General features: G+C 49.1%; 3 protein-coding genes across 7 annotated transcripts; 1 reads left to right on the top strand and 2 right to left on the bottom strand.

Annotated features, from left to right (window-relative positions):
• Window positions 1-14,749: 14,749 nt before the first annotated feature.
• Window positions 14,750-42,883, top strand: CTPS1 (CTP synthase 1). Its single transcript, XM_074934276.1, has 19 exons — window positions 14,750-14,877; window positions 15,914-16,091; window positions 16,988-17,158; window positions 18,172-18,272; window positions 19,172-19,288; window positions 20,606-20,689; window positions 20,944-21,024; window positions 23,090-23,241; window positions 28,403-28,535; window positions 29,907-29,995; window positions 31,366-31,460; window positions 32,453-32,515; window positions 33,244-33,287; window positions 34,268-34,364; window positions 35,909-35,964; window positions 36,051-36,147; window positions 36,970-37,114; window positions 39,341-39,431; window positions 41,193-42,883. The coding sequence occupies exons 2-18, from the start codon at window positions 15,926-15,928 to the stop codon at window positions 39,423-39,425; spliced, it is 1,776 nt and encodes a 591-aa protein (XP_074790377.1). The 5' UTR covers window positions 14,750-14,877; window positions 15,914-15,925; the 3' UTR covers window positions 39,426-39,431; window positions 41,193-42,883.
• A 7,471-nt stretch (window positions 42,884-50,354) lies between these two features.
• Window positions 50,355-57,367, bottom strand: SLFNL1 (schlafen like 1). The gene is made up of 3 exons (XM_074934731.1): window positions 56,827-57,367; window positions 54,339-55,028; window positions 50,355-50,532 (listed from the first exon to the last, which is right to left on the bottom strand). The coding sequence occupies exons 1-3, from the start codon at window positions 57,226-57,228 to the stop codon at window positions 50,401-50,403; spliced, it is 1,224 nt and encodes a 407-aa protein (XP_074790832.1). The 5' UTR covers window positions 57,229-57,367; the 3' UTR covers window positions 50,355-50,400.
• A 31,932-nt stretch (window positions 57,368-89,299) lies between these two features.
• SCMH1 (Scm polycomb group protein homolog 1) lies at window positions 89,300-202,636 on the bottom strand. Of its 5 annotated transcripts, none has more exons than XM_074934138.1 (15): window positions 202,556-202,636; window positions 183,347-183,431; window positions 180,001-180,069; window positions 172,993-173,063; window positions 171,821-172,055; window positions 162,719-162,807; window positions 161,050-161,293; window positions 125,407-125,639; window positions 124,542-124,668; window positions 122,878-123,078; window positions 116,940-117,122; window positions 114,155-114,286; window positions 101,496-101,699; window positions 97,787-97,929; window positions 89,300-91,172 (listed from the first exon to the last, which is right to left on the bottom strand). In XM_074934138.1, the coding sequence occupies exons 2-15, from the start codon at window positions 183,369-183,371 to the stop codon at window positions 91,047-91,049; spliced, it is 2,082 nt and encodes a 693-aa protein (XP_074790239.1). In that variant the 5' UTR covers window positions 183,372-183,431; window positions 202,556-202,636; the 3' UTR covers window positions 89,300-91,046. The 5 variants fall into 5 exon arrangements, with proteins under 5 accessions (XP_074790239.1, XP_074790237.1, XP_074790238.1 ...); XM_074934136.1 differs by having other exon boundaries at window positions 97,775-97,929; XM_074934137.1 differs by lacking the exon at window positions 202,556-202,636 and adding an exon at window positions 201,822-201,839 and having other exon boundaries at window positions 97,775-97,929.
• Window positions 202,637-288,358: the final 85,722 nt, after the last annotated feature.

The raw sequence follows: 288,358 nt of genomic DNA on the forward strand, positions 1-288,358 counted from the left end.
AGTAGGCAATACTGGCAGGAGAATGACTGTACCCAGTTGGGTGAGGAATCTGGGCGAATCTGAGCAGAAACAACTAAGATGTTTGTACATCAGTGCAAGGAGCCTGGGTAACAAAATGAAGGAACTAGAAATACTGGTGCAGGAAGTGAAGCCAGATATTATAGTAATAACAGAAACATGGTGGAATAGTAGTCATGACTGGAGTATACATATTGAAAGACATGTCTTGGTCAGAAAAGACAGAAATCAATATAAAGGTGGTGCAGTAGCATTGTATATTAATGATGAGGTAGACTGTAAAGAAACTAGAAGTGATGGAATAGATAAAACAGAGTGTGTTTGGGCCAAAATCACTTTGGGGAAGAAAGCTACCAGAGGTTCCCCTGGGATAGTGCTTGAGGTGTGCTATAGACCCCTGGATCCAATTAGGATATGGATAGAGACCTCTTTAATATTTTTAATTAAATAAATCCTACTGAGAATTGTGTGATTATGGGAGACTAATTTCCCAGATGTAGACTGGAGGACAAGCATTACTAATCATGGTAGGGCCCATATTTTATGTGCTAGCTGACAGATTTCTTGTGAGGCCATTTTAGCTTTAGTATTGGTTTGAGTGATCATGAGCTAATGCAGTTTAAAACAAATGGAAGGAGAAACAAAAAGAGGTCAACAACTACGGTCCTTGATTTTGTAAGTGAGAGAAGTGACTGGACTGAAGAACTCAAGGATCTGAATGTGGAGGAGGTTTGGAATTACTTTGTCAAAGTTGCAGAAGCTATCTGAAACCTGCATCCCAAACAAGGGGAAAATATGCATAGAGAAGGTGTTGCAGACCAAACTGGATGAGCAAAGCATCTCAAATGGGTTATTTAAAAAACGCAGAAAGCCTACAAGGAATGGAAGAAGGGATGGATCAGCACGGAAAGCTACCTCTTGGAGGTCAGAAAGCGTAGGAGAAAAGCGAGAACTGCAAAACCCAAGCCTTTGAACCTTGCAAAGGAAATTAAAACCAACAGTAAAAGGTTCAATGGCGATATAAATAAAAAGAAGGAAAGATGAAGTGGGACGGCTCAGCACAGAGGATGGGGTGGAGATTAAAAATAATCTAGGCATGGTCCAACACCTAAACAAATACTTTTCCTTCATTTGTAAAAAGGATCATGAGGAATTTAGGGGTAAAGGCACGGTGGCTAATAGGAACAAGGATATGGAAGCTGGCTAGATCATCGGGCTCAACAGGTAGTGATCAATGGCTCGATGTCTAGTTGGCAGCTGGTATCAAGCGGAGTGCCCCAGGGGCCAGTTTTGTTCAACATCTTCATTAATGATCTGGATGATGGTATGGATTGAACCCTCATCAAATTCATGGCTGACACTAAGCTGTGGGGAGAGGTAGATATGCTGGAGGGTAGGAATAGGGTCTAGAGTGACCTAGAAAAACTGGAGTTTTGGGCTAAAAGAAATCTGATGAGGTTCAACAAGGACAAGTGCAGAGTCCTAACTTAGGGCAGAAGAATCCCATGCACCGCTACAGGCTGGGGACCAACTGGCTAAGCAGCAGTTCTTCAGAAAAGGACTTGGGGATTACAGTGCACAAGAAGCTGGATTCAGAGTAGCAGCCATGTTAGTCTGTATCCGTAAAAAGAAAAGGAATACTCGTGGCACCTTAGAGACTAACAAATTTATTAGAGCATAAGCTTTTGTGAGCTACACTTCATCGGATGCTCACTTCATCGGATGCTCTAAGGTGCCACAAGTACTCCTTTTCTTTTTAAGAAGCTGGATATAAGTCAGCAGTGTGCCCTTGTTGCCAAGAAGGCTAATGGCATGTTGGGCTGCATTAGTAGAAGCATTGCCAACAGACCAAGGGAAGTGATTATTCCCCTCAATTCAGCTCTGGTGAGGCCACATCTGGAGTATTGTGTCCAGTTTGGGGCCCCCCACTACAGAAAGGATGTGGAAAAACTGAAGAGTGTCCAGTGGAGCACAACGAAAATGATTAGGGGGCTGGGGCAGATGATTTATGAGGCGAGGCTGAGGGAACTGGGCTTATTTAGTCTGCAGAAGAGAAGAGTGAGGGGGGATTTGATAGCAGCCTTCAACTACTTGAAGGGGGGTTCCAAAGCGGATGGAGCTCGGCTATTCTCAGTGGTGGCAGATGACAGAACAAGGAGTAATGGTCTCAGGTTGCAGTGCAGGAGGTCTAGGTTGGATATTAGGAAACACTATTTCACTTGGAGGGTGGTGAAGCACTGGAATGGGTTACCTAGGGAGGTGGTGGAATCTCCATCCTTAGAGGTTTTTAAGATCAGGCTTGACAAAACCCTGGCTGGAGTGATTTAGTTGGGGTTGGTCCTGTTTTGAGCAGGGGGTTGGACTAGATGACCTCCTGAGGTCTCTTCCAACCCTAATCTTCTCTGATTCTAAGTAGAAATTACCACATCCAGTATGGAAGTCAAACTCAAACCGTGTAATGGGACCAAATCGGGGGGCCCAGATAATCTCCATCCAAAAATATTAAAGGAACTGGCACATGAAATTGCAAGCCCAATAGCACAGATTTTTAATGAATCCATAAACTCGGGGGTTGCACCCTGTGACTGGAGAATTGCTAATATAGTACCTATTTTTAAGAAAGGGTGGAAAAGGTGATGCAGGAAACTACACGCTCATTAATTTGACCTCAATCTATGCAAGGCCTTGGAACAAATTTTGAAAGAGAAAGTAGTTAAGGACACAGAGGTTAATAGTAATTGTGTTAAAATACAATATGGTTTTACAAAAGGTAGATTGTGCCAGACCAACCTGATCTCCTTCTTTGAGAAGATAATTGATTTTTTAGACATAGGAAATGCCGTAGATCTAATTTACCTGGATTTCAGTAAAGCATTTGATACAGTTCCACATGGGAAATTATTAGTTAAGTTGGAGAAGATTGGGATTAATATGGGAAGTGAAAGGTGGGTAAGGAACTGGTTAAAACGGAGACTACAACGGGTCATACTGAAAGATGAACCATCAGACTGGAGGGAGGTTACTAGCGGAGTTCCTCGGGGATCAGTCTTGGGACCAGTCTTATTAACATTTTCATTAATGACCTCGGCAGAAAAAGTGAGAGTGTGCTAATAAAATTTGTGGATGACACAAAATTGGTATTTATTGCCAATACGGAGGAGGACTGGAATATCATACGAGAATCCAGATGACCTAATAAAAACAGGATGAAATTTAGCAGCGCAAAATGCAAGGTCATACACTTAGGGACAAACAACAAAAATTTTTGCTATACTCTGAGGATGTACCAGTTGGAAGTGACAGCGTGTATTTGCGGGAGCGGCGGCCAGGACATCCCTCGGTCCGCGCCACTTCCTGCAGCCCCCAATGGCCCGGAACGGCAAGCCGCGGCCAGTGGGAGCTACGATCACTGCAGGTAAACGCTGCAGGTAAACAAGCCGTCCCGGCCCGTCAGCGGCTTTCCCTGAGGGGCCGCGTGCCAAAGGTTGCCGATCCCTTACCTACACTTTCCTTTGTCTTTCTCTTGATCCTTATGCATTTATAAAGCCTCTTCATATTGTCTTTTATATCCCTTGCTAGGTGTAACTCATTTTATCCCTTCTGATTTTGTCCCTGCATGCTTGTGCTATTAATCCTTAACAATTTGTCCTTTTTGTCCACTTTTATAGGATTCAATTTTTTATTTCAAGATCATAAAAGAGCTCTTGATGGCTCTTGATTGGCCCTGTACTATTCTTCCTACCTTTCCTTTGCATCGGGATAGTTTGCTGTTGTACCTTTTAATATTGTCTCTTTTAGAAACCACCAGCTCCTGAACTCCTTTTTCCCTTAGATTTTTTCCCATGGGACCTTATCTACCAGTTCTCTGAGTTTGTCAGTCTGTTTTGTTCAAGTCTGTTTTCCTTGATCTGCTATTCGCACCTTACCTGTTCCTTAGAATCAAGAAATCTATCATTTCACAGTTTCGTTCTTACAAATTGCCTTCATCCTTCAGAAATCTGCAACCAATTCCTCCCTCTTAGTCAGATCTCAAAGATCTGTTCCTGTCCAAACAGGAATTAATTCAGGGCAAGTCTCTGGCCTCTGCTGTGCAGGAGATCAGACTAGATGATCACAGTGGTTGCTTTTCAACCTATGAAAACACTTTACAAAGGTCAGAATCATTCTCTCCTAGTTTACAGATGGGGAAACTGAGAGGAGAAATGACATACCCAAGATCACTGCAGAGCCAGGCATAGAATCATAGAAGATTAGAGTTGGAAGAGACCTCAGGAGGTCATCTAGTCCAGTACCCTGCTCAAAGCAGGACCAACCCCAACTAAATCATCCCAGCCAGGGCTCTGTCAAGCTGGGCCTTAAAAACCTCTAAGGATGGAGATTCCACCACCTCCCTAGGTAACCCATTCCAGTACTTCACCACCCTCCTAGTGAAATAGTGTTTCCTAATATCCAACCTAGACCTCCCCCACTGCAACCTGAGAACATTGCTCCTTGTTCTGTCATCTGCCACCACTGAGAACAGCCTAGCTCTATCCTCTTTGGAACCCCACTTCAGGTAAATTGAAGGCTGCTATCAAATCCCCCCTCACTTTTCTTTTCTACAGACTAAATAACCCCAGTTCCCTCAGCCTCTCCTTATAAGTCATGTACCCCAGCCCCCTAATCATTTTCGTTACGTTCCGCTGGACTCTCTCCAATTTGTCCACATCCTTCCTGTAGTGGGGGGCCCAAAACTGGACGCAATACTCCAGATGTGGCCTCACCAGAGCTGAATTATCACTTCCCCTCGATCTGTTGGTAATACTCCCACTAATGCAGCCCAATATGCCGTTAGCCTTCGTGGCAACAAGGGCACACTGTAGACTCATATCCAGCTTTTTGTCCACTGTAATCCCCATAAAAAGAAAAGCAGTACTTTTGGCACCTTAGAGACTAACAAGCAAGTCCTCCTTTTCTTTTTGCGAATACAGATTAACACGGCTGCTATTCTGAAACCTGTAATCCCCAGGTCCTTTTCTGCAGAACGGCTGCTTAGCCAGTCGGTCCCCAGCCGGTAGCAGTGCATGGGATTCTCCCATCCTTCGTGCAGGACTCTGCACTTGTCCTTGTTGAACCTCATCAGATTTCTTTTGGCCCAATCCTCTAATTTGTCTAGGTCTAGAACCCAGCCCTCCTGAGGGCTAGTGACTGGCCCATGCTGCCTTCAGAACTATAATAGCAATTCTTCCTCCTATCCCTGCCTTTGTATTGTACTACTCCACTCTGTTCCCAGCCCCTCATCTTACCCTCCCATCAGATTACTGCTGTTCTCCTATCTCCTCTCTGCTACCACTTTTGGTCTCTATGGCACCTTCTGGCAGCCTCGTTCCTTGCTGGCTGCACCAGCAATGGGAGAGAGCAGATTCTTTCTCTCCACAGAAAAAGAAGGGGGGGGGGCGGAAAGGTAGGTGGGTCCTTGCAGATGAAGAGACCCCACTGAAAGGAACAGGACCTGCAAGGGCGGGTCACAGCTTCACAACCTCTACAGTACAGAGGGAAACCTCCAATAGTCTCTACTGTGCAATATCATACCCACATTTAGAAGGACACTATTTGCAAATCCCATCTAACATTTGCGGGGTGTGTTTCACGGCACTGCTCCTTGATGGAAACTGATCAGAAAGATCTGCCTAGATGGCACTATCACATGGTGACCTGTTTGTTGCTTTAGCTATTTCCACTCCCCATTGCTCTTTTACTGATCAACACTACCATCTAGTGGACAGTTCTGATAAAAGACACAGGATTTTTGCCTTAGCCATGTATTGCTTGATTAGGACAAGAGTTATTACTGAACTGGGTAATCTGACACTCGGTTAACAGCATCAAATTTGCTCTTGAGTTCTATTTCAGCTTCAAAGCTTGCCTACGCCCTTCTCCAGAGACTTGCCAAACCTCTATCCCACTGGTAGAAAACATATGTGTAGACAGCATGTGATAGCAAACGCACGCCCAGATTCAGAACGGTGTAAGAATGTACAAAGCCACTGACATCAACAGAGTTGCACAGGCTTACTCCAGGCCTCTATTTGGCCCATGGATAAAAACTGGCTCTAGTTTAAAGAAGTGGTGGAGAAGGCTCCAAGGGAGTATCCTGCTAGCAAAATTAGAGGCAACATCACAAAGCCAAAGTGTGTAACTGAAAGTTGTTTAAAGGTGGGTCTGCAAACATGGCATTGTGGAGTCCCATGGCTATCATTTGGAAATGACTTCAGATCAAGTGTGCTGAGTTCAGAGCTAAATATGTTGGATGAGATTCAGTGTGGAGGCCAGTGCAGAACTTGTAACCATGGTGGGGCGGGGACTAGGCAGACTTTAAACCACTTCTGCACCCTAGGTTATGGTAGCGCACCCAGATTGTTCTATGCGCTCCAGCACTATCCAAAATCTCAGCACTACTACATGCCAACTGTCCCTGACACAACCCCTAGAACAGGACTTGCAGTGGGAGACGCCTTTATCTATCTCTGCAGTTCCTGCATCAAGGGAATCCTCCCTCAACTGGAAACAGGTCTTTTAACGATCCTTTATGCATCTCTGGACTATTATGTGGTGTAAAAGGGCTGGAAATGGGGTGAGGGTATCACTAATTTTCTCTAACTGCCTGGCCTGCCAGCTGCCCTTCAGATCATCTGAGACTGAAGTTTGGTCCCTTTCTCTCCATGCATCATAGCCAAGAATAAGGGTTCAGCTGGTCAAATTAGGCTCTTAGTGACACCTGTGCAATCCCAGTGTTTAGATTATGCCCTCGGTGACACCTGTGTAACCGCAGTGTGTAACTGACTAGAATTTAGGAAACAATTGTATTGATGATGCACAAAAAGCAATAGAACCCAGATCATTCCTTCTTAGCTGAGGTGGCTCTGCAGGGCTAATAGCAGTACAAATTCACGTGCTCACAAGTCAGCAGATTTCACGCTGTGTACAAGTAGCAGATCTGCTGAGTGGAAAGCACTGAATTGGCACCATCACGGATGTGCCAGACTTGCTGTGTAGTGCTCTCTCCTTAGAAGTCGGAGATTGTTCTGTTTGAGAAGAAATGTAGCAAAAGCCCACGGCTAGTCAAAGATGAGCCTCTCAACCGTAAAACTGTGAAGTGACTGAGTGTCTTCAGAATAATGGGCCACTAGCTTAACTCTGAAGCCATGAAACTGCTGAGACTCCAGTTATCTTTACTACCAGACACACAAACAGAGATTGTAGGGTATACCATAGAGCAGTGGTTCTCAACCTGTGGCCCAGTCAGCACACAGCTGCGGCCCATGTGACATCCTCAGGGCCATACAGGTATTCCCACAATGGTAAATAGATGGAGAACCACTGCCATAGAGCATGAGAGCTCCCCCACAGACACACACATACATAGATGTGAGCACAGGTGCTCTGACACAAGATGAACGTGTAGCCTACATATGAAGTTCTGCAGGAACCTGTCAAAGAAAAGGCCCAGGGAGTTTGTGGCCTGCAAAGTCAAAATGTAATGCCCCAAAAATGCTCTGCTCAAATGTGCTGAAATGTTTTAAAGTACCATGGAGCATCATTAGCAGCTCCATAATTAAATGTGCAACTGGCTTCCCATAATATAAGTGATTTGCAGACTCCTGTGGAAACTAATCCTTCTGAAATTTCACATGCCACACCTCAGCTCAGGTTAGAGTTTTTCCCGGAAGTCTGAACAAAAAGTTTTAAAGTAAAACATCCCGGGTCAGTTTGGAATTTTTCTAACTTTTTCATGATATCTCCAAAATGACTTCATCTGCAATTTCCAATTTTACTTCATTTTGTTGGCCTTGCTGAGTGAGATGAAAATCCTTCCCTGTTTTTGTGCTGGTGGTGGGGTGGGTGGAGGGAGTGTAGAGGCAGGGCCAGGGAACCAGTGGGGCAACTGGAAGAACAGAACCAGCTATTTTCGCAGGTGTACATAGCAACTTTAAAAATGTTCATAAATATTCATAATTATAAACTGAGCTCCTTACTTGAGACTGTGCTGCCATAGCGGCTGAGATGAGCCTGGGCATTGGGGATAGGAGAGTGGGGAGAAATGCAGAGGTGTGGGAGTCTAGGAGGTGGCATAGACAGGAAGGGGGAAAAGCAACCAGAAGGCACAGGGAGTGGGGTCACAGACCAGTGTCATGGGCTATACTTCTTGATCTCAGAATTGAGAGGCTCGGGGGAAGCTAGACAGAGGTCCAAAATGGAGAAGACTGGTGGGGCATGGATGGAATGCAGGAGAGCAGTATGGATGAGGGATGTCAGTGTCACGCTCCTTTAACCGCTCTGGTCACAGAGCTTCCTTCTGAGCAAGGTACACACCGGATGTGTTCATTGTAAAATCATGTAATGCTCTGCCAGGTATGTGGGTTTAGCTTACATAAGCTATGTTACACATTGTGCTAAACATATAACACAGTTTAACATTCCATAGCATCTCCCCCTTTAAGTTCTGCCTTCCTACCATTCACAATATGTACACTATCACACTGTCTTCAGCCTGGAAAAGAGGAGACTAAGGGGGATATATTAGAGGTATATAAAATCATGAGTGGTGTGGAGAAATAAGAATAAGTTATTTACTTGTTCCCATAATATAAGAACTAGGGGCCACCAAATGAAATTAATGGGTAGCAGGTTTAAAACAAATAAAAGAAAGTTCTTCTTCACTCAGCACACAGTCAACCTGTGGAACTCCTTGCCTGAGGAGGTTGTGAAGGCTAGGACTATAACAGGGTTTAAAAGAGAACTAGATAAATTCATGGAGGTTAAGTCCATGAATGGCTATTAGCCAGGATGGGTAGGGAATGGTGTCCCTAGCCTCTGTTTGTCAGAGGGTGGAGATGGATGGCAGGAGAGACATCACTTGATCATTACCTGTTAGGTTCACTCCCTCTGGGACACCTGGCATTGGCCACTGTCAGTAGCCAGGATACTGGGCTGGACGGACCTTTGATCTGACCCAGTCTGTCCCTTCTTATGTTATCACTGAAGTTCAGTACTGTTCAGTCTGTTAAGTGTCTCTGAATCGTACTGGTTTTCTAAGTACACGACCTGAAGCGTTACAATTTGGTCATCTGGCTGCGGTCAGTTTGGAATCCTTGAGTTTTCTTCTTGTTCTGCATCTGCCATCTGTAGAGTTTGCTCTGCTGACTGTTCTTTCTGAGGAACAAACTGTAGATGTCAGTGGTTTCTACTGAGCTCTCCACCGTTGACCTCGATCGCAAATCATCTGGGTTCTGAATTCTCTCTTTATGACAGCTGGAGTTGTCCACCCTTTTTCTCCATCCAGTTTGACACAAACGTGGTCACTGGGATCTAGACCCAGCAGTTCACTGAGCAACGTCTGGTGTAAAAGTGTTCGTAACCTCTTTTAGCGTTTTTATCCAATTTGACTACTTTCCTCATGACTGGCCACTTTGGAGATAAATTCGTTTCCAAAATTGGAACAGTAGTTCTGAGTTGTCTACCCATCAGGAGTTGTGTACCCCTCTGCTTCCAGCAGGGCAGGCATGGCCTTCCTGTCTCAACCCATCGGGGGCGGGCAGTGGTCTCTCCCTGTCAATCTTGGAGGAGGCCATGTCCCCTCCCTTCAATAACACTGCTACATGTTATCTCTTAAGTGTTTCTATACACCTGGAAAAATAGTCCACAACCAGGTAATAGATTGGATGCTGGTAATGATGTCCTCTGAATTCACATAAATCTGCATCTGATCTCTTCCAGCGTCTCTCTGGGAGAGGTGTTTGTAAAGTGTATAGTTCCGCATTCTCTCTTAATTGATTTGTACTGAATTTCCTTTCAAAACTCCAGTATCATCAAATCCTCCATAGAGTTCTTCCACCTTTCTCACTAGACCCATCCTGGCTGCCATGCTGCAGCTGTGAACGTTGGTGGTCTTTCATCACATGCACTCTGAATGCATAGCTTTTGTCTTTGTAAGCTGTTTCTGTGCTGAACTGGCCCCTGCAGTTCAGAATAGCTGCAGGGCTAGTCAGAGTTCTGTCAAGTGACTTCAGCTGTTGGGAGGGGTTAAAGGTGACTGGAAGTCCCTTCTGAGATGACTGTGACATCTGCTCCTGAGTCAATTTAAAAGTCAATAATCTTTCCATAAATATTAAGTGTCACTCTCCAGGCAGACTCTGCCATCATATGTGATAGATCCCAGAAACAATGGCTCTTGATTGTCTGTCTGCAATTTATGAGTCAATTATCTGACTGCTTTGATGTCGCAGTTTCAAAATGTCCATATGTTGTTGTAATGGGGCGTAGACTCACCACTGCTGGCGCCTCCTGCTGGTCACTCCAGAAATTAGCTCTGTTCAGCTGTTGAACACCCTCCGCAGGTGATGTCTAGCCCATTGTCTGCTCTGCTGTCTGGGACCCACGTTGCTCCCCGCTCAGCGGCACCCTCTTCTGGACACAGCCCTCCGGCTATGCCCCACTCGGTTCTTTCCCCTTTCAGGGGTATCAGCAGTCCTCAGTCTGCACCTGCCCTTGTGGCCAACTGCAGCCCCAAAGTCTAGCCCCTTGCCTTAGGGGCCAGCCACAGTTACCTAGGGAGGTGGTGGAATCTCCTTCCTTTGAGGTTTTTAAGGCCTGGCTTGACAAAGTCCTGGCTGGGATGATTTAATTGGGGATCAGTCCTGCTTTGAGCAGGGGGTTGGACTAGATGGCCTCCTGAGGTCCCTTGCAACTCTGATATTCTATGATTCTGTGAAATCCCATTGACTTGGGACATATTAAAATGAAACTAGACAAAATACTGGGTGTGAAATCCTGGCCCCACTGAAGTCAATGGCAAAGCTTCCCCTGACTTCAGTGCGGCCAGGATTTTACACTAGATAAGTGGTTCTCAAACTTTGGGTTGGGACCCTAAAGTAGGTCACGATGGGGTCACCAGGGCTGGCTTTGACTTTTCGAGGCCTTGGGCTGAAGCCAAAGCCCAAGCTGCAATGCCTGTGGCTGAAGCCCTTGGGCTTCAGCTTTGCACCCCAACCCGGGTTGGTGGAGTTCAGGCTTGGGCTTTGGCCCCTCAATGTGGGGTAGTGGGGCTCAGCTGGGCTCAGGCTTCAGCCACCCCTCCTGGGGTCACATAGTAATTTTTGTCAGAAGGGGGTTGCAGCACAATGAAGTTTTGAGAACCCCTGCACTAGATGATTTCTGTACATTTACAAGGGCACAATCCTGCTTCTATAGAAGTCAATGGCAAAACACTCACTGACTTCCATAGGAGCTGGCCCCACTGTGAACTTCAGCTATAGTATAGGCAACTGACAGCCCTTTCTGTGTTTGCTACTTTTCTTTTCTTTAGCTGCTCCAATTGTTCCTAACAAGTTTTTTCTTCTGTTCTGCTTCTTTTGCAAACCAGGAACAGCAGTTAACTCCAAGAGGAGCCAGAAGCTTTCTCTCTGTGAAAGAAGTACAATACCCCAATTTTCTGCACTCCTTTTGTATTATCTCAATGGATGTCACGGAACACAGCCAGCCTGATTATCATGATGCTTCTCAGCCCGCGTATTTAGCAGAAGATTATAAATAGCATATTCAGCTTTCAACAATTGTCTACCAATGGGAGCAGAATAGGAAAATAAGGAAGTCTGTACTGCTTCCATACTGGCCTCTTCAGTCTACTCACCTATCCTACATTGGCCTGAACAGTACTATCCACCCATCCGGTAGATGAGGCACTAGAGAACACTACATTGTCACTATGACTATTTCTAAATTATTGACTGAGGTCATTTCTTAAACCCATGATCTAGCTGGTCTGGGGTAAGGATAATGTCAAGGTTTAACCTTTCCTAAGCATGATTCATAGATTCCAAGGCCAGAAGGGACCACTGTGATCATCTAGTGTGACCTCCTATATAACACAGGCCATAGAAGTTCCCCAAAATAAGAGAGCACCCATCAATCCCTTAGGGATGTCTCGTTCATGGATATATGTAATGCAGCCATGTAATACTTACTTCATATGTTTTCAAGCACTATTGTTCAGACATGACCTCATTGAGCCATTTCAGACTCTCTTCTTAGAGGATCGGGATCCTCAGCTCCATTTTGGGATATTCATTATTAACTATGGGCCAGACTGAGGAGCTTGTTTTCCTAGTCACAAACTCATTGCTTATTGGATTTGGTCCTATTCACTGTCTGTTAGTGTTTTTTTTAATTTCACCATGTTGGGATATCTCCCAAGCTACTTACTGTCCAAAAGCAAGAGTTTATCTAAGTGCTTTCCATGTAAAATCAATAATAATAGCCAAGTCCACAGTGGAATTTCATGGAGTCTTGATACTTCTCCCTTTACAGGGTCAAAACTCTGCTTGGGATAGACTTTTTTTGTTTTTGTATTTTTGGGTGCAACTGTGAAGGATTTGGGAATACAAACAATGTTTGAATTGTGTCTCTCACTTACGGTGGAAAGGCTTTCTCGGGGAAGTCTTTACAACATTTCCTAAAGATGGCCAGACTCTGGATTTGCCTTGATCTTCTCTAGAAGATTGTTCCATAGCTGGATCACCTCAACAAAGAATGCCTTGTCCCCAGTTTTCACATGCTTCGTTCTGAGCTGTGTGAACTGCATTGTCCCAGAGGAGCACAGCTGTTGCAGTGGCTCATAGATCAAAATTTGTTTTTTGATGTAGCTAGCGCTTGATCCATAAACATCTTTGAAAATTAGGACCAAGCCCTTAAACTGGCTTCAGAAGCTGACTGGGAGCCAGTGGAGGGATTTGAGAACAGGCCTGCTGTGCTCATGGCACCCTGAGCCATATTCTGTGCCAGCTGCACATTCTGTGTCTCTGCATCATCTTCACATTCAGCTTCTAATACAATGAGTTTCAGTCATGTAGCCTTGCGGTGACAAATGCATGGCTCACTGTGCCAGGTCCTTGTCCAGGAGGAAGGGATGAAATTTCCTAGCAAGTTGGAGGTGAAAGAAGGCGCTTTTGGAAACTGATGCTAGCTTAGTGAGGACTCAGACAGGACCCCAAGATTTCACATAACTTTGGTGAATAGGGGCTGTGCAGCTTCAGTGGAAGATGGAGACAACATTTTGGCCTGCTCACAAAGCGTTTCCCCTTTCCAGCCAGCATTATTTTGGACTTTCCTGGATTCAGCTTGAGCTACCCATTTCCTATAGGCATCTGACATTTTAGTAGTAGTGAAGGTTACATCTGTTGAAAATTAAATATATCCCTGCCCTGCTGATATCTTTTGAGAAGGGAAACATTACTTACACTATAAGTCTTTTGAAAGTGTTGTGCAGATTCCTTTGAGGATGAGGACTGACAGGTCAGACACAGAGTGACTGCTTTGTGAAAGGTGCTCACCCAGAGTGATGTGGTGATTTTGTCTTATATCATTTTCCTGTGTGAGTTCATGCAAGAGTATAGTGATTGTCTGGTTTCACCTACCTAGAAGACCTATCAGTCCTCATCCTCAAAGGAAACCTGCACAACACTTTCAAAAGATGAGCCTGGGAGCTTAAATTCATAACTTTGCTAGACACTAAAAATCAGTCATAATAAAGACACTGGATTTATGCCTTACTACAACAATCTGTAACCGACTAACCCCACTTTTTCTCCTATGACTACAGGGGTGTTAACAGGCCACTATGTTAAACTATCTATTCAATCTTGTATTTAGCTGTGAAACTCTGAGTACCTTCCCCTGACCTGAAGAAGAGCTCTGTGCAGCTCAAAAGCTTGTCTCTCTCTCACCAACAGAAGTTGGTCCAATAAAAGATATATTACCTCACCCACTTTGTTTCTCTAATATCTTGGGACCGACACGGCTACAATAATACTGCAAATGACTCTCTTTCTGTTAATATATTAATAATATTTGTCTGGTAACACCCTAGCATGCTAGGGACTTTCTAAACATTGGTTTGTACGTAACTGGAGTTTAGACGAACCTCCCACTCTTCAAAGGAGCTGGCTGGAATGGGTTGGAGCAATTCCATAATCAGGTCAAAGACCCTGAACCAGACTAATCCGTGCCTCACAAGGCCAAAGAGCCAGAGCAGGGCTTTTCACACTTCATTGCACCACCACCCCCTACAGACAACAAAGTTACTACATGACCCCAGGGCAGGGGAAGGGGGTCAGAGCCTGAGCCCCACTGCCCTGGGTTGGGGGAGAGGGGGCCACAGCCCGAGCCCCACCGCCCTGGGTGGGGGTGAAGCCTGGGCTTCAGCCTGCGCCCCGGGTCCCAGCAAGTCGAATGCTGGTCCCGGCGACCCCACTCAAATGCGGCTGGGACCCGCTCTGGGGTCCGACCCACAGTGGAGAGGCGCGGGCCCAGCGGAGGCCGACCTGTCGGCAGGCGCCCTGGAGACAAGCACAGCCCGGCCGCTGCCCGCCCTGAGCGCCGCGCGCCGGGCTCCAGGGGCCGGCTCGGCTCTGAGGGGACCGAGTGGGGCCATTCCCCGGCCTGGTGGCTGTGACGCGGCACCGCGGCCGGAGGCGGGCCCGGGCCCAGGGGCGGCGAGGGGCGGGGCCCGGGGGAGGGGGCGGGGCCCGGGCTCGGCAGCAGGCCCGGCCCGGCCCAGCCCAGCTCCCCGCCAGACCCAGCTCCCACTGCCCACTCCAGGGCCCCGCCCCCTACCGGGCCCCGCCCCCTCGCCGAGAGCCCCTCCCCCCCAGCAGTGGTGAGTGCGGCGGAGTCCCCGCCCGTGGGGCTCACTGCGCAGGCGCGTCTTCTCAGCGCCGCGCGTGCGCTGCCAGCGCGCCGGCCTCATGCGCTCACTTCAGTTCCGAGCCGGCTCGGGAGCGCGCGCTCAGCTGCCTCGCGCTGCCGCCGGGCCCAGCGGGCGCGGTGAGAGCGAGGGGCAGGATGGGGCCATGGGGTGGAGGGGGGAGTGGACGGAACCATGGCAGCAGCGGGTGGGAAAGCGCGCGGGCGGGCGGGCGGGCGGCTGGGCCGGGGGGGCGCGGGCGGGGCCGGGCAGCCGCTGTGGGGGTCGGGCCCGGCGGGGTGCGGCCCCACGCGAGGGCCGGGAGGGCCCGCCGGCCGCAGGGGGAGCCCTCAGGCCCTGGCAGCCCCGGGCCGGGGAAGGGCGGGCTGCGGCCCAGCTGGGGGCGGGGCTAAGACCGGGCCCGCCCTAAGGAGGGTTAGCGGCTGGGGTCGCTGGGGGTGTCTCGCTGCCCCCGTGGCCGTGGCGCCCCCCCCCAGGCCGCTCGGTGTTAGCGCCCCCTCCCTCCCGCCCAGCAGAGTGCCGGGGTCTCTGGATTGCCAGCCGCCGGGGGTCACTGTACAGCGCCGAGCACAATGGGTTCAGCCCAGGGTGGTGCGGCAGGGCTTGTGCCAGTGGGCTAGACATAGCTGTGGGGCCGGTGCTTTGACATTGCAGCTCCCTGGGCTCTGCCCCTTGCCCCCTTACTCCTCCCAGGCATAAGAGCCTGTGTTCCAGCCCCGGCTGCAGTGTCTACACAGCAAGATTAGGCGCGCTAGCCTGAGCCCTGCAACCCCCGGCTGCCAGGCTCGGTCCCGGTCTCCTCAGCCATTTGAATATGGACTCTGTTGCTCTTTTACTCCGCTCCTGTCGAATGGGGGGGACTTCACTAAACTGGAGCAGCAAGACTTCCATGACACACAGCATCTGGTAGTGAAGCATACCGTTAGAAAAGGACTATATGTGGTTTATTGCTAGTCCAGTAGACATCGGTGCACCTCTTCTGTTTGTGAATACTTGCTCTAAAATCTCTGCTCTGTGAATATGTTCAATCTTTCTATACTTCTCTTATTCCACAGATATCTTTCAGAGAACATTCTTACTTCAGTTTGGCCATATGTTTTTGTCCACTTAAATTGACAGATCTTGCTGTCTAACAAAGAATATTTTCTTTTCTAGGTCCTTAGACAAATGAAATACATTCTAGTCACAGGTGGTGTCATCTCAGGGATTGGAAAAGGGATCATTGCAAGCAGCATTGGGACAATCCTGAAATCATGTGGGTTACATGTCACTTCCATTAAAATTGACCCATATATTAATATTGATGCAGGAACCTTCTCTCCGTATGAGCATGGTAAGCTGAACTCCGCATTCATAAAGTTCCTCTAATTTAATTTTTGTATGGTCCTAAGGCTTTTGTGGGGAATAGAGAAATATTTTGATATAAACAACTTATTCTGTACACTCTTACACCTTCTCCAGGATGAAGGTTTGAAATTAGCAAAGGCTAATTCCTAGGCATCAGTGACGAGCCCATCAGTGATTTCAGGTGAAAGTTGTATATTGTCAGTTAGCTCCTTTTTGTTGCAGTTGTAGGACCTGACTACTTGCTTAGTGGGGGGCCTGAACCTTTTTATCTGCATAAGAAGGAAATAAAAAACTCTTTTTGAGTAAGAGGGAAAAGAGAGAGATGAATAGCTGGAGAAAGTGGATAAGACAACATTGGTGAGGATTTTGTGATCTTTAAACAAACATCTCTTAGAAAGGTGTACTGAAGACTGTTTGCCTATAAAGGGAATCCTTTTCTATATTTTCTTTAAAGCCTTTGTAATGTGTAGATTCACCTAGAACAAATATTGATACTAATAATTTCCATAATAAATGACTATGCTGGACTTGTAAATATTTCCTTACAGATTTATTGAACTGGGGTTAGAATACATTTCAGTGAAAGTCTGATCTCAAGAGCTTTACTTCAGTTTTATGTCATCATAAATAAGCTCAGACTCTTGTCTGTTATACACAGGCTGTGCAGTGATTTATTCTTTAATATGTTAATCCTATTCCACTTTCTGATCTATGAGGGTTTTATTCTTTTCTTTTAAAAGTATTTAATTGTATAAAATAAACTATTTTATCAAAAAGCTGTCTTCTGACACTGAACTCTTTCAGTTGTCTCAGAAAAACAGCTTGCTTGCATGCACCTTGTCTAGCTGACGCTGATGTTTTGCATCTTACCATTTGCTGCAGGAGAGGTGTTTGTGCTGGATGATGGAGGGGAGGTAGACCTGGATTTGGGTAATTATGAACGCTTCCTTGATATCCGTCTCACCAAGGACAATAATCTGACCACTGGGAAAATCTATCAATATGTCATCAACAAGGAGAGGAAGGGAGATTACCTGGGCAAAACTGTCCAAGGTGATGCAATGCTTTGCTTTACCTTTTGTAGTTATAAACCTAAATCTGTCTCTGTCTGGGGTATTTCTACATCTGTTATCTCATTTGAGTTACAAAGAGGACATTGAATAATTCTTTGGACTGGTCTACACTTGCAAGTTGTACTACAATACCTATATCAGTCAGTGGTGTTACATTTTAACCAATATAGTTATACTGGTAGAAGTCCTAGTGTGGGTGCAGTTACACTGGTATAGAGGTGCCTTACACCAGCATAGTATTGGTATGCTCCGATATAGATATAGCTATACCAAAGTGAAACCCCTTTTATACTGATAGAACTGCCCACATTAGTGATGTTGCTTAACTGTATCACTGTAGTTAAAGCAGGACAACTTTCTAGTGTAAACAAACCCAAAGCGTCAGTAATCTAATATCCTGGGACCATCATGGCTTCAACTACACTGCATACAAATAATCTCCTTTTCAGACCAGTATCCTGTGGATCATGTACATTTTGTGGCTGATTTAAGGTGGGCCACTGCTTTTTTATAACTCATTAAATAATACTACAGGACACAGTCTAGTAACATTTAAAGTTGCCTTCCTGCTCTTGTGATTTCAGGTTGGAAGCTGCATTCCCTGTGGATTGAGTTAGTCTTTTTGCCCCCCCCCCTCCCCTTTTTTCTTTTTACATGTCATCTTTGTCTGCTTGCATAAAACTCCTTTCACAGACCATTTTAAAATAACAAAACTCTCCAGGCTCTGCATATAATACAGTTCATATTGGAGGCTTCCAACTGAAAAACATCACTTACAGTTGTCCGAGATGTGGAGTGGGACTACATCTCCTCATCCGAAAGGTCATGACTAGGAATTACCACTTATTAAAAGGAATGCTTCTATTAAAAAGACATAACATTAGATGTGAATGAGAAGTAATGGCCAGTTAATCTCAGCTTGCTACACAATGAGTTTTAGACTCCAATTTATGCAGATTGTGGTTTTAACCTTTGTCCCTATTTCTCTTCTAGTTGTCCCCCACATCACAGATGCTATCCAGGAGTGGGTAATGAGGCAGGCACGAATTCCTGTGGATGAAGATGGCATTGAACCCCAAGTGTGTGTGATTGAGGTTTGTAGCATTTCCTTCCTTAGTCTTGATTGTAATGCAGAGTAAATGGAACTGTGCACTGGCAGTTAAACCTTATACAGAATGGTTTTTTTGTTAAACAATTTTTCATTCTATTGATTGGGACAATTCAAAAAGAACAAATCCCATTTTGTGTGCAGGTCAGCGTGGTGTTCTAGCAGGGTGAAGTGGTGGTACTTTTTTTCAGAGTAGTAGCTGTGTTAGTCTGTATCCGCAAAAAGAACAGGAGTACTTGTGGCACCTTAGAGACTAACTAATGTTTATAAAGCTTATGCTCAAATAAGTTTGTTAGTCTCTAAGGTGCCACAAGTACTCCTGTTCTTTTTTTGGTGGTACTTTGGGTTTCTTGTTGCCTAGGGCATTGGAGCTCAGTTTCAGCACAGAGTTAATATGCCTGGACTCCAGGGTAGTAAGGCATGTGAACCAAATGTCCTTGCATATCAATTCTTAGAGCAACATTGGCCTCGTGGGAAGCTGCTTTTCTTCTGCAATCAAAACTGTCATAAGAAGAGGGCGTTAAGGAGTTAAAATAGTGGTTGGATAGAAGGAAGAGTGTGGTGTCCCAAGGACCCTCTCTTGGCCAGCTTTGCTTACGCTGCATCTGGCCATGTACAGCTGTCTGAGAGGAACAGAAAAATGCCATGGAACACATCATCCAATACCCAGCATCTCATTAAAGGACACCATATGTCCAGCAAAAATCCTGCTGCTATTTCTTCAGAGATTCCACACAGTGACAATGATAATGGCTGTGCAGTAGGCTGGTCCCCCCCCCCCCTTTTTTTTTCCCCTCTTAAATCATGTGAAGAGACCGGAAAGATACTGGGTAGGATCAGTTATGAGAAGTTTGATGCTATTCTAAATGGTTTTCTTTCATTTAGCTTGGTGGAACAGTGGGAGATATAGAAAGTATGCCCTTCATCGAGGCTTTCCGCCAGTTCCAGTTCAAAGCCAAAAGAGAGAACTTCTGTAATATTCATGTCAGTCTAGTTCCCCAGGTAAGTCCGTGGAAAGCTGTGATGGCCAGGGATTTCTTGTATAATTAGGGTTTATTTTTTACACACACACACACACACACACACACACACACACACACACACATCTGTGCAGTGTGTGTTTTTAATGCAAAGCATAAGTGTGCACATAATAAAATAATTCAGACCATGTAGAGACATAGCTGTTCACAGCTAGCCTGCAGTACCTATATCCTCCCAAAGGATACTGTTGTGTGCTTAGTAAATAGTTGGGAATTTCAGCAAATGTAAACATCTGTATTTCTTTTATATATCTGTTGCACAATTTTGGAATATTTATTTGTTTGTTATAACTGAGGGCACTCTGGGAGCCTAGTGTCCCATTTCCCTGCATGTTGAGCAGCCATTTACACATCTGTAAAGTGATTGTAAAATGCTATCAATCAGAGTAGATACCATTTTCACCCAATTTGTGCTGGTGCAGATTACACAAGGTACTACAGAAAAGAGAATTGGGTTCTGCGTTTCTTATTGGTACCCTTTTAACAGCCTCTCTTTACATGTGTCGTCTTGTAAGTTTGAGATAACACAATCTATAAAATAAATCAGATAACTTCTCAAACTTTAAAATAGTCATTTCCACGATATTCTTTCGGGCAGTCCCTAAAGTTTTTTTTTTTTTTGAGTGGTTTTAGTTACAAAGTTGAATAGTTCTGATGCAATGTGCATTTTAAATTTGATTAAACTGTCTCCCTCAGTAAGAGGTTTAATTGACACTGTAACCTTGTGTAGACTCTCAGATTTGAGTGTTCTTTAATTCATGATGATCTGACAGAGAACTTCAAAAGCTTGTCTCTCTCCCCAACAGAATTTGGTCCAGTAAAAAATATGACCTCCCCCACCATCTCTCTCTCATATCCTGGGAACAACACCGCTACAATACCACTGTATATTTCACTGGTGATCATTTTAGCAGAAACATCTATCTGATGTGATTATGATGGGGTACAGCAGGCCAACTAGTTTGCTAGTTCCTGGGGGTGGGGAACAACTAATTCAGGCCCCCTTCTCTCAAAGAGTAAAACGTTATTCACTTACAGGGAGCACACGCTCGACAGGTACCTTGAGCTTCTATCCAGCTAAAGTCTTCATGTTTTCCCTCTCCCTTCCCCAATACCCTGCAGTCCCTCTGGCAGTGAAATGAGGGAAAGACTATCATAAATTCAGGGTTCCTGACCCATAATTAAAACTTAATATGAGGGCTTGAATGACTATTGCACTCCTCATATGCACATCTAGACATTAGTTCAATAATATATTTTGGTCTTCTTTGACTACTAGCCAAGTTCTACAGGAGAGCAGAAAACTAAACCCACCCAGAATAGTGTTCGTGAACTCAGAGGACTTGGTCTTTCACCAGACTTGGTAAGTTTTGCTGTATTGCATTCATTTGGAAAGTGTGGGGCTGGCATCCTTCAGCAACCTTTCCTGATCTAAATTGGACTTGGGATGACAGGATGCTGTTTTATACCAGTGGTGGTACAGAAGTAATAAACTATATTGACAAATAATCCATGATAGGAACTTGGCATAGAAACTGTTTTTAGTGACTGGTCAGATTAATGCCCGAGTGCTGCTGTTCTGCTTCACAGCTTTGATATTGCTGCTTTCTCTGCTAGATTGTGTGCAGATGCTCCACTCCGCTGGACACCTCAGTAAAGGAGAAGATCTCTATGTTCTGTCATGTAGAACCAGAACAGGTAAAAACTGCTGTTCTTCCTCCCTTTCCCTGTAACCAGTATTTCTGCCATTTGTACGATGCTGAGAGCAACATTTTATTTGGTGTCTAGAGCTCCTCTGTGTTAGCTATACATTAAAAATACATCTACATGTTTCTTATCTCCAGTTCTTAAATACGTGTCTCTCTCACATATATTTGTCAATTCCTCTCTGTGTAAGCCTGATACCTGGCTGAATAGGCAGAAGTACATTAGGTACAATAAACCTCTTACAATTGTTAAATCAGATTGCACAGATTTCTCTTATTTCCCAATAGCTATTCTTGAGACCTGTTAACCTTCTAAATTCCTTCTGCATTTAGGAAAGACTGTGGCTTCTAAAACCAGTGTTTAGAACTCAAAAAGTATTTGCACTGCCTTGAGTAATGGGATTTGTCAGTGTGTTTTGCACATTACTCCTTGTATAAAATATGCTATCTAATGGTCATACTTGGGCATTGCTCATATCTGCCTGTTCACATTAGTGACAGATTACACAAGAAGAGATTATCCAGGAAATTGTAGTGCTATTTGCAACACATTTATTTTTCACTCCAGAATGTGATGTCTTCCGTGTACAAGAAACTCATTGTTAAATGATAAGCAATCATTATTTGTCAGTAGATAAATAATTGGGTATGAACAAAAGATGAAGTTACTACAATAAGTGTTTTATAGACTAAAAGGGATAACACCTTAAAGTATCACTTTCATGAAATCCTCATGGGGCACCATATTTGTCTCTCAATTATTCCAGATTAAGCTTGCTCATTTTAAAAATAGTTTTCTAAATTCTAGCACTGCAAAGTCAAGCTGAGTCTTACTGGTTCATGCATTGTCCCCAGTTCTGCAGTTGGATATTGGCTAAAAATTCTGTTGCTGTGTAAACTAGAATAAAATCTAGCTGCAGGGCAGCTAGAAGTAAAAAGTATTGAATTTTCAGTAAACTAAGTGGGTGCCATTTTTTTACATACTCTCCATTTGAACCATAATCACACTTTAATGCTAAATGCTTTTTACCATATAAGGAGAAATTGCTGTTTAATTCTTTCTGTGGAGAACTGAATGCGGCTTCCATTTGAATCCAGGAGGAAGCAGGACTTTCAAAGTTGGAATGGAATGTTTTGTGAGATTTCAAGTTCAGTCTTATTCCCAGTGGACAAGTATCACAAGTCTAATCCCTTCATCAGGAACATGAAGAGTTGAATGGACTAGAGATATTGAAATAATCCCCCTTCTCAGCCTTACAGAATGGTTTGGCGACTCTTAAATTAACTTTTTTAAAAACATTTTTTGTAAATTTAGTGGTGATGGAAGTTGTCAAATTCTCTTAACAGTACAAGCTTCTCTATGCCCTGCATACATGCCTCAGTCTTGGTCTGGAGAGATCAATTATTACGGGTTTATATTACAGTAGTACCTAGAGGCACCTGTCAGAAAATGGCTCAATTGTACCGGGCACTGCACAATCCTAAAATAAGAGAGTCCCTACCCCAAAGAGCTTGTAATATCAGTTCAAGACCAGCTGCAATTGGGCAAAATAAACAGGGAGCATGGGAGGGTTTGGAGTTCAACCTCTATGGCCCATTCAGTCAGTGGTCTCTCTACTGAAACAGCCAAGGGTGAGGACAGCCAAGTTGTGCTGGGTGTTCTGTAAAGTGCACGCTTAGTCACTGGAAACTGGCTTACAGTTGCATTTATTATTTTAAATAGTAGATCTTACCTTACGACAGTTTTGAGATTTTTGCTTCCCTGTGCATTCAAGCGGGAGCTGGATTTGCTCTTTCCTACTTCATTCCATTAGTGGCACTTTTTGTGAGGAGCCATAGGCAAATATTAGCTCCTCTGGCTAGACCATTCATTTAGGAAGAATGTTCTTATAAGCTGTTTGAATGCAAAATCAATTTTTGTTCATTTTGAGTAAATGTGTGTTAAATGATCACACAGTTGTCTTCTGGAGGCAGAAGGAAGTAGTAGTGTCCAGTTGCTAGGATCATTTGTAGGTACATATGGATATGTTTTGATGACTCTCACTTTTTATGAACAGGTCATTTGTGTTCATGATGTCTCTTCCATCTACCGGGTTCCTCTATTACTAGAGGAGCAGGGAGTTGTTGATTACTTCCGCCGCAGGCTTGACCTTCCCATAGAGAAGCAGCCCAGGAGGATGCTCATGAAGTGGAAGGAGATGGCTGACAGGTGGGCTCCACCATCGGGAATAGTTTGGAATTGGATTGTGCCCTGGCTTTCAGTGGTCAGCTAGGGAATGGTTCCCCAGAAGGCCTGTGTTTCAAATTCCCCCAAAACTCTATCTGTTTTCACAACAATGCACTTTATTTTTAGATAGTTAACTATTCAACAACAACACGGAGAACTAAGATACTGTTGGGCAGTTTATTTACTGAGTTCCTTAGAACTGTATCCTCTGCCTGTAACCTGGTACTACTTCAAAACATGCCTAAAATAATGTAAAGGGGAACAGGAATGTGTGCTTTAGGATTTTTTCCTTTTTATTTTGAGTTAAGGAAGTATGGGCTCGATGAATGCACTATAAGGTGGGTAGAAAGCTGGCTAGATTGTCGGGCTCAACGGGTAGTGATCAATGGCTCCATGTCTAGTTGGCAGCCGGTGTCAAGTGGAGTGCCCCAGGGGTCGGTCCTGGGGCCGGTTTTGTTCAATATCTTCATAAATGATCTGGAGGATGGCGTGGATTGCACTCTCAGCAAATTTGCGGATGATACTAAACTGGGAGGAGTGGTAGATATGCTGGAGGGGAGGGATAGGATACAGAAGGACCTAGACAAATTGGAGGATTGGGCCAAAAGAAATCTGATGAGGTTCAATAAGGATAAGTGCAGGGTCCTGCACTTAGGATGGAAGAATCCAATGCACCGCTACAGACTAGGAACCGAATGGCTAGGCAGCAGTTCTGCGGAAAAGGACCTAGGGGTGACAGTGGACGAGAAGCTGGATATGAGTCAGCAGTGTGCCCTTGTTGCCAAGAAGGCCAATGGCATTTTGGGATGTATAAGTAGGGGCATAGCGAGCAGATCGAGGGACGTGATCGTTCCCCTCTATTCGACACTGGTGAGGCCTCATCTGGAGTACTGTGTCCAGTTTTGGGCCCCACACTACAAGAAGGATGTGGAGAAATTGGAGAGAGTCCAGTGAAGGGCAACAAAAATGATTAGGGGTCTAGAGCACATGACTTATGAGGAGAGGCTGAGGGAGCTGGGATTGTTTAGTCTGCAGAAGAGAAGAATGAGGGGGGATTTGATAGCTGCTTTCAACTACCTGAAAGGGGGTTCCAAAGAGGATGGCTCTAGACTGTTCTCAATGGTAGCAGATGACAGAACGAGGAGTAATGGTCTCAAGTTGCAATGGGGGAGGTTTAGATTGGATATTAGGAAAAACTTTTTCACTAAGAGGGTGGTGAAACACTGGAATGCGTTACCTAGGGAGGTGGTAGAATCTCCTTCCTTAGAGGTTTTTAAGGTCAGGCTTGACAAAGCCCTGGCTTGGATGATTTAACTGGGAATTGGTCCTGCTTCGAGCAGGGGGTTGGACTAGATGACCTTCTGGGGTCCCTTCCAACCCTGATATTCTATGATTCTATGAACAGGCCAGCTGTACTAGAAATTATTGATGTATGTTTAGGAGTCATTGGAGGCATTTCAACAACAACAACATCATTCTTTCTTTATTTCACTTCCAACCCAGCAAAGCAGCTGTCTCTTGATGTGTCTTCTGTCTTGGACTCCCTGGCACTTATTAGTACCCCCGTGGACAGCAGGGTAACAAACACCCCACCATTAGGGAAATGGTGAAGTCAGGATTTAGTTAACATTCAGGCATGTACGGAAGCTTTCAACATTGTATGTTCCATGGGGTATAAGTAGGGCCCTACCAAATTCACCTCCATTTTGGTCAATTTCACAAAATTTCATTATTTCAACTGTTTATCTGAAATTTCATGGTGTTGTGATTTTAGGGGTCCTGACCCATAAAGGAGTTAATGGGGTGGGGAGTTTGCAAGGTCATTGTAGGGGAGGTTGGGGTCCTTCTACCCTTACTTCTGTGCGGCTGATGGTGGGCAGCCTTCAGAGCTGGAGCCAGCAGGAGCGCAGAAATCAGGATGGCCTGGTACGGGATTGCCACTCTTACGTCTGCGCTGCTGCTGGTGGGGCACTGCCTTCAGAGCTGAGTGCCCGGCCAACAGCTGCCGCTCTCCAGACACCCAGATCTGAAGGCAGTGCAGAAGTAAGGGTGGCAATACTGCGACACCCCCCTCCCTCCCCACCCCCCACAAAAATAACCTTGTGACTCCCTGCAACTCCCTTTTGGGTCAGGACCCCCAGTTTGAGAAACACTTGTCTACCCTGTGAAATCTATATAGTATAGGATAAAAGCAGACGAAAGACCAGACTTCATAGTGGGAGACCAGATTTTACGGTCCATGACGTGTTTTTCTTGGCTGTGAATTTGGTAGGGCCCTAGGTATAAGAAAATGGTAAGTTTCAGAAACTTTTAAATGAACAAACCTTGATTCACCTTTACCCTGCAGACTCCTCCCTGCTCCGCTGTAGCTAATAGAGGCCACTGATCCAGTTCGTTTTGCATGTGTCTGGGTGAGAAATGAGTGACCTTGCAGAACTACTTTGTAAAGCTAGTGGAGAAAAACAGCTAAACTAACTCAAATTTTCACTGGTGTATTTAAGATTTAGCAACTTTTGGTACGGTGGTTGAGGGTAATCCTAAAAATGTAGGACTAGAAGGAACCTCGAGAGGTCATCTATTCCAGTCCCCAGCACTGAGGCAGGGCTAAGTATTATCTAAATCAAACTGGCAGGTGTTTCTCTAACTTGTTCTTATAAACTTCCAGTGACAGAGACTCCACAACCTCCCTAGGTAATCTATTCTAGTCCTCAACTACCCTGACAGTTAGGAAGTTTTTTCCTAACTTAAATCTCTCTTGCTGCAATTAAGCCTCTTGCTTGTTGTCCTGTCCTCACTGGATAAGGAGAACAATTTTTCACCCTCCTCTTTATAACAGCCTTTGAAGTACTTGAAGACTGTTATCATGTTCCCCCTCAGTCTTCTCTTCTCCAGACTAAACAAACCCAGTTTTTTCAATATTTCTTTGTAGGTCATGTTTTCTAGACCTTTAGTCATTTTTGTTGTTCTCCTCTGTACTTTTTCTAATTTGTCCATATCATTCCCAAAGTGTGGTGCCCAGAACTGGACACCGTGCTTCAGTTGAGACCATATCAATGCTGAGTAGAGCGGAAAAATTACTTCTTGGGTGTTGCTTACAACACTCCTGCTAATACATCCCAGAATGATGTTTTCTTTTTTTTGCAACAGTGTTACATTGTTGACTCATATTTAGTTTGGGATCCGCTATAACCCCCAGATCGTTTTCTGCATAACTCCTTCCTAGGCAGTCATTTCGCATTTTGTAGTTGTGCAGTTGATTATTCCTTCCTAAGTGGAGTACTTTACATTTGTCCACATTGAATTTCATCCGATTTATTTCAGACCATTTCTCTAGTTTGTCAGTATCGAATTCTGATCCTATCCTCCAAAGCACTTGCAATCCCCACCCAGCTTGGTATCATCTGCAGACTTTACAAGTACACTCTCTATGCCATTATCTAAATCACTGATGAAGGTATTAAATAGAACTGGACCCAGGACAGATCCTTTTTGGATCCAACTCCATGTTCCCTATCAGCTTGACTGTAAACCATTGATAACTACTCTCTCAATATGGCTTTCCAATAGTGGTGCACCCACCTTATAATAATTTCATCTAGACTATATTTCCCTAGTTTGCTTATGAAAAAGCCGTGTGAAAGAATACTAAAAGCCTTAAATTCAAGATATATCACATCTACTGCTTCTCCCTGTCCAAATGGCTTGCTACCCTGTCAAAGAACTGCATGTAATGTTTTATTCTTGACAAATTCATGTTGACAGTTATCACCTTATTGTCTTCTAGGTGGTTTCAAATTGTTCATTTGATTATTTGCTCCATTATCTTTCTGGGTACCGAATTTAAACTGACAGTCTATAATTCCTTGGGTTGTCCGTGTTCCCATTTTCATAGATAGGTACTATATTTTCCCTTTTCCAGTCCTCTGGGATCTCTCCTGTCGTCCTTGGGTTCTCAAAGATAATTGCTAATGGCTCAGAGATCTCTTCAGCTCCTTAAGCATTCTAGTACTCTAGAATTCTAATATGTTCTAATCACATGGATGGTGAAAACTAAATTAAATATGGCTGTACAATATAAATATGCTTGTAAAGGCAAAGCAAAGTAATACCCATAACACCACTATGTATAATGTGACTAGTGATGTATGTTTAGTGCACTGACAGTTTATTGCAGCATTTTTCCAAAGTTGGGCTGCCTTTCAATGTTCTCTTTACTATTTATGGGTGCTGCTGTTAAAGGCGAAACAAAAAGGCATCTGACCTGAATGGAATGATTGGAGGAATTCAGATTGACAAGAGTTGTGCTCTCCAAGTTTATAGTAACTTGGGTCAGTATTTTCAAAGCAGGGTGCCTGAAGTTAGGCACTTATAGGCAGGGCTTTGGAGCTGTGCTCCAGCTCCAGGCAAAAACCTGCAGCTTCACTGCTCCAGAGCTGCTCTGCACTCCAGCTCTGGGCTCCGCTCCAAAGCCCTGCTTATAGGCATATTTTGGAACCTCAGTAAGTGGCCCCATTTCAGAAGTGCTGAGTACCTGCAACTTTCATTGACTTCAGTATGAATGTGAATGCTCAGGATCAGGCCCAGAGAGTCCTGTGGCTTTCCAGATCCTGCAAACAAGAATGTAACATCTTGCACTGCTAGGCTGTGGAAATCTGCACTCCTGTGGGATTTAGAAGTCTTTTTTTTCCCTCAGCCATTGGAATGGACTGAGTGGAATGCACAGAGGACAATACTGTGCAAGATAAACAAAATTGACTGTGCTTTCCTCTGACTTTTATTTAATAAATTTGATACCTATTTTGGACCTAGTACAACTAAGCTCATCAAAAACAAAGCAAAACAAACCTAAAACCGACCAAAAGATAACTGGAAATAAAGGTAAGATTATTTGTTCTCCCATACCATTATTCTTCTCTGTGGCTACTTAGCAGAATTTTTCTTCCATTATTTGATAAAGGAAAGTCCCCAGATTACTGTCATTCATTCAGAGTAACAACTATTCAAAGGCCAGACTTGTAAAAGGGGTCAGCAGCCAGTCTTTCAAGCGGCCAGCTCCCATTAGGCCAGATTTTGAAAAGTGCACAGTACCCATCAATTCCCATTAACAATGAACAAGCCCTGTATTTTGGTTTTGTGTTTCTAGATATGACCGTTTGCTAGAGACCTGCTCCATTGCACTTGTTGGCAAATACACCAAGTTCTCAGATTCCTATGCTTCTGTCATTAAAGCTTTGGAACACTCTGCACTGGCCATCAATCACAAACTTGAGATAAAGGTATGCTCTTTTTTTTTTCCCCCTTCCTAGCTGGAGTGGTATTTGTATCTCAACCAGATTGTTCTTGCTTACAGTTTTTTGCACACATCTAGGATACACCTCACAGTTGTCAGAATGATTTAGCAGCCAGGAATATTATAACTCATTTCCCTTGGATTACAGCATCCAAACATCTGTTACATGCATACAACTCAATAGCAAACCAACCTCCCACTTTCAGAACAGAGGATCTATATAATACGGCTGCTACTCTGAAACCTATATAATACATGTGCACTGTCTGGTTTTTTTAGGTGTTCAGTGTTGACCCTGAGTAGTGTTGGGAAGGCCAGCGTTCATTTTGAATTTCCTCTAGCCATTACTATAAGCAATTCTTTGTAGGGTAGTCTGACTTAATTTGGTGGCACTGTCAAGCTTCATGGTACTCTGTCCTACTATTCCACTGTGATCTTGACACCAGCTGGAAACTGTCTCTGTAAGCCTCTTGGAACATATTTGAACTTCGTGAACATTCTTGGAGTACTGAAATGTCTGCCATCTTTCATCTGAAACTTTAAAGAAAAGTTTCTTTAAAGCATGTTATCTCTAAATATGAAGTGGCACCCAAGAGGTGTGTGGCAGCACTCTTTGTAATCGGACTAGTGACGTATGTCTTGTGCACTGGCAATTTATTGTAGCATTGTACAAAGGCTGGGTTGCCTTCCATCATTTCCCTTCCCTGATTATTGATAGGATTTGCTTGTAACAGTAGTCTGTCATTATGGGCACAGGGGACCCCTGCATGTAGGTGTTACACAGGGGCTTAAAGAGCTATTTAAGAGAGAAGAGAAAAGTGAAACTCCCCAAAGTCAGGAGATGCTAAGGATAAGAGTGCCTGCAGAACTGTAACTCTTTTTCATATGTGCCATCATAGTGCAGTCTAATTGTTCTCCTGGACGCCTGCCGCATTCAGTGTGCAACTTGAACATGTCCAGTTAAGGAGGCTGTTTGTTTGAATTTTTTATCCTCATTATTGTAAGTGTGGCTTATACGCTGCATGCAATCTAAAACCTGTGGACCTCAGCCTTACTTACCACTCAGGCCTTATCAGTCACCATCCAAACTGCTCAGTGAGGTAGAGGACCTCCAGAAAGCCTGGTGTCCACACATGTAATTAAAGACTGTAGTGATTATGAACAAGAAGCTATATTGCCTAGCAGGTGGAAAATCAGACCAAGCAAGCCACTAGTAAATGTATGATAAGAAACAAGCCTGTGTTGGCAGGTAGGGAGTCTAATACATCTAGATTCAATGAAAACTAAACAGCAGGGTTTGGTATCTGGGGGTCTTGTGCCAGTCTCTCACTGTGATTATTCCTGGATTTCTTCCTAGTATATTGATTCTGCAGACCTGGAACCAGCTACTCTACAAGAAGAACCAGTGCGATACCATGAGGCCTGGCAGAAACTCTGTAGTGCTGAGTAAGCAGTTCATAACCTTAGGCCTTTCCTCAAAGAGGATCTGACTTCCTTGGTTTTGCTGATATTTTCTAAATGATTGTACACAGTTGTACTCGGGGATCCTCCCCACATTGTGCTATGCACTGAGAAAGCCCCTGTCCTGCAGAGTTTACAATATAATTTTGCGTAATTGTAACAAACAAATCTGGGAGGGAGGGCGAGCAATAGCAATGTGATTACACAGACTAGCTATGTGTACAACTGGCTGGTTTTGAGGAGAAGGAGAAAGGGTGGGGGGCAGTGTGAGGCATGGGAAGGGCCACTGGGATGGGGATGGGTGAGGGGAAGGGTGAGGATTGAGGGGATGGCCAAAGCTGGGAGAAAGAGGAGGGTACAAATGTGGGATTATAATTTTTTTGTAGGAGAGAGGGATGTTGGAGGAGGAAGGGAGAGACTAGGTTGCAGGGAAGGAGTGGAGTGAGCCAAACGAGCAGTGGCGGGTCATAACTAGTGATGAGTTATTTAGGGAAGCAGATATCCACTTCTTGCCATTGGTCAGTAATACAAAGAATCACCTGCAGAATCCGTGTGTTTTTGCAATTGCAGCTGGGACATGTGCTACAGTTTAGTTGACTTGTCTCTAAGCAATAGACTGAATAACAGATATTTGTTACGGAGCACGTACGCTATTCTGCATACATGGTCCTGCTCTTTTGGATCATGTGAAGAACAGCAGTAATAACACCACCTAGCACTTATACTGCACTCTTCATCTGTAGCTCTTAAATGAGCTCACTGGCCCCATTTTACAGATGGGGAAACTGAGGCACTGAGCAGGGACATGACTTTCCCAATGGCACCTACTAGGCCAGTAGCAGAGCTGGAAATAGAACCTAGATTTTCTAAGTCCCAGTCCAGTGCTCAGTCCACTAGGCCACACTGCCTCTCATATTACAGCCTATATTTGTCTGTCCACAGAGATTTATTACATAGAAACTAGACTTTTTTATGAATGTTGCTCTGACAGGTGTTTGCCTACAAAATCCTGCAGCTCACACAGAAAAATCTTAAAATTGGGAGACAGGACTGGAAGAGACCTTTTGGGTCAACAAGTCCAGTCCCCTGCTGTCATAGGCAATCTTGTCATTTAATCCCATTCATCAGATTATTTTAGTACAGATATTCCTTGCCATTTATAAGCACTTCTAGGCTTTTCACTACTGTGCACGCAGTTATATTCAAAGGAATCTTGGTAGTACAATGAATTGGTCAGGTCTTGTAACTCCAAGGTCTTAAAGCAGAAGAGCTGCGATACTTATTTGGAGGGTATAGAAAACTGCAAGTCTCACGTAGCTGGATTTTTTTTTTTCCTTCCCCCTTCCCTTGTACAGTGGAGTCCTGGTTCCAGGTGGGTTTGGCGTTCGAGGAACAGAAGGGAAAATTCAAGCTATTTCCTGGGCAAGAAAACAAAAAAAGCCCTTGTTAGGTGAGAAATAAAACGTATCTGACAGTATGAAGTAATGATGGAGGGAGGGGGGAAGCAAGGAGCCAACAGGTGTACATCCAAAATCTGAATCCCACTCTAGCCCTCTGATCAGAGACATCTCTATTGTGGATGAATCAAGCTCTTGCTTTAGACTGTTAAGTGCTAATGCTTTCTTAACCCCATAGTGTTCTCTTGATGCAGGTGGGTGGTATATTATTCTATAGCTAATGACTAGCACTTAAAACTAACAGAACACCAAAGCAGCATTTAAAATGTTTTTTAATATTCCCAAGGAAACTTGAGTTTCTTCTGGATGTGGTTGATTGTACTCATTTCCCCCATAATTTAATTCTCAGAATGCATGCATGTAATGAGAAAAGATAAGAGAGACACATACAGTACTCAGCATTGTTCTTGATTCACAGTTGTGTGACACTGTGTGTGAATATATATAAATATTTTTTAAAGCATTGTGTTCTGACTCCATGTACTAAGGGAAGATACCTTACTCTCCAGTGCAGCCCTGGCATATCAGTGACTGCTGCCAGTGTCTATCAAGAAGTTGTTAATATCTGTATTAAGGTAGCACATAGGGCACAAATGAGATGGGGACCCGATTGTGTTGGGCTTTATATTCAGCTCTTTTGGGCAGAGACTCTTACTTAAAATTGAATTAGACCATATGGACAAGTAGTGTGACAGAGGAAATATTATCCGCATTTTACAGATGGGCAGCTGAGGCCCAGAGATCAATTGACTTGTCCAAAGTCTCACAGGTAGTCTGAAACAGATCAGGGAGTGGATCCCAGGTCTGAGTCCCAGTCAGTGCCATAGCCACAAGACATCCTTCCTTTATAAATAAAGTATGTTTCTTTGTGTTGTAGACATCTATGCAGGTGCCAAAGTGCAGAGCTTTGCATTACTGCATGCTCTTGGAGACCATCCCAGCTCGCTACCCAGTGTCATTTTCATACTCTCTGCTCTTTCTACAGGAGTTTGCTTGGGGATGCAGCTCGCAGTTGTGGAGTTTGCGCGCAATGTTCTCGGCTGGCAAGGTAATTGCAGTGATAACTAACTTTCTGAGTTCAGGTTATTAATGGATTGATTGGGATGATGGCTGTAGCTACTCCCCATTCTTTGTGGGTAGCAGATGGCTTTTGGGGAAAAATGTCTCCAAGAACCAGTCTTAAAGGAAAACTGTACCCACTTTGCTCAGTCCATCAAACTGAAAGTTAGCAAGGTAGGAGATACTTGTCGCCGTAGATATAAATATACTATAAAATACTGTAATCCAGTTTCAAGTCTGCTTGCTAGTTAGAATTAAAATGTGAAACAAAAGATTTAATTTCCAGAAAATAAGCAATTTTTTCTGATGTTTAAAGCAAATTGGAAACTGGTTTACAGTATTTCATAATGGTCTCGCACATTGCCTTTGTCACAAATGATGATGCTGTCCTCAGGAAGATGGCAGCTTCTACCTAAACTCAGAAATACTTATCTAAGAAGGCTAATAAATACATCTGGGCTTGTTTGGTGTATGGGACAGATTCTGCTCTCACAAGTGGTCCCTGCATAAGTTGGTACTGCTCACATGAGTATGGGAGTGGGATTCATTTCTATCTTACTCGTTTCAGAGTAGCAGCCGTGTTAGTCTGTATCCGCAAAAAGAAAAGGAGTACTTGTGGCACCTTAGAGACTAATAAATTTATTTGAGCATAAGCTTTCATGAGCTCATGTTCAGTGTGTGACTTCTTGCTTCTAAACTAAGAATGTCATTTTACAGATGCCAGTTCTACAGAATTTGACCCCAAAACTACTCATCCAGTGGTGAGTATGGTATGATTCAAGTGTGACTTGTTCTGACCCCCCTTCAAAGCTAGAAGTGTTCTCTGTGTGTAGATAAAGCTAAACAAACTTGTACTGAAATATCTGAAATTGGAATTTACATCTCTTGATATCTTCATGCAAGTCTGTGTATGGGCACTTTTATTTTGGAAGTAAATGTCCTAATTTGGTTTACCTTAAATCAATTTGTCATCTTTTTGGCAGCGGGATCATATGCTGTAGAATGTACAAACAGAGTTTTTTCCATCTATGCATTTTTATAAAACAAAGAACTTACTCCTGAGAGTTTAAAGAGCAGTTTTCAGCATTGATGACTTTTACAGAGCAATCAACAAAATTTATAGTGGAATGGTGGATATGACCAAACAGAGAGAAAGTTAGTGGTGACAGTGCCAAATATTAACTTACCTAAACATTAACTTCTTAAGCATTTTCTTCTTGAGCCAATTGAGTCTCTGTCCACGCAGAACTAGGGCTGCAAGTCCATAAAAATCTCAGCTAGGTAAGCCAGTCAACAACCCACAGTATTGGGACAGTTTGTGACCTCAGCTACAATAATTTACAGTGCTTCTTTTTCTCAGACTCTGGAAAGGAGTATGTTTAAAATATCAAGTTATAAGTCTAGCCACCACATGCTGATGGTGATTCTGATTTTGCAGGTAGAGCCCTGCAATTGGAATCCTGTTACCGTGATTACATTGGGATCTGTACAGATGCCACCATTATGAGACTATCTCCTATATTGAGATTGCCCCAAAATATCGCCAAACCTACCAAATACAATTCTGCATCTTCATTAAAAGAACACCTCAATTAAATGTCTGATTGTGCTGGGCCACTGGAGTGGCTGCTTAAGACAGATTTAGTTGTTTATATTTCTTACGTTGTTTGCATTTGAATCCTGTTTTGGGTTTTTTCTTCCTGTTTCAGTCACAGTTCACTGTTTTAATAATCTCCTCTAGGTCATAGACATGCCAGAACATAACCCTGGGCAAATGGGTGGGACCATGAGGCTTGGCAAAAGGAGAACCCTCTTCCAAACCAAGAACTCGATCATGAGTATGGGATTTTTTTACTCCTCTATCTTCTCTAGTGTCCGAAGTGATTCATGAGAACACAGTGTCGCGTGGGACAGAAGTGAGATTTAGAAAGTTAGTCAGATTGTTTAATGCTTTTAAAAAAAAAAAAAAATGGCTGACTGTCTGCTAGCCATTCCGTAGACTTTCTGTGGTGGCAGTGAAACATCAGCCCCCCTGTCTTTGGAAGAAGTAGGTTCTGGTGGAAAGCAGTCACTCTGGGTTAGATCCACAAAGGTCCTTAAGCCATAATGGTCACTTCAGGTGCCACTGAGCAACTCCGCTGCTGTCTTAGGCTGTAGATGCCTGAATTCCATAGATGCCGAAGTTTCTGCTGGTCGGGGCCTTAGCTCATACTTGAGCCCTACCCCCATTCTCAGGCAAAGCACTCCTCGCCTATTTCGCCTGTGGGACCTGATTCAGTAGGCATGCTCAGAACACCCATGGGGCGGGGGACACATGTCTCTGTCCCAAAGTACCCAAATAGCCCAGTGGCTCACCCAGGATGTGGAAGACCCAGGTCTGAATTCCCACTCTTCCTGATTTGGAGCAGGGACTGGAACCTGACTCTCCCACGTCCCTGGGGAGTGCTCCAAACACCAGACTACAGAGTCAGTTTCTCACCACCTCTGTCAGGCCCAATGCGTATTTAATGATTTATACAGAATGGAACAACTTCAGCAGGGAAGATTGAGAGAGACTCACACCAAATAGCCTGGTGGCTAGGACACTCACCTGAAATGTGAGAGACCTGGGCTCAAGTCCTTGCTCCAAAACTGGTGTAGTGGGGATTTGAAAACAGGTCTCCCAGATCACAGGTGAGTGTGCTAATCCTCAGCCATTGGCAGTAATGGGGAGGGGGTCTGACCTGTGCCTGGCCAAGTGCCTGACTCCAAGAGAGTGTTCCCAGCTGTGAAGTCTGAGTGGAGACAGGTGGTTGACTACCTCCGAGGGTGGGGTTTAGACCCTGCTCCTCAGCATTTCCTGTTGGCTGATTTAGGCAGCTCTCTGTTCAGCTTGCTGGTCTCTGTGAATCCCTTTCGTAGGTGCCTAGGCTCCCCAGAGTTAGGTACCTAATTCAGGTCTCAGAGTAGCAGCCGTGTTAGTCTGTATCCGCAAAAAGAAAAGGAGGACTTGTGGCACCTTAGAGACTAATAAATTTATTTGAGCATAAGCTTCCGTGAGCTACAGCTCATTTCATCGGATGCATCCAGTGAAGTGAGCTGTAGCTCACGAAAGCTTATGCTCAAATAAATTTGTTAGTCTCTAAGGTGCCACAAGTCCTCCTTTTCTTAATTCAGGTCTGTAAATTCCACTGGATGGCAGGATGCCTAGGAGCTAATGCTGGCTAATGCTCAGTTGTTATGCTGCAGTGCAGATTGTATGATTTGTGGCTAACACGGGGAAGATGGTGGGGAAAGTAGGCTGGGGTTATAAATTGGTTAAAGAGAAGTAGGAACATCAAGTGGAATTTACCATGATTTTGGATGTAATTAAGAAGGTAAAAGGTCCTCTCTTTCTGGGCAGGAAAATTGTATGGAGATCATGACTTCTTGGAAGAACGACACAGACACAGATTTGAGGTATCAGTTGGTGTATTCTGGGCTCTTTGTAAGCTTTCTCACTGAAGAGCCTGAGAGATCACGTGTACTTTTCTGCTTTTCCTCAGGTGAATCCAGAACTGAAATGCTTCTTTGAAGAGCAGGGCCTGAAATTCGTAGGCCAGGATGTGGAAGGAGAGCGAATGGAAGTGGTTGAGTTGGAAGGTGAGCACTTGAGCAGCTGTGCTGGGAGTTGGTGTGTCTGTCAAGGAGAGAGTTTTTTGTCTGACATGGCAGCTTGTCTATAGGATCAGGGTAAGATCTCAATATCTCAAGTCTGTTCCCCGAACAGAGCTATTGAAATGCAATGACTGTTAGGAGTCGGAGGACAGAGGAATACGAAGGACAGAGCAGGGAGGTGACCTCCCAGAGCACAGAAGGAACCAAAGCCAGGGTTGGAACTCGGAGGTCCTGAGTTTGTCAGCTTGGCTGTGCAGCTCGGATCCTAATGATGTTCTCTAGACCAGTGGTTCTCAACCAGGGGCTTGGGGGCCAAGAACAGGTTTCAGGGGGTCCGCCCAAATAAATCAGAGAGCAGGGCCAGCGTTAGACTCATGGGGGCCCAGGGCAGGAAGCTGAATCCCAAGCCCTGCTGTCTGGGACTGAAGATGAAGTCTGAGCCTTTCCACCCTGGGCTGAAGCTGAAGCCTGAGCAACTTACCTTTGTGGGACCCCCTGTGGCATGGGAACCTGGGCAGTTATTCTGTTTGCTGCTCCCTAACGCCGGTCCTGGCTTTTAATCTACTGAAAACCTGTTGTGGCCTGGGTGGGCTGTGGAATTTTTATGGCATGTTTGGGGAGCCTCGGAAGGGAAAAGTTTGAGAACCCCTGCTCTAGCTGGTCTGTCAGCAGCAGATGCCAGCTGTGAGGTGTGAGGAGGTTATCCAGCAGGGCCTTCCAACATAAGATGTGGCTGCTCAGTGGTGATCTGAGACTCATTATTCAGAATTAACCTGACACACTCCGTGCTTTTCTCTCTTCTCTTAGAGCATCCATTTTTTGTTGGTGTTCAGTATCACCCAGAGTTCCTATCCAGACCCATAAAGCCGTCTCCCCCATACTTTGGCCTCCTGCTGGCCTCCGCAGGGCGGCTCACTCATTATCTACAGAAGGGCTGCAGGCTCTCACCCAGGTAGGTTTGAATCAGTATCCTAGTTCAGTGCCTGACTTCCTATAGTACAGAGCTCTCCAGTGAACCATGGCTGACTCTCTAACACTTGTGCCAGGGACTCCAAGATCTGACAGGGATGGGGATCCCAGCATGTCCGGCACAAAAACATCGAGTGCGTACTTTCAGCTTTCCTTCTTTCATCTCCTTCATCTTGGGCTAGACTGTGCCTTGAAGACTCTGACCTACATGGGGGGTTGTGGAGTTATTCTGCCCAACACAGAACCATGGGAAGGTTTTACCTTTAAGGGGGATCAGACCCTTGCAAAGAACAAGGGGTATGCATGTTGTACCATTCCTTGGGGAACGGGTATGCCGGGGTGCTCTCGGGCATTGTGGTTGGGCCTGGCCCTTGCCTAAGGTAAGGACAGCTGCTGGCATCTTCCCCACCCTCCATGAACACTCAAACAATTACCAGGCACAACATGACCACTGTTGGCCTAGATGGCGCACCTAGATAATCTGCACACTGTTCTCTGTATTGTCCTCTGGCTGGATCCAAAGTAAGAGTAGATTCCTTTCTCACTTTTTGTTGGCCCGGGTTGCAGAGGGATTGACATGCTGTAAGAAGTTAAAAGATGAAGCAGTCATGTCCTTCGGACACACAGGGAAATGATGCATGTAGAGCACAGCAGGCAGCAGAGACAGCTTGGTAACGGAGTGAACTACAGTAGAAAGCATGTTGAACAAGTGACTGTGTATCAGGAAAAGCTGTGTCCTTCACAAGTGGACCCAATAATTTACTACAACGAGAAAAGCGTTGAAACTCTTGGGTGGAGTTGCAAGCATCCTGCATACAGCAGTTGGTATAATAGCACCTGGAAATGGCTGGCATTTGTACTCCAACCCTGCTCATTTGAATCTCTGAGCTAGGCGGGCACAAAACCAAAATACAGAAGACCAAGAGAATGTAAATGTGAAATATCTAGACCTTGAGAATATTGAGATGACTTATCTTAGGGCTTGTCTACAGCATCAGTGGTCGATTTAGTGGGTCTAGTGAAGACCTGCTAAATCGACCACAGACCGCTCTCCCATCGACTCCTGAATTCCAGCTGAACAAGAAGTGCAAGTGGAGTCGACGGGAGAGCGTCTCCAGTCAACGTAACGTAGTGTGGACCCCGCGGTAAGTAGATCTAAGTAAACTGACGTCAGCTACGTTATTCACATAGCTGAAGTTGCGTAACTTAGATCGATCTCCCCCCATAGTGTAGACAAGGCCTTAGATTTCCCTTCTCTAAACGTGCTGCTGGGAACGGCTGCGCTGAGATCGGGCGGTGCTGGTCGCTTTGCTGTCAGGAGGGAAGAGGTAACTTGGAACATTTGGGGTTGTTATAATCTACTGCCGATTAAACACTTTACCTCTTGGTGATGAGTCTGTATTTCATTGCACCAACATACAATGCTTAGCATATGTTCTAGGCATACATGCTTAGCATATGTTCTAGGCATAAGGTGCCGGTGCCTGTCTTACAGCTCTTCTCATTCCTGAGTTATCAAAGCTCCTATGAAATAGCTCTCTCTCCAGATAAAAGGCAGCAGGACCTCTGCCCTGGAACGGTTGCAGTAGAATGGGTTATACTAAAGGTTCTGGCTAGCTTACCTGACATGTCACTGGGGCTGTGCTTGCCTTTATGAAGAGGTTAAATAGCTTTTGAAATGCACAGACCCCTAAATTTAAACCAGGTCATTGTGATTTAGCCTCATTCCCATAGACCGCAGACTTTAGTCTTAACATGCTTTGTTTGACACATGTCCTACTGGGTTTTGTACTTCTCTCTTGGGAGAAATTCTTAACCTTTCATGCAGGGTTTCAGGTTTCCAAAAACTCTGTTCAGAAGTAAATAAAGGCCAAGGTCCCTGGTGTTCTGGTTGTGTAGTGCCTGGGGAAAAGCTGTGGAGGCGCCTGGAGGCCAGCAAGGCCACTGATGGCTGTTCCACAAAATTAAGCAAGAAAAACCATTGTGGGGAATGATCCCTGCCTTTAAAGACAAGAGCAGCAGAGTGTCATCTAGAACCCCTAACCTGCTACACCTACAGCCAGCTCCCACTCAGCCATGATGTGCAGCCCGATCTCTAAAGGGTCTGTGCTCACTATAAACAAGTGCAGTTGAACTAGGCTGCCTGGCTAGTCCTGTGGTGTAATCTCTGCTAGAGCTTCCCTTTCCTAAAGCTGTCTGACTTCTACAGGGACACCTACAGCGACAGAAGTGGCAGCAGCTCGCCTGACTCTGAGATCACAGAACTGAAGTTCCCATCAGTAAATCATGACTAATTCCCGGTAATGTTAAAACATGACGTCCGTCTCTTTCCTCCTTTATCTTTTCTTTCCTTCCCTCCTGACATCTGAATTCTTCAAATCAGTCTGAAAAAGCCTGGCACGACGTGAGTCAGCTTGCACTGTGCATATATGCCAGCTGCGTTCTGAGTGATGCATGGTATTTTTGTGTCTGGGAATGCCGTCGCTGGTTCTGATCCCCTTTGCTGCCTGCCCATTTTGCTAAGAAAGTACAAAAAGGTACTTTTTATGGGAGTTTTTTTCTTTAAATAATAAATGTACTATGCACTCTTGAAATGAGAGACTCAGAGTCAATTACTAGATTTAATTCTGTAGAACCATTATCTGAAACATTACACCAAGTAGAGAGAGAAGCTGAGGATTTAAAAAGCTGCTGTTGTTTTGATGAGGAAACCTTTACCTTAGAAACGTGGTATAGAAACATTTCAAAAGGAGGGGGGAAAAGCCCTGTAATTAGCCTGCTTAGGCTGTGATCACGTGTATTTACCTATAGGCTCATCTGCCTGTTTGCCTCTTATGTAAAGGCAGATTAGGTGTCCTTATCACTCTTTCAGCTTTTCTGACTACAGGTTCCCACGTCAAAACAATGAACCAGAATTTCAGAGGTGCTGAGCTCTCGCCACTCAGACAAAAGCTGCAGAGGCTGAGCACCTGTGAAAATTAGGTTTATTGTCAATACTAAAACCTCAATTTTTTTTCTCATTAAAAAGTCCTAAAATTCAAGCTTCTGCAGGAAAACAAAATTGTTGTAACTGGTTTTGTGAAGTCACTTTTTCTTCTTGGAGTTGGTGTCTGAACGTGATGTTAGTTTCTCCATTGCTCCCAGCTATGACTTTCTACCTATCCTGTAGGCGTACTTGGTATTTTTCTAATAAATTAAGCAGAATTTGTGTACGTACCTATAGTATTTGCAAGAATGAGGGAGGATTTTTGTTGTTAAAGCCATAGGATCGGGATAGTTATTTTCCTCCTAGTAGCGATCATTTCAAAGGAACTGCAATGAGTGTCAGAAAATTACCAGACTATTGTGCGTAGGTCTCCCTAAAAAGGTGGTTGTTTGCACTTGGAACAGAAATACTCCTTAAAAACTTCTCCCTCCATAAAGTTTTCTTGGTACCTTGAGTCACTGAAAGTATCTCAGAAAGCCTATGATATTACAGATACTGTGGATCGTATTGAGACATCTGGTGCTTGTGATGCCACATTCTAGGAGACCATCAATGGAAATTCAAAGACTTCCCAGAAGCCGTTGTACTTATTTCTGTGCTGATTTCCCCCACAGCCTGGTTAGTGGGGACATTAGCGCACAAATCTGGGTTTAACTCAGTTGTCATTTTTGCTTTAATAACTGGCCCAAGGAATCAGGATTTTGCTTCTTGGGATAAGATGTGACCCTGCTTAGCCCAAGGGAGCAGGTACCCTGATTTTATTCTTCAGCTCTGCAGTGTTTTGTTTTCTAATTTACTTTAATGCTGTCTTATATAACCGGCTTTCTTTCAAAGGGGTAGATAATGCATTTTTTTTAAATTGTCTCAGTGCCCCCTATAAGCTAGCAGGCAGCATTATTCTGGGGAAGAAGAGCCTCGTGAGGTAGGTACTACATATGGAACTCCTATAGGGGTGGGAGATAAGTGCAGTGCACTGTCAGTCACACCGCTGAAGGCGGAGCGGAATCTACTCTGCACTTCAAATCTGGTGCTCTTGGTCTTCAGTAATTCCTACTCTTGTCCTTTATTTGTCCAGGTGGATCTTCACTAGAAGAGGAGCAGAGTCTTCGTTAGACTTCCTAGACTTCTTACAGCAATAGCCTGAACGCTGTCAGCTATGGGCTTTAAGTTATGTTTATAATTTTGACAAAATCTTGTCCCTTTTTTTATTTTCTGAATTTTTGCTGTCTTTTGTTGAATGTTCCTCTGTCGATCCTTATAACTCCCTGAGGAGCATTCGCCATGGTGCATGCAGCTCTGGGCCTTCTCTGCAGCTCTGACCACCTCTGAGAATCAAAACAAAGTCAGGAAGGCTAGATGCTGGAACAGGCTCTAGTTTCACCGTGGAGAATCCAGTCGCACATGCTTCTTAATGCACGGTAATACTAGCATGAGTTTGTCTCTCAGAAACTTGGTATTTGGGCTGCTTTCTCCAAGCACCACATGTTGTCATACAGTTGAACTCTTTGCAGGAGATCAAACTTTGGGGCTTTCTTCATTCAGCTCTTGAGCTGAGCTAGGAAAGGTGGGATGTCAGTTTATTGTGCTTTATGCAGCCTATCTTTTTAAAACTACTATTTAAAACTCTTTGGCACTGGTGGTTTTTGTGCTTTCAGTGCTAGCAATGAACTTAGACCAGGAAAATCTGGCAGAAGAGTTAATCTGTTCATGAACATGATCAACTCTGATTCTAACTGTGACATGTCACTCTGCAGGGATGTAATTAACTTGAGATCATGTAAAAATGCCACAGTGTCAGGAAACCACATCTTTGCGTGAATGAGGCATAACTTTTAGCCCTTTAATGCCAGCATTTTCTGGTGCTGCTTCTTGGGCTGGGAAATCTTAACTCCTTGCATCAAGGGGGTGGTATAGAAAAGAATGCGATGAACTGTTTTCAGATGCTGCCTTTAAAAGCTTTCATTGCTATTCACCTTGGATTGAAACATTCAAGGTGCTATATTTTATTAACACTTTAAAGGGAAACTTTCCCTTGCCTCTTTGTCACGTCCATCTTCCTGAATGCAATAAAAAGTGCCATTGTCCTAAAAGTTGAGCTTAGCAACTTGCCTACAGTATTATTTGGCTTAGTCCTTAAATGTGCACTGCCTACTAGTGATATTCTCAGAATTGCCAGAGATGAGGATGGGGTGAGTGAAATGGGGTGATTCCTTTTGTTCTGCCTTTTTGCCACACTGTGAGAAACAAAGTTTGGTCTTCAGCAAGTTAGAAGAAAGGAAGACTGTTTTTTTATTGTATTGTGTCATGTCCTAAACCCTCTTCAGTTTATTAAAGTTTGGGCAAAGCTGTCTGTCTCTCGCCTGATGGAGGATTAACCCTTACGTTATCTGACTCAAACACCTTCAAAACTCTATTCTAACAGCGTGAAAACTCTTCTCAATACTGTGTCCTCCTGACACTCGCAGCCCTCCAGGCTTTGTTCCTAAATACACATTTTAAAAAATCTCCATTGTAAGGTTGCATCTTATTGAGGGGGATTTTGGTAAGAATTCCTGGAGTGGTTTGTATGTGCCATTACAACTGTCCTATAATAGTAATCTTTGGTAGTGAGGTTCTATGTATTGAAATAGACACTTCCTATAAAGTGACTAATTCTTTAGTATTGTGATCTCACTTATCCGTGATTATTATTTTCCTTTCTAATAATAATTTTGTTAATGATTGAGAAATTAAACTGTTTGGTCATAATGTCTAATAAATACCTCAGAGCTGACCATGTTTTTTCCAGATTTCAGGACAAAGGACCAAGGCAGTGTGGGGTGTAATATTTAAGTGTAACTCTCTCTCCACCCACACAGCTTCAAATATATTGGATTAGTTAGTAAGGGTGAGCACCTTTTTTTATGCTGGATGTATGTGGTGCTAAAATATACCCCATGCAGCCCTCCCGATACCGCGGTGCAGAACTTCAGTTCAAGTGCACCATCATCTTCATCCATAGGTCCCAAATACTGGAATCAACACTTCTCTGCCCTTTGCCATTCCTTTTGTTTTGGATTTTCCCTATCTTTGCCTTTCTTCTTCCCATTGCATGGCCAGTCTCATCTACCTCAGCACTCAAGGGCTGCAGCAGGAAGATTAAACCAGTCTGAGAACCTAACTCTGGGCCCAGTTCAAATCGACAGGAGTTGTCACTGGAATCAGGGACTAGGACCTGGTTCTCCAGGCAATGAGCTTTTCCTGAGGGGATTGGACTTTTCTGGTCAGTTTCCCTTTTCAGTAGACTCCATGCATAAGATGCTCCATTCCTGCATAGCTGCATTGGGGCTGAATGGAGCTGCTGCTAACCACCTCATGCAGCTTTTGTAGAGCAGCGAAACCCCACATTGTTTAACTTCACCAGTTGCAAAGGGCACCTCTGATCACCCAGTTGTGACGAATGACCATGGCTCCTGTTCAGCAGTGCCCTGCAGAGCTCTCCTCTCAGGGCCTATCAGCCAGGCACAATTAGAAGAAATGGTCCAGGATGCTGTTCCTAATCCCCATTCTCCTGCACACCAGGGATCTGGGCTTTTTAATGACAAGTGGACCGGTTCTTTGTTTTGTCTCATGAACAGGGGACAGTGTACTTCCTAGCCCCACACTGGAGTTGTGGGTCAGAGGGCAGAGTACTGCCCTGAACCATCCACCCTACTTCTCTAGGGCCTGGGCTTCATGCTCACTGCATGAGATCACAGCTGCAGGCAACTACTCAGCACCTGAGTTGGGCTTGGGGAACTCATGGGTGCCTGAACACTGGGGACAGCATTGATCATGTGATCTCAGTCTCTTCTCCTCTCACATACTGATATGCAAAGCTTCAGTACTTGACTGATGTTAGTGTGAAACTGCTGTCCTCCTTGCAGCTAACAACTGTTTGCCTTGTCAGCATGACTTTCAACCTATTTGTAGGTTTCAGAGTAACAGCCATGTTAGTCTGTATTCGCAAAAAGAAAAGGAGTACTTGTGGCACCTTAGAGACTAACCAATTTATTTGAGCATAAGCTTTCGAGAGCTACAGCTCACTTCATCGGATGCATGCTGTGGAAAGTGTAGAAGATCTTTTTATACACACAAAGCATGAAAAAATACCTTCCCCCCACCCCACTCTCCTGCTGGTAATAGCTTATCTAAAATGATCACTCTCCTTACAATGTGTATGATGATCAAGTTGGGCCATTTCCAGCAATTACAGACATGAAAGTTGCGATATTACAACAAAAAAACTTCAAATCCAGACTCCAGTGAGAGACTGCTGAATTGGAATTCATTTGCAAATTGGATACAATTAACTTAGGTTACCTTGCATAATGACTTAGCCACTCCCAGTCTCTATTCAAGCCTATTTCCCCTTGTTTTTTCCTACCACCCCCCTCCTCAGACGTTCTTGTTAAACCCTGGATTTGTGCTGGAAATGGCCCACCTTGATTATCATACACATTGTAAGGAGAGTGATCACTTTAGATAAGCTATTACCAGCAGGAGAGTGGGGTGGGGGGAGGTATTTTTTCATGCTTTGTGTGTATAAAAAGATCTTCTACACTTTCCACAGTATGCATCCGATGAAGTGAGCTGTAGCTCACGAAAGCTTATGCTCAAATAAATTGGTTAGTCTCTAAGGTGCCACAAGTACTCCTTTTCTTTTTGTGAACTTATTTGTACTTTCCCTTCTCTTAGGCTTACAAAGTTAGTTTGACATAAGCTGCCTTGCAGGTGCTTATGCTTAAATTTGTCTTCCACTGATGTAAGCACCCCTTGATGCTGACATAACGACACCCCCTCCCTGAGCAGCACTGAACCATGGTTGCTGTACTGAGGTTGTTGCAGCATCAAAGTAAACCCTGCATTAACTGTGTCGACCCTGACAGTCCTCCAGCAACTGTCCTACAGTGCCTGATGCTGACCTTTCTGGTCACAATTGTGCACTCCACTGCCCAGGGGTCAGGGAGACCAGAAAACTCCTGCAATCCTTTAAAGCCCCACACATTTTTGAAATGCCTTTTCCTGATTATCTAGCTTAGCAAGCACACTTAGCCGCTCGCTGGTGTTGGCACTCAGCCCCCTGTGCCAACTCCACCCTCCAGCTGCGCTCCGGCTTGGAGTAGGCGGGAGCTGTTGGCTCTCCTGGGCCTGGGGGGAGAAGAGAGGCTGTAGGCACAGCTGTAGACAGGTGGATGCCTGAGCAGGTTGCACGGCTGATGAAGGAGAAGGGGTGACAGGGATTAGCAGTCACATGAAAACAAAGGAAGTACAACAGGCTTATCAGGAGGCCAGCAGTCAATCCAGTGCCAAGCAGCAGACCTGCTATCACCCTGCCACACCACTGTGGATACCTCCGAGGAGCCCAAGTCCCAGGCCCCTTGTGTGAATAGCAAGGAGAGAAGAGGAGGATGGGGGAAGTGAAAGCAGGGAGTTCAGCTATGCCGAGAGTCAGGGCCTGTTTGAGACTCCACTGCAGTCCTGGCAGTTGAGCCTGGGTGAGCTTCCTTCCTCAGGTAAATGTGTAAATGTATTGTCCATTACAATGATGGTTCCTCCAACTTAGCAGGACACAGCTATCACCTTTTCACTATTTACTTGTACCAGAAAGTGTAGCAGTACGCAAAGAGGTTGTTTTTCATTCCCCTGTACAGTTAGGCAGGGGAAGCTGTGCAGATCAGATTCTTTAGCTACTAGAGCTGTCCCTTGAATCCTCCTGAGAGAGCTCAATAAAACATTCACGGGGGTACTTAGCAAACCTCTCCCGAAAGTTTCTAGGGATGGCAGCCTTATTGCTTCCTCCTCAGTAGGACGTTTCCCACACCACTCAGAGATAACGTCAGCAGGCACCACTGCAGTAAACAGTCTAGCAGCATATGCACCCAGGGGTTCAGGACACCAGAAGCAGCTGTGCTGTCTGCCTGTGGTCCCCTCAGGAGCGAGAGATCAGCTAGAACCACCGCCTGTGGAAAATGGTGACAGGATTCAGTGCCGCTGCCCTATCCTCATAGTTCCATCATCTCCCTCGTCCCTTGCGGGCCATGCTTGCAGCTGAGCGACGCCATGCACAAGCGCTCCGAGCAGAAGCGTCAATCAGCATGTCTTGTTGAAACCTTTAGGGGAGCCAGGAAAGAGAGCTCTGAACCTTAAATTTCTCTTTCGGTTGTGACTACGCTGACAATGGTATCGCTGGGTTTTAGCTGTACCTGCTGCCATTGCAGCCTTGAGGGAATCCCCCTCCCCACTGACTGAACATCGGAGCTAAATAAGGAGAATGAAGAGGACATGGGATGACATGTTCAGTGAGATCCTGCAAACCAGTGCTGCATCAGACTATGCACAGAGAGCCTCGAGGGTGGATATTGCAGACTGTGTGGAGGAGGAAAGAGCAGACAGGAGAAAGACCCAGGCGTCCCAGCAGGAAAAGGAGAGGGAGATGCACCAGGACATCATAGGGCTTTTCCAGCCGCAAACGCAGATGCTGCAGACTCTTGTGGACCTACCGGTTCATCAGCCAGGGGCTCACCTCCCTTCGCAATCCATGGAGAACTCCAGTATAACACTTCCCTACACCCTTCCCCCTACTATCCCACATGGCACCAGGGAACTGCATCTCTACCCCGACCACTCCACAGCAGGGGACATCAAGGACTACCACAGCTTCACGTACACTGATGTGCGTGTGGCTAAAATGGACATGAATGTTCCTTCCCCTCTAAGGTCTGTTCCATACATTAATTAAGGTTTTAAAGTATTTGCTCTTAACTTGCACAGAATTTTTTTTAAAGTGTTTGTTCCTCATAAAGGTCTTTCATCTTTATTAGTTCCCAACATGCTGCAGAATGGGCAGCAGGATCCTGAAGCACCCACTTACTGATGCCTATGCTTTGACACAGCTCACAGGATCAGTGACAAACAGTGTAATAATCATAAATGTACAGCAAGCACCACAAATGTAATAGGTGCATTGTCTGTATTGTACTGATAGATGGGCACCAAGCACAGCACCAGTCCTAATACTCCCCCAAACTGCCAGGCTAGGTGGAGCACAGTTAGCCATAACACATTGACAGCAAAGCAAGTTTCAAAGCCTCCTTGAGCCGTTGAGCTTTTCTAATAACCCTTGTATTTGGCTGGTCAAACTTAGCTCGACCCCAGCAGAAACTTTTCTGCCTTTGCCACCCACATTTTGCAGGACCCAGCAGGAAGCTGTAACATTCGGGTATTTTTCTCACTGAATGGATCATGAGATCCGTTCTCATGAGTAAACAAGGTCGTCGTCCCTTCAATCTACCAAAAGCACATTCAGCTCTCAGTCTTCGCCTGCTGAGCTGGTCCCTGAATCTTTTCTTAGCACAGTCAAGATGGCCAGTGCACGGTTTTGGGAGTAAGGGGTTGGCTGTGTCCTCCAGGCTCACTATTGGCATTTCAACATAACCAATGGTAATCTGCGGTCAAAAGAGAAAGTCCCTGCTTGTAGCTTTCTGAACAGTCCTGTGTCCTTAAAGATTCAAGCATCATGCACCCTCTGAGCCACCAATGTTGATGTCAATGAAGCGTCCCTGGTGATCCGCCAGTGCTTATGTAACTTTTGAAAAGTAGCCCTTTCCGTTGATGTACTCTGTGGTGAGGTGCTCTGGTGCCAAAATAGGGATAGATGTGCCATCTATCACTCTGCTGCTGTTCAGGACCCCATAGCTGCAAATCTGTCCATTATGCCCTGCACATTGCTCAGAATCACAGTCCTGTGCAGCAGGAGACAATTAATGACCTTGCATGACAGCAGCCCCACAGTGGATTTTCCTGCTCCAGAATAATTTCTGATTGGTAACAATCCAGCATTGCAAGTTTCCACCATGCAACTGCCACTCGCTTCTCCACTGTCAGTGCAGCTCTTATTCTGGTGTCCCTGCACGGGAGAGTTGGGGTGAGCTTGGCGCACAGATCCAGGACTGTGGCTTTTTGCATCTGAAAGTTTTGCATCCGCTGCTTCTCATCCCAAACCTACATTATGTTGTGATCCCACCAGTCTGTGCTTATTTCTCAGGCCCAGAGGCAGCACCCCCACTCCCTTTTAGCTGCTCCAGGAACACCACCAACAACCTAAGTGGTTCTTGCCCTGTCCCATGGCAATCTGACTCCAGGAAATCTTCACGTTCCCCATGGCTCTTGCAGCTCTGCAGATACCAGAGGATCATCATGCTCATGACAGTAGTGCAGAGCTGTGCAGGCTCTGTACTGCTGTCAGAGATCACAGGCAGTAACAAGTCCGATGTGGGTTTGTGGGATTTTCACAATAGATGCAAAAATGATGGGATAGAGATGGCCTTGTTTTGTGGAGAAACTGAACTGAAACTTGACCCCTTGTGCCCAGTCACCCCTGTGTGATTTGTTTCTGTCCCACCATATGTGGCCAAAACTTCCCAAAAGACAGTGCGTTGGACACGAGCAAGTTGCACACTGGCATACCTACTCATGGTGCATTGCTCTGTGCTTCGACACAAGTGCTTTTGGTGAGTATGCACAGCACCCGTGCAAGGCACCAAGTATACGCCTATGGTGGCTTTATGCCAACATAACTTGCATGGGCAAAAGTTTGTAGGTTAACATGCCCTTCGATACGGCATGTCTCCAATTCACTTCAGATGAACAGGAAACTATGACAGTTGCTCAGGCCGAGTTTTGGGCCAAGGCCCCCTGCTTATGGAGCATTTCAGAAGGCTCAGTTTCCAAATCTAAATATGTCCAAGGCCGCAGTGGCAGTGAGAAGGTGGGGGTAAGCCCCTGAGCATCGCCAAGGTCCCAAGGCGGTAGGATAGATATTCAGAAAGCAGTGGTACGTCTAAATCATAGACTAATCTATCATAATCATAGACTAATCATAGACCTGCTTTATGATAATACCCACTGCCGCATTCCCCCACATACCATGGCCCGTCCTCTTCCAATGTAAAGCCATCTGGTAGGCAATGAGATATGCCCGCCAGGGTATGGATAATTGATGCTGCCCTTCACAAGATGCTTAGGAAGGGAGTAGAGGGTGTTGCAAGAAGAGCACTACCTTTCTTATTTAAAGTACAAATAGAAAGAAAAGCTTAACCTATACCTTTTTGGTGAGACACCCCCAAGACTCAAAACAGGCATGGCCTTGCTTCTTATACATAATCATTACTCAAGCTGGAGTGGCTGCACAGTAAGTACAGCCATACTGGATCAGACCAAAGGTCCATCTAGCCCCGTATCCTGTCTTCTGATGGTGGCAAATGCCAGGAGCCCCAGAGGGAATGAACAGAACAGGGAATCATCAAGTGATCTACTCCTGTTGCCCATTCCCAGCGTCTGGGAAACAGAGACTAGGGACACCATCCCTCCCCATCCTGGCTAATAACCACTTATGGAGCTATCCTCCATGAATTTATCTAGTTCTTGTTTGAACCTTCACAACATCCTCTGGCAAGGAGTTCCACAGGTTGACTGTGCGTTGTGTGAAGAAATACTTCCTTTTGTTTGTTTTAAACCTGCTGCCTATTCATTTCATTTGGTGACCCCTACTTCATGTGTTATGAGAAGGAGTAAATAATACTTCCTTATTTACTTTCTCCACACCAGTCATGATTTTATAGACCTCTATCATATCCCCCTCATTCATCTCTTTTCCAAGCTGAAACGTCCCCGTCTTATTAATCACTCCTCATACAAAAGCTGTCCCATACCCCTAATCATTTTTTTTGCCCTTTTCTGAACCTTTTCCAGTTCCCATATATCTTTTTTTGAGATGGAGCAACCACATCTGCACACAGTTGCCAGTTTGGATGAGGAACACACACTATCTCTGGGGGCTCAGCGCTTCCTTAGTTGGCTAAATTAAGTTGCCAGGTTTTTAAAACATTTCTCCCCTGGACTGAGACTGTCTCAGTTTCCACCTGAATTCACAAGGGAAATACTGTTCATAGTCTCTGGGATTTTGTAACTTCATGGGCAGAGCGATCAGTGATGCAGAGGTTCCCAATGGCATAAAGTCCAGCTAGTCAGAGCTGGAGTCAAACTCACAAGAAATATGCTGTGTTACAGCCATCAGCTGCAGGGCAGCATGCTGCCAAGAGATGAACAAGGCAAGCCTTACCCTGGTGTTACTCGGCCAGTGCTCTATATTGCAATGAATTTACTTTCAAAATCTATACAAATATAAATGAACTGATTTCTTTTCCTTACTACTTTTTCCCCTGGCTCCAGTCGTGCTGCTCCCGCTCCTGCTCTGTTGTGACTCACAGGATGGTGCAGAATCTAGATTTGGGATTCCGGCTCCGCTGCTGGTTGATTTGTTGCTGCAGGCTCTCCTTCTCCTTCATCAAACTCTCTATCCGCTCTTCCAGCTTCCTCACTTCTCCTGTCCATTTCTGGGGAGGTACAACCGCACAGTCACTCTGTCAGAGCCACGGGCACAGCAGCTATGGGCTAGACTCAGAAAGGGACTGAAGTACCTAACTGCTTCTTTAGGTGCTGAAGTCCAACATTTAGGTACCTCTGCCATTCACAAAATTACCATTCAGCTGCCACCTAACCCTTAAGTTTCTCCTGGTGGGCATGTGCAGTGCTAGCTAATTAACGAGCTGGTCTGAGCCCTAGGTCACGCCTAATCCCCAGTGCGCTTCTCACACGAGCTTGCATGCAGGGCCTGATGTGGGAGTTGTGCTGTGAGCATGGCTAGCCTGCACAAAAGGCAGCCAGGGGAAAGAGCAGCTGTGTGTCTCTGTCCACCTGGCCCCCGGGCTACCCACTAGCCCACTTACCTGGGCTGTGGGAGGGCCAGCTTTGAATCCCTATGCTGCCTGCTTTGGCGTCCTCACTACTAGGCTGTTGGGGGGTGGGTCTCTCTCCCCTATGGAGGCTGTTCCACTGTGTATAACTAATAAATGGTCATTGGAGCGAGGACGTGAACCTGACTCTCCCACCTCCATGCCCAACCCAGGGGGCTAGTGGCTGTGAGGGGGTCACTTGTTTTTCCCAAGAAAGGGCTGACCTGGCTCAGGCACCTACCTCCAGGAGAGGGTATATGGCTGAGAACCCTCTGCAGAGACAGGCACCCCGCCCTGCTTGTCAGGTGCCTAAGACCCAGATCAAGGGGAGTTAGGCACCAAAGTACATTTGTGGAGCTGAGCCCTAAGCCTTGCCCTTTTCCTCAGCATTTCGTTCCTGGCTAGCTTAGGCAGATCCTGTGCTGGCTTTTGTGAATCCCTCTCTTAGGCCCTACACTCCCTATGCACTGCATGGGGAAGTATGGGGTCTACCTTGGGGCTGTGAATTCCACTGGATGGCAGGGCACCCAGGAGTTAACCTTGTCACGCACAGTATTACAATGTCTGCATCCCCTTTGTGAATCTCGCCCTAACTCCCTTGCCACATCCATGGGCTCATTCACTGCATGGTGAACGCCTGCGAGCGAAGCCGCTACTCTGCAGGTTCATTACAGCTGAGATTCTAGCCGGTGACTTGCCAGGTTTGGGTGTAGTGTTAACCAAGCTACACCAGCCCTTATAAAAGCAGGGAGCAAGGCTACAAGAGCTTTTGAGGAAAGAAAAAAAACTAGACTCCAGCCACTTCCGCCTATAGGATAGGGATTGCTTTTTGCAGTCACGGAGTCCCTCCCTTCTGTACGGGGGCAAACAGTGCATCTGTGACTTGTTTTATTAGTCCCTATGTGATAAAAATAATAGCCTTGAACTAAACATGACAGCACAAAAAGAAAGGCAGAGGGATGGCATGGACCCAAAGCAAAATATCAGCCTACACAGCTTAAAATGAGGCTAGTGCCCCCCTGCAATCAGAGCAGCCTGCTAGGGAGGTAGAGTGCAATCCCCCAGCTTAGAATTCAGCCGGACACCTGGCAAAAACACTTGCAAACATGCCAGTGTTTGTGACGGCCACACCGGTAGCCTTGCCTGCTGTGTGTGAAAAGCTCTGTGCTGGAGCCTTGAGTCGGGGGAGCAGTGAAGAAAGCTGGTGGCACAAAAACCTTAAAAGAATATGAAGGGGACTCTCTTGCTAATGATGAGAGTAAATTTCTGGAGGGGTTGGGGGAATCTACATTATAGAGCACTCCTCTCCCACACTAGCTCTTCGGATGGGAAATGACACAGCCCCTCAGAGGCAGGCTAGAGAGACCCAGCAAGAGCAGTGCCTTTGACGTGAGATTAAAAGAGCAGTGGCACACAGGGCAGAGAAATGGCTAAGGAGATTCAGACAATGGTCAGCACACAGGGCATCTGGACACTGGAGCGATAAGGGAAGGGGCCTGGGGAGCGAGTGAAGATGGGGCAACGGGTAGGTCCCAGAACCAGCCAGGGCAGGATGAGGGGGGAAAGAAGGCAGGCACATCTGAACTGAATTTGCAGATGGCTGGAGCAGGGGTTGGGGGTGATATGGCCTGGGTGATCCATTTTTTCTGCAGGCTACAGCAATAACCCTCATCCTGCATATGGGCCAGCAGTAGCCCTAACACAGGCCTAACCCCAACCCTTACTCTCCTAGGGGTAGACCAAGTGGTAACCCTAAACCTAGCACTAGGCCTAATGCTAACCCTAAAGCTAGGCTGAGAGGTGACCCTAACACCAGCCCTAACCCAATGCCTAGGCTGAATGCTTTCTCTAACAATAACCTTCATATAGGTTTAAATTTAACCCTAATGCTAATCCTGGGTGTTGGGTGACCACTATTCCTTACTCTAACCCTAACCTAGTCCTAACTTTAACCCTAAACCAACACCTAACCCTAACACGAGACCTAGGCCAAGCAGTACCACTCCCTCTACCCTGAGCAGTCACCCTAACCTAACCCTAAAACTAGACATATGCTGGAAAGTAACCCTATTCCCAAACCTAGCCACAGGCATAGGCCAAGCAATAACCCCAAACCTAACCCTAATCTGTGCCTACTCTTAAACCAGGTTTAGGTGTAAGCCAAGCAGTAACCCTAAAGATATTCCTAACCCTAAATCTAGACCGAGAAGTAACCCGAACCTAAAAGTTTACCATAACACTGCATACACTGAGCAGTAACGCGCTAACCCTCACCTGAGAAGTAACCCTAATTTGGGCCTAACTTTAACCCTAAGACTAGGCAGAGCAGTAACCTCACCTGATGTAAAGTATCCCCAGCCCTAACTGCAACTTAGGCCAAAACCTAAACCTAGCCTGAGCCTTAACCATAAAGTTACAGTCAACCTAACGCCAACCCGATCCCTGACCCTAACCCAGCCCTAGGCCTTAATGAATCTGCCATATTTCACCTCAGAGGTGGCTGGATTTCAGCGGTGTGGGAAGCAACTGTACTATAGGTAAGTAAAGACTGGAATATGTAGTTACATTTTACAGGTTAAATTAATAATACTATAATAATTCAAGATCAGTATCATTGTATCCATTCACAAGAAATGGCACCAAACCAGAACTCCGTGATGGACAACTTTGCCAAATGAAGAGTGATCATTTTATCTTCTAATCAAAATGTGTTAGGCACTTTGGTGGAAGTGGGGAGATGGCTACGTTTTCTGGAGCTACTTTAAACAGTGATTTCTTGGAGTCTCAGCATTATTTTCCACTGTGTGTATTTTTGCTCCTAACCCTTCTGTGAAATTGTGGTGTTTAGGAATTGGGTGGCATCTAATGGTGCTCACTGTCTCCTGTCTCGGAAACCACCAGGACCTTGAAGATCAGCAGTGTGTGTCTGTAGCTGGGCTAGCTGGCCAGGGCTAGTTAATAACCATGGTTGTCTGGACCCTGCTGTGCCCATGCGGGTCCTTTACACGACACATGTGCTGTAAGGGCCAGAGACAACAAACATGGACAAATACAAGGGACAAAGTGGGTATCGGAAAGCACTGTGACCAATCTTCTGAGAGAGCCAGTGAGGGAAGGCGTGTACGTAGACAGACAGACAGACAAAGGAAGGGTCTGCGGATCAAACCATCTTCCCATGGCTTTGCCTAGGGCCTGTTGGTGAGAGCCGAGCCACAGACGGGTGGAATTCAGCCTTTCACTGACTCTGCTCAGGGGTGAATCCCCCCTTGGATCCCTTCGGCATGGGGGGCTGCAGTTCCCCCTGCGGGGCAGGCTGCAACAGCATCGCTGGGTGCAGCTCAGGCTCCCCCTGTAGTTAGCAGCCTTTTGCTGCCTTGCTGTATTAGCAGCCCTTGCATGCCAGTTACCTGCCTGCACCACTCCTGGATGGCGCTCCCTGAGAGTGGTCCCTGGATGCTGCCGTCCCGGCGCAGGTACACTTCCCCCTGGTCCGTTTCATAAAGCAGCAGCTCTCCCTGCTGTCTGGGCAGATGAACGCTTAGCCGGATCACCTTCAGGAAGATACCGGTGTCTTCTGCTTTGACCACAGGGATGAAGGTCAGGGTGTAGGCGTCAGGGAACACCTGCGGCTTGAACCCTTTCAGAAGGGAGTCGATGAGCAGGCGGATGCGGTCCTCCTCTTTGTGCCCGCACCTGACCCCATTCACAAAGCCATTGTCCTCCACCCCCACGAAGAGGCTGCCCCCTTCGCTGTTGAGGAAGGCGCACACATACTTCCGGACGTGGTGTTTGAGGGTCACACTCAGGTATTCCCCCCCACCCCGCTTGAACTCCACATTCCTGGTCTCACTCCCCATGAAGGCTCCATAGAACAAGCGCTCCTGGCCCACGATCTCCCGCCGAACAATGGCGCTGTCTGACCTGGTGCCGCTAAGAAACGCTGCCGGCCGCTCCGCCAGCTTCTGGGCTGGAGGGGGGCCCTTCCAACAAGGGCTGGGTTGGGCTTCCTCGGACCCTCGCAGCCTGCTCTTGCCAGACTGCAAACGCCCCAGCACGGGAGACTCTGGGGTGCTGGCACCAGTCACCTCTGTGTCACTCTGTGCAGAGGCAGAAAGTAAACGACACATGCATGCAGAGACAGATATGGAGACAGCGCAGCGTGGGGGCGACACGGACGACTGCGGCCAGCGTTATAACAACAGCACAAGGGCCCTCGTCATAATAATATTCAGGCTTTAAAGCACATGGGCCCTTTTATTTAATTGCAGTCCAGCTGCAACAAGTGACTATGCTCAGATCTGCCCCCTGTGAGAATCACCAGCCGAGCTGCAGGCTTCTCACTCCCGTCAGAGCAGCCCAGTGACAGGCGAGGGCGCTGGAGCCTACTGCGTCTCGTGCAGCATCCCCAGAACCATTTACTTCATTCTCCCCTTGTCCCTGGGCAAACCCATTGAAGGCCTGGGGGTTGCATACAGCGTCTTTGTAACTGGTGCTGATGTGTGAGGAGGAAAAGAGCCCAGCCTGACTCCCAGGTCCTGGGGGAGCTGGCGGCGCTGGCAGTTTGACAGCTCGTCTTTTTAGCAGTAGACTGAGCATACCTGAGCTGGAGTCATGGAGAAAAAACAAATATGGAGCCCATGATGCCATTCTCAGTCACACGTCAGAGCAGAACTGCAAATTACTATCCTGGATGCAGGAACCACTGGGTGAAATTCTCTGGCCTGTGTTCTGCAGGGAGTCAGGCTGGATGAACATAGTAGTACCCACTGGCCTTAAAAATCAATGAAATTCTGCCCTGAAATCAATGGGGATGCCCATTGTGTAAGTCAGTCCACGTCACACAGTCCTATCTCCCTGGACACTGCCAGGTCCTACCCTGTAGCACGTTTTCCAGTGCATTGGTTACTTGACTGCTCCTGCCAATTCCTCTGGGATCTGAGAGTCAAGCTGGACTCTTTCCTTCCCGCACATTATCATCTGTATTAAAGGTTCCACGGGGCCAAATTATATCCTTGGTAGCACAGGGACAACCCTCATTGTCTCCTAATCATGCCCCAAGAGACACAGCCCCAGGGCCTTGGCTGGACTTGCCCAAGTCGAACGGATTGGAACATGCAAACGGTTCTGTTGATGGTGCACAAGAAGGAACGGACTCCAGCTGGTCTCTTTTAGCCGTGCTGTCTCCTCGATGCTAATGGGAGGGGGAATGTAGTAACAACTTAGTGATTAAAGAAAGGTCAGCAGCTCTGGCTCTGTCTATGCAGAGGGGGTGAACCCCCCCTCCCTCGGGCAGGGGGCAGCACAAGGCCTGGCCAGCGCAGTCCCTTAACAGGGGTTAAGAGGGATTAGGTGGCACAAGGACCTCGAGCAGAGGGGTGGCTGTCACCTTTGACTGCACTGTATCTCAGCGTGTCCTCTCTCAGCGCATCTCCTAGACACGACGGTTAGGAGAGAAGCTACCCCAGGGTGGATGACCTCACGAGCTGGCCAGACGGGGAACCCAGCGCTGGGGTCGATGGGGAAGCTCTGCCCCATTCCAGGGCCAAGCCAGGAAGGCGGCATTGCTGCAGAGCAAATCGTGGGGCCCCGGAATCATGCAGGCAGTGCCGATTGCTGGGGCCTTCTGCTTCTTAGAAGCTCGCACGGCTGCTCCAGCCCATGGGATGAGGTAGCTCATCTCTTGGAGGGGGGAGTAAGGAAGCGCCCAGCCTTCGGATGGAAGTGCTGCTGGGGCTTAGGTCTCCTGGGTGGGAACTCCCCCTTGTCCTGCTGCCCTGGTGATCTCAGTACCAAGAGGCAGCATGTCCAGCCCTGGCCAGCCCGCTCCCCTGGCCTTCGCTGTCACACCGCTAGCGTTGTGCACTGTGCCTGTCCCGACACAATGCCTGGGCCTACCTCTTGGCACTCCTTAGCGCTGTGCAAGGCTCTCCTGCCTTCCTCCACCACCAGGGTTTTCCCTTTCATCACTAGCTCCCTGAGGAGACGTTGCTCCATGTCTGAGGCAACCTGGAGCTGCTTCAGGACGTTCTCCAGGCTCAGCTCAGTGGCCACCTGCACCAAGGCGTAGGCCCGTCTCGGTTTCTTCACCACTTCTATGTCGTGCCGCTGCAGGGGGAGGCTGGCAGTGCCCAGAATGTCCTTCAGCATGCTGCAGAGAACCTCTTGCGAGTACTTGGGGTTCAGGTTCCTAATACACAGCGTGTAGACGTGAGTCGGGCACGGGAGCGCCTCCTCCACGGGCCCTGCCAGGGGCTCCCCTGCTGTCTCTTCCGTAATCTCCTCCGGTGAATCGTCCATTGCTCAGAGCCCCATCCAGCTCCCAGTGCCAATAGCTCCCTGGTCCCTCTCTCCAGCAGTAACGGTGCTCCAGTTCCAGTGGTTCAGGCAACAAGACTAGCCGTGGCTCTTTTCCATCGTGCTGCCTCTGTGCTTTGCTGCTGGCCGGGCTGCTGGTCTGTGGAGCACCATGATAAACCCAAAGGCACCTTTCCGCCTGCAGGAGCCTGTTGCGGCTGCAGCCCCTGCACAATGTTATCTTCTGCACGGAACGAGCCAGGGAGAGAGCAGATCCTTCAATTCAGCCCTCGACTGCATAGCTAGGCCCAGAGATTCCTTGTTGCCGGCCCTGGAGTAGAGCCAGTGCGGGGTGGGGGAGTGTCGCCCACAGCGTTAGCAGCAGGGTCCAGACAATCACCTGCAAACCTGCAAAATAGGAGCAAGTCAGTGCAGAGCTGCTGGCAAACGGGCCAGCACTGATCTGTGCAGCATTGCGCCTTCGGTCTCATCAAAGGGAGAAAGCCCAATGCCCAGGCCTCTGTCGTGCAATAGCGCCCAGGAGCACATGCAGTCCCCGGGTGTTTCACTCCTACCTGGTCAGTGCACTGAGGCGATGGGGAGGAGTCGAGGGCTGCTAGGAGGAGGCTGAGGATGGCAGGCTGGGCTCCTGCCTGTCCAATTGCCCTGGCAGCATAGCGCCCTCTTCCCCGCCCCAGGGAGTGCAACGGGCAGGGACAGAGGCAGCGTGGCACAGAGCTCCCCAGGAGCCTGGCAGCGCCCTGCTCCTGCCAGTAGGCTCCCAAACGCCTCATCCCAAGATCCTGCCATGCCCCACCCTGCGTGCGCACAGGGGGCTGGCTCCCCACGCCTGGCATGGCATGAGCACAGCAGCTGCCCTGGGCACCACATGCCCTGGCCTGTGTCGAGCAGATAGTGCTTGGGATGGAGAACAAACGCAGCTTAGTGTATCCCCTCTGCCTCCCCACATCCGTTCCCCTTTGCTGGGTCCCTGGGGTCCCCTCTGACCCCCAGGTGTGGGCCTTCAATCTCCTCCTTCCCAACTGCTCTCTCCCCTGTCGTGACACCCACTCACCTCCTCACGCCCCCCGGCGCTGGGTCCTCCGTCCTGTCCCCCGCTCCACTCAACACTCCAGTCCTGCTGCTGCCCTCACTGACCCCTCACCCTGGGGCGGGAATCCCACTGCGGGAGGGGCTCTGTGATACCAGGTACCTCAGGGAGCGTGACCCCAGCCCCCCATGCCCCGCTGGCCCTGCCACTTTCACGGGCACAGACCAAAACCCCTCAGCAGTGCCCTCAGGAGCGTGACCCAGGAATTGGCGGATGTGATTGCAGAGCCATTGGCCATTATCTTTGAAAACTCGTGGCGAACGGGGGAAGTCCCAGATGACTGGAAAAAGTCTAACGTAGTGCCAATCTTTAAAAAAGGGAAGAAGGAGGATCCTGGGAACTACAGGCCAGTCAGCCTCACCTCAGTCCCTGGAAAAATCATGGAGGAGGTCCTCAAGGAATCAATCCTGAAGCACTTACACGAGAGGAAAGTGATCAGGAACAGTCAGCATGGATTCACCAAGGGTAGGTGATGCCTGACTAATCTAATCGCCTTCTATGATGAGATTACTGATTCTGTGGATGAAGGGAAAGCAGTGGACGTATTGTTTCTTGACTTTAGCAAAGCTTTTGACACGGTCTCCCACAGTATTCTTGTCAGCAAGTTAAAGAAGTATGGGCTGGATGAATGTACTATAAGGTGGGTAGAAAGTTGGCTAGATTGTCGGGCTCAACGGGTAGTGATCAATGGCTCCATGTCTAGTTGGCAGCCGGTGTCAAGTGGAGTGCCCCAGGGGTCGGTCCTGGGGCCGGTTTTGTTCAATATCTTCATAAATGATCTGGAGGATGGTGTGGATTGCACTCTCAGCAAATTTGCGGATGATACTAAACTGGGAGGAGTGGTAGATACGTTGGAGGGCAGAGATAGGATACAGAGGGACCTAGACAAATTGGAGGATTGGGCCAAAAGAAATCTGATGAGGTTCAATAAGGATAAGTGCAGGGTCCTGCACTTAGGACGGAAGAACCCAATGCACAGCTACAGACTAGGGACCGAATGGCTAGGCAGCAGTTCTGCGGAAAAGGACCTAGGGGTTACAGTGGACGAAAAGCTGGATATGAGTCAGCAGTGTGCCCTTGTTGCCAAGAAGGCCAATGGCATTTTGGGATGTATAAGTAGGGGCATAGCGAGCAGATCGAGGGATGTGATCGTTCCCCTCTATTCGACATTGGTGAGGCCTCATCTGGAGTACTGTGTCCAGTTTTGGGCCCCACACTACAAGAAGGATGTGGATAAATTGGAGAGAGTCCAGCGAAGGGCAACAAAAATGATTAGGGGTCTGGAACACATGACTTATGAGGAGAGGCTGAGGGAACTGGGATTGTTTAGTCTGCAGAAGAGAAGAATGAGGGGGGATTTGATAACTGCTTTCAACTACCTGAGAGGTGGTTCCAAAGAGGATGGTTCTAGACTATTCTCAGTGGTAGAAGATGACAGGACAAGGAGTAATGGTCTCAAGTTGCAGTGGGGGAGGTTTAGATTGGATATTAGGAAAAACTTTTTCACTAGGAGGGTGGTGAAACACTGGAATGCGTTACCTAGGGAGGTGGTAGAATCTCCTTCCTTGGAAGTTTTTAAGGTCAGGCTTGACAGAGCCCTGGCTGGGATGATTTAATTGGGGATTGGTCCTGCTTTGAGCAGGGGGTTGGACTAGATGACCTCCTGAGGTCCCTTCCAACCCTGATATTCTATGATTCTATGACCCCGACTCCCTCATGGTGAAGGCCCCACAGGCTGAACGGGCCAGGCAGGCTGGGCTCAGGGCCAGCCTGATTCCTGATGGGAGGGCACAGGTCTGAGGTTTGCAGGGGGTGGCAGAGTGAGGCTGTCGGCCTGGCGCAGGGCAGTGCCAGGGCCTAGGGGAGGCTGTAGGGTTGTGGAGCTGGAGGGCCCAGCTGAGGCAGGGGAGGAGCAGTTTGCCTGGCTCCCCTCTCTGAGGATGAAACATCCTGGGGGTCCTTATGGGTCACAGCAGCCCTTCTCTCTGTCCCCAGTGTGCGAGGTCCATGGGTGTGGGAGAGGGGCTGCTCCAGGACCATGGCGCCAGAGCACTGGCTGATGGGCACCCCAGAGGAGCTGCTGCCGGTGTGTGTAGGCAGAACCCTCCCTTGTGCCCTGGGCTGGGCCCCACTGGAGCAGAGGACAACATCAGAAGAAAGGCCCCTGCCCCTGGTTCACTGCCAGGTGCGCACACTGACTGTGGTGAGATTGACTGCCAGCCCACTGCAGCCTCAGGTCTGCCACCCTGACACCAGCCCGGCCTGCGCTTTGCAGCTCCAGAGCACTCGGCAAAGGAGGGCAGCGGTACCTCCCTGTTACAGGGGGAAGCGACTTGACCAAGGGCACCAAGGAACGAATGGTGGAGCTGGAAGGGCACCAGGAGCCCTGACGGCAAGACCAGCATCCTAACGTGTGTTTGCAACATGCTGGGGCTGCCAGCTGCGTGTGCTGGGTGACGTCTGCGCTGTTTAGCGCGATGCCCAGGGCCAGCGACGTTTGTGCTGACTCAGACCAGACCAGGAGGCGTCTCCCCACTTTCCGGTGCCCTTTGACAGAGAACAGCCAGGACGCGGCTTGGGATGAAAACGCTGCCAAAGGCTTGCCAGCGTGTCCCTCCGCCCATCAGGTGCAGATGAGAGCCGCCAGGACAAGGCCACCCTCTTAATCCCTTTGCCAGGTCCCTGCTTTCCCACTCCTCCTCTTGGCCTCACTTTCATAGCATCATAGAATCATAGAATATCAGGGTTGGAAGGGACCTCAGGAGGTCGTCTAGTCCAACCCCCTGCTCAAAGCAGGACCAATCCCCAATCAAATCATCCCAGCCAAGGCTTTGTCAAGCCTGACCTTAAAAACTTCCAAGGAAGGAGATTCTACCACCTCCCTAGGTAACGCATTCCAGTGTTTCACCACCCTCCTAGTGAAAAGGTTTTTCCTAATATCCAACCTAAACCTCCCCCACTGCAACTTGAGACCATTACTCCTTGTCCTGTCATCTTCTACCACTGAGAATAGTCTAGAACCATCCTCTTTGGAACCACCTCTCAGGTAGTTGAAAGCAGCTATCAAATCCCCCCTCATTCTTCTCTTCTGCAGACTAAACAATCCCAGTTCCCTCAGCCTCTCCTCATAAGTCATGTGTTCCAGACCCCTAATCATTTTTGTTGCCCTTCGCTGGACTCTCTCCAATTTATCCACATCCTTCTTGTAGTGTGGGGCCCAAAACTGGACACAGTACTCCAGATGAGGCCTCACCAATGTCGAATAGAGGGGAACGATCACATCCCTCGATCTGCTCGCTATGCCCCTACTTATACATCCCAAAATGCCATTGGCCTTCTTGGCAACAAGGGCACACTGCTGACTCATATCCAGCTTTTCGTCCACTGTAACCCCTAGGTCCTTTTCCGCAGAACTGCTGCCTAGCCATTCGGTCCCTAGTCTGTAGCTGTGCATTGGGTTCTTCCGTCCTAAGTGCAGGACCCTGCACTTATCCTTATTGAACCTCATCAGATTTCTTTTGGCCCAATCCTCCAATTTGTCTAGGTCCCTCTGTATCCTATCTCTGCCCTCCAACGTATCTACCACTCCTCCCAGTTTAGTATCATCCGCAAATTTGCTGAGAGTGCAATCCACACCATCCTCCAGATCATTTATGAAGATATTGAACAAAACCGGCCCCAGGACCGACCCCTGGGGCACTCCACTTGACACCGGCTGCCAACTAGACATGGAGCCATTGATCACTACCCGTTGAGCCCGACAATCTAGCCAACTTTCTACCCACCTTATAGTACATTCATCCAGCCCATACTTCTTTAACTTGCTGACAAGAATACTGTGGGAGACCGTGTCAAAAGCTTTGCTAAAGTCAAGAAACAATACGTCCACTGCTTTCCCTTCATCCACAGAATCAGTAATCTCATCATAGAAGGCGATTAGATTAGTCAGGCATCACCTACCCTTGGTGAATCCATGCTGACTGTTCCTGATCACTTTCCTCTCGTGTAAGTGCTTCAGGATTGATTCCTTGAGGACCTCCTCCATGATTTTTCCAGGGACTGAGGTGAGGCTGACTGGCCTGTAGTTCCCAGGATCCTCCTTCTTCCCTTTTTTAAAGATTGGCACTACGTTAGACTTTTTCCAGTCATCTGGGACTTTCCCCCGTTCGCCACGAGTTTTCAAAGATAATGGCCAATGGCTCTGCAATCACATCCGCCAATTCCTTTAGCACCCTCGGATGCAACTCGTCCGGCCCCATGGACTTGTGCACGTCCAGCTTTTCTAAATAGTCCCTAACCACCTCTTTCTCCACAGAGGGCTGGCCATCTACTCCCCATGTGCGATGCCCAGCGCAGCAGTCTGGGAGCTGTCCTTGTTAGTGAAGACAGAGGCAAAAAAAGCATTGAGCCAATTAGCTTTTTCTAAACCTTCCCAGCTCCGACCCCTCCTTGCTCACGACGTTGGCCTCGTCCCCACTCCAACAGCGCTGCCTTGAGACCACTGACTTCCCGTGTCAGCGCCAGCCATGCTGCAGCACCTGCAAGGAATCTGGCGGCCCTGAGGGCACGGCTGGCCGGCGGGCAGGCGGGGATACTGGAGATCGAGTTCGAAAGGTACATTAGCTCCATTTCTCTCTTCGGCTTATGCTTGTTGTGTTAGGCTGTGAGCTCTTCAGGGCAGGGCATAGGGCCGCACAATGCCTAGCGCTCTCAAAACGTAAATTAACAATTGTTAAATCACTGTCAGGGGCCTGTTGGCCCCTCATTGACGCTCGGGGCGGGGGGGTTGCTCGCTCCCAGTCCCAAAAGAAAGGGGAAGGGTGGATGGGGAATCAGGACCCTGAGACTGACAGCCCCCAGGGGCAATGGGGAGAGGCCAATGCTCCCGGTCATCCTGATTGACAGGGCGGGCAGGCCAATGAGGGCGTCAGGAGGCCAGGGGGGTCCCCGCGTCCATGGGAGCTGGAATGGCCTGGGTCAGACCGAGTGGGGCCGAGCTCAGGGGAGAGCAGGGGCCCGAGCTGAGCTGGGGAGCAGGGCCGCGCCGGCAAGAAGCAGCCCAGGGAGCAGACCGGTGCTGGGCGCAGACAGGCAATAATCAGAGCCAGAGGGGCCAGAGAAGCAGCCCAGGGGGAGGGAGGCAGAGCAGCAGCAGGGCTGGGGCTGGAGCCGTCCGGAGCCGGGTGCAGGGAGCAGCTGGGGAGGGCGAGGGGGACCCTGGGCAGCGGGCCCAATGCAAGGGGCCCTGCAGGCCAGACCTGGGGGGAGGGATGACCGTACCCCAACGGCATGGGGGAGGAGGCTGACATTGGGAAGAAGGGTCCTGCCACCCAGAGCCTGAGGGCGTGTGGCCACCGCCAGAGCGAGTGTCCGACCCGCAGCATCCCTGCAGCACGGCCAGGGCCTGGGCAGGGGCCTGGGACGTGTGAGGAACAGACTGAACTGCCCCGACGTGCCAGAGACGCTGGTTGTGGCATCCCTGGGCCACAGAGCGGGGTGACGGGTTTCTCTTTCACCTTGCCCCGTTTTTCCTTATTTTTAAATCGGTTGCTGTTTAATAAATTATATTTGCTTTGCGCTGTATGCAACGATCAGTGGGTCAGGCAAGCATCCAGAGTGGAGTGGGGACACCCTAGCCCCTATCCCAAGTGACCACAACAAGGTTGGGGGTCGAGCCCCCCAGGAATCCTGGGCCCAGCCTTGTTGAGGTTACGAGGACTCTGCTACACAGGAGAGTGGAAGGGGAGCCCTCGAGTCAGCCAGGGCTCTGGGTAAAGGAAGAGGGAGCGAGGACTCAGATCCTTTCGCTAGCCCACTTCACCAGGGTAGTGTATAAGCCAGGAAAGTTCCCCACAGCATGTGACTTATCTGACCAGTCACAAAAGACGGTTACCTTTCATAACTGTTGTTCTCTGAGATGTGTTGTTCATGTCCATTCCATTGTAGGTGTGTGTGCGCTCGCCACATGCATCGGTGCTGGAAGTTTTTCCCTCAGTGGTATCCACAGGGGACCAGGTCTGATGCCGTCTGGAGCAGTGCGTGTATGCACCAGTATAAAGGGTGCCGCCGACTCCCCCCTCACTCAGCTCCTTCTTGCCGGAAGGAACTCCGACGGAGCGGCAGGAGGGCGGGTCATGGAATGTATATGACCAACACATCTCAAAGAACAACAGTTATGACAGGGTGTAACCGTATCTTCTTCGAGTGCTTACTCATGTCCATTCTAGGGTTGCCAGGTGTCCGGTTTTCAACTGGAACGCCCGGTTGAAAAGGGACTCTGGCGGCTCCGGTCAGCACCGCTGACCAAGCCATTACAAGTCCAGTCGGCGGTGCAGTGGGGCTAAGGCAGGCTCCCTACCTGGCTCCGCGCAGCTCAAGGAAGTGGCTGGCATGTCCCCCCTTCCAGCTCCTAGGCATAGGGGCAGCCAGGGGGCTCCATGCACTGCTCCTGCCCCTGCCCCTGCCCCAAGCACCACCTCCGCAGATCTCATTGGCTGGGAGCCATGGCCAATGGGAACTGCGAGGGTGACGCCTGCAACCACCTGGCCACGCCTCCGCATAGGAGCTGGAGGAATGACATGCCACTGCTTCCAGGATCTGCTTGAGGTAAGCACCGCCTGGAGCCTGCACCCCTGACCCCCTCCCAGACCCCAACCCCTGCCCCAGCCCTCATCCCCCTCCCACCCTCTGAACCCCTTGATCCCAGCATGGAGCACCCTCCTGCACCCCAAACCCCTCATCCCCAGCCCCACCCCACAGCCCGCACTCCCAGCTGGAGCCTGCACCCCAACCCCCAGCCCGGAGCCCCCTCACGCACCCTGAACCCATCATTTCTGGCCCCACCCTGGAACCTGAACCCCCAGACCAGAGCCCATACCCCCTCCCACACCCCAAGCCCCTATCTCAGCTGGAGCCCTCTCCCATACTCCAAACCCCCCAGCTCCACCCCCCAGCTTGGAGCCCCCTCCTGCATCCCAAACCCCTCATCCCTGGCCCCACCCAAGTCCATACCCTCAGCCGGAGCCCGCACCCCCTCCTGTACCCCAACGTAAATGAGCGAGTGAGTGAGGGTGGGGAGAACAAGCGACAGAGGGAGTGAACTGGGGGTGGGACCTCAGAGAAGGGGAAGGGCCTCAGAGGAGGAGTGGGGCAGGGGGCGGGGAAGGGTATTCGGTTTTGTTTGAGTAGAAAGTTGGCAACCCTGGTCCATTCCATTGTAGGTGACTCCCAAGAAGTGCCACCGGAGCCGGGTTGGAGTTCATGGACACGTTGATTGCAACACAGCTCTGGCAAAGCCAGCGTCATTTCTGGCTTGCTGGGTGATGTCGTAATGTGTCATGAACGTGTGTACTGAAGACCACATCATGGCCCAGCAAGTCCTGAATAGGGACATGTGCCAGGAAGGCAGCCGAAGACGCCTGACCCCTAGTCGAGTAAGTCTTCACTATTGGTGGAGACACAGCCTGTGCCAATCATTACAAGTACGGACTGTAATGATTGGCACAGGCTGGTGGTGCAGGTGGTGATCCAATTTGAAATCCTCTGAGAGGACACCGGAAGGCCCTTCATCCTGTCAGATGTCACGATAAAGAGCTGGGTTGATCTGTGGAAGGGCTTGGTGTGCTCCAGATAGAACGCAGGGCGTGCTGGACATCCAGAGCGTGCAGCCGCCTCTCCTCATTGGTAGAGTGAGGATTCGGACAGAGCACCGTGAGGAAGATATCTTGGTTGACATGGAAATGCGACACCATCTTAGGCAGGAAAGCCAGATGGGGCTGCAGCTGGATCTTGTCTTTGTAGATTACCGTGTATGGTGGCTCCGAAGTGAAGGCTTTGATCTCGGATACACGCCTTGCCAAGGTAATCGCTACAAGGAATGCAACCTTCCACAACAGATGGGAAAGGGACCAAGAAGCCATGGGCTCAAAGAGGGAACCCGTGAGCCTGTAGAGGACTAGGTTGAGGTCTCATTGGGAGACTGGGTCCCAGATCGGTGGAAAGACGTTCAAGGCCCTTCAGGAACCTGATTGACATCTCCTGCAAGAATACCAATTTACCCTGGATGTGAGGAGGGAAGGCAGATATGGCTGCCAAGTGCATCTTGATCGAAAAGAAGGCAAGCCCCAGTGCTTTAAGTGAAGCAGGTAATCCAGGATGGACTGCAGAGACGATCGGGTCGGGGAGATGTTGCACTCAGACACCCAGCAGGAAAAAGGCTTCCACTTTGCCAGGTAAGTCACTCTGGTGGAGGGCTGTTTTCCAAGAGAACCTGCTGTACCTGACTAGAGCAGGCCTGTTCCTCCAGAGTCAGCCATGCAGCATCCAAGCCATGAGGTGTAGAGAGGAAAGGTTTGGGTTCAGAACCCGATCGTGATCCTGCAAGAGTAGGTTCGGGTGGCTGGGCAGTGGTCATGAGGCTACCACAGCCAGGTCCATAAGCATGCCAAACCAGTGCTGGCGTGGCCACGACGGGGCGATCATAATGACTTGTGCCTTGTCCCTCTTGGTTTTTGAGAGGACTTTGCTGATAAGCCGAATTGGCGGGAAGGCGTACCTCAGGTCTCCCAGACATGACAGGAGAAAAGCACTGGAAAGGGAGCCTCTGCCAAAGCCTTGGAGACAGCAGAACTGATGACACTTTCTGTTCTGTCTGGTGGCAAACAGGTTTACACAGGGAGCCCCCCAGTTCTGGAAGAGGGCCCTGATGACCTCCAAGTGGAGTGACCACTCGTGGTGAGAGAAGAAGGACCTGCTGAGGCAATTTACCAGTGTGTTCCGGACCCTGGGGAGATGCAAGGCTTCCACGTAGATTGCGTGCTGAATGCAGAAGTCCCACAGGTGGACGGCATCCTGGCAGAGAGCCAATGAGCGCGCTCCCGCCGCCTGTTGACATAGGACATGGAGGTCATGTCGTCCGTCAAGACCTGCACTACCCAACTGGACAGCTGGGGAAGGAAAACACTGCAGGCAAGATGGATGGCCCTGAGCTCCCTGACGTTTATATGTAACACAAGCTCCTCTCGAGACCATAACCCTTGAGTCCACAGCTCACCAACCGATGTGCTCACCAACCGAGGTTTGGACACATCCGATATCAGGGAGACCGTGGGTTGCAGGCTCGCAAATGGCACTCCTTCCAACACCAACCTTGGGTCGGACCACCACTGCAGAGAGGTAAGTACCCTCGGAGGGATCGTGATGACTTTGTCTAGGTGATGGCTGGCCAGGGAGTACACTGATACCATCCACATCTGAAGGGGGCGCAGCCTGAGTCTCACGTGGCAGACAACATGTGCATGCTGCCATGTGACCCAATAGTCAGATAGACCCAGGCCATGGTGAGCGGATGTGCAGTAACGCTGGCTATCAGATCTGACATTGCCCTGAATCTGGCCTCTGACAGGAATGCTCTGGCTCGGGTAGAGTTGAGTACCACCCCAATAAACTCTATCCACTGGACTGGGATTAATGTTGATTTTTGTTCGTTTATCAGCAGGCCCAGAGTGTGACAAGTGGCTTGCAGCATCTGGAAGCTGCACTAGACCTGGACCCTAAAGCAGCCCTTGAAAGCCAGTCGCAAGGTATTGGTAAATCTGGATACCCCGACGCCTGAGGTTGGCCGTCACCACCAACATGCATTTCATAAACACTCTTGGCGCTGTTGCTAGGCCAAAAGGGAGCACTGCAAATTGGTAGTGAGCGGTCCCAAATACGAAATGCAGGAACCGTCTGATCGTGGAATATCGATATGTGAAAGTAAGTGTCTTTCAAATCGAGGACAGCATACCAGTCTCCCAAATCCAGGGAAGGAATGATGGAGGTCAAGGAGACCATGTGAAACTTCAACTTCTTGAGCTACCTGTTGAGGCTCCGCAGGTCGAGGATGAGCCATAGGCCCCCTTTGACCTTTGGGAAAAAATAATAGCGGGAGTAAAACCCTTTCCCTCTCAAATGCAGCAGGACTTCCTCCACAGCTCCCACCCACAGAAGGCTCTGCACCTCCTGAGCGAGCAGATGCTTGTGAGAAGGGTCCCTGAAGAGGCACAGGAAGGGGGATAGAAATAAACTGGAGGGTATATCCCCCTGGTACTGTGCTGAGGACCCATCGGTCAGATGTTATAGAGGCCCAGGCAGGGAGGAAGGAGGACAGACGGTTGGAAAACAACAGGGAAGCAGGATCCAGGACACAGACTGGAAGGTCGCCCTCGAGTGTACCCTCAAAATGCCTGCTTCCCACCTGGTTGGTTACAGGTGGAGCTCGAGTGAGCAGAGGATGCTAGCTGGTGGCCTTGCCGGCACTTATAGCCCTTTCCCTTTTTACGAAATGGCTCTGACCAGGGTTGGCTCCTTTCAGGCCATGCAATTTATTGTCTGTTTGTTCAGAAAACAGTGCCAGGCCATCGAATGTGAGGTCCTGGATGGACTGTTGAACCTCTGTCGAAAGGCCTGATGACTGCAACCAGGACACCTGCCTCATCAAAATGGCTGAGGCCCTGGTTCGGGCCACAGAGTCTGACGTATCTGAGGCCACTTAGAGGGCTGCCCTGGCCACCGCCCTGCCCTCATCGAGGATAGCCAGGAATTCCTTCCTGGGTTCCTCTGGTAGTGAATCTGAGAATTTGGCCATGGACTGCCAAATATTAAAGTCATAACAGCCAAGCAAGGCCTGATAGTTGGCCACTCTCAGCTGGATACTGGATGAAAAATAAATTTTTCTACCAAAGAGATCTAACTTCCTTGCCTCCTTGTTCTTAGGCATTTTTCCCGGTTGGCCTGGTCTGTCGTGCTCATTGGCTGCTGACACAACCAGTGAGCTTGGGCCAAGGTGGGTATAAAGAGACTCATACCCCTTAGCGGGGACGTAGTATTTTCGCTCTGCCCACTTGGAGATGTGGGTGCAGGAGGAGGGTGTCTACCACAGGGCCTAGTGGTTTTTCACCACTCCCTTGTGCACCGGCAATGCTACCTTGGTGGGGGCTCCCACACTCAGTACATCAAACAGGGAGTCTGAGGGCTCTGCCAGCTCCTTGGCTTCCAGCCCCAGGTTTGAGGCGACCCTCTTCAGGAGCTCCTGGTGAGCCTTGGCATTGTTCTGGGAAACTGGGTGAGAGGGCCCCCGCTACCACCTCATAAGGCAAAGATGACGAAGAGGCAGGTACAGGCAAGTCTGCCAATTCTGCTGCTTCTGCCATGGGAGCCTCAGCCGAGGCTGGCTGATCCTGGAGAGCCTGCTCTGACTCCGCGTCCGAAGCAGGGGGTGGGTGGGAGACTGTTTCCGACCATTTGTCGGATACTCCCAAGGCCGACCTGTGCCCCTGTGATGGTTGGGGAAATCCCCAGGGGTTCCAGAGTGGCCAGGGGGCAGGCCACTGGCCCTGGGCCATGCTGCCACTGGTGGCCCAGCAGCGAATGCCAGGGCCCCCAGCGGGTGACCCTGGCCCGCAGGCAGGATCTCCTCCTCGCTGTCGGAGCCCAAGGAGGGGGATACACGTCTGGGGGACCAGGATGGTGCCAAGGCTGCCTGTCTACCCCGAGCCCGCCATTGAGGACCTGTATGAGGGCGATGGCTCTCGGTGCCATGATCCTGGTGACTGGCAGCAGTGTTCGGCGGATCGGCATTGGTACCCCAGGGATCAACGCCTTACGCTTAACAAGTGATGTCACTCCGTCAAGCGGGAGCGGGAGCGGGAACGTGAGTAGACAGACGTGTCGGAGACCGTCGACATGCCCACGGTGAACCGTAGCAGCAGTTGGTGACGGGGCTCTGAGAACCGATGTCTGAACCCTTCGGAGTGGTGCCGTGAGCTGGGAGAATGGCTCAGGTGTTCCTGGCATCAGGGCTCCGGGGACTAAGGATGCACCTCTGCAGGTCTGTGCCAGGCCACGGGTGATCAAGCCTGAGGAACGCTGCCTGGAGTCCGGGGACAGACACCGACCCGCATCTGGTGGCGCTGCTCAGGTGAGCACTGATGGGGCACCCCCTGTGGCGAGGAGCAGTGCTGCAGTGATGGGGACCGTTAAAAGGGTCCCAAGGCAGGTTTATCCCTCCAAGAGGGCACCTCAGCAGCCCGTGTGGATGGCACTGGAAGGGACAGTATCTCCTTAGTGGCCTGAAAAGCTTCCGGCATGGATGGCACCACCAGGTGCTGAGTGCCTTTGCCACTTCCCGTGGTGGCGGGCAGGTCTTGGAGTGGGCTTGACTGCTCAGCAGGAGTCGGAGCCTGACCACCGTCCAGAGGGGAAGAGCTGTGCCTCATGGATCTTTGCTCTCCTCCAGCCCTCTCCTCCCCTTTATGGGGTGTAGAAGAATGTCCCCTCCCAGCCTCTCTTTGCTTTTTAGCTGGTACCAGGGATGGGGATCGGTGCCAGTCTGAGGCCAGTGATGGCAGCTCACTCCGCACTGAGGCCGCAGTGGCTGGGAGTAGAGTCCGATCTGGTCGGCTCTGAGGCCAGTGTAAGGGACGACTCCATAAGGAGCGCTCTGAGACGAAAGTCCCGCTCCTTTTTGTTCCGCAGTCTGAAGCTCTTGCAAATGTGACACTTGTGGCTAACGTGGGTTTCCCCTAAGAACTTCCAACAGCTTCTCTGGGGATCACGGACTGGCATGAGTTTCCTGCAACAGTCACAAGGTTTGAAGCCCAGGGACCAGGCCATGCCCCATCCCTGGGCTAAGTTCTGTTCGGGACTAAAAGACAGTTACCTGTTTTGTAACTGGTGTTCTTCTAGTGCTTGCTCACGCCATTCCATTGTAGGTGTGTGTGCTCGCCACATACACCAGTGCTGGAAGTTTTTCCCTCAGTGATATCTGTAGGGGACCAGCTCTGGTGCCCTCTGGAGTGGTGCCCATATGGTGAGATATAAGGGGCGCTGCCGGCTCCCGGCACCCTCAGTTCCTTCTTGCTGGAAGCTCTGACAGTGGGGAAGGAGGGCGGGTTGTGGAATGGACATCAGCAACACATCTCAAAGAACAACAGTTACGAAACTGTGTTTTTTTCTTCATAGAATATCAGGGTTGGAAGAGACCTCAGGAGGTCATCCAGTCCAGCCCCCTCCTCAAAGCAGGACCAACACCCACTAAATCATCCCATCCAGAGCTTTGTCCAGCTGCATCTTAAAAACCTCTAAGGACGGAGGTTCCACCACCTCTCTAGGTAACGCATTCCCGTGTTTCACCACCCTCCTAGTGAATTTTTTTTCCCTAATATCCAACCTAGACCTCCCCCACTGCAACTTGAGACCATTACTCCTTGTTCTGTCATCTGCTACCACTGAGAATAGTCTAGATCCATCCTCTTTGGAACCCCCTTTCAGGTATTTGAAAGCAGCTATCAAATCCCCCTCACTCTTCTCTTCCGCAGACTAAACAATCCCAGTTCCCTCAGCCTCTCCTCATAAGTCATGTGTTCCAGCCCCCTAATAATTTTCGTTGCCCTCCGCTGGACTCTCTCCAATTTGTCCACATCCCTTTTGTAGTGGGGTGGGGGGGCCAAAACTGGACAGAATACTCCAGGTGTGGCCTCACCAGTGCTGAATAGAGGGGAATAAACACTTCCCTCGATCTGCAGGCAATGGATCCTACTAATGCAGCCCAATATGCAGTTGGCCTTCTTGGCAACAAGGGCACACTGCTGACTCATATCCAGCTTCTCCTCCACTGTAATCCCCAGGTCCTTTTCTGCAGAACTGCTGCTTAGCCAGTTGGTCCCTAGTCTGTAGCGGTGCATGGGATTCTTCCTTCTTAAGTGAAGAACTCTGCACTTGTCCTTATTGAACCTCATCAGATTTCTTTTGGCCCAATCCTCCAATTTGTCTAGGTCACTCTGGACCCTATCCCTACCCTCCAGCATATCTACCTCTCCCCCCAGCTTAGTGTCATCTGCAAACTTGCTGAGGGTGCAATTAATCCCATCATCTAGATCATTAATGAAGATGCTGAACAAAACCGGCCCCAGGACCAACCCTTGGGGCACTCTGCTTGATACCAGCTGACAACAAGACATTGAGCCGTTGATCACTACCCACTGAGCCCAACAATCTAGCCAGCTTTCTATCCACCTTATAGTCCATTCATCCAATCCATACTTTTTTAACTTGCTGGCAAGAATACTGTGAGACTGTATCAAAAGTTTGCTAAAGTCAAGATACATCACATCCACCACTTTCCCCATATCCACAGTGCCAGTTATCTTATCACAGAAGGCAATCAGGTTGGTCAGGCATGACTTGCCCTTGGTGAATCCATGTTGACTGTTCCTGATCCCCTTCCTCTCCTCCAAGTGCTTCAAAATGGATTCTTCGAGGACCTGCTCCATGATTTTGTTGGAGACTGAAGTGAGGGTGACTGGTCTGTAGTTCCCCAGGTTCTCTTTCTTCCCTTTTCAAAATCCGGGCACTATATTTGCCGTTTTCCAGTTGTCCGAGACCTCCCCCGATTGCCAGGAATTTTCAAAGATAATGGCCAATGGCTCTGCAATCACATCAGCCAACCCCCTCAGCACCCTTGGATGCATTAGATCTGGACCCATGGACTTGTGCACGTCCAGCTTTTCTAAATAGTCCTTAACCTGTTCTTTCACCACTGAGGGCTGCTCACCTCCTCCCCATGCTGTGCTGCCCAGGGCAGCCGTCTTTGAGTCCATTCCATTGTAGGTTACTCCCCAGCAGTGCCACCTGAGGCGGGTTGGAGTTCATAGACGTGTCAATTGCAACACAGCTCTGCCAAAGCCAGCGTCGTCTCTGGCCTGCTGGGTAATGGGGTAATGCGTCGTGAACGTGTGTACTGATGATCACGTGGCGGCCCTGCAGATGTCTCGGATGGGGACGTGCGCTAGGAAGGCCGCTGAGGACTCTTGTGCCCTGGTCCCGTGGGCCTTTAGTATAGGCGGTGGCTCAGTCCCTGCCAACTCATAATGTGTCTGGATGCACAATATGATCCAGTTAGAGATCCTCTGTGAGGACACCGGTAGGCCTTTCATCCTGTCCGCAGCCACGATAAAGAATTGGGTCGACTTGCGGAAGGCCTTGGAGCGCTCCAGGTAGAAGGCCAGAGCGTGCTGGACATCTAAGGTGTGCAGCCGCCTCTCCTCTGCAGTCGAGTGCGGCTTTGGACAGAGAACTGGGAGAAAGATATCCCGGTTAACGTGGAAGTGAGACACCACAACAGGCCGGAAAGCCGAGTGGGGTCACAGCTGGACCATGTTGTGATGTTATTGACACAAACTGGGACCGTATAGATCATTGTTGCAACCAAGGTCCTGTAGTGGCACCAAATCTTATAAAGGGGGTAAAATAAGGTGTCTAAGACAAGGTTATGGTTTCCTGGTTATGATTATGCTATCTGTATGCATGTATCATTTTTGTATTTAAAATTGTAAGTATTGGCTCTATACCGTCTGTATTTGAAACTTGTGCTGTGCTTCTGGATGACACCCCAGACAGTTTGGTATCAGCACTGCCTAGCCTGCTTGATGGCCCATCAAGGACCATCAGCTACACAATTGACCCAGTGAGAGAAGGCAGATACACCTTGTGACTCAGCCAGGCGTGCAGGGACCTGCCTATGGACAGAACTCTGAGGTTTTTCCAGGCCATGTGCTGGACAGCTTGTCTTTGAAACAAGGAAGCCTAGACCACATGGCAAGAGACTATAAAAGGCAGCTGCATCATCTCCATTTGGTCTTCAATCCTGCTTCTTACCTCTGGAGGAAACTTGCTACAAACTGAAGCTCTGAACAAAGGACTGAAGGACCCATCCCAGCTGGGGATGTACTCTTGATTTGAACCTGCAGTTTATTCCACCACTGCTACAAGCCTGAACCAAGAACTTTGCCATCGCTGTATGTCATTGATTCCATTGAACCCATTCTAGCTCTCGTCTCTGTCTTTTTCCTTTATGAATAAACCTTTAGATTTTAGATTTTAAAGGATTGGCAACAGCATGATTTGTGGGTAAGATCTGACTGGTATATTGGCCGGGGTCTGGGGCTTGGACCTTTGGGGTCGGGAGAACCTTTTTTCTTTTACTGGGGTATTGGTTTTCATAAACACTCGTCCCCATAACGAGTGGCACTGGTGGAGATACTGGGAAACTGGAGTGTCTAAGGGAATTGCTTGTATGGTACCCATACCCCCAGTGGGGTAAAACCAAAGTCCTCTCTGGCTGGCTGGTTTGGTGTGCCTTAGAAGTGGAGAAACCCCAGCTTTGGACTGTAACTGCCCTGCTCTAAGCAATTTGTCCTGAATTGATACTCTCAGAAGTGTCCACCATAAGCAGCATCGTTACACATGTCCTTGTAGAAAACTGTATACAGGGGCTCTGAGGTGAGGGCTTTAATCTCGGAGACTTGCCTCACTGAGGTAATGGCTACAAAAAAAGCTACCTTCCTATAGATGCGACAAGGGGCAGGAGGTCAGTGGCTCAAAGGGAGGCCTCATGAGCCTCAAGAGGAAGAGGTTGAGGTCCCATTGCAGAATCGGGTGCCGAACCGGTGGGAAGAGCTGCTCTAGTCCTTTGAGGAACCAGATGGACATGTCGTATGAGAACACCAATTTGCCCTGGACCTGCGGTGGAAAGCCGACATGGCTGCTAAGTGCACCTTGATGGAGGAAAGACCTTGCTGCTTAAGGTGGAGCAGGTAATCGAGGATGGACTGCACAGGCAAGCATGTTGGGGAGATGCCACACTCCTCCACCCAGCAGGGAAACCGCTTCCATTTTGCCAGGCAAGTCGCTCTGGTGGATGGCTTTCTGCTTTCCAAGAGGGCCTGCTGTACCTGGCTGGAGCAGGCCCTTTCCTCTGGGTTCAGCCAAGCTGTGAGGTCGGGGGGAGGGAAGGTTTGGGTGCAGGAGCTGCCTGTGGTCGTGCAAGAGGAGATCTGGACAGCTGGGCAGTGGCCATGGGGGAGCCACGGCCAGGTCCATGAGCGGGCTGAAGCAGTGCTGGCGCGGCCACACCAGGGCTATCATGATGACTCTTGACTTGTCTCTTCCGACTTTTGCTCAGATCCTGCTGACCAGCGGAATTGGTGGAAATGTGTCCATCAGATCCCCCTCCCATGACAGAAGGAAGGTGTCAGAGAGGGAGTTACTGCCTAGGCCCCGGAGAGAGCAGAATTGCTGGCACTTCCTGTTCTGTCTGGTGGCGAATAGGCCCCCCACCTCCGGAAGAGCACCTGCACAACCTCTGGGTGGAGTCACTACTCGTGGGGAGAGACGAAGGACCTGCCGAGGCAATCCGCCAGCGCATTCTCGACGCCGGGGAGCTGCAACACCTCCAGGTGGATGTCATGCCGGATGCAAAAGTCCCACAATCGGAGCGCTTTCCGACAGAGGGCCGACGAGCAAGCCCCCCCATGCCTGTTGATGTAAAACATTGAGGCTGTGTTGTCCATGAGTACCTGCACACTTTGGCTGGAAAGGTGCGGCAGGAAGACTCTGCAAGCTAGGCGGACTTCACTGAGCTCCCTGATGTTTATGTGCAATATCAGCTCCTCTGGGGACTGCGTCCCTTGCATCCACAATGTGCTGAGATGAGCCAAGGTCAGAGGCATCCGATATCAGAGATACTGAGGGTCGAGGACTCTCAAACAGAACTCCTTCCAGGAACGTCCTCGGATTGGTCCACCACTGCAGGGAGGTAAGTACCTTCAATGCAATTGTAACAACCTTGTCCAGATGATCTCCGGACAGGGTGTAGACTGTGGACAGCCACCGCTGGAGGGGCCGCAGCCTGAGCCTCGCAGGCTGGACCTGGGGGCCGCCACATGTGGCCCAACAACCTGGGGCAGATCCGGGCCGTGGTTAGAGGATATGCCGAGATGCTGGCAGTGAGACTCGCCATCGTCTTGAACCTGTCCTGTGGCAGAAATGCTCTGGCAAGGGTGGAGTCGAGAGCCGCTCCAATGAATTCTATCCTTTGTACTGGGACTAATGTTGATTTTTCCTTGTTTATCAACAGGCTTAGGGCACGGCACGTGAGCTGCAGCACTGAGATGTCTCGCTGGACTTGAGACCTGGAGCGGCCCTTGATAAGCCAGTCATTGAGGTACGGGTAAACCCGGATGCCTCGCCACCTGAGGCAGGCTGCCACCGCTGCCATGTATTTGGTAAACACCTTCAGGGCTGTAGCCAGGCTGAATGGGAGCACTGTGAACTGGTAGTGGGTGGGCCCACTGTGAAACGCAGGAATCACCCGTGTCCTGGGAATATCGGTATGGGGAAGTAAGCATCTTTCAAATCGAGGGCGGCGTACCAGTCTCCCGGATCCAGGGCGGGAATGATGAAGGCCAAGGAGACCATGTGGAACTTCAACTTCTTGAGATACTTGTTGAGGTCTCACAGGTCCAGAATGGGTTTCAGACCCCCTTTGGCTTTGGGGATCAGAAAGTACCGGGAGTACAATCCCTTGTCCCTGTACTCCTGAGGGACTTCCTCCACGGCCCCCACTTGCAGAAGGCTCTGAACCTCCTGGGTGAGCAGTTGCTCATGAGAACGGTCCCTGAAGAGGGACAGGGAAGAGAGGTGGAAGGGGAGGACAGAAAGAAACTGGAGGGTATAACCCTGCACCATGGTGTTGAGGACCCAGGAACTGAAGTTACAGAGGCCCGTGCAGGGAGGAAAGGAGACAGGCAGTTGGAGAAGCATGGGGAAGCAGGATCCAGGGAACAGGCTGGTAGGTCACCCTCGGTCGCACCCTCAAAATGCCCGCTTACTACCCTGTTGGTTGAGGGTGGAGCTTGACTGGGCAGAGGGCACTGGCTGGTGATCTTGCCAGTGTCTATAGCCTCTGCCCTTTCTACGGGCAGGCTCCGACCTGGGTTGGTTCCCAGAGAATGGGTTGCTGGGGTTTAAACTGCTTTCTGGCTGGGCCCGGGGTGCAGAGGCCCAGGGGCCTCAGAATCGCCCGGGAGCCCTTTAGCCCGGGTAGCTTTGTGTCTGTTTGTTCTGCAAACAGAGCTTGGCCATCGAACGGGAGATCCTGCATTGGCATTGGACCTCCGTCGACAGACCCGACGAGTGCAGCCAAGATGCCCTCCTCATTGAGATGGCTGAGGCCATTGTTCTGGCTGCAGACGCCGCCTCGTCTGAGGCTGCTGCCGAGCTGAGGACATCGAATAGGGAGTCTGAGGGTTCCTTCAGCTCCTCAGCATGAAGCCCCAAGTTTGAGGCGACCCTCTTTCGCGGCTCCTGATGGGCCTTAGCATCATCCTGCGGGACTGGATGAGTTGCGGGGCCCCTGTAATCGCCTCATCCGATGAGAACGAGGAGGAAACGGGCACCGGAGGCACTGCTGCCTCCAAAGGCTGCTCAGCTGGTTTCTCGGTGGGAGCCAGGTGGAGCTGAGGGGTCTTCTCCCTGGCACCCTCCGCGTCAGGGAGCCGGAGGGAGACAGTGGATGATGGCTTGTCCGAGGCCCCTGAGGCCGACCTGAGCTCTTGCGAGGACAGCAGGAACCCCCAAGAATTCCAGGCGTACCCTGGGACAGGCCACTGGTCCTGGGGCTATGATGCAATGGCAGCGCCACAGTAGCGTAGGTACCCCGGCGCAGGGCCCTGGCCCGCTGGTATGGACTCCTGCTTGGTACCGGAGTCTGAAGAAGAGGGACCGTGTCTGGGAAACCAGGACGGTGCCGACTGCTTGTCCCGGTCATGGCGGTGCTGATCCTGGAGCTGCAACGGGGATCTGTCTGAGGGTGACAAGTCCCCGTGCTAAGCTCCCGGAGATGGATGGCATTCGGCAGAGCTGTGGTGGTGGCCCAGTGATCGACATCTCACGCTTCTCGAGCGGTGCTGGTCCAGAGAGTGGGAGTGAATCGACCGGTGAGATGGGGAGTGTCGCCCCGATGGCGACCCGTGCTGGTAGTGAGGCTCCTAGGACCATTGTCTTGTGTCCCTGGAGCGGTGCCACTGCCACACACTAGCCCCTCCCTAGGCTGAGTCCCGTCCAGGACTAATGAACTAACTAAGGGAAACTAATAACACTTTTAACTATTTACAGGGGAAAGTTCGTATCAACAGATTGAGACAGAGGAGGCTTGCCCAAGCAAGAAACCATTCCAGCACCATCACTGGCAGTAAGAAGGAACTGAGGTGGGAGGAGCTGGCGTCCCTTATACCGCGCCATACAGGCATCATTCCAGAGGGCGCCAGAGCCGGTCCCCTATGGATACTGCTAAGGGAAAACTTCCAGCACCGGTGCACGTGGGGAGCACACACACACCTACGGTGGAATGGACATGAGCAAGCACTTGAAGAAGAACTAAGGCCTACTGCTCAAATGTTGCATGGCTAGTGCTCAGTGCACAGGCTGGATAAAAATGTGTTGGAAAAAACCAGCCACAAATTAACGTGTGGATGTTGTTGTGCTTTGAGCTACTGGGAGAGCAGACAGAAGGCGACGTTGGTCACTGGGAAACACCCTCTCGTAGCAAATCCTGCACGCGTAAAGCCACTAAACACAGTGAGGCCTGTGCTACTCACGGGGTTTGGGCTGGTAGCACCATGGTGGTGAGAGGGGAGAGCAGGAGGAGGGGGAGAGCCCCCTTATACTTCTCTAGAGGTGCCTTCTGTCTATACAGCTTCCTCCCCTTCCTGGACAGGACTAGCTAGAGCAGAAGTGCATTTATACTGATTTCACTATGGGCAGACTGGGGGTGGCTGGGGGTTGATTGGTCAAAAATCACAGCCCCAGCAAAGCACAACTGGTGCATAGACAGGGCCAGCCACCACCCTCGGAAAGAGAATCACTTTCAAAGACCACTTCTGGTTGCCCCCGAAGATTGAGTCCCACTCCCACCAGCCCAGCACTCAGTCCAGTGGGCTGCTCCCAGGTTATAACCAGAACAATACCTGGGGGCCCAGGCAGAGCACACGACAGCACAATCCTGGGGCTTGAATCTTTGTCTCAGAGCAGTCTCCGTGGACTGGGGGTTTGGGAGAAGCTCTTGTCCCTTCCTAGTTCCCAGGGATCTCAGAAAAGCAAGGAGACAGGAGCTGGGTTACCATGAAGGGGCTGGTGGTCACATCAGTCAGGATAGAAAGACTCCAGCGTCGGTCACCCCTCCAAAGCTCCTGATGCCTCAACCCAGAAACACACCAACCCAGGGCTTTCGTTGCCCTGCCTGTTTCTGCTGTGAGCAAGAAGATGGCTTTAAACCAGGTGTCTGGATTGTGAGGTCATTGAGCATCATCAGTGAGGTGCCTGACATAAAGGGAGATGTCATTGTGCAGGGCACTGCATGCCAGCGGGAATGGGGCGGACTAATGCTCCATGCACCTGTCAGAAATGGCCCAAAAGGACTGTTGCCGCCCTGTGGCCTGAGTGATTAGCCAATGTTCAGGGTGTTCCTGGGTTGTTTCTGTTAGGAGGAGAAATGGATAATGGAGTCAGGTCTGTTCTTTGGTGCAATCCTATTTATTTACAAAGAACGTATATAGTTCTGTTTCCCTGAACATAGGAGGAAGAAAGAGCAGCAGCCAGTTTCCTGTTCAGAAATCCAAGCCTGCTTTCCAGCTAGTCCTGTGCCCAAAAGAAATCTCTCATGGCTTCCTCCTAGGGCCACACTCCTACTGCTTCCCTTGCTTTCTCCTCTGGCTTTCTGGTCCTGTCTGCTTCTCACGCACCCAGACACGCACAGCGCTACCTACCAGTGCCCCAATATCTACATTTGCATTTGGTCCCAGGGAGCCCTCTCATTCTACCTGGATTAGTTCTTGCTCATGCCTTCCCATGTGGCATAGCGCTGCAGCTTCTACTGGTTCAACTCTTTTTAAACAAGGGGCCACTGAACTGCTCCTCCAGGAAGCCGGAATGAAGTGTGGCTATCATGCCCACTAGTGTCTGCGAGGTCTGTGACTGCCTGGAGATCAAAGAATCACAGAATCATAGAATATCAGGGTTGGAAGGGACCTCAGGAGGTCATCTAGTCCAACCCCCTGCTCAAAGCAGGACCAATCCCCAACTAAATCATCCCAGCCAGGGCTTTCTCAAGCCTGACTTTAAAACGTCAAAGGAAGGAGATTCCACCACCTCCTTAGGTAACGCATTCCAGTGCTTCACCACCCTCCTAGTGAAATTTTTTTCCCTAATATCCAACCTAAACCTCCCCCACTGCAACTTGAGACCATTACTCCTCGTTCTGTCATCTGCTACCATTGAGACGAGTCTAGATCCATCCTCTTTGGAACCCCCTTTCAGGTAGTTAAAAGCAGCTATCAAATCCCCCCTCACTCTTCTCTTCTGCAGACTAAACAATCCCAGTTCCCTCAGCCTCTCCTCATAAGTCGTGTTCCAGTCCCCTAATCATTTTTGTTGCCCTCCGCTGGACACTTTCCAATTTTTTCACATCCTTCTTGTAGTGTAGGGCCCAAAACTGGACACAGTACTCCAGATGAGGCCTCACCAATGTTGAATAGAGGGGAACGATCATGTCCATCGATCTGCCCCTACTTATACATCCCAAAATGCCATTGGCCTTCTTGGCAACAAGGGTACACCGTTGACTCATATCCAGCTTCTCGTCTACTGTAACCCTTAGGTCCTTTTCTGCAGAACTGCTGCCGAGCCATTCGGTCCCTAGTCTGTAGCGGTGCATGGGGTTCTTCCGTCCTAAGTGCAGGACTCTGCACTTGTCCTTGTTGAACCTCATCAGATTTCTTTTGGCCCAATCCTCTAATTTGTCTAGGTCCCTCTGTATCCTATCCTTACCCTCCAGCGTATCTACCTCTCCTCCCAGTTTAGTGTCAGCTGCAAACTTGCTGAGGGTGCAATCCACGCCATCCTCCACATCATTAATGAAGATATTGAACAAAACCGTCCTCAGGACCGACCCTTGGGGCACTCCACTTGATACTGGCTGCCAACTAGACATGGAGCCATTGATCACTACCTGTTGAGCCCGACAATCTAGCCAACTTTCTAGCCACTTTATCGTCCATTCATCCAGCCCATACTTCTTTAACTTGCTGTCAAGAATACTGTGCGAGACCGTGTCAAAAGCTTTGCTAAAGTCAAGGAATAACACGTCCACCGCTTTCCCCTCATCCACAGAGCCTGTTATCTCGTCATAGAAGGCAAGTAGATTAGTCAGGCATGACTTGCCCTTGGTGAATCCATGCTGAGTGTTCCTGATCACTTTCCTCTCCTCTAAGTGCTTCAGGATTGATTCCCTGAGGACCTGCTGCATGATTTTTCCAGGGACTGAGGTGAGGCTGACTGGCCTGTAGTTCCCCGGATCCTCCTTCTTCCCTTTTTTGAAAATGGGCACAACCTTAGCCTTTTTCCAGTCGTCCGGGACCTCCCACAATCGCCATGAGTTTTCAAAGATAATGGCCAATGGCTCTGCAATCACAGCCGCCAACTCCTTTAGCACCCTCGGATGCAGCGCATCCGGCCCCATGGACTTGTGCTCGTCCAGCTTTTCTAAATAGTCCCGAACCACTTCTTTCTCCACAGAGGGCTGGTCACCTCCTCACCATGCTGTGCTGCCCAGTGCAGCAGTCTGGGAGCTGACCTTGTTTGTGAAGACAGAGGCAAAAAAAGCATTGAGTACATTAGCTTTTTCCACATCCTCTGTCACTAGGTTGCCTCCCTCATTTAGTAAGGGGCCCACACTTTCCTTGACTTTCTTCTTGTTGCTAAAATACCTGAAGAAACCCTTCTTGTTACTCTGAACATCTCTTGCTAGCTGCAACTCTAGGTGTGATTTGGCCTTCCTGATTTCACGCCTGCATGCCCGAGCAATATTTTTATACTCCTCCCTGGTCATTTGTCCAATCTTCCACTTCTTGTAAGCTTCTTTTTCTGTGTTTAAGATCAGCAAGGATTTCACTGTGAAGCCAAGCTGGTCGCCTGCCATATTTACTATTCTTTCTACACATCGGGATGGTTTGTCCCTGTAACATCAATAAGGATGCTTTAAAATAAAGCCAGCTCTCCTGGACTCCTTTCCCCCTCATGTTATTCTCCCAGGGGATCCTGCCCATCAGTTCCCCGAGGGAGTCAAAGTCTACTTTTCTGAAGTCCAGGGTCCGTATTCTGCTGCTCTCCTTTCTTCCCTGTGTCAGGATCCTGAACTCGACCATCTCATGGTCACTGCCTCCCAGGTTCCCATCTACTTTTGCTTCCACTACTAATTCTTCCCTGTTTGTGAGCAGCAGGTCAAGAAGAGCTCTGCCCCTAGTTGGTTCCTCCAGCACTTGCACCAGGAGATTGTCCCCTACATTTTCCAAAAACTTCCTGGATTGTCTGTGCACCGCTGTATTGCTCTCCCAGCAGATATCAGGGTGATTGAAGTCTCCCATAAGAACCAGGGCCTGCGATCTAGTAACTTCCATGAGTTGCCGGAAGAAAGCCTCATCCACCTCATCCCCCTGGTCCGGTGGTCTATAGCAGACTCCCACCACGACATCACCCTTGTTGCTCACACTTCTAAACTTAATCCAGAGACTCTCAGGTTTTTCTGCAGTTTCATACTTGAGCTCTGAGCAGTCATACTGCTCCCTTATATACAGTGCAACTCCCCCACCTTTTCTGCCCTGCCTGTCCTTCCTGAACAGTTTATACCCATCCATGACACTACTCCAGTCATGCGAGTTATCCCACCAAGTCTCCGTTATTCCAATCACATCATAATTCCTTGACTCTGCCAGGACCTCCAGTTCTCCCTGCTTGTTTCCCAGGCTTCTTGCATTTGTGTATAGGCACTTGAGATAACTCGCTGTTTGTCCTGCTTTCTTAGTATGAGGCAGGAGCCCTCCCCTTTCGCGTTCTCCTGCTCGTGCTTCCTCCTGGTATCCCACTTCCCCACTTACCTCAGGGCTTTGGTCTCCTTCCCCTGGTGAACCTAGTTGAAAGCCCTCCTCACTAGGTTAGCCAGCCTGCTTGCAAAGTTGCAGGCAGACAGGAACACCCTCCATCACAGCAGCAGGTCCATTAGCCTGTGCTCTGTATGTGGAGAGACGGTCAGTGGATCTCAGCTGTGAGCAGGGTGCTGGAACAATTTGTATAGTGGGGATGCTGAGAGACACTGATCCAAACTGTGAACCCTGATAGGATGGAAACCACTTCAAGTCAAGGGGTGCTGCAGCCCCCTAGTTCCAGCACCGATGGCTGTGCACGATGGGCAAGGCTCCCATCTCCCGAAGGCCATGGGGTGCAGCGATGCCAGAGCCACACACAACAAAGACATGGTTCACTGCCCAAAGAACGCACAGTCCCAGTTACCCCTCCCCTCCATACTGGAGAGGGGTGAGTAGAGGAGGGAGTGAGGTGGGGGTGCTGGGGCGGGGCCAAGAGGCGGATGCAGCGGGTGAGGTGGTGGTGTTGGGGCACGATGAGGAGATGGATGTGGGGGGTGAGGTGGGGGTGCTGGGGCAGGGCAAGGAGGTGGATGTAGGGAATGAGGTGGGGGTGCTGGGGCGTGGTGAGGAGGCGGATGCGGAGGGTGAGATGGGGCTGTCAGGGCGAGGGCAGACGCAGGGGAAGAGATGGGGTGAGGGGGTGAGGTGAGTAGGTGGACGTGGGGGACGAGGTGGGGGTGCGGTGAGGAGGCGGATGCGGGGATGAGGTGGGGGTGCTGGGGTGGGGCGAGGATCCAGATGCGGGGCTGTGACGGTATTTACGTGAACTGGGACCGTATAGATCATTGTTGCAACCAAGGTCCTGTAGTGGCACCAAATCTTATAAAGGGGGTAAAATAAGGTGTCTAAGACAAGGTTATGGTTTGCTGGTTATGATTATGCTGTCTATATGCATGTATGATTTTTGTATTTAAAGTTATAAGTATTGGCTCTATACCATCTGTATTTGAAACTTGTGCTGTGCTTCTGGATGACACCCCAGACAGTTTGGTATCAGCACTGCCTAGCCTGCTTGATGGCCCATTAAGGACCATCAGCTACACAATTGACCATTGAGAGAAGGCAGACACGCCTTGTGACTCAGCCAGGCGTGCAGGGACCTGCCTATGGACAGAACTCTGAGGTTTTTCCAGGCCATGTGCTGGACAGCTTGTCTTTGAAACAAGGAAGCCTAGACCACATGGCAAGAGACTATAAAAGGCAGCTGCATCATCTCCATTTGGTCTTCAATCCTGCTTCTTACCTCTGGAGGAAACTTGCTACAAACTGAAGCTCTGAACAAAGGACTGAAGGACCCATCCCAGCTGGGGATGTTCTCTTGATTTGAACCTGCAGTTTATTCCACCACTGCTACAAGCCTGAACCAAGAACTTTGCCATTGTATGTCACTGATTCCATTGAACCCATTCTAGCTCTCGTCTCTGTCTTTTTCCTTTATGAATAAACCTTTAGATTTTAGAGTCTAAAGGGTTGGCAACAGCATGATTTGTGGGTAAGATCTGACTGGTATATTGACCTGGGCCTTGGGCTTGGTCCTTTGGGGTTGGGAGAACCTTTATTCTTTTATTGGGGTATTGGTTTTCATAAACATTCGTCCCCATAAGGAGTGGCGCTGATGGTGATACAAGGGAACTGGAGTATCGGAGGGAATTGTCTGTGTGACTTATGGTTAGCCAGGGGGTGAGACTGAAGTCCTCTCTGGCTGGTTTGGTGTGCCTTAGTAGTAAAGGAAACCCAGCCTTGGGCTGTGACTGCCCTGCTCTAAGCAATTTGTCCTGAATTGATACTCTCAGTAGTGACCCGCCAGAGGCCACAACATTACAGGGGGATGAGGTGGGGGTGCTGGGGCAGGGTGATGAGGTGGACGCGGGGGGTGAGGTGGCGGTGCTGGGGCTCGATGAGGCGAGGGCAGATGCAGGGACTGAGGTGGGGGTACTGGAGTGTGGTGAGGAGGCAGATATGAGGGGTGAGATGGGGGTGCCGGGGCGTGGTGAGGAGGCAGATATGAGGGGTGAGATGGGGGTGCCGGGGCGTGGTGAGGAGGCAGATGTGGGGGTGCCTGGGCAAGGGCAGTCGCGGGGCCTGAGGTGGGGGTGTCGGTGCAGGGCAAAGAAGCGGACACAGCAGATTACATGGGGGTACTGGGGCGCAGTGAGGAGGTGGGGGTGTTGGGACAAGGGCAGACACAGGGGGTGAGGTCGGGGTACTGGGGCGCCGTGAGGAGGCGGATGTGGAAAAAGGCTAATGTAGTGCCCATCTTTAAAAAAGGGAAGAAGGAGAACTCGGGGAACTACAGGCCAGTCAGCCTCACCTCAGTCCCTGGAAAAATCATGAAGCAGGTCCTCAAGGAATCAATTTTGAAGCACTTACACGAGAGGAAAGTGATCAGGAACAGTCAGCATGGATTTATCAAGGGCAAGTCATGCCTGACTAATCTACTTGCCTTCTGTGACGAGATAACTGGCTCTGTGGATGAGGGGAAAACAGTGGACATCTTATTCCTTGACTTTAGCAAAGCTTTTGACACGGTCTTCCACAGTATTCTTGCCAGCAAGTTAAAGAAGTATGGGCTGGATGAATGGATGATAAGGTGGATAGAAAGCTGGCTAGATCGTCGGGCTCAACGGGTAGTGATCAATGGCTCCATGTCTAGTTGGCAGCTGGTGTCAAGTGGAGTGCCCCAGGGGTCGGTCCTGGGGCCGGTTTTGTTCAATATCTTCATAAATGATCTGGAGGATGGTGTGGATTGCACTCTCAGCAAATTTGCGGATGATACTAAACTGAGAGGAGTGGTAGATACGCTGGAGGGCAGGGATAGGATACAGAGGGACCTAGACAAATTGGAGGATTGGGCCAAAAGAAATCTGATGAGGTTCAACAAGGACAAGTGCAGGGTCCTGCACTTAGGACGGAAGAACCCAATGCACAGCTACAGACTAGGGACCGAATGGCTCGGCAGCAGTTCTGCAGAAAAGGACCTAGGGGTTACAGTGGACGAGAAGCTGGATATGAGTCAGCAGTGTGCCCTTGTAGCCAAGAAGGCCAATGGCATTTTGGGATGTATAAGTAGGGGCACTGCCAGCAGATCGAGGGATGTGATCATTCCCCTCTATTCGGCATTGGTGAGGCCTCATCTGGAGTACTGTGTCCAGTTTTGGGCCCCACACTACAAGAAGGATGTGGAAAAATTGGAAAGCGTCCAGCGGAGGGCAACGAAAATGATTAGGGGACTGGAACACATGACCTATGAGGAGAGGCTGAGGGAACTGGGGTTGTTTAGTCTACGGAAGAGAAGAATGAGGGGGGATTTGATAGCTGCTTTCAACTACCTGAAAGGAGGTTCCAAAGAGGATGGATCTAGACTGTTCTCAGCGGTAGCAGACGACAGGACAAGGAGTAATGGTCTCAAGTTGCAGCGGGGGAGGTTTAGGTTGGATATTAGGAAAAACGTTTTCACTAGCAGGGTGGTGAAGCACTGGAATGGGTTACCTAGGGAGGCGGTGGAATTTCCTTCCTTTGAGGTTTTTAAGGTCAGGCTTGACAAAGCCCTGGCTGGGATGATTTAGTTGGGGTTGGTCCTGCTTTGAGCAGGGGGGTGGACTAGATATCTCCTGAGGTCCCTTCCAACCCTGATATTCTATGATTCTATGATTCTTCGAGGGAAGTGAGGTAGGGTGCCGGGGTAAGGTGGGGGTGATGAGACGTGGTGAGGAGGCAGATGCAGGAGGTGAGGTGGGGGTGCCGGGGCGAGCAGGGGCAGAGCAATGCAGCCCATCTCTGGAGTCGTGGAAGCAGTGGACAGAGGCTCAGGTGGGGCTGGGGGAGGAATGAGCAGAACAGTGCGTGAGGAAGATGGTTTCAGGGTAGAGGAAGGGGGATTGCTGCCTCTAACCCTGAGACGACCAACAAAGCTCTCCCAGGTGAGTGCCTCAGAGCACTCCACCCGCCCTCTGCAATCACAGCTCCAGCTGCCAGCGCTCCTGAGTCTAGTCCTGGGACTGGCGCTGACTCGAGCGCTGAGGCCCATCCTGTCACCACGCCATGGGGATAACATCCTGACCTCCTGTAACAGGCCCTGGGATCGGGGCGGTGAGGGCGAGGCCAGAGGAAAGGCTGGCCCCATTACAGGCTTTCACCTTCTGCTACTGTGTGGGAAAATCACTTCTCCGCCCAGCTCCTGAGACTGAGCAATCCCTTCGTGGCCTTGCGTTGCACTGCAATGTGCAGAATGCCTCAGCCGGCTGACACACGGTGGGGCGGGAAGCTCGCCCTGCTCAGAGCCTGGGTCATAGCACTTCATTTAGCAGGACGTCAGCAATGCAGAGCAATGGGCACACGGCCCTGCCTGAGCTGCGCCCCTCACGAGATGGCCGGCCGCGCCGAGGCTTGGGTGATGAAATCCCAGCAGGGAGCTGCCCTGGACAAGGCAGTTGGGGCAGCCGAGCCTAGTTACACTCAGAGCCTTTACGGGGGACTGGGCAGCACCACGGGAGGGTCTGCAGCCGAGCAGCCAGGGCAAGGAGCTCTGGGCAGGGAAGGTGCGTGTGGTGGCGTGTATGGTGTGCTGGGACGTGCAGAGCGTGAGGATGTAGGCAGGGCGTGTGGCCAGAGCCAGGCTGGCTGGTTCTGGTAGAAAGAGCCCTCTGTAAATCGACTGTACTTACCAGAGCAGGTCTGGGACTAGATGACCTCCTGAGGTCCCTTCCAACCCTGATATTCTATGATTCCATAAGCCTGACCCAAGAACTTTGCCGTTACTTTACGTAATTGATTCCATTTAACCAGTTTTAGTTCTCATCTATATTTCTTTCTTTTATGAATAAACCTTTCGATTTTGGATTCTAAAGGATTGGCAACAGTGTGATTTGTGGGTAAGATCCGACTTATATATTGACCTGGGTCTGGGACTTGATCCTTTGGGGTCGGGAGAACCTTTTTCCTTTTACTGGGGTGTTGGTTTTCATAACCATTCGTCCCCATAACGAGTGGCCCTGGTGGGGATACTGGGAAACTGGAGTGTCTGAGGGAATTGCTTGTGTGACTTATGGTTAAGCTAGTGCGGTAAAACCAAAGTCCTCTCTGCCTGGCTGGTTTGGTGTGCCTCAGAAGTGGAGAAACCCCGACTTTGGACTGTAACCGCCCTGCTCTAAGCAAGTTGTTCTGAATTGATACTCTCAGAAGTGTCCCACCAAAGGCAGCATCGTTACAGCTCCTCACTAGGCTCCCTGTCAATTCCTTGAGACGCCCAGTCCACTGGGGCTCCCCCAGATGTAGACGGAGGTGAGTGCAGGTGAGGAGAGGGGTAGTAAAGAGACAGAGTTTTAAAGGTTCCAAGGATTAAACACAATCGACTGCTGGGAACTTCAGTTCTGTGATCCCGAGTCAGGCGAGCTGCTGCCACGTTTCTGGTGGTTGGATTTGCTGTCGCAGGAGACAGCTCTCGCAGAGCCACCGGACTGGCCAGGCAGCTTCCCTGGATTGCATTTGCTGCGGTAGTTTCAAAGGTGTAAATGCTCAGGAGCCGGAGGTACAAATCATGGAGGAGCAGGACTGGGCCAGAGACCGCCAATGGCTCATTTCAAGCTGTACGTGGCTGCAGCCTCCAGCAGAACAAGTTTCCAGTGGCAGAGAGCGCCCTCCCTCGTGGAGAAGCAACAGTGCAGGGGCAGACCCCTGCTTGCCGTGGGTGAGAAGCCCCCAGGCTGCGTGGGGGGCTGACAGCCCTGCAGAATGGGCCTCGCTGCAACAGCAGGCACTTCAAGGCCTCTCTAACCACCGGACAAAGCCAGCCGAGGAACTTTGTTATTCTTTTATTTATAAACAACTCAACATAAAGTAAGTGCAGGGGAAAGCGCTGGCCCCACTGCCCTGGGACCTGCCTGTGAGAGGCCCGTCTGCAGCTGGACAGCAGCAAAGGAAAGGTGAAAACCAAGGCAGAGGTTCCTGGGCTGCTGCTGGCCGTGGGACGGCGAGGGGGCCGAGCCCCTCGCCTGGTTCGTTGTGCTGTGCTGGGCACTGGGGACAGCCGCCAGGATTTAGCAGAGACCTTGTTTTACAAATAGCCTTTTATTACATGTGGGTTTTCTTTCCAATTTCCCCTTAGGGGTAAAGCAGAGCCACATAAGAGCTCCCATGGCACTCTGAGCCAGGGAGCCCCTGGCTGGGGGAGGACAGACGGCGAGAGGGAAAGGCAGGAGAGGAAAGAAGTGCTTGTGATGGAGATTTCCCTACATCCTGTCCCTTTGGGCAACGTTCTCAGCATGCGGGTAGCAGGCCAGGGTTCAACCCCACCATGCCCTCTGAGCTGACTCATGGGCACACCAAGGGGCAGGGCAGTTCTTCCCTCTGTTTGTCACATGCCAGGCAGTGAGACTGTGCGGGCATTACCCAGCCCTTGTTTTCCATTGCAGGGCTCTGACGGCTGCGACGAAGAGCCTGCTCCCATCGGAGTTCATGAAAAAGTCCCACTGGCTCCCTAGGGAGCAGGCTCCTTCCCCACGGCAGGTGTGGGGCACTGGCGAGGCTCTTCACCCCATTTCTCTACCGCTGCAGCAACTCAGATGTGGGACAGTGGGTCACTGCTCAAGTGCCATCACAAATAAATACATTAAACAGCTTGAAACAAGCTGTGCTGGCCGGGAGCTGGGACAGGCCCAGGAAGGGCAGAAAGAGGGACGGGCCTTCCCAGAAGTTGTGATCCTGCTGTCACACAGCCAGCCCCCGGTCACACACCCCTGCATCCTGCTGATGGGTAGCAGAATGAAATGGAGAGGTAAGGCCATTCTACAGTACCATCTGGACAGACGAACCTTTACATTGCTGGGTAAAGAGCTCTGAGGGTTGCGATTTCATAACAGATACAAAACATTTCATAGTTGTTTCCTAAACAGATGACACCTTAAAAAAGGGAGAATTCAACAGGGCGCCCAGCCCTCCGAGCCCACAGCCCACGCTAACTGGGAAGGCGTCAGTCCTTTCTGGGCTCTCAGCGGTGTCTGCCTCAGCTGAGCTTCCCTCCTTGTCAGAAATAAATACAAACGAATTGCCACCTCGGCATCGCCAGCATGAGGAAGTCCACCAGCTACGGGCCCCCCGGGGCAGGAGGACCCAGCCAAGGAGGAAAGGCTGCTCTGTCAAGACAGTAGGACTAGCAGGCTTGTGTGACCATGCTCTGGGCTGCAGTCCCCCGCACACAGCCCTTCACGGAAGGCTGGGAGCAGGGTGCACAGTCTTTTAAGCTTGCCATAGTGTTAGTCAGAGTGGATTTGTAACTCCAGGAGTTGGGTTCTCACAGCCTGTCCTGCCCAGCCTGGCATGCCAGCATGGTAGGATCTGCAGCAGAGCTGTCCATCTGACACAGAGCGAGGAAACAAAGCTAGGCCGGACCAGACAACCAGGAGAGACCAGGGAACCGGGGCAAAGGAAAGACATGAGAGAGTCGCATTCCTACAGGGGACCAAAGGGGAAAGGATCCAGCACCACAGAAGCCCAGGGCTCTGAAGAGCTCTGCGAAACACAGTGTGTCTTCGTCCCCTCGGGTGCAGAGGGCCTGGGCTCTGCAGACGAGCGTCAGCTGAGGAGTAAGGGAAGGGTTCTTCTGTTTGCTTCAGGACATCCATGAGTCGAGCTCTGTTTGGTCCCCAGGGGAGCCAACAAATTGTCTGTCTCCTTTCACGTGCCCACTGTGCTCCTGACAGTGGAAGGAGGGGGTCAATGGATCCATGTAGTGATCTGCAGGCAATTCAGGGCCGTGTCTGCCTGCGGTGTATGCATGCGTACCAGTCTGCAGGGGGGTGCGACTGGATGTGGCCAGGAGCCCGGCATTCCCATGGGCTGTCCCGCAAAGAGTCCTCTCAGAACTTGCCTTGCTTTAGTTTGTCGATGTGGTAGGTGAGCTTCAGCGCCGGACCCAGCTTCAGCCCCATGTACTTCATCATCATGTCACTCCGCAGGAGGAGCAAGGCTTTGCCGTCAATCTCCTGGCACCAGGGAGCAAGAGAAGGTCAGTGTTAGCAAGGCTCGCTCTGCCCTACAAATCCTGGCACCGGCTGGCGCCATCACTAGCCCGAAATCACTGCTTGGCTTAGCCAGGGCACCCCTGGAACTCGCTCTCCCAGGAGTACTGTGGGGAATACTGGCACCGGGGTAGGCAGGTTTTCCTTCCCTACACTTCACTAGGTTCTTGTAAACCCCATGGGAACTCTTGACTGATGCCAGCCTAACAAGCCTCTGTGTCAGCCATTTCCAAGGCATTCCCCCCCTACCCACTGCCCCACAGCTCCCACCAACCCAGGCCAGCCACTCCAACGATCACGAATCCTTCCCATCTGCCCGCCCTGGGCCAAACAAGAACGACCCAACATCCCGGCCGGGCAGATAATTCCTACTGTGAGGCTGGCTCAAGTGGCACTGCCTGGCAGGGAGGGGCTGCAGCTCAGAAAGGAGAAAGACAGAGTCCAAAAGAGCAGCACATTCCTTGCAGTGACTCCCTCCGTCTCCCCCACCTCATCCTTGGCTCCATAAGGAAATCGCAGCTGCTAAACCTTCCACTGTCCACCCCCACCCCCCTCTCAGCTCTCTCCCACCCAAGCTGTGCCTCTGTTTAACTGGAGCATTTGGAGGGGGTTGATCAATGACACTCAAAGCATGCCATGGATGGGGCTGTTTAGACAACAGGGATGGTTTGCCGAGCCACAGCCCATTCATAAGGGGTGACTGGGGGTGATTGAGGGATGTTGGGACATGCACTAAGCGGCTCTAAGCCGTGGTCTGTGGCCCATGGGGGTCGGTTAAAGAGCTGGCTGCTCACATGATACTGACTCCCCCTGGCCCTTTGATTCCAGCTTTTCTAAAAATACCCAGGCTCCTCCCTGCAAAGAGCAGCCCCACATCTCTGTGAAACCAGCGAGAACCAAGGCTCCTGCAGCCACAACTGCGTAGGAGGAAGTCAGGAAAGAGAATGTGCCTCCTGCCACAGCCAGATGGAGCCCCCCTTTCATGTCAGCCATTGCTGCGGGGCCACGTGCAGGTGGGTGACTGCCGGGGGAAAGGGAAGTAACATGTTGGATGCTTGGGGCCTCCTCAGGTCTGGGCAGCGCCTGCTAAACCCCAGGACTCTGAACTGGCCTGCTGGCAATGTTTAGTGGGATTAGCTGGGGAAGCCGGAGATGCCCCCAAATGAACTCTGAAAGTACAAAGGTGAACGTGATTGTGAAACTGATTAAACAGCTACTCTGAGGACTCCCACAAGACAGCCGAACAGAGACCTTGGCCTGTGTCAACACCAAATTCCATCCCGCAAGCACTTTGGGCTTGTGATATTTTGAGGAGTAGAATGAATTACTTTATGGGCTTCGTCTGATAATGTTTTCATCTTCAGATTCCCCCTCTGTCCCTCACTCAGAGAGAAGTCTGTCCAGAGACGGGATTTAAAATCCTGGTTTTTCTGAGGTGGTTCTGGCCAAGAGACAGGCCAGAGTCAGCCAGGGTGCAATGTTGCTGGAGTTCTTTACTTCCCATGACAGGTTTCAGAGTAGCAGCCGTGTTAGTCTGTATTCACAAAAAGAAAAGGAGTACTTGTGGCACCTTAGAGACTAACCAATTTATTTGAGCATGAGCTTTCGTGAGCTACAGCTCACTTCATCGGATGCATACTGTGGAAAGTATAGAAGATCTTTTTATACACACAAAGCATGAAAAAATGGGTGTTTACCACTACAAAAGATTTTCTCTCCCCCCCACCCCACTCTCTAGCTGGTAATAGCTTATCTAAAGTGATCACTCTCCTTACAATGTGTATGATAATCAAGTTGGGCCATTTCCAGCACAAATCCAGGTTTTCTCACCCCCCCCCCCCAAACTCACTCCACCCCCACGAACATGATACAGTTCTGTAGTGATCTAGAATCCTATTTTCGACGTTTCTGACTCAAGGAATATTTCCAACACACCTCTGAACAACATACTAATCCACAGAGGCCTCCCTACCAACACTACAAAAAGAAGGATTCTAGGTGGACTCCTCCTGAAGGTCGAGACAGCAGACTGGACTTCTACACAGAGTGCTTCCGCCGACGTGCATGGGCTGAAATTGTGGAAAAGCAGCATCACTTGCCCCAAAACCTCAGCCATGCGGAACACAATGCCATCCACAGCCTCAGAAACAACTCTGACATCATAATCAAAAAGGCTGACAAAGGAGGTGCTGTTGTCATCATGAATAGGTCGGAATATGAACAAGAGGCTGCTCGGCAGCTCTCCAAAACCACTTTCTACAAGCCATTACCCTCTGATCCCACTGAGAGTTACCAAAATAAACTACAGCATTTGCTCAAGAAACTCCCTGAAAAAGCACAAGATCAAATCCGCACAGACACACCCCTGGAACCCAGTCCTGGGATATTCTATCTACTACCCAAGATCCATAAACCTGGAAATCCTGGGCGCCTCATCATCTCAGGCATTGGCACCCTGACAGCAGGATTGTCTGGCTATGTAGACTCCCTCCTCAGGCCCTACGCTACCAGCACTCCCAGCTACCTTCGAGACACCACTGACTTCCTGAGGAAACTACAATCCATCGGTGATCTTCCTGATGACACCATCCTGGCCACTATGGATGTAGAAGCCCTCTACACCAACATTCCACACAAAGATGGACTACAAGCCGTCAAGAACACTATCCCTGATAATGTCACGGCTAACCTGGTGGCTGAACTTTGTGACTTTGTCCTTACCCATAATTATTTTACATTTGGGGACAATGTATACCTTCAAATCAGCGGCACTGCTATGGGTACCCGCATGGCCCCACAGTATGCCAACATTTTTATGGCTGACTTAGAACAACGCTTCCTCAGCTCTCGTCCCCTAAAGCCCCTACTCTACTTGCACTATACTGATGACATCTTCATCATCTGGACCCATGGAAAAGAAGCCCTTGAGGAATTCCACCATGATTTCAACAATTTCCATCAACCTCAGCCTGGTCCAGTCCACACAAGAGATCCACTTCCTGGACACTACGGTGCTAATAAGCGATGGTCACATAAACACCACCCTATACCGGAAACCTACTGACCGCTATTCCTACCTACATGCCTCCAGCTTTCACCCTGACCACACCACACGATCCATCGTCTACAGCCAAGCTCTGCGATACAACCGCATTTGCTCCAACCCCTCAGACAGAGACAAACACCTACAAGATCTCTATCAAGCATTCTTACAACTACAATACCCACCTGCGGAAGTGAAGAAACAGATTGATAGAGCCAGAAGAGTTCCCAGAAGTCACCTACTACAGGACAGGCCGAACAAAGAAAATAACAGAACGCCACTAGCCGTCACCTTCAGCCCCCAACTAAAACCCCTCCAACGCATTATTAAGGACCTACAACCTATCCTGAAGGATGACCCAACACTCTCACAAATCTTGGGAGACAGGCCAGTCCTTGCTTACAGACAGCCTCCCAACCTGAAGCGAATACTCACCAGGAACCACATACCACACAACAGAACCACTAACCCAGGCACCTATCCTTGCAACAAAGCCCGTTGCCAACTGTGCCCACATATCTATTCAGGGGACACCATCACAGGGCCTAATAACATCAGCCACACTATCAGAGGCTCGTTCACCTGCATATCCACCAATGTGATATATGCCATCATGTGCCAGCAATGCCCCTCTGCCATGTACATTGGGCAAACTGGACAGTCTCTACGTAAAAGAATAAATGGACACAAATCAGATGTCAAGAATTATAACATTCATAAACCATTCGGAGAACACTTCAATCTCTCTGGTCACGCGATTACAGACATGAAAGTTGCGATATTACAACAGAAAAACTTCAAAACCAGACTCCAGAGAGAGACTGTTGAATTGGAATTCATTTGCAAATTGGATACAATTAACTTAGGCTTGAATAGAGACTGAGAGTGGCTAAATCATTATGCAAGGTAACCTATTTCCCCTTGTTTTTTCCTACCCTCCCCCCCCCCCGCCCTCAGACGTTCTTGTTAAACCCTGGATTTGTGCTGGAAATGGCCCACCTTGATTATCATACACATTGTAAGGAGAGTGATCACTTTAGATAAGCTATTACCAACAGGAGAGTGGGGTGGGGGGGGAGAAAACCTTTTGTAGTAGTAAACACCCATTTTTTCATGCTTTGTGTGTATAAAAAGATCTTCTATACTTTCCACAGCATGCATCCGATGAAGTGAGCTGTAGCTCACGAAAGCTTATGCTCAAATAAATTGGTTAGTCTCTAAGGTGCCACAAGTACTCCTTTTCTTTTTACTTCCCATGGTTATTAACTGCACTAACCTGCACTTTTGTAGCACCTTTCACCCAAGCATTGCAACACACTTCACAAGCATCACTCCCTTTAGCCTCACTGCACCCCATGCACGGGAGCCAAAGGCTCTCCTCCCCACTCAGCAGCGAGCAGAGGGATGGGCTGATCAGGTGACTTGCCTACGGTCACACAGCGGATCTGTGGCACAGCCAGGAATTGAACCATGGCCTCCTGACTCCCAGACCAGTGCCTTAACCCCACAATTGTTGTTCTCAATTTCTCCTTTGTTTCGTGTTGTTTGGCACACGCTGGAAAGGAAGCAGGATGCTGAGAAGGGGTGTGGTAATGGGGCTGGCCCCAGTAGAGGAATCTGCTATGCCCTAACAAATGGCGCAGACTGCACAAGCCCCACCTCACCCCCAATCTAGCCCTTCCTGGGTAGCAGGCAAAGCTTTCCCAGTGGGAAGAGGCGCTGACAGGTGTCACCTGGTGTACAAAGGCACTACTTGCTTCCACGAGACCTCAGGCCCAAAGCACTGCTGAGGGGCTGCCTGCACGGGTGAGGTAATACAACTGTAAACTCACCCCAGGGTGGCCAGACACAAACATCAATGTACCCTCCATCAATTCCAGGCTGTAGCCTAAGGGAACAAACATTCAATGCCCCCAACAGCCGGTCTCTGCTGGCGAGGGCAGGTTTCTGGAAAGGCCAAGCAAACTTCACGTCCTGTGATTCCCCCAGCTGGAGGAAGTGTGGCTAGGTCCACACAGTCAGCCAGTCTCACACCATGTAAGTCAAACGTGCTTAAAGCTTGAAGCCTGAGCTGGACAAAACCCTTTATTACTGGCCCCCACCTTGTGACATCATCACACACCGTTCTCTGTGCCTGGCTAGGCCACGAGCTCTGAAGGGACAAGAGGCTGTCAGTGGGACAGTTTGCAGGGGGGAGAGTTTAGATGCCTCACTGAAACACACACAGAAAAAGCACTCAACCTGAACCAAACCAACAGCTACCGTGATTTGAGGGCTCTGAAACTTTTGGTCCAATCTGCACTATCCTGCAAATAGTCACTTTTTGGTCATGAAAACAACATTTCTCAGAACTGTAGACCCAGCGCCTGTGGCATTAACCCTTGGTAAAGCACCAGGCACTCTTCTCATATAATTTAAGAAGCATCTTCCCATTTCAGAGCCATCTGTACTGTCTACTGATAAAAAGTGTCTCCCACCGAGCACCAGCAGCTGCCAATGTGCCTCCTCAAATGGACGAGATCACAAAATTTAAAAAAGTCACCAGAAGTCAGGACGTGCAACTTTCAACCTGCAGCTGCAACCTGTGCTCAGGAAACGTAAGGCCTGCTGGGCATTCCAGTCCCGTGCCAGGAGAGCACGTAAGCATGTGAGTCGTGCCACTGACTTCCTGTGGGATGAGAGACAGGCTTGGAATTAAGCATGTGCTTAAATGCTCTGCTGGAACATGGCCAGGTGCTCAGCATCTTCCAGGTTCAGGTGCACGCAGCACGGTCCTGTCTTGTTTTTCTGGCTGCACCTGCATTACCATTTAGGATGTGAAATGACAGCAAAAAGTAGCAAAGGGCCTGCTGGAACCTTATAGTTGGGGTTTCCACCTTGTAATTTTAACCGTACACCTTCTCAGTGAATTACTGCAGGGTTTTACATTTAACAGAGATACACAAGGACATACAGACCTGGAACCTTTCAATCCAACCTGTCCTGTGGTGGTGGAAGAGTCTTTTGACCAGCAATTCACTGCCATTCAATAGGATTCATCATGAGGGAGACATTTCCCTGCAGGGGAGGTGCATTTCAAGGTTCCAGGAGTGACCATTATTTCAGTAAAGAGAGTAAATAGTAAGTGTTACAGTTCTTTTGGTGTTGAAGACCCTGAGTCCGATCCCAGCTGAGAGCTGGAATGCCTGCCCATGTTCACAGCCTTGGAGTGCGGCACAAGAGTATTTGGTGATGCTCTGCCCTATCTCTCTGGGGATACACATAGATGTTCACATCACTTGAGTTACCTTCAGCCACAGAGGAAGTGACGCCAGATCTCACTGGGGCAAGGCTAGGTTAGATCTCTCCGAACACAGCACTAGTAAATGTACATTGGGGGTGACCCTGCATTGGCCAGAGAGCTGGACTTGAGCATCTAACTGGGTTTTTCTGCCTCCATCTCTATGACTGAGAGAGTTAACATCACTGGAGCACCCAAATTTACACCAGAGGAGGATTCGGCCCTCCAGCTGGATATACACACAGATATATTTACGTGTTTTCGAAAGAGATCGGCATGGGGTCCCAGCTGTGGATCAGCTTCTCGTACGAAATACATCACGTCCTCCACTGTCCAGGAAGAGGGGTCTCGGCTGTTCAGCCGGGAGGTGTCTCTAGGTCCTAGGTATCTATCAGAGCCTGAAGGGTGAGACAATGGGAGAGAAACAGTTACATCATCAGCGTTCCGGACGATGCCAGCACAGTGCTGGTGTGGATAGTGCTGGGGTGCAAGGGTGGATATCAGCACAGAGCTGAAATGGCCACGGGCTGGGAGTTAAGGCTGAGGCCAGCACGGCAATGGCGTGAACAGGGAGTAAAGGCTGAGGGCAACATGGTGATTGCACAGACAGGTGGAGAATTAAGGCTGAGGCCAGCAGGGTGCTGGTACAGACAGGGGTGGGAGTTAAGGGTGAAGGAAGCCCAGCGCTAGGGCGGACGGGGGTGGGATTAAGGCTGAGGACAGCACAGCGCTGGGGCAGACGGGGTGGGATTAACGCTGAGGGCAGCATGGTGCTGGCGTGCACGTGGGTGGGAGTTTAGGTTTAGGCTGTGATTTACCCCTCTCTCCTGGTTTCTCTCTTACCCTTTCTGAAACGTTGCCAGACACCATGTTAAGAACGCACCCTGCCAGGGCCTGAGCTCTCCCTTTTCTTTTGCAAACTCAAAACAGCACCCTCCAGTTCTCCCTAGAGCTGCAGGCTCCCCTCCTCCAACCCCTTCCAGGTGCCTGTGACCATATCGCCGTCTGCCTCTCTTGCCTGATTCTTCCCCTGTGCCCTCAGGGCCAGAACAGTCCCCACTCAGCAGGGGTCCCTTGTACCCAGCTACGTTTCCAGCTACTACCCCTTCTCCCTCCTTTTGTTTCTCTTCCCAGCTCATTAAGTGCATCGTTCACAGCCACTTTCTACAGCTCCATTCTGGAATCTGGCTTCTGTCCTCTACTGAAACTGTTCTCGCCAAGGACTCGAACACCCTCCCCTTGGCCTGGCTCCACCTCCATCCTACTTGGCTGCTCTGTGCTCGTTACACTGCTGAGCACTTCTTCTTTGCTGACATCGTGACTTCTCCCCGCTTCATCCAGCCCAGCTGGTGAGGGCACCCTCCTTGCCCATTCTGACCTCCATCCTGAACGCCTAGACTGCCTCCCTTTCCACTGGATCAGCTTCAGGCTTTGTGCAATTACTTTCAGGGGCTCACAAAACTCTACCTCTGCTTACTTATCCGCTCGTTTCTTATCAAGTCGAGGCCGCTGGGAACTGGTGGGAGGGGGTGGCAAGGTGGCTGAATGACGGAGGGAGGATGGAAAATGTATCACATTTGTTAAACAAAAGCAGAGCATTAGCCTGATTGCTCTAATCCTACATTACACCCACTTCCCGCACCTAGCATCTTCCTTTGTCCTGGGGCAGGGACTATCTTTCTGCGTGTTTGTGAAGCTCCTACCACAGTGGTCCCCAAACTTTATACCTTGTGCCCTCCCTTGCCCCGTCCACGCCACCTCCAGCCCCCGAGCTGGGGCTGCAGCTCTGGGAGTGGGGGGACACAGACAAGGTAAGGGGGTCAAGACTGGGGCCACAGCTGGGGGTGGGGCCAGGGCTAGAGTCTCGGTCGGGGCTGGCAGCTGAGACACCAGTAGCCGGGACACTGGCAGCCGGGGCCAGGAGCAGAGCTGGGTGGCACTCCTCCCCCGACCCCAGCCATGCCCCCCTGAAAGTTTCTCTGCACCCCCCCTGGGAGGGAGGAGCGCACAGCATAGTTTGGGGACCTCTGTCCTACTACATAGTGGTGCTGCTGCAAGCTAACCACCACCAGCCTTCTCAGGGAGCTCTCAGCTCCTCCTTGGTCTCTTCCTGAAGGTAAAGAGATCCCTTGTGCTGTTCCCGAGCTATGGTGAGTGAGGGGAATAGCTTTTCTCCAAAGAGCTGAACAGAGCTGTGGCAAAAAGAGAAGAGGCTTGATCCTTGGTCTGGCCCTGTTGCTCACTGGCTGCACTTGCTAGGTCGGAAAACTTTGGTTTGGTTTTACAGAATAACAAACGTTTGAAAGTGGCTCCCTGGGCAAGTAAAGCAGATTTTCCAATGTGCCCCATTGGACCCTGCCTCATTGTTGCCTCTTACTATGCCCTGCTCCAGCTCTTCAGTCTCCTTGTTTCTCCCACTACATTGAGGGGTTTATTTGGAACGTGCAGACATTATTTTTGCCATTTAAACTGACAGTGTTTTCAATTAAACGGAGAGAAAAGTTCCAGTTTTGAGGGACAAGAAGGGAGCGGCACGGCTGGCAGGGGGGAGGAGTTTGTGCATTGTAAAGGATCCCTTGAACCGCACATTTCTAAGGGAAATTACATGCCCAGGTCTGGCAATGCCACACCTACAGACACTAGTGAACCTTCCAATGCCTACAAAGCCCACGGTTTGTCAAGCTGGCCTTTGCCAACTGGCACCCATTAGAGAACTGGGATCTTTTCATTTGTTAAAAATAATCAAAGAAATACAAAAAATGTTAAAGCAACTAAAGCTCCCATGGGTAAGCACTCAAGGGTCAGAAAATGCCAAGTAAAGGGTGAACGCAATACTGTAGCTCTGTCCTCTTGAGCATGTGCATTACGATACAGCTGTTAAATATAATCACGGCTTATCTTAATGACACATATGCAGCTAAACTTGTAGAATACTGTTTTTAATATTAAAACACGTGTCCCTATAAGTAAAGCCTGCATTGTAACATACACACCCAGGCAGACTGCAGGCTGAATGTTCAGCTCTCATTTCCTGTCTCCTGAACGCTGAATTGTGCAACCTTAACATGCCATCAACAGAGTCTCTTTGTGTTTGCACATGCCGCACCCAGTTCTCCATGGTGCTGCAGCCTCTCTGTGGCTCTGCTCCCTTCAGGTGCTTCGCCTGTCTCACGAGGAGCTGTCATCCACACAGACCCGCAGTATCTCAGCTCTCGGGTGTCGGGGTCAGTTGTGCACAATGCCATGGAGAAGGGGACCCAACTCGTAAGTGCGCTGTGTTGCTGCTGGTTTTAACTCTCGCTACCTTGGTGAGGTCGTGCACACAGGCACACGTCATTTCCTTACAAACAGATGGGTTTGGCACATGTGCCGATTTACTGCATTTAGCAGCTTCACTGCACCTGTGCTACACACCGGTTATTTTATAGCTATCACAATATAACTGATGTGTCACTAGTGATCGGCAAGCACCCACTCAACTAGGTTCACCTCATCCATTCATCAGCTGCCTGATATGCATCCCATCTGCCCACACATCCACCCTGCATGTCCTCATTCATAACTCCGCTAGTCAGTTCTCCTCACTCTAGCTGCTTCCAGTCCATTCAGCTATCACCCCTCAAATCCCCACCCATTCAGCAATCGACTCATCACCTGAACTACGTCAGCTTACACACCCCAACGTATTCATCAACAGCTGCACACTTAGCCAGCCACCCAGCTCATCATTTCTACCCATTCAGCCACTGACCTCCACATCCCTAGTCAGCCACCACGCCGTTCACTGACTGTCCACCCACAACTCCACCCAATGTACCATCCATCTCGAGAACATATGTCTTAACAAACTGCCTATTTAACTGACAATGTAGAGGCCAGTCTCGGGTACTTGCTGGCATTAGAAAGATGTAACGGGAGTTAGCAAAGCTCCATATTGCCAAAGAGCCTTGGTGGGATGACTTACCCCCTGAGCTAAGCCTACGCAAGGCAGAAGCATTGCCCTGAGTGAGGCTAGAGGGCTGGTGCAGATGCCTGTATCCCTGCAAGCGGTAGTCTCTGCAGTTCCTGCTGGGGCTGGATGAATTGACAGAGTTCAAGGCAGAGTCCATTGGGTCCAGGCGAGGTTCCAGGGGACCTGGGAGGCCATCTCCCAGAACAAAGGTTTCACCTGTAAGGCACCAAGCTGCAGTCAGAACCAATAAGGGGTATGCAGTACAGTTACAATTCTATACAGCACACACAAGCATGAGCAACAGCAGCATTCCCTGTATGGTGTGCCAGAGAAATCAGACAGAAAGGGGTCATTTACTAAGTGCTGCAACATGGTGTTTGTCTAGCAAGCTTCAGTCCTGCTGCTCTTGAGCGCCATTTAGCTGCATTTATGGTCCATACCAAGATGTGTGCCCTACCTGTTCCTTTTGTAGCATCAGCACCAGTTCCATCCTGCACTCTCACATCCTCCTGCTGCTTCCACAAGCCCCTTCCTTTGTCTGCCAGTGGCAGACAAGGGTGGGAAGTCGCCTGCTCTGAATAAGATTTGGAAGTGTTCCCCAAATCCATGCAGAAGGAGAATTCCTTCTCCGGCTCACAATTCCACCAGTGGGAACAGGAGCTCTGGGACAATCTGAGTTACAGGCATTTTGTTCTTTCCTGCTCTCCCCCTCCCCTTGCTATCATCCACTAATGTGAACCCTCCCTCCCCAACTGAGCACCATCTCAGCCCCCTGTTGGGTCGGGGAATTGGGCCAGGAAGTGAATTGACCCCCCTGGTCTTCACACACACACTGGTTCTATTGCTTGAAAGGAAGACAGAGCCGGCGGTGGCTTGCAGAGCCCATATGGGACCCGAGGCTCCAAAGCCTTGCCTGCTTTACTTATCCTTACTGCTGGCTCCAGCAGCCAAGGGTTAAGCTCTTGCTCTAAGAACAGCTCTCTGAGTGGAAGGAAGTGTTGCCTTGGGACCCAGAGCCACAGGACTGGGTTGAGCCCTTCTGGGTCATTCCCTTGATGCAGGCACCCTCAAGGGACGGGCCCAGCTGACTGGCTTTGCTCGGGTTTTCCAGCTGTTCCAGCTGTTCCTTTTATGGACACTGGCACAGGCTTTCCCCAGACAGCACCAGGTTCCCTTCGTCAACCACCAGGGTTAGTTCTAATGTCACCCGCCGTTGTCACTGCTGCTGTCAGGCTGGCTCCAGCGCTGAGGTGCCATTAACCATCCGCCACTGTCCCTTCCAACCTGCCAGGAGGGCTCTATGCGAACACAGAACTGGGCTCAATAACGTGCCCAACAGGCTGTTGTTCTCCTCATTTAAAATGAGGCTTCCCAGAGGGTCTTGCAGATAGAGGCGTGGGAGGCCCTGCCATGCGGCTGGGGCCTTAGCCGGGATGTAATGTTACTGCAGCTAGTAACATGACGGCTGAGCTTGAGTGAGGCCTCTGCAGCTGTGAACAATGGACGCGCTCACACTGCCCCGTCTCTGGTGCCAGTGGGAGGGAGCGGGCAGCAGGGTGCTCTCGCTGCAGGCCCACACTACTGGAATTCACTTTCTCTCTAGCTCGACTTGAAGCAGGATTTACTGACCTCCGGGGCACCTACTAGGTTCCCCTTTTCCCCAGGCGATAGGGGAAGGCTGGGGAACGAGATGGGGGGAGAAGGTGGGCTGTACGTTCTGGATGGTTATATGATGTTCGCAGGGATGATTTACAGCTTAAGCAAGCGCATCTAATGCCCTGGGGTACTCTCCTTTGCTGTGAATGGTTCTGTGCATGTTTTGTGCAAGAGTCGTGAATGGTCAGGATCGATTCTGCTAACGAAGGCATAGCTGCTACACAACAAAGTCAGCCCCGCCAGCCCAGAGCCCTACGGAACCATTCCAGGCCAGTTCTGTGTGAAGGACCTGCTAAGTCTAACTGCAAGAGAAGAAAGCGGTTAATAGACCAAGGCGTGTTGCCTTTGTACCAGATGTGCTATGCAGCCATCGCAGGACACTCTTCCCAGACCGGCCACAAGAGCAACTTTTCCCAGGGCCAGCAAAGAGACGCTTACAACAGTTCTGAGTCATTTGAGCTGCCACTCCGCTGCTGTGGCCTGAGAGGAGGGAGACACGAAGCCTGGGCAGCTGCTCCTCCAGGCACCTGGGTTTCTTCCCTTGGCCTGCAGAAAACGGCTTCATGAGCCTACAGCCAAACCGAGCCCAATGCAGGGGCACGACGCGGGGATGGGAGCAGAGGAAAAGGGTAAATAACCGAGTAATAAAACCCACGCAACAACCACCATCCCCAGCACGTGGGCCCCCATTGCAGCTCTGCTGGAACTACAGAGCCACGGGACAGCTTAGACTACAGCTGTGGAAGAGGGTAATACATAGGGCTTACTGCCCACTTCCACAGCTGTAGTCTCAGTTGCCCCTTGGCTCTGCGGTTCCAGCATGGCTCGACGGCGGCGGGATGCACCGACACCTGACATGGATCACCCACAGCGACAGCACTCGAAGAAGAAAGAGTAATATCGAGAGCAATCTTCTCCCAGGCAGGCAGAAAGACACTTCCTGGGAGCTGGCTAAAGATTTGCAAGTAAACAAGATTAAGAGCTGCAAACCAATCCAATGACTTTAGGAATGCTGGGGGCTGAGGCCAAGACCACTGTGCTGAGCTGGGAATGAATCGGAGTGCTCTCTGGTCCATAATGGGGTGGAGCTTTTGCCTTCCTTTTGTGATGAGGAAACAACAGGAGTGAAATCCCTTTCCCTGAAGCTGCTTAGGAAACAACTTTATTTTTCCAAGTTATAGAAGGACTGTAACTTTCAAAGCAAGTGGGGAAGGCAGATGGGTTCAGGGCACCGGACGTTGTAACTCTTCTAAGTTAACTCTAGCACACTCCAGTCATGGGCAATGCCACTCCATGCAATGCCTGGGAGGAGGGGTAAAGGGGACTAAGTCCACAGCAGATGAGCCAATGCTCAGTTTGGCATCAGAGGAGGCAGCAGGAATATCAGACTTGCGATGGTGGAGGCCAGATTTCTGCCTGGCATGGTAAGAAAGATTTCAGCCACGTCCATTTCTGCCCATTCAGTGCTAGAACAGATTGAGGCGACCTGGGCATCTGAACGGCTCTTCTATTTGAAGGGCAACTGATAAATGACCAGACTTCAAAGTGGACTGAGAATTTTCATCTTCTCTAGTCTCCCAACTGGACCTTCAAAAGGGAGATCTTCCTCCTTCCGTGAGCAGTCCAGAGCACTTCAAGCAATCCGCTCGCCTCAGGCTGACAGCTGTGACTACAGATGGGACACCAGAGACAGGTTCTGGAGGATGTTTTGCCACTTATACCTGTCACTATCTTTCGTCTCCTTCTCATATTTCTTGGGGTGGGGGCGTGGGAGGCTAGTAAAGGACTTATCTTGTGCCACCAAAGAAGAATGGTGCTAGACAGAGTCAGAAACTCCTTTTGGTTTTATCAGCCTGCCCAGATCCTCTTGGCACCAAACTGAGATATCCTGAGACTGGAACTGCAAAGAAGGGCCTGGAAAAAACAATTACTCACCTTCTCGTAACTGTTGTTTTGAAGGTGCACCCGAGGACGGAGCACCTGTCTCAACGCTGGATCCTTCCCCGTGTTTTTTTAACTGTCTATCCCACTTCTACCATGCGTGGTCCCAAATAACATTAGACTGCTGGGTTCTTCGCACAGTGGAAGTGGGATATTCTTGCCAATTCTGCTCCTACTCTCCCTTTCCACCCCCCTTCCCCATCCCTCTTCAAGGACCCTTTTCATGAGCAGCTCCTCATCCAGGAGGTGCAGGCGCTCCTCGCCATAGGAATGGTGGAGGAGGTTCTTGAAGAGCTATGGGCAAGGAATTCTGTTCCCGCTATTTCCTAATCCCCACGGCAAAGGGGGGGTCTCAGACCCATTCTAGACCTGCGAGTACTCAACAAGTTCATGGTAAAGTTCAAGTTCCGCATTGTCTCCCTCAATATAATTATCCCTTCCCTGGAGCTGGGAGACTGGTTCACTGCCCTCAACATAAAAGACGTGCACTTTCACATAAAAAGAAAAGGAGGACTTGTGGCACCTTAGAGACTAACCAATTTATTTGAGCATAAGCTTTCGTGAGCTACAGCTCACTTCATCCGATGCATCCAATGAAGTGAGCTGTAGCTCAAGGAAGCTTATGCTCAAATAAATTGGTTAGCCTCTAAGGTGCCACTAGTACTCCTTTTCTTTTTGCGAATACAGACTAACACGGCTGCTACTCTGATACTTTCACATAGTGATTCGCCCCGCTCACAGACGCTTCTTAAGGTTCATGATTGACCAGAAACATTATCAGTCCACGGTCCTTCCCTCTGGCCTGTCGACAGCCCTACGACTGTTCACCAAGTGCATGTCGGTGGTAGCAGCCTTCCTCTGAAGGAGGCAGGTGCAGGTATACCTTTACCTTGACAGCTGGCTACTTGGGGCACACCAGAGAGCAGGTGGAGTCGCAGGTCAGTCTGGTCACATCCACATTCGAGACTCGGTCTCCTCCTCAACGTGAACAAGTCAACCTTGTCACCGACCCACAGAATATAATTTATCGGGGCAGTGTTGGACTTGATCCAGGCAAGAGCATGTCTGCCGGAGTCCTGATTCCAAGCCATGGCATGCATAATTCGATGCATGAGAGAGTACCCAACTACTACAGCGAGGAATTGCCTCAGCCTCCTCGGTCACATGGCCGCCTGCACATACATGGGATGGCTGCCCGGCTGAGGCTCAGGCCTCTACAGACTTGGCTCGCCTCGACATACCCTCCCGGGGTGTGGCACCCTGAATTTAGTGGCCACGGTACTACAGAAGGCACTAGAGTCACTCCAGTGGTGGCTCAATGCTCGGATAGTCTGTGAGGGAGTCCCCTTCAGCAGCCCTCAATTCTCCTTGTCTCTGGTTATGGGTGCTCTAGGTTGGGGCGTACATCTGGGAGATCTCCTAATGCAGGAGCGCTGGTCACAGGACAAGCTCTCTCTCCATATCAATATCAAGGAGCTCAGAGCTGCGTGACTCTCATGCCAATCTCAACTGCAAGGCCAATATATGGCACTCATGACTGACAACATTGTGGCAATGTTTTACATCAACAAGCAGGGTGGAACCCGGTCCTCGCCCCTCTGTCAGGAGGCCCTCAGACCCTGAGAATTCTGTATAGCCCACTCCATTCACCTGGAAGCATCATTTCTGCCAGGAGTCCAGAATGTACTGGCGGACCACCTCAGCTGGTCCTTCCACAGCCATGAGTGGTCCATCTGGCCAGACGTCATTCACACCATTTTCCAGAGGTGGGGGTTTCCCCAGGTCGACCTGTTCGCAGCTTGGAGCAACAGGAAGCGCCCAGTGTTTTGCTCCTTCCAGAAAAGCAGCCAAGGCTCAATCGTGGACACATTCCTGCTACCCTGGGGAGGCTGTCTCCTCTATGCCTTTCGCCCGATCCCTCTCATGCACAAGGTCCTGCTCAAGGTCTGCAGAGATGGGGTGGAAATAAATCTGGTGGCACCAGCGTGGCCTTGACAACACTGGTACACCACGCTTCTGGATCTGTCGGTCGACGCCCCGGTCACATTGCTGCTCCTCCCCAACCTGATCACTCAGGATCATGGTTGGCTTCATCACCCAGACCTACGGTCCCTCCACCTCATGGCCTGGAAGCTTCCTGGCTGAACCCCATTGAGCTTCTGTGCTCAGAGCAGGTGAGGGAGGTCCTACTCAGCAGCAGAAAGCCCTCCACAAGAGCCACGTATCTGTCGAAGTGGAAGAGGTTCAGTTGCTGGTGTGACCAGCATCATATGCACCCACTTCAGGCGTCGTTACCTCTTATTCTGGAGTACCTTCTGCAGCTGAAACAGCAAAGCCTGGAAGCGTCGTCCATAAAAGTACACCTAATGGCTAACTCAGCTTTCCACCCCGGAATCGCTGGGTGCTCTGTCTTCACCAGCCCCATGGTGGGACGGTTCCTCAAGCGTCTGGAATGGCTACATCCCCAGATTAGACAGCCTGTTCCTGCGTGGGAACCTTAATTTGGTCCTCTCCAAGTTAATGAGGCCCCCATTCAAACAGCTGGTGACTTGCTCCCTTCTCTACCTCTCGTGGAAGGTAGCCTTCCTAATTGCCATTACATCGGCAAGAAGGGTGTCTGAGTTAAAGGCCTTTATCTCTGACCCACCTTATACAGTTTTCCACAAAGACAAGGTGCAGCTCAGACCTCACCTTGCTTTCCTGCCTAAGGTTTTCTCCCATTTCCATACCAGCCAAGACATATTCTGGCCTGTCTTTTATCCAAAGCCTCATGCCAGTAGCTGTGAGCAGAGGCTGCGCTCCTTGGATGTTCAGTGAGTCTTAGCCTTCTATATTGAACGCACCAAGCCGTTCAGGAAATCGAACCAGTTGTTCATAGCGGTGGCAGACCGCAAGAAAGGCCTACCGGTCTCATCTCAAAGAATATCTTCCTGGATCAAGTCCTGCATCTGCATGTGCTACGAGCTGGCCAAGACACCAGCCCCGGCAATTACAACACATTCCCCTTGGGCACAGGCCTCATCGGCAGCGTTCCTGGCCCAGGTCCTGATCCAAGAAATCTGCAGGACAGAAACTTGGTCCTCGGTGCACACGTTCGCCTCTCATTACGCCATTGTCCAGCATGCCAGAGATGATGCAACTTTCAGCAGAGCAGTGCTCCAATCAGCGATTCCATCACTCCAACCCCACTGCCTAGGTAAGGCTTGGGAGTCACCTAATTGGAATCAATATGAGCAATCACTCGAAGAAGAAGAAATGGTTACTCACCTTCTCATAACTGTTGTTCTTCGAGATGTGTTGCTCATACCCATTCCAAACCTGCCCACCTTCCCCTCTGTCGGAGTAACCGGCAAGATGGAACTGAGGAGGTGCTGGTTCGGCAGGGTCATACATTGAGTGCCCTGGAGGCACCACTCCAGGGGACTCCACAGCTGATCCGAAGGGTGCTGCTCGGGGAAAAATTTTCTGATGACTGTGCACATGGCACACACACACACCTAACTGGAATGGATATGAGCAGCACATCTAGAAGAATGTCTGTTTTGAGCCCGACAAGGCTTACTCGGGCCCTGGCCCTGCCCGGACGGAGGATGGGAAGGCTTACGCCTGCCATTCCTATCCCTGCACCTGTAAAAATCCTGCCTCAGCCGAGGAGGATACGGGCGCTGTTGCAACAATTGGGGCCTAAAGGGCTTTTGTTGGGTTGCCGGGGTATGCATACCCAAAGACTTCATTGTCGCCTGGACTCTTTGAGGCTATGCAGTCTCAAGTCAGTCTGTTCGGCAAACAGGCCCACCCCGTCAAAGGGTAGGTCTTGCATAGTTTGCTGAACCTTGGGCGGGAGCCCTGAGGCCTGCAGCCATGAACTATGCCGCAGAGCCATTCCTGAGGACAAGGTGCACGTTGCCGAGTCCACAGTGTCCAGTGAGGTATGTAAAGAGGTCCGTGCCACCACCTTGCCCTCCTTGACAACTGACCCAACTCCTCCCTGGACTCTGCTGGTACCAGCTCCCTAAACTTCAGCATTGAGTTCCAGGAGTTAAAACTGTACTTGCTCAGGATTGCAAGTTGGTTGGCAATCCTGAGCTGCAAGCCTCCGTGGAGTAAACTTTGTGTCCGAATAAATCCAGGCGCTTGGTGTCCTTAGATTTAGGTGCTGGGGCTTGCTGAACCTGCCTCTCCCTCTCATTTACTGCTGACACTACCAACGAGCAAGGCTGTGGGTGTGTGAACAGGTAGTCAAACCCCTTGGAGGGCACAAAGTACTTCCTCTCCACACCCTTAGCGGTGTGAGGGATGGAGGCCAGGTTCTGCCAAATGGCATTTGCATTGGCCTGGACAGTTTTGATGAGGGGTAGAGAGAGCCTGGATGGCCCTTCTGGTGCCAGGATCCTTCAGCTTTATCACCTTCTCAGCCTGCAGGTTCATATTTCGTGCCACCCTGTGCAAGAGTTCCTGGTAGGTACGGCTATCTATAGGGGGCAGCCCCTAGACGGAGGTGCCTGCTACCACCTCGTCCGGGGAGGATGATGAGGATGCTAGTGGAGGAACTGGATCCTCTGGGTCCTTGGGGACCTCCTGTCCCACCTCTAGATGGGTGCCAGCCACTCCAGGGTTTGGCTCAGGAACTGGGGTGGGTTCCAGAGGAGGTGGTGCAACCGCCGACTCCTCTGCACCCTTAGGGGAGGGGCGACCGGCCACTGCCTCCAGCACTCTAGGCTCGGACGCCACTGAGCGTGAGGCCTTGGACTTGGGAACCCTGGGCCTGGTGGTACGCCCATGGGGTCCAAAATGGCCACTCAGCTGGCCATGCCACTATGCAGGCGATGGCCCTGCACCGACGTCAGGTCTGTCCCGCGCCGACTTGTGCCGGGGATGCTGCGAATATTTGGAACCTATCTCCAAGTCCGAAGACGGGGACTGGGACCACAATGACCATGGCGGTGCTGAGTGCAGCTGAGCCAGGGAGCGGTGCCGCAAGGCTAGGAAGCAGTGCTGCAGGGTAGCAGAGCGGTGCCATGAAGCTGTGGAGCGGAGTTGTGAACTGGAACCGTACCGCGATCTGGAGCTGTCCCGCAAGCGGGGTCTACACAGAGAGCTGGATCGGGGCCGATATGAACGGTGCCGAGATCGGGACCTACTGCGCGAAGGCGATCTGCGCCGTGAGCGGGAGCGCTGGCAGGACCTGGATTGGTGCCAGGAGTGCAATCGGCGCCGGGACTCTGAGCGGTGCCTCCCCCCTGCAGTGTGCATCCAAAGGAGGATCATCGCCGGCTTTCCCCGGGACTGCGCTGCCTGCAGCAGTATCAGAGGCTTGATGCAAAGGGCCAGGGACCTCCGTGCCGTCATCGCAGTGAGGTCCCTGGTGGCCTCAGAAGTGTCTGGGTTGAAAGGCAGTTATATATCCTCCATCACTGGACCTGGGGAGTTGATGGGGCCAAAGTCAACGGTGCAGGCTCCAAAAGTTCTGGTGCCGGGGGCTCCTCCCTGGGACACGCCCCATTGAATGGCTCTGATGGTGGGTCTTGAAGTGAGGGAACCACTCCTCCCTTGCTTCTGGTGTTGCTTCTGCGCCGGTGAATGGGATTGGTGCTGGGCCGGTCCCGCCATCTTCGGTGCCGGGGAGCTACCAGACTCCTTCCATGCTGCCGCCTCCACCATTGCCGCCAGGGCACTGCGCACTGAGGAACTCGACGCTGGGTCCTGCCGCACCGACGTGGATTGTGGTCTCAGTGCTGCCCCCATAAGGAGCTGCTTCAGTCTAAAGTCCCGCTCCTTCTTGGTTTGGGGGCAAAAGCCCTTACAAATCCTGAACTTCTCTGACCGATGCGCTTCCCCCAGGCACTTTAAACAAGTGTCATGAGGGTCGCCTGCTGGCATGGGCTTGGTCCAGGACTTGTAGGGCTTGAACCCCTGGGACTTCAGCCTGCAAGTCCCCCAAGGAGCACGCAGTTGGGGTGGAGGGTAAACTCCCAAGCCCAACAGCTAACTAACTACTAACTAGAACTACAATAACTAAGAACTAACCTACCACCAAACAGAAACAGTCCTAAAGAGAAGCTAGGGAAACGTGGAGAGCATGCAAAGTTCCAACGACTGTCACTGGCGGTAAGAAGGAACTGAGGAGGCGCTGGGTGGGCAGGGTCATATATTGAGCGCCATGGAGGCGCCACTCCAGGGGGCTCCACAGCCAACCCGACGGGTGCTGCTCGGGGAAAAACTTTCCGATGACTGTGCACGCAGCGCGCACACACCTAATTGGAATCTATATGTGCTACCACTCGAAGAAGAACGTGTTCTTTCTTTGGGTCCCCCCCGGAAAATCTTACAGTCTCTTCCATACACAGACTGGAGCTGAGATTCCCAGTCCCTATGGGTCCAGGGGACAACTGAAGACAGAGGGAGCAGGAATCAGGCAAATTCCCTTCCCCTAAGCTTCTAAGGCATGAGACTGGAAAGTGTAGTGCTCAAGACATGCATCCCTTAAAGCTGGCTGTTTTGCTGAATCCTCCAGCCATACAGGTAGGGAGGTACCAGGAACAGAAGCTCTCAGGGAAAATGTATTTCCTTACTGGGATTTTGGAGAGAGAATTTTGCTGCACTAATTTAACTACTTGAAAGAAACCAGCCCTAATTAGGAGAGAAACTGAGGGAAGATGGCAAGCAAGCTGTATCCTCATTTGGGCCTTTCCTGACTCGAGATGAAATCCATGCAGCCCCAAGAGCTGCGGTTGCTGGGGGGCTCAAGACCTGGAATGCACCAGAGATCAGTACTGATGCTAGAGGAAATGCTGTGCAGTGCGGTGATGGCATAGGAGTGTGGGGTGAAAGCAGCAGCAGCGACCCATGCAATGCACCCAGGCCTCGGAACCTCAGAGCAGATGAGATGATGGGACAACCCTGGCTAGCCATGAAACATGGGGCATGTCAACCACACAGCCTGAGGAGACTGTAGTCACCAGCCACGTCTCTGCCTCAGCAGTGCCAGCTACTGGGCCTTGCTATGTCTCATCTAGAAATGGAGGCTGGCAGAGGGGAATCAAATGCATTTGTCCCAGCACAGAATTCAAGCTGCTCTTTGAAGAAGAAAATATTTGGATCGCAAATTCTCCAACCATGCCAAAGCCTCCACCCTGACAGGCAGGAGGTGCTGAAGTGACACTGTGGGCACAGCATTCAGTCACCATTCCCAGCCTTCAAACCTGCCAACACATGACAAACGTGATCACCATGAAGGTAAAGTGGAACACCTGGACTGTGCTGCATTTTGCACCATACATGACAAATGCGAATGTCTTTTAATTGTAAACCTATTATGAAGGATGTTTTCTCTCTGGGTGAATTAAATGAACCATTTTTTACAGAAGAAAGCTGGAAAAACAAATTTCCTGTGCAATGAACAAAGAGGAGCCATTTGAACAGTGACACTGCAGGCTTGTCTGAAGCCTTGTGGACACTACAAGCCGAGCTAGGGCTGATGACAGGTCAGCTGCATGCGTAGCCCCAAATCAAACTGCATTCAGCACCACTTAAGCAACTGAGGTTACGGCCAAACTGCATTCAGCACTGGAAACCCTCGCAAGCGTTCTCTTTGTAGCGCAGACAAGGGCTTTCCTCTCTTGTAGCTGGAGAACCCATTTCTGGAAGGACAGATTAGCTGCTAGTTATTTCTAGGCTGTTACTCGACTAACTGAACACCCTGATGCCTTACATACTAATCGTTCCCATCATCGGGGCGTTTCTGGACACCACACTGCACGTCAGCCTGAGTGCTGAGGCTTTGGCTGCAGTAATAGCCTGGAGCTGGTCTAAGGTTAAGTCAGTGAAAGGAAAGTGACTTTCATTTCTATTCCCTGGGAAACCTGTTGGCCGGAAGGAATTTTACAGACCAGTGAACTGTGCAAGAAAAGTCCCATTTGCCTCTGAAAATGGCCTCCACAGACTCACTCTGATTCAAGACATGGATTTTATTCCAAATGTTTACTGAACACAGGGATTTAAACAGAGCATCTGATGCTCACACTCATTCCTGGCTAATACAGTCTGCATCCTTACATCAAGGCCATTAGCACTGCACATCTGTTAGTCTAAAGGCTACAGGATGCTTAACACATATTTGCTCATTACACGAAGACTGACTGAGAAAGCTCTACAGTCCTGGATCTTTCAGCTCAAATCCTTAAGCAGAGAAAGCTTCCAGCTACACCAGCCCTCTGGGAATATCTCACACGCACACACAGGCTGATGGATGGAGGGAGGGATAGCTCGGTGGTTTGAGCATTGGCCTGCTAAACCCAGGGTTGTGAGTTCAATCCTTGAGGGGGCTATTTAGGGCATCTGGGGCAAAAATTGGGGAGTGGTTCTGCTTTGAGCAGGGGGTTGGACTAGATGACTTCCTGAGGTTCCTTCCAGCCCTGATATTGTATGAATGTATGGACCAAGTGCCAAAGAGGGCATTCATCCAGCTATGTTTGGTATGTGGCCCAGCGCATCCTCCCAAGCATTCATGTGACTGACAGTTTAGAAGTTGAAAGGAAACTCTCTGAGAACCAAGAGGTTTGGGCAGGTGGGTTTACTTAGCTGGTTTTGTGGATGCTGCTCATTGAGGTAAATCCTGGTAGAGCTCTCATGCACTAATTGGTGCTGACTGAGGGACCGGATGGGATGTTGGGGGAAAAATGGCTGGAAAAGGGTAGCAGGTTCCCCCTAGCACTCACTACAGCAGGTGGTCATGGAGTACAATACTGTGGCTGGATTGATTAAAAATGCCTGGATAATTTTATGACCATTAACAACATATAATAATAATAGGAGATTAAAATAAGGATAGTCAAATCTCATGCTTCATGGCACAAGATGATCAAAGCAGGGGTCATAAAGGGTTGCTTCATGGTTCTGGCTTGGGGTGCTATATTTTCTTCACCTTCCTATGAAGCCTTAGGCACTGGCCCCTGCTGGAGTCTGAAAAACAGACTTGCTGGACTCATGGCTGATTTGGCATTGTAAATCCAATCATTCTACACTGGTTAAGAGTAACTATAACAGCCAGGTTTGGGAAGCGATGCTGTGCTCACCTTCCAAAGGGTGACGGTCATTCTTTGGTAACTTGGGGGAGAGAGGAGCGCTGTATGGAGGGGAATCTTGGGAGTAACGCTTTGTACCTCGGCCTGGTCCCTGCAGAGTGCCGTCTAATGAACTGCTTCTGTCTATAAAAGAGAACAAGCCCTACTTAGGAATGGAGACTTCCTGGGAAATTCAGTCCTGCCTGGATCATCTATGACCCATGTAGAACCTCACATCGGCTTGGCAAACCTCTGGGAGCCATCTGGATCTTGATGGCTTCAAATTTAATTTTCATTTTGCAACGTTCTGAAAATCAGCTATAGGTGATGGCACACAGCTATTAGGTGCTGTAGCCATTCCACCTCCTTTAATTAATTTCATCCCGTTTCTCCTAGTTATATATCTCAATTCACCCCAAACCATTCCTTCCCTCCACAGTCTGTGCAGCCTTTACATATATGCAGGCTTTAGACAATTAGTAAATTCTCTATACCTTAGTCATTATTTGGCCCAGTTATACCCAGAGTTCTTCAAACCCATCCCTCCAGCTCCCTCGTCAGCACTGTTGCCCTTCTCCAAATGCCCTTCCCTCCAGCATGGCTCCAATTTTCTAATACTAAGGTCCTTGTACTGTACACAACCTGCCAGGAACAGTCTCCGCAGGGCCATCTGGCAGGATGATCTGTGATGAGATGCCTTCAGATTTGTATCTGATTCTTTGCAACATTTCACATGGCGAGCTCAGATCCACTTTACTGCCCACAACGACCTCTTGGTTTCCTGAAAAGCTGCTGCTTCCCAAATGTTTCCAGCCTGCTCTCACTTGTGATTTGGGTTGTATTTCCCCCAGGATGTATTTAGTTTGCCTTTTTCTAGGCAATTTTCTAGATATTTTCCACTGAATGCATCCGATGAAGTGAGCTGTAGTTCACGAAAGCTTATGCTCAAATAAATGGGTTAGTCTAAGGTGCCACAAGTCCTCCTGTTCTTTTTGCGAATACAGACTAACACGGCTGCTACTCTGAAACCTTTTTCTAGGCTGAATCTCATCATTATCTGCTGGGCCTAACCTCACTCAATTCTTTGTCTTCTCTGGTTTCACTGGTCTCCAAAACTCTTCCCAATGTGGAGTAATCTGTGAATTTCAGTAACATAGTATCTGCCGTCCTCACTCAGAAATGCAATGCCTACGTTAACATGACCGGACCCAACACCAGTCCCCGTGAGGATGCCCCTCCCAGGATTTTGGAGCTAGAGAAGTGATCTCCTCTGCTGCCTTGCGCAGCAGCCTGGTGTAACCATCTGAACCCTCCCCAAGGGGCTCAGTACAAAGAGGCTGCTGCACCTATTTGTTTTTCCCCCAAAAACCTCTCTAGGACCTGCCCTCACTCCCTGTTGCTGATCCCTTCCCCCTCCACAGTCCTCCCCGCACCTCCACTAAGGAAAACCTTCCCACCAGCCCAATGATCCAGCCCCTGAGAGCACCACCAGATGATGCCATCAGCCTCCTAGCAGCCAGAAACCCTTTTCACACTGCTGCTAGCCACCCTTCCCCGCATGGAGTCACTCTGAGGGGCAGGCTGATAGGGCCTCCGCTCTCAACATGCCCCACCTTCCTTTCTGCGGGCCTGCTGGCTCCTGGGAAGCGGTGGTGGGAGGGGAAGCAGGGCACAGCAAAAGTGCAGGACGGGTTACTGCATGGAAATTTTCACCAGATCAGAGCTTGTTCCTCTAGGAGTCATGCTGACCCCATCTCCCCGGGAATAGCAACTCTTCCTCCCTCCCAGAGCCACTCCCCCTAGGAGCTTCCTCTGCACACTGGAGATTCCTAGTTCCCAGCCAATAGCCAACAGTAGGTGGTTTCCAGTGTGAATCCTGGGCTGCCTTCACTTTTGCTGAGCTAGTCACTCACCAATTTTGGAGCGGTGGAGCAAAGGGACAGGATGACCCATTAGCCCTGGAACCTTTATCGAGTTTGAGATAAAGAGCTTGAGAGGGATTTCCTCTCCCATCCCCTCTAGAGGACTCCAGCAGCCTGCCATGGGCTCCCACATGGCAGTCCATCCCTCCTGCATTGTCGGGTGTCACCATTTAGTCCTTGCTGGGACATTATTTGTCCTCTTGTGAGTCTACCTCGTAGCACTTTAATTGCAAAGCTATACTGCAACCTAGTCTCTGTTGCACAGTGGCATGAGCCAACATGCCCAGGATGTGTCGCTTCAGACAGTGAGAGCACCAGCTGTGCCGAGACAAGCAAAGTCCAGCCATGCACAATATGCCAGCAGTGTGGCTCCCAGTCCGTAGGTATAAACTGAGCTTTCCTGCTGGCACCAAGCACCAGGTGTTCTTTCTGGTGGGACAAGAGTCACAGCCATGACAGATATGACTTAGGTATGACTTAGTTAAACTTTCCATTTACCTAATGCCTGGGATCACCTTTCTGTTCTCTACACAAAGTCTCTCACCAGCCTAATTCCTAAATGGATCAGTAACCTAGATCAGGTTACATTTCTCAGACTAGCCACGAAGGAAAGGCAGGGAATGACGATGCAGAGAGGGTGAGACAGATGAGTGGAGATCTGTTGGCACAAATGGAAACCAGGTAGTACAGGCAGAAAGTGCAGCATCGGGGATCCTGAGGGTGAGAGTGACATTAGATGTCGTGCAGTGAACCCACAAACAGTGGGGACCACTGCCATCTGTACCACTGCCATCTCTTAGCTGAAGGGTAAAGTCTGGTTAGGATGTGGTGCTTCGAGGGACACCAGAAAGCCCACCCCCAGCCCCAGCTCCTACCTGGTAGGTACCTGTCGTGGCTGTACTCGTGGGAGTGCTGCATATGGTTCAGAGTAAAAGGCTGGTTCCCAAAGAGGTTGTCGCTGCGCAGGTTGTGGCAGAGTTTCTCCAAGAAGCGGAGGACGTAGGTGATGCTGTTTACTGCCGGCAGGTTCAGAGTGTGCTGCTCCCGATCAAACACCGCTGGAGACAGAAACAAGCAGAGCTGAACACATAAACTCCCAGCCTGTACAGCCAGCTCCTGTACCTCCTCCTCCCCTGGCTAGCTAAAGCAAACAAAAGCCACTGCTTTCCCCTGGCTTAATGCCGGGGAACTCTCCTCTCTGGGACAGGCCAGAACCAGCCTGCTGCACCAAGCAGCAGGTGCGAATCTGTTGTGCCTGAAAAGCTTATCTTTAAAGGTGAACTGCAGGGCATGCAAGGACAGGGTCCGTGCTCTACTCCTGGGTGGTGGACAAATACGACCTCAAAGTATCTCAAAAAAAAAAAAAAAAGTGGGTCGGAGAAGGGACTTGGGGCTATTTCTGGGGGGTTTTTTTGGCATGAGAAACAACAAAAGCTCCACCCCTTACCCACTCCTGGAGGACTCTGGCAATCTCTGGAGAGTCTGGAGTACAACCTCACAGCTGGAGGGTGAAACCTGGGCTTTGGCTCACTAACACTGCGCCCCTCATCTGCGGCTGGGAGAGCTGCCATGGGGAATGCTCTCTTGTAAGACACCTGTTGGGTGGTGTCACATTACCCACCCAAACACTGGGTAAGACCGAGAAAAGGGAGGCCTTAGGTCTAACTGGTGGTCTCTGTGCACTCTCTGGCCCTTGGGTCCATCCAAGGATCTCAAGGAGGACAATGTAGCAGCTTTGTGAATTTTTACAGGAAGCTTTTCTGTGTGTGAGGGGTAGCAGAGAAGCCAGGGGTAGGATGTCAGAAGGAACTGACCTTGGGCTTGTCTGCATGGTGGGGTTTGGTGGATTAGCTCTGTGTGCACTAACAGTTGCGGAATAACTATTCTGAAGTGACTGTGTGCACGTGGCCGGCTTTTACCTACTTTCTTTGAATCAGAGCGTACACATGGCATTTACTCTTTTCCGAAGAGGTGCTCCGTGTTCTAAGTGGGTATTTCATGGTGCTGTCCCGCTGCTGGGCTCTGTGCATTCTGGGATTTTTCTCATGGTATATTGTGGGTTATCTACCATAAGGCACTGGAATTCTGAGTCTTGGGGTCAGAGCAGCAAATTCCCATGATTCCTCTCATCACATCCCAGGAGTCATGTGGTTTTTGAGAGTCAGTGCCATTTTCAAACTGCTGTCAGCCAGCACAGAAGGAACACAGCTGTGTACCGCGGTCCAGGCTGCCACGCATGTATTTGTGATCACACATCTGGGCAGCTGTATTTGTGATCACACATCTGGGCAGCTGTCATGCTGCTGAGCTATTTTTGGTAGAGCAGGAGGAGAAGGATGAAACTGAGCAGCTAACTGTGGATAATGCTTTTCTGGAGCAGCTTCACCCCACAGGATGCTGTTTCTGGGTTTGGGATGCCAACTCTGGCTTGGAGGGGGCCGCGGGGGGGGGGGAGGGGGAGGGAAGGATAATGATCCTGGCCTGAGGTGACCAGCAGTGGACGCAGAACTTCAGGATGAGAACAGGCCCATCCCGAGACATCTGCGAGGAACCCCAGAGCTGCAGTGGCATCATACCAACATGAGAGCTGCCCTCAGTGTGGAGAAGGGCATGACCATCACTATTAGGAAGCTCACCACCCTCAATGCTACTGATCAGTAGCTAACCAGTTTAGTGTTGGTAGATCAGCCATCTGGGCTGCTGTCATGGAGGTGTGTGCTGATGTCCGGGGTCACAAAGCCTGGCACTGCACAGGAGATTGTTGATGGATCAGCATGGCTGGGGTTTCTGAATTGTTCAGGGCCATTGCCATATGCCTATACTTTGCCCCTCTCTCTAGGCTTCATAGTTCATCAAAAGCAAGGAGTATTTCACCCTGCTGCTCCTAGGCCCTGCTGACCTCTACGGCAGGTTCACCAATAATAAGTGGGATGGTCTGGAGAGTCCATGTTACCAGGATCTTTTGAAAAACACAGCTTTATTTAATGAAAAGTGAAAATTTTGCTTCCAGGATGGCTATGGACATTAATGGTGTTGCGATTCTTCATCAGTGTGGGAGACCCAGCTCACCCTGGACTTCCCTGGCTTATGAAGTCTTCTGCTGGAGACTTGGACGGGAAAAGGGAGTTGTTCGGCTCTGGCCTGAGTAGCTGCAGAATGACACTGGAGTATGCGCATGGAAGGCTAAAAGGGAGACAACACTGTCTCATGATGAGGTGGGAGGCTGCTCCTGATCACTGCCTTGCTGTGCTTTGCACATCTGAGAGAGCAGGGAGAGAGCCTTGCTGATGGGTGGGAGGGAGATGTAGAGACTTTCAGAATGTTATGAATGGCCACTGCATACTGCAGCAAATTGTCAAGGCCACAAGGTCAGGGGATGCCTTGAGCTCCTACTTTGAGGCTAGGAGCTGAAATGTTGCAATGTAGTTTGATTGTGCATTGTGGCAGGGTTTCATTGCTCTGTATGGGCTAGTGAAAAAAGTTTATTTTGCTTTTTAAATACTTTGTGCCATGGTTTTGAGAAAGGGCATTTTATTATGTGCATGGGAGAGGTGGTATGTTATGAAAGTTTATTGAACTTTTGTCAAAAATCACTTACTGAACATCAAATAGTGTAAACAACATTTATTGATCAGAACTGTGTATTCATCGTAACATGAACCACAACATAGAACAGTGCACACAGTGCAAGCTTCACTCAACGGGACGCTGCAGAAGTGCAGCACAAGTCTCAGGCATATGTAAGGGCAGGATTTCTGCCTAGTGTCTTTCCTTGGCATGTGGAGTGACACAGGAAGAAACATTGTTTGTCATTATGGGGGAGAAGGAGGGTTCCCAATACTCGCTGTTTTCAGTCTGGTGGGTGGGGTGGGGAAATGCCTGTGGCCGGAGTTCTGGAAGGGTACTGCTGCTCCCAGCTGCTCACGGATTGCAGGGCTGGAGTGGGTTGGAGTTGAGGTGGTGGGACTGTGGCAGAATATGGCGCCATCATGTTCTCTATCAAGACAGTCTGTTCTTGCGTGAATTCCAGGAGCTGCCTCTGTCTCTTATTCTCTCCATGTTCTCTGTCCTCCCTCTGCAAGAACTTCCTCCACTCCTTTGGCTTCTTATCCCTCTTCGACAATGCTGTCCTGAGGTCCTCAAACATGGTCTTTAGCCTTCTTTTCCCTGGCCCAGAGATTAGTCAGGCATGTGGAAGTTGCTAACAGTCCTGTTCACGGGGGCTGAAGCTGGGAAGCAAGAAACAGAAGTAGTTATTATAATTGCCATAGGGACCAGAATCGGAATGATAAAATGTTACTTTTTCCTCAGTTTCGGAATGCCATTTCAATGGTCCCTTCTCAACCTGGGGAGAGCTTCACCTTACTCCCTCTTTGCACATGACTCCTGTTCTAATCCTAGGCAGTTGGTGCGGTGGGGGGCTGCAGTAGGCAGGGGGGCTTAGCCAGTGCTTTGCATGGGTGGGGTGGTGGGGGTAGGTGGAAGGATTTGAAGGTTTGCCTGGGCTGGGGAGTTGCAGAGGCCGTGTTAGTAACTGCATGTGCACCTAACGTCAGAGGATGTAACCTTAATACAGATCACCAAGAGCAAAGAAGGGACTGGTTCAGAAAGACGATGGGAGTTTAATTCTCTGCATTTAACTCAGGCAATATACCTCATGAAATGCTAACAGAGCTGGAATCTCAGGGCATTAAACTGTGAAGCAAAGTCTTTTATATTGTATTACTTTCCTGTAAGTGATGTTTCACTAAGCATGTCTACATTACAACCACCATGGTACCATTAGCTTGACTGTGGCAGGAGGACTGGGGGCAGTCCACAGTGGACGACTGGGAGAAGGGCCCACAAGGAAGACAGAACCGGGGCTGCAGAGTCGGGGCCTGGTGTGACAGATGAAAAATTTCCTGGTGTGGGAAATGAAAATATCAGGGAAGTAAACCCTGCAGAACTCTAATTCTGAGGCATGGACACCATTTTGAGCATGAGAGGAGGGGGATAGAAGCAGAGTTCACATCTACCCAAAATGGTGGCAACTAATGGGCTCCCAGAACAAAGTTTTAACCCCATCAACAGGTGTTTAATTGTAATACAGCATATCATACTTACTGGCCGAGGCCCTCTGCCCAGGACTATCAGGCTGTGTCCTCCTGAGGGCTATCTGTTCCTTGGGGGTCTGGTCAGGCTCTAGCCTGGAGAAGAGATCCTGGCTTTCTGGGGACACCACCTCCTCCTCCTCCTCCGTGTCCTGGTCGGGACTGGGGTTTTCCTTGGTGCCTTTGGCACTATCCTCAATGTACCTGGGAAAATCCAATCCAGCTCCTTAAAGCAGAGGTAGGTAATTGCAGCACTGTCAGGCCATGTCTGTCCTTGGCTGTTCTTATAATTCTGCCGGCAGCACTGCTTCCCTGTATTGCAAGAGTGAGCCACATCTCAGGACAGCCCCTCTTGGTCATCCTGCCAGTGACGCACCTTCCCTGTGTTGCAGGACTGAGCCATGTCCCAGGATGGATCCTCTCGGCCATTTGCTTAGCTGTACACATGTATATTTTCTCCTCAGGGTGGCTGCTGTTTAGGCATGACTGCACTGGCTCCTCTCCCCAGATTGCAAGGAAACCCCTGTGCTGCTCATCTCCAGGTGTTTGCTGTAACACTCCAGGAGTGTGGAATCTGTGCCCCACCATTTAAACATGGGGACATCCAGTTGCCACGAGCCCAGCACAGCAGACAGTGTACACACACAGACAAGTCAGTCCTGGCATGAAGCGATGCAGTGTGGGATATCAGTGGGAGGACTGAAAAGTTGATCCAAAATACAGACGTGTCCATATGAACATTTCTACACATTAACTCATTCTGAAATGAGCCTAAACCACTTCAAAGTGGATTATCCAATTCGCACAGTTGATTTGGAAGAACTATGCTGTGTGGACACAGCCCATTTTAATTAGAAAAACCAGCAGTCAGTCTGCAATAAAGCCCTGTGTACCCAAATCCCTAGTCAGAGCGATGAGCCAAGAAGATGAGTCTAGCAGCAGCATTCTGATAGACCTGATGGAGGCAAAGTCCAGAAGAGAAGGGTTCACACTTTCCAGCCCATTGTACCAGACCTGTGGGACTCTCTGTGGCATCTCCGAGAGGACTCAGAGCACAATTCCCTGGTGCTCATGGGTACATTTTCAGGCACCCGACACTGATGGCTAATGAGGCAGGGAACAACTAACATGAGCCACCATGGATCAACCTGAAGCTGCTGAACGTTCCCCTTTCCCTTACAGGTTTAGGGAGCAGCTGGTATCATTGAAAAAACCAAACATAATGTAGCACAAAGAACACTGATGAAACAGGGGAGGATGGGCTTGAGGCTAATGCACAGGACTGGGAACCAAGGAGGCTGAATTCTGTTCTCAGATCTGCCAGCAACAAGCTGTGTGGCCTTGGATAGGTCACGTCACCTCTCTGTGCCTCAGTTTTCTCATCTGTAAAACGGGGAAAGAAAGCAACACTTCCCTAGCTCATGGGGTGCTGTGGGACTGCATTGATTAGTGGTTGAGAATGGCACTGTGATTCTTGGCTGGAAGGCACATGGGAGTTTTATTCCTACATGCACAAACATGTTATACACCCCACCTATGGCTGGAGAAGTCATCCTCGCTTGTTTAGGCTTTATACATCATCCCTGTACAGACTCCCATGGAGACTTTCCCAGCTGGGGATGGCCACAGCTGACAACAGGATGGTGCTATGCTCCAGGGAGCGGGTTCCACCAAAGACCTCTTAGAAAGCAGGGCAGTGGGGAGAAAGCTTCGTTCTTACCTGAAATGACCTCTCCCCCATGGCCTTGCTTCAGGAAGGAAAAGACAGTTTTCTGATGGTAAGCACAGTCAATACAGGCCTGTACTGCCTGCTGCAGCACCACAGAGGCACGGGCTGGTCCAAAATGGTCAGGCAGCTGCTGAACTTTCTTCTTATCCAGGTGAGGCCCGGTGCTGCTGGTCTTGTTCAAGTAAATGCAGACTGCAGAGAGAGAGAAGGCTCAAGGTTACCCTGCGAGAGCTGCTTGCCCAGCGTATGCATCGCTGCTTTGCAACAGCCTTTCCCTACTGCCAGCATGGAGCCTGGCTGCTGTCATACGCTCACCATTACCCTGCGAGAACCACCCGCCCACAGCCCTGTCCTCCTGTCAGCACAGAACCTGCCCTGTCATAGGCTCACCATTACCCTGCAAGAGCCGCCCACCCACAGCCCTGCCCTCCTGCCAGGACAGGACCTACCTGCTGTCATATGTCCACCATTACCCCGCAAGAGCCGCCTGCCCACAGCCCTGCCCTCCTGCCAGCACAGGGCCTGCCTGCTGTCATACACTCACAAACAGGGTGAACCAAGCCAGTCCAGCATAGCCACTAGTCTGCTGCCCACCAGCACAAGGCACATTTAGAAGAGGTACAAGCCCACAGTGCTGATTACTCGCTTCCCTTGGGCTCATCCTCCATCCTCCTAGCATCTCCTCCACGGCCCCTGTCCTAGCGCTCCAAGTATGCTGTGGGCGGGTTTGCACAATGGCGTGCTGAGCGTCCGGATAACAGTTGAGACTCTAAAAGGAGCCTAAGGGAGTTCAGCACCCAGCTCCCATTGAATTTCCAGCCTAGGTCCCTTAGGCTTCCTTGGATATTGGTCCAGCTGTGCTGAGGGGGAGTGGGCCCAGCCCATACCTTGTGCTGGGCAGAGCTAGTAACAGACTCCCCTTTCCGGGGTCAGCTTTAGTTCTGACTCAAGAACAGAACCCCACAGAAATCTTAGCTTGGTCTTTCTAGGCTCTCGACCCTTGCTCCTTTTTGCCCAAAGCGACTCTGGCTGCCTCTCCACACTACTAGGAGCTCAGTGGACCCAGCAAGACTCAGCAACAGACACCCTGACTTTTACTGCAGGGTTCTGGGGTGACTTGACAGCAGAGGCTGCCCCCCTCTCTGGTTTCAGAGAGAACTAGAGTGCTGTGGCCCTTCCTGCCTCAGAGCAGCCTGGGCCCAGAGAAATGCCCCTCCTAGAGCGGCTGCGTTGCTCGCATGAGTGTGCAACCATACGGCTCCAAGACAGCACTCTGCACCTGGCTGCAAGGTGCGCCTCAGCCCAGAGTGAAAGGTCTCGAGTGTCTATGCAGACATCCTCTATGAGCAAAAGGAGCGTTCAACCCACAGGGGATGCCTCTAGGTACCACTAAGCAATAATTTATGGCAGGAAAACGCAGTGCAATCGCCTAGCTCTAGCCACGGTCCTGAGAAGCAGAGGAGATGAGGGAAGGCCTGGGGAGCCTCTGGGTCTCTTTCCAGCCTGATTCTTCTCTGCGTTAGGCCGCTCTCATTTCCGCACCGGCCACACTCGCTGCCACATTTGGAAATCGTGGCATCTTCACTTGATATTTTCTGGGTTCCCCCAGATTCCTTAACTGCATCATCTTCACTGAGGGGGTGACCCCAGCTTACCTGTGGGGGCCTGCATGGCAGAGCTGGGGATAGTAGCAGCATCCTGGGGCACAGTGCTTGTGTCTGGCTCTGGGGTGCTCGTTGTTGGAGAGGTGGGGGCTGGATTCAGCAAAGTCCGAGGTTTCCTCTGCAGAAAGGGATTGGGAAGAGTTCTCCTTTTACACAAGCTCACCATCCTGCCCCGCCCTCCGCCCTCATCAGACCCTGCCCCCATCCTGCTCTACCCTCCCGCCCACATCAGACCCCACCCCCAACCCTGCTCTACCCACCCGGCCACGGCCCTCATTAGACCCCACCCCCATCCTGCTCAAACCCTGCCCATCAACCTCCTCAGACCCCGCCCTGCTTTACCCCTCCACTGCCCTCATCAGACCCCGTCCCCCCCTACCCCTGCCACCGCCCTCAGCAGACCTCGCCCCCCCCATCCTGCTCTACCCACCCCACCCCCTGCTTGGCCATGCTTCCTGACACTTGTAAATATGCTTATCCCTGTGGCTGTGAGACTGGAGTCTAGTTACTCCCTCCACTCCACACCCCTGCCCAGCGCATGTGCTTCCAGCCCCTGCGGGGCTGAGGAGCTGGAGTCTGGAGATACTCCCAACCCCCACACTCCATGGGTGTGCTCCCATTACCCGTCAGTCCTAGGGCTGGACTTTGCCTCCTACACACACAAAAGCATAGGGGACGGAGGGTGCTGGGGGTGCGGTTTCCATCACACACAGGCGTTACAGTTTGGTTCACTGGCTCTCAGCACCCGCACTGTACAAATTGTTCCAGCCCCCTGCACAAAACACAGCTGCTCTCCACCCCAGAGGCACACATGCCCCATTCACATGTGATCACAGACACATACCCTGTCACCTACCTTACTGCCAGGCTTTGGTCCCCTCTTTTTGGGGAATTTCAGAGGCTCCACGGACTTGGAAGGGGTAGGGATGGGGTGATGGATCAAGGCCTTGGGCGTCCGGCCGCGCTTCTTGCCCGACTTGCGACGCTTTTGCTCAGGTTGGAGCCCCAAAGCAGTCTTCAGGCTGCCGTGCATGCTGGGCTTCTCAGCACTTCCTTCGGAGACAGGGAACGGGCTCTTTGGAATCACAACTGCAGTCAAAAGGAGGACGACGACCATCGTTTACACACGGTGACGTAATTACTCGCGCACACAGCTGTGGGTCCGAATACGAGTGGCTTCTGCCCGTAAACGCCGCCACCCCCAGGCAGCAGCAACCTTCGCTGAGCCCTAATTAGAGAGCTCAGAGCTGAGCATGCAGATGGTTTTTCTGCATCTCATGTAGGAGCCCAAATCCCCTGACTTCCAGTCCAGTGCTTTAGCCATACGGCAGCCTTTCCTCCTAAAACATGGGACACACTGCCTTACGTTAGGTGGACTGCTCAATTATCATAAGAATATGAGAACAGCCACACTGGGTCAAACCAATGGTCCATCCAGCCCAGTCTCCGGTCTTCCAACGGTGGCCAATGCCAGGCATCACAGAGGAAATGAACAGAACAGGTAATCATCAAGCGATCTATCCCGTTGCCCATTCCCAGCCTCTGGCAAACAGAGGCTAGGGACACCATCCCTGCCCATCCTGGCTAATAGCCACTGATGGACCTCTCCTCCATAAATTTATCTAGTTCCTTTTTTAACCTTGTTACAGTCTTAGCCTTCGCAACTTCCTCTGGCAAAGAGTTCCAGAGGTTGACTGTGCGTTGTGTGAAGAAATACTTCCTTCTGTTTGTTTTAAACCTGCTGCCTATTCATTTAATTTGGTAACCCCTAGTTCTTGTGTTGAGAGAGTAAATAACACTTCATTTACTTTCTTCACACCAGTCATGATTTTATAGACCTTTATCAGATCCCCCAGTCGTCTCTTTTCCAAGATGAAGTCTCAGTCTTCTTATTCTCTCTTCATACAAAAGCTGTTCTTTTCCCCTAATCCTTTCTGTTGCCCTTTTCTGAACCTTTTCCAATTCCAGTGTATCTTGTTTGAGATGGGACGACCACATCTGCACGCACTGTTCAAGATGTGGGAGTACCATGGATTTATACAGAGGCAATATGATATTCTCTGTCTTGTTATCCATCCCTCTCCTAATGGTTCCGAACATTCTGTTGGTTTTTTGACTGCTGCTACTCATTGAATGGATGTTTTCAGAGAACTATCCACAATGACTCCAAGATCTCTAATTTAATTTAGCTAATGTAGACCCCATTTATATGCATAGTTGAGATTATGTTTTCCAATGTGCATTACTTTGCATTTATCAACACTGAATTTCATCTGCCATTTTGTTGCCTAGTCACCCAGTTTTGGGAGATCCCTTTGTACCTCTTCGCAGTCAGCTTTGGATTTAACGATCTTGAGTAGTTTTGTATCATCTGTAAACTTTGCCTAACCACTTTTTACCCCTTTTTCCAGTCCTTGTATGAATATGTTTAACACTACCAGTGAAATCCTAGCGGATCTTAAACATAAAAAAGAAGCTTACAAGAAGTGGAAGGTTGGACATATGACCAGGGATGAGTATAAAAATATTGCTCGGGCATGTAGGAATGAAATCAGGAGGGCCAAATCGCACCTGGAGCTGCAGCTAGCAAGAGATGTCAAGAGTAACAAGAAGGGTTTCTTCAGGTATGTTGGCAACAAGAAGAAAGCCAAGGAAAGTGTGGGCCCCTTACTGAATGAGGGAGGCAACCTAGTGACAGAGGATGTGGAAAAAGCTAATGTACTCAATGCTTTTTTTGCCCCTGTCTTCACGAACAAGGTCAGCTCCCAGACTGCTGCGCCGGGCATCACAACATGGGGAGTAGATGGCCAGCCCTCAGTGGAGAAAGAGGTGGTTAGGGACTATTTAGAAAAGCTGGACGTGCACAAGTCCATGGGGCCGGACGAGTTGCATCCGAGAGTGCTAAAGGAGTTGGCGGCTGTGATTGCAGAGCCATTGGACATTATCTTTGAAAACTCGTGGCGAACGGGGGAAGTCCCAGATGACTGGAAAAAGGCTAATGTAGTTCCAATCTTTAAAAAAGGGAAGGAGGAGGATCCTGGGAACTACAGGCCAGTCAGCCTCACCTCAGTCCCCGGAAAAATCATGGAGCAGGTCCTCAAGGAATCAATCCTGAAGCACTTACACGAGAGGAAAGTGATCAGGAACAGTCAGCATGGATTCACCAAGGGTAGGTGATGCCTGACTAATCTAATCGCCTTCTATGATGAGATTACTGATTCTGTGGATGAAGGGAAAGCAGTGGATGTCTTGTTTCTTGACTTTAGCAAAGCTTTTGACATGGTCTCCCACAGTATTCTTGTCAGCAAGTTAAAGAAGTATGGGCTGGATGAATGTACTATAAGGTGGGTAGAAAGTTGGCTAGATTGTCGGGCTCAACGGGTAGTGATCAGTGGCTCCATGTCTAGTTGGCAGCTGGTGTCAAGTGGAGTGCCACAGGGGTCGGTCCTGGGGCCGGTTTTGTTCAATATCTTCATAAATGATCTGGAGGATGGTGTGGATTGCACTCTCAGAAAATTTGCGGATGATACTAAACTGGGAGGAGTGGTAGATACGCTGGAGGGCAGGGATAGGATACAGAGGAACCTAGACAAATTGGAGGATTGGGCCAAAAGAAACCTGATGAGGTTCAATAAGGATAAGTGCAGGGTCCTGCACTTAGGACGGAAGAACCCAATGCACCGCTACAGACTAGGGACCGAATGGTTAGGCAGCAGTTCTGCGGAAAAGGACCTAGGGGTCACAGTGGACGAGAAGCTGGATATGAGTCAACAGTGTGCCCCTGTAGCCAAGAAGGCTAACGGCATTTTGGGCTGTATAAGTAGGGGCATTTCCAGCAGATCGAGGGACGTGATCGTTCCCCTCTATTCGACATTGGTGAGGCCTCATCTGGAGTACTGTGTCCAGTTTTGGGCCCCACACTACAAGAAGGATGTGGATAAATTGGAGAGAGTCCAGCGAAGGGCAACAAAAATGATTAGGGGTCTGGAACACATGACTTATGAGGAGAGCCTGAGGGAACTGGGAATGTTTAGTCTACGGAAGAGAAGAATGAGGGGGGATTTGATAGCTGCTTTCAACTACCTGAGAGGTGGTTCCAGAGAGGATGGTTCTAGATTATTCTCAGTGGTAGAAGAGGACAGGACAAGGAGTAATGGTCTCAAGTTGCAGTGGGGGAGGTTTAGGTTGGATATTAGGAAAAACTTTTTCACTAGGAGGGTGGTGAAACACTGGAATGCGTTACTTAGGGAGGTGGTAGAATCTCCTTCCTTGGGAGTTTTTAAGGTCAGGCTTGACAAAGCCCTGGCTGGGATGATTTGATTGGGGATTGGTCCTGCTTTGAGCAGGGGGTTGGACTAGATGACCTCCTGAGGTCCCTTCCAACCCTGATATTCTATGATTCTATGATTCCCAGTACAGACTCCTGGGGGATATGGCTATTTACCTCTCACCATTCTGAAAATTGAGCATTTATTCCTACCCCTTGTATCCTATCTTTTAACCAGTTACTGATCCAGGAGAGGACCTTCCCTCTTATCCCACGACAGCTTATTTTGGTTAAGAGCCTTTGGTGAGGGTCCTTGTCAAAGGCTTTCTGAAAATCTAAGTACACTATATCCACTGGATCACCCTTGTCCACATGCTTGTTGACCCCCCTCAAAGAATTCTAGTAGATGGTGAGGCATGATTTTCCTTTACAAAAACCATGCTGACTCTTCCCCAACAAATCGTGTTCATCTATGTGTCTGACAATTTTGTTCTTTACTATAGTTTCAACCAATTTGCCCAGTGCTGAAGTTAGGCTTACCAGCCTGTAACTACCAGGATTGCCTCTGAAGCCTTTAAAAAAAATTGGCATCACATTAGCTATCCTCCAGTCATCTGGTTCAGAAACTGATTTAAATGATAGGTTCACATACCACAGTTAGTAGTTCTGCAATATCACATTTCAGTTCCTTCAGAACTCTTGGGTGAATCCCATCTGGTCCTGGTGACTTATTACTGTTTAGTTTATCAATTTGTTCCAAAACCTCCTCTAATGACACCTCAATCTGTGACAGTTCCTCAGATTTGTCACCTAAAAAGAGTGGCTCAGGTTTGGGAATCTCTCTCACTGTGAAGACCGATGCAAAGAATTCATTTAGCGTCTCTGCAATAGCCTTAGCTTCCTTGAGTGCTCCTTTAGCATCTTGATCAGCCAGTGGCCCCACTGGTTGTTTAGCAGGCTTCTTCCTTCTGATATACTTAAACATTTTTTTGCTGTTACTTTTTGAGTCTTTGGCTAGCTGTTCTTCAAATTCTATTTTGGCCTTCCTAATTACATTTTTACACTTCACTTGCCAGAGTTTATGCTCCTCTCTATTTTCCTCAATAGGATTTAACTTCCACTTTTTAAAGGATGCCTTTTTGCCTCTAACTACTTCTTTTACTTTGTTGTTTAGCAATGGTGGCACTTTTTTGGTCCTCCTACTTGTGTTTTTTGTTAGTTTGGGTATACATTTAAATTGAGCCTCTATTACTTTTGACACTGTACCTTTTAATTTCTGTTTAACTAACTTCCTCATTTTTGTGTAGTCCTCCTTTCTGAAATTAAAAGCTACCACAGTAGCTACTTTGGTATCCCCCCCAGGGATGTTGAATTAATACCAAGCAGTTAAGCTATGTTCGCCTCTTGGACCAGATTCTGTATTCCATGTAGGATTAAATCAAGAATTGCCTCTCTCTTTGTGGGTTCAGGACTAGCTGCTCCAAGAAGCAATCATTTAAGGTATCAAGAAACTTTCTTTCTGTATCCCGTCCTGAGTAACAGGGTCAGGCCAGATGGCTACAGGAGAGTGATCCTATTGGGATCCAGGAACTGCTAAAGGCCCCCCCGCCACATCCCCAGCCTAAGGGGAGGATCCACAGGGCCCGGAAGCCAAATGATTCCGGGGCACAACTAATAAAATAACAGGGACAGGAGTGCAGTGATAGAAAGTGCGGTGATAGGTGATACAGGACAGTGATAGAAGGTAGATATATTAGCCCCAGAGTAAGCAGATCCCTTTTCCCTGAGTAAGATAATGGGCTGTTCAAGAACAATTAAGAAGCTACCAGAATCAATTAGGACAGGCAGGCTAATCAGGGAACCTGGTTTTAAAAAGGACCTCACTTCAGTTAGTGAGACGTGTGTGAGGAGCTGGGAGCAAGAGGTGCAAGAAGCGAGAGTGAGTAGGCATACTGCTGGAGGACTGAGGAGTACAAGCATTACCAGACATCAGGAGGAAGGTCCTGTGGTGAGAATAAAGAAGGTGTTGGGACGAGGCCATGGGGAAGTAGTCCAGGGAGTTCTAGCTGTCACGCAGCTGTTACAGGAGCCACTCCACAGGTGCAATCCACAGGGCCCTGGGCTGGAACCCGGAGTAGAGGGCGGGCCCGGGTTCCCCCCATCCCCCTCAACTCTCTATTTGAGACAAGAGGAGTTGACCTGGACTGTGGGTCCCACCAGAGGGGAAGGTCCCTGGCCTGTTCCCCGACCCACTAGGTGGGTCAGCAGAGACTGTGGGGATTGTTCTCCTCCCTTTCCCTATGCTGGCCAGTGATGAAGTTAGCTGCGTGAACGGCAGGTTTGAGCCACTAGCAAAAGTGGCCAAACTGAGGGCTGCCGTGAATCTCTGAGGTGAACAAATCCGCCAATAAGCGCAGGACCCACCAAGGCAGAGGAGGAACTTTGTCACACCAGTCAATATGGGGATAGTTGAAATCTCCCATTATTAATTATTATTATTATTATTACTGAGATTTTTATTTTTATAGCCTCTCTGATCTCCCTGAGAATTTCACAGTCATGATCACCATCCTGGTCAGGTGGTCAGTAGTATAACACTGCTGCTATATTCTTAATATTCAAACATGGAATTACCAGCCATAGCGATTCTATGGTACAGTTTGGTTCACATAATATTTTTAAATCATTTACTTCATTGGCACTGAACTCCCTGAGGAGCAAGGCTCTAGTCCTACCTCTTCATATAAGTTACCTTGTTATCAAGTCCTGCCCTTTCTTTACTGTATGTGGTGGCCTATCATGGAGAACGCACAGAGAACATTCCAAACAGGAGGGCTGGTCAGCACCCGCCTGACAGTCACAGAGGCAGTGCTGTGTTCGAAAGCCCCTTCTAGTACTTGCAGGCAAAAAGTCAAATTTGCAGTGCCCACAACTTTCCAATGCATTGCAGCTGCGAGATGTGGCCTCCACCCTTGATCCCTAAGACTGGGGCTGCTACTAACAACCCGAAGTGCTAGCTCCTGTCCAGACCAAATAAGATGGCATGCTCCACTCAAGGTACTGCCCAACCTAAATGAAGTGACACCCAATTGCCTGCAGCTGGCACCTGCAGTCCATTTGCACTTCCTTCTTAGGGCTCTCCAGGCTGCAAGGTCAGTCTGCCCCAGTATCAAAACACAGCCCTTTGGGTACTTGCCTACTATTAAAGGGGACAGCCCCTTTTTCCTCTCAGCCCTTTTCTCAAGTTTCCTTGTTTTTCTGCATCCCCTTTATCCCCCCTTAGTCATTCACCTGCTCATCTTCTCATAGGGACAGGAGGTGAAGTGACCCAGCTCAGCTGATTAATATTTTGCTCTAGAATTTAAATATCTATGAAAAAAATAAATAAGGCCCAAATTTTCAGGAATTTCCACTAATTTTGGGGTGCATCAGGTTTTGGGAGCCCAACCTGAGATACCAATGGATGTTTCAAATGGAGGCACATAGATTAGTAATTGCTATTGTAAATGTCCATCCAGATGTCTACCCTCATGGTCATGGAGAAAACCTTCAACATGTGAACTGAGTGTAACTGATGCAGTGATGTCTGTCTAAGTCAACAGTTGTAAACAACAGCTTCCAGAGGTGAACTGCCACTCTTCATCTCCCAGACTAGAGGACTCCCTATGTGCGAGGGCACTGAAATGACAATACACCCCTAATTCCCGAGTCTCATCTGTTTACTCTTTGCTCACAGGGGCAGGCTCCAGACTTCTCACCTCTTAAGTGAGAGCCTGATATTGATTTCAACCTCTAGAGGAGTGGGTGGGAAGGTGGCTAGCCCTTGTGCATTTGGTAAGAGCCCTGTGAGAACCCAGATGAACATGCTAGTCAGCAAGGGGAAATGCAGTTTTGGATCAGGTGAGCAGTAAGTGGCTGATCACCCCATATTCTGTCTCTGCCCATTACAGGGTTACAAGCGTTTGACAAAGGAATGGGGTGGCCTAGCCTGCACCTTCAACAGCTATCTCACAGGCTTTACCAGCCTGAAGCCCTCAGCACCCAGAGTAGAGATGTTGCCAGCATCTCCTAGGCACACAGGCTATTCTAGATGTAGGCTGGAGACTTTTAGCTTCAAGGCAGGTGCCCCAGCCACAAGAAAGCCTCCTTAAGGCTACGGGCTCAAACCTTCCTCCCACCACAGCCTGAGGGAAACTGCTAAGGCCGGAGTGGGGATGAGCTCCTCATTTACGTCCAAGGAGAGACACACCAGACCTTGCTGGTGCAAACACAACGGCAACAAATGAACCAGAGAAGAGCACCCTAGGTCAAGCCTCAGTGGGGGAATGCAGGCCAGATGGCTGGGGCTTTGTGAAGGTGCTCAGGCACTACAGCACCAGGGGCCAATACCTAGACAAAGGGCAGAGCCGAGAGGGGCAAGGCTCCACAGGGGAGCAGAGGAGCCTAGGAGAAGTGGCCTGTGGGAGGCCAGGGCAGGCTTGTGTGCACTGCACTGAGTCCATAAGCTCCAGCTACCAGCCACAACAGCAAGGGGTTTACTTGGGAGGAGGGATGAATACAAACTAAGACCCTTAAGTGAAAAAGTCAGCAGTGTCCCCCTCAGCTCCTAGACCAACTCCTCGCTCCCACTGGTCACTGCTACAGGAGAGGCAGCTGTCGGTCACAGAGCCCCGGCTATTTCCCACCAACTGTCCGAGGAGAGCAGTGCTGCTGTAAGGGTGTCTCTCTGGTGGGGGCTCAGGCTGGCAGGGTGAAGGGATTCCAGCCCCCACATGTAAACAAGATGCCATACCCAGACCCTGGCAGAGGTGAGGTTAGCTCAGTGGACATAGCAGGCAAGGCTCTGGGGTCCATTCCCATCTCGGCCATGAATCACTGGGCCCTTGGGCAACTGACTCAGGCTCTCCCTCCTGCAGCTTACGTGAGAAAAGGAGACTTGCTGCACCTGGGGCCTGGGCCGATGGGAGTCTGAGCTGCTTGCCCGTCTCTCCATTTACCCAGCACCAGCTGGAATCATTTACACCAGCGCAAAGTGGGCGTGAAACACTACACTGCTGACTGAGAGCGTTCTAGACCCACGCTGTACTCGCTCTTCAGTGGGGCAAACGACAACAACCTAGCCCTGAACTGGGCCCACTGTGCTTAGTACGTGGATAATATGAGATTTAGGACGACTTCACTTTTAATCTCCTTGCTTTTATGTGCTTGGCTCTGTAAATGATGTGAAATTGAAGGATTGGGCCAGAAGAAATCTGATGAGGTTCAACAAGGACAAGTGCAGAGTCCTGCACTTAGGAAGGAAGAATCCCATGCACCGCTACAGACTGGGGACTGATGGGCTAAGCAACAGTTCTGCAGAAAAGGACCTGGGGATTACAGTGGACAAGAAGCTGGATATGAGTCAGCAGTGTGCCCTTGTTGCCAAGGAGGCCAAAGGCATATTGGGCTGCATTAGTAAGAGCACTGCCAGCAGATTGAGGGAAGTGATTATTCCCCTCTACTGGGCGCTGGTGAGGCCACATTTGGAGTACTGCATCCAGTTTTGGGCCCCCCACTGTTGTCGGTAGCTACCGGTGTGGTGCTCTGCTCTTGTCTGACAATAACAGTCGGCTGTGTGCGTGTTCCCTCTGTGTACTGCCCTGGCTCTGTGCAGATAGCTGACACAGCAGACCCCAAGAGAACCCCCAATGACCGCAGACTCTAGTAAGGTATGAAGGCACCTGGCCAGGTTTATTATCAAACAAAGCACAGTAATAGTTTCCTATAGACTCTACGGGACATACTATGAATTTGTGCCCCCTGGCAATGGACACAGCTCAGTCAGGGGCGGGACACTCCACTGCCCCCTCGGCTGGACAAAGATATGCGCTCCAGGACCTATTTTTATACAGTTGCAGGACAGATTACTCATCCCTACTGACATATTGAGGTACAGCCCCTTGACTCATGAGGGTGCTGTCTCCCACTTTGATCATGTTGGTTCAAACAAACAGGTCTGTCCATCATGCTGTCCTTTTGACCCTGTCTTTGGGATGCACCTGGCTGTTCCTTGTTATCTCTGTGAAGTGTCCTCATATTGGGATGTCCAGGTGCCATCTTGGCAAACGTTCCTCTTATTACTACTTATATCATTAGGGCATGCTTTCTAGAAGCCCTTTCCTTACCAAGTTCTGCAATTAGGGCCTGCCTCTGGCTCACAGCCCAGCTTTGCTTAGCAATCCCTGGAAGTACTTTGGTTCAGGCTTTAGGCCTCAGACCAGGCCTCTGATACAAGGGTTTATGTTTCAGGGTCTCTTTCTACACCAACTACAGAAGGCATGTGGACAAATTGGAGAGAGTCCAGCAGAGGGCAACGAAAATGATGAGGGGGCTGGGGCACATGACTAAGGAGGAGCGGCTGAGGGAACTGGGATTAGTCAGTCTACAGAAGAGAAGAGTGAGGGGGGATTTGATAGCAGCCTTCAACTACCTGAAGGGGGTTCCAAAGAGGATGGAGCTCGGCTGTTCTCAGTGGTGGCAGATGACAGAAGAAGGGGCAATCGTCTCAAGTTGCAGTGGGGGAGGTCTATTGGATATTAGGAAAAACTATTTCACCAGGAGGGTGGTGAAGCACTGGAATGCGTTACCTAGGGAGGTGGTGGAATCTCCATCCTTAGAGATTTTTAAAGCCCGGCTTGACAAAGCCCTGGCTGGGATGATTGAGTTGGGGACTGGTCCTGCTTTGAGCAGGGGGTTGGACTAGATGACCTCCTGAGGTCTCTTCCAACCCTGATATTCTATGATAAATGTCAGTACACTGTCACTCAGCAACCTAATTTTAAAATAAGGCATTTATGTAGTGGGAAGATATACAGAACATGGGCGTGGGGTGATCAAGATTTATTACCACATGTCTGAAAGAGTATATTAGCAATGGAATCAATACTTGACTGGACAGAAAAGAAATACAATAGCACAAGTGCAATGCAAGCTGAATGTCTGAAATGGCTGGTTATTTTCCAGATGACTGTGGTGTCTGCTACAGGGGGTAGTACTGCAGTTCTGTTAAACCTGTGATCAATCCAGGCCTTATTGAGACCACAGACAGACTTGGGCTGCTCTAGGCTCATACAGTAATGTCCAAGTTAAATGTTAATATTTATTGGCACACGGAACTGGAATAGCTGTTTCGGTGAGGCTCTTTTGTAACAGACTGGTATAGCCATGGCCTCAGCTGCTTTCATGGCAGTAAGAACAGGAGTACTTGTGGCACCTTAGAGACTAACAAATTTATTTGAGCATAAGCTTTCGTGAAGTTTGTGTTAACTGGAACCTTAAGGAACATCACTACATGCTGGAGTGACAAGTAGTTCATCAGATTTGTGTAGGAGGGGAGGAGAGAGTTCTCTACATATTTTATAGGGTACCAGACTTAGCCATGCTGCAAAATGTCAGAATGGAAGGCATCTGCCACTTGCATGGGAGCTCCGATTATGCAAAAACAGCCCTCATCCACATAGCTCTTCAATTCATGAATGATCAGAGTGACTGACACTTCGTTATCTAACTACGTTATTCAGATCACTCCATGTGTTCTTAAGCTCCATGAGCTGAACCTCCCTTGCTTATTGGCTCCCAAAAGAAGATCAGTTTTCTTCACATGTAATGAATCCTGCAAGATAACTAACCATTTCCCTCTATTCAGACAACATTGAATTCGCAGAGTCTGATCTCACACATCAAGAACCTGCTGCCATCTTTATTTTAAGCCAGCCTCCTTCTAGTCTGCAGCTGTGAAATTTACCACAGAATCAAATTAAAAAAAAATTTTCAAGTCCTTACTGTTGAAAAGAAAATCTTCCAAAAGTGCCCCAAGGGTAACTGATGCAGCAGTGTTTGCATACAGCTTGAAACAGCTCTGAAAGGCATGAACTATCCCACTCACTTAAAAGGAGCGTTAACTCCAAAAATTGAACTGTGACAGTTTAAATGCCAACATTGACTATCGTACTGCTGCATATTTTAGTTGGAACATCCAGCAAGTGTGCTTATCCCACAGCCATTACCCACTTCCCTATGCCTTCCCAAGTGCTGAAAGCTCATACCGTCCTCTACCCAACTGTCAAAACCTCCAGCTTCCCCTTAGACAATTTCTACAGTGCAGCCATATTGCCAGAACAAATACCTGTGGCACACTGAAAATGGGAAATTTAGGGCCCAAGCTGAACAAATCAGATTTACTGTCAAATGAACACCAGAATTACTGATTGACTTGGTAATTTAGATAGTAATTCCATAAAAATAGATCTGCTGCAGCATTTCCAGCCTGCTGAAGCAGCAAAGACCCTTGCCAGAAAACTTAAGCCATCGGCTTCTAAAGGAATAAACATCTTTCCCAGCTGTGGGATCCATGATGTATATGCAGTTGGTGTGTAGTACCGGCAATATTTGCAGCTTCACCTTGCTGTTAAATTCAGCTAAACTTTGTGAGAGATTCTATTAAAGATAAGTCTCCTTGTCACTTTAACCAACACCAGAAAACCGCATTTGTCAATTAGCAGCTTCCCACAGCCTTGTCCAAGCCTAAATAAAATAAAAACAAGAATCTTTGGGGTCAGGCTGTACAGTGGAGCAGAATACGTTCCCTGTCTGTCATTCTCCTCCCGTGAGACACAGCAGTAGCCGTTAAACATTCAGCATTTAAAGTAACGGAGATCCCTGCTCTAAGCAAGGGAAAAACTGATGCCATCATGTGATAATCGTTGGTAACTGATTTTCTAATGACGACCAGTGTCGTATGCCCACCGATCAAACGAACAGGTAAGGCACTGGTTCTGTCCAGAAGTCCACACAGTTCAACCATCTTTATTTAACATTCTCTCTACCTAAAATGGCTTTAAAATTACTCTTCTTGGAGGGAGAATATGGTTAGTGGTTCCTTCTTGCTGTAAGTGCCCATGACTGGCAGGCCCTGTCCCATGCCACTGGTATGGGAGTGATCCAGCCCAGAAGAGAGATTAGAGAGATATTCAATGGAGATGAGCAAGTTTACCATGCACTTAAAGACAGATTGTTTCCAAAGAAAATCCTGTTAGGAATTTGCTGGATGCAAAGACTCAAGCATGGGAATTGGAGAAGGATTAGCATTCAGTATATGTCTAATACGGAGACAAGGTGTTCAGTGGAATACTCAGATTCCTAGGTTTTGAGGCGGCTGGAGAATTTTCCCTCACTGGTGTCTGCCAGGCCGGCTCCACGCCCTCTGGAGTCACACGGTTATGCGCCAGTATGACGAGCGCCACCGGCCCTGCACCCTCTCAGCTCCTTCTTGCCAGTTACTCCAACAGAGAAGCTGGAGGGTGGGTCACGGAATGAACATGAGCAACACATCTCAAAGAACAACTACGAAAGGTTAAGTAACTGTTTTTAATTCTTAGAGTGCTTGCTCACGTCCATGCCATGCAAGATGATTCACACACTGTCCCCCCAGAGAAGGGCTCGGAGTTCATGGACATTCTGACTGAAACACTGCTCTTCTGAAACTGGTGTCGTCTTGGGGCTGTTGGGTGATGGCGTAGTGGGATGTGAAGATATACACCAATGACGAGATTGCAGCTCTGCATACGTCCTGGACTGGGACCTGTGTGAGAAACGCTGCTGACAAAGCCTTGTGGAGTGAGCGGTTAAAATGGCCAAAGGCAGGACATTCGCCTGCTCATAGCAGGCCCGAATACAGGCAAGGACGAGATCCTCTGGGCTCACAGAGGAAAACCTCTCATCCTTTCCGCTATTGCTACGAAGAGTTACGTGGACTTGCGGAAGCGTTTAGTCCTCTCAATATAAAAAGTGAGGGCACGCCTAACGTCCAATGAGTGAAGCCACCATTCCCCAGAGTTCTCATGAGGTTTCGGGAAGAAGACTGGTAGAGAAATGGCTTGGTTGTTATGGAATTGTGACACTACCTTTGGTACGAAGGCCAGATGGAGGCGCGGTTGGACCTTGTCCTTAAAGGACACAGTGTAAGGTGGTTCTGACATAAGGGCCTTGATTTCAAAGACCCTTCTGGCCGAGGTGATTGCCACCAAGAAGGCTACCTTCTGTATGGCATGGACATGAGCAAGGACTCAAAGAAGAAAAAACAGCTACTTAACCTTTCATAGTAGTTGTTCTTTGAGATGTGTTGCTCATGTCCATTCCGTGACCCACCCTCCTGCCTCTCTGTTGCAGTTACTGGCAAGAAGGTGCTGAGAGGGTGCAGGGCCAGTGGCGCTTCTCATACTGGCGCATAACTGTGCAACTCCAGAGGGTGCTAGAGCCAGCCCGACAGATACCACTGAGGGAAAATTCTCCAGCAACAGTGCACGTGGCACACACCTAACATGGAACGGACATGAGCAACACATCTCGAAGAACAGTTATGGAAGGTAACCAGAGAGAAGTAGCAGGGGGCACAATGCTAATGGCTCAAAGGGGAGACCCGTGAGTCTTGGAAGAACGAGGTTTAAGTCCCATGGGAGGAGGGGAAGGCTGTCAGCTTGCAGACCTGAGGACAGAGCCTCTCCAGCCCTTGAGAAACCACGCCATCATCTCATGAGAGAACACTGACCTGCTGTTCACTGGTGGGTGGAAGGCTGAGATGGCTGCTAAATGCACCTTAATACATGCAAGGGCCAGGCCCTGCTGCTTTAACTGGAGCAAATAGTCCAAACAAAAGGAGTTTGCCTGGGAGTTTGCCTGCGGAAAGCCCACTGAGGCTTACATCTTGCCGGATTCTCTGAGTAATTACTACAACTCCTGAGGAAGCTCGTAGAAGGAAGGTAATATGGATGGGGGGTGTTCAGCTGTTGTGACCTGCACTGGATGTGCTATATTTGTCTTTCTTCCCCAGGACAGATGCGACTTTGTCTGTACAAAGTGCAAGCTGGTCTCCATACTGGAAGAGAAGGTTCAAGGTCTGGAGCAACAGGTATCGACCCTGCGTTGCATAAGAGAAACTGAAGATTTCCTGGACGGATGTCAGGATAGGCTTCTACGGGCACAAGGTTCTGAAGATTCAGAGCAGGCTGCACAACGGGGACAGAAGGATGGTGAAGAAATTTGGCATCCTGTGACCTCCAGAAGAAAAAAGGGGAACGTCCATGTACCAGCAGGGCAGACACAGGTAAGTAACCGTTTTCATGTTCTCTCCACAGGTACTAATGCGGAGAGTGGACCAGATGATACGTCTGAGGGAAGGGAGCAGAAAGAGACTCCGCCGATTGGAAGGCATGAGATGCACTGTCCTAGGGTTGGGGGTTCCACGACCACCGCTCCCAAGAGAAGGAGGCGGGTGGCGGTGGTCGGGGACTCTCTCCTCAGGGGGACTGAGTCATCTATCTGCCGCCCTGACCAGGAAAACAGAGAAGTCTGCTGCTTGCCAGGAGCTAAGATTCGCGATGTGACGGAGAGACTGCCGAGACTCATCAAGCCCTCAGATCGCTACCCCTTCCTGCTTCTTCACGTGGGCACCAATGATACTGCCAAGAATGACCTTGAGCGGATCACTGTGGACTACGTGGCTCTGGGAAGAAGGATAAAGGAGTTTGAGGTGCAAGTGGTGTTCTCGTCCATCCTCCCCGTGGAAGGAAAAGGCCTGGGTAGAGACCATCGAATTGTGGAAGTCAACAAATGGCTACGCAGGTGGTGTCGGAGAGAAGGCTTTGGATTCTTTGACCATGGGATGGTGTTCCAAGGAGTGCTAGGCAGAGACGGGCTCCACCTAACGAAGAGGGAAGAGCATCTTCGCAAGCAGGCTGGCTAACCTAGTGAGGAGGGCTTTAAACTAGGTTCACCGGGGGAAGGAGACAAAATCCCTGAGGTAAGTGGGGAAGCGGGATACTGGGAGGAGGCACGAGCAAGAGCGCGTGAGAGGGGAGGGCTCCTGCATCATACTGAGAAAGAGGGGCGATCAGCAGGTTACCTCAAGTGCCTATATACAAATGCACAAAGCCTGGGAAGCAAGCAGGGAGAACTGGAAGTCCTGGCACAGTCAAGGAATTATGATGTGATTGGAATAACAGAGACTTGGTGGGATAACTCACATGACTGGAGTACTGTCATGGATGGATATAAGCTGTTCAGGAAGGACAGGAAGGGCACAAAAGGTGGGGGAGTTGCACTGTGTATAAGGGAGCAGTATGACTGCTCAGAGCTCAAGTATGAAACTGCAGAAAAACCTGAGAGTCTCTGGATTAAGTTTAGAAGTGTGAGCAACAAGGGTGATGTCGTGGTGGGAGTCTACTATAGACCACCAGACCAGGGGGATGAGGTGGACGAGGCTTTCTTCCGGCAACTCGCAGAAGTTACTAGATCACAGGCCCTGGTTCTCATGGGAGACTTCAATCACCCTGATATCTGCTGGGAGAGCAATACAGCGGTGCACAGACAATCCAGGAAGTTTTTGGAAAATGTAGGGGACAATTTCCTGGTGCAAGTGCTGGAGGAACCAACCAGGGGAAGAGCTCTTCTTGACCTGCTGCTCATAAACCGGGAAGAATTAGTAGGGGAAGCAAAAGTGGATGGCAACCTGGGAGGCAGTGACCATGAAATGGTCGAGTTCAGGATCCTAACACAAGGAAGAAAGGAGAGCAGCAGAATACAGACCCTGGACTTCAGAAAAGCAGACTTTGACTCCCTCTTGGAACTGATGGGCAGGATCCCCTGGGAGAATAACATGAGGGGGAAAGGAGTCCAGGAGAGCTGCCTGTATTTTAAAGAATCCTTACTGAGGTTACAGGGACAAACCATCCCCATGTGTAGAAAGAATAGTAAATATGGCAGGCGACCAGCTTGGCTTCACAGTGAAATCCTTGCTGCTCTTAAATACAAAAAAGAAGCTTACAAGAAGTGGAAGATTGGACAAATGACCAGGGATGAGTATAAAAATATTGCTCGGGCTTGCAGGAGTGAAATCAGGAAGGCCAAATCACACCTGGAGCTGCAGCTAGCAAGAGATGTTAAGAGTAACAAGAAGGGTTTCTTCAGGTATGTTAGCAACAAGAAGAAAGTCAAGGAAAGTGTGGGCCCCTTACTGAATGAGGGAGACAACCTAGTGACAGAGGATGTGGAAAAAGCTAATCTACTCAATGCTTTTTTTGCCTTTGTCTTCACGAACAAGGTCAGCTCCCAGACTGCTGCACTGGGCAGCACAGCATGGGGAGGAGGTGACCAGCCCTCTGTGGAGAAAAGTGGTTCGGGACTATTTAGAAAAGCTGGATGAGCACAAGTCCATGGGGCCGGATGTGTTGCATCCGAGAGTGCTGAAGGAGTTGGCGAATGTGATTGCAGAGCCATTGGCCATTATCTTTGAAAACTCATGGCGATCGGGAGAGGTCCCAGATGACTGGAAAAAGGCTAATGTAGTGCCCATCTTTAAAAAAGGGAAGGAGGAGGATCCTGGGAACTACAGGCCAGTCAGCCTCACTTCAGTCCCTGGAAAAATCATGGAGCAGGTCCCTCAAGGAATCAATTCTGAAGCACTTAGAGGAGAGGAAAGTGATCAGGAACAGTCAGCATGGATTCACCAAGGGAAAGTCATGCCTGACTAATCTAATTGCCTTCTATGACGAGATAACTGGCTCTGTGGATGAGGGGAAAACAGTGGACATGTTATTCCTTGACTTTAGCAAAGCTTTTGACACCATCTCCCACAGTATTCTTGCCAGCAAGTATGGGCTGGATGAATGGACTATAAGGTGGATAGAAAGCTGGCTAGATTGTCGGGCTCAACGGGTAGTGATCAATGGCTCCATGTCTAGTTGGCAGCTGGTGTCAAGTGGAGTGCCCCAGGGGTCGGTCCTGGGGCTGGTTTTGTCCAATATCTTCATAAATGATCTGGAGGATGGTGTGGATTGCACCCTCAGCAAGTTTGCAGATGACACTAAACTGGGAGGAGAGGTAGATACGCTGGAGGGTAGGGATAGGATACAGAGTGACCTAGACAAATTGGAGGATTGGGCCAAAAGAAATCTGATGAGGTTCAACAAGGACAAGTGCAGAGTCCTGCACTTAGGACGGAAGAATCCAATGCACCGCTACAGACTAGGGACCGAATGGCTAGGCAGCAGTTCTGCAGAGAAGGACCTAGGAGTTACAGTGGACGAGAAGCTGGATATATGAGTCAACAGTGTGCCCTTGTTGCCAAGAAGGCCAATGGCATTTTGGGATGTATAAGTAGGGGCATTGCCAGCAGATCGAGGGACGTGATCGTTTCCCCTCTATTCGACATTGGTGAGGCCTCATCTGGAGTACTGTGTCCAGTTTTGGGCCCCACACTACAAGAAGGATGTGGACAAACTGGAAAGAGTCCAGCGGAGAGCAACAAAAATGATTGGGGACTGGAACACATGACTTATGAGGAGGAGAGGCTGAGGGAACTGGGGATGTTTAGTCTTCAGAAAAGAATGAGGGGGGATTTGATAGCTGCTTTCAACTACCTGAAAGGGGGTTCCAAAGAGGATGGCTCTAGACTATTCTCAGTGGTAGCAGATAGAATAAGGAGTAATGGTCTCAAGTTGCAGTGGGGGAGGTTTAGGTTGGATATTAGGAAAAACTTTTTCACTACGAGGGTGGTGAAACACTGGAATGCGTTACCTAGGGAGGTAGTGGAATCTCCTTCCCTAGAAGTTTTTAAGGTCAGGCTTGACAAAGCCCTGGCTGGGATGTTTTAGTGAGGGATCGGTCCTGCTTTGAGCAGGGGGTTGGACTAGATGACCTCCTGAGGTCCCTTCCAACCCTGATATTCTATGATTCTATGACAGACTGCAGGGAAGATCAAGATGGGGATAGAGAGTGCGCTGAGAAGCCCAAACAGAGAAGTGCTTCCACTTGTCTGAGTAGATAGCCCTGGTGGAAGGCTTTCTACTATCTAGCAAGATCTGCTGGATCTGTTCCAAGCAAGCCTGTTCTTCAGGGTTCAGCCATGCAGCATCCATGCAGTTAGGTGCAGGGAGGCGTTGTTGGGGTGAAGAAACCAGCCACTGTCTGGTGAAATTAGGTCCGGATGGAGTGTGAGTGAAAGGGGAGTTGCTACCAACAGATCCAGAAGCAGGCTAAACTAGTGTTGACGTGGCCATGCAGGGGCTATCAGAATAACTCTTGCCTTATCCTGTTTGATTTTTAGGAGGACCTTGTGAACCAAGGAGATCGGGGAAAGCTGTAAAATAGGAGATCTGTCCACGGGAGCACAAAAGTGTCAGAGAGGGAGCCAGGCTGAGCCTGCACAGTGAACAAAACTGATGGCACTTCCTGTTCTGCCTGGTAGCGAAAAGGACCACCTGAGGAGGACTGCACCTTTGGAAGATGAACCTGTGACCTCCGGGTAAAAGGACCAGTCATGGCGAGAGGAAAAGGATCTCCTGAGGTGAACCGCCAGTACAGTTCAGGCTCCTGGGAGATTTGACGCCTCAAGACGATGGAGTGCTTCATGCCCAAGTCCCACAGGTGGCTTGCCTCCTTACACAAGGCCGAAGATTGAGCCTCTCTCTCTGCTTGCTGATGTAAAACATGGCCGCAGTATTGTCTTTCAGGACCTGCACCACCTTGCCTGAGATCTGGGGGAGGAACACTTGGCATGCTAAGCTTACCACCCTGAGCTCCCTGATGTTTACGTGCAGGGAGAGTTCTTCTTGGGACCAGAGGCCCTGAGTCCCGAGGTTGTTGAGGTGGGATCCCCACCCTAGGTCTTACACGTCCAAGAGTAAGGCTATCAAGGGCTGAGGGGTCCCCCATCATTACCGATCTCTGGTCTTTCCACCCGTCCAGGGATGCGAGGACCAGAGGAGGGACCATGAGCACTGAGTCCAAGTAGTGTCTGCTCGAGGAGTAAACTTACACTAGATACATCTGGAGGGGTTTGAGGAGCAGCCTTGAGCGCTGGGCCATGTAAATACATGTATATGCCCCAGTAGCTGGAGGCAAATCTGAGCTGTTGTGATTGGGCAGACCCTGATATTGGATATCAGGTCCAACATGGTCTGGAATCGGGCCTCCGGCAGGAAGGCCCTGCCTTGGGTTGAGTCAAATACTGCCCCAATAAATTCTATTTTCTGAACTGGGACAAGAGTTGACTTCTGCTCGTTTATCAGCAGACCCGCACTCAGAAGATGTCTCGGACCATGCTGATGCTGTTCTGTTCTGTACTTGAACCTGCGACCAACCTTTGATCATCCAGTTGTCAAGTTACTGGTAGACCTGGACACCTCAATGTCTGAGGAAGGCTGCTACTACTGCCATAAACTTCATGAAAACCCTGGGGGGGGCTGCCGACAGGGCAAAGAGAAGAGTGGTGAATGAATGGTGCAGGGAAGAGCTTGATGCCAGGGAAGTGCTTTGCCAAAGTGCTTGGTTCCGAATCGGAGGGGCTCAGCTCTTAGGTCGTCTGAGGGCGGCTTCCATGAGGATAGCCTTCAGCTAATGTCTCTGTCTTTTTTACTATGGGATCTGATGTCCTGACAGATCTGGCACTTGTCCTTCACGTGAGTCTCCCCCAAGCACTTCAAGCAGCTGGAGTGGGGGTCACTCATAGGTATATGTTTTCCACAGGAGGTGCAAGGCTTGAAGCCCAGGGATCAGGGCGTGCCTGGCCCCTGGGGTGAAGGAGTCCCTCGATGACAGGAACTATCTATTTACACTAACTATGATAACTAAGAAACAAGAGAGTCCAAAAACCATTGGGAAGGAAGCCTTGTCAGAGCAAGAGGGGTCAACCATCAAGGGCGGTAAGAAGGAAGTGAGAGGGTGCGTAGCCAGCGGCACCCTTATACCAGCACATAACCGCACGTCTCCAGAAGGGGCTAGAGCTGGCCCAGTGGATACCCTTGAGGGAATAAACTCTGGCAACTGTGCACATGGTGTGCACACATCTAGCAGGGAATGGACATGAGCAAGTACTCCAAGAACTTCACCCAGTAATTCCTGCATCAAGCTCAATTTCTGGTTGAGCTAAGGAGCATGCAGTCTGGATTTTGTTATGCTTTTGTTTGCTGGAAATCACGAGGTGCTTTGCCACACACTCCCCTCTTAGAGCTCGCTAACCGGCAACTGTGCATCAGCACTGTCAATGATACGAAAGTCAGGGTCCCTTTGCAAACCCCATCCTGCTCACTGCTTTCTACCCTCTACTAGTGTGTAACTCTACCCCTGTTTTGGGTAGATCAAGCCTGACACGGTCCTGTTCAAGCCAGGCCTGAGCACCCCAGGCATAAGTGTGGCTAGAAATTCAAAGCATGTGCTGAACTGTGTCTCAGATTCACCAAATATGCAAAGTGTTCCACCCACTTACATGGGTATTATGAATATTTGGGGGAAGAACATCCCATTTCTTAAAGGCTTAGAATTTTACAAGGTAGGAATAACTGCTTCCATATTTTAATTAAAGTTTGCAGGTGTTTGGGCAAGTCCCACATACCTTGGATGTTACTGACGAAGCTGCTAGTCTAAGTTGTGGCTGCTCAGCTGTCATTTTTTGTGTTTTTCTATGTATGAAAATTAAACCGTAAAACAAAAGCCAGCCTCGAGGGAGGTCCAGCATTGCCAAGAATGGCTCAGCTTCACTCTGTGGACGGGTCTCCCATTCACACCACTTGAGGCAACATTCTTAAGCGCCCAAGTGTAACTAGTACGGCAGTGTCTCCCTCAGGCTGCAGAGAGCCAAATGCAATGGCTCAGTGAAGGATGCACTGCCCGTTCAGCTCAGGGAGGCGTCACCACAGATCCCAGCGATACTTTAAATGTCAACCTGTGAACAGTTTCACTGCTCATGAAAGCATGTAAGAATGGAAAGGGAGAGTACAGATCTGCAGAGTCTATTTTGAGTGGCTCATTTTGGCTCCATAGCCTTTAAGAAAGAGGTCACAACTCTCCCCACTCCTGACCAAGGAGCCAAACCCTCCCCGCAGCCCCTCCCACAAAGGAGGAGCAGAGCTCACAAATATATTCAGACCCTTCTGAGGGAGCATCAAGCTGGCGGAGTTCTGAGAGTACTCAGACTCATGGCTGGAACACCTGCACAATCTACTGTGAACTGTAGATCATGCTGGCAACTCTCATGGGTGGAGCTTATTTTGTGGGTGGAGCTTGGAAGTGTAATTTTTTTTCCAGTTGGCCCCCTGCTAACAAGAGGTGAAAGGGAGGGAGCAGTAGGCTGTGCTTAGGCGAGGGTTTGGGACTAGAAAGACAGATACCTGCCCAGCCCAGGTCTGCACAAGAACATCCTGCAAGGACTCCAACAGCTACTCAGAACATGAGCTGTGAAATTCCCCATGTTACTTAATGGACAACACACCAGCAGAGCCAGCGGCTGTGGTCCTGCTTTAGAGACACAAACAGCCAAATAAACATCTCCACACTACAGGCAGGATGACACTGATCCCCAGCCTCTCCATTCTGCACGAAGCTGACAGCTCTCCGAGCACTCATCCGGAAACAGCCACAACTTCGGGGCCAACAGCAGTGTCTAACCAGGTATCAGTGACACATGCCAGCTCCAGCTGGCACCCCCAAGAGAATCATAGAGCACTGCTCTCAGTTACAACACATGGCATCAGAGAAGTAGTAGTACTAAAGAGAGGCTTTCACAGTTAATCTGCTGAATATTCCCATCCCCAATGACTGTCTCCATATAGTGGCCTCTCTTCTTTCTCTGTATTAGTGCTCCAGATACCAGCTGTCTGCCTCATGTCCAGGATCAGAACACTTCCCCGCTCTGCCTTGTATTTATGCCAATCAGCACATTTCTAAGGGTTTTTACTAGGGCTGTCAAGCGATTAAAAATTAATAGGGATTAATCGCACTGTTAAACAATAACAGAATACAATTTAAACATTTTCTGATATTTTCTACATTTTCAAATGTATTGATTTAAATTACAACAGAATACATGTACAGTGCTCACTATATGCTATTTTTATTACAAATATTTGCACTGTAAAAAAACCAATAGTATTTTTCAGTTCACCTAATACAAGTACTTTAGTGCGATCTCTATCATGAAAGCTGAACTTACAAAAGTAGAATTATATAAAAAAAACCTGCACTCAAAAACAAAACAATATAAAATTTTAGAGCCTACAAGTCCTACTTCTTGTTCATCCAATCACTCAGACAAACAAGTTTGTTTACATTTGCAGGAGATAATGCTGCCTGCTTCTTGTTTACAATGTCACCTGAAAGTAAGAACAGGCGTTCACATGGCCTGCTGTAGCTGGCGTCACAAGATATTTATGTGCTAGATGCACTAAAGATTCATATGTCCCTCCAGCCTTCAACCACCATTCCAGAGGACACAGTTCTGCTCGATAACGATCCCAAGTAGCGCAGACATTTTTATTATCTGAATCAGATGCCAGCAGCAGCAGGTTGATTTTCTTTTTTGGTGGTTTGGGTTCTGTAGTTTCCACATTCGAGTGTTGCTCTTCAAACTCTTCTGAAAGCATGTTCCACACCTCCCGCCTCTCAGGTTTTGGAAGGCACTTCAGATTCTTAAACCTTGGGTCCAGTGCTGTAGCTATCTTTAGAAATCTCACATTAGTACCTTCTTTGTGTTTTGTCAAATCTGCAGTGAAAGTGTTCTTAAAATGAACAACATGTGGTGAGTCATCATCTGAGACTGCTAGAACATGAAATATATGGAAGAATGTGGGTAAAACAGAGCAGGAGACATGCATTTCTCCCCCAAGGAGTTCAGTCACAAATTTAATTAATGCTTTTTTTTTTTTTTTTTTAAATGAGCATCATCAGTATGGAAGAATATCCTCTGGAATAGTGGCCGAAGCATGAAGGGGCATACGAATGTTTAGCATATCTGGCATGTAAATACTTTGCAATGTCAGCTACAAAAGTGCCATGCAAACACCTGTTCTCACTTTCAGGTGACATTGTAAATAAGAAGCGGGCAGCATTATCTCCCATAAATGTAAACAAACTTGTTTGTCTGAGTGATTGGATGAACAAGAAGTAGGACTGAGTGGACTTGTAGACTCTAAAGTTTTACATTGTATTGTTTTTGAGTGCAGTTATGTAACAAAAAACCCCTACATTTGTAAGTTGTACTTTCACAAGAGACTGCACTACAGTACTTGTACGAAGTGAATTGAAATATACTATTTCATTTATCATTTTTACAGTGCGAATCTTTGTAATCAAAAATAATAATATAAAGTGAGCACTGTACACTTTGTATTCTGTGTTGTAATTGAAATAAAGAGATTTGAAAACCTAGAAAAAATCCAAAAATACGTAATACATTTCAGTAGGTATTCTATTGTTTACCAGTGCAATTAATCATGATTAATTTTTTTAATCACAAATCATTTTTTGAGTTAATCGCGTGAGTTAACTGCGATTAATCAACAGCCCTAGTTTTTACCTTTTTTCTGATCTTCTCTTTTTTCTGATCTTCATTTAGCTCTGGCTCACTGGTTAAATGGTAACAGAACACCCCGTGGGGTTATCTGCGCACAAGGCTCAAAGGGGCCGGTAGGTATAGCAGTTTATTTAAGATTTTACTCTTATTATTGTTCATATTATGGCAGTACCTAGGAGCCCCAGCAATGGAGCAGGACCCCATTGTGCTGGGTGCTGTACAAACACAGAACACAAAGACAGTCCCTGCCCCAAAGAGCCTACAATCTAACCAAAGAAGAGGAAACAACAAGTGGATAAAGACAGACCAACAGGGGAGTACAAGGAAATAGTATTTTTCTGTCAGGCTGTTCTCTGAGATTATAGAAACACTCTCAGAGGGTCAAAGAAATAACAAAATACTTGGAAAGCTGAAAAACAGTCCTTGCCCTTGTAATTAGTTGGGCTGCAGACTTAATATTAAGCTCACACACTTAGTAACGCACCACACAGCAGTAGGTCAAGCCTAGCTTGGCAACAACAGCCTTAGTCCTGGTCTGCCCTACAACTGCTTTTCCCAAAGTTTCTCACTGTTTTTCCCCCACTGATGGAGCTGCACTGTGGGGGGGCACTAGTGTGGATGGGCCCTGGCATTTTAACTACCATGTCTCTTAGATTTACTTGGAGCAGGATCATATCTTAGATATGGGGCAAAAAGGGCTATTAATGAAAGTTACGCTCACTCTATCTAGTACTGTTCATCAAAGCCCTGGAGTCAGCAGATCAGACATTAGTTTGTGCTTGATAAAACCGTGCAACAGTCATATCGGTAGGGTGGTGGGTGGACCAGGTAAGAGGATATGGTGCTTGATCCAAATGGAAACATTCCCATTGAGTCCATGGGCTTTGGCTCAGGCCCAGGAAAATGTCACCTCTCCACACCTAGTCTGAATACATCTCTGGTCAGTAGTTACTGCCCATACTGTAACCCTATAATGGCCACTAGGTGGTCTCCATGAAAGGAGATCAGGTAACATCAGTACAGTTCCCTGGTTACAAAAGTCCACCTAAAACTTCACTACACGTGACTGGGCTCCTTTCACGGCACCCACTCTGTGGTGCTGGTGAAAGGCAGGTACCAGACTGGCTGTCTGGAACTTCAATAGGCAATATGATTGATCATTCACTCGGCATTTCACATTCAAATCCCATAACTAATATGATGTAATTTGTCATTAACCCTCTCAACACCGCTTTGGAGCAAGTGAGGATCATCTCCATTTCCACAGAGTGGGAAGTGGAGCCAGAGGGGTTTAGTGATTCACTTCAGGTCACCAAGAAAGGTCACAGCTGGGATTAGAACCCAGCACTTCCAAATTCCCTATCCTGTGCTTATACCACACCTCTGGGCTGTCTCTTGTACCCACAGCACTGGACTCAGCAGAGCCAGTTCCCCACAGCTGTGTGTGCTCTACTCTGACCGCAGGGCTCCCCTGAAAGCAGCGTGGCTCCCTCATTCTTCAATCTGCAGCCTTTCCACAAGGCCAGCAAAAGGTCTCCACCTGTGCCTGTGCCAGTTGGGTTTTCTGCAATGTGGACACACCAATAGCTCTAATCAAGTGCTCCTCACCAGTAGATCTCAAAGCACCTTACAAATGAGGTCAGTATCATTATTCCTGCTTCACAGATAGGAGAACTGGGGCAAGTCCTTCTCTGTGCCTGTCACTCAGAAGATCAGTGGCAGAGCTGGGTTTTATTCCGGGATCTCCAGAGTCCCAGTCCAGTGCTCTATCCTCCAGCCTACTGTCTCTCTCATATCCACTGGGAAGGACTATGTACACTATTTGACTTCTCATAAACCAAAAATCTACTGGACAGCACTGACTTTCAGACACTTGGTATGGATCTGGATTTGAACAGATAATCTGGAAGCGAAAGACCCTGCATATCATTTCCAACACCCTGAACTATTTAGTCTCCTTGGCAAAAAGCTTCAGAATGAGACAACGCAGGCAATGAAAATGATTAGGGGGCTGGGGCACATGACTTATGAGGAGAGGCTGAGGGAACTGGGGTTATTTAGTCTACAGAAGAGAAGGGTGAGGGGGGATTTGATAGCAGCCTTCAACTACCTGAAGGGGGGTTCCAAAGACGATGGAGCTCAGTTGTTCTCAGTGGTGGCAGATGACAGAACAAGGAGTAATGGTCTCAAGTTGCAGTGGGGGAGGTCTAGGTTGGATATTAGGAAACACTATTTCACTAGGAGGGTGGTGAAGCACAGGAATGGGTTACCTAGAGAGGCGGTGGAATCTCCTTCCTTTGACATTTTTATGGTCAGGCTTGACAAAGCCCTGGCTGGGATGGTTTAGTTGGTGTTGGTCCTGCTTTGAGCAGGGGGTTGGACTAGATGACCTCCTGAGGTCTCTTCCAACCCTAATCTTCTATGATTGTATTATTCTATGAATCGCATATTCCTGTTTACAGGCCTCAATCCTTCTGCTGAAAAAGGACAGGATCTGGAGCAATGTTCCCTCTAATTTTTGACAGGCTGTGTGCACAAAAAATTTCTTCTGTGCAAACTATTGTGCTTCTGTGCAAATTTGTGTGTGCGCGGGGTTTAGGATCTGTGTGCACGCGCACACGTGCACAGCTTAGAGGGAAAAGTGGTCTGGAGGCAGCATACTTAAGCCACTTTGTCAGCTCTGTTATCTGCCTGGCTCAAAAAAAAGACAAGGTGGGGGAGGGTAACTGGACCAACTTCTGCTGGTGAGAGAGACAAGCTTTCAAGCTCTTCTTCAGGCTAAAAAAAGGACACGCAACAATCTCCATGCCTGAAATGTTTGCTCCGAAGGTTTCTCAGTCTGGCTGAAGGTCCTGCAGTGAGTTAAACATATAAAGGGGTTGCGCAAAGAGCTCTCACACAGCCAAGGAAGACTATACCTCCACAGAGAGATCCGCAGGGATACAGGTACTGTGATTGCTCTTTAAACAGGTTCTTTATACACCATAACAGTCCTGATGGAATCTGGATGATGAGGGTAACTAAGGTTGGAGCACCACTTCCTTATAGACACGTCAGTGCATCACACACCACTAACAAGTGCCCAGCCTGACAACATGAACACCGAACTCTAAGAGTTTAACCAGGGACACATGCTGATGTCTCAAGCAAGCAGGCTGCCTCCCAGTGTGGCTCAGTGGCATGAGAGGCCCAGCACAGATGACTGTTTCCACCAGCAAGTATCACTCTGGGGACAGGAAGATACCCTTGGCTGTATTCACCCAGGGGTAGGAGGTTCCCATTGATAAAGCTCTTCTCCCACATCCCCCGCTCACAAAAAATGTTCTCAAACTAATACTGTGTTTAGACTTTTACATCACAGAGACTTTGAAAATCCCCCTGGGGCACGAAGGGAGAGAAACCACCTGAATGAAGTCCAAATTCCTTGCGTGGGGGGAAATTTCAGAATTAAACGGATGAGGAAAATTGAAGTTGGCTGCAGCCTCCTGGTACTAAGGACAGGTTGGCTCCTATTTCCAGTGTCACCCACTTCTGCATCTCTGCTTTCTCCAGGACAAGTTCCCTCTCTCTTTTTTTGAGGCTTTTGTTAGTCCACCCACTTGGAGTATCCCAGCAGCCTCCTTTGCCACCACATGACCAGGTTCCACATTCCAGACTCGCTGCCACGACGCTACAGAGGACCTACTGTCATGCCCTCCTCCACTGGGCCCCTTTGATGCAGCCTGTCAGGGAGAGCTTGTCTGGGCTCCACGGCAATTCAAACTGCCAACAGTAGTAACTCACAAGCCCAGGGCATACAGTTATGAGAAGGATCAAGGTACGCGCCTAGCAAATGAGTTCACCTTGCAGCAGAGGCCAAGCTCATTAGGATAAAAGGGCTCTGGTCTGTAGTGTGCTTCGGCAGGTCTTTATCTCCATGCCTATCCAGTGGGTCACCAAGCCACTAAGTGAGCACCTCACCTCAGAACTTCCCACAGTTCTTCTGTAGTTGGCTATTAGACCACAATCCCATCTCCCTGGTCCCTCGCTGCCTCTGGAGTTTAGGTCTCTATGGATGTGCCTGTTTCACCTCTGGATCGTTGCTTTCTTTGTGCCTCTTAGCTCCTCATCCAGAACTCTGCATCGACCAAACCCCTTTCCTCAAGGAGCAGCTCAAAGGGAGCTGAGGATGAGAAACTGTCACTCCCTTGGCATTTCAGAGCAGAGAAGGGATTAGTACTAAGTACCGGGATCCCGTGCTCCAGATGGTTTCAGAGTCTGGCTGGTTAGTTTCCAACAATAAACCCAAAGTCAGCAGCATTTAGAATACGTACATTACAAACACTGTAGATCAATGGAGAGACTTCTCAGCAGAACATTCCTTCTGCTCTTGCTGTTGGCACACAGGTTCTATCTGTGCGGTCCTAACCTTGTCGAGTTCAGAGCCATAAATCAAGCAGTAACTAAACAGCTCAGTACAGAAAGGCATGACAGCCCTGTCGTCCTTCTCTAGTCAGCTCCCCAGGCCTGGAGTGCTGCCAGCTACCTCGCTTCCTGAGCCCTGAATCACATTCATTTTCAGTTGCAAACCCTACAGTCACAAGTTATTTTTTCTTCTCTCTCCACCAAGCACTAAAGCACACGACCTTACTTAAATAGCAAATCTTCACCTGCCTCTGCTCAGACACCCAGCCCCTCCCACCTCCTACTCACCCTAACCTCAAAAGGAGGAAAATAAACTTAGCAACACTAGAGAAGAACATAAAGAAAAATCACAAAGTATCTGTTACCTTCGCCTCTGGGAGGAAATTCTAGTCACGAGAATCTGATCATCATCTCTGTCTGCGTGAAGCCACCAAGCAGTTAACAAATAAACTGCACGACAGCAGCAGCGAAACATGAAGGGGGGAGGGAGCCTTGTGAACTTTCTACGAGGGGTTCAGCGTTTCCCGGCTTTCTCTTCCCTCTTGAAGCTTTTGCCTCCCAACTAAACACATAATGGCTGGCCAGACCAATGCCAACCAGGGCTGTGCAGCGCACACCGACTGGAATGACAGGAAAACTGTATAAAGCATGCAACAGATGGCAAGTCTGGGAGTGCACGCAAGCACCACTTAAAATATCCCCATGGTAACTATTTAAAACTATTAACTTTTGCTTGTTTTGTAAGCAGAGCGAGACCGTCTCAAATTCAGCCAGTCTGACAGAGAGCGAGCAGCGCACTGACAGCTAACAGCAGACAGGAACAAAGGGAGTCAGGGCAAGCGCCTGCTGTTTATCTGATTGGAGTACCAGGATCTCTGCTGCACCCACTGTAACTTGCCTTGGCCTTGGCACAGTAACCAAGAGGATGTGTTCTTTATTAGCTCTCTCCAGCCTGGCTGGGCTTAGAGCTTCTCTGCCAGCTGGGCTTGTGCCAAGGCAGAAACTCCACTCCTCAAATTTCCAGCTCACTCGATAAGGCACAGAACTGCCTCCAGCTCAGAGCCTGCCCCAACAAAATTAACGCTTTCATTGCCACCTCATCAGCCACCCTGGTTGCAATTCCAGCTCCACTACTGCTGATCCAGTCTAGAAGGTTTAGGTACAAAGCAACACCGCACTATAAAATGCAGCATTCTCAGAGATCTTGTCCACATCTCTCTAAAGCACTGGACATCAGAGCGCGAGAGATGTGACCCAATGATCTGAGCACAGGACTGGGAGCCAGGGTGTCCTGAGTTCTAATCCATGATCTGATACTGACTCCTGTGACCTTGGGCAAGCTGCAGCAAGCCGTGTCTCACAGCTTCCTCCCTTGTGAAGTGGGGATAATGATACTTATCTGCCTCCGGAGGGGTGGGGATGGGGGTGGTCGAGGCTTGAAGCTAAATGCTGCTTTTACAGTGGAAAAGACTGAGGGGGCTGTCCCAAGGAGGGGTGATGCTGTAGTGACAAGGTTTCATGAGGAGGTGCTAGAATGTGAGATGCCTTCCAGAAGGGAAGGGAAGGAGACGCCCAGCACCTGGCCACAGCGGGAGAAAGACCCTCTTACTCACAGCCACAGGAGGCATGCAGGGCTCCTGGATCACACTGTCATGGCAGCTCCTGAGGAGCTCTATGGAGGGGTGCCATGAGCTCTCCATCCTGGATCCCTGCTGGGTTCTGGTGAGCAGCTCTACAGCCCCTGTCTTCTCCAAACGGTCCAAGACATGACTAAACAACGTGTGAAGCATGTTTAGGGCTCCCGGCACTCGAGCATAACACCAGAGGAGAGGGCCCTTAAAAAGACAACTGCAAACAGGAATTTACTTCAGAAAAAGCTCCAGTGGGGCTTCTGCTGGGAACAGCCATCACCACACAGGGCACTCCACAGGCCCAGACCTGAGTGCTCCATAAATCAGGCCAAGGGCTCTTTTCTACTCAGTTCCTCACTTCCGGTCTGTGGCCCTTCATCCCACCCCCAGATCAGAAACAGTTTCTTCCTTAACTATAATTGGCATTCCTCTCCTGGATGAGACAGTCGGCAATTGCATGGGGGATGCTGGTTTCTCCAGAGCCAGGCACATCATTGCCAAGTTGCTCAGTTTCATGTATAGTGGGAGGTTGGAGCTAACAGATACCTCACAAGTATCAAATTCAAGGCCCTATCCATAGTTCAGCCCTTCCTTTCTTGTGCTATCCCCTGGGAGCATGTTAGTTCAGCAGTTCTCCATTCCATGCTCCACTAGAGGGGGGAAAAAGAAAAAGAAAAAGAAAAAGAGCTTCTAGGGATCCTCTCCCACCAATGTCATTCTGCTGACCACCAGGAAAGACTGTGCAAGCCACTGAGTTTCCACCAAGCATCTGAGAACTGCTGTGGAATCAAAACTCTTCTTTGGACATCTCCTTTGTTGGTCCCTGCACTTCTTCTCTTAGAGACTTTTCCACGCCCATTAGGGCGAATTACCTTATAGCCAACTTAACCTCGTAATTAATCCTAGAGTAACCAAATGAAACACTAACTGCACATGCCCTGAGGAATACAACAAAATCTTAAAACGCTGAAGATATTTTTTTTACAAAAGTGACACATGACCTATACAACTTCCTCACTTCACTTCCAGATTCTTCCCGAAGACCCCGATTATATTTTAGCTGACTGGCTGGCACCATGACCCTTCCCATTCCTCCGTATGTCTCAGTGCTTCGCTCAACCTTGATGGCCTAGATGCAGCTTAGGAAGTATAGTATCATCTCACTTGTGCACTATGACATTAACTATGACTAGAACTGGTGAAACATCCAGGCCCTGCGGTGAGGAACTCTTCTTCCCTGCCTACCAGTTCACCTCCAGATTCCGTCTCTGTGTAGGAAAGGAAAGTACAAGATCTTTCAGGAAATTTGGGTCTTTAGTGATGTACATACAATGTGTTTCCCTCTATTCTATAAAGCTCCGTAACAACAAAGGGAAAAGGGGAAAGACCTGATCAGTCTTGAGTTCTGACCTTCCTGCAGGAATGGGAATACCTAGCAGCCTCTTCTGATCAGTATTATGTTTACACGATTGCTCTCCCAGCACCGCTGCCCCATTCACTGAACACTGAGGTACTACTGCTCTTAAAACAGTCAAACATTTTTAAAGGGTTAAGCAACCTTAATATACAAGTCACCACCACTGAAAGTTCCGGTTCAGTATGATTGGCCAGTCCCCGGCAACTACAGAAACTCCACCTAAACAAACATTGCTGAAGACGGGGCAGTTGGGGCATGCTGTGGTCAATCACATGAGCCATATGACGAGGAAAAGCCTCTCCTCCACCTCCACTGGCAGCCATTGGAACAGACAGATTACACTTGAATTCAGTTACTAGCATTAAAAAAAAAAACACGAGCTCTGTGTGACTTCCATGCATTCTTAGAGTCCAAGGCCAGAAGGGACCATTGTGATCATCTAGTCTGACCTGCATAGCACAGACCAAAGACGTGCCCCACTATAATCCCTAGAGCAGAGCTTTTAGAAAAACATCCCGGTCTTGATTCAAAAATCATCAGTGATGGAGAAACTACCACCACCCCTGGTAAGTTGTTCCAACAGTTAATTACCCTCACTGTCAAAAATTTACACCTTCTTTCGAGTCTGAATTTATCTAGCTTCAGTTTCTAACCACTGGATCATGTTACACCCTTCTCTGCTATTAAACATTTATTCCCCATCTGATAAGTAAGCTGATGATATGTGAGCTCGTCAGAACTACCATTAAGTGGCTACATAATTGGTTAAACAACTGCAAACAAAGAGTAACTATTAATGGAATGATGTCGGATTGGAAGGAGGTCTCAAGTGGGGTTCCACAGGGATCTGTTCTGGATCTGGTGTTATTTAACATCTTTGTTAATGACCTGGATGTAGGAATAGAGAGCACACTGACCAAATTTGCGGAGGACACAAAGCTGGGAGGGTTGCAAAAACTTTGGAGGACAGAGCTAAAATTCAGAGGGATCTTGATAAACTGGAGAACGAGGCAATTGTCAACAGAATGAAATTCAACAAAGACAAACGAAAGGTACTACACTTGGGGAAGAAAAGTCAGAATGCACAAGCACAGAATGGGGGAAAACTTGGCGGCAGCACTGCTGAGAAGAATCTGGGAGTTGTGGTGGATCATAACTTCAATATGAGTCAACAAAACGATGCTATTACAAAAAAAGCAAATGTAATTTTGGGCTGCATGAACACAGGCACAGCATGCAAGTCACGGGAGGCGGGAGTACCACTCTACTTGGAGCTGATGAGACCTCAGCTGGAGTAGTGTGTCCAGTTTTGGTCACCAATGTATAGAAAAGATGGAGAGAAACTGGAAAGGATCAAGAAGCGAGTGACAAAGATGATCAAAGGGGTGGAATGCAAGTCATCTGAGCAAAGGCTGAAGGAACTGGGTATGTTTAGTTTGGAAAAGAGGAGATTGAGGGGAGACATGATAGCAGTCTTCAAATACTTGAAAAGTTGCTATAAAAAAGATGGAGAAAAGTTGTTCTCTCTTGCCACAGAGGGCAGGACAAGCAGCAATGGGTTCAAACCACAGAATGGCAGATTTAGATTAAATCTCAGGATAAACTTCCTAACTGTAAGAAGAGTAGGACAACGGAACAGGCTGCTTAGGGAGGTTGTGGAAGCTCCTTCATTTGAGGTTTTCAAAAGGAGGCTGGAGCCATCTGTCTTGGATGGTTTAGACACAACAAATCTTGGACCTTGGCAGGGGGTTAGACTAGATGACCCGTGTGGGTCCTTCTAACCCTGTGGTTCTATGATATTTAGAGACTGATCAATTCACTCCTTAATCTTCTCTTCATTAAGCTAAATAGACTGAGCTCCTTCAGTTTATCACTATCAGGCAGGTTTTCTAATCCTTAAATCATTCTCATTACTCTTCTCTGAACCTGCTCCAATTCATCAACATCCTTCCTGATTTGTGGGCACCAGAACTGGACACAGGATTCCAGCAGCGGTTGCACGAGCCCCAAATATAGAGGTAAAATAACCTCTGTACTCCTACTCGAGATTCCTGCTTATGCATCCCAGGATTGCCTTATCTCTTTTGGCCACAGCATCACGTTGGGAACTCATGTTCAGCTGATTATCCACCACGACACCCAAATCACTGCCTCTCAGGATAGAGCCAACCCTCCTGTAAGTTGGGCCTGCATTCTTTGTTCCTAGATGTAGACCTGTAACCCTTAACATGTAGCCATATTAAAAGGCATACTGTTTGCCTGGAGTTTGTCTGAGGTGAACCTTCCCCCCACAGCTTCCTTAGGAGCAGCAATTCACAGGCTCTGGAGGGAGCTGTGTTCATCCCTCCTTGTCCAAAGGGAAGGCAGCTGTTAGGAATGAACAGATGGGGTGAGGGATTTAATGACAGAAGGAAAGAAAGGATCCTCAGCACTTCTCTTCCTCAGGATAAAACCACAGAGTTGGGGCAGTACTCACCAGGAGAGGGAGGAGGAGGGGAAGGAAAATCTTGTGATAAGAAGAATCTGAGCTGAACTTCCCTGGGGAAATGCTACCAGTCAAGGAAATTTCCTTTCAATTGCCAGGAATGAGGCTCTTCCTGCTGTACGGGCAGGACAGGAGTGATCACTGTCCTCATATCACATCCAGAAGCACCACTCCTCTGATTCTGTGGGAGCTCTTCATTATGATCTCCCATGCCTAGCACCTGGGCTGAGGTCAATGTAAAAGGGAAAACTTGTCACAGCTACCTGCCAACTGAGGTAGGCAAATACTTCCCAATGATACAGTACTGTTCCCCTGGACATGTATCATTTCTGGATGTCTCTCCACTTCCCTCCCAGCCCTCAGCACAGATAGGTCTGAAGGAACACTCAGCTACCCAGGCTGAGCAGATGAGAAGCTCCCACAGAATCAATTCCCACTGCAATGAAATCATCCTCAAAGCCCCCTTGGTTAACTTCAAGGAAGAGAAGCCTCCAGCCAAAGATTTCAGCCATTTGCATGTACCAGAGAAGTGCTGTGAACCTGGCTGGAGCTCAGATCTCAAAGGGGCTGGGTAAATCACATTGGCTCAAGAGCACCTCCTGTGGGCAGCTTGAGCACTGGTTGTGAAGAGTGTAAGATGACAGCGTATTGAGAGGCAGCAGGCGAAACAAACAGCAGGGAGAGAGGGGGAGGCTGGGAGCACAACAGTTAACTATACTGGAGGCCGAGATCCAAGATAAACAAAGAGTGCCTTTCAGCTTCCATCAGACGGATGCATCTTCCTAATCCAAGCGGAGTTCACATCTGGGTTTATTCCTAGGCAAAGTGGAGGCGCTCTCAGCTCATCAGTCTCTGGGAGGACCGCCTAGCTGTGCCACACTAAGAACAGGGAAGGTGTCCATCAAAGCAAGATCCTTGGCTTCAAAGGTCACAGACGATGGGGAGGGTGAAGCGAAAGGAACAACCTACCGATCTAGCTGCTGCCTTGCACTGAAGGGTTATCGCTGAACCTGCCAAACGGCCCTGGCTGGGGAGAGGGGCAGCCCTTTAGGGCCACTCCAGCTACAGGGAGGCACACAGGTGTTAGAGCACCTCAGCAGCCCCCATGTAGCTTCCAGACACCGGGGCACCCTCACGGCCGCAGGGTCACAGCCTCCGAACTCATGGCAGACAAGGCTGCTGGGGGCTGGGAGGAGCAGACAGCTTCTCATTTCAGCACGACCTGCCTTTTCCAGGTCCCCAGTGGACAGCACAACCTAAGGGAAGGCAAACCAACTCTCCCAAAACCATGAACAGCAGGCACTGTGCTATTGCCCCGGGATGGGCCTCTCCCTCGCCTCCTCACCTTTCCCGTAGGGAGCAGAGTCCTTTCAGTTAGGATGGGCCTGGCTCCCATGTGACCCTAATCCCCCTGATATATTCCCAGCAGTCCCAGGGCTGCCAGTTTGGATGGAAGGCACCAGGGACCCTGTGTTTTCTGAAGAGGCAGGACAGGTTCTGAGGGATCTCGGGAGGGGTGAAGATCTGAGTAATCTCACTCAGCATCGCCATCTGGTCCTTCCCTCCTCAGGAATAGCTGGGACTTACAAACCTGCTTTCCAAATCTCTCTAGCCTCCACTATATTGTTACTGTTAATAGTGATTGCTAATAATCTCCTTCTCAGGGAAGGACGCAAAACTCCTCTGCACCTTCCATCAAGGATTTCAAATCAGCCCAAGAAGCGGAACAAATATCTCCCATATTGTGGGGAAACTGAGGCACGGGGAGGGCAGGGATTTACCCAAGGACACATAGCAGGTCTGTAGCAGAGCAAGGAACAGAATGCAGGACTCATAGTTGCCAGTCCCTGTCTGCTTTGTTGTGCTTTGCAGGTGCTAAGCAGACAAGGAAGCTGAGATGGGATGTGGTCCTTACCTTTTGTCCCAGGGGGCTGCAGGTTGTCTCCTGTCAGTGAGCACCAGCCAACAGGAAAGATGTCCCTGGAGTCATAGCGGCACCAGTAATCAAAGGCACCTCTCCAGCCATCGAACGTCACGAGGACCTCGGAGCCTCTCACCTCCCCAATGGTGGCCGGGCAGATGAAGTGTGGATTCTTCCTGTCCACTGCCTCCAGCTTCATGCCAGTCTTGAAGAAATTTTGGGATGGAGACGGTGGCTCCTACAGGGGAGGGTTCAGAAGGGTGGTTACAAAAGAGTAGTGTGTGTTGGTGTCTCCTGGGCTCGGATTAATCCCCTGCCTATGTCATCACAAGAGCAGAGCTAGATGGAGCCAGAACCAATTCACAGAATCATAGAATATCAGGGTTGGAAGGGACCTCAGGAGGTCACCTAGTTCAACCCCCTGCTCAAAGCAGGACCAATCCCCAATTTTTGCCCCAGATCCCTAAGTGGCCCCCTCAAGGACTGAACTCACAACCCTGGGTTTAGCAGGCCAATGCTCAAACCACTGAGCTATCCCTCCCCCCATCAGCCCCATGTCAGAGGGTAAAGGAGGTGGCTCCAGCTTACACCAGGGCTGGATTTGGCCCCTGGTTTAAAACGTGCATCTCTAGGAGCATAGGCAAGGCCTCTAGTTGTGGCACCCTGTGCCCGCGGCACTCAGGACCAGACAAACCGGGTGACAGAACGCAGCTACCCTGTGAGAGCGTCTTAGTGGCACACTGACGCAAGAAAGTGTCACAGGCAGCCCCGCTTTCAGAGTTCCCAGTAAATCCACTTCAGGCTCTCTTGCTTAATCACCACCCTTCCTTGGGGCTGCTTTATTCCCAAACACAGTTCTCTGAATCCCCAACAAAATCCCAACCATAGTACAATTCCCACACCCAGTGTATATAGCCCTTAAAACCCCGCTCTTCCCAGTGGGCACCCTGCCTGCCTCTCTGTTTCCACACCGCACTCTGGTATCTTCAGTCACATCTAAGCTCCTGCTCAGCCCTCTTCTTTCCCTCTGCCAGTACAGCGACCCCAGGCCTTCCCTCTGGATTGTAACCCTGTTCTTCCCAGGGCGAACCTCCCCCAGCCTCTCTGCTGGGAGCATCCCTTACTGCCCACCTCTCTCAAGGCTCCTCTGGGCCCAGCTCTCTCATGGAGACGTCAGTGGGTAAGCCGTCCACAGCTCCCCCGCCTTTAGCCCTCTCCGGCTTCAAGTTGTAGGCACCTCCCCCTGCCTTCCGCTCTCTGGTTTGGGGACACCAGGTAGCAAAACTCTCTTGCTGCTCTCCTTGTCTTCAGCCTTCTCCCAGGGACAATTTTCTGCTTCCTTCTAAGACCTTCCACAGTCCCCTGGTAGCTCTCACCTGCCCGACTCCCACTCAGGCAGCTCTGATTCACCAGGTCTCACTGGGACTCTTCTTCATTGGCCAAACTGGAGCACCACCTCACAGGGTCCCAGAACTCAGCCTCCAGCCTGAGCCAGAATGTCTACACCACAATTAAACAGCCCCTTAGCCCGAGCCCTGCGAGCCCAAGTCAGCTGGCACGGGCCAACCGCAGGCATCTAACTGCACTACACACCAGAGAGCACAGCACAGAGCTGGCCTGGGTGCCCTGTGGCAAGGGGAGCCCTTTGCATGCAATACGATACCTTGTGAAAAATTCGGAGAGGAGCCATCTCTGCTCCATTCAGAGTTTTCAGGAGGAACATGGGCCAAGAGGAAGCATTCAGCCGAAAACCTGCGGAACAAATGCAGAGATGGAGACTATTAAAAATCGGCAGGGCCCATTGGGTGAGGCAGAACTCAGGTGGCTCTGATGAACACCTTGCACTATTCATCCAGTCACAGCCTTCATGCACCTTAAGATCCACCACCATATTCTTCTGAACACAGGAGAGCTAGGAACGGCCCTTTATGCAAACTGGATTATGTCAGCCACTGCTCCCCACTTGGAAACAATCAAACATGGCTGCGACTTTGTTCATTGTAATAAAAGGCCCTGACCTTCTGGCAGCTCTGCCTTTGCACCCATGCTGACCACTGGTTCATCTTTTGTGACATCTCCCTGGCTTACTACAGAGTCTCCCTCTCCTGCCTGGCCCTCACGAGCCCCTGCCCTGGCCCTGCTGGCAAAGCACTCTGCATGGAATTTGTGTTTGCACATGACAGTCACCTGGATGCAGAGAAGACATTAATGAGCAAGGACCGGGTCAGGCCCATGACGTTATCACTGGTGCATACACACATCCTATGGAGGCCAGCAGTTTCCTTGCTGACCTTTCACCCACAGAGGTGAGTCGCAAGCAGCTAAGATACAGGCATAGGTAGGAGCTGGCCTGGGCAAGATGGTGACAGCAACTGGTATCAATACCATGCTGGGCACCTGAGTATCACGAATGCCCATGGAAGCACCAAGAAGGGGCTTCTGGGGAGCAAAGGGGTATGTTGAGGAGAAAGAGGGTTTCCATGTGTTACTTATGAGCATAGGCGCCGACTCTGTGGGTGCTCCGGGGCTGGAGCACCAACGGGGTAAAAATGATGGGTGCTGAGCACACACTGGCAGGCCCCCTATCAGCATTCGCCCCTCCCTCCAGCACCTTCTGCCAGCCAGCGGGCCCTGCCGATCAGTGCCTCCCCCTCCCTCCCCGCGATTCCTGCCTGTCGCAATCAGCTGTTTCGAGGCTCGTGAGGCGGTGGAGGAGTCAGAATGGGGCACACTCAGGGGAGGGGGCAGAAGGGGGTGGGCAGAAGCGGAGTGAGGTGTGGCCTGGGGCAAAGCCGGGGGTCGAGCACCTGTGCTGATGAGTTCCTCATTACATGGGTCTGTACCTGAGAAGCTAAACTATTACCAAGTATGAAAATGCATCATGTCTGATCAGCAACGCCAGCAGCCAATGCTTCCCACCCCACACATGCCAGCACCACAAGGGGGAAAGGAAGGGGAACTACAAGGCTTGTTCTTTTGAATGGTTGACATTACCGATCCCAGAAAGGCCAGGCTCTCAGTCCTCTTTGGGAGAGCACAGAAAAGAAAACAAGAAGGAATAAAAAAAACAAAGGACAAGAGAGAAAATGGAGGTGACAGAAATTGTGCTAGGATATGGTGTGAGGGAGCACCCCTCTGCCAGCCCATTACCATGGGCATTCCGCCAACGCAAAGTGGGAAGCGGGCAGCTACAGGAAGTGCAGACCCTGAAAGCATGCTCACAAGAGGAGTCCCGTGCCAGTGCCTTGGCTTGACAGCCTGGCACCTCAGCTCCAAAGGGTCAATTTCTGATGCTTGGCAAAGGGCTGCCCTTTAAATCCTTATAGCATTTTGAAGTTAACCCTGGGGCTGGATTTCCACTGACAGTTCCCTGGGAGCTGCAGAGGTGAGGAATACAGGGGGAAGTTTTGCCATTGCAGACAGGGCCCAAGTGTCAGAGGTGTCCCAACAAGCTAAGTCTATTCCAGGGTTCTCAAACTTCACTACACCGCGGCCCCCCGTCTGACAAAAAAAATTATTACATAACTCCAAGAGACCAAAGCCTGAGCCCACCCAAGCCCTGCCACCCCTGGGGGAGGAAGGGGGAGGGGCAAAGCCACAGCCCGAGCCTCGCCTCCCCACCCCAGGACAAAGTCCTTGCTCTCTGGCCCCCAGCATTGGGGCTCGGCCTTTGGGCTTCAGCAAGTCTAATGTAAGCCCTGGCGACCCCATTAAAATGGGATCGTGATCCACTTTGTGGTCCCGATCCACAGTTTGAAAACCGCTGATCTCCACAGTTCTGTCATGAACCCTGGAAACAGAACATGAAAACAAGCTGGTCGGGTGAGCTTGGGAAAGGGGAGAATGTCCCCCCAAGCCTCCAGTTCACAAGCAAGCAGCAGCTTCTACTCATGCTACCAAGGAACAGCAGCTGAACAACTGCGCTTCGGTAGGCGTGAAAGACACCAAGTCAGAGACTTGGCATTTAGTGTCACATGCCAGGCTTTGGTGCTCTGTGGGGAGGGAGCTGAGGGCAAGCAGCTCAGGAGTGTGGTTTGTTACCTGTACTTGGGCTAAGAGAGATCAGCAGATAAGGCGGGGGGGGACGGGACGATGACTATCTGCCACTTCTTGTCCCCAACCCTGCCTCTATGACAGATCACAAGGATAACCAGTTCAGTGACAGGGACTGTCCCATCATGACCCAGCACGACAGATGCTCCACATCCAGTTCAAACTACCTACTACATAAGATGAGCTGCAAGTCTGTAACGCGATTACTCTTTTTGCCCTCTGGTGGCAGACCGAGGAATAGCACAAACACCTCTGTCATCAGGACCAACTTTTCAAAACAGACCCTTGGGCTTTATATGTGGGCTTGTCCAGGTAACTGCACACGCACAAGATACAGCTGCCCCTATTGAGTGAGCATCTTGTCTCGGGCGCCCTACTGTGGGTGGGCAACAGCAGATTTTATGGGCACAATGCTGGTACTTCATTTTTTAAAAATATGGCTCAATCAAATGTTGACAGACGTAGCAGATCCTGACTCGCCTGTCAGTGGGAGAGGTGCAACACATCAGAAATGATCAGCTTGCTCATGGCAGGAAGATCCATAGAGGCCAGAATACAATTTGTTATGAAGTATTTGGAGGAAGTGGACTGCCTCTCAACCTCACCCTCTCAGTCCCCATCTCAGCAGGCAGGTCTTAGCAGCTATGACCCATTGGAAATGACAAGGCAACAAGACTCATGACGTCCAGCCAGTAAGCCAGACCTGGGCCTATACACTGTATGCTCCAAAGCTTAAGTTTGGGGCCATTTCAACACCCAAAGGTTCTCCAAAGCTGGCTTATTCTGGCTTCACCAGAGATGTGCAGGAAGTAACTCCATACAGGTTTTTTGGCTCAGCTGAGTGAAGTGAGAAAAGGTGGCTGTGATCAAAGGACTGAGATTTCTCATGCCAGTGTCTTCTGTATTGAACTGGGTTAGGGACTCATAGGGCCAGATCCTCAGCAGACACACATCAGTGCGGTCTGGGGAACCCACAGTCACAGTGCCCTACGCTGGCAGTGATCTAGGACTCGCATACCCTCACGTGGTAAGGTGTGCGGCTTCCATCCCACACCACTCCCTTCCCTGCCAAGATCCCTCTTCTTTTGCGCCCCATTCCCAAGTCACGGCTAGCTGACAGCCTACACAGTATGTCCACCTGACCCTCCAGAGGGGCTTTAGGGGAAATGGTCTCCACCACAGAGTCCCATATGCAACTCCTTCATCCTCCACCATTGCTCAGTCTAATACACTTCTACAGGGATGTGCTAACTGGATGGGTCCTTTACAGAAATACCTCATGGGGACCTGGCAGCTGAATGATAGCATCAGGTTAATTGGGATAGAGTCAGCATCAGTTTGGCTCACTGGAGACCCATTTGGCCACTGCCAAGGACTGAAGTGGTGTTTAACTGAGAGATAAGAAAGGGCGAATTCCAATATACAGGCCATTTATATAACTGTATCCAAATAAAGTTTTAAACAAGAACGATGAAATGCTGGGTCTGTCACTTTCATTCAAGGAAGGACTGAGAGTTACTTGAAGCAGGTGAATTTTTTTCCCCTTTTAATGGCCTCAAACTGGGTCAGTCTACTGCCCAGCAGGGAGCCCTAATTAAGAGTGGCGGCATAATTTAAACCCATCCAGCTGGTGCTCCAGCCAGCGTCTATACTTGATACCCAATTCTCCGTGCTGGCATTTAGTGCATGGGCACAAGTATGCCTGGATGGCCGGAAAGTAAATGTAAAGCGTTGTGGGTTAAGGAGCAATGACTGAGCTGGACTCTCATACTTCTCCTTGGTTATTCTCTACATTACAAGTGGAAGGGTCCAATAAGACACCCTCCATCCTATGGCTCATGACCATGCTCTGAACATAATGGAAGTGAGAGAGAAGGGCTGATGGCGTGAGAAGAGTATATTGTGTTTCACAGATTTTTTAATAGTAGAATCATAGAATATCAGGGTTGGAAGGGACCTCAGGAGGTCATCTAGTCCAACCCCCTGCTCAAAGCAGGACCAATCCCCAACTAAATCATCCCAGCCAGGGCTTTGTCAAGCCTGACCTTAAAAACTTCCAAGGAAGGAGATTCCACCACCTCCCTAGGTAACCCATTCCAGTGCTTCACCACCCTCCTAGTGAAAAAGTTTTTCCTAATATCCAACCTAAATTTCCCCCACTGCAACTTGAGACCATTCATTACTCCTTGTTCTGTCATCTGCTATCACTGAGAACAGTCTAGATCCATCCTCTTTGGAACCCCCTTTCAGGTAGTTGAAAGCAGCTAGCAAATCCCCCGATTCTTCTCTTCTGCAGACTAAATAATCCCAGTTCCCTCAGCCTCACCTCATAAGTCATGTGCTCCAGCCCCCTAATTATTTTTAAAAGCGGCAAAAAGTCCTGTGGCACCTTATAGACTAACAGACATATTGGAGCATAAGCTTTCGCGGGTGAATACCCACTTCGTCGGATGCATGCAGTGGAAATTTCCAGAGGCAGGTAGGTATAAATATGCAAGCAAGAATCAGGCTAGGGATAACGAGGTTAGTTCAATCAGGGAGGATGAGGCCCTCTTCTAGCAGTTGAGGTGTGAACACCAAGGGAGGAGAAACTGCTTTTGGAGTTGGCGAGCCAGTCACAGACTGTTTAATCCTGAGCGGATGGCGTCAAATTTGCAAATGAACTGAAGCTCAGCAGTTTCTCTTTGAAGTCTGGTCCTAAAGTTTTTTGCTGCAGGATAGCTACCTGGAACAACGCTTACTCAGCTCTCTTTCACTCATGCCCCTTCTCTACCTACGCTACATTGATGACATCTTCATCATCTGGACCCATGGGAAGGAAACCCTGGAAGAATTCCACCACAGTTTCAATAGCTTCCACCCCACCATCAACCTCAGCCTGGACCAATCTACACGGGAGGTACACTTCCTAGACACCACAGTGCAAATAAGCGACGGTCACGTTAACACCACCAAAAAGAAAAGGAGGACTTGTGGCACCTTAGAGACTAACCAATTTATTTGAGCATGAGCTTTCGTGAGCTACAGCTCACTTCATCGGATGCATACTGTGGAAATTGCAGAAGACATTATATACACAGATACCATGAAACAATACCTCCTCCCACCCCACTCTCCTGCTGGTAATAGCTTATCTAAAGTGATCATCAAGTTGGGCCATTTCCAGCACAAATCCAGGTTTTCTCACCCTCCGCCCCCCCACAGACAAACTCACTCTCTTGCTGGTAATAGCCCATCCAAAGTGACCACTGTCTTCACAATGTGTATGATAATCAAGGTGGGCCATTTCCTGCAGAAATCCAGGTTCTCTCACCCCCTCACCCCCCTCCAAAAACCACACACACAAACTCACTCTCCTGCTGGTAATAGTCTATCCAAAGTGACCACTCTCCTTACAACCTGCATGAAAATCAAGGTGGGCCATTTCCAGCATAAATACAGGTTTTCTCACTCCCCCACCCCCATACACACACAAACTCACTCTCCTGCTGGTAATAGCTCATCCAAAGTGACCACTCTCCCTACAATGTGCATGATAATCAAGGTGGGCCATTTCCAGCACAGCATTTCCAAACACCACCCTCTACCGAAAACCCACCGACCGCTATGCCTACCTTCATACCTCCAGCTTCCATCCCGGACACACCACATAATCCATTGTCTACAGCCAAGCGCTGAGGTATAACCGCATTTGCTCCAACCCCTCAGACAGAGACCAACACCTACAAGATCTTCACCAAGCACTCTCAAAACTACAATACCCGCACAAGAAAATAAGGAAACAGATCAGCAGAGCCAGACGTGTACCCAGAAGCCTCCTGCTGCAAGACAAACCCAAGAAAGAAACCAACAGAACTCCACTGGCCATCATATACAGTCCTCAGCTAAAACCTCTCCAACGCATCATCAGTGATCTACAACCCATCCTGGACAACGATCCCTCACTTTCACAGGCCTTGGAAGGCAGGCCAGTCCTCGCCCACAGACAACCCGCCAACCTGAAGCATATTCTCACCAGCAACTACACACCACACCATAGTAACTCTAACTCAGGAACCAATCCATGCAACAAACCTCGATGCTAACTCTGCCCACATACCTATACCAGTGACACCATTACAGGACCTAACCAGATCAGCCACACCATCACCAGTTCATTCACCTGCACGTCCACCAATGTAATATACGCCATCATGTGCCAACAATGCCCCTCTGCTATGTACATCGGCCAACCTGGACAGTCCCTATGTAAAAGGATAAATGGACACAAATCAGATATTAGGAATGGCAATATACAAAAACCTGTAGGAGAACACTTCAACCTCCCTGGACACACAATAGCAGATGTAAAGGTCGCCATCCTGCGGCAAAAAAACTTCAGGACGAGACTTCAAAGAGAAACTGCTGAGCTTCAGTTCATTTGCAAATTTGACACCATCCGCTCAGGATTAAACAGACTGTGACTGGCTCGCCAACTCCAAAAGCAGTTTCTCCTTCCTTGGTGTTCACTCCTCAACTGCTAGAAGAGGGCCTCCCTGATTGAACTAACTTCATTATCCCTAGCCTGATTCTTGCTTGCATATTTATACCTGCCTCTGGAAATTTCCACTGCATGCATCCAACGAAGTGGGTATTCACCCACGAAAGCTCATGCTCCAACACGTCTGTTAGTCTATAAGGTGCCACAGGACTCTTTGTCGCTTTTACAGCTCCAGACTAACACGGCTACCCCTCTGATACTAATAATTTTGTTGCTCTCCGTTGGACTCTTTCCAATTTTTCCACATCCTTCTTGTAGTGTGGGGCCCAAAACTGGACACAGTACTCCAGATGAGGCCTCACCAATGTCGAATAGAGGGGAACGATCACGTCCCTCGATCTGCTGGAAATGCCCCTACTTATATAGCCCAAAATGCCATTAGCCTTCTTGGCTACAGGGGCACACTGTTGACTCATATCCAGCTTCTCGTCTACTGTAACTCTTAGGTCCTTTTCTGCAGAACTGCTGCCTAGCCATTCGGTCCCTAGTCTGTAGCAGTGCATGGGATTCTTTCGTCCTAAGTGCAGGACTCTGCACTTGTCCTTGTTGAACCTCATCAGATTTCTTTTGGCCCAATCCTCCGATTTGTCTAGGGCCCTCTGTATCCTATCCCTACCCTCCAGCGTATCTACCACTCCTCCCAGTTTAGTGTCATCTGCAAACTTGCTGAGGGTGCAGTCCACGCCATCCTCCAGATCATTAATGAAGATACAGAACAAAACTGGCCCCAGGACTGACCCTTGGGGCACTCCACTTGATACCGGCTGCCAACTAGACATGGAGCCGTTGATCACTACCCGTTGAGCCCGACTTGCAAATTAGATTGGTCACTACTCACACCAATGTTCCCTCTCATTTTTTCCATCCAGGTGGGAATAAGTTTTGTTATGTGCACCAAGGTATGTGTGGATGTGCGCCACCAGTAGAAACAAAAAACCTAGATATAATATATATTTTCTAAAAGTTACCGTAGGGATAATTAATTACTCCAGCCAGGTCAAGTTAGGCATTTTAGAAATCACGACTCAAAGAATTAAACTTAAGTGCAAGAGAGAAATAAAAATTATGAAATGCATTGACCAGTCAAAACACTAAAATAACACACTTTGAAAGAATAAAATTACAGAGCATATATGTGCATTGCAGAAAGTACCAAGAAGTAACAACAAATTAATGCAAGTATGTGTTGGGAGGTGAGTGAGACACAGTGTGAGAGTGTGTGTGTTTGCGTGCATTGTCTCTTTAAGACATTCACTGAAAGCTCTTCTGATCTGTCCTGAGTCCTGTTGTCTCCCCTCCTCAGAGATGGGATACAGAGGGAGGGAGAGACAGAGAGAGACTGTGTGAGCTGGCTGCTGGGGAAATCTCAGAATCAGTGCACTGTCTCTTTAAAAAAGACACTCAGACACTCACCATTCATACCTCAGACATTCCAAGTCCTCCTGAGCCAGGCTGTCCCCTCTGCCCTGCTCTGCGGAGATGGGGTACAGAGGCGGGGGACACCCTGACATCAGCACCCTCCTCCCCTCCACCCCTGCTCTGCACAGCCAGCAGGAGGGTCCCGGGAGTAGCTGCAGGATGGCACAATGTCAGGGGAGGGGCACCTGAACACATGCTGCTGGCTGTGCGTGCTCTCTAACCAGCTGGGCAGCATTTGAATCTCTTCTGCACGGCTGCCCAAGCGCGCAGCTCACAGGGACCACAGGTGTTGGGCCAAAGTCAGGCCAGCCTAGAGCTGGGGAGACTGAGGGGATGTCTGCACAGTAGATTCACTCACGTGATCTGCACATGGGGCTAAGTCTCCGGGCTGGCATAGCCCAGGTGTGAGCAGCCACACTGCAAAGCCACACAAGAGTCAGTGAGTCCACACTGGTGCTCCACTCACCTGTGGGAGGTGCTAGGACTTCTGGTCATATCCCATGGTTCTTAGCACCTCAGTAAACTGAGCCCTCTGATTCCCAGTGCATTGTGGGAGAACCTGTCTGTTTTTGCATGGAGGAAAGTCAGATTAGTGACAGCCCCTTGGTAAGCACACACAGTGAAACAAGACCCGGTAGGTGAGTACAGTCCATGCCTTCCTGTACTGAGCAGGGAAAGCAAAAAGGGTATTAGGGCCCCCCCCCCAGCTTGTGGCTGTTTTCCATTGGCTGGATGACAGGATTTCAGGCTCACCCAGAGGGGGCTGCAGCATCCCTCCATTCTTCTCGCAGTTCCCTATGGGCTGGATTTCAGCAGAGTCCACCAGCCGCCAGAAGTCGTTCTTGTTGTCGCTGCCATCAAGACGCAGGCGCAGCCGTGCTCCTGTCAGACCCACCACAGTGGCGATGCAGGTGGAGGTGGTGTTTCTGGGGTCCTGGGCTTCTAGTTTCATGCTGATCTTGAATTCATTGCTGGGCGGAGTGTACGACTGCAGAGAACAAGAGCCAGGACTTCACATATGTCCCATTTCCTTCTCAGAACCCCAGCCCCTAGGCTCCTGGTAACTGTGGATGGACAGTGCCCTCCAGGCCAATGCAGAGAGCAGCAAGGAGAGCTCAGTGAATGAAGGCCCTGGCACCCAGCCACCCACAATCTATCACCTTTCGCTCAAGTTTTACCTTGAGCCAACTCCTTTTCTGGGGCCTTGCCCCATCTGAGACACCCACCAGCATAACACACAAGGGGCTATTTAACAGCCCCCGAACACACACACACACAGTAACACAAATACATTCTGAGCAGGTGAGTGAGGCGCTCCAAGCACCAGCTGTAGCTCAGGCTAATCTTGGAACTCCACACACAGTTCGGCTGATGCTCCTCAATCCTGACCCACCCCACCCCCCGCTAGTTCAGTCCTGGGCCCTCACATCAACCTGACCGATGATTTTGGCAACCTGCATAGCCAGGCAACATAGCCAATACTGGATACTACAGCCCAGGAGAAAGTGAAACAGCTCACCGAGATCCAGGGCATTTTGCAGAAGGGAAACTGTGCAAAAAACTCCCTTTACTGGCCTGCATTCAGTGAAATCTAAATCGTAACTACACTAAGCAATGATCTAGCTTATATACACTTCCCTCCAGCACCTGAGCTCAGCAGAGACACAGATCTTTGATGTTCCCACCCATGCACATCTGAGAGTTAAGTCCTTTGGGTTATTCTATAACATTCATGGCTTGAATAAATGTATCTCTTTTATCTTTGCTTAACTATGCACAGTCCTGCCAAGGGTCTGCTTTCCCTGCTGCTCCTCCGTCTTGGATTAAAGGGCCAGAGCCTATTCTAAGGCTTGTCCTGAATCGGAGCTCGAGGATCATAAAAAGACCCTCGCCCCCTGCACCCAAGAAGCCACCCAACAAATTACCTGCTTGAAGCAATGGGCAGGAGCTGGGATGGCACATGTTTCTTTCAGGTATTTATCCCAGGTGAAGTGACCTGCAAAGACGGGAGAAAAGGGGGTTAAAATGGGACCCTAGAAAACAGCAAAAAGCTCAGGAAAGCAGCCACCCAGGGCTCCTTACACCATTATTGCCAGATCTCTATCCAAGAGACGAGAAGAACTGGCTTGTATTGGCCTGTCTTCTGCACCGCCAAAGTCCTGGATTTCAAGGCTGGAGAGGGGGAGGTGGTAGCACTGCATTGGGTACAAGCTGCTTTTCTCACCGATCTCACAAACCCATAGGCTGCATGATGATGTAAGCTGCCAGAGGAGAAAGCAGTCTCTCCCAGCAAATTGCTCCTTCAGGCCATACATTTAACACACTGCTCAGTCTTGGAGTTAAGAACAAGTCACTGAAGGATGAGAGCTCAATCACCCCAAAGTCAACAGCAAAGCTTTATACTCTATTGCCTTTATGGCTACTGCTTTAGCTGGGGCTCTTTTTCCTCTTAAGAAACCAAACGGATCTGGGCAGGAATCATACAGTTTGTAGTAGCTGATGAGTGGACTGGTCAGCAATAAATCACCGGTGCTGGACAGTTAGTTCACAGCTTAGGGTCTGTCTACACTGCAATTAAAATCCTGCGGCTGGCCCATGCCAGCCGACTCAGGCTCACAGAGCTTGGGCTAAGGGGCTGTTTAACTGCACTGCTGATGTTCGGGCATGAGCTGGAGCCCAGGGTCTCGGACCCTGCAAGGTAGGACTGCAGCCCGAATGTCTATGCGGTAGTTAAACAGCCCCTCAGCCAGGGCCCCACGAGCCCGAGTCAGCTGGCAAGGGCCAGCCGTGAGCGTCTAAGGGTGTGTTTACATTGCCCACGTTACAGCGCGGCGACGTGGGCAATGTAAACACGCTTTATCGTCGGGAGTGCGGCTCCCAGCGATACAGCACTGTCTATACTGGTGCTTTTCAGCACTAAAACTTTTGCCGCTTGGGGGTGGGGGTTCACATACCTGAACGACTGCAATTTTAGTGCTGAAAGTTGCAGCGTAGACACAGGCTAAGTGAGTGTCTAATTGCAGCCCAGACATACCCTCCAGGCAGGGATTTAGAGAGGCGATCCTATTCAATGCAAAGGCTCCTTCAGCTGGAAACCGCCACTAGGGGAAGGGCTGAGCACATTTTATCACTGTCTGTGCTGCTTTTCAAATGTACATGCACGGCCAGGGAAAGCGTTAAGCTACCCAGGAAGACTTCTTATTAAATGAGGAATTTACTGAAGCGGCCGAAGCAGATCAAGACTCCTGCCACTTAGACTAAGCAGATAAGAAAGGATCTTTTACATGAGCCTGCATGACATTCGCTTCTATTCACACAAACAGCACCCAAGAGACCTCTATTTTCAAATCATCACAAGAGCACCAGTGGCAGCAGAATGATTACAGAGTCGGTTACAGTTCCCACTGTACAGATCAGGTTTTTAATCTGCTTATTATTTGATATAAAAGCTTTATTAAGGAGAAAATAGACGGTGGTGCGGTTAAGCACTCGAAGGTCTGGAAATACAAAAGTTAAGGTTATACACACAACCTTCACTCTGCCCCATGTGTATATGCAGGAAGAACAATGACAGAACCTGTAAGGACACCATCTCTCAAATACTACATTAGAAACACCATTCGTCTGTAATCTTACATGCACACTAGTAGCGCACACATTTTTTCATTCTTTTACACTGTATTTAAACTTGTTTCATTGCTATAATGGCCCAGTATATTTCTGTTGACAGATTGTTAATGTAAGTGCTCCTTTCTCTAAGATATGTATTTTAAGCAGTTAGCCAGCATTCATTGTCTCTTCAAACAGCACGGCATCCCATAGCTGCAATCCAGAAGATGAAAGGCTTAACTGCAAAGCAAACTGAGGACTGGTTTACACACAAAAGTTGTCTCAGTTTAACTAAAGCTGTGATTTGAAACTGGTTTAGTGAAACCAGTGCAACTTTGTGAATGGACATTCTTACATGTCTTACAAGCTAAACGAGTATAAGCCAGGTTTAACCAACCTGCATAAACACTACATGCCTAAATCACTTTTGAAAAGAGGCTGAGGTGCTTTTAAGATTTTTACCCAAAAAAGCTTTTCTTTTTTACACTATGGGAGAAGTGGGTTTATTTTTCTCCTCTCTCCTCTTATGCAACACCAGGCAAAGCCCTTCTGCTCGAACTTTCTAAATCAATCCACCTTTTGGCAGAGACCAAACCTAGAAGATTCCAGACTGAACAGTGAATTTTTAAGAAAGCTGCGTGCCACTGAAAACAGAGTGTTAGGATGGAAACTTATGTAAGCTTAAACTCTAGTGCTGTTTGCTGCCTTTGCACTATAATGTCAGCAGACACACAGCAGTGAAACAGAGACTCTCAGTTCTCACGGGTTTTTTTGGTAACAATTTATTTTTAAAGAATTGAAGCAAAAACGGGGGGATAGAGGACTTCTCTGTTTAATGAAAACTGACTTTTTAAAAAAAATCAGAACAAATGTGGCAAATTTAGGGCTCCACAATCTTGTATTGGTAATTCCTTTATATACATATGCACACATTTTATTACAGGACATTTCTTTTAAAAATCACTCCCTGGTAGACAACGAATGGCACAGATAACTTTGGGTGACTTACCCTTGTACACTCTACACAAATGCAATGTATTAGTAGCAGAAGTGATAAAAATTCTTAGCCCTTTGTATAATGCTTTTCATCCAGAGATCTCAAAGCACTTTACAAAGGCAGGAAAATTACCCCATTTTACAGATTCCAAGTGGACTGACACAAGAGTTTTGTCAAGGAAGGGAAAGCAGTCAGTGATGCAGAACAGGGCAGGATATATCCAGAAGTTTTTTTGGCCAGGGAGTAGAGAACATATTCGGAGCTCTGCACTGGGAAACAGAGCAAACAATTTAATATAGATACATTAGGCTTGGTCATCTTAACCTTGGCTTCTCTGGTCCCTCCCCAGATTGATCCAAACATGATTATTAACTTGCACATTCAATTCCAACTCTGTCTGCACTGGAGCCTAGCACCCCTGGTGCACACTCTAAAGAGAGCACAGGAGCCAGATGCCAAACCACCTTTTGATGCCACCTTAAAGGAATGGTATTTTCATAAATTATAATACCAGAAGGGACCACTTTAATCATCTAGTTCGACCTCCCATATAACACAGGCCAAATATTCTGTTTTCAGGGTTCTGTTACTATTCCGATGGGATATGGATCATTCTGCCTCTAGGGCCCAAATCGGTAGCAACTGAACCCTGTATGCTGAATGGCTGTTCAGTGGCTTATACAAAATGAGTTGGTGGCTGGAGTCCAGTTCTTAGTGAGCTCTTCACTTCACATAAACTAGCAACTCAACTGGCGCTAACTGACCCCCTTGCTGGCTGACTCAGCAGAGGTGCCGAGGACTGAATGGACCATGAAGACTGAACTCTCTCTCTCTCACCCCTAAAAGCGGACAGCGGTGAAGAATGTGGACAGAGCAGAGGGAGGAAAGCTTGCCTTGCTGATGCCTGCTCTATGGGAAAAGAGTTTGGTCTCTAGCACTGTCTGGCATCTTTCATTAGCACTAAATTCACTTCTTGTCAGACACCCCTCCGTCCCGTTCTCTCCCCCCCCCAGCTTCTGCTGCTCCTTTCATTCCTCCTGCAAATCACAAATTTCGGCCAATATGCAGGGAGCACCACTCTTACATGAACCTGAATGATCATATATTGATTTGTTCAGCAGGGTCAAATAAACCAATACGCTTATAACATAACAAAACCAGGAAATTCAGTGAGGAACATGCCATAATACAGAGTTGCAGCTGGGCCTTAAACAAACAAGAGCCAAGAAGTTCAAAGCTACACCACCCCAGCTAACTTGGCTAGCATGAACATATTGATTAAAAGCCCAATGCTGTCACACTTCCTCGCTCTAGGCAGTGCTTTGCTCCATGAGCATCCTCAATGAAGGTATTAATCAGCGTGAGTAAAAGTGGCAGAATTGGGCCCTAGCCCACTTTAAAAACCACTTACTAGAGAAAAACACTCCACGTACACAAGAGGTCAAGCTATGGGACTTGTGACCAATGTAAGTCTTAACTTCCTGATTTGCATCGGTTTAAATTCACAACCGTATGTTGTACTTAATGAAATTCTTTTGCCTGAAATTTGAACGAAGCTGGACTTTTTGTTTGTGTGTTTAAATGAAATCTGATTTGGGCTCCATTAGCATTTCAATCCTCAAGGAGTCATCAATCCTATTGAACGTGATGCATGTGCATTTCATGTCGCATCTGTGCAAGGAGAGTTTGCCCTACCCAGATCAAGGCATCCCATTAAAGTCTGCAGTCCATACGTGAGCCTGCTAAATAGTATCAGGGCAGCATACGAAAGCAGGACAGTCTGTCCAGATTCAGTACAGAAAAATGACAATGCCAGTGTCTTCTCTGCTCGCAATTCCAATCACATTAGTGGCTTTCGAAAATGCAAGAATTCACCCTCCCAAGCAGCCAGGCTCTCATTCTTTGATGACAGCAGAATTCCTGCAGATCCTACTTGACTGTACTCTCCATGGGTTCTCGCTAACACAGAGCTGTTCATCTAGGCTTCACATTCACCACAAGTACCAGTGGAACTCCTAGTGCACTCCACTTTCTTGCCCTGCCACATACAGAATAAGAATTCACTCAGGATTAATGGGTTTAGAACAGTATGTGCTGCCACTCCCTTGTCCTAGGAGGTGCCCTGGTCCAGTTTTAACTCCGCCAGGAACCATTTTCACATTGTGTTTAGGACCCCCTGTATCACATGAATCTGGTGCTCTCACACAGCTGTGGAACAGTCCCTGGGAAGAACACCTTCAGTGTGTTAACCCCCTTGGGGTCATACTCTCACTGGGATACGTCCCTTGGCTTTACCGTCTCCTGGGACCAAGCCTCGGAGCCGTCAGCACCCCTGCTACACACCATAAGCTTCTCTCATCGAGTCCACCTGAATTGGGCACGTGAGAAGACTTATCCACCCAAAAGGAGCAATGCACACCCCAACTCTTGACTCTGAGCCAACACTGTAAAAGCAGAAGGTTTACTAGATGTTTGGAACACAGCATAGAGAGTCCTTGGTTATCACGAAGAACAGAAAGTTACAGCCTGGTCCATCTGGGTCAGTTTGGAGCCCAGAGCTCTCTTCATGCCCTTTTAGTCTCAGTCCAGAAGAGTGAGACCTGCTTCCAGCAGCCCACATGTAATGACCGCGCCCCCTCAAGGGCCCTCCTCTGTCCTTTGTTCTGGTTTCCCAGACAAAAATGGTCACCCTGCTCTTTGTTCTCCAGCTGGTCAAAACTGGCTGGCTTTCTGCAGAGGGTGGGCTCCCCCAATCGTTAATTGCTAGGTACCAATTGACTGGGCCATTGTCTGGGCCCAGTGCCCAGACAGCTAGGCAACAGTCACACCTGGATCTCTAGGTCTCTGCAATGAGCAAAAAGCCTTTTCCCACCCACCTAGTTAACCATGCAGCACACAGGAGAAACTGTGGCACACACAGTAGTCATACAAAATATTATGAAAAATTCCCATTTTATCACACCTTGTCACCCAGAAAGCAGCTGTATCTGTACTGTCACAGCCAAATGTGGAGGCCTTGTGTGGAGCTTTGTGATATGCAGGTGAGCATTTTTGCTGCAGTGAGGGGATTCCTATTGTTACACAAGTACTTGTTCAGTTTATAAACAATTAACTGATCCTGAGCACAGTGCATCTCTTTAGCAATTCCTCACCCTGGCTGGGAGCTTGGAGACTTTCAGCATGGGATGGAGAATGATAAAGGATAACAAACCCACCACGCTATCAAATTTCAGAGAGAGGCACCATTTCAAATCAATCTTGTCCCTGAAAAAAAATACACCCTCCCCACACCCTGGAACAATGCAGCACCCAGCAAAACGGAGATCATGAAGGAGCCCCTACAGACTACCAGGAGGGGCCTAGGCAGGATTCTCCAAGCCATGATGGCCCCTCTGATGGTGGATAATGCTCATGACTTCAGGCATAGTCCTGAGACACAGATGAGAATCCCCAGAGTTGCCCCCTAGGATATATCTCAGGGCCCAATGACACCCAGAGACCCAACACTTCCCTATAACACAGAGCCCCCATGCACAGCAGGGAGCTGTCTTAATGGCTCTAAGAAACATAAGAACGCCCTACACAAAGGCATGCAGTGTTCTATGTTAGGAACTATTCACTCTGGGAATGCTTTCTTAATTTCTTATGGCTCAGCAGATGCGTTTAGTGGGGAATCTGTAAATTAAACCTTACTAACAGACCCAGATTATGAAGCTAGGTAAAAAGTGGGGCCTTGTCATAAATTACACTGCTCCAAGCAGTCAGAACTCACCCAGATGTCTCTTCTGAAAGACAGCAAGAACTGCCAGTTTTATAAACTTAATCTGCAGACGCTCTGTACACTACCACAACCTGCCCTGCAAATGAACTGGATAGACCATGGTCTCTAAGGGAGGAAAGGAGTGATTAACTCTCATGCTGAGAACTCCAGACCTTGCCCTCAGCTCCTAAGAGACTGCCAGCTGGGCTGACTCACAAGGGGCTCCAGTCTACTGGGGTGGACACCAACATCCTGCTGCTGGAAAAATGGGAAAGTGTAGTATTCGGTGTTCGGATACAGTCACAATCGCACCCACAGGACTGAGCCCGGATTAACCATTTCACATGAACGTGAAAGAAACAGTTCACCTATAAGTAAGGAAACCCTATAGTGCCAGAGAACATGTACCCTTGTGCAAACAGTCATTTCTACATACTACTGCTACGGGCAAGGCCCCTTAAATGCAGTTTGCATCAGTTTTCCAGCCTGTGTGGTGAGTTTCGGTCCTCAGCAATTCAAAGACCTTAAGGAGAGAAACCAGAAGGGAGCTGAGAAGCACCTTCTTACCTTGGTACTGGGAAGGAGACTCTGATGGGTGGCCATACTTGTGCTTTCTACCATCTTTCCAGTCTATGGCTAAGACAAGAAACAAAGCATTCATGTGAATGAAGAAGCCCACCTGATTCAGTTCTACTCATCAGCATGAGGTGGTCAAGCAGCTTCTTGATTCAGTTCTACTCATCAGCATGAGGTGGTCACTGGACACTGCCTTGGTTTCCTCTGACTCACAGGCACTTTGTATCTCCCAGGAAAGAAATGACCCCAGACAAGAGAAAAGCTCCCACTGTTTGACTCACTCTCTCCCCATCAACATCCACGGCAGAATCTACCAAGCCCCCATTTCAGCTTACATCTGCCTCATCCTACTGAGTTCAAGAGAAGGAAAATTCGCCCTCAGGTGTCTACTGGGTCTCAATCTCTACCAGCTCTCACGTGCTAATATTCATGGTTAATGATCAGCCAAGAGGCAAGGAACAAACCTTTTCACCTTCTAGTTTTTAACATTTGAAATGAGGCTAAAGGCTGGTGGGCTTCAGGGACAGACCCTGAGAGGGGGGAAATGAAAGTGAAAGGGAGCTGCCTCCCCCTGTGCTGTTTTATGGGAGGGGGAAGTCTGGATCAGATCCCCATTGCCAAATAAAGGTCAGTGCAGCTATTCCCTTCCCCATCATCCACCTAGCCCTTCTCCTGGTGGTCCAGGGGCTTGGGCATCAATGGGTTTCCTCCAAAGTCCTGAAGGATCACACACAAAATATCAGGAGTCTGAGCTCCAATATGGGGTGCTCACTGCCCAGGTCATCAGGGCCTGAAACACTGAGTATTGTTCAACTCCTGCATAGAGAGCCATATTCAGCTCGATAGCATCCCACTGGCTGCTCAAGAAATGGCTCCACAGGGTGTCACTTCAAGTCCTCTTTGCCCACAAAGATGGTGGCCACAGACCGTGAAGTGGCATAAAAATGGAGGGATTCTAAAGACCCTTCCCAAAGTGTGATAAGCAACGAAACAGACAACTCCACACATGGAACCCGACAGACCATGCATTAATAGGCTACTAGTCCCGGTTTGGGTGAGCTGCTTATCAAACGAGGCTGCACCATGCACTGGTAGCTGACTAATACACACCCCAGCATGCCTTACTGCTATTACAGTCTAGCTCATTTATTTTACATTGCATTTTTAAAGCTATTTTAAGCTATTTTGATGCTGTTTTAAGAAGCAATTTTGTGGAGCTCTATGAAATATACTCTTCCAACATGAAAAGAAGTTTTTAAGTGAAAGGATACGAGAAAAAGATGTAGGGAAATGGATTTAAAAGCTCTCAACAAGAACCTGAAAGAGCCACAAACTACTGCTGAAAGGGCAGTTGGCCCACCTAGGGGAGAGGCCAGGTTAAAACAGCCATATTCTCCTTCAGCTCCTTATTTTCCCCACACCTTCCAAAGCACCTCCCTTTGCTGTCACATACAGTCAATATAATAGTGAGGACACCCCACATGTGAATGACTGGACTTGGTGCATAACTCTGACCATCAAAAACAAGCCCAGTTGGCCAATCAGAATGTGGCTTTGGGCAATCTGTGTTCCCAGGCAGACTAACAACTGATACTTCACATAGAGGGAGATGTTCTAACGCCTCCTGAGAAAAGCAAGGATGGATCAGACAAAGCTCAGAGACAGAGATGGAGAATACCTATGGGGGCACTTAATGCCCCCACCCCCAGCAGTGCAGGATTGTGCCCTCCCATACCATACTTCTGCTCAAATGCGCACTACTTCGGGCTTTCTGGATTACTTTATTGAGTTTGTTGCAGGATAAGTCACATTTCTGCAGTTAATTTTTTTAAATGCAAAATCCTTCATTAGCAGCACACAAAACCAACAAAAGGGGAAGGAAACTCCAGGAACACAGGGGCTCCACTGTGCAAATTACTTTAGCTAAAAAAGTTCAGTGAATTATAGAAAACCAGGTAAATAGGACAGGGACCTGTTTGTATCCAGCACATGGACTGATTCTGGAACATATGGCACTGCATTCACAACACAGAGGTCACAACAGCAACTCTGGCTAGCCTCCTGCTCCACGCAGCAAAAAGATGACAAGGGGTGTGAGAGGCCACACTGATGACTAATCAACCTGCCTCTTATTTCCAGGCCCTCCAGCTGCCTCCCAGCATGTGCTCCCTGTTTTCCTTCATTTACTTTCACTTCATTAAAGGACAAGTGGTGCTAGAAAGAGAATAATGCTCCTGCAGGATAAACCTCTGGAGAAGCAAAGGAGACATAAAAAAAATAAAGGGAAGGGGGAAGAAATCAAGCATGGAAATCTACCGCAATAAATGTGTGCATGTGGCAGATGTGAACAAAACTGCAGTGGATGCTTCACTCTTTACTGTTCTCCCCTCCCCCACCCTTTGTAGAAAGCGAGATGAGATCACTCCAGTGAAATGCACATGTATGGAACAACACTAAAGGAAATCAATATTTCTTTAAGGAACAAAAGCCCTTAACTGCTAAGATGCAAACAGACTGCTTGGGTTTATCCTTCTGTTTAGGCAAACAGCACACAGGCAGCTTGCTTGTAACTGCACAGTGCTCCCTGTGTTTGCAGTTGCAATAGCCTTGTAATGGGATGAAAGATTCAGGCAAGTAGTGGTAAGTTCCTGTGATATATTTGATCTCCACAAGGTAGGCTGGTCTCCAGTTTCATGCCTCATTAGAAGGGCTTCTAACAGAAAGCACCAGCTCAGATCATGCTGGGAGCACTAGCAGATGGTGCATGGACCAGGCTTCACAGTGGAATATCGCTGCCTGACATGATGCCCCAGATGCTGCAGGGGTGCTATGACAATAGCAAAAGCTCCCTTCAAATAGTCTTGCCATCCAAGCCAGCCTAAGTGCTTCCTTAACTGTCTGTGACAGTTGTTATTGTGCATAAGATGGTGAAGGGACTCTGCAGCAATGGGAACTGAAGTCTTACCTATGAAGCAGGTACAGTGCAGATAGCTGCAGGGTGAGCTCCCCCATGCTATTCCCCCAGTGATCTCTGCCCTGACCTGGCGGCACCCCGCAGCATCCCTGGGACTGAGAGGTCTCCACAGCAGTTCAGCTTTGCATCTCTTGTGAGCAGATTGCACTGGCACAGGGATAGACTAAATGACAACAAAGATTTTTCTTTAACTTCTACCCATCTGGACTACGATCCAAGGGAGACCTACTTCACTCCCTTTGGGCTTTGCCCCAGAGCTTCCTCTCCACTTTCATACCAACTCTCTAATGATCTACAATTGATTCATTAGTTTATACCCAACTAATCGAAGGGCTTTCGCCTAGACCGAGCATTACCACTTACCTTTCTGAGGGCCTGGCTTCCGCATTATATCGCTTGCTGCCGTCCTTAGGCTGGAACTAGCTTGGGTTTAGCTACCTGAAGATGTCTAGGACAAAAGAAATAAACATGATAAAATTCCCAGCTCTGCATCATACAAGTGTCTGCAATATTAAATAAATATGCAGTGGAGAAAAATAAGTATCCTTTCATCCCAGGCTGCTTAGAAAATCTCTTATTGCTAATGTGGACAATACACGTCAAACCTTCTGAAACCAGAAGGGTCTTTCTCCAACAAGTGAGCAACTTTAAATTTATCGCAGCAGCGCAAATTAGCAACAGCAGCATATGCGAATCTCTGTGCTCACTGTACAGGTCCCCGGTGGGGGGTTGTTCTTGCTCTCTAACAAAGAGAGAGAGCGAGACCTGACATTTATTAAAGAAACACATGGAAATGTAAAATTAACCTGGCAATGAGAGTAACACAATCTCCAGCATGGAAATTGCAGTTTGAATTGCACATGGCAATTCTGTGCAATTAGTAAGAGGAACTGGACATGGCGGCAGGAAATGTTTTTCCTGGTACTGCTGCAATGCAAGTCCTAGCTGCTGATCTGTGTTTGCTTCCCAGTTTGAGGAGGGCTAGCTAGTAAGTCCATTTCCAGCAAGTCAAAGGATTTGTATTTTTGTCATAAGAAAAAAACTATTGATTATCAAAGCCAGCTGGAGATTTACTCCAGATATTTAGGTCAAAGGTCATGCTTCCCTTCTTAGCCAGGTCACAGGAGGTCTGAAGGCCAGTTTCACTTGTACCATACTGCCTAAACCCAGATTGAAAATTCCTAAAATAAGTGGCTAAGCCCTACACAAGTCCACAGTGACAGACTCTTGTCTTTATTGAATTTCATCTGGTTGATTACCTTGGTAAATTGGAGAACTATAATTCTGAATTCTAATCTTATCCTCCAAAGTGCTAGCAACCTCTCCCACCTTGGTGTCATCCACACATTTTAAAAGCACACTTGCCACTTTGTTACCCAAGTCACTAATGAAAATACTGAATACCGACAGACCCCCTGTAGGACCCCACTAAATACATCTTCCCACTTTGACAGCAAACCATGGATAACTACTTTTTGAGTATGAGCTTTCAACCAGCTTTGTATCTACCTTATAATAATTTCATCTAGAGCAGGGGTGGCCAAACTGAGTCTGAGAAGGAGCCACAATTTACCAATGTACATTGGCAACGAGCCACAGTAATACGTCAGCAGCCCCCCTTCAGCTCCCATTGCCTCTGCTCCCAGCACCTCCCACCCACGGGCAGCCCCACCGATCAGCGCTTCCCCCTCCCTCCCAATCAGCTGTTTAGTGGCATGCAGGAGTCGGGGGGGGGGGAGGGGGGAGCGAGATCATGACAGGAGCAGGGGAGGGGGCGGGAAGAGGTGGAGCAGGGGCAGGACCTGTGGCAGAGCCAGGGGTTGAGCAGCGAGCACCCCCGGCACATTGGAAAGTTGTCTACTGTAGCTCCAGACCCGGAGTCGGTGCCAAAACAAGGAGCCGCATATTAACTTCTGGAGAGCCACATGTGGCTCCAGAGCCCCAGGCTGGCCACCCCGATCTAGAGCATGTATCCCTCGTTTGGAACTCTGTCAAAAGCCGCACTAAACGCACGATACATCACATCTAATGTCCCCCTCTCGAGTAACCATGTCAAAGAAGGAAATTCAGTTAGTTTGGCATGATTTGTTCTTGACTACTCCTTATCACCCTGTTATCCTCTAGATGCTTACAAGTGGATTGTTTAATAATCTGTTCCAGTATCTTTACAGATATCAAAGTTAGGCTGACTGGTCTATAATTTCCCAGGTCTTCTTTGTTCCCCTTTCTAAAGATAGATACTATGTTTGCCTTCGCTAGGGCTTCACCCATTCTCCATGAGTTCTTGAAGATAATCACTAACAGTTCTGAGATTGCTTCAGCGAGCTCAAGTATTCTAGGGTGAATTTCATCAGGACTTCCTGACTTGAAAATACAGCTAACTCATCTAAACACTCCTTAACCTGCTCTTTCACTATTCTGGCTTGTGTTCCTTCCCCCTTATTGTTAATATTAATTTTTTTAAGCAGCTGTTCACAATTAACCTCTTTAGTGAAGACTGAAGCAAAACAGACATTAAACACCTCAGCCTTATTGGTGCCATCCATTACTGGCTCTCCTTCCACACTAAGCAGAGGACCTACACTTCCCTTCATCTTTATGTTGATCCTTAGGTATTTACAGAATACCTTCTGATTGGCTTTTATGTCCCTTGCTAGGTGTAACTCATTTCATGCCTGAGCCTTTCTGATTTTGTCCCTGCATTCTCGTGCTATTCTTTTGAACTCAAACCTTAGCAATGTATCCATGTTTCCACTTTCTGTAGGGTTCCTTTCTGATCTTCGGGTCCTTAAAGAGCTCCTGGTGCAGCCCAAATTAGCTTCCTATCTTCCCTTTGTGACCACACGATTTTCTGTTGTGCCTCTAATATTGTTTCTTTGAGAAACTAGCAGCTTTTCTGAATTCATTTCTTCCCTTAGATATTTTCCCCATGGGACCTTACACTGCACATTTCCGAGTTTTTTAAAGTCTGCCTTTTTGAAGTCCATTGTCCTTATTATGCTGCTCTGACTCCTTTTCCTTAGAATCATGAAATCTGTCATTTCATGAACACTTTCAAGCAAGCTGCCTTCCACATTCAGATTCACAACCAGTTCCTCTCATAATCAAGTCAAAAATGGCTGCCCTCTGGTTACTTCCTCTACTTTCTGAAACAAGAAGTGTCCCAAACACATTCCAAGAACTTCCTGTACATTTTCTCTTTTGCTGTATAACTACCCAGGCATCTGTTGAAAAAGTAAAAGTCCCCCATTACTCTCAGATCACGTGTTTTGGCTATTTCTGTTATTTGTTCTAGAAATGCCTCCTTCACCTCCTCCTCCAGATTTGGTGAAGGAATTGTAGTGGAGAAAGGTAAAGGAGGCGAGGAGGAACAGCAAAGAGAAAAATGGTGTACATATACATGCCAGCACATGCACAACATGGTATAAGGGACTGAAGGCTAGGAGGCTATTTGAAGAACAAACAACAAAAGTGGTGTGCCAGTAACTGATGGAAGAATTTGGCTCTAAAATAGATAAGGAATTCTTCAAGAACTTCAGAAGCAGAGTGCCCTGGGGAGTGTGTGTCAGCTGGACCACCAACATATAAAGGAGGCAATCAAAGAGGAGACGGAAACAATACAGAAGCTAAATTATAGCTTTCAACCAGTGTTCATCACAGGATAAGAGGGAATTAGCTTCCTTGGGGTTACTCTGCACAGATAAGGAGGCACTGTCAGTGACAGAGGTATCAAAAGAGAGGTGATGGCACAGTTAGACAAATTAAATTCCAGTAGATCTCCATAGCCAGATGATTTATATTGGAATTTAGAAAGAACTAAAAACCAAATTAGCCAAGCTAATAATAAAATAAATAATATAACATTAAAAAGAGCTACTATGCAGGAGGACTAGAGGGTGACCAGTGTTGTATGTGTGTTTTTTCAAAGGTGCTCTTGAGGATGATCCTAGGAATCAGTGGCCAGCGAAACTTACTTCAGTATCACACAAAATAGTTAAGAATTAAAAAACACTTGTAACCAGTATCCTGTGATGCTTTGGCTGCAGAATCCAGCACTGCACTCCAGAATCAAAGCTTTCATTTTTAAAAAAAAAAGACTAAGTTTCCAGCCTATATTATCAAGTTAAATTCAAGAGCATGAACCAAATGTATACTGATGTAGTGCTGTCTTCCTGAAAAAATAGGTCAGAGGTGCAAATGTATCTCAATACGACATTAACTCTGAAACCTAAGAAGTTTAACTATTTCACTGAACATCATTTTAGCAGAAACATACATCTAATGTACTTATCCCACAATCCCCTAGATGCCAAAAGCCCCAGTACGCCTCTACAGAACTGCTGTAACTTCCAGCTCCCTAGGACAACTTCTACAAGGCAGGTATGCATTGTTAGTACACACACAAAGCTCTGTGGCATATCAAAAACTGAAACTATGGAGACAAAATAAAAAACTGAATTTAATCTCAAATTGAATAACAGAGGCTAATGTACTGCTTGCTTTATGCATTATCATATTTTATGCATTAAAACTTCCGTATTTTAATTTAAATGAAGCTGCCACAGAATTCTCAATCTGCTACACCAAAGCGCCAAAGACTGCAGGTATTCTGACATACACCTTTGATGTGGAGAACAGGACAGAAACAAACCAATACACCTTTTGTAAATGTAAATCATGTCACACAAGGAAAGAATAAAGACCAGAATGATTTAATATGAAAAAGAGAAAAATCAGAGGAGAGATATTAGAGCTATATAAAATAATGAACAGTGTAGAGAAGGTCACTCAAGGACTCCCATTTGCCCGTCCCAGAGTACAATAGATACTTCTATAACATTAAAAACATGACACATCTAAAACAGATAGAAGGAAATAAATTTTGCTGCTGCTGGACACTATCAATGGGATGCAGCAGTACCATTCAAAAAAGGATTAGACATCCAGATAAAGAACATCATCTGTAATTACACAGCTGAGACAGAAATTACATAGACTATCAATACCATGCTCCAAGGTAAAAGCTGAGTGGTAGCTGGGGTGAGCAAGAAAACCCTTCTCTATGGTATAGTACTACATAAGTAGCTGCATTTTGTGAGGCAAAGGAAGGAGGGCAGGAGTATGTCTTCCAGTTGAAGCTTCTGGCAGGGGCCATTGTCCGAGGCAGGATACCAGATTATACCAGCCACTGGTCAGTTCCCACAAGACAGTTCTGGTCTCCAGAATTCTAAACAGAAAGCGAAAATTCTGTCTTACTAGTGAGTTTTCATTGTAGGACTCTCCATGTCAGTCAATCTTCACAGTGGGGTGTTCTCCATCACTATAGCAACTGGAGGCAGGCCAGATATTTGCTCTGAATCTGGGTTTAGGATGGCCCCACAGGAAGAACGTTCCAGAAGGACAGTATTTTTCAGCTTTGGAAACTAACCACAAGAAAATTTAAAAGTGCTATACAACGCAAGCCATTTGCAGCAGAGCCTTGATGTGAAAGTTTGGGAGTTCCTGGAGGAACACCCTCTTCTCTTTCAAACTATTTAACAAATGAGCAATAGTCAGAAAACGGACATAATTCAATCCTCCAAAGGTCAGACTGTCTGACACGGAAAGTCCTACAGTGAAGATTCACAGGTAAGACAGAATTTCCCCTTTCTCAGTCCCTTCCACATCAGATAGTCTTCACAGTATGGTGCAGAAAAAACAGTAAATCATCCCTTAGGGTGGGAGAAGGATTCAATTTACCAATGTAGAATTGAAAGGGATTTTAGAGTTATTAGGCACCCTGTCACAAAACACCTTTCTACAAATGCTGCATCAACAAGGGTGAGGATGTCAATACCACAGTGTTAGAGAAGTGTGGACAGAAGTCCCTGTAGTAGCTCTATAGACTTCTGCATAAGCTCTATAGACTTCTGCATAAGAGGTATGGAATCACTCTGCCCATAAAAATCACTGCTCTTTTCACAGAGTGCATAATAATAGGAGGCATTGTACCTGAGGCTTTAAATGCCTCTGCTACCTTTATTTTTCTGTAGGTTCCGTTCATAGAAACATAGGGCTTGGAGAGACCTGGAGAAGTTATCAAGTCCAGCCCCCTGCACTGAAGCAGGGCCACATAAACCTGGACCATCCTGAGAAGTTTCAGAGTAGCAGCCGTGTTAGTCTGTATCCACAAAAATAAACGGAGTACTTGTGGCACCTTAGAGACTAACAAATTTATTTAAGCATAAGCTTTCATGAGCTACAGCTCACTGCATGCATCCGATGAAGGGAGCTGTAGCTCACGAAAGCTTATGCTCAAATAAATTTGTTAGTCTCTAAGGTGCCACAAGTATTCCTTTTCTTTTTGCATCCCTGACAAGCGTTTGTCTAACCTGTTCTTAAAAAACTCAAATTTTTCATTGGCTTGTTTCATTTTCTAAGAACATAAGCACTTGTTTAGTTAGGCCCCCATTCAGGCCAGCACTGCTAAACTTACTTGAAAGTCTGGGGCACCTTTATATGCACATTACACATGATGTGTACCACTGGCAGCAGCAAGGAGCAGCGCTGGCTGGCTGCCCCACTGTCCACTCAGGTTTGACCCTGCAGCTGCTCCATCATGATGGAGAGCCTGTAGGACTAGGGAGGAGGGGAAGGGGAGGGGCTCTTTTTTAAACCCTCCTCAGAAAGCCAGAACTTTTTTTTTTTTTTTTTTTTTTTTTTTAAGTTGTAGCCCTTTTGAGGAGAAAAACCTTCAAGCCAATGAACTGACTGAGACACACTGATTTTACAATCTTTTAAAAACCCTGTAAAAGCTCCGCTCCAAAGGGAGTCCTGGATCTGCTACCTGGAGGTAGAGAATTCTGGAGAGCCCCTCATGAGGGATGGTTCTAAGCCCAGGTCCAGAGCAAAGATCTGCCTCCAGTTGACCTGGAGATGGAGAACACCCCACTGTGAAGACTGTCTGACATGGAGGGGATTCAGTAATCAAATCATACAAAGCAAATTCCACTGTTACTGTAAATAGAGTTACAGAGGCTTCAGCTCTGTTTTTGAATTACTCTGGGGAGATTTCTTCATCTTTGGTTCTGCTGCTTATATGATTTCCAGCACTTTGCACTGCCCTATCATTTCTCCTCCCTGGGGTTACAGGTGCCCACGTGCCAGATCCAGACATGAAAGGAAGGTCACAAAGACTCCGCCTTTCCACAAATCCATTCAGCTGCTCTTGAAGAAGCAGCAGGTTCCTGTTTCCCAGTGCTTTGCAGAGGCACTGCTGTCAGTAACCTTAGGCCCAAATAATTATTAGCTGGTTTTATAACTGCAGTGGGGCCCTGCTAGCACAGCTGCACTCCAGCAGAGGCCAATCCACCCATCTTCCCATCCCAGGGGGCAGTCTTTCTTACAGTCGAGATATCTAAAGTACCGAGATGGCCTCCATTACAGCAGCATCCGAGCACCTCACAATCTTTAACAATTTATTCCCACAGCACACCCAGGAGGCACTGAAATATTATTTTACAGATTGAGAATTAAGCCTGGAGACACAAAGTGACTTGTGTGAGGTCACCCAGGAAGGAGGGGGCAAAGCAGAGAACTGAACCCATGTCTCCTGAGTCCCAGGCCCTACACCTCTGGACCATCTGGATTTTAATTCAGTTTTATTTATTAAAGTTTGAGGCTTGTGGGACTAACAGCCTTGAAGAACGAAGATCTATGTCCACAGAACAGGAATAGCTTGAGCAGTAGCAGTGAAACGGTGCCCCATGCCAGCATGCCAAGAAGTTCCATACTTAACCTGGAGGGATCATGTCTATAAGAAGCAGGGGAATTCATTCATACCCCAAGCACTCGGATGAGACTGAACAAAGAGGCCAAAGTGGTGCCAGTCATGATAGTAACTTTACAATCATGTAGCTGTTTTAATTTGCACTGAGCCATATGCCAAACCTTAAACATAAATCAAAACAACCTGCAGTTTGCCCAGAAACTGCTATGTGGTTCACTGGAGTCCTTTAAATAGGATTCTGCCTTTGGGTGTTATGAAGGCACAGCCATGCAACAGTATCTAGACAGCAGTTTCAGCACTACGTATTAGAGGAAGGTTTTAAAAAACAGAAGCAGGAGACAAGCATTTGGGCTCCATATCATCATCAAGGTGGAATGCCAAGGTGTGACTGTCCTCCCTACACAGGAGGTAACCCAACACCCCCTTGTTCAAAGGCAGTCAAGCATGCTACAAATAGGAGAGTAGGACTGAGCCCCAAATCTCTACTCAGCACACATGCTCAGGGAATTTTGTTTCATTTAATTAACCCTGCACCTATGCTTTGCAGGGCCCTGTCTTAGACTGTAAAGTTCATGGCAGGGAACATACAGGAGTATGTAATGTGGCATATAAACTAACGGTGCTATAGGAATGATTCAGAATACCACTAAATTAATTATTTCTACTTAATCAAAAGAGCCCAAACAAAACTCCCGGAACATACACATTCATCCTAGAGGTATATGCAGAAGCTTTCCTTGGCTCAACATCCATAACTCATAACAACATCCAAACTCTTCCAACTCACCACAAATAAAATTCTCCAACTCAGTCTTCTTATTCCTTATTCAAAACACTGTCTCAGAGAAAGCCTAGGGAAAGTGAGCCCTACTGCATACCCCAAGAGTCAAGAAATCCAGGCTCTGCCACACCAAGCAGATGTATAAGCTTCAGAGGCAAGGATTCACCTCCAAAAAGGAGAGATTACTCTCCTTGTGGAGTAACTGGAGTTCTCCGAGATGTGTCCTTATGTAGCTGTGCATTCTGAAAATATCATGGATAGACCATGTAGCCGACAAAACAGCATTGGAAATTATTGGAACCAGCAAACACTAGTCAGAGAGCTTATGAAAACAAAGTTTCAATTTGCAGGGCACATTTTTTATGAAAACAAAGTTTCAATTTGCAGGGCACATTTTAAGAGGTTCAGCAGGTGATGAATGCTTATGGGAACTGGAAAGGAAAACAGATGGCAGAAGAACGAGGCAAAAAAAGAAGCTGAATGGATGATGTGGTATCCTGGGACGATGAAAAGGACTATTCATCCACAAAGAGACTAGCAGAGGATCGTACAGAATGGGCTACCATGGTTGCAAGCCTCCAGTAATGAAGATACCACATAAGACAACAGGGCACGAGAATGTCTGGAGCACATGTGGAGGCCGAATGGGCAGTTACCAAAAATCTTCACATGCACACCTGAAATAGAGCACCCTCAGGGACACTACTCAAAGAATACCCTGGTACCAGCTCTCTTTTTTGAACCTGGGAGATCTTAGTGCAAATGCTGAAGATGACTGTAGCTGCCAGGGTATCATATGGGGAGAGTGGAAGCCATTCAAGGTAGCCAACACCAGGCTGTTCCTGAGTGCATGTAGCAGAGCCAAACAGATGACAGACCTGCTATTGCTGAAACCAAAGAGGAGAGCCTCAGCTGCTGTTTCAAGGGGAGAAGATATGCAGAAGTCCAACTCCTGACAAAGTGAGAAGGAGACAGGGGAACAGCCCACCCAACAAGCCTAGAGCAAAAGCCATGCCACACCTTAATTTTCAGACACTACACCTTGACAGCAAGAACAACAGTCTGATCACACCAGAACAGAGCCCCTGCCAATAACAGCGGAGCCCAGCCAAGCCAGCTGGCAGAAGGAGGGGGGCTTGGAGGACCCCAGACAGGCCCCAGAGAGTGGGGGAGCAAAACCAATGAGTGTATGTATACACACACACACACACCCCTTTCTTTTATTTTTTCAGTCACACAGAGCTGTATTAATACATCTGTGCCTCTTGGGAGAAGAAACAGGGAGCTGCAGCAGCACCAGTCCAAGGGAGTCCAAATGAGCTCAGAGAAGATTTCTGTTATCAATTGCTATTAGCATTTCATACTGCATAGAATTAACTTTGGTTTGTCTTGTTACTTAGAAAGCTGGGATCCCAGAATTCAACATCTTGAGTCTATTGAAACAGGCAAAATGTTCTCTGGAATCTGTTGAGTTTGACTGTGAAGAGAAATCCAGCAAAATGCAAACAATACTTGTGAAGATTCCAACAAAGAAAACAAGTGTCCCTGTGTGCCACCTAATTACTCTACCCCAATAGCACATACCACATCTAGCAGAACAGCACTGAATGGGAATTCTTAGCCAGTCCCTGTGAGAAAACCCAAACTGATTACCCAGGGCTAATTGCAAGGAACAAGGAATTGGGTTGTTCCATGTGCGTGAAAGGACAAGAGTTTGGAAACTGACCAAAATAAAAAAATAACCACACACAGCACTCAACTCTCTAAGAAGTGTGGCTCTATGTAGTCTTACTTTGAATACTGTAGGTGTAGTAGATGTCAATGAAAAAAAATCATGACTACAAGCAATCAAAATCCCATCCTGTAGCTGTGAAAGAACATGCAGAGTATGACTAACAAAGAAAAAATACACTGTTACAGAGCACACTGCTTGACTTAACACTACCTGCCAGATATTCTGTACAGTTTATAAAACCACAAAATATTAGAGGGCATTTACTGATATTTCAGCTGACATCAACATGCAGTAACTGACCAAGTTCAATGCGAGAGGAGTTCTTTCGTCGGAGGCAGCATGTGCTGGTATCATTGAATAGTTTACCGCCATAAATGAAAATTAAAGCTGTCTCAACAATGCAGAAGACTGCAAAGCTCAGCGTGATGACAGATAAATCAAGATCATCAAGCAACCACTAGGCCCTCCTGTAAGACGGAGACCAATAATGAGGCTACTCAGGTTTAGAACTACTTTCTTGCTGGTGCCGAATGCCAGGGCAATACCGGAGTCTCTGGGGCTGCCTGAGGCAAGGTCAAGTCACTGAAGCCTTCCTGTAGCAGAGCAACCATATTGCTTTTGCATCTGTTGAAGAAACTGCCATGTGGGGGGGAATGCGGGGAGTAGCTTTTACTTCGTCGCAACCTGGTCATCTGGCACTGCTGCAGTCACAGACCGCAGACATGACATGACAAGACAGTGGGGTCAGTCACCTCCAGAAAGTCTTCAGCAAGTTTGATGTCCTTTACAACTCTTAAGAACCACGGACTCAACAAGAGCTGTGAGTGTGGAGATAGAGCAGATCACAGCTGATCGGTACTGACAAGCTGTCATTGATATCCACTGGATGACATCGAATGAGAGATCTCTAAAAGCCACCACCAATGCCTATCCTCCACTACACAAGCATTTCAGAGAGGACTTCATGGACAACAAAGATGCAGAACACTGTGCCGAGTGCAGTGGTCTTAAAATCATTCTGAGCTCCAGTGATTTGGTGCACAACTTAGGAATCATGAGAGAGGCTGCTTCTGAACTGGCATTCAGAGAGATTAAAATTAAAGAGAGTCACATCTGGTGGAAGCTGACATATTGCTGCCAGCACAGACTCCAGCGTTTGCCTCAGTGGCTGACAGCTCCGGACTGTCTGTGGAGCATGTCCTGACAGGCTGCGTCACTTTGAAATATCAAACTGTACCACCGAACATGTGCTTGAATTCATGCTGGACAGTTATGCAGGAGTCTAGCTAACACCACAGAAAGTAGGTCAATGAGTATAAGGTCCTCCAATGCTTGGACATCTGTCTGAAGTGTATGCAGAACAGTCACTTGTCAAAGCTACCACCGATACCAAGAGTTACGGCCTTGTAACATGGATATACTCTATGTGGACAGCAAAGAAAAGTTTTTGCAAGAAATTGAGCATATGCAAAATGGAAGAAGAATGATTGTTCAGGGCCTACAAAGACTGAAAACTGCTATAGCAATGATTTCCACTGCCACAGCTAACTACAAGAGAGAATTCACTACCATGAACATGTACAATTGTGGCTCCAGCTTCTCACAAGACAGTCCACAGTGATGCTAATGAAGTTGGACGGACCAACACTCTGAAAATCTAATCTAGGAAAATACATCAGAAATATGTTCATTTTGGTAGAAGGCATTCAGTAGATGCTACTGCACAGAAAACACACAATGAAGAAGTGGTATGGTCATATCATGAAGACCTACATGTTCTACTGAGAGCCTCAATACTTCCACTACAATAATACATCTGAGATGAAATCCTAGCTCCATTGAAGTCAATGGCAAAACTCTCACTGATATCAACAGGGCCAGGATTTCACCGTCTCTCTCATTTTGACTTTGAAAGTAAAGAATTCACTATCGTAGTCAGAGTTTGGGAGAATACCCCCATTTCCTCCAACTACAGAATGGATCTCAAGATATTTCAGTTTTATAGCTCTCATTTCAGTGTGGCATAAAAATTATCAACCAGTGACCTGAAAAACATAACAATGTTATGATAGTCCCTTAGAGAGGTTACAAATGTCTCCTTTTATCATAGAATATCCATCAGGGTTGGAAGGGACCTCAGGAGGTCATCTAGGCCAACCCCCGATGGCAATTAGTTGTAAATCATAAGGTGGCCAATAGATGGCAATCAGTTGTAAATCATAAGGTTCCATAGAAAGTATATCTTCATTTAAAATGTTTATTATTGTCTCGAGAGGGAGAACATTATTACTGTTGTTTCCTCACCAGCAATGGCTTTATCAGTAGTATCACTAGATCATGTTTTGAAGTGTAATTTTTAATGACATCCTGTTGATTTAATGAAGGACATTACTTCCTGAAAACTTTATACAAACCATATGCATTTTAACTATGAAAATATCAAATAACTCAGCAATTCACACTATACAGCTTTAATAAAATATGTTTCACCTTTACCCACCATCACTGATGATGTCAGCAGAATTCTAAGACCGTTCATTACTGTGATTAGTACAATGATGTCCATGACTGAGACTCCTAAGTGCTACTGCAGTGCAAACAATAAATAATATAATAATACTGTACAAGAACCAGAAGTAGGCACTAGAAACACTGTTTGTAAGAGAAGTGGCAGGGGTAGGTCAAGGCCAACATAGCTTTGATATTTAAGGGTTTTTTCTCCTCTATAGTTTCTTGGCAATATAGTGGGTGGAATTTAAAATCTATATAAATACATAGGATCCAAAGGACTTTCTTCATCAGATTATTCATAATTTAAATTAAGTGAAAGTTTGAGGCTGAAGCTTTGCAGTCTCCCATTAGCTGAACAGTAACTGTGGAGATGTTTTTCACGTGGTTCTTGTAATTTGCTGGAACAGGACAGACAAAGTGCCCAGGGTCAGTGCAAAAATAAGAGCAGCCAATGGGTAGCAGGAACACGAACACTAAGACCATTTACATTTTGTAAAACATAATTTTTTAGAAAGGCGATTCTGTGTAACCACCTCATTCCAACTCCATTATCTTCCCTTTCTGGTCACTATCCCATTGACTGGATACACACCCCTCACGTAATATGGAAACGTGCAACATTTCTCATGCAGGGTCATATAGCTCTGTCATGACTGAAGCAAGAAAATCCATGTTACGTAAAAAGATGGAACCAAGACTGATCAAAAAGATGCCCCCCCAGGAAGAGAGAGACACAAACATCTCACTCTCTGCAGGAGTGGGCATTGCTGCAGAAGGTGAGTTGCCAAGAACAAAATCCACGTCTCCCAGAAAGACTATTATGGGAGAGGGAATGCACACTCAGAATGTCTGATCCACATGCTGTAAACCTTGAGATACAAGCTAATCTCCAAGTGTTTAACACTGGGGACTGGCCAGTTCTACAGAGTTAAGGGCAACTACCGCGCAGCAGCATGGCAGGAGGTGGGCTGTGACTGGGAAGGGTATGTTTCCGGCCAATGCAAGGGAGTGCCAGAGCTGGACACTTGCCTAGAGTGAGTCCTACCGGTCCACATTCCCCTGCAGAGAACATACCTCTTCTCAGCCAGCCCTCATACAGAGCTCCACCTCCCTCTATTTGCTGGCTCTTGGCTTCTCCCTCAGGCTGGGAAACAGCAGGGATACTGGGAGGGCAGGTCACGGCAGAGTTTCTGGCACAGGGCCCAGAGAGGATGTGCTAGCACACTTGACAGCAGTCAGGAGATGGTGGAGAGGGAGCATAAGGCTCTCTGCCAGCAGAGAAGGTGAATCGCTGGGTGTCCTACTATTTTGAATGGAAGGGGCTGGGGGCAGAGGATGTGATTTATTTGGAGCTGGGAAGGAGAGATCGCGCTGAAAAAGGGAATATGGCAGTGCTGCTGTCCAGGGGGAGGTGAATGAAAACAAAGACTGAAGCAGAGTTCCCAGCTCCCAACACTCTAGGGATGAGGACACTCATTCTAAGGGTTAATCAGCCACTGGCCATATACTCTTCATGGTTTAATTAACCCCATAGTTGAACTACATGAAAGCAAAAGAGACACGGCTGATATGTTGTTATGGGTTCTAAGCAAAACATGGTTTTGGGTCAGGACTTGCAGCGCCTAGTTCTCAATGTGGACTGCAGCGTACAGACACCAAAACTGAAAGAAACACCAGACATTTTTAAACACACACACGCAGCTAGTATGCACGGCAGTAATCCTTGCTGCAAAGTAACTACTCTTCCTAGTGTCCTTCCCAGCACCACAGACATCAATAACGCATTAGGGGAAGCCAGAACAATTCCACTGAGATTGCATTGCACTGTATCTGCCCCCAGCATGCTCACCAAACAGCAGTAAATGTGGCTCCAGCAATGCATGAATTGGAACAGCTCCCTTGATAACATATCAACATGAAGGAGCCCCACACAGTCTCTGGCACATTGTCCGGAGAACCGAGAGGAAAGAGGAATTGTGTATTTCTGAATGGGAGGATAGCTGAGTTTTACAAACTTGCAGTGACACTAACAGCTCCATTCCTGTAGCATAGCAAAGCTCAAAAAACAACCCCCCAGGAGATTTCTGGACTCTTCATGTTATGTCATGCAGGCATACACAAGAGCTAATTAAAGTAGGGCTGGAGGGACTGAGCAGGTCAGCTGTCGGACACTTGCAAAAAGTGTTTGTGAATTTAGATCATATTGACGCTATTTGATGGGCAGCATGAAGAAAGTTTTCAGAGAGAGGTGGTTTGGTCTAGTGGCACAAGCCAGACCTGGAAGACAGGAACTCCAGAGTTTTACTCTCAACTCTGGCAAACTCCTTCTCTGGCCTTGGCAAATCAATTGATCTCTGTGCCTCAGTTTCCTTATCACCAAAGGAAAGACAATACTGACCCGCTACCTACTGCACAGTGGAGTTGCAAGGATTACTTAAAACTCTTTATGAGAAAAAACTCAGTAAAAGCGCTAAGTATCATTCTACAAAAAGAACAGGAGGACTTGTGGCACCTTAGAGACTAATAAATTTACTTGAGCATAAGCTTTTGTGAGCTACAGCTCACATGCATCGGATGAAGTGAGCTGTAGCTCACGAAAGCTTATGTTCAAATAAATTTGTTAGTCTCTAAGGTGCCACAAGTCCTCCTTTTCTTTTTGCGGATACAGACTAACACAGCTGCTACTCTGAAAAAAGTATCATTCTGTTCTTTTGGGCAAATGTATCACAGATCAACAGACCTACGAACGGAGATTCTCTGTCTATCCACAAAATGGGTGAAGCCCAGTCCATAATGAGGCCAACTTCTCCACTAACCTGAAAAATTGGAGAGTGAAAGACTAACAGATTCAAAATTTTCCCTTCTCATCACAAAACGTAACTGAATTTCAGCTGTTTTCCCTGAATACTCAGTGCAATGGGAAAAATAGACAAGAAAAGAAAAAGAAGAGGGGAAGCGGACGAAGATGAAAATATTAATTAATGTTATGAGAAACTCAGACATATCAAATTCTCAATTATAATGGCACTGAAGTGCAAGTTCACAGACCTAGCAACGGGCAGCATATTGCTCGAGATTCTGAAAATAAGAGTGGTTCATGTAACAAGCACAGGCCTCTGCATAAAAACACAGCTCAGCACACAGGTATGTGAATTTCACAGCCTGACAAAACATATCTTTGGTCTGCTTTGTAGGACAGCAGTCACACACATTCTAAAGACACATAAAACAAGGCCATCCAGAGCTCCAGTCTTCCCCTTCCCCACAGATGCTCAACTGATTTGTTTACATGCACTTTTACTGTTTTGTTTCTTCATCGTTTCCCCCCCAAATCTGATCAGTGCTCTGTCCACCCCTTTGTCTCAATCTTTTCTTGTGTTACTCTTACATAAAGTAAAAAGATAAAAGGTGCAGCTCATTTCTCGCCCCTCCTAACCCAAAAAATATTCCCTATAGTTTGAAGGTTGGTTAGTTGGTGAATACCAACACTTTGCCCTTCTACAGCGCCTTGCATCCAAGGATGCCAAGGCATTTTATAAAAAATTATTTTATTATGTTTCCAGACCGGTAGGTCAAAGTTAAGTATTATCCCCATTTTATACCTCAGGAATCCAAGGGAGACAGTGAAACAACTTGCCCAAGGATATAGAGCAAGCAATGGCTGACTCACTCTTTCGCTTTAGCCTCTGGACATATCTTGGGGGCTTTTGGGGAGAGGTTTTTTTTCTTTTTTTAATAAAGTGAATTCAGTCTCATGCTTGCTGTTCTGAAATAATATAAAAAGTTATTAACAGATATGGACTTCTCTTGAAGTGAAAAGTTATGATTCATGGAGCTGTGATGTAAATACTGACCAAAAAGAATTTGAGGTCAATATCTGCCTCAAGGGAAAACAAATTTTGATGTAAAAAAACCCAAACAAATAAAAATATGTATTGTTATGTTACATACACTCTTACCTCTTGTAATGGACTAACTTGTTAGTATGTGCACCACACTCTACTGGATGGCTTCAGAACTACTCTGGTGTGTGTCAGAGACCTTATAATGCTACAGCTAATGGTAACTGTCCTTTAGCTCAAGTGGTAGGAATCTGTGCTTTCAGAGCAGGAGATGAGTTCTAGCCTTACTGTCTTTGTGAAATTCTATATGGCTTTAGTGACGATCATGAAATCCTTGGTGGGCTCATCATACTATCTTCAAAATGTCTTGAGCTAGAATGTCTGGAAATCTTCATCACGGCCAGGATGGGAAAAGTGTGAAAAACATTGAAATGGGAAAATAAAGCTGGAGATCCAGAAAAAGCTATTGTCCTTTTTTGAGAGGTGACTCTCTGCAACCAGCTAGCATTTATTTATATATGAAATTTGATTGATAAACACTCTTCCTGACCACAGTGTTACTGATTTCCAAAGAGATAAATAGAAACTGTCATCACATGGATTTTTTAGCCAATATGAGGCAGAATTTATCATATAAACAACAACAGTAAACAATACTATAGAGCTAAGACCAAAATAGTCAAGCATCAATACCTAAAGTTAGGCTTTGATCTCCATATTTTAGGCATCTAAATAATTGACCTGACTTTCAGAAGTGCAGAACACCCACAACTTCCAGTGAGGTCAAAGGAAGCTGAGGTACTCAGCAATTCTGAAAATAAGACTTAACCATTCAGACTTGAAAACATTGGCATAATTCTACACAGCAGCTTCAAAAAAATGTAAGCTAAACCTCAATGACATGCAGCAGCAAATTTGACACTGTTTATTTTTAAACATCTTGCTATTTATACAACAGTCAAACCTTTTCTTGCTCTGTTTCCAGTTCTATCAGAGTGCATCATTCTGAGGGTTGTGGAAGGATCAGATGTTTTCCTATAGATACCTTTCAAAGGGTAAACAAAGAAAAGCCCCAAGGGATAGTAATTATGGGATTTATCTGCCCAGTCACTGGGATTACCCTTTACATTACAGCAGAAATGCCTCAGGAGCAAGAGACCACATTTTTCAGTGGTAGATATTCCAGCACCATCCTCTATTTGTTCATTTTTATATTGTGCTACACTGAGAGGAGTACCTCAGCAACATCCCAAAACATCCATATGGAGAGAAGGAAGCAGAAAACTGTCTGGGAATTTCCTGCCATCTTCCCAGTTTAAAAAGACAGAAGTGTGGTCTACTGGTTAGTGTGCTGTCTTTGGCAGGTCCTTTCACTTCTCTCTGCCTTTTTTTCTCCTCCTGTGAACCAGGGTTAATACTACCCACCCACTTTCCATGGGATTGTGAGGTATAATTAGTTTCCATAAAGCACTCCGAGCACCTTGGATAAAAGCTGCCATATAAACACTAAGTATTATTACTGAATTAACTTACACATCCATCTATCTAAGCACTTATACGGCCCTCATCCCCGCAGTGTCAGAGCACCTCCCAAAATTAATAAAAAGAATAATAAATAAGTCACAGGCAGCTGGTCCCCTCCGATCTCCCCCCTGAAATGTGTTTCACGAACAGCCCAAGCTTCTATTAGACAGCTACAGGCAGGTCTTGCTAAGTAAAACACAGCAAACTCTAGATTCTAAGTCGGCTTTCAATGCCCACAGCTGATCAAATAAATACCAAAAACGCCAGCAAATCTGAACACAGAAATGACAACTATATCAAACCAATCATCAGCTGCACTGCTTGCTCCATCCAAATTCCCTTCCCTGGCTGTGTTAATACAGTTCAACTTATTTCTTTCTGAGTCTTGCTTTGGACTTGAACCTGGTCCCAGAAAGGAAAGCCTGAAGTTTTATCCACAAGGCCATCCTGCCTCGCCTAGGTTTAAAAAAAAAACAACACCCCGTTCTGACTGGTCAGATATTTGGGAGTTTAGGAAAAGCAACTGCCTTCCGACGTTTAACCCTGTCAGGGCTGGAGCACAGCAGCACACGTTGAAGCGAAGACAACATGACAGCCGGGCAACAGGTGGCAGCTGTAACACCGCACTTCGGGCTTCCCCCGCCGCCAGACACGGAGCAAAGCCAGCGCTAGATTACCGTGGCCAGCCGTGCAGGGCACAGAAAGGCGCCAACGCAACCTGTAGCGCCGAGCGCACGCAGGCGCCACAAACGGGAAGCTGAACCGACGAGCGCTGAAGTCTGGGTGCAGACAGAGGCCCCGCTCCGGCAAGGGCCCCGGCGCCTGCACCGCGTCCACGGCGGCAGCGGGGCTGCCGAGAGCAGCGTCCGGCAGGGCTGGGCCCCAGGCCGGCGCCACAGCCCGCGCCCCTCCGCTCGGCCGGCCCCGCCTCTCAGGGCGGCTGAAAACGGGCGGGCTCCCCCGCCCCGAACCCGGGGGCTCGCCTGCCGGGCTCGCCTCTCTTCCCGAGCTGCGAGCTCAGGCCGGGGCCGGGGCCGGGGCCGCGCCAGGACGCGCTCGGGGCCGGACCCCGGGGCCGCCGGGCACACGCCGGCCCGCGGGCCCCTCCGCGGCTCGCAGCGCGGCTCGCTCGGCCCCCGGACCCGCGCCGGGCGCGGCTGACCCGAGCCCCCGAGGCCGGGCGGGGTCGCCTCGGCGCCCGCTCGCGGGGGGCCCCAGGCAGGGCCCGGGGGGGTCCGGCCCCAGGCAGGGCGGGAGTCGGGGTGCAGAGCCCGGGGGCGGGGCGGGCCCGAGCGGGGAGGCCCTGGCGGGGGCCGGGCCCGGGGGTGCGCCGGGGCCGGGGCAGGGGCCGCTCCGCGGGAGGAGCCGGAGTCGGAGCCTGGCCGGGCCGCGCGCCCCGCCGCCCCCTCACCTGCGCGGCCGCCGAGCTGCTCAGTCCCTCGCCGCCGCCGCCGCCGCCATGTTCCCGACGCGCCGCGCGGGGAGGGCGGGAGCCGGCGGGGGGGAGCCGAGCCGCCGACGCCGCCCCCTGCCGCCCGGGGGACAGCAGCGGCCGGGGGGCGCGGGCGGCCGGAGACCCCCCCGGCTCGGCCCTCCGTGCCGGGACAGCCCGGTTACCCCCATCGTCCCCCCGCTGCCCCCCAGCTCCCCCGAGCAGCTCCCGGGGACACCCCCATCTCCCCCCCACATCTCCCCCGCGCAGCCCCCTCCCCCCGGGACACCCCAGTCTCCCCCACACAGCCCCCCTCCCCCCTGGGGCACCCCCCCACATCTCCCCAACACAGTCCCCTCCCCCCGGGACACCCCAATCTCCCCCACACAGCCCCCCCACATCTCCCCAACACAGTCCCCTCCCCCCGGGACACCCCAATCTCCCCCACACAGCCCCCCTCCCCCCTGGGACACCCCCCCACATCTCCCCAACACAGTCCCCTCCCCCCGGGACACCCCAATCTCCCCCACACAGCCCCCCTCCCCCCTGGGACACCCCCCCACATCTCCCCAACACAGTCCCCTCCCCCCGGGACACCCCAATCTCCCCCACACAGCCCCCCTCCCGGAGACACGCCAATGTCCCCCCACATCTCCCCCGCGCAGCCCCCTCCCCCCACCCCCATCTCTACTCCACATCTCCCCAACACAGCCCCCCGGGACACCCCAATCTCCCCCACACAGCCCCCCTCCCGGGGACACGCCAATGTCCCCCCACATCTCCCCCGCGCAGCCCCTTCCCCCCGGGACACCCCAATGTCCCCCCACATCTCCCCAACACAGCTCCCTCCCCCCTGGGACACCCCCATCTCCACTCCACATCTCCCCAACACAGCCCCCTACCCCCGGGACACCCCAATCTCCCCCACACAGCCCCCCTTCCGGGGACAGGCCAATGTCCCCCCACATCTCCCCCGCGCAGCCCCTTCCCCCGGGACACCCCAGTGTCCCCCCCACATCTCCCCAACACAGCTCCCTCCCCCCTGGGACACCCCCATCTCCACTCCACATCTCCCCAACACAGCCCCCTCCCCCCTGGGACATCCCCATCTCCCCCTACCTCTCCCACGCAGCCCCCCCTCCTGGGGACACCCCCATCTCCCCCGCACATCTCCCCAGCACAGCTCCCTCCTCCCTGGGACACCCTGCCTGCCCCCCATCTCCCCCGCACAGCCCCCTCTCCCCTGGGACACCCCCATCTACCCCGCGCAGCCTCCCCTCCCAGGGACACCCCATCTCCCCCCACCTGCCCCGCATAGCCCCCTCCCCCCGGGACACCCCAATCTCCCCCCCATCTCTCCCGCACAGCCCCCTGGGACACCCCCATCTCCCCCCACATCTCCCCAACACACCCCCATCTCCCTCCCATATCTCCCCCGCGCAGCCCCTTCCCCCCGGGACACCCCCATCTCCCCCCCCATCTCCCCCGCGCAGCCCCTTCCCCCCGGGACACCCCCATCTACCCCCCATATCTCCCCCGCGCAGCCCCTTCCCCCCGGGACACCCCCATCTCCCCCGCACAGACCCCCCTCCCTGGGACACCCCCATCTCCCCCGCACAGCCCTCTCCTCCCTGGGACACCCCTGCCTGTCCCCAATCTCCCCCGCACAGCCCCCTCCCCCCTTGGAGACCCCCATCTCCCCCTCACTTCCCCTGCAGAGCCCCCTCCTCCCTGGGACACCCCTGTCTGCCCCCCATCTCCCTGCACACAGCCCCCTCCTCCCTGGTACACCACTGTCTGCCCCCCATCTCCGCCCGCACAGCCCTCTCCTTCTTGAGACACCCCTCTCTTCCCCCATCTGTCCCCCCCTCACAGCCCCCTCCTACCTGGGACACACCTGTCTGCTCCCCATCTCCCCCGCACAGCCTTCTCCTTGTGATACCCCCAGCTAACCCCCATATTCCTGCAACATAACCCCCTCCTTCCCTGGCACCCCCCCCCAGCACAGACACCCTGATCCACAGCCCCCCGTGACCTCCCCTAGGCTACCTCCCTCGATCTTCCAGCACAGACCTGTCCTCCCTCCCTGGCACACACCCCCAGCTACCCACGCACCGATCACCCCCCAGCACAGACACCTTGAGCCACACCTGCCTTCTTCCGTGGCATTCAGCCTCCCCATGACCTATCCCTGGCTGCCCCCCACCAGTCTCCCCCAGCCACAAAATCACCTTCACTCATCTACTCCCACCAGCCATAGAAACTCCCACTTATCCCCAGCACAAACACATGCAGTGACTACCACTCCCAGCTAGAGAGAGACTTTTCCTTGCACACAGTTCCCTCCCATAACCTCCCCAATATTGCTTAGACCAGTGGTCTACCTAGCCCATTATTCTGTCTACTAACTGTCATCTGTAACCTATAATTTAAATCAGCTTCCGTACCAAAAGACTGGAGGATAACTAATGTGACGCCAATTTTTAAAAAGGGCTCCAGAGGTGACCCCGGCAATTATAGGCTGGTAAGCCTGACTTAGGTACCAGGCAAACTGGTTGAAAGTATAGTAAAGAACAAAATTGTCAGACACATAGATGAATGTAATTTGTTGGGGAATAGTCAACATGGTTTTTGTTAAGGGTAATCATGCCTCACCAATCTACTACAATTCATTGAGGGGGTCAATAAGCATGTGGACAAGGGGGATCCAGTGGATATAGTGTACTTAGATTTTCAGAAAGCCTTTGACAAGGTCCCTCACCAAAGGCTCTTAAGCAAAGTAAGCAGTCACGGGATAAGAGGGAAGGTCCTCTCATGGCTTGGTAACTGGTTAAAAGAGAGGAAACAAAGGGTAGGAATAAATGGTCAGTTTTCAGAATGGAGAGTGGTGTCCCCCAGGGGTCTAACTGGGACCAGTCCTATTCAACATATTCATAAATGATCTGGAAAAAGGGGTAAACAGTGAGGTGGCAAAATTTGCAGATGATACAAAACTACTCAAGATAGTTAAGTCCCAGGCAGACTGCGAAGAGCTACAAAAGGATCTCACAAAACTGGGTGACAGGGCAACAAAATGGCAGATGAAATTCAATCTTGATAAATGCAATATAATGCACTTTTGAAAACATAATCCCAACTATATGTAAAAATGATGGGGTCTAAATTAGTTGTTACCATAGGTGCTGACTCCGTGGGTGCTCTGGGGCTGGAGCACCCACGGGGAAAAATTGGTGGGTGCTCTGCACCCACCGGCAGCCAAGCTCCCTGCCCCGCCCCAGCTCACCTCACCGCCACCTCCTCCCCTGAGCATGCCGCGTCCCTGCTTCTCCTCCCAGCGCTTTCCGCCGCAAAACAGCTGTTTTGTGGCGTAACAAGCTCTGGGAGGGAGGGGGGAGGAGCGGGAACACTGTGTGCTCAGGGGAGGAGGCGGGGCCAGGGCGGGGATTTGGGGAAGGGGTTGGAATAGGGGCGGGGAGGGGGCGGGGACTTTGGGGAAAGGGTTGGAATGGGGGTGGGCCATGGGCAGGAGGGGGCGGGGCAGGGGTGGAGTTGGGGTGGGGCCGGAGGCAGGGCAGGTTGAGCACCCACCGGCGCCAGCAGAAGTCGGCGCCTATGGTTGTTACCACTCAAGAAAGAGATCTTGGACTCATTGCGGAGAGTTCTCTGAAAACATCCACTCAATGTGCAGCGGCCATCAAAAAAGTGAACAGAATGCTGGGAATTATTAAGAAAGGGAGAGATAATCAGACAGAAAATACCATATTGTCTCTGTATAAATCCTGGTGCGCCCATATCTTGAAGACTGTGTGCAGATGTGGTCGCCCCATCTCAAAAAAGATCTATTGGACTTGGAAAAGGTTCAGAAAAGGGTAACAAAAATTATTAGGGGTATGAAATGGCTGCTGTATGAGGAGAGATTAATAAGACTGGGACTTTTCAGCTTGGAAAAGAGATGACTAAGGGGGGATATGACAGATCTATAAAATTATGACTGGTGTGGAGAAAGTAAATAAAGAAGTGTTATTTACTCCTTCTCATAACACCAGAACTAGGTGTCACCAAATGAAATTAATAGGCAGCAGGTTTAAAACAAAATGAAGTATTTTTTCCGCACAACACACAGTCAACCCTGGGAACTCCTTGCCAGAGGATGTTGAGAAGGCCAGGACTATAACAGGGTTCAAAAAAGAACTAGATAAGTTCATGGAGGACAGGTCCATCAATGGCTATTAGCCAGGATGGGCAGGGTTGGTGTCCCTAGCCTCTGTTTGCCAGAAGCTGGGAATGGGCGACAGGGGATGGATCACTTGATGATTGCCTGTTCTGTTCTTTCCCTCTGGGGCACCTGCCATTGGCAACTGTTGCAAGACAGGATACTGGACTAGATGGACCTTTGGTCTGACCCAGTATGGCCGTTCTTATGTTCTTCAACAATGGCCAGCACCAGATGCGTCAGAGGGAATAAGCAGAACAGGGTGAGTTCTAGTGATCCATCTGTGTGGCCCAGTTCCAACTACTGGCATCCAGGGCATGGCGTGGTTTCCCTGACCATCTTGGCTAATGGCCATTGATGGACGTATCCTCAATGAACTTATCTAATTCTTTTTTGAACCCAGTTATACTTTTGGCCTTCACAACATCTCCTGGTAACAAGTTACACAGGTTGACTGTGCGTTGTGTGAAGTACTTCCTTATGTTTGTTTTAAACCTGCTGCCTATTAATGTCACTGGGTGATTCCTGGTTCTTGTGTTCTATGTGAAGGGGTAAATAGAACTTCCCTGCTCACTTTCTCCCCACCACTCACAATCTATCATCTCCCTCTCAGTCTTTCTTTTCTAAACTGAACAGTCCCAGGCTTTTCAATCTCTTCTCATGTGGAGGCTTTTCAATCTCTTCTCTTTTGTTGCCTGTCTCTCTACCTTTTCCAGTTCTAATATATCTTTTTTGCAGTATTCAAGGTGTGAGCAGACCATGGATTTATACAATAACATTATGACATTTCCTGTTTTATTATCAATCCCTTTCCTAATGGTTCCTACCATTGTTAGCTTTTTTGAGTGAGACTGCACATTGAGCCGATGTTTTCAGAGAACTATCCATGATGATTCCAAGATCTTTCTTGTGTGGTAACAGTTAATTTAGACCCTTCTATTTTATATGTATAGTATAATACAGAATATTAGAATATAGGATTATCTTTTTCCAATTTGCATTACTTTGTACTTATCCACGTTGAATTTCATTTTCCATTTTGTTGCCCAGTCACCCACTTTAGTGAGATCCCTTTGTAATGCTTCACAGTCTGCTTTGGATTTAACTATCTTAAGTAATTTTGTATTATCTGGAAATTTTGACACCTCACTGTTCAACCCCCTTTTCCAGATCATTTATGAATATGTTGAATAGCAAAGGTCCCGGTACAGATCCTCGGGGGATCCCACTATTTACTTCTTTCCATTGTGAAAACTGACCATTTATTCCTACCCTTTGTTCCCTTTTTTTAAGCAGTTACAGGTCCATGAGAGGACCTTCTCTCTTATGCCATGACTTTGCTTAAAAACCTTTGTTGAGGGACCTTGTCAAAGGTTTTCTGAAAGTCCAAGTACACTATGTCCACTGGATCCCCCCAGTCCATATGCTTGTTGAAGCCCTCCAAGAATTTTAGAATGTTGTTGAGGCATGATTTCCCTTTATAAAAGCCATGTTGACTCTTCCCCAACATATCACATTCATCTACATGTCCGATCATTCTATTCTTTACTATACAGAGGCTAATTTTGGGGTTGGTGGGGGCGGGGCCTAAGGCGGAGCAGGGGATTGAGCACCCCCGGGGCCTGGAGGAAGCTGGTGCGTATGGACAGCAGTTCTACGGTTTCATATATTTGAGTTCTTCAGAACTTTTGGGTGAATAGCATCTGAACCTGATGACTTATTACTGTTTAATTTACTAATTTGTTCCAAAACCTCTTCTACTGACAGCTCAATCTGGGACAATTCCTCAGATTTGTCACCTCAGTAGAATGGCTTGGGTGTGGGGATCTCTGCTGTGAAGACCAATGCAAAGAATTAATTTAGTTTCTTTGCAATGGCCTTGTCTCTGCTACAGCCCCCGCCCCTCTGGCAGCATGGAGCCCTACCCCATCTACTGAGCCTCCCACTGAGCTCCTCCAAACAACATAGACACCCCCCACATACACAGCACGATGTCAGGGCACAGATCTCCACCAGTCACAGATACAGGCCTCAGCTGCAGTCAGTCTCTCTTCTGAGCACCACCGTCCTAGCAGCACAGACCCCCAACACCAACTTGCCCGCACCCTAGTGTAACTAGCACAGGCCCATCTCACCCCCTTCCGTTAAAACAGATATCTGATCCCAGCAAGGATGCAAAGCAACACGTATCCCTACACTTCTCTCGACCATTCAGAACTCAGGGTGCAGTAAGATTCCCAGTTACACTGTTCCCTGCACACCAGTTCTGGCTCTTGGATTTGCCACATTGACCCATAATTTATAACTTCCAGGTTCAGTTACTGTAACACACTCTCCCTAAGAGAGAAACCATACATCTGTAAACGTCGCAATTGGTTCAGAATACAACACAGGCCACCGAGAGCCCAGCATCCTTCTGTCTGCACTAGCTTCCCGTTCAATATCATTATCAGATTCAAGTTCTCATATTCAAAGCCCTTCATTGGAGACGTCAATTTATCTGAGGGACCCTCTCACTCTGGGTGATCATGACCTTTCATAACAGCTGTGTTCCACTGGGACAATGGAGCCATCACCTCAAGAGTGAGCATAAGTGACACACTTTCTCTGTGACTCTTCTTCCTATTCAGGTTCTTATTCAGCCCTCGTCACTGTAGTAGGAGTGCTTTCCAGAAGTGCATTAAGCAACGTGACTATCTATCGCATATGATTCTCTCTCCCTTTTCTTTTAAAAGTAGGGCTGTCGATAATCACAGTTACCTCACGTGATTTACTTGAAAAAATTAATCGCGATTAAAAAAATTAATCATGATTAATCGCAAGTTTAATCGCACTGTTAAACAATAGAAATTTATTAAATATTTTGAATGTTTTTCTACATTTTCAAAATATTGTAGTCTGTGTTGTAATTGAAATCAAAGTGTGTATTATTTCTGATTACAAATATTTGCACTGTAAAAATGATAAAAGAAACAGTATTTTTCAACTGACCTCATAAAAGTACTGTAGTGCAATCTCTTTGTTGTGAAAGTGCAACGTACAAAGGAAGATTTTTTGTTGGTGCATAACTGCCCTCAAAACCAAAATAATGTAAAACTTCAGAGCCTACAAGTCCTCTCAGTCCTACTTCTGGTTCAGCCAATCACTAAGACAAACAAGTTTGTTTACATTTACAGGAGATAATGCTGCCCGCTTCTTATTTACAATGTCACCAGAAAGTGAGAACAGGCATTTGCATGGCACCTTTGTAGCCGTCATTGCAAAGTATATACGTGGCAGATACGCTAAACATTCATATGCCCCTTCATGCTTCGGTCACCATTCCAGAGGACATGCTTCCATGCTGATGATGCTCATTAAAAAAAATGTGTTAATTAAATTTGTGACTGAACTCCTTGGGGGCGAATTGTATGTCCCCTGCTCTGTTTGATCCACATTCTGCCATATATTTCTTGTTATAGCAGTCTTGGATGATGACCCAGCACATGTTCCTTTTAAGAACACTTTCACGGCAGATTTGACAAAACGCAAAGAAGGTACCAATGTGAGATTTCTCAAGATAGCTACAGCACTGGACTCAAGGTATAAGAATCTGAAATGCCTTCCAAAATCTGAGAGGTACAAGGTGTGGAGCATGTTTTCAGAAGTCTTAAAAGAGCAACTCGGATGCGGAAACTACAGAATCTGAATCACCAAAACAGAAAATCAATCTTCTGCTGGTGGCAGATAATGAAAATGAACATGCGTCTGTCCGCACTGCTTTGGATTGTTATCAAGCAGAAACCATCATCACCATGGACGCATGTCCCTTGGAATGGTGGTTGAAGCATGAAGGGACATATGAATCTTTAGCACATCTGGCACGTAAATATCTTGGGACACCGGCTACAGATGTGCCATGAGAAGACCTGTTCTCACTTTCTGGTGACATTGTAAACAAGAAGCGGGCAGCATTATCTCCTGCAAATGTAAACAAGTTTGTTTACCTGAACGATTGGCTGAACAAGAAGTAGGACTGAGTGGACTTGCAGGCTCTAAAATTGTACATTGTTTTTACACAGTTTTTTTTTACATAATTGAACATTTGTAAGTTCAACTTCCATGATAAAGAGATTGCACTACAGTACTTGTATTAGGTGAACTGAAAAATACTGGTTTCAGAGTAGCAGCTGTGTAAGTCTGTATTCTCAAAAAGAAAAGGAGTACCTGTGGCACCTTAGAGACTAACACATTTCTTTTGTTTTTTACAGTGCAAATACTTGTAAGAAAAATAAATAAAAAACGAGCATAGTACACTTTGTATTCTGTGTTGTAATTGAAATCAATATGTTTGAAAATGTAGAAAACATGCAAAAATATTTAAATAAATGGTATTCTCTTATTATTTAACAGTGCGATTAATCACGATTAATTTTTTTAATTGCTTGACAGTCCTACTTAAAAGGGAAGTTGTATGAGGATTTATTTGGTTATTGTATATCTGCTGAACTGTGTGTGTTTGTTATTGAAGGCAAGGTCAGAGAAATGCAACTTGTTCTTGGCACAAACAGAAAGTGGTGAGGTTTCAGGCAGTTCTTAGCTCTTTTGCAAGTTCCTTTCACAGCCTTAGCCCTGGTCTACACTAGGACTTTAGGTCGAATTTAGCAGCATTAAATCGATGTAAGCCTGCACCTGTCCACACGATGAAGCCCTTTATTTCGACTTAAAGGGCTCTTAAAATCGATTTCCTTACTCCATCCCTGACAAGTGGATTAGCGCTTAAATTGGCCTTGCTGGGTTGAATTTGGGGTACTGTGGACACAATTCGACGGTATTGGCCTCCGGGAGCTATCCCAGAGTGCTCCATTGTGACTGCTTTGGACAGCACTCTCAACTCAGATGCACAATTGTTTGCCGTTGCTCTGACGCAGGGAGGGGCGACTGACGACACGGCTTACAGGGTTGGCTTACAAGGAGCTAAAATCAACAAAGGGGGTGGCTTTACATCAAGGAGTATTTCAGGCAGGACTTCACGGAGGGTTCCAATAAGAAATGGTGCCCCTAAGTTATTGTTCTTATTGGAACAAGGAGGTTAGTCTGGCCTCTGATTGATACATGGCTAGATTTACCTCGCTGCACCTTCTCTGTGAGTGACTGCAGTGTGACCTAGAGGAATGAGTCCCCTAGACGGGGGGCGCGGGTTTGCAAATGAGCACAAAACAAATCTGGTCTATTTCTTGTTTTGATACACTCCATCTATCTTTTACATCTTTGGCTGGCAGCAGATGGTGCAGAAGGACTGCATGCCATCCTCATCTCTTGCCTGCCTGGCAGAAGATGATGCAATAGGACTGCTAGCAATCCGTACCACCTGCCTGCTCACCATAAGATAGTTCAATAGGACTGACTGCAGGACTAAAGAGAATGACTTGATCAAGTCACTCCAAATTTAGTCCCTGCGCCCACATCTGCCCAGGCGCTTCTGATCGACCTCACACAGGCGACCAGGAGCACCTTGGACATGACGATGATGGCTACCAGTCCTATTGCACTGTCTGCTGCCACAAGGCAAGGGGTTACTGCTGCTGTGTAGCAATGCAGTACCGCGTCTGCCAGCACCCAGGAGACATACGGTGACAGTGAGCTGAGCGGGCTCCATGTTTGCCGTGGTATGGCGTCTGCACAGGTAACTCAGGAAAAAAGGCGCGAAACGATTGTCTGCCCTTGCTTTCCCGGAGGGAGGGAGGGAAGGGGGGCCTGATGATATGTACCCAGAACCACCCGCGACAACGTTTTAGCTCCATCAGGCATTGGGATCTCAACCCAGAATTCCAATGGGCAGCGGAGACTGGGGGAGCTGTGGGATAGCTACCCACAGTGCAACACTCCGGAAGTCGACGCTAGCCTCGGTACTGTGGAAGCACTCCGCCGAGTTAATGCACTTAATGCACTTAGAGCATTTTCTGTGGGGACACACACATTCGAATATATAAAACCGATTTCTAAAAAACCGACTTCTATAAATTCGACCTAATTTCTTAGTGAAGGCATATCCTTAGACTAGCCCCTAACTCCTGCACAGATGAACTTATCCTTGCCATGGGCAGCTCCATTATGCCTGAGGAGCTGAATTGTTGACCATGGTCCTAATCCTGGAGCTTCAGATGATCTTTTAGTTACCCTGGGTCCACGCCATTGAGTGTCTTAAATAAGGACCAGGAGCTTGAACTTGACTATATAGTCTATGGAAAGGCAGCGGAGAGAGCAGAGGACAGGATAGACGAGCTCACGGTAGCTTGTATTGTTGAGGAGACATGTTGCAGCATTCAGTAGTACTTGGCATGTCCGAAGGGCTCAGGGTATTGGTGTAGTCCAGCTGGAAGGTAACAAAAGATGTGTGTTACTGAAATCAGGTCATTGTCCACTAGGATGAGATGCAGTCTCCTTGCTAACTGAGATGGTAGAAAGCATTACTCACAGATGTTACTATATATGAGATTAGTGGCTATGAGGAATCCAGGAGCACTTCTAAACTGAGAACTGAATTAACCAATTATGGCTGTATATCTTCAACCACAGGAGGTCAAACAAAGCACCTCAAAATGTTTCCTGCTATCAACCAGCATAAGCTCCATCTTGCTTATGTGTAGTGGGCAGGAGGGATAGCTCAGTGGTTTGAGCATTGGCCTGCTAAACCCAGGGTTGTGAGTTCAATCCTTGAGGGGGCTGTTTGGGATATGGGGCAAAAATTGGGGATTGGTCCTGCTTTGAGCAGGGGGTTGGATTAGATGACCTCCTGAGGTCCCTTCCAACCCTGATATTCTATGATTCAACCAGGCTTTCTTCATCCAGGAGCTAATCTCTGCCCAGTGCTGAGCTAGTTTAGTGACAGTGGTGTTATCATATGCGGTGAAGGAAATATAGAGCTGGGTTGTCATCTGTATAATTCTGGAACTTGAGTCTGTGATGTCTTATCAATTCTAGAGGTTTCATGTAGATATTGAAAAGCATTGGAGAGAGGATTGATCCTTCATTTCACCTTGAGTGGAAGGACTCAAACTATTTCAGCATGTTCCCCTGGATCCTGCACCCTCTTTCAAGAAGGTCAATGTTGAATGCTGAAGAATGGTCCAGAAGGATGAGAATGGATGTCTGCCCAATGTCTATCAAAACCAAGAGATCATACAACAGAGCCACTAGTGCAGTTCCTGTCCTATGCCAAGGATGGAAATCCAGACTGTGCAGGGTCTACACTATTGGCTTTAGCTAACTGAGTTCGTAGGTTAGCTGCTCTAGACTAGTGACTAGACCAGAACTGATGAACCCACTTCTGTAAGGGATCAAATAGGGTGACCACCAAACCCTTATTTTAAGGGCTATCTCTTGACCATTGTAAACATTAAATTGAAGCTGATGATAATTGTATTATGTACTTGAAGGCAGTAGAAATGTACACTTGAGAGAAAAATCCACGTAATGCTAAGGGAAATGGTGTTTCCCTAAAATGTCCCTTAAAACAAAGTGTTGTCTCTTATTTTTCATGTGGTTTTCCCTTATTTCCATCCAACAAAGGTGGCCACCCTAGGATCAAGATGAGCAAAAACCTCAGTGCCTTCGGAACAAAATGCGAAACCTGTATCTGTGACCAAGCTTTCCCACAATGTCACCTTCCCTCTACCTCCCTGTCATAAATGTAAAGGGAAGGGTAACCACCTTTATGTATACAGTGCTATAAAATCCCTCCTGACCAGAGGCAAAGTCCTTTTACCTGTAAAGGTTAAGAAACTCAGGTAACCTGGCTGGCACCTGACCCCAAATGACCAATGAGGGATCAAGATACTTTCAAATCTGGACGGGGGGGCGGGGGGAGGTAAGGCTTTTGTCTGTCTGTGTGATACCTTTGCCGGGAACAGATCCAGGATGCAAACCCTCCAACTCCTGTAAAGTTAGGAAGTAATCTAGCTAGAAAATGTGTTAGGTTTTCTTTGTTTTGGCTTGTGAAATTCACTGTGCTGGAGGAAATGTGTATTCCTGTTTTTGTGTCTTTTTGTAACTTAAGCTTTTGCCTAGAGGGATTCTCTATGATTTGAATCTGACTGCCTGTAAGATTATCTTCTGTTCTGATCTTACAGAGTTGTTCTCTTATCTTTTTTTTGTTCTTCTAATAAAGTTCTGTTTTTTAAGAATCTGATTGGGTTTTTTGGGTCTTAAAAATCCAAGGCTGGTTTGTGCCCATCTTGTTTATTCTCAAGCCTCCCCAGGAAAGGGGGTGTAAGGGCTTGGGGGGATATTTTGGGGAAATAGGAACTCCAAGTGGTCCTTTCCCTGTTCTTTGTCTAAATCACTTGGTGGTGGCAGCATACTGTTCGAGGATAAGACAAAATTTGTGCCTTGGGAAAGTTTTTAACCTAAGCTGGTAAAAATAAGCGTAGGGGGTCTTTCATGCGGGTCCCCACATCTGTATCCTAGAATTCAGAGTGGGGAGGGAACCCTGACATGGTGGCAGGGGTGGGATTCGAACCCATGGCCCCAAAGAGATGGGAGCCTCAATCCAGTGAGGAACTGATGTCTCCAGCATCAAGGGAACAGTTCCAGGCTGAGCAGGAAGCAGATGAAAGCCTCCAGGCAGCTTGGACGGCAGCACGAAGCAACCCACCGCCTCTCAGTTTTTCTAATTGATCCCGGTTTGTGGTAGAAAAAGGACTTTTATACAAGGAAACTCTTTCTGGTGGGCACCAGGAAGACTGGCATCCTCAAAGACAGCTGGTAGTTCCAATTAAGTACCGGGTAAAGCTCTTGAGCTTAGCCCACGATCATCCTAGTGGCCATGCTGGGGTGAACAGAACCAAAGACCACTTGGGAAAGTTGTTCCACTGGGAGGGAATGGTCAAGGATGTTTCTATCTATGTCCATTCTTGTGAGGTGTGTCAAAGACTGGGAAAACCCCAAGACCAGGTCAAAGCCCCTCTCCAGCCACTCCCCATCATTGAGGTTCCATTTCAGCGAGTAGCTGTGGATATTCTGGGTCCTTTTCCGAAAAAGACACCCAGAGGGAAGCAATACATACTGACTTTCATGGATTTTGCCACCCGATGGCCAGAAGCAGTAGCTCTAAGCAACACCAGGGCTAAAAGTGTGTGCCAGGCACTAACAGACATTTTTGCTCGGGTAGGTTGGCCCTCCGACATCCCCACAGATGCAGGAACTAATTTCCTGGCAGGAACCATGGAAAGCCTTTGGGAAGCTCATGGGGTGAATCACTTGGTTGCCACCCCTTACCACCATCAAACAAATGGCCTGGTGGAGAAGTTTAATGGAACTTTGGGGGCCATGATTCGTGAATGAGCACTCCAATGATTGGGACCTAGTGTTGCAGCAGTTGCTTTTTGCCTACAGGGCTGTACCACACCCCAGTTTAGGGTTTTCACCATTTGAACTTGTATATGGCCGCGAGGTTAAGGGACTGTTACAGTTGGTGAAGCAGCAATGGGAGGGATTTACACCTTCTCCAGGAACTAACATTCTGGACTTTGTAACCAACCTACAAAACACCCTCCGAACCACTTTAGCCCTTGCTAAAGAAAACCTACAAGATGCTCAAAAAGAGCAAAAAGTCTGGTATGATAAACATGCCAGAGAGCATTCCTTCCAAGTAGGGGACCAGGTCATGGTCTTAAAGGTGCTCCAGGACCATGAAATGGCAGCATCATGGGAAGGGCCATTCACGGTTCAAGAGAGCCTGGGAGCTGTTAATTATCTCAAAGCATTCCCCACCTCAACCCGAAAGCCTAAGGTGTACCATATTAATTCTCTAAAGCCCTTTTATTCCAGAGAATTAAAGGTTTGTCAGTTTACAGCCCAGGGAGGAGATGACGCTGAGTGGCCTGAAGGTGTCTACTACGAAGGGAAAAGTGCCGGTGGCGTGGAAGAGGTTGGGCGTATGCAGCGACAGCAGATCCAGGAGCTGTGCACTAGCTACCCACCGATGTTCTCAGCCACTCCAGGACTGACTGAACAGGCATACCACTCCATTGACACAGATAATGCTCACCCAATTAGAGCCCAACCTTATCAGGTGGCTCCTCAAGCTAAAACTGCTTGACGGGAGGTCAGAAAGGGAGGTCCAGGATATGCTACAGATGGGGGTAATCTGCCCCTCTGGTAGTGCATGGGCATCTCCAGTGGGTCTAGTTCCCAAACCTGATGGGGAGATATGTTTTTATGTGGACTATTGTCATAAATATAAAGGGAAAGGTAAGCACCTTTAAAATCCCTCCTGGCCAGAGGAAAAACCCTTTCACCTGTAAAGGGTTAAGAAGCTAGGATAACCTCGCTGGCACCTGACCACAATGACCAATGAGGAGACAAGATACTTTCAAAGCTGGAGGGGGGAAAAAACAAAGGGACTGTCTCTGTCTGGGTGGTGCTTTTGCCGGGGACAGAACCGGAATGGAGTCTTAGAACTTAGTAAGTAATCTAGCTAGATATGCGTTAGATTATGATTTCTTTAAATGGCTGAGGAAATAAGCTGTGCTGAAAGGAATGGATATTCCTGTCTTTGTGTCTTTTTGTAACTTAAGGTTTTGCCTAGAGGGATTCTCTATGTTTTGAATCTAATTTCCCTGTAAGGTATTTACCATCCTGATTTTACAGAGGTGATTCTTTTTACTTCTATTAAAATTCTTCTTTTCAGAAACTGAATGCTTTTTCATTGTTCTTAAGATCCAAGGGTTTGGGTCTGTGGTCACCTGTGCAAATTGGTGAGGATTTTTACCAAACCTTCCCCAGGAAGTGGGGTGCAAGGGTTGGGAGGATTTTGGGGGGAAAGACGTTTCCAAACAACTCTTTTCCAGAAACCCGGTTAGACGTTTGGTGGTGGCAGCGAAAGTCCAAGGGCAAAAGGTAAAATAGTTTGTACCTTGGGGAAGTTTTAACCTAAGCTGGTAAAAGTAAGCTTAGGAGGTTTTCATGCAGGTCCCCACATCTGTACCCTAGAGTTTAGAGTGGGGAAGGAACCTTGACAACTACTGTAAGCTAAATGCTGTAACTTGCCCAGACAACTATCCAATGCCACACACATATGAACTATTGGAGAACCTGGGACAGGCCCAGTTCATCTCTACCTTGGACTTAACCAAGGGGTACTGGCAGGTACCGCTAGATGAATCTGCCAAGGAAAGGTCAGCCTTCATCACCCATGTCGGGCTGTATGAATTTAATGTGCTCCCTTTCGGGCTGCAAAATGCATCCACCACCTTCCAAAAACATGTAGATGGTCTCCTAGAGGGATTGGGAGAATATGCAGTTGCCTACCTTCATGATGTGGCCATATTTTTGGATTCCTGGGCAGAACACCTGGAACATCTATGAAAAGTCTTCGAGTGCATAAGGGAGGCAGGACTAACTGTTAAGGCTAAGAAGTGTCAAATAGGCCTAAACAGAGTGACTTACCTTGGACACCAGGTGGGTCAAGGAACTATCAACCCCCTACAGGCCAAAGTGGATGCTATCCAAAAGTGGCCTGTCCCAAAGTCAAAGAAACAGGTCCAATCCTTCTTAGGCTTGGCTGGATATTACAGGCGATTTGTACCAACATGCGATTTGTACCCCACTGACAGACCTAACCAAAAAGAAACCGCCAAATGCTGTTCAGTGGACTGAAGCGCGTCAGAAGGTCTCTAACCAGCTTAAAGCGACACTCATGTCTGACCCTGTGCTAAGGGCCCCAGACTTTGACAATCCGTTCCTAGTAACCACAGATGCGTCCGAGTGTGGTGTGGCGAGCAGTGTTAATGCAGGAAGGACCGAATCAAGAAAAATTTGTTAGTCTCTAAGGTGCCACAAGTACTCCTTTTCTTTTTGCGACTACAGACTAACACGGCTGCTACTCTGAAACCCATCCTGTCATGTTTCTCAGCAAAAAACTGTCTGAGAGGGACTTTGCCTCTGGCCAGGAGGGATTTTATAGCACTGTATACAGACAGGTGGTTACCTTCCCTTTATACTTTTGATACTCCCCCACCCCCAATATTAGAAGGGATATACACTCTCACATCCAGAGCGTAAGACAACAATGGATAGGAAGAATTTTCCCCTAGGGCAGATGTGGGTAGAGGGCTAAAAGCTAGCAGCTCAGCCAGCATTTCTGATCACTTGGGCATCAGAGAAGGAGAAGGCTGATTGGAGAGGTGCAAATAAATTGGCTCATCAAGCTAGGAGGCTACATGAGCCAATTAGCCATCAGCTGAAGGGTGTAAGACAGATACAGGAAGGAAGTTGGGGAGAGAGGACTTGAGTTACCTGAACCCAGTGTGTTCAGAGATCTCAAGGAAGGTTTTCTCTGACCCTGCAGGAAAGGGCTAAAGGTAAAGATGTGCTGCAAATAATTTGCGGCATGAGCCTGTGTTGGTGATGGGACTGTAAATAAATCACACAAGTTGCCACTTATTGGCCAGCATCTGAGAGGTTTCTGTGGCATCAGAAGACAGGGATAGAGCATGTCCCATTACACACGGGGGCTTGTCTGGAATCCAATTTCCCCAGCCGTGGTGACAGAGAAACAAATGGGGGAAGCCACTGCAAGGATTTAGCAGATGGAGCAGACTCTGCAGTGGTGGATGACCAGCAGGAGGAACTCCAGAAGATTCTGCAGTCCTTCCAACAATCACACCAACTGCAAAGACAATCGCTGGTGGCGGGTCAGGTGGGGCAGCAGAACAGGAATTATCAAGGAACAGGTGTAGGCGGAGCAACAGCTGCTTCAGAGACTGGTGAATCCTGTTACAGGGAACGACAGTCAGACACAGGGTGCTGGCCTGTGTAAAATGGGCCTGTGGATGACCCCAATGCATTTCTAGTGATAGTTGAAAGTGTAGTGATAGTCACTGTCTGGGACAGAGGAATGTGGACCCTCTTGTTACCGCCCTATGTCACACAGGAGGCTCAAGCGGCCTACGTGGCCTACGTGACAAGCAGGCCAGAGACTAGGATGTTGTTAAGTCAACCATATTAGACCAAATTGGCCCGTCTACACAACAGTGCCAGCAGAAGTTACGGGTCACTAGATGGGCTGGAGATGTATGGCCCAGGTTGTTCACCCAAAGATTAACGGATTGGACTACCCACTGGTTAAAGCCAGATATGTACAGCATGGATGAAATTATGGACTCCATCATTCTGCATCAATTTCTTCAAAGCCTGCCTGAGAATCCCCCAAGTATGGCTTATAAGGCATCAACCCATGACACTGGAACTGGCAATCAACCTCACAGAGGAGCGTGGGCAGCCAGTGAACCAGCCGTTGGGGGAGGCTAGCCCCTGGCCCCTCCCCTTCTGCCCAAGGCCCCACCCTTCATCCTCACCTTCTGCCCCCTCCCCTGCAGGAGCCCAGCCCAGAGCACCCCCCCATGGCTCCTGGCCCCCCCATCCCAGGCTGCCTGAGTGCCCCCAGCCCCAGGGCTCTAGGCTGGCCCTCAACACCAGCACCCTGAGTGCTGGGAGGGTGGTGCAGTGCCAGCCACTCTGTGTCCCAGTGGCATGCCCCAGCCAGCCTGGGCTAGGGAAGAGCGGGAAGGCCGAAGGAACTAGAAGAAGGGGCCTGGGGGTGGAGCATGGGTGGGGCCACATCAGGCTGTTTGGAGAGGCACAGCCTCCCTCGGCCTATGATACTGGCTGCTCATGCAGAGGAGTATGAGCAAGCAGACGTTCCCAAAAGGGGGCTGTGCCCAATGAAGAAACCAGAGCTGGGAAAGAAAGTTGGAAAATTTTCAGCGGTAAAGCCACCTGAGGGGAAAAAGGGAGAAGACAAAAGCAACTCCTTCAGGAAGTCGAGAAATCACCTGCTACCCATGTGGGAGCCAGGAACATATAATGATAGACTGTGCCTATATGGACTGTGGGCTGGCTGAATTTTGTAGTTGCACTGGGACCTGTGGGGAGTGGAGGAGAAAACTGCCAACCGTCACTGTAAAAGTGGGGAAGGGACAGGAGAGAGGTCAAGTGGACACTGCCTCAGGATGCTCACTGGCCAGTAAAAATGTGGTAAAGCCACACTGGATCTTGCCAGGGGAGTGGCTGAGGCTGGAGTGTACCCATGGGGGGAGAGAACACTACCCAATGGCCAAGATACCTCTGGAGGACTGGGGAAAATTCAGATGGAAAAGGGTTGGGGTTGTGGGTTGATAGGTTGCCCCCATCCAATGGTGTTGGGGATGGACTGAAACCCCTTCCCGTTTGGGAAGAAGACAGGCCCTTGGCAGGAGGGAACAGTGACACTAGGAAAGACTGAAAAAAGGGCTTGAAGCCCTTGGAGCCAGAGAACCCTAGACTGCAGGACGCAAGCCAGGGAGTGAAAGGGTGTAGGGAGTGTTCCAGGGGAAACCCTGTGTGATGCAATCTAGCCTTAGAGACTACAACTCCCATGATCATAGAATTAGATCATAGACTTTAAGGTCAGAAGGGACCATTATGATCGTCTAGTCTGACCTCCTGCACAACGCAGGCCACGGAATCTCACCTACCAACTCCTGAAACAAACCCCTAACCTATGTCTGAGCTACTGAAGTCCTCAAATCGTGGTTTAAAGACTTCCAAGTGCAGAGAATCCTCCAGCAAGTGACCCGTGCCCCACGCTGCAGAGGATGATGAAAAAAATGATGCCTTGGGGAAAGAAGTAGAGACTTCCTCGTGCAGGGAGAGGGGTGGTGGACTTCATTTTGGGAAAGGGTGTGAGATTGCTGGTGTGGAGCTCTGTCCATACCAGGAGCTGCGGCTAGGAAGCCTGCAGGGTCTTTGATCGAGTAGGGAGCCTCAGGCTGTTGGTGGCTTCACTGGAGTCAGAGCAGAGACGATTGCTAGAGCTGACTGAGGTGGGCCTGCAGTCAAGGAACTGTGAGTAACCACCACGCTGGTTTGGGAAAGTACTTGCATGGGAAGGGGCACAGCAGAGGGACTGAGTCTGAAGAGAGGCAGAGGGATCTTCCCATCGAACCAGGACCCAGAGCTGCTGACATCTGGTGGAGCCAACTCCAATTTCAGTGGGGTTGTGCAGCTTGTTGCCTTGGCTAGACTGATAGCACTGTGTTGGGTCTGTGTGTCTCCAGCTGCAGATCTTCCAGCGCGCCCATGCAAGCAAGTGTCTAGGACTCTGCAATCCAGAGGAGCATTCACTGCAGGGTGGGGTGAATGGTGGCAGCGTAAATGCCGGTTACATAAGTTTAATTTATTACTGTATATTATATTTGTTAATTGATTTTATTCAGCTGCCCCTGTGGATTTAAATTAGTAGTGACGTTTAATCTTAGTCTGTTATACCCTGTTTCTTAAGTTGTTAATTAAAGGAGTGTTAGCTCTAATGTAAGTATATTGGATGTATATTGTTTAGAATTGGTATTTGAGTTAGATCCATGCCACAGGTTATTATATTATTATTCTTATTTCTACTGTTTGAAGGGGGTTGTCTCCTCTTGGTCATCTCTTTTCTAAACGGAACAATCCCCGTCTTTTTAACCTCTCCTCACGTGGAAGCTGTTCACTTTTGTTGTCCTTCTCTGTACTTTTTCCAGTTCTGATGTCTGTTCTGAGATGGAGCAACCAGAACAGCATTCAGTACTGAAGGCATGGGAGTACCATGGATTTATATAGTGCCACTATGATGTTTTCTGGCTTATCTATCCCTTAGGCATCCGTCAGCTCCCTTGCAGAAGGCTGACGAGGAACATGCAGGCTAGGCTGATCAGGCTGGGAGATTGGATGGGCCAATTAGCCATCAGCTGAAGAGTATAGGAAACACACATTGAGGAAGGAGGACCTGGGCAAGTTGAGTCCAGAGATCTCAAGGAAGGGACACCTCTGTTCCTCTCTGGCCCTGTTGGAAAGAGCTTAAGATAGAGAAGTGCTGTACATAGCACTTATTGGAGAGAGTCTGAGAGGTTTCTGGGGCATCAGAGGACAGGGATAGAGCATGCCCTGTTACAGTAGGTTATACCAGTGGTTTTCAAACTTTTTTTCTTCCGACCCAGTTGAAGAAATTGTTGATGCCCGTGACCCAACAGAGCTGGGGATGAGGGGTTTGGTCTCAGGGCTGGGGCAGAGGGTTGGGGTGCGGGGGTGAGGGCTGCGGGGTGGGGCTAGGGATGAGGGGTATGGGGTGCAGGAAGGGGCTCCAGGTTTGGGGGAGACTCAGGTCTGCTCCCAGTTACCTCGGGCAGCTCCCGGTCAGCAGCGCAGCGGGGGTGCTGAGGCAGGCTTCCTGCCTATCCTGGCACCGCGGACTGCACTGCGCCACGGAAGCAGCCAGCACCAGGTCTAACTCCTAGGCGGAGACGCGCAAGCAGCTCTGCGTGGCTCTCGCCCAAAGGCACTGCCCCCCCGGCAGCTCCCATTGTCAGAGCTGGTGCTCGGGGTAGGGGCAGCGCGTGGAGCCCCGTTGCCCCCCCACCTAGGAGCCAGACCTGCTGCTGGCCACTTTCGGGGTGCAGTGCAGTGTCAGACCAGGCAGCACCGCCGATGGGACTTTTAATCATAGAATCATAGAATATCAGGGTTGGAAGGGACCTCAGGAGGTCATCTAGTCCAACCCCCTGCTCAAAGCAGGACCAATCCCCAATTAAATCATCCCAGCCAGGGCTTTGTCAAGCCAGGCCTTAAAAACCTCAAAGGAAGGAGATTCCACCACCTCCCTAGGTAACCCATTCCAGTGCTTCACCACCCTGCTAGTGAAAAAGTTTTTCCTAATATCCAACCTAGACCTCCCCCACTGCAACTTGAGACCATTGCTCCTTGTTCTGTCATCTGCTACCACTGAGAACAGTTTAGATCCATTCTCTTTGGAACCCCCTTTCAGGTAGTTGAAAGCAGCTATCAAATCCCCCCTCATTCTTCTCTTCCGTAGACTAAACAACCCCAGTTCCCTCAGCCTCTCCTCATAGGTCATGTGTTCCAGTCCCCTAATCATTTTTGTTGCCCTCCGCTGGATGCTTTCCAATTTTTCCACATCCTTCTTGTAGTGTGGGCCCCAAAACTGGACACAGTACTCCAGATGAGGCCTCACCAATGTCGAATAGAGGGGAACGATCACGTCCCTCGATCTGCTGGCAATGCCCCTACTTATACATCCCAAAATGCCATTGGCCTTCTTGGCAACAAGGGCACACTGTTGACTCATATCCAGCTTCTCGTTCACTGTAACCCCTAGGTCCCTTTCTGCAGAACTGCTGCCTAGCCATTCGGTCCCTAGTCTGTAGCGGTGCATTGGATTCTTCTGTCCTAAGTGCAGGACTCTGCACTTGTCCTTGTTGAACCTCATCAGATTTCTTTTGGCCCAATCCTCTGATTTGTCTAGGGCCCTCTGTATCCTACCCCTACCCTCCAGCGTATCTACCTCTCCTCCCAGTTTAGTGTCATCTGCAAACTTGCTGAGGGTGCAATCCACACCATCCTCCAGATCATTTATGAAGATATTGAACAAAACCGGCCCCAGGACCGACCCTTGGGGCACTCCACTTGATACCGGCTGCCAACTAGACATGGAGCCATTTATCACGACCTGTTGAGCCCGATAATCTAGCCAGCTTTCTATCCACCTTATAGTCCATTCATCCAGCCCATACTTCTTTAACTTGCTGGCAAGAATACTGTGCGAGACCGTGTCAAAAGCTTTGCTAAAGTCAAGGAACAACACGTCCACTGCTTTCCCCTCATCCACAGAGCCAGTTATCTCGTCATAGAAGGCAATTAGATTAGTCAGGCATGACTTGCCCTTGGTGAATCCATGCTGACTGTTCCTGATCACTTTCCTCTCCTCTAAGTGCTTCAGAATTGATTCCTTGAGGACCTGCTTCATGATTTTTCCAGGGACTGAGGTGAGGCTGACTGGCCTGTAGTTCCCAGGATCATCCTTCCTCCCTTTTTTAAAGATGGGCACTACATTAGCCTTTTTCCAGTCATCCGGGACCTCCACCAATCGCCATGAGTTTTCAAAGATAATGGCCAATGGCTCTGCAATCACATCCGCCAACTCCTTTAGCACTCTCGGATGCAGTGCATCTGGCCCCATGGACTTGTGCTCGTCCAGTTTTTCTAAATAGTCCCGAACCACTTCTTTCTTCACAGAGAGCTGGTCACCTCCTCCCCATACTGTGCTGCCCAGTGCAGCAGTCTGGGAGCTCACCTTGTTTGTGAAGACAGAGGCAAAAAAAGCATTGAGTACATTAGCTTTTTCCACATCCTCTGTCTCTAGGTTGCCTCCCTTATTCAGTAAGGGGCCCACACTATCCTTGACTTTCTTCTTGTTGCTAACATACCTGAAGAAACCCTTCTTGTTACTCTTAACATCTCTTGCTAGCTGCAACTCCACGTGTGATTTAACCTTCCTGATTTCACTCCTGCATGCCCGAGCAATATTTTTATACTCATCCCTGGTCATTTGTCCAATCTTCCACTTCTTGTAAGCTTCTTTTTTTATATTTAAGATCAGCAAGGATTTCACTGTTAAGCCAAGCTGGTTGCCTGCCATATTTACTATTCTTTCGACTCATCGGGATGGTTTGTCCTTGTAACCTCAATAAGGATTCTTTAAAATACAGCCAGCTCTCCTGGACTCCTTTCCCCCTCATGTTATTCTCCCAGGGGTCCCGCCCATCAGTTCCCTGAGGGAGTCAAAGTCTGCTTTTCTGAAGTCCAAGGTCCGTATTCTGCTGCTCTCCTTTCTTTCCTGTGACCAGAGCTGCCGCGCCCCAGTGCCTTACATTCTGCGACCCACTACTCAGTCGTGACCTGCAGTTTGAAAACCACTGGGTTATACCAGAGCTGCTTATCTGGGGGTTTCTCACACATCTGAAGTATATGGTACTGGCCAATGTTGGACATGAGCCCTGGTTTAGTCTGGTATCGCAATTCCTATGTTCCCAAAATATCCCACTGACTCAGATATGGGAGAAGACTCAGAAATAGAAGATTTTTTTATGTTGACTTTAACAAATATATAAGGCACATAAATGGACAAGGTGTAAAACTAGATAGAGAGAGAGAGATGAATCTATGTTCTGTTTTTATACTGACACCCAATACCATAGTATCTGAGCACTTTCCATATGAAATCAATAGCAAAGTCCCTAGTGGGTTTTATGGAGTGTCTGGCACCTCTCACTTTTTGGGGTAATCAAAGTTCCATGTATGGAATACATACATAATAGGCAAGAGATCCATAGTGGAGATTGGAGAGAAGTTTCCCTCCAGAATTAACTCACAGTAAACTATAATGGAGCTCTAAAGGATTTACATATGACAGCCATGCGGACACAACAGCAATTTAACAATAAAAATGAAACATCATAATCTGCCATTTCTTATGAAGTGTTGACAACTTTTTTTCAACACACGCACAGTCTGTTTTCATTTTGTGTCTCCTCTTGGAGGACACAGGCACAACAGATTACTCAAATTTTACAACTATAAAAAGGCACAAAGTTTCAAATTAATCTGGTGTTGGACGTGCTGATGGCAGGACCTGAAAGATATGTATGTGTGAATAATGCACTGTGTTAGGGAGGGTGAGGGTTACTTAGAAAAATCCTACCATTTCACCATGGAAAACCATAATGTCTTTCATTATCCTTATCTGACTGATTCTGCTGTCTGATGTTTAACCACGAACATTCATTGCAATGAGCAGGGATGAGAAAGGCAGGAAAATCTACAGGAAAACACACACCATTGGGAGTCAGAAAGTTCTAATCCTCACTCTGCCACTGACTTGCTCTGTGGCCTTGCAGAGTCTATATATGTAACCCTTCTGCCCGTCAGAGTTGGCAGCAACAAGGGCCGGGTTCAATATCTAGGGGATCCATTCCAATAACACAATGCAAACCGGCTCGAGCCCCCACCCAGTGACCTGGGACAAATATATACCACCCCCGCTGGGCGCCTCCAAGAGGCAATACTTCCCCTCTCGCAAGCACATAGCCTGAGTGTAGCAAAAAGCCTTTTAATAACAGAGAGAAACAATGTGGCATTATGTTGGGGAAACACCACCAACAGGATTCATAACACAACCCATGAGCAAAAAAACCCACCCCAAGCAAATTGGGGCATGCCCCTTTCCCTTTGGTTCTTGAGTCCAGCAACCCCAAATCACCCAAAGTCCCAAAAGTCCAATGACCCAAAAGTCTCTGTCCCTGGTCAGGGCAGCCCCAGAGTTCAAAAGTTGATCTGCGGAGCTTTACCTCCCAACCTGGGTGGAGATGGGACGGGGGTAAGAGACACCTTACATGATCTGAAGCTGACCGCCCCACAGCTCCATAGGCCTTCGCTCCGCTCCACCAGCCGCCCCACGAACTCCTTCGCTCAGCTCCGCTCCACTGCACTCCGCGGCCTGCCAGCAGCTCCCGCCATCCTACAAACTGCTCCACCAGCCTGTCCACAGGGCACTCCAGCCATCCCGCAAACTGCTCCACAATATATCTTCAGGCTCCCCCACTACTTAACACAACACTCAGTGATTTCAGCTCTTAGGTGAATTCAGCTTGTCGTAGGGGAGCCTCAGTGCTGGTGCACTGTTAGCCCAAAGTGAGCTCAGCAGCCTGTAACTAGAATTCTAATGAAATCAAAATTAGCTCTGATATTCCACAGTGGAGAGAGGAGGAAGTGCAATTAGCATGTAAGGCCCTCACCAAGGGGCCCATGCCATCAACTATTAATACTTGTCCCAGCCTCTCTCAATTCACAGAGTTTTGGAACCCCTGACCCTTGCCTACCAAGTGCTACTTAGTTGATGGTGAGTCCCTCCATCATAACAAAAGGCCAAGTACAGTTCCAAGCACAGTTCCCATAATCAGGGTAATAACAATTTATTCTTCCTGCCCCAATAACAGAGACACTGGGGATCCCACAGCAGCCAAAGTGACCATTTGGGCAGCTATGGCCTCATTCTAGGCGGGGTGGGTGTGCCTATGCAAATGAGATCAGACCCTGAAGTTCTTTTCCACAACTTGCCACACCTCACCACCAGATGTCAGGGTGGAGCTCATCCTGACACTGCTTACATATATTTCACTTTGGTTGGTGGGGTGGATCTCCTCGCTCACTGTTTGAAATAGGAGTCAGAGAGGAAGATTTATAGTTTAAGATCAGAAGGTACCATTAGATCCTCTAGTCTGACCTTCTGTAGAGCACAGGCCACTCAATTTTAGCCAGTTATCCCAGTATTGAGCCCAATAACATGCTTGACTAAAGCATAACTTGTGTTTGGCTGAAGCATATTTTCCAGAAAGGCAACCAGTCTGGAGGTGGAGAATTCACCACTTTCCTTGATAGTGTTTTAACATAGAGGATGATTAAGCACAGAAACAATTTGTGCCTGTAACTTCTAATTTGAATTTGTCTGGTTTCAGCTTCCAGGCATTGATGGTTGTTCTACCTTTCTCTGCTAGATTAAAAAAAGGAGGACTTGTGGCACCTTAGAGGATGTAGTGAGCTGTAGCTCACGAAAACTTATGCTCAAATAAATTTGTTAGTCTCTAAGGTGCCACAAGTCCTCCTTTTCTTTTTGCAGATACAGACTAACACGGCTGCTACTCTGAAACCTGCTAGATTAAAGAGTCCTTTAGTACTTGGTATTTCTTCCTTGGGAAGATTCTTGTACATTGTAATCAAGTCACCTCTCAGTTGTGTTTTTCCTAAACTAAACAGACTGCGCTCCAAGTTTCTCACTGTAAGGCGTTTTCTCCAGCCCTCAAATCATTTTTGTGGCTCTCTTCTGTACCCTCTCCAGTTTTTCAACATCCTTTTTAAAAATGTGAACCCCAGAACTGGACAGACAGTATTCCAGTATCAGTTTTACCAGTGCCATACACAGAGATAAAATCACATTCCTATTCCTACTCACCATCACCCTGTTTATACATCCCAGGATTGCACTAGCCCCTTCTGCCACAGCATCACACTGGGTGCTTATGTTCAGTTGGTTGCTTGTTCACTCCAACCCCCAAATCCTTGTCCAGGCCATAGTTCTCTGTGCTATAGGTGTGGTCTGCACAGGGCCAGCTCCAGGCACCAGCGAAGGAAGCAGGTGCCTGGGGCAGCCAATAGAAAGGGGTGGCACTCTGTGCGTTATTGAGGCGGCATGTCCGGGTCTTCGGCGGAAATTCGGCAGCGAGTCCTTCATTCCCTCTCTTCCTCTTCAGTGGCAATTTGGCGGCAGCTCAATCCGGTTTTTCTTTTTCTTTTTTTCTTCGCTGCTTGGGGCGGCAAAAAAGCTAGAGCCGGCCCTGGGTCTGCATTCCTTGTTCCTAGATGTATGCCTTTGCATCTGACTATATTACAATGTATTTTGTTTGAATGTAGTCAGATCTCTCTGTGTGGCTTTGTCTGGTAAATGCTTAGAGGCAAGCTGGGTGTAAATCTACCCCGCACTAGCCTGCTGTGCACTGTGTATGTGGGGACAAGGCTGTCACAAACTGTAAGTTCCACGATACACTTTGATCGATCCCACTTTGAAATGGGAGTCGATTAAAGCACACCAGGGAACTGTTGGTGCACAGCGGCAGAGTCCTCATGGACATTGTGCACAACAAGTGAGTGGGGAAGATTTACACCCCAGCTTGCTGCAAACAAAGTGTTTGTATAGCCATGCCCTATGGCAGCCCTTTCTTCATAAATATTTGTCACTCCCCCAAGTCTTGTGTTATCTGCAAATATTAACAGCAGTGATTTTATATGATTTTATACTGCCAAGTTTTAGATAAAAATATTGAATAGAATCGGGCCTTGTACCAGTGCTTATAGAACTCCAGGAGAAACACTGCCAGTTGACAATTCCCCACTGATAACTACTTTTTAAGCTCTGTCAGCTAGTCAATTCTTACACCATTTAATATGTGTTTTATTTCTATTGAAAAGTGCTAATTTTTCCATTAGAATTTTGTGTGGTAGTCAGTCAAATGCCTTACAAAAGTCTAAATGTGTTACATATAAACAGCTTCCTTTATCAACCAAACTGGTTATCTCATCAAAGAATGAAATCAGTTTTGTCTGATGAGCCCTGTTTTTTCCATAAAACTGTATTGACTGGCATTATCTATATTTCTCTCTTTTAACTCTTTATTGAATCCCAGATCAGCCTCTCCATTATTTTGCCCAGTACTGCTGTCAGGCTAAGGTCTCTAATCACTTGGGTCATCCTGCTTGCCGTATTTGAATTTTGGTCCAACATTAGCACCCTTACGTGCTTCTGGAATTTCCCCAGTATTCCAAGATTTATTAAAAATTAACATCAGTGGGAAAAATTAACATAACTTGGGTGCCAGCTATCTGGGCCTGCTGATTTCAAATATTTATTCCTAGTAGAAGTTGTTTAACATCCTTTGTAGTTTTAATGGGCTGGAAAGTACTTGATCATCCCTGGATGATACAAGTACAGGATCCTGATTCTTTCCAAACACAGGACAGATATGTATTGAACACTTCTGGCTTTTCAACATCATTTTACCATCTCCATCTAGTAACAGGCCTATACCATTGCTAGGATTTATTTTACTCCTAACTTATTTAAACTCCTTCCTACTGTCCTTAGTCCTGCCAGCCAGAATTTTTCCTCCAGATATTTTTAGCTTCCCTTATCAATTTTCTGCACATCATAACTTGTAACTTATATCTATTTACCTTTTTATATATTGCTTTTTTATTTCTAATTGCTGTCTTCACTTTGCCACTGCACCAGGATGGACTTTTAGCAAAAACTGTCTTCTTTCTTGATTGTGGAATTATGGCCGTTTGGCCATTTAATAGACTCTTCTTTAAGAGCTCCCAATTTTCATTCACATTCTTCTGTCTAAATTTTTCTTCCCAATTAATTTCACTCATAATTTTCCTCTGATTTGGAAAATTAGTCCTTTTGAATTACCAAGCATATATTTAACTGGTTGGGACTGTTCTCTGTTTGCCCATAATTAATGTAATTAGGTCATGATCTCTGGTCCCTGAGCAACCACCAACTTCCAGTCCAGTGATTAAATCACCTTCATCTGGGATAATGAGGGCCAAAATAGTTACCTCGTGTTTAGGGCCCTACCAAATTCACGGCCATGAAAAACGCATCACGGACTGTGAAATCTGGTCTTTTGTGTGCTTTTATCCTACAATACACAGATTTCACGGGGGAGACCAACATTTCTCAGACTGTGGGTCCTGACCCAAAAGGGAGTTGCAGGGAGGTTGGAAGGTTATTTTTAGGGGGGTTGTGGTATTGCCACTCTTCCTTCTGCACTGCCGCCTTCAGAGCTGGGCGGCCGGAGAGCGGCAGCTGCTGACTAAGGGCCCAGCTCGGCAGGCAGCAGTGCCGAATAAGGGTGGCGATCCCATACCCTGCCATCCTGACTTCTGCGCTGCTGCTGGCGGCGGCTCTGCCTTCAGAGCCGGGCTCCCGGCCAGCAGCCGCCGCTCTCCGGCCGCCCAGCTCTGACGGCAGCGCCGCCGCCAGCAGCAGCGCAGAAGTCAGGGTAGCCGTACCACAACCCCCCACAATAACCTTGTGACCCCCCCACACAACTCCTTTTTGGGTCAGGACCCCTACAATTACAACACTGTGAAATTTCAGATTTAAAGAGCTGAGATCATAAAATGTACTATTTTAAAAATCCTATGATCATGAAATTGACCAAAATGGACCATGAATTTGGTAGGGCCCTACTAATGTTGCATGCAATAACTTTTGTCTTAGAAAATCAACTTTAATTTTTAGAATCTCTAAATTTTATTGTTGACTGGATGAGACCTCCAGCATATGTCTCCCACACTGAAATCCCCAGTAACAATACACTCTTTCACGTTACATATAGGTGCTTAAGGAGTAATTCCTCCTGTTCTCTGGTCTGACTCCATGATTCTCCCACCTCAATTAATAACAAAAATTATTTGGGTTGACAAAATACAGCCCTTTCCCTACCTCAAAATGAAGCCATTTGCCTGAAATTCACCTTTGGTGTGTTGTTGTTCTTGTTAACCCCGTGAGTTTATATTTATCAACTGCGTTATTTTTACTCTGATGATGACATCGCTTTAACGTAGCAGAACGTAGTGGCTACTGGGGGCTGCAACCTACAGCCACTTCTCTGAGCTCATCTTCACTGCAAAATTAAATTAACTCAAGTGTTGCTCCTAACTCGACTCCTGTCCATACACAGAAACCTTTCATTTGAGAGCAGGGGTGCTTTTTTAATCTCAGTTTGGCTGGCCCATCCGTGGTTAATGGCTAAAGCTCAAATAAGCACAACTTGTCAGCTTCAAACATGACACCTCTGCAGTGTGCCCACAGGCTAGTGCCACTCAAGTGCCGCTAGTCCTCTGATGCCTCCCACAATTCCTTTGTGGGCCGAGAAGAGGCAGAATAATTCTCCTACAATATACTGCAGACGAATGTACAGTGCCGCTCAGCTGACTGCAACGCTGAGAATCCTGGGATTGCCTCCTGAAGTCTTGTGCCACACCTGGGTGAGCACAGAGCCAATGGGGACACAGCAACTTGCCCGTGAGTTCACAGGGTGGCCACCGCTCACTCAAACTAGGCTAACTTGAGAGGAGTAACAGCAAGGTGGACAACTCTACTCCGCTGTGCTGCAAAAACAAGGCCTTTGTTGCTGCAGTTCAGGGTCCTGCCTTCCCATAGCAGGGGTGAGTCCTTTGACCTTTCCAGCCACACCCCACACAACAATCGCTGTGCCACACATTCTTCCCTTTTTCTAAAAACCAATCGACTGGTTATCTGCACATTATGTTCCTCAAAGAATCAACAGTTTTCAATAAGTCTTTGTTTTTTAACTCTTCTGCCACAACGTGCTTTTACAGGAATTGCAACAGGCTAGTCGGCTAAAGGTCTTGAACATGCATCTGCTTCCTGTGCTATTCTTCTGATGGACACGTCATCCCCAATTCTGAGGGCCCACAAGTCTGTGCCAGCTAGGTTTCTGTCGCTGGAGTTCTCAGCTGGTTACACCATTCTGATGCACATCAGTGTGGCCGCAGGCACGTCCACAAGTTGTCACATGGGTGAGTTCCCAGCACGTTGTTCCATGCCAGCCCCAGCAAGTCAGTATGTCAGTGGAACACTGGAACTGGCAACAGGTGTTTGTAATTTCATCTCAGCAAAAGTCCTCTCTCTGTTTTAATCTCATATGTTCCAGAGGAAACCAGGCACATAACCTCAGTCCTGTCTCCCCAAGTGCATGAATCCAAATTCCCTTGGATTTCCTTAACTTTAATCATGCTTTTCTCCCACTGACATCAAGCATGTGACCAAATGCTTTGCTGAACTGATGCCAAAATCATGGGACTCAAAGGTTGTATACTACAACTGATCTCTACTGCTCACAAGGAGAGAGGCTGTCTCAGGACCTGGGTAAAGCACTGGGAAGATGTTAAGTGCTGTTTAATAATACATGCTAAGTATTATCATTCAGTTCTTCTATCCCCTTACAATCTGTAAAAAAGCACTTATCTGTTAACAATACAGTGATATCTTCAAAATATTGAGAAAGTCTCCAGTAATTGTTCAAAACTAGTCAGTGACACTTCAATGATGGTTTCAAATGTTTCTGAGTCTGCATTAAGGTGTTTTACTGTAAGTTAAATGGTACAGTGCGTTTCCGTAAATGAGAAGACACCAGGTAAAATGGAGACATGGTATCTTGTGCACCTATCATGTTACACTTGTCTGTGTAAGCTGGATGAGTCATTTGTAAAAAAAAATCTTTTATCAGCCAAACTTTGCCTCTTTGTTTCCTTGCAAATTGTTTGCAACATACTGCAGTTTTCTCAAATTTCTTTGCCATTCAAAATGATTCATCAAATACTTGCAGTGTGTAATTTGTGGTCTTGTAGATTGCACATTGTGATTTTTTCAGATTTTGTGATAGCTTGGTTGGACACAATTCACATCCTGTTACCTAGTTGGGTTGGCATAATTCTTAGAATCACGTTTCTGGTATAAGTGTTCACAATTACAAAGGCAAGATTTCTGCAAATATTCTGCAGTATTTACTTATCAGATTTTGCAGATGAAATGAAATGTTCCTACCTGCAGATTGTTTAATAGAATATTTTTCAGTGACTAAGCATAAAACCCCAGTTGACATTATTATGTTTAAAATCTAAGCAGCTTTTCCCCAGTATTTCCCCCCCAGTATTCTCCCAGCTGTTTTCAGGACATTGTGTTAAGATTGTGTCAGATTAAACAAATTTCATTATCAGGGCCGGCGCTAGACAAAATGGCGCACCAGGCGAGGAGCATCTTTGGTACCCCATCCTTTTGTTAAACTTTTGAATACCTTACCATCGCGTTTCTGAAACTGGGGTCCACAAGGGTACTCCAGGGAGTCCACGAGTCCTGCTGATCAACTCTTCCCCCTGGAGGAGGCGCTGGGAGGAAGGGGGAGGAGTGGGGATGGGGTGTACTCAGGGGAGGGGGCTGAATTGTGTCTGGGGCTGCTGGCCCCACTGATCAACTTCTCCCCCTTTCTCCCAGTGCCTCTTGCACGCCAGGGAGCAGCTGTTCCCCAGCAGACGCTGGGAGGGAGGGTGAGACGGGGGGGGGGAGGGGATGCTCGGGGGAGGGGTGGAAAGAAGAGGGGCGGGGGAGGGGGCATTAAATGGTAGGGGTGGGACTTTGGGGGAAGGCGTGTAGTGGGGGGTGGGGCCTGGGGCTGAGCAGGGGAGCTTGGGGGTCCTCGGCAAAATTTTAAATCAAAATGGGGATCCTTGAGTTACTAAAGTTTGAGAACCGATGCTTTACGGCACCCCAGAAGGTTGCCTGCCCCTAAATCTGGCCCTGTTCATTATATATAGTGGCCCTGATTCTGCAGTGTCTTGTGAATTGTTTGCAGCTGTCCTTGCTCCGAAGCATAACAGTGCCAGAATTTTTCAAAGAAAAGGTCACAAAGCTTTTTTTAAGATGTGCAAAACAACATATTTTTACCAAGCCCGGGTCTCAGAGCAGCTGAACTGCTTTGGCTGAAATAAAAAAAAAAAAGAAAGAAATCAGCCTGAGGCGGGTGCCTGGAATGGAAACTTCAGCCAAAGTGTGAAATGTTTTGCAGTTATCAGCAACTGAAGACAGAGTCTTAGGGTGTGTCTTCACTCGCAATGGTGGCTGGTGTAGTCGCGGCCCCAGCGCTGTGAAAACCCACCCCCACGAGGGGAGTGCGGCTCCCCGCACTGGTGCACTGTCTACACTGGCACTTTATAGCACTGAAACTTGCAGCGCTCGGGGGGGGGGGGTTTCACACCCCTGAGCGAGAACGTTGCGGTGCTGTGAAGTGGCAGTGTACACAAGGCCTTATAATCGGAAGTGTCAGGCATGAGTGCTGTTATGAGCTGGGTGAAACCTTGTTATGGATTGAGCTAAACCCCACTGAGTCTGGTAGGTGTGAACTCACTCGTCCATTAACATTACTGTAACAATAAGTACCTACCTCAGACAAGGTGTGTGTGTGTGAACATCCCCACGGTTTTTGGTTGTGTATTGTTTCGGGTAGGTGGAGGTGGGAAAGGGCGAACACACCGAAAATGAGACTAGAGTCAACAGCAACCGATTGAAAGAGAGAGAGAGCCTGAAGGAGCCACTGAAAGCATGCTGGCTGACTCTGGAAGAAACCTGAAGAGATTTGTTGGGTTGGAGTGCAGACTGAAAAGAGTGCTCTTTGTGCAAGCAAAAGAAGTTATTTACTGCTATTTGCTTTTGCATTCCGGGATACAGGACTTTGTACATCTTTGCAAATAAACAAAATGACATCAAAGAAATACTTGCCAATCATCAAGTTCTACCCCTAGCGGTAACACCCACAGGCCCCAAGCTTTGACTAACCCCGCAGGTCGAAAAGGGACCACAGATGTACCTCTGGAGGTGGAAGTTCTGGAGACATCATGGTAACTGAAAGCAAAGAAGGAGAACTTTGTGATGTTGTCAGAACCTGAGCAGATGAATTAAAATGACCTATAGTGTCTTTCATCCAGAAGGAGGATCCTAAAACACTCTACCTACCTTGAACAGGAACCCAGCATTCGGACTGACTTGTAGTAGATTAACACCACAAAAATTAGGTCTTATTAGAAATCAGAGTTTCAGGGTTGTCTGTTTACTTTAAACAAAGAGTTTATTTTAAAACATGAATGAATCATGAACAGAATTTTCCTTAAGATAACTGTGGAACATTCCCATTTCCAATGGCTTCTAGTGGGTTCCCTGAGTCCTAATCCACTCAACCTCTGAAAATGAGCCTATGAACAAGTAGAATGCTGTCTGGTATCAGCATCAACCTCATTGTGTCCTTCAATTCAAGCAGAACTGTACTCCACTGGGAGTTTTGCTTGATAAGAACAACAGGATCAGGTGTTAAAATGGCAGCCCCATTGAGATTGAGGGGGTGGGGAAAGAAAGACACGCCAGCCCATTTCATTGAATGGAGATGCTGAAACAAGAGCAGCTGTTTCTAAAACAAGTGCATTTTCAAAATGGAATGATCAATATATTGATTTAGAAATTTGTATTTTATGCATTATAAGCAAATGTCTCTGGCAGATATCTATGCTTCATAGAGCTTTCTCCAGAGAGAGTCATAGGGTGAGAACCACAAGGGTCATCTGGTCTAACCCCCTGCCAAGATGCAGGATTTGTTGCGACTGTTTGATGGCACAAATAAATCTTTTCATATTATGTCCCATGTTGCAATAAGTGGTGCTAGTGTTCCAGGCTCAGCTTGGAGCCCTCTTGCTAATTAATTAGTTTTAATGCAAGAATATCTAAGAGTATCTCTAAGATTCCAACACGAGGCAGGGGACAGCGATCCTCTTAACTGAACACTATCAGAGGGAAGGAGAGGAGAAGGGAAGCGCTAGACATGAAGTTAATATTTCAAATCCTTTTCCCCCACAGCTGGGTCACATGAGTGCAATCAAGGAGCATATATATGAATGGTTAGGAGGATTACTTGTGTGTTACCAACAACACTAAGACCACATTATTAAGTAGATTAAAACTGTGTTCAGGTGGCTTAGAGAAAACTGTTGAATAAATGACAAGGGTCTAGCCATGCTGAAACATTTAGTTCACAGTTTTCTCTGAGTAGTATGGGGAAATGTCATGCCAACATCATCTTCCTAGTTAGTTTGGAGACCTGTGTGGGTTACTATGGGCTGTGACAATGCAGGGCTGCCAAATACAGGGAGATTTATTTGTACAGTGCCAGAAGGAGCTTCTACGGAACTGGAGGGTGACTTGGATTTCCTTTCCCTCCACTCTATCCTCTCCCTTCCCCCCCCCCTTCAAAACTCCCCATTTATTCCATTCCTAACCACCCTCCAATTCTGCTGGCTGAGTGAGCTGTGAGCTCCTCTTCCTCAGGCCTTTACCCTGAAAGTTCTTTCGTGATGCACAGCAGGGAGATGAAGGCTCTAGTGCTTCATTGTCAGCGGAGGCCTCCTCTGGGTCACAGTGTGGTTAAGCGTCAGGTGTTGTTCTTTGCCTGAGCGAATACAGTCATGCGTCTGGAGGCACATACACAGCTGATTAGCCTGTAAATGGAAATGTTTCTAATTCTGAGTAAAGTTTCAGGGTGCAGGAGTGAGAGAGTCTTTACTTATGAGGATTTCCAGAGAACCAATTATGTCAAAGGAGAATGTGGTTTGGTTTGGTTTTGGGGTGGGGAGAGGGTCCATTCTGAATTTTGGACTAAGCCAACTGAGGACATGCAGAGAAACTCTTCATCAGATAGCTCCATCTCTGAAAGCTAGGACATGGTCTCCATTATTGTGTGACATGAATACACATAAAAAAGGGAAGAGACTCCAGGAAAGACAGCTAATGGAAAAGCCCACTCTTTTTCAAAGTAATCAATGACAAGTGAAAGAGAGCAAGGTGATAGACCTACAGTGCTTCCAGAGTTGGAAGAAACTCTAAGCTGATAACGTAACATAGAAGGGAAATGGATCCCTCTTATTTCATTGTGGGGTGATTGATTAAACCTGCTATTTCTTTTGGCTTTAATGTCTTACCAAGAGCTAAGAAGGTTTTATTCCTTTTTGTACAAGAGAAAGGGAGCAGTGAGTGTATCCATCCAGGGTAATTCTTGTTGTTATGCTGACAGATGAGGTTCCAGATCATGGTCAAGAACCCATGTCTCTACTGAACACTGACAAATACATGGCTGGAATAAGTCTGGCTCACCTGTGTGTTAGTGTTGTTAAAATAGGTATTATAATGATAAGAATGTGTTTAGTGTTTAGACTTTATTGAATGCTTGTGAGTTGCTGCCGGCATTAATCTCACTTATAACACCTGTGTGATGAGTTCAGTCACAGAGACCACCTTGGGACTGTCACCTGATATGCTGAGATTACCTCTGAGACCATTTTCTCTGCCACCTTGGGACTCCAGAACCCTGCCTTTTTGATCCAGACACGCTAGCCTGCTGCAACACAGACCCAGGGTCTGAACAATGCCCCCAAAGCTGCAGGCTTTAACTGAAAACCACTCAGCAGGTTACCTATCTCCAGCATCCAGACACCCAGTTCCCAATGGGATCCAAACCTCAAATAAATCCGTTTTATGCTGTATAAAGCTTATACAGGGTAAACTCATAAATGGTCCACCCTCTATAACACTGATAGAGAGATATGCACAGCTGTTTGCTCCCCCAGGTATTAATCTCTTACTCTGGGTTTATCAATAAACAAAAGTGATTTTATTAAGTATAAAAAGCAGGATTTAAGTGGTTCCAAGTAATAACAGATAGAACAAAGTAAGTTACCAAACAAAATAAAAAAAGACATGCAAGTCTAAGCCTAATACATTAAGAAACTGATTACAGGTAAATCTCACTCTTAGAGATGTTCCAATAAGCTTCTTTCACAGACTAGACTCCTTCCTAGTCTGGGCCCAATCCTTTCCCCTGGTACAGTCCTTGTTAGTTCCAGCAGGCATCTTAGGTGAAAATCTGGGGCTTTCTCATGACTGGGACCCCCTTTGTCCTGCTCCACCCCCTTTTATAGTTTTGGTCCAACGTGGGAACCCTTTGTCTCTCTGAGTCCCCACCCATCCTTCTAAATGGAAAAGCACCAGGTTTAAGATGGATTCCAGTATCAGGTGACATGGTCACATGTCACTCTAAGACCTCATTTTTCATTACCCATGGGCTGACCTACATGTACACAGGCAGACTTGCAGGTAAACAGAGCCATTTACAGTCAATTGTCCTAGTCAATGGGAGCCATCAAGATTTTAAACCACCATTAATGGCCCATGCTTTGCATAATTACAATAGGACCTCAGAGTTATACTTCATATTTCTAGTTTCAGATACAAGAATGATACATGCATACAAATAGGATGAACACAGTATATCATAAGCTTTTAATGATACCTTAGAAGAGACCTTTTGCATAAAGCATATTCCAGATACGTCATACTCACATTCATAAAGTATATGGAGTGCAACGTCACAGTCTGTATCCTGTATTATAAGGTAATATTTGAGCAGTTGTATTGTAAGCCTGTGTGACTATGTAAATCACCAGACAGGAGAGACATATTAACTAGTGTGAAGTGCTGATCTGCAACAGATGTTACATCCAGCCAAACAGGAAAGATCCATCAACTCCACACTGACTATTATGGGACATTAAAGAGGATAAAAGACTTTGTTCTGCTGTTCCTCCCCCCAATATACAGATGAGTCATGCGAGTAGATTCCTCCAATCAGCTGAGTTTGCAGCTCAGAGCACATGGCAGGAGAGGGTTAAAATCCCCATGCAGAAGAAACTGATTATCTCTGTGCTGCTTGGACTCTGGGGGACAAGGTTTAATAGGCATAAGCAGGAGATTGTCAGTGCTTAGCTTAGGTTAGCTCTAAAGGTCAGCTAGAGCTTACTTATTACAGAAGCTTCCATTACTTTTTGAAACTTAAGACTGGAACTCATCTGTGTATCTATGTTTGCCTGCTTTAACCTGGTAAATAAGGCTTGGCAGCTCTTCTGGGTAGGTGGTGACGGGTAAGCTAGGCGGCTCCTCCGTGCATCGGTCTGCATTAGGCATTGGCCAGTCCAGCCAGTCCTCGGGTCAGCCGCAGATTGCTGGGGTCTCCCAAGCTGGAGCCAGGCCACGGGCGTCTGGCCTCTCTGCCAGCTGCCGCCCAAGTGAGCTCTGGGGTTGGGCTTTTTTTTTTTCCTGTCCTGCGCCTTGACCTCTGGGGGGCGGGCGCAGACTCCACTGGCTACGCCCACTTTGGTGTCTGGGGAGGTTCTTCCCTCTGCGGGGTGGTAGGAACCACACCGCCTCACTGCAGGGGGCCACAATGTTGTTAAACCACATTACACATCTCCAGTAACAGTTGGCCAGACTGATAAAGAATCAAACCTGCTTCTTGGTTCATGAGCCAATTCCAAATGGCACCTACTTTTACAGGCTCAGGGCGAACAAACCCACTGCTCACCCTGTGCCCTAGATAAGACACTTCTGAGGCCCCCATCTTTCAGTTGGAGACCTTGGTAGTGAGGCCGGCTTCTCTGAGCCTCTGCAATACAATTCCCACATGCTTCAGGGGGTCTTACCAGTAGTCTCTAAAAATAGCCAAATTCTCTATATATTGGCAAAGGCCTGTAAATCCTGCAGCACCTCATTGAAAAGCCTCTGAAAAGTAGCCCTCACATTTATTAATCCAAAAGGCATACCCTTAAAGCCATATAGGCCAGGATCCACTATGAAAACGGACTTTTCCTGGGTATCGGCATCTAGAGGAATTTGCATTAGGTTATATCTTTGAGTCAAATCCAGTGTACGTATGAATTTGCTAATGCTCCCTCCCTGTAGGTGCTCTAGCCAGGATGTGGGGTAAGGATCAGGTTGGGTGATGGCATTTATCCTTCTAAACTTCTCACAAAATCTCATGGGTTTTTGGAAAATACCTGCCTGTGGTATTTCAAGAGGGCCAACATTTCTGGCTCTTGGGTTGGATCCAAATCCTCCCAAATTGCAGTGCTCTCCAATGGAGTCTGTTCCTTTCTCTCCCTGATCAAGTCAATGTCCTCTTATCAGCACAACAAATCATGTTCCCCACCATCTCTCTTTCGTGGCAAGCCTTCAGTCTATTGACATGTACTGTTTGCACAGCTCTCTATCATCTTCCTCCCAACAATCTTGCATCTTGTTCTTCCCTCACTGGAATTAACACTAATGCCAAATCACCTATATCTATAAAAAAACAAAACTTTCTCCAGCATATCTGTCATGGAAATTAAAACCAATAGGTAAAGGTTCTGTAGCCATATAAATAAAAAGAAAACAAGGAAAGAAGTGGGACTGCTAAGCACTGAGGATGGGGCGGAGATTAAAAATAATCTAGGCATGACCCAACATGTAACCACATACTGTACCTCAGTTTTTAATAAGGGTAACGAGGAGCTTAGGGGGGTGGGTAATGGAAATGAGGATATAGAAGTAGAAATTACCACAGCCACGGTGGAAGTCAAATTCAAACAATTTAATGGGCCCAAATCGGGGGTGGGGGGAGATTGGATAATCTCCATCCAAGAGTACTAAAGGAACTGGCACATGAAATTGCAAGCCCAATAGCAAGGATTTTTAATGCATCCATAAACTTGGGGGTTGTACCGTATGACTGGAGAATTGCTAATAAAGTGCCTATTTTTAATAAATGGGAAAAAGTGACCTGGGAAACTACAGGCCCATTTGTTTGACCTTAATTGTATGCAAGGTCTTAGAACAAATTTTGAAATAGGAAGTAGTTAGGGACATGGAGGTAAATGGTAATTAGGATAAAATCCAACATGGTTTTAGAAATCGTAGATTGTGCCAGACCAACCTGATCTCCTTCTTTGAGAAGATAACTGATTTTTTAGACAAAGGAAACGCTGTAGATCTAATCTACCTGGATGTCAGCAAGGCGTCTGATGCAGTTCCACATGGGAAATCATTAGTTAAATTGGAGAAGATGGGGATTAATATGGGAACTGAAAGGTGGATAAGGAACTGATTAAAGGGGAGGCTACAATGGGTCCTACTGAAAGGTGAACTGGCAGGCTGGAGGGAGGTTATTAGTGGAGTTCCTCGGGGATCGGTTTTGGGACCAGTCTTATTTAACATTTTCATTAATGACCTTGGCATAAAAAGTGGGAGTGTGCTAATAAAATTTGCAGATGACACAAAGTTGGGAGGTATTGCCAATACAGAAGAGGATTGGAATGTCATACAAGAAGATCTGACCACCTTGTAAACTGGAGTAATAGAAATGGGATGAAATTTAGTAGTGCAAAGCCATGCACCAAGAATTTATCATGGGCTTCCATGAATTTTTGTTTATTGCCTGTGACCTATCCTTGACTTTTACTAAAAATAACCATGACAAAATCTTAACCTTACTCATCTGGAATACTGTGTGCAGTTCTGATCTCCCATGTTTAAGAAAGATGAATTCAAACTGGAGCAGGTCTAGAGAACGGCTACTAAGATGATCAGAGGAATGGAAAACCTACCTTACGAAAGGAGACTCAAGGAGCTTGGCTTCTTTAGCTTAACCAAATGAACACTGACGGGAGATAGGGTTCTTTTTTTTATTATTCTCAGACAAAAAACTTTGCACGATGAAAAGGCTGAAGGTTCTTGACAATTGCCTTATAGTAGTTATCGTAAGGCAAACACACAGTAGAAACCCATGAGGTTACATCTCTAAAGACACTGAAACATTTGAAAGCATGGAAACACACAGAAAAACCACCCTAGCAACCTTAACTCCATCCCCTAGTGTTACTACCCTTCCATTTCCCCTTTTTTGTGTTTTTCATATCTATTTTTCATGATGTGTCATTTAAAATACATTAGTAAGGACTTTGTTTAAAGGCTTTAAGAAACCTGCAGCCTATGCCTGCTGACATCTTACATTTGGAAAACCCACTATGCTGATACATTTCAGAGTAGCAGCCGTGTTAGTCTGTATTCGCAAAAAGAAAAGGAGGACTTGTGGCACCTTAGAGACTAACAAATTTATTTGAGCATAAGCTTTCGTGAGCTACGCTTATGCTCAAATAAATTTGTTAGTCTCTAAGGTGCCGCAAGACCTCCTTTTCTTTATGCTGATAAAGTGACCATACCACCTCTGCTCTTTCTTTCATTACCCGTTTACATAAGGAGTTTAAAAAGGTTGCAATATATGTCTGCAGACGTACTGAGTTTGGAGATGACCTATATTGGTATAGCATGAGGCAGACAGAATGTGTGCCACATAGCCTTGGGTTTACAGTTTGTTTCACCCGTTGCCCATAGACCCATACATTCTGCTATTAAGTGTGAGGCTACATTACCTTCTTTGTTTTTGTGAAAATACTTCACGAACTTGGTCAGGAGAGTTGTATACATAGACCTGCTAGCTTTGTGTTTAACATCTATATCACTGCAGCACACAGTATTTTACTGAAGGGTGGGGGATGATTGCCTTCCCTATGCTATTTGTCTAAACAGAGTTGTCAACGGTACATTTTTTCCTATGGACTGTGTACGGCTGTGATGAAGGTTGAAGTTGGTACAACCATTGTATGAGGATGAGTAAGAGGTTTGTGGTCATTAATGTAACAGAACTCTGTATTACAGATGGATAAACTGATGTTTCGCAGGATGTAATCGGTCCCCTTAAGTTTCCACTCTTGCCCATCCTCTTCATTAAACCTGGGTGACATTTTTTGAATGAAAAGTTTGGGGTTTTCTTTTTTAAATGACCTTTCTTAAAGAAAAGGTTTCAAGAAAAATTGACATTTTAATCATAATTTTCACCAAAACTTTATTAAATACATTATTGAAATGATTATATAAATGTTTACTGTATTGAAACCCAGCTTTCTGGTAAAGAGAATACATTTCAACCGTGGTTTCTATGTTTTCAAGAAAACTTTAGTGTGTGTGTGTGGTGGGGGAGAGGGGTGGAATTCTGCAAAAAAAAAAATTTAAAATGAAATTTGGTGCAAAACACATATGGTGTTTGGAATGGTGCGAAACACATACTTCAAAATTTAAATTTTTTTGGTAAACTAGATTTTCATTTTCCAGCCAGCTCTACCCTTATGTCACGGTGCCAGTACCCCCCATCAGCCTGGGGTGGGGTATGTGCATGGTAGTCCCGTGGTTAAGTGAACATGGTTGCACCTCAGCCACCGGGCTGTGTAGTCCACAGTCAACAGGACACCCCTTGTCTGCAGGGAAATGCGGCCCAGTGGCCAGAGTCAATAGGACTCCTCTTGTCTTCAGGGGAGCGTGTCCAATGGCTGGAGTCCATAGGACTCCCCTTAGCTGCATGGGAGCGTGGCCCAGTGGCCAGAGTCAATAGGACTTCCCTTGTCTGCAGGGGAGCGTGGCCAAATGGCTTTCTTGCAGCAGCAGTCCATAGGGTTTTGGGCCCTCCAGGCTCCTCAGCGCCAGATGCTCCCTGGGGTTCTGATAGCGGCAGGCCTTGGGTCCAGGTCCTGGCCTCTTCGGCTCCCATAGGCAAGGGTTGTAATGGCTCCTGGGCTGGAGCCTCTAACGAGCCTCCTTCCTCCTTGGCAGTCAGCCCAGACTGAGCTAGGCTGCTCCCTTTTATACTGCAGCAGCAGTTGGAGCATGCCCAGCAGGGTTGAGGGGGCGTGGCTTCGGCTGCTAAGAGCACTGCTTTAACCCCTTCTGCTCCAGTGTGGGGCCAGTCCACCCTGTCACACCCTACTACAAGGGTATGTCTGACTGCTTGGCCATCTTGGCTTTGGTCTCTGCAGGCTGATAGGTTTGGGGTGCCTACGTATGTGATGCGATTTAGTTCTCCCTGTAGTGCATGACTGAATTTCTAGGAGTCTGCCTATCTACAGAGGCAGATGCCATTTTGTGAGGCAAAACTGATGCAGCACGTTATAGGAAAGGTCCAAAAACTGAGCTTTTATATGGACTACCACAGTTGTGTTTCTCCAACAAGTTGTAGCAGAAGGGAAACCAAGTCATAACAGTTTTGTAGCCACAGGTCCGGCCTGGTTCAGTCATCCCTGGAGATGTGGCCCTGCTGACATGACCCACATTCCCGTTTTGCCACTTGCTACCCCCTTTCTGTCCTTTAGAACTGTAGCTCTTCCAGCATCACTTACCAACACCTTTCCGCAGTATGACAGCAAGTTGTCTCCCCTCTCCCCTCTGGATGGTGCAGTTGCTTCACATTCTCTCCTCAACCAGGCCTTTTTATGACCTCACATGCCTTCCAGAAGCTTCTCGGTTGATTGGCATACCTGCTCTGGCCCCTTCCCTCCTTATTTGGGCAATTGGCGCCAATGCTATTCAAGGTGGAGGCCTTGACCCGTGGAGAGCAAATCCAGAAATGCAAATAATAAGGATGAAGACCTCTGTGTGCACCATTGGCAAGGCAATATACAGCTTCCTGAAATGGAACTTGCATGAAAATAAGCAGAAGATCAAAGAGTTTCTTGAGGGGACATGTTTTTAAGAAAAAGCAGCAAGTTAAGGATGCAAACAGCTGCAAAAAGATGTCACAGCACAGAGGAGGAAAGAATGGAAGGATTTTAGCAGAGGAAAAGCAAGAAGTGCCATAAAAAGATGTAGCAATTAATGAGAGGAAATGATCTCAAGAGGCATAAAAGTTCATATGAGGAAACTATTTTACATGGCAAAAAATACTTCCAGGAGGCACTAATAAAGAACTTTCACACCACACCACAGCATCGGGCCATTTAAAGGGGTGATGCTACTTTCAAAGATGAAGGAACGACAAGATCCCGCTATGTGACAGGAATAGAATATTAGGTACAAGATGAAAACATCACAACTGTCACAATGTGCTGCTCCCTTTTCCAGGTGGAGTGCCCATTGGCAATCCTGACCACCTGGAAAGTAGAGCCAGTTCAAACAAACAAACAAAAAATTGAAAAAGGGCCTTTTTGCTAAATCAGATGTTTTAATGAAAAATCTTTATTTTCTCAATTTTTTCTATTTTGTTTACAAAATTGGAAAATGAAAAATTTACTCTTTTCTTCTTCCATTTTCAGTTTTTCAATTTCCAGTAGTTCAGTTTGTCCTTCCTCTCCTGCCCCCTCCCTTTTTCAGTGCAAAATGTAAAAACAAAAAGAGAAAAAATAAAAATCAAAAGTAAGAAAAACCCAAAATGAAACATTTCAAACAAAAAATCATTCTTTCTGGAAACCTTTGGAATGAACATTATTTCAACATTTTCAAAACTTTTCATTACTCTTTTTTTATTCCATTTTCAGCCATCTCTACTTAAAAGCAATGGGCCTGATTCTGCTCTTAATTTGGCTGATATAAAACTTCATTGAAGTAAATGGAGTTGAACCAGTGAAAATGGGGGCTTCAGGTCAGAATTAGGCCCAGTGCTAACAAGGCAGTTAGTTAAACGCTGGAAGGGAAATCAGCTCCTTCTTGCAGAAGCAAAACACAACCAGAGAGCACAATACAAAACAAATGAAATACTTGCATTTCAGCAGAGTTCATTGCATGATCACTTACGAACCTGTGTGCCGAGCCCGGTGCTGCAGAGGTATTCATAAATTGGTAAGGCCTTGGCTACACTGGCAAGTTAGAGCGCATTAAAGCAGCTCCGGGCACCCTAACTCCTGATGCGTCCACACTGGCAAGGCACGTAGAGCGCCTGGACTCGGCAGCTGGAGCGCTCCTGGTACTCCACCTCCACGAGCAGCGTAACGCTTGCTGCGCCCCGGCTGAAGCACCCCAGCGGCAGTGTGGATGACGTGTTGCATTACTGTGCTGTCATTGGCCTCCGGAAACGTCCCATAATCCTCTGAAGTCACGTGGCCACTCTGGTCATTGTTTTGAACTCGGCTGCAGGCATGCGGATATCCCCTTTCAAAGCTCCGTTCCTGACAGCCGGCTGCTTATCTGCTCCGGGACAAAGCAACCATCAGGGTGGAATGCTCCTGCTGGGAGTGTGTGTGAGAGAGAGAGGTGGGGGCGGGGGTCTGCTGCTGTCTGACCTTACAAGACAGCATGCTGACACACTGTCTCTCCCCACACACACACAACACACTCCACCCTCTCCCCCCCATTTGAAAAGCACGTTGCAGCCACTTGCATGCTGGGATAGCTACCACAATGCACTGCTCTTTGTGGCGTTGCAAGAGCTGCTAATGTGGCCATGCCAGTGCGCTTGCAGCTGACAGTGTGAGCACACGGCAGCGTTTTCCCTGCTGCGCTCTCCGAAGGCTGGTTTAACTCCCAGCGCTCTACATCTGCAAGTGTAGCCAAGCCCTAACACTCAGAGTGACCTTCAACTTCACATCTCTCAGAGTGTTATGGGCAGCCCCTAAACTGTTTACATCTGAGCAATGATCATGACGTGTTTGTTCTGTGAGGAGCCTGCTTGTGAAATATGTTAATTTCTATGTAATTTAAGGGGAGCCAAATCATGCGCCAGTCTGAGAACCTGAACAACATGGACACCGCAGAGTATCTTGGTGGCTTTGATTTAAGAACTGGGGACCCTAAAAATTCCATGAGACTTTTCCGGTTCAAATGGATGCAGGATGGAGGATGCAGCGAAAGTAGCCCCACCGCGGTACTGAGCATTCTCCAGAGGGCTGGCATGGTGCCTGAGGAAGTTTTTCCAAGGTGGAGGGTGATTCGTTTTCTGTGTGAACCTGTATTGGAATAACACATCTCCTTTTCCAGTTCTAATCTGTGTTGGGTCTCCATATACTACACAAACAAATAGCGGCATGGTAATGTGGAGAGGGAGAGACAATCTGTGCTCCAGGGCTCCTCCAGCATGTGGGGTTTCCTAACTTTAGTTCATTTAACACAGAGGACATGGCTAACCCTGAGGCAATTTAATCTTCAAGGATAGTCCAATTCTAAAGATTTCTGAGACCCGCTAGGGGGTGCTGTGCCACTAGGAAAAAGGGTTGCTGGACATTGGGCAACAGAGCTGGATTGGACCCTTGCCCGGAGTGAATCCTCGCTGCCCCACCTCTTCTCTGGTAGGAATCCCAGTTGCTTTCCTGGCCTCTGCTGACAGCTCCAATGGCTAGAAAGAGGAGATGGAGGTGACCTGCCACGATAGGACCCTGGGCAGACCCAGGACAGGAAGGTCTGACATGGATCCAGCAGGCTGTGTGGGCAGAGAGCACAAGGGCCAACAGCTGGGGAATGCATTACTAGCAGGCACTCAGCTGCTACAGCAAGGAGGGTGGTATAAGGACCTATGCAGAACAAGGACCAAGCAGATGAGGGGCCACCAGGCCAAAGGTGAGGATTTCACCCCTGCTTCAGGGCTTGCACCTTCTGGCTCTCAAGGGGAGTTAAAGGGGGGTTATCTGATTAGAGGGTTTTTGTAAGTTTCCCTAGCTTGAAAAAATCCCAGGGAAGAAAGTGAAAAGCCCATCATGGGTTTTATGAGATGAAACGTAAAGCACACACTATCCAAGTCACTCCCCGAGTATAATAAACTTGGACACAGACAGCACGCATATCATCCAAAATGCAAAGGCTGCAATTCTGTAAGCAAAACCACAAAGGCACAATAATCCAGTCCCCAGTCTGTTCTCTCGATAGGCCCTTACACCAGTTGCATCTGTCCTTAGATACCAATATGCTTTGACCCACCTATTTTCTTTCCAGCACGTGGCCAATGCCACCATTTTGGCTAAACCAGTCCAAATATGCTAAAGCACATTCAACAGATGTTGAGCTGACTGGACAGGGCAGGGAGGACTTCTAAAAATTACCAGAATTCTGAGTTCATCTGTCCTGCCTTCTGCCACAAGTTTCCATCATTCTGATGCCACAAACTGTGATGTGGCCTCCTTTGCCAACAGAGACCTTCCTTGTTAACGGCAGAAGAGAATGAGGGACACGAGGATTATGTTCCATTAGCATCAGTGCGGCCTCCTCTGGGCTCAACCTACAGCCTGGGTATGTGGGATGAGTCTTGTTGAGTAAGTAATGGAAAGCTTCCATGGCTTCTGTGAACCATTTGTTTAATTTTGTTCCCTGTGCAGTTCTTTATTGTTAATTAGAACAAGTCAGATTTCCACTCATGACAGTTGTGACGTCAGCCTCGAATTTGTCAAGGCCCTCTGAAACCTTCAGTTGTTCTTGTGCAGTTTGCTTCTGCAGAGACTCTGCCTGTGTGAATTGCATCCTGTATTGCGATCAAACACTTCTCGTGCTTAATGCAAGTTTCAGCATTACAGCTACATTTTGATGACATCGTCAGAACTGTTTTCTACCAGGATAGGAAAACTCATCAGCGTTCTGCCCTGGAATTCCAAAAGACAGAGGTTCATTCAACCACAAATTTGATCTTGGAAAATGACACCCACCGATTTTCTGTACTTTTTGAGGTGAGCCCAAATCTTTCCTGTCTGCTACTTAACGCCTCTTGACAAAGATCATATTTTGCGTTAAGACGATTTATCTGTATTCATCATGTTAGTCCATTTGTTGCTTGCTTCCTAATTCCCTCAGTTTTCGGCACATTGAATGAGATAAATTCATACACTAGTGACTGGTCATCACTAATCTCCCTTTTGCAGTATTGATTGGTGGCACCAGTGAGGAGAAGAATCAACCATCCAGTGAATGCAATCATACGAAGACTGACAAGTCTGGTGAGTTAGCAAGCTTTATGCAGCCCCGTTACTGGGGGCTGGTCCGTCTTCCGCATGTTCCTAGCTTCTAGCAAACCAAGCCCCCGCCCCACAGCTCACAACTGCACTCACTCTTCTGTCTTCAGCTTCCAATGACCATTCATCCCACCTGTCCTGGGGGGCTAGACCTTTAAGGCAGTTGGACTGAGCCCCGCCTGTGCCAAGTTATCTGGCTCAAGTTGATGGATTTGGGCTAGGGCTAGGGTTTGAGACAGGTGACCAGGATCACCTAGTAGTAGCCTGGTGTGTGTTTGTGGGAGGGGAGGCTGCGTCATTGGTGAGGAAAAGGGAAGAAGACGGCATGGAGCTGCTTGGAGTGGGTCTGCAGTGGGCCCTGGCTTGGGGGACCACAGCAGCCAGCTAGAAAGTGAGGAGCAGGGGCCAGAAGAGGTGTGAGGATGCACCAGGCAGCAGGGCCTGCGTTTGGGAAGGAACTGTTGAGCCCAGTAGGGCACTAAAGAAATTGTGAAGTGGGAGAAAAGACTGTTTTGATTTAAGTTGACACTTGAACTGTAATGCTTTTTAACCAACCAGACCCCCAACAACAGGGGTTCTTTGACTCACAAATGGCTAGATGCATGTTTGGAGAGCCCAAGAAGGGGAAACTGAGGCAGCAGCTGGTGCTGATGCCTGATTGGATAAGACCCTGTTACACCACCCACTAGCCATGTCCTTCTCGGCAATCACTAAAGACTCTCTCCTTTCCCTCCAGGCTACTATGTAGATCTGTAACTTATTTTTTCTGAGAAGCAGCAAGAGCCTTGATTTTCTTTCATCTCTTCCCTCTTCAGATCTGAGAACAAAATTGTCATCTACAGCTTGAAGTTACACACTAATGTTTCTGGAATTGAGAATTTTTCTCCATCCGTTTCTGTAAATCAGAGCATCAGAATTGCAAAGTTTGTGTGGAAACCCACCAAGCCGTTGTGGGTTTTTCCCCCCTTTAAAATCAAACAAACAAAAACACCCCAGGCCACCCCATCTCCATTCATTAGAGGGCAGGAGAATGAAGGAAGGGCGCACAAGCGGGTGCTCTGGTTGCCAGGGAGGACAAAGAGTACAGAGAAGGAACCGAACACGTGGTTGGACCCAGTGGAGGTCAGTTCTGCAGATTTGCAGGGTAACTTTTCAAACAAAGAGTATCACATGTTTGATGTGTACCCCCTAGAACTGACTAGGAAACTGAATTTCATTTCTTTGAAAAATTTTGAGATTTGGGAATACAGTTTGCCCCATCTCAAGGTGAAAAGCCACAAACTCCAACCTTCTGGGAGCAGTAAAATTCCCCAGGATTTCATTCCGGGATATTTGGGTGTTTCCAAAATGAAACCGGCTCCCTGTTCCTTGGGAGTCTACAAGCTCTGGAAACCCCAACTCTATGGCAGCCTGCAGGTGGATTGCTGCACAGCTGGGAGCCTGGAAGACCTGGGATCTGGCCAACTGGGTAGCAGGCTAGCTCAGATAGCCTGATATCCAGCTCCGCGGGGAGCCTGAGGTACGGAGCTGGCCAGCGGGGAGGCTGGCAGGTGCTAGGGAGGCAGCGAGGGAGCAGGTGACTCTGAGGCACTGGCGAGCCTGGAATTCCACCGGGCAGGCTGCCGAGAAGCCGGGGAACCTGGAACCCAGCAACCCCCAGCAGGCTGCCATGCAGCTGGGAGGCCTGGAAACCCAGAAGCCTGGGAAGCCCAGTACTCCCCTAGGGAGGAGCAGGGCATCCCTGAGAGCTGGACAGCCCGCTTGGTGAGCTGCCTTGGAGCAGGGTCCCAGCTCCTTGCCTGACTGCCAGGCAGGCTGCGAAGGATCCCAGGCCCCTCAGTAGTTCACCAGGTATGAGCCTGAGAGGCCCAACTCCCAAGGTGCCTGCCCACTCTGGATCTGGGACCCTGCACACCTGGGAGCCGGCCTGCGCAGGGAGTCCATCTGTCCAGCTGGCAGGCAGCTGGGGTGGGGTGCTGAGAAGCCAGGGCTTCTGGAAGAGCAGAAAGTCCTGGCTCTGTGGGAGCCTGCTTGGCAAGTGGCAGCGTGGTACCACTTCAGGCTCCTCGCCAGCTTCCCAGGAGTGAGCTGGAAGCCTTGGCAGCCCCAGCTCCCAAGCATGCTGGCTGCCACAGAACATGGGAGCCCGGAAGCCATGGGAGCAGTGAGCTGCGGAGTGGGCCAGCCCAGGGAGCCTGGTGCGTGAGCAGGGAGGCAGGCAGGAAGCCAGGCAGGTTTGCATTGGATGTTTCGGTGAAAGTGACACATTCCCGAGGAACGTTTTGATTTTGACAAATCCAAAGGAAAAATGTTTTGTCAGAAAATGTCCCCCTAGCGCTAGTGACAAGCCCCTATCTCCAGGGGTCATTAAAAGAGCTAAAAGAGAGAAGCCATTAAGGAGTAACAGTAGTGTTTTATCTCCTATGTGCTCCCACCGAGAGGACGTGCGACACAGTCAGTGAGAACATGACATGTGGAATTGTAGATAACTGTAAGTAAAGTGTCCTCCTGAGCCCTGCTTGTCATTTCAAACAAATCGGATGTCTCCAAGATCTGCTATTAAAATCGGTTAGAAACACAAATGGGCAGGTGACTAATTCAGAAGAAATAATGCCTGGGTGAGTTTTGCTGTGTTTCTGTTTGGACCTGTCTGGAGGCAGGTCACACTTCTTTCAGGTCTGGTTTTGGAAATGAATCGCTGAATAACATTTCCAAGAGGGCTTGGCTTGTTCCTGGTGCACAGTGCATTCCTTGTGGAGCTCTTGCTTCAGCCCATGTGTAACTCGCGAGTCAGGTGCGTGTTCTGTCTGTACCCCAGATGGGGCTATTAAAGCTGTCAGCCCGAGAGCATGGATCTGTAACTCCAACGATAGAGACTTCGATTTCACGCCCAAGATCCCTATTTCAAGCTGTGCTGGTGGCCATCACATACACATACTAGGCGGGTAAGTTAGCCATGCCTGCGTGTGCGATACAGCCTTCCTACACGTGCATTTATGGGTTGAGCTGGTAATTATCGGCCTGCCAGCAGGACCGTGATCCTGGGCAAAATACTGGAATGCCTGAAACAGGATTTGATTAATAAAGAACTAAAGGGTGGTAATATAACTAATGCTGATCAACAGGGTTTATGGAAAATAGATCCTGCCAAACTGATTTGAGATTTTACTTTTTAATGAGATGACAAGTTTGGCTGATACAGGCAACAGTGTTGATGTAATATACTTAGACTTCTGTCAGGCATCTGCCGGGTATCACGTGACATTTTGATTAAGAAACTAGAACAATACAAAATTAACATGGCACACATTCAGTGGATTAAAACCTGACCAACTGATAGGTCTCAAAATGTAATTTTAAATATGGACGCATCACTGGGGGTGAGGGGGTGCACCGGTGACCTGCAGAGATCGGTTCTTGGCCCTGCAATATTTAACATTTTTATCGGTGACCCAAGAGAAAACATAAAATCATCACTGATCAAGTTTGAAGCTGACATAAAAACTGCGGGATTGATAAATAAAGAAGAAGACAGGCCACTGATACAGAGCGATCTGGTTCACTTGGTAAGCTGGGCACAGGCCAACAATGTGCATTTAATTACAGCTAAATGTAAGTGTACACACCTAGGAACAAAGGATGCAGGCCATACTGACAGGCTGGGGGACTCTAGCCTGGGAAGCAGTGACTCTGAAAAAGATTTGGGGGTCGTGGTGGATAATCAGCTCGCAGGGCCATGCTGTGGCCCAAAGGGCTAATACTATCCATGGATGAATAAACAAAGGAATATTGAGTAGGAGCCGGGAGGTTCTGTTACCTCTGTATTTGACACTGGTGCAACAGCAATTGAAGCAGGATGTTGCTAAATTGGGGAGAGTTCAGAGAAAAACCATGAGAATGATCAAGGATTGGAAAACATACATTGTAGCGATAGACTCAAGGAGCTCCATCTAAGTCAGTTTAACAAAGAGAGGTTAAAGGGTGACTTGATCAAAGTCTATAAGTACCTGTGTGGGGAACAAATATTTGATAGTAGACTCTTCTGTATAGCAGAGAAAGGCCTAACATGATCCAATGGCTGTTAAGTTGGAGCTAGACAAATTTAGACTAGAAATAAGGTGAAATTTGTTAACAGTGAATGTAAATAGCCATTGGAACTATTTATCAAGAGTCATGGTGGATTCTCCATCACTGGATTTTTAAAATCAAGATTGGATGTTTAGTAGGGCATTTTCAAATATATTGTAGTCTGTGTTATAACTGAAATCAAAGTGTATATTATTTCTGATTACAAATATTTGCACTATAAAAATGATAAAAGAAATAGTATTTTTCAACTGACCTCATACAAGTACTGTAGTGCAATCTCTTTGCTCTGAAAGTGCAACGTACAAAGGAAGATTTTTTGTTGGTGCATAACTGCCCTCAAAACCAAAACAATGTAAAACTTCAGAGCCTACAAGTCCACTCAGTCCTACTTCTTGTTCACCAATCACTAAGACAAACATGTTTGTTTACATTTACAGGAGATAATGCTGCCCGCTTCTTATGTACAATGTCACCAGAAAGTGAGAACTGGCATTTGCATGGCCCCTTTGTAGCCATCATTGCAAAGTATATACGTGGCAGATATGCTAAACATTCGTATGCCCCTTCATGCTTCGGTCACCATTCCAGGGGACATGCTTCCATGCTGATGATGCACATTAAAAAAAAAGCATTAATTAAATTTGTGACTGAACTCCTTGGGGAAGAACGGTGTGTCCCCTGCACTGTTTGACCTGCATTCTGCCATATATTTCTTGTTCTAGCAGTCTCAGATGATGACCCAGCACAAGTTCGTTTGCCCATCTCACTGCCTTTGAGCAGGCTGGCGATTTGAACCAGGGGGACCCTGTGGAAAAGCCCTGGTGTCTAGCTCCCTTGCTGGGTCCCAAGGCCATAGATGCCATCAGCCAGATGGGTGGGGTGGTCGACAGGCTCCCACTCCTGGCCCTGGCCTATATGTCTGCATGAACTCTCCTGGGCTCAGTCCCCTTGGACTCCCAGGGGGAGTGGAAGGTGATGGTCAATGGGGAGACATTCCTGGGGTGGTGAGATCCTGGGACAGAGAGAACTGTTGTCAGACCCCAGATGGTGCAGCCTCAGATGCTGAGGGGCTGTGTGAGCTGAGTGAAGGTCCCAGGGATGAAGCCCCTCGCCCTGCCTATGGCTCAGATCCCTGTGCAGACACAGGAGGGGTCGGGCTGGCTGGTCATTGGATTCTCCAAGATATCGGCTGTGAGGTCCTGTTGTGGGGGACTGTGTCTCTTTGGGACAGGATCCAGGCCCTGCTCCTGTAACGGGCAAGGGTTTGAATTTGAATCCAGGGAACCAATTGGCTGAGACTGAAATTGTCTGTGAAAATGCAAATGACCTGGCTGGCAGGGGGAGGAGCTGCTAGGCTCCAGATACCTGCCTGTCTGTAACCAGACCCCTGGGGCTGAGTGGGAGCTCAGACCCCAGCTGAATCGGGGGACACACAGGCAGGGCAGGTCAGCTGCCAACCGGGTTTGCCTGGTCCAGAGGTGCTGCTGGGAAGTGATCCCAGGGCAGGGAGGGAGCGACCCGGGACAGGGCTCAGAGGGGCTGTGACCCCAGGCCCAGCCCGCGAGAGGGAACAGGTCCCCATCCCTGCCCCAGCAGCTGAATTCCAGACCGAGCCGCAGAAGGATCCCTCCTTGGAGGAGCTGAGGGAACGTGCTGGCCACAGGCTGCAAACCCCTGTGGGGAAGGCTGTAGGGACAGATTCCCGTGGGAGAAGGGATTCTTGTACCGGGAAGGGGTTCCCCCAGGGGAAGTAGAACTGTGGGGGATCAGGAGGCCGCTGGGGGTGCCCCAGAAGTGTCGCCGCCGGCTGTCGTACCTGGCCCACGATGTCCCTCTCTCGGGACACCAGGGGATCCAGGCCCCAGGCAGCGGCTGCTGCAGAACCGTGACTGGCCCGGAGTCTGGGACGTGGCCCAGCAGCACGGCAGGTCCTGTGACCCCGGCCAGAGGTGCGGGAAGGCCTGGGATAAGGGTGAAGCCCCCTTGAGACCCCTGCCCGTAATAGAGGAACCTTTCCAGAAGGTGGCCATGGACATAGTGGGGCCCCTCAGCATAGCGACCCGGTTGGGGAAGAAATACATCCTGGTGGTGATGGATTTCGCCACCCGCTACCCAGGGGCGGGGGCTCTGTCTTCCACCAAGGCAGACACCAGGGCAGATGCGCTGCTGACCATCTTCAGCAGAGGGGGGGTCCCCAGCGAGGTCCTTACAGACCAGGGGTCCAATGATGCCAGCCCTGCTCTGGGACTGGTGGGAGAAATGTGGGGTCTGGCCGACCTGGGCCTCTGCAGGTCACCCTCCGTCCAACGGGCTGGTGGAGAGAGTTTATGGGACCCGGGGATGATGCTGAGGACTTCTATGAATCAGTATCTGCAGGACTGGAGAGAGAGGTCAAGGACAGGCTGGCTTTAGAGGTGATCCAGCCATTCAACAGCCCATGGGCCTCATCCATGGGGTTGGTCCCCAAGAAAGACGGGTGGATCTGGTTCTGTGGGGACTATCAGAAGCTTAAAGCCATCACTATGTCCGATGCCTACTCCATGCCTAGGCCTGCTGAGATTCTAGACAAGCTGGGGGGAGGGAGGGTCATTACCACTCTACTATGGATCTCACCAAGGGCGACTGGCAGATGCCTTTGAACCCAGATGCCAGGTTGAAATCTGCCTTCACCACCCCTTTGGGGCTCTTTGAGTTCCTGCTCCTGCCTTTTGACCTCAAGGCCACCTACCAGCACCGGGTGGATCAGTTACTGAGGGGGATGGAGAACTTGGCCCTGGCATACATTGATGACATCTGTGTCTTTAGCCAGACCTGGGAGGAACACATGTCCCAGGTGAAGAGGGTGCTGGGCTGCCTCAAGGAGGCAGGACTGAAGGTAAAAGCTGGAAAGTGTAAGGCAGGGATGGCAGAGGTGTTGTACTTGGGCCACAAGGTGGGGAGCGGCTGCCCAAGCCCAGAGCCGGCCCAGGTGGAGACGATCAGAGATTGACCCACTCCCCAGACCAAGAAACAGGTCCAGGCCTTTATCGGGATGGCGGGGTACTACTGGAGGTTTGTTCTCCACTTTAGCTCCCTAGCTGCCCCCATCACTGCGCTATGTAAGAAGGGGAAGCCAGATGAGCTGGTCTGGACCGAGCAGTGCCAGAGGGCTCTCTGTGCGCTGAAGGAGGTTCTAATCCAGGGCCTGGTAAATCTGGCAAACCCGGACAGTGCCAAGCCCTTTACAGTGATCAACGACGCCTCAGACGCAGGGCTGGGCGCGGTGCTGATGCAGGCCAATGCTAAGGGGGAGAGACACCCCATCAGGTACCTGAGCAACAAGCTACTGCCCAGGGAGCAGAACCATGCAGCCATAGAGAAGAAATGCCTGGCCATGGGCCGGATCTCTTTGGGCGGCGCTTTGCGGTGTACACGGACCCCTCTGTCCCGATGTGGCTGCACCAACTGAAAGGGGCTGATGCCGAGCGGTGAGGGACAGAGACACATGGTCAGAGGGTGGCCAAGGTCAAGATGGGGGCTTTTAACCAAGAGAGCCCGAATCACAGCCCTCCAGACTGGAGCACGGGGAGAAGACTCGATCCCAGTTTGACCCCTGGGGGTTTTGGGGTGGCAAAAGGGCATGGGCCTCATAAACCTTCCCACATGCAGCATGCAAGTGCTATCGACCACCCCCGACCTAAGGGAGGGCGAGAAACTGGAAGGGTGTAAAACTGGAAGGGACTGGTGTAACTCCCACCAAGGAATGGGAGAGATGCTGGGGCATCCATGGGAACATTGGTGGGTTCGAACTTCCCCAGGTCACCAGCTAAAGTGACCCTGCTCAGTTCGGTCTCGAAGCGGGGAGAGATGTAACAAAGTGGAAATGTTCTTAATGTTTTCTCTGAATACTGTAGGGGTGCCTCAGTTTCCCCTAGGCATTTCTTAAGTATCTAGGTGATGGGATAAGGGTGTGCAATTGTTGCAGTGCCCTAGAGGACCAGTGTGATGCAGTCTGCACAGAGAATGGCCGACTCCCTGTCGCCTGGCAACTGATGGCCTGGCCCCCTCCCCTGCAAGGTGCCAACTGAAGGTGTTGGAGAAGAAAGAAATCAGGTGGCCTCCTGGCCGGGAAAGAGACAAAGGCCAGAAGAGGGGCTGGAGGGGGTTACAGTTTAGAGCTGGCTGGGGAAACAGAGGGAGGCTCTGAACCGGGGTCTGGGTTCCCTACCCCCCAAGATGGACCTGACTGAGGGGTCCTGTTCTCTGTACCTACAAGCTCTGTTTTAGATTGTGTTCCTGTTGTCTAATAAACCTTCTGTTTTACTGGCTGGCTGAGAGTCATGGTGAATCGCAGGAAGTGGGGTGTGCAGGACCCTGACTCCCCCATACTCCGTGACAGGCTGGTTTTGTTCAACATCTTCATTAATGATCTGGATGACAGGATGGATTGCATCCTCAGCAAGTTCGTGGATGACACTAAGCTGGGGGGAGAGGTAGATATACTGGAGGGTAGGGATAGGGTCCAGAGTGACCTAGACAAATTAGAGGATTGGGCCAAAAGAAATCTGATGAGGTTCGACAAGTGCACTTAGGACGGAAGAATCCCATGCACCGTTACAGGCTGGGGACCGACTGGCTAAGTGGCAGTTCTCCAGGAAAGGACCTGGGGATTACAGTGGAGGAGAAGCTGGATAGGAGTCAGCAGTGTGCCCTTGTTGCCAAAAAGACTAACAGTATATTGGGCTGTATTAGTAGGAGCATTGCCAGCAGATTGAGGGAAGTGATTATTCCCCTCTATTCGGCAATGGTGAGGCCACACCTGGAGTATTGCGTCCAGTTTTGGGCCTCCCACTACAGAAAGGATGCGGACAAATTTGAGAGAGTCCAGTAGAGGGCAACGAAAATGATGAGGGGGCTGGGGCACATGACTGATGAGGAGAGGCTGAGGGAACTGGGGTTATTTAGTCTGCAGAAGAGAAGAGTGAGGGGGGATTTGATAGCAGCCTTCAACTCCCTGAAGGGGGGTTCCGAAGAGGATGGAGCTCGTCTGTTTCTAGTGGTGGCAGATAACAGAACAAGGAGTAATAGTCTCAAGTTGCAGTGGGGGAGGTTTAGGTTGGATATTAGGAAAAACTTTTTCACTAGGAGGGTGGTGAAGCACTGGAATGCGTTACCTAGGCAGGTGGTGGAATCTCCTTCCTTAGAGGTTTTTAAGGCCCAGCTTGACAAAGCCCTGGCTGGGAAGATTTAGTTGGGGTTGGTCCTGCTTTGAGCAGGGAGTCGGACTTGATGACCTCTTGGGGTCTCTTCCAACCCTAATCTTTTATGATTCTATGAAAGACCACAAGTGGAAATCTCAGCTGAAAAAGTGAATGTTTCAGAAAATTATGAGCATCTGAGAAAAGGGGGTTAGAATGGAAATTTATTTGGCCTTAGCCATAGCAGTCCCTTGCTCTCACTTTAATGATCAAATATTATCATGCACCATCTATGGTAGCCGTTAAAGTCCAGATCCTCCAAACCTTCCACACACATTTACCTGCAAGTAGTCACCCTGGAGTGCATGTGTTTGCAGGATCAGGGTCCAGCTTTCTGTAACCACGTCTCTGAGGGAGTTGTCACTGGCCTACATTGGACCCAGGTTCTTGGGATCTAAAAGCACGACTTCCTAATGCCGGAGCTACAGAATGAAGCATGAAGCCTGCCACATACCCATAAAGCGCCATACATAGAGTAGCCACTAGAGGGAGACGGAAAGTCACATACCAGCATGGGTTACATTTGTAACTCAGTTTTAAATTAGAAGATCCAATCTTGCAGTCCTTATACAGACAACACGCACTGATTTTAGTTAAGGTCTGCAGTGTCTGCCCGATGATATGTTTCTGTAATGCTCTCTTCACTGAATTATCAAACCAGTCCTGCGTGCAGCTTTCAGATGAGGGTAAAACCACAGTCCTAATCACCTGGCTCATTGAAGAGCCCCCAGCACCAATCAGAAGAACCTTTGATCCTGACCAAATTCCAGTTTGGGTAATTACACTCTGCTAACCCAGATTTCCCCTACTGTTTCCATTGCATATGGCACTCTTGTCACCTCCTGTCCTCGCACTGTTAGCCACTCCGATTCACCTTGTGTTGTGGGGAAAATGAAGTATGTTAAAGTCTTTCAGGGTGAAAAGTGGTGTATAAATGGAAGATGTGATTCTGCATAGTTATGGGAGATGCTGCCTTGCACGAAGGGGAGTAAAAGCCAAAGCTGGCATGAAGGTAAGTGCCTCCTTCACTGGGTTCTGACTTTTCTCTCAGTTCTTGCCATCTGTGTATCGGTGTCTCTCTGGCAGCCTGAACCCCTGCCCATGTGTCTCGTGTTTTCAGCTGGCTGTGAAAATGACGCTATGGGAGGACAGGAGGCTGTTCGCTCTTCTTGCATGTGCCCAAGTTTCCAGCTCTCAGATGTGCCACGATCAAGTGTGTTACCGGGGAGATATTTCACCTCGCAAGTGCTTTGCTGTCTGGAGGTGAGCTGTCATTCCTGGACTGATGGGAGGGGAGCCAATGGCCCCTCCCTACTTTGAGCCTCTGGTGAGAGACTGGCAGTGTTTGCACCAGACTATCACTGTGGAGAGACAATTATAGACCTCAGTACAGCGAGGCTAATGAAGCCAGTCACCCGAAAAGCCCTGCTGGTAAATGACAGGGCGGGAAGGTCGATAGCACTCGCAGGCTGCATGTGGGAAGATTTATGCGGCCTGTGCCCTTTTGCCACCCCAAAACCCCTGGGGTTCAAACTGAGATCGGGTCTTCTCCTGAAGGGTTGATGTTCCCTGTAATGATGGAATATTTCTCCTCTAATCTGACATGCCGCGTTTCTCTTTGCGGTGGGGCTGCCAGCTCTCACTAGCACATCACCCCCATGGCACAGGCAAGTTCAGAGCCACACCTGCCGCCATTCGCTTAGCCCGTCCATGGCTTTTCTCAGTACAGCTGCGTTTAAGGCAGCTGGGGTGGAGCTGGGATCTGTCTACAAGCGTTTTAAGTGGCTGTAGCTGGATTTGGCTGCGGAGGAGGGAGGAGGAGATGAGACCCTGTGACAGCTGGGTCTGAGCTGCCCCAGGTTAGGCTGGCAGGCCAGTCTCGCCTGCTCTATCTGCAGCAAGGAACAGGGACACCCAGGGGTGGGGGGCAAGTGGGGCAATTTGCCCCAGGCCCCGGGCCCCGCAGACAGGGCAGGGGCGATTTCAGCGGCTTTGCCCCAGGCCCCCTGAATCCTCTGGGCGGCAAGGCGAGGAAACTCGCTACAACGGTCCCACTGTTGGAGGAAGGTCAGTGGTATCTCTGTCCCATAACCAGCTGTCCTTTCCATGACTGGTTTGCCAGCTCTTCGTGGCATTGTTCTCCCAGCAAAGCCTGGGAGACATACCTGAGCAAGGAAGGCTGTCCAAGCCAGCAAGGATCCCCTTGGTCCACCTATCCCAGCCCACTCATAGTGGCAGGTGCAGCTAAGGGGACACTGGCAGCTTGGCTCCAGGTGGCTTTTTATCCTGTCCTTCATAATAGCAGAGAACTGTAATAAAACCCAGCCACAGAGCTTGGCTTCCCTCACCTCTCTGAGGCGCCAGCCAGCTGCCGCATCCCACTGCTTGGGGCTCTGTATTGCATCAGGCTAACAATTGTAATTATTAAAAATAATAACACTAAAGCAGATGCTGTTAACTCAAAATCCAGCTCTTTTCCAGCCCCTCTGCCTGCTCTGAGTGTCTCTGCCTCTTTGTTGGGGGGATGCAATCCACTGGCCTAGTTCTCAGAATGGTTCCCCTCCTCTGCTGGTGGGTGGAAGAATTCGCACACTCACACCAGGGGGCTCTGAGCCAGCAGGGGGCCGGGGCTGTCAAAGCACAACGGAAACTAATGGGAAAAGGGAGAATCTTTTGTTCTTTGACCTCTTTCATTTTACAGCCATCGTAACTGTTACTTGTAACAACGGGAGGTATTATTCACTATTATTATTATTTATGTGTATGATCACAGCACTTAGGAGCCCCAGCAGCTTTTCCAGGTAGAAATGGGATTTTTATTTTGGCCGTTGCCCTTTGCCCCATCGTCTGACACCAGTGCCTTGTTCTGTCGTCAGTGGCTGCTGAGCAGTAGCAGATGTCCAGGGCCATGCAGGTCAGCTTCCTGGTAGAGGGGAAATCAGTGATATGAGTCTTGGCATATTCTGTGATTTGTTTTGTTTACACTAGATCTATGCCAGCCCTAGCACAGAGGTGGTCACAAAGGGCACACAAGCAATCCCCCCCTTAAAGGGATCTCAGCCCCAAAGCCAGTGCCTACTTCCCAGGGAATGACTCTGCCTCAAGAAGTGATTCTCGTTAGAGATCCTGCAAACTTTACTGTTGTTTGCAACAGATAGCCCCCTCCATGAATCTGTAACGACAGATCTAACAGCAATACATAGCACTTCTTCAAAGATGAACAATGTGCTTGCATGCTAAGAACTTGTCAGACGAATGTAGCAAGCCCAGCTGGTGACGGCTGCCACAACAACAAAAGCTCTGTGTATGTCCCCAGACTACCGTGCTTGGGGTGCTGTTCAAAGTAATTCAAATATAATGAAACTAGAGCTGGGCCTAGACCCTAATGTTTGAATTTCGAGATGTTCAGCTCCGGTTCTAGAATTTGCAGCTTCAGCTCCTCTCTAATAAATAACTGTCCTCTTAACGTGAACGCGACCGACTGGGGGGGTCAGGTACAGGGAAAGGCCTAAAGAAGGAGGTGCCTGCATCAGGACTGCACTCAAGGGTTGGAATATTCTGGCAATGATCCCAGGGCTTGAACTGGGGTCATACATGGCTGCAAGGTACATTCCCGCTTCCTCTGAGCTGCTGCTGTGCTCTTCAGGATCTCAGCTTCTGCTCCAGACCGAAGTATGGCTCTGGCCCTTGTAGCTGTGAAGAAGACTTTCGAAATGCAGGAAAGAATAGCTCCGGAAGGTGCAAATTGCCCGGTTTTTTCCAATGGGGCCTTAACGCTGAATAATTAATACTTAAAAGTCAACTTAACTATTTCACTGCTGATGAAAGCATGAGAGAACAGAGCAGGGTAGCATAGCATGAAGATCTGTATCTGCACTGTGAATGATGGCGTCTTTTGACACGTGGGAGACTCCTGCTACTGTTCCCCCTCCACTTGGGAAGATGTCCAGCTGTAGGAGTCCATGTATGCACGGAGCCTCTGTGCCATCTCCTGGGAACGGGGTCTCTGACATCTGATGCGGGGGCTCAGGCCCAGTCCAAAGCAGTTTATGTCGACCTAATTATGTCCGTGTCCTCACTACAGCTTGTCCCACCGGCAGATGTGCCCACTACACTGACATAATAAGGCTTTGTCTGCACTAGCACTGTTGGCAAAACTTTTGTCGGCTGGGGTGTGAAACACACACACACACACACAGCCCGACTGACATGAGTTTCACTGACACAAGCGCCGGTGTGGACAGCACTATGTCAGCGGGAGAGCATCTTCCACCCACACAGCTACCGCCACGCACTGGGGGTGGGTTAACGATGTCAGCGGCAGAGCTCTCCCCGCCGGCATGGAGCAGCGCCACGGGAGGCTTTGCAGCGGTACAGCTGTGCCTCTCTGAGGTCCATAGTGTAGATACACCTAACTCCACCTCCACAAGAGGCGTAGGGCCTCTGTCGGGCTGTGTCGTTAGGGTGATGCATCGGCCGTTGGCTGTCTTGTCAATTTCCAGTCTCCACTGGCTCCCCAGCCTGGCTGCTGCCAGGTCTCTGCTCCAAGCCAGGCTGCCACCCAGACTCCCCGCTCCGCTCCCTGCTGGGGTTCTGGCTCCATGCTCCCTGCTTGGAGCCCAGCTGCCCCATAGTTCCCAGCTGGGAGTCTGGCTCCCCCCTGGCTCTTGGCTCCCTGCCAGGAGCACAGCAGCCAACTGGATTCCAGGTGCAGATCTCCCCTCTGGGCTGCTTTGCCCCCTCTCCCAGTGCAAAGCCCAGGGGGCAGCAGGGCTCCCGGTGTGGGGCTGAGAGCCCTGGCTCTCCACCCCCAACACGGCCACTCTTCAGTTAGTGGAAGCACCCTGCAGTCGACACTCACAGTTGTGAGCCAGAGCCTCTCCAGACAGCGTGAGGTACACCACAGAGCCCTCCAGCATCGATGCAGCCTACGCCGAGAGGAGTTTTGCATGATGTTAGCGATGTCGATTGACATGCTTCTGTCGACACAGCTGTGTCCACACTGGGGGGTTTGTCAGTCAGGGACGTGGTCTGTTCACACCCCTTGCTGATGGAGTTATCTGAGATAACTTGAGCCAGCCTGAGGGGTGTTTGCACATAGGCCATTGGGGGCTATGCCGGGAGGTGCCATGGGATAGGTGGGCTCCCGGGCTGGGAGCCAGGCACTGCTGGGAGCTGAGCCTGCCTCTGATGGTGTCTTACTGGGGGACTGGGCAGAGTCATGGCCCCTCTGTAAAGGGGACACAATGTGCAGCCTCCTGAGCGTGGTCAAGGGGTTCTAAAGAGGATGGAGCTCGGCTGTTCTCAGTGGTGGCAGATGACAGAATGAGGAGCAATGGTCTCACGTTGCAGTGGGGGAGGTCTAGGTTGGATATTAGGAAACACTATTTCACTAGGAGGGTGGTGAAGGACTGGAATGGGTTACCTAGGGAGGTGGTGGAATCTCCTTCCTTAGAGATTTTTAAGGCCCAGCTTGACAAAGCCCTGGCTGGGATGATTTAGTTGGGGTTGGTCCTGCTTTGAGCAGGGAGTCAGACTTGGTGACCTCTTGAGGTCTCTTCCAACCCTAATCTTTTATGATTCTATGGAAGATCACAGGTGGAAATCTCAGCTGAAAAAGTGAATGTTTCAGAAAATTATGAGCATCTGAAAAAAGGGGGTTAGAATAGAAACTTATTTCGCCTTAGCCATAGCAATCTCTTGCTCTCACTTTAATGATCAAATATTATCATGCACCATCTATGGTAGCCGTTAAAGTCCAGATCCTCCAAACCTTCCACACACATTTACCTGCAAGTAGTCCCAAGAAATAAACTTGATATCAGCCATCCACTGTGAATGGGGCTTCCGAGGGGTCTGGGTCCCCGGTGCCCATGTGCCCCCCCAGTCTGTCCCGCATGGTGCGGCGCAGGGCCATCTCTGCTCTGGCTCTCCTGCCCAGCGCCAGGCCCAGGGTTTCCTCATCACTTTCTGATGAAAACTCCTTGAGCATTTTCAATAGCTGGAGGCATGATTCTCGCAGCCCCATGTGTTTCGGCTCCTGGAGTAGAAAAGTTTTCTCCTTCTCAGCCTCTGCTTGTCATAGTGCTCCTCTCTGTGCTCAAACCATGCTCTGGATTTCCCTGATTCTGTATGGGGCTAGCATCTGCCCTGGCTTTGATGAGGGGTGTGATCTTCCTGGGCTGAGATCCCTGGCATGCTAGCTTGTTTCTGAGCTGTTCTTCACAGTGACTTGTAGTGTGGTGTGTTAGGTGTTGTCTAGCATCTTGAGCATCATCGGGCTTTGGGTGAGGTTGTTTGCTCCTCTTGGCAGGAGGTCTCTGAGACCTGGCAGTGAGGTTTGACAGGAGTGGGTTGAGTTCTTGGCCCTCTGGCATTTTGCTGTTCTGGTTGAGGTGAAGCAAGATGCTGAGTGTGGTTCTTTATGTAAGCAGAGTCAGAATGAGCTCTACCCTGATATCTGGTGATGAGCTGTGGAAAAGGACTTCAGGGGCTGATCTCGTTTGTATGGGCACACCCACCCTGCCTAGCATGATGGGACTGCTTGCCCCAATGGTCCCTTTGGCTGCTGTGGGATCCCCAGTCTCTTTGTTATTGGGTCAGGAGTAATAAATCATTGTTATCCTGGTTATGTGAATCAAGGACAGTAGAACTGTACTTGGCATTTTATGATGAAGGGACTTGCCATAAACTAAGTAGCACTCGCTAGGCAAGGGACATGGGTTCCAAAATCCAGTGAACTGAGAGAGGTTGGGGGCAGGTATGTGTGCCTGGTAGTGGGGGCCCAAAACACCCCCTTGACTCCTCCTCTTGCTGCTGTGTAGTAGCCGAGCTCATTTTGATGCCATTAGGAGTCTTGTTGCACGCTGCAGTTGCTGCGCATTAGACCTACTTTGACGAGTGGTTCCGAGGGCTCCGGCCGTGAGGCTCCCCTCCTATTGCTGAAATCACTGAGCGCTGGGGGGGGGGAAGAGATATTTGTGAGTGGCCAGCAGGAAGGCTGGTGGAGCGGTGCGGGCGGTGGCGAAGACCCAGCAGAACCCCCCAGAGAGGCGTGGCAATCCGCCGTCGATCCGAGCAGTGGCGCATGCAAGATGACCCCATACCTCCCACTTCCACCCAGGTGGGGAGGTAAACTCTGCAGGTGAAATTCTGAACTCTGGGGTGCTGCACTAACCAAGGACAAAAAGAATAGGAGGACTTGTGGCACCTTAGAGACTAACCCATTGATTTGAGCATAAGCTTTCGTGAGCTACAGCTCGCTGCATCGGATGCTGTAGCTCACGAAAGCTTATGCTCAAATCAATGGGTTAGTCTCTAAGGTGCCACAAGTCCTCCTGTTCTTTTTGCGGATACAGACTAACACGGCTGCTACTCTGAAACCAAGGACAGAAACTGCTGGAGGGGTGACTGTTGGGTGGCTGGACTCAAGACTGAGGGGAAAAGGACACTGCCCAACTCGCTTGGGGGTGGGTCTTTTGCTCATGGTTGGTGTTATGAATCCTGTGGGTGGTGTTTCCCCAACATACTGCCGCGTTGTTTCCCTCCTTTATTAAAAGGCTTTTGCCACACTCAGCCTCTGTGCTTGCGAGCGGGGAAGTATTGCCTCTCAGAGGTGCCCAGGGGGGTGGTATGTAATTGCCCCAGGTCACCGGGTGGGGGCTCGAGCCGGTTTTGCCTTGTGCTATTGGAACGGAAGCCGGCCCTTCTTGCTGCCAGCTCGGAGGGGCAGGAGGGTTCTGCTGATGTTGGGAAGGAGGGTGAACTGGCTCCGGTCGGCTCTGCAGTCAGCATAGCAGCCGTGCCGCCGTACCCGGAGTCCTTAGTGCGGAACGGAAGGTGCAGACTTTCCATCGGGTGCCACCCCAACCGATCCACCCAGCGCAGAGCCAAAGGGAGACTGTTTTCTTCGTCTGGAGGCTGAAACAAAAATGATTGGGGGGAGGGGGCATAGGACAGTGCAGGGGCGTTTCAGGCTCCAGCTGGTGCCTGGGAGGAAGGGCCTGGGGTAGCAGCTGTGTAAAAGCAACACACAGCTGGGCCCAGGGTGTGCCAGGACTGGATGCTGCCGGGGGGAGCGGAGGACAGCTGCTTCTGGCTCCAGCTGGGGTGCAGCCGAGACCTGCCGCTCAAACTGAGAGGCTGAGGAGCTGAGAGGTGTTGGTGCAAAACCATATTTCACTCAAGATTCGGAACCAAAGCGCTCTGCGGTTCCAAGGGACTCTCCTTTGCTCATTGCTGCTGTTACAGGAGTTCCCACAGCGTGACCGGTGCTGTCCAGAAAGACGGCCCCTTCCTCCAGCCTGAGACGGCCGTGTGGGTGTGGGCGGGTAGCCCAACACGATTGGAGAAAATTTTTTCAAATGATTCCCCCCCAGGGAAGATAGATCTGCTTTTCAAAAATGGGACTTTTTTGCAAATTTTTTTATTTGAAATGTTCAGGGGGGTTGACAAAACCCGAAAATGAGACAAAAATGGGGGCTTAACTGTTTTTTTTTTGCTTCTGCCCCCCCTCCAATTCTCCCCCCTTTTCAGTGACAACACTGAAAAAGGAAAAAAAGCGAGGCGCGGGGAAGGAAGAAAGGAAGGAAGAGTAACAAAATAAAATACAAACATTTTAAATAACTATTTTTACCAAAAATATCAAACTAAAAAGTCACCCTTTTTCTAAATATCTGCTATGAAAATTATTTTAACATTTTCAAAGTTTTTACCAAAAACTCACGGCCATTATTCAACCAGCTCTGCCAGTGAGTCCTTGTCAGTTACGTAATTTCTTTAGCTTCTTGTGACCCGACCAGAGGGTGCTGCGCCATTCTGCAGAGCCTGGCCCTGCACGTGGGTCCAGCACTCGTTTTCTTGGCAGGGAACTCAAGTGGCACGAGAGAAGAGGAGGACAGAGAAAAAGCAAAGGAGATGGGGAGAAGGAGAAAGGAAAGGCCCCTGCCCCTTGCTGGAACACAGTTTTAGGGAGCAGGCGGGGCACGAACCCCCCATGCTGGAATGTGGGTGCTGGGGATGTTCACTCCCTGGATCTTAGTGTAACCCTTCTGCCCATCAGAGTTGGCAGCAACAAGGGCCGGGTTCAATATCTAGGGGATCCATTCCAATAACACAATGCAAACCGGCTCGAGCCCCCACCCAGTGACCTGGGACAAATATATACCACCCCCGCTGGGCGCCTCCAAGAGGCAATTCTTCCCCTCTCGCAAGCACATAGTCTGAGTGTAGCAAAAAGCCTTTTAATAACAGAGAGAAACAATGTGGCATTATGTTGGGGAAACACCACCAACAGGATTCATAACACAACCCATGAGCAAAAAAACCACCCCAAGCAAATTGGGGCATGCCCCTTTCCCTCGGGTTCTTGAGTCCCAGCACCCAAACGTCTCTTGAGTCCAGCAATCCACAAATCACCCAAAGTCCAAAAAGTCCAGCCCCAGAGTTCAAAAGTTCATCTGCATAGTGTTACTCCCCAGTCTGGCTAAAATGTGCCTGTGTGTGGGGGAAAGGGGTAAGGGGCACCTTACGTGTCCTGAAGCTGACTGCCCCACAGGGCTCTGCTCTGCTACGCTGTCTCACGAACGGCTCTGCTCCACCACGACCGGCTCCGCTCTGCACCGCTCGCCGTCTCACGAACAGCTCTGCTCAGCTCGCCATCTCACGAACACACCGCTGTCTCACGAACGGCTCCACTCCACCACGACCGGCTCTGCTCTGCTCAGCTCGCCGTCTCACGAACAGCTCTGCTCAGCTCACCGTCACCACTGTCTCACAGACGGCTCCACTCCGCACAGCTCGCCGTCTCGCAAACAGCTCTGCTCAGCTCGCTGTCTCATGAATGGCCCCGCTCTGCACAGCTCGCCGTCTCACGAACAGCTCTGCTCAGCTCACCGTCACCACTGTCTCACAGACGGCTCCGCTCCACCACGACCAGCTCCACTCCGCACAGCTCGCCGTCTCACCTGCACTCTAGATCTTCCGGCTCCCCACTACTTGATACAGTGCTCAGTGATTTCAGCTCATAGTAGTGGGGGCCTTAGTGCTAGTGCACCTTAAGGCCAAAGTGAATGCAGCACAGTACCTGTAGCAAGACTCTTAATAGACCCAAAATTAGCTCTGACATTCCACAGTGGAGAGAGACAGAGGTGCAATTGGTGCTTCAGGCCCTCACAAAGGGGCCCACACCACCAGGTACTAATACCTGTCTCAAGTCTCTCTCAATTCACACAGTTTTGGAACCCATGACCCTTGCCTAGCGAGTGCTACTTAGGTGATGGTGAGTCCCTCCATCATAGCAAAAGGCCAAGTACAGTTCCAAGCACAGTTCCCATAATCAGGGTAATAACAATTTATTCTTCCTGCCCCAATAACAGAGACACTGGGGATCCCACAGCAGCCGAAGTGACCATTTGGGCAGCTATGGCCTCAGTCTAGGCGGGGTGGGTGTGCCTATGCAAATGAGATCAGCCCCTGAAGTTTTTTTTTTCCACAACTTGCCACACCTCACCACCAGATGTCAGGGCGGAGCTCATCCTGACACTGCTTACATTAGCAGCCACAGCTCGTTGGGTGCTGGTGTAAGGTACATGGGTGGGGCTCAGCGGCTGTGTCCCACTCCCCAAAGTCTCTTGGCTACTTCATCTTAAACATACTTAGAAAAATTCCTGCCTGAGGGCAGCTTTGTTCCCTGTTCCTGGCACAGACCCGCTGAGATGAGACGGACAATGCCCGAGAGCTGGCAGGGGCTGCCCCATCCCAGGCTGGCAGCAGACACCCTAGGGGGCACATTCCCCTGGCCCCCCAGCCAATGAAGCTGCAGTAGGAATGAACTGGCCCCCGGATCGGGTGCAGGGCTTTGTCACTTCACCTTTTCTCTCCCACTCTTCCCTCGGTGCCCCCCGCCCTGGGCAGTCTCCTCTCCGTCCTGCGGTTTGAGGGGTGCCCGGGGCGGAGCCTGGCCAGAGCCGAAAAGACAGATGTGGGGTGAGATTCCCCCCAGCTCACCCCGCAGCCCAGCGCTGGGTCCCCCAAACAGCCCAGCCGAGGTTTCAGCCCGCCCGCCTGTCCCCCGGGACGTCCCGCCCGGCCGGGGTGGCCCCACTCCCGGCTTGCAGCACGTCCTGCTCTTCCCGCGTGGGGACCCCGCACCGCAGCTCTGCTGGCGCACCTGCTTTCGCTTTCCCCGGGGCGCTTCACCCCGCGAAGCCCCAAAGCCCTGCCCGCACTCCGCCCCCTCCCCCGAGGGCCCCTCGCTCCGCCTCCTCCCGCCCCCCGCTCCGCCCCCTCCCCCGAGGGCCCCTCGCTCCGCCTCCTCCCGCCCCCTGCCTCGCCCCCTCCCTCGAGGCCCCCCTCCCTCCGCCTCCTCCCGCCCCCCTGCTCCGCCCCCTCCCCCGAGGCCCCCCTCGCTCCGCCTCCTCCCGCCCCCCGCTCCGCCCCCTCCCCCGAGGGCCCCTCGCTCCGCCTCCTCCCGCCCCCCTGCTCCGCCCCCTCCCACGAGGGCCCCTCGCTCCGCCTCCTCCCGCCCCCCGCTCCGCCCCCTCCCTCAAGGCCCCCCTCGCTCCGCCTCTTCCCGCCCCCCCGCTCCGCCCCCTCCCCCGAGGGCCCCTCGCTCCGCCTCCTCCCGCCCCCCGCTCCGCCCCCTCCCCCGAGGGCCCCCTCCCTCCGCCTCTTCCCATCCCCCGCTCCGCCCCCTCCCCCGAGGCCCCCTCGCTCCGCCTCTTTCCGCCCCCCGCTCCGCCCCCCCTCCCCCGAGGCTCCCCTCATGCCACCTCATCCCACCCCCGCTCCGCCCCCTCCCCCGAGGGCCCCGCCCACCTGCTGTTCCCTGCTCTCCACCCTCCCCCAACTCCCTAACAGCTGATCAGGGGCGCAGCCAAACAGCTGTGGCTGGTGGGTGCTGAGCACCCACAGTTTTTTCCATGGGTGCCCCAACCCCGGAGCACCCCTGGAGTCTGCGCCTGCGCACCTGGCTCCTGACCCGCATCGACCCCTCCCCACCAGCGTTGCTGACACCCCCAGTCCTCACTCTCCTTTGGATGGGGACATTTTTCAAGGCACAAATGGGATCCAGTGATACAGGTGGGACACGATGGGATGCAAGTGAAAGTCTGTGCGGCCTGCTCGGGTTGCCAGGTGTCCGGTTTTCGACTGGAAGACCCGGTCAAAAAGGGACCCGTTGGCTCTGGTCAGCCCTGCAGACTGGGCCATTCACAGTCCGGTCAGCGGTGCTGCGGCGCTAAGGCAGGCTAGTCCCTACCTGTCCTGGCTCCGCGCTGCACCCCGGACGTGGCCAGCCGGCCTGGCTCCTAGGCGGGGAGGCCATGGGGCTCCGTGCGCTGGTACCACCCTGAGCACCGGCTCCACATTCCCATTGACTGGTTACCGCGGCCAATGGGAGATACAGGGGCGGTGCATGCGGGCGAGGGCAGCAGTGTGCAGAACCGCCTGCCGCGCCTCTGCCTAGGGGCCGGACCTGCTGCTGGTCACTTCCGGGGTGCTGCGTGGAGTCAGGACAGGCAGGAAGCCTGCCTTAACTCCCCTGCTGTGCCGCTGATCGGGAGCCTCTGGAGGTAAGCCCGCACCCCAACCCCGAGCCCTAACCCCCTACCCCAGCCCTGAGGCCCCCCAACCCGGAGCCCCCTCCTGCACCCCCCCAGATGGCACCCTCACCCCCCCTGCCCCCAACCCCCTACCCCAGCCCAGAGCCCCCTCCCACACCCCATACCTCTCTGCCCCACCTTCCCAGCCTGGAGCGCCCTCCTGCACTCCAAACCCCTCATCCCCTCCCTCACCCCAGCCCCCTGCCACAGCCGAGTGAGGATGGGGAGAGTGAGCCACCGAGGGAGGGCGAATGTAGTGAGCAGGTGGCAGAGCCTCAGGGAAGGGGCGGGACATAGGGGCGGGGTCTTGGGGAAGGGGCGGGGCCTTGGGGTGTTCGGTTTTGTGCGATTAGAAAGCTGGTAACCCTACTGACGCTCTATAATGCCTTAGAACCGACCTCTGCCGAGCAATGGCTGAGTTAACGGGACACAGGGTGAGATCAGCCCCCCAGGTCTCTGTGCAGAGAGTTCCACAGATCATGTATCTCTCCCTTCCACAAGGCCTCTGCCCTGCTCTGGGGGTCCAATAGGGGCAAGGAGGAGATTGTACAGCCTGGGCTGCTGAGACAGGCACTGGGGCCAGACTGCCGTGGAGACACAGGGCTTCCATGTGGCTGCTCTGTCCTCTCTCCACGCGGCTCCAGGAGATGGGTGGGATTTGTGTCTGGATCCCAGGGCCTGTTGCAGAGGGCTGGGGGAAAGCCATCGCCGATGGAACGATGAGGGGTGCATGTCCTATGCCCAAGTTCCCTCCCATGTGGTTTAGTGGGGGAGGACACGGTCCAGCCCACAATCAGACTAACTGGGTCAAGAGGCTCACACGCAGAACTCACATGGGGACTCCAGGGGCCCAGCTGTGTCTCTGGCTTGGCTATTTACACAGAAAACCCTTCCTGTATGTGGCTGCTCCACAGACCCCTGGGCTCCCGCCGGATGGCTCCGGGGTTGTTTGCTGGGCAATGCTGTGGAGCAGGGTGGGCGTTTGCAGCACCACGTCCAGGGACGCTTTCCTCAATGTTACCCGTGAGCGAGAGAGGGAGGATGGAACGTGCACAGGCGAATACGCTGACCACGTCCCGACCACCGCAGGCCGAGGGCAGAGAATCCCGGTGCCAGACAAAGCCCCCTGCCTTGGCACCAGGATGAGTCCTGATCTCCCAGCCTCACCCGGCCGTGGAAACGTGGGCGGGTGCTGGAATAAGGGTTGAAAATACTGGGGCTGATGCTTTAGAGGCAAGAGAAATAGGAAGGCACTAGGCAATGGGCAATGGTGTTGGGAAGGCAACTGGGCTCCTTTCTCGTGCTCTAAGAATGAGGAAAAGGAGTTTTATTTGACGTAGTGCACAATTAGCCCGTGGAACTCACAGCCACACGATATTGTTGAAAGCCAGAGTTTAGCAGGGCTCCAAAAAGGAGTAGACGTGTATATGGATAACAACACAACAGACAAGATTTATAGGGAATGGGCTATCCTCCCTTCTTCAAAGGGTTGCTGCACTGCAGACTAGGAAGTGGCGTCTCCCAGGGACAGCCTGTTTTGTGATTGTCCACTCTGGGGGCTCTTGCTCATTCTCCTGAGCATCTGGTGCCGGCCACTGCCAGAGACAGGAGCCTGCCCTGCAAGGCACCGGCCCCTGCTCCAGGCCACGCTGGCAGGTCCCTCTGTGCCTAACTTTGACTTTCTGGGGCCAGCTGGCTGCCTGTACCACAGCTTCCATGTCCTTCCCCGGGATGTTTGACATTCCTTGAGCCTGCCCTGGATTCTCAGACCCCCAAAGCGCATCAGAAAGAGTTACACGGCCAAAGGAAATGTTCATCGTGTGATAACGAGTGGAACACACCGTTTCCTTGGCAACAGAATCTTTCTGGTAATTTAGCAATATTCCGGGGCTGTGCTGCTGGGCAGCGTTTTCTCCAGTAGAGGGCACTGGGCACTTGCTGATCTGCCCCATTCGGTGTCCCTGAGAGCTCAGCCTGGCAGGTGCCAGCCCAGGGCTGATGTAGTGTTGTAAAAGGGAGGCTGCCCAGGGCCTTTCTAGCTGGCTGAGGTTTCGTGATGAGCACGCACCATCTGCCGTGGGCTTGGCTCTGAGCTCCAGCTCACTGTACGGGCCTTGGTGTCGCTGGCATTACGGCCTTGTTAAAATCAGAACCTGCCCCGTGGACCGGGAAATGAGCCTTTGTCTGTGGTCCAGTGGCTGACGCTCCACCAGCGCCTTGGCCTGGCAAGTGGAGGGAAGGGTGCTGGGGTCAGTGCCATGCCAGGCCAGCACCTGCCCCTGGGCAAGGCACAGACCCGGGGTCGGGCGCACGTTCCCTCGCCGGAGAGCTGGGTACAGGAGCACAGCCTGCCAAGGAGAAGGCAGCAAGGGTGTCAAAGCTTGCGTCTTTGGAGGGGTCTGTCTCCACCCACACTGCCGCACTGGGTCACCCAAAGGTCTGGCATTAAATTGATGTGGTTAGATGGGTGCCCAAGGCACTGGGGATGCTCTTAATTGAAATCAAGACTGTTGTTTGGGGATTTAACCTGTCACTTCCTTGTTGAGTTAAACTAAACCAATATTAAACTGAATTAAGCATAAAGAAAAAGAGTACTTGTGGCACCTTAGAGACTAACAAATTTATCTGAGCATAAGCTTTCGATGTTCACACAGGGGTTTGCACCCATTTAACTTAAAATGGGTTTAAAACTGATTTAAACTGGTGCAACTCTGACTCTAGACTAGGCTGGAGATCACAGCAACAACCCTGTGACGACTGCATCCTTTGTTTCTCCAAAGGCCCCAGCAGAGAAGATTCTTGTCGGTTAAACCAGAGTGTTGAATTTTGGGGTGAGATTTAAAATTGACCAGAAAAGCCCGTGAGATGCTTTGGAGAGGGTGGAGGGGGAAACCCAGTGAGGCAGGTGTGTACATTACAGTGTGTTTGATTGAAATGGTGCCTTTCAACCAGAAGGACAAATTCTGCTCTGTTGCCCTGGGTAAAGCCAGGTTCACTGGAGTCACTCCCGATTTACAGCAGTGTAACAGAGCTGGATTTGGCTCAGTATGTTGGTGTACGCAGCTCTTTGCTTCACCCACTACTGAAATGCAGCCACCCCTGGGGTGGAAAACTGCAGCCACTTTGCACCCATCAGTGCGACAGAACACCCTGCAACAGGAAGTGGCTAAGATGCTGCACCCAGCTGAAAGTGCAGGGAGATTTTAGGGTGCAGCATGTGATCTGCTAAAGTGCAATATGTCCAGTACACCGAGGCAAACACCTCCACGCCGGTGAGAATCACCTGGAGCCTAGCAGTACCGTGTTCCCAGGAGCCAGGGCTGGCTCTCAGTGGCCTCACACCCTCAGCGCCCTTTGGCTGACTCAGTGACCCCTGAGCATCAGGCCTTGTGAGCGCCAGTCTCTACCAGGAGCAGCCCCAAAGGCTTCCCACAAGACCCGACTCCGAGCTCCTGTGAGGGCAGGTGGGAGCCCAGATGCACCTTCACTAGCACATAGCAACCTGGGCTGCTCTCCCTGTGGGGGGAGAGGGGGCTGTGTTTCTCAGACCTGGGAGTGCTTCACCTCTGTCACCCGCTCAGCCCCACAGCAAACGCTGCAGCAGCCTCCGGCCGCCACCCAGAAAACCCCAGACATTAGAGATGGGAAAGTGCTAGTTCCACCGGTCCCCCTCCCTGAGCTGGGGCCTGTGGACCTGCTTAGCTAAGGTATTGTCTGGTCCCCATCACTGCAGTAGTGGGGACCCTCACAATTGTGAATGGATTTATCCCAACACCCCACATGGCTGGGCTCTCATCCCCATTGGGCAGACAGAGCCCCAGGCCCAGAGAGACTGAGTGACTCGCCCAGGGTCATGCAGGAAGTCAGTGTCAGAGCTGGTACTTGAACCAAGGTCTCCCAAGTCCACTGGACCAGCCTTCCTCACTAGTCCCGGCAGTATCTGCAGACGGTTACTACATGGATCAGTCTGGCTACTGCAGCGGATTGCTGAAGCCCATGGCTGATCTCAGCCATATGCACACACAGACACGGCAGACATCGAGTCTCCTAGTGGCTGCCAGCTATACCCCATGGACTTTGGGGTCATCAGTAGGGATATAACTCAGGACTCAGGGCCTTCTGCTCCCCAAATGTTCCCCACACCACTCTAGCGGCAGGAGATACTCTGCCAGTGGGAGCAGCCTTAGAGTTTGTGTGCCCCGGTTACTGCACGCACATTCCCAGGCCAGACGACAAGTGCGGCATGCACTGCTGCTCCATTGTGCGGGGCACTGCACACTTCAGCCTCTTCTCTCCCTGGGCTGCATCTCCCTCTCAAGGGCTCCAGTCTGGCCTCAAAGAGCCGTGCAGCTTGTCCCCATGGTGACACTGCAGCCCGTGGCTGGAGACTCGCACTCAGTCCCTTCAAAGCGTCGCTGATGCTGCTCTGTCCCGGCACTAAAGCCACCTGTACTAATGCCAAATACGCATCACAACCACTGGTAACATTGCTAAGACACGGCCTCCATCTCCATATTCGATGGCATTAAATATGCACCATGACCCATGTATCACAGGGCCTTCTGCCAGCTCAGCAGGCATTTCTCTGCCGGGTTATGCATCGGTGACATCTTTGGAGTTTTCCCCTGGATAACTCAAGGTCTCTGAAGAAGAATCTGTGTAGTGCTGTTTCGTTCTGGGAGGCCTGGTCTGGATCTGGAGTCTGTGTGCGGAAAACCCCAGTCCTCAGCGTCTGCAGAATGAGGCTGTTTTCACTCCCCGGGAGCGCCACGAGGGCTCCACAGGCTTTGAGAGCTGCACCTAGCTTCACGTCCTGGGAGACCCGGCTGGCTGAGCAGTGGCCTGGTAGCCAGGAGTCCTGGGTCCTTTTACCAGCACTGCCTGGACTCACGTGGGTTCTACCCAAGTCCCATAAACTTCTCCTGCCTTTGCACAATGGGACTATAATACATCCCTGGGGAGGCATGATTTGGGGTTGTTAGGAAGCACTGTGAGACCTTCAGAGGGAAGGTGCCTATAAGTGCAAAATGTTTTGTCCCCATAAAATGGTGAATTTGGAGATTCACTTTGTAGCCAGTTCCTGTGTCTGAATTTACAAGAGTCGCAGTACACGAGCATGTGGGTTTCACGGCTTGTGTGCACGCAGTTCATGTTCAGTTCAGGCTCGGACGGAGTTTTCCCCTGGCCCTGCTGTTCTTAAGCCACAGGCCCATCAGGGAGCATCTGTCCTTCTTTCATTCAATCAGTTTCAATCACTAAGAATTCTCTCTCTTCTTCCTTCTGCCTCCTGGCGCGGGGGGCCACCCGAACACACAAGGTGGCCGCTCTTGCCAAGGCGCTGGTACCCCTGCACCAGGGCTCATGGCACGGCCAGCAGCATAGTCAGCGGCTGTGCCCAGGTTCTAGTCCAATGGGCTCAGTGACTCCTTGCTGTGCTACCGACCCTTGTGAATCTCGCAGTATCTGGCTTTTTAATTAAAGCCCCAGCTCCCGGAGGCACGTGGTTAGGTGTGACTCTCAGCTTTCATTTCAAACAAGAAGCAAGCCTCTAACCATCCTGGGTGGGGAAAAAATCAGAAAATCGTGACCCCAGATGGCTCAATGTGCAGAAGGCAAATGCAAAGACCTGCCACACTGATTATTCTTTAAAAAACTCCTGATTTTCAAGCTACGCTCAAGACTTTGGGGGGCCTGGCCCTTGGTTCCAGTCTGGCTTCCCACTGCTCAGCGGATGGGTGTGGGAGGGCTGATGGATAAGGCTGATTCCTTGTCATTAAAGAACAAGTCAGCACCCATTTAGGAAATGCCCTGATGGACCTTTCTTCCCTTTGGGGTGGAAGAGCTGACCCTCCCGCAGCCCCCAGTCACTAATGGCCTGGAGCGCACAGCACCTGCTGCTTTATTGCAGAAAGATCTTGTGGTTAACACTGAGATCTGCCTCCAGTTCCCAGCTCTGGCAGGAGCAGTCCTTGGGCCTTCCTCTGTCTGTACTGTGAGCCCTTTGGGGACATGGACTGGCTCTCACTATGTATGTATACAGCACCTAGCACTAACCTAGAGCTAGTCCCATAGCTCTGCTGCATTAGGATCTAGTAATTCAGCTCTTCTGCTCGAGGCACCTAATGCTTAACTCAGGGAAAAGGCTGTAAGTGGAAGGTACAGCCAAAAGGAATGTCTGGGCGATGGGGCGGGGGTCAGTGGGCTGCTCCTCAGTGTCTCCTTGTGAATAATAAAGTCATCTTCATGCATGTCTTGGTGCCAGGAGGGGACTGCAACCTACACGGTCTGGTACAGTCAGGGAACACCTCACAGCTCAGCACAAGGCAACAGTTCATAACACTGCAGTGAAGGCGTGTGCATGCGCATGTGTGTGCAGTGCTGCCCTCTCCTGGATGGAAACAGAACTACTCAACTGTGTGTCATAGGCTTGATAGTGCAGACAGCTAACAGAGGTTTTCCTTTGCTCAAGAAGCCGAGGCCTGTCTTTGGAGCCCCAGAAGCTGAGTTCTTTCCACTATGCTGCCATGAAGCACTGTGCGCTGGGAAGTCCTGCCTGCCCATGGATTTGTTACAGCACTAGCTAGCAGTGCAGAAATGCAGGGGAAATATTTGGCTGGCTGGCAGGGTGAGGTGTATGTACAGTGTTTTATGTTATATCTGGGCTTGTTTTAAACATTGGCGACTGGTGAGCTACTGGCACTGAATCCTTGGGGAGAGAATATAGATATATAAAAACACATCTGTTATTAAGGTAAAAATAAAACCAAGCAGCAAATTACCTGATCTGAGTTATCATGGGGAATTCACAGGTCTTAGCCCCCACAAAGAGCAGATAAAGGCTGAGAAACCCTGCAGCTGGCTATGGAGTTGTTCATCTGTCCTGTCAGTGCAAGCTCTCCAAGCGTTTAGTTAGGGAAATCTCTGCAAGGAGAAAGGGCTTTTTCTTTTTCCTGCTACCGTTTGGTGCTGTTGTAATCCTGCTAGTTTCCTGCGAGCACAGAAACTCTCGCTCCCTCTCTCAAACACTCACCCACAGACACACCATGCACAACATCACGGGAACCGTAAGACCAAGGGGTGGATGACGGTGGCAAGAAAACTGCTCTGACCCTTGGTGCCAGCTGTCGGGAGACTTGGCCCTGTCCCGAAGAGGAATGTTCTTCCCCAGCAGAGCTGTTAGACTCCTTTCACTGGCATCTGCCGTAGGGGATACAGCCAGTCACAACGAGCTGCTGCTTCTCGTCCCCAGAGCACTGCCGCCCTCCCTTGTTCAGCCTCTGTCAGATCGGATCTGGGAGCTGTGCGCCAGCAGACTACGCCCTGTTTCCCAGCTGCCCCTGCCTGAGGGTCGCTGGGTTACGTTCAGCCCGGGCAATGCAGAGGAACAAGAACTGCCAGGCTCTGTGGAGGGTATCTACCCTCCAGCCATCAGGGGAGGCCTTTCCCTTGGGGTCTTGCTGGCCCCCACATTATCTCTGGCCAGGGCACAGCTGTGCTCAGAGCTGCCGCCAGGTGCCCGAGCTGTCCTCCTCAGGCCCAGCTGTGGCAGCCTCTCCTTTGATTGCCTGGCTAACGAGGGATGTTCTGCATCCCTGTTTGGCAGCACGAGCAAGTGGGACCATGTTCCATGGGCAGGAGGCAGAGACACCGCAGCAGGACACCTTCTGGTCCAGGGGATGGTGCGCTGAGCTCGGGTGCTTCCACACTGCCTGCCGGCGATGGTGAGCACCCATGACCCTTCCTATTCAGCATTGCCTTGCTCCCCAGTGCCACGAGGGGCAGACAGCACCCACCGTCTTACAAATAAGGCAGCAGAGAGGTTGCACCAGGTCACTTGGGGCAGGGCTGGGCACAGAACCCAGGTCTCTAAGCTGCTCAGCAGAGCGTGCTTGATCCATCTGCTCTTATCACTAGCCAACACTCTGCTCCCAGAGTCAGGAACAGAACCCAGGAGTCCTGATGATCCCGGTCTCTAGCCACAAGATTACACTTCCTTCCCCAGGCAAGAATAGAACCCAGGAATCCAGAGCCTCAACTTTTTTCTGCTGTCCAGAAGCTAGTTGTGAAACCTAGTAGCAAAAATGTGTGTCACATCCCCACCCACGGCTGGGCCATGCAGAGAGCTCCGTGCCTAGAGCTCCACTTGGGGGGAGTCATAGATTATACAGCCAGAAGGGAGGATTCGGTTACCTAGCCTATCCTGCGGCACACCTGGCCACAGGACTGCATCAGGATTAAAGCATCGCTTCCAGAAAGGCCTCCAGTGTTGATCTGCAGCCTTCAAGAGATGGTGAATCCACCCCGTGGTAGAGCATTGTGTGGGGAATCTGCAGAGGCCTGGTTCCAACCCCGCCATGCCCCATGTCAGGGATCCATGTGATGGCAGAAGATGGAATTTCAGGTTTTCTGGTTTTCTTTTTAAACTGCTGGTTTATTTAATTCACACAATGAGAAATCATCCATAGAACACACTTGAGAGGTCAAACGGACATTATAATCTGCCAGCCACGGTGGGATGTGCAACAAAACACAGGGGCTCCATATTTCCATCCTTCACCGCGTTTCGTTGGCTCCCCTCACACTGTGGTAGGTCTGAAGATTGAGAGGCATGTCCCTCTCCACGAGGCTGGGCTATTGCAGTGCCCCCTGCCTAGGGCCTGAGGACAGTGCAGCTACGTGAACACACTGGGGCCTGTTTTCTAGCAGGACTAGGCTGATGGGGGCCATCACTCCAGTACTCCATCTTACCCGGCCTGAGTGGAGACACTGTAGGTTGCATACACAAAAATGGAGACACCCAAAATATGTGGCCACCTCTGAAAACTTTGGCCCAATGCTGGGCAACCGCACTGGTTATCGGCTCTATCTGAGGATCAGCCTGACAACTGGAGGTTCGCAGCATCACCTGGCCTGCTAGCTGCAGCCCATGTGCTGGAATCGCTGGGGAGCTGTGGTGCTCATGCTATCAGCTGATGCTGCAGCCGTCTATAGAGAGCCGGGCGTTCAATCTAACCTGTCTGCTGGAGCTGATCGAACTATTGGTTGCAAACATTTCATCTCCCAAATGTCGCTTCCTTTCAGGTTGCAGATTGTCTGTGGGCAGATCATGGTTGGCCAGGGTTTGTTTGCTACCTGGAATTGTTCAGGGCACAGGCTTTGCAACCATATTGGGACCTCCGGCTTGTCCTCCAGCTGTGTGTATCAAGCATTTTGTGCCTCTGGGATTGGTCGCCTAAGCCACATGGCATTGTGGCTGTTCCTGATAGGTTGACCTACCTAATTCTGCAGCCGTCTACAATGAAGCTCAGTCTGTGTTTAAACTAATCTCGGCTGTGAGCCTAAAACTCACTTTCTACAAACAAAACATATGCATGTGGACAGCCCCTAATAAAGTGACACAGACAATTTGGTGAACTGTTGGTGAAGTGTGCTCCTGTCTGTCTAATCCCATCACCCATTGCCATAGTATCTAGGTATTCCCCACAGCGACTCTGCAATAGAATTTTGTGGCCATTTCTTATTTTCTTCTTGGGCTGTCTTATCTGAGAGCTCTTCTATGACAGCAGCAAGTTCATGTCTGTCTGAACGGGCATTCCCCGCACCGCAGCCATGCACTGAAGAACGAGAAGCTGGCAGTCAAGGAGGTAGGGAATGACAAAAGGTTTTCTGAGAGGAGAGGAACCATCACCCAGCAGGTGTGGACAGAAAAGTGACTTTAAAGATGCCATCCTCTCATGCTACACAGCTACTCCCTGCCTGTCTTTGAGTTACATCTGCGTACGTTACTAGACACCAGTGTTCCTTGGCAGCCTCCGTGGAGAAAGTAACCTGGAGTGAATGAGAGGCAAACATCTTTCGTCTTGCCAAAGAAACCTCTGCATCTTTTATTCTCCAGCCCTTTGTGATGTGCCTGTGTATATTTGTGTGCATGCAGGTGTACTTGTATGTGTGCGTACACACAATGCGTGTGTGCATGTGTGTATTTGTGTGTGTGCACTGCATGTGCATGCGTGTGTCTGCGTATTTGTGTGTGTGAGTGCAGGGATGTGGAGGGGGGGTCGGCGCAGCGGTTATTCTGTATTGTCTGTTTCACAGAGCAGGATACGGTGAAGTTCCCACATGGCTGCGCTGGGGCTGTGCACAGTGCCTCCCCAGAGCAGCACACTGTCTGAGCGGAGCAGGCTGGCAGAGACAAGATAACATGCCATGGGGAGCAAAGCTGCTCGGCTCACCTCTAAAGCGCTTTATACGATCAGACACTCATCACCTTAAATCCCCAGCTTGTCCTAGGTCACGTACCACAACCGGTCTATTACTAATGTCATTAAGCCCCCTTTGCTGGCGTCTAAATAATCAGCATAGGCGGGGATGCTGTGATTAATGGAGGGCTGATGGATGAAACCCCCTGTCACCATTTAATACCTGTAACAATAGATTCATTAACTAGGATTAGTTTCAGACATAAGCTTTCTATACCCATGGCTATTACTCACTCAGTTCATTACCAGGACAGCATTAGTTCTGGTCCCTTTGAGCGAGGATACATCCTGCATACCAATGACACCCAGCTTGGGAACTTTCAGGAAATCTGAAGTGTCTCTAAATTGCTGCGGTCTCTTCCTTCCGCCCCGCCAGGGAAGGCACTTTTGCTCTGACGTGCCAAATAGAGCCAGCAGCAAGGGTCTGCCCCAGCGCTCGCCTTTGAGATAAGGCACAGGAACCAGGATGTCTCCTGGGGGGGTATCCTTTAGGAACAGCTGTCTGCCCTTACTCTGACTCACCACTGGGTGTCACTGTTGTTGCCCATGAATCAGTGCAGAGAGTTTAAGGTGGCAGTAACCTCCCCACTTCACAAAAAGACATTTAAAGGGGACATCTAACAAAGGGGTTGCTCTGTCTGTCTCTGGATTCCAGGGCACACGTGCTGCAGAAGCCAGTTATCATAATCTAGGAAAGCGACATGCAGTATCCTTACCGCGCCTGCCTGCTTGTTTGAACTCTGGGTGTACAGGCTGAGATTAAAGGGAAAACACTTTCTTACCATATTTTTTTTGTATTTATGTTTCTTTAAACATATTTTTGCCTGCAGGTGCCTGGAGACTGGCAGTTGGAAGCTGTTTAATGGGAATGGAAATTGATGCAGGTTCTGCAAGAGCTGTGATTTCTGGAGAAATGTACAAACAACTAATGTGAATGTTAAATTCAGAGAATCTGATGCGGTGTTGAAAAATTATAGTCAAGGGGATCCAGAGGTCTCATGATGGCTGCAGACCAGTATAAAGCACCAGGCGTCCTGTTTGCTGTGACCACTGATTGTGACACTGGCAAATGCTCCTATCACTAATTGTCCGCAGTTTGCTTAGCAAGGTGAAGATGGCTGGGGATGGGCACCAAGGAAGTAGACATGATGGGGGCTTTACAAGAGAAAAAGAAGTCTGCTTTTGATACAGACAAGAACTTAGCAAGAGAGCAAAATGACAGGGAGTTAAACGTGCCAGATATGAACCTTTCAAGGCTTATCCTGTGCCTTCTGCTACACGACAACCCATGAAACAGCAAGGGGAAGGATTTCAGAAGCAGAAAGTAATTTCTCCAATAGAGTCAGTGTGGCCAGAGCCAGCCAAGGTTTGCATTTGCCCATTTGCCCATTTAGATGAGATATTAATAACTGGTAGAAACACAGAGGAATGTGGGAGAAACATTGAAGAAGTTCTAAAAAGGGTACACAAATATTGGCTCAGAGTAAACCAAGCTGCTTGTTTTGGGCATAGCCTAGGTGCAGAAGGGACCCCTCCCTTATAAGAAAAGCCATGGAGGATATGGCTTTACCCAAAGGTATTTGCAATTTGAGATAATTTTATATGCTGTTAGTCTGCTGTGGAAGATGCCTTCCCAGCTTGTCTACCAAAATAAGTTCAATCTTTTCATTGCTACAGAAACACATGCAGTGGGTTTGGACCAATACGCAAACTAAAGCTTTTGAAGAAAAAGCAGAAGCAAAACTGATTTCCAGCCTTTTGGTGATCTGGAATGCACAGCTGCCCTTACTGTTCACATGCCATGCTTCCGCAGCAGTGAGGGAAGCCGTGATTTTGCCCATATGGGAAGATGGGAATGAGAACCCATTTCCTGCAGGAACATTAACAAAGGCTGGAAGCACCTGCTCTCAGACTGAGACAGCAACACCGGGGCTTCTTTTCTAGAGTAATTCAGCTTCATGGATAATTATTTGGACAGAATGTAGCACGATCCCTGATCATACACCCAGGGACAGTCACTAGTCTAGTATCGTGATATTTATTCCACCTCAGCAGCAGCCATGATGGGTCTCACTATGGTATCCAGCAGACATCTTCAGGGCAACATGCTGCTTTCCTGATCAGCTCTGAGAGCAGCAACACAATGAGAGGCAGAATCAGTTCTCAGGGGCTCTTTCCGAGGCCTTGTCTTCACTACAGGCTCAGATTGGCATAAGCTGCCTTGCGTTGACCTAGCTGTGGAAGTGTCTTCACTTAAGTTTGGCTCCTGCCGACATCAGCGCCTCTCTACTCCGATGTAGTAACATCACCTCCCAGAGTGGGGCAGAGTCATGCCCAATGTAATTCGGTGTCAGTGTAGACATTGCATTGCTTACATCGACTGTTACTGGCTGTCAGGAGCTGTCCCACAATGCCCCACACCAACAATACAATTGACACAAGCACTACCGGTGAGGGTGTGCACTGCAGATGCAAGGAGCCCAGTGTGCACACACGTAAGTGATTTAATAACTGCGGTGGCTGTGTGCTGACATAAGTTAGGTCAACATAATTGTATAGTTTAGACATGGCCTTAAATGATGTTCCCTTTGCCCAAGAGGAGAGAGCCACAGAAACTAAAGGCCGACTCCAAAGCCCATTGAGAAGCCTTTCCATTGATGTTAGTGGGTTTTGGATCAGGCTGTAAGGGCCCCAGTCATTACTGAGTTACTTCAGGTGCAGGACAGTGTATCCGCATTGAAACCAAAGCGTTTCCATTGACGTGAAAATGGAGTAATGTGGTGGGGACCCAGGCGCTAACAAGAGCCCAGTGTTGCCGGAAGTGATGTAACACACTCTTTCTAGCCAAGCTGTCTGGTGGACGAGAAATTACATCCTTCCTCCTCTAGCAAGATGGAGCTGTCAGCAGAGAAGGATTATATCGCATGGGGTGCAAGAACACAAATATCAAAGCTCTGGTGTTCCTTGCTGCTCACAAAGAAGCCCATGAGCATCTCCAAGGCACAATGAAAATGCGAGGTTTGGCTAGCAATTATTTTTGCTGGCTCAGATATTGAAAGAGGAACTAGTCAATGTGAACTCGGCCGCCGGTCCTGAAACATGCCACTGAGTGCCCCACGCTGCCCTTGGGAGTGGGTCACATACCCTGGGCAACCGCTAGACACAGGCCTGGTGAGCAAAGGCCCTGAGCTGAGCCAGGTGTCAGCAGTGGCTGCTCAGATTGCTGAGCACCGTGGGCTGTGTTTGCCTGCCGCGCTCACTGGGCTAATGGGTCACAGCTCGTTTCTGACGACTTTCCGATTTTCCTCAAGAGACATGAATTCAAACCCCTCTAGTCCAGTTACTTCTCCAGAATGCTTTGGGCTGGCTCCTAAAGAGGCATCAGAGTAAAGCCAAGGGAGGATCCAGGAGCGCTGTACTGCAACCGGGCCCTTAGTCTGCAGCTCAGTGTTTCTCCACCCTTGCAGGCTGAAGACCCCTTACTGGAAACAAAAAAAAAAGTCACAACCCCTTACATTTATTCTAAGAGTAAGAGTAAAAAAGTATTGATGTTCATGACCCTTGGCCTATCGCTGCTATTTGTGCATGCAAGAGGTCGCCAAAGGATACCTTACCCTTGAAGTGTAGGAGTCTGCGGAGAGCAGTGGTGGTGTGTGGGGGAGGGAGGGGAGATTGTCTTTGCTTTAGATTGTAATAAAATAGTCAATAGCTCTGACCCCACTGAGTGCCGTCAGGGAGCGCTCTAGAGGTGTGAGCCACCGGCTCATCAGAACTGCTATAGATAGGCCCACACGCCAGACCACTGCACAGGAAACCCCAACAGGTCTGTTTCTGAAACATCATTTACAAACCAGACTGAGTGCGCTTAGACCAGAGGGAGCCCAAGGACTCGGTGAAGAACCAGCTCCAAGTGAGAAAGGCCCAGACAAGACTCCCAGGTTTCTGTGCCGTGGACAAAGCTACCAGTTCCGAAGCCCAGGGAGAAGCACTGGCTGAACATGGGTATTTTTTTCCCTGAGGAAAATTTCAAAGAACCAGGAAAAAATGGTTTCAATCAAAGCTCGAGGCACTGGGGGCCAGGTGCTGCCCCGGGGCCAGGGAGGCTGTGTGACCCCTGCCAGCGATTCAAGCCCTGGCTTGATTCTGCGTGTTGTACCCGGGCAAGGCAGCCCCTGCTAGAGAGCCTTCCCTGCTTTACTCTGCCTTTGCGTGCCTTAGATACAAGTGTTGCTCTATTGTTAAGCCTGGGATTTCCAGGGGTTAACTCTGAGCCCCTGGGAGCAGATTTGGTGGTTGTGCAGAGGCAGGTGGCTAGGACCAAGTTTAACATGCACTGCCTGCCTGAGTACCAGATGGGGGGGATCCTGGTGGGTGGTGCAGACCCAGGGAGGTGCAGACAACCAGAATGGTACAGTCAGAAATATTTTTACGTGACTGGATCCTCTCCCCTGCCCCTCTCCCTCCCAAACAGATGAGAGAGTTCTTTGCTCAGGCTCAGTAACCTACCGAGACACTCATGAACTTCACCAATAGCCTCCAGTGACCCTCATTCCATCACCAGATGAGCCCACCCTGGCCCAGGGCCTAGAGCAGAACCTGGCCCAATGATTGGTACACGGGCCTGTGACCCTCTTTCTTGGCAGGCTTTGAACTCCCTGTGGGTCCAGCACCCCAATATGGGCTTTGAGGCCTTTAAGGAGGAGGCTGTGGAGGCCGCTGAGTCACAAACACCTGAGAGCCAGGGCTGGGCTGCCACCCACAGGCACGGCTTGTGTAGCCCTCACCCAACGCTTGGCCTGAAGCTTCCCATCCAGTGGGGAGACCCACAACATCTCCCCCTGAGACACAGAAGCAGCCTGGCAGCAAGCGGCCTAACTTCACAGACTGGCACCGGTGGCCCCTGCCTCCACCCCCCAGGACCTGGCCCAAGGGCCCCACAGCCCATGTTGTCCAGACGTGGATGAGCTCAGCACATGGGTAGAGACCCAGCTGCAGAGACTGTCCAGTGGCCTGATGCAAGTCCAGCGGCAGAGAGAGGGCCAGGGCAGAGGCCCAATGGTCGGTTTGACCAGCTGGCCAGCCCATCTGCGGGGCGTGTGGGAAAGCCGGCTACATTGTGAGGAGGTGCTCCCAACAGGGGATGGCTTTACATAGGGGGTCCTCGGGGCACGGGACCAAGCCCCAAAGGGACAGCAACTAATTCCAACACCCAAATGGGAACAACCCAGATTCGTCAGTCAGTGGCCAATTGTTCCCATCGTCCTCAATGGTGTGCGAGTGGACGCCCTGCTGGACACTGCCTCCCAGGGTACGACTGTCCAGAAAAGGACTTTTCTCCAGCACTGGCAGCCACGGCACTTACTGAGCCCACCCAACAACTGGCCCCAGCTAGCTCCTGGGAACGGGCTCAGCGTCCCCTCTGCGGGGTACGTGCTTGCCGATGTACAGCTGGGCTCCAGGATGCGTCGCCAACACTGGTAACCCCTGTTCTGGGCCCGAACCTGCTCCAGCACGGCTAGGATGAACGGCAAGAGGTGCTACGGGCTCACGAACCCCGGCTGCCCCTGCAGACACTGTGAGATGAATATGGCAGCACCAGCACCTCGCCGATGCACGCGGCAAGATTGGAAAGGCTATGACCCGGCCCCCGCCCTGTGGGGAAAGAACCGAACCCCAGGACCATCCTCCTGTGCAAGACAAAGACTGGCACGGGGGCAAGGATTTTACCACCCAGGTGGAGCCATACCCTGATACCGGTGCAAACCCATTCATGGTGGCCTGCAGCCAGGAAAGAGGGCTGGCGCGGAGAGCCCTGAATCCCACCCATCAGCCCATACGGCTGTACCACAGTCAGGTCATTGCACCAGTTCCCTGCCTTGGCTGAGAAGACGTGGTGATCCCTGGAGAGAGACCAGACACAGGGAGTGCCTTGCAGAGCCGCCTGGCTCCAGGAGATAGACATTGGCACTGCGCAGATTACCACAGAACAGAGGAAGTGGCTGGCCCAACCAATTCAGAAGCCTTCCCACTCCGCATTCTCCAAGCACCCAACTGACTCTGGGTGTGCGACCCATATCCAGCACTGGATCACCACCAGCCACACTCCAATCCGAGAGGTTATATCCACCGACGAAAGAGATCCTCAGTGACGTGGAGGAGGCAGGTGTTATCAGAGAAAGCTACAGTCCCTAGTCAGCATCCACCGTCCCAGTCAAGAAAAAAGATGGGAAACTCTGCTTCTGTGTTGGGTATCAGAAACGTAACCAAGTTACACATCAGGGTGCATACCCATTCTGCCACATACAGGAAGCATTGGCCGCTCTTAAATCTACCTCCCTATCCTCCATCATTGACCTGGCTAGTGGGTATGGCAGATAGTGATGCTGCCAGAGGACCAGGAAAAAAACTGCCTTCATCACACCCATGGGACTCTACGAGTTCATGCGCACGATGTTCAGTCTTTACAATGCTCCAGGGACGGTCCAGCAGGTGGTGGAGTACTGTGTGTGCAGGGAAAACTTCCAGACGGTCCTTCTGTACCTGGATGACATCATTGTATACTCAGAGACATGAGGAGCACCTGGAACACCAGGACATGTCATTCACCCAACTAACCTGGTATGGCCTGACAATCAAACCCTTTTGCTGAAGGAAAAAGTGGCGTACCTGGGTCATGTTGTGACAGCAGAGGGGGTAATCCCTAAACAGAGATGGTGCAGGTCATT

This window comes from Natator depressus, chromosome 19 (genome assembly GCF_965152275.1).
Source record: "Natator depressus isolate rNatDep1 chromosome 19, rNatDep2.hap1, whole genome shotgun sequence".
Classification (NCBI taxonomy): Eukaryota; Metazoa; Chordata; order Testudines; family Cheloniidae; genus Natator; species Natator depressus.

Coding starts and splice junctions, on each gene's coding strand:
- SLFNL1 (XM_074934731.1), bottom strand. CDS start 57,228: ATGGACGATTCACCGGAGGAGATTACGGAAGAGACAGCAGGGGAGCCC. Junction 55,029..56,826: donor GCGCTAAGGAGTGCCAAGAG/GTAGGCCCAGGC, acceptor GCCTCTGCACAG/AGTGACACAGAGGTGACTGG. Junction 50,533..54,338: donor TCCAGGAGTGGTGCAGGCAG/GTAACTGGCATG, acceptor GTACCTCCCCAG/AAATGGACAGGAGAAGTGAG.
- CTPS1 (XM_074934276.1), top strand. CDS start 15,926: ATGAAATACATTCTAGTCACAGGTGGTGTCATCTCAGGGATTGGAAAA. Junction 16,092..16,987: donor CTTCTCTCCGTATGAGCATG/GTAAGCTGAACT, acceptor CATTTGCTGCAG/GAGAGGTGTTTGTGCTGGAT. Junction 32,516..33,243: donor CAATGTTCTCGGCTGGCAAG/GTAATTGCAGTG, acceptor GTCATTTTACAG/ATGCCAGTTCTACAGAATTT.
- SCMH1 (XM_074934136.1), bottom strand. CDS start 183,371: ATGCGGAAGCCAGGCCCTCAGAAAG. Junction 180,070..183,346: donor GAAGCCAGGCCCTCAGAAAG/GTAAGTGGTAAT, acceptor TTCTTGTCTTAG/CCATAGACTGGAAAGATGGT. Junction 114,287..116,939: donor CCACGACAGGTACCTACCAG/GTAGGAGCTGGG, acceptor TCTCTTTTATAG/ACAGAAGCAGTTCATTAGAC.